The sequence below is a fragment of the Oreochromis aureus genome, linkage group 18 (assembly GCF_013358895.1).
Source record: "Oreochromis aureus strain Israel breed Guangdong linkage group 18, ZZ_aureus, whole genome shotgun sequence".
Taxonomy (NCBI): domain Eukaryota; kingdom Metazoa; phylum Chordata; class Actinopteri; order Cichliformes; family Cichlidae; genus Oreochromis; species Oreochromis aureus.
In genome coordinates, this window is record NC_052959.1 from 9,936,120 (window position 1) to 10,200,041 (window position 263,922).

Genomic DNA, 263,922 nt, shown 5'->3' on the forward strand with positions numbered 1-263,922 from the left:
ACATTTATTTATTCCAATTTGTGCTCATTTGTGTTTTAAGACACTGTACAGTAACAAAGCCTGCATTCATCAGCATAGCGATGTGTCAGGATCTAACAGTTTATATAAACTGCTGTCCTGTGATTCCCCTGAGATGTCAGATTTATCCAGAGAAAGCTCCCAGCTCTCAGCCAGCTGTTAATAGAGTGAGAATAGTAGGAAACTAAAACTCATATGTAATTCATCCATTGCTATTTTTGTTTTTTAAACATCTGTCCTTTCACTTAATTTTACCTCAATCTACCCAACACATGTTCCTCAAAAGAAAATATAGAGAGCATGCAAGGCTCAATAAGAACTGAATCTTTCACAGCAAAACAAATATCATGATAACAATATTATTGAACACAGTCAACACGGTCAACATCCTTTTTGCTTGTTTTGTTTCTGGCTTTAGGATTCAGTCTTTGCTGAACGTCTGTGCTTTGACGTGACTGCTGTTTGAGGTTTCACAATGTTGAACTCTGATTACGGCTGTCCGGGAAGTCAGTTTGAAACCTGGACTGTAAATAACCTCATAGATTTTTGTACAAAACATTATCTGACAAATGCAGGAGGAAATAAATAAATACAAGCAGTTGCAACTGAGCGGTGTTTTCTTGACGTTCACTATGTGTACAAAATGTTTGTCTGCGTACTTTGTGTGCATTTGTAAGGACTCCAATTTAAGCTTTATACATTTATAAAATGTGCACGCAGTGTCTATTTGTGAATTGATTTCAACAACAGCCAGAATTACTCAGCGTAATGTTTACTGTTTCCCAACTTTTCAGCTTTGATGACTAATTATTAACTGGTTCAGAAGAACAAGAACTGCTCTGCTCTGCTATGTGAATTGATTCTTGCAAAATGTGTCTCAGGTCTCTTGGATTTGTCCTGATTTTGTTTCCTGGAGTGCTTCTTGGTGAGGACATTTATTTATTTATTTATTTATTTATTTATTTATTCATTTGAAGTTGTTGGTTATTTATCTAATGTGCATTTTTATGGGGTTTGTTTGTTTTTATTGTATTTCAGCACAGCGCTGTGACGCTCCCAGGCTTCATGGTTATTTTATCCCTGAACAAGAGACTTATTCTGACAGAGCCATTATAACTTATTCCTGTGATAACGGATATAAACCTGTAGTGGAGGGTTGGTGGGCAACCAGTACCTGTGAACGTGGGAAATGGTCGCATGAACCGCAATGCATAGGTAAGTGTTACATATATATGTCTATACTGGGAATGGTGAATATGCTTAAAAGCTGAAATATATATATATGTATATATAATTAAAACATTATGTAATCGGTTGTCTCAAAACATAAGAAATAAGCTAAAAATCAGACTGATCAGCAAATAAAGACAATGTTCAATCCTATGTCAGGATGGTGAAGCTTTAATTTTAACTCTAAAAAAGTTATAAACTAAATAAAAAAAAATATTATGAGGTACAGGACATACAAATCAGAGTTTGGGACTCCTAATTCTCTTTGAATTAACTGTTCATGCAGGGACACATTTTGCTGTTTGTAGAGTTTTAAAGTTAAATACCACAGATCACAGAGGTCCAAGCCTGTCAAGAATCATTCTGCCATGAATAAAAGAAAATTGCATTTCTTCCAAGAAAATACGTGTTTGTTAGGTTTTTTTGTTTTGTTTTGTTTTGTTTTTGTCCATTTGTTCTTTTTGTTGTTGTTTTGATTTGTTTTGTTTTTTGTTTTGTTTTTTTCCCTCCACTGTGATTAAGTTGTATTGTTGTTCATGTTGTATAAATAACAAAACCAATAAAACATAAATTATAATTAAAAAGAAAATACGTGTTGCTTCTCTTCATGGTTAAGATGGGGATTCGTCACTGATCGTGACTTTTATGAACACTTACCCTAACCCTGAACCCTAACAGTTAAAAAATAATCCTGTTCTGTAAAAGTGTTGATGGTGACTCTGGTCTGTTCTTCCTCAGATGAAAGCAGCTGCCTTCCACCAACTATTCCCAATGGAAAGTACCCTGAAAACTCAAACGGCTGGTATGAGGATGGAAGTAGACTAAGGATAACATGTGATGGAGGATTTGAGCACCAAAACCAGATGAACACCACTACCTGTGGAAATGGAAAATGGTCCTCTGCACCAGTCTGTGAGAGTAAGTCTGCTACATGTTTGACTCCAGTTAGCTGTTCAACACTTTTTTCCTGCTTCTATTCATGACTTTTTACTTTTACAGGAAGTATGAGTGCATGCAGTGCACCTCCTAAAATCCCCCATGCAGTCATCATTCATGGATACCAGGAGGTGTTTGCAGCAGGTTCAGAAGTGCAGTATGAGTGTGAAGACGGATACACTGCACACACCGAGAAATCTGTTTGTATACAGGGAAACTGGGCAGCAGTGCCAACATGCAGTAAGCTGACAGTTTACTAAGATCTGCATTTATGTATTTACTTTTTATGAATTGGCAATAATCCACAGCTGATCACGTGCACTTGTATCAGTGCACAAATGAATGAGTGTTTTAGTGAATCATCAGGTGGTCAGAAAAATAATAAATAAAAAATAATAAGTATTCTGCAGTCATTTGAAGTTTACAGTCTACAAATGATGCAGGAGTAAACAGGAAGTGGACTGTCAGTGTCTGTTTACAGTCTTTTCTGCTGTCAAATTTAATAAAAGACAAAAATACAAAAAAACTCAAATATTCAATACATGTTGGAGGGACAGTATATTTTAATTTGGAGGTGTTTTTGAGCAGTACAAGTTCTTGTGTGTAGAATATGTGATGTATTTTCTGTCTCTCTGTCAGAGATAGAAACCAGACCAGGTGGTGAACATACTGAATCCACGGTTACAGAAACAGAAGACGGAGACAGTGCATCTGCTGGCAGTGAGATACAGCCAGGACATGGAGGTAGGTTATGATTTACATTATGTCTCAGTTCTCTAGCATGAATACCTTGTTAACATAAAAATGACTGACAAACTTTATAAAATAATAATAGAGAAAACGTTCAAATGTGCTCATCTCAAAGCAAAATCTCAAAGCAAAATAACTGTTTTGTATCTTTCAGGATCTTCAAATGAGAGAGACACACGTCTTCATTATACAAGAAGTAAATAAGTACATTATTTTCTCCTTGAATTTATTGATGCTGACAAATCAGAATGTTAAGTGGATTACCTCAGCCACAGTTTGATGTTTTCAGAAATATTCCTGCGTTTTCATTTCAGTTCAAAATTGTGGAAACTTCCCTGTTATTGAAAATGCTGTTGCTCAGCAAACTTCACAATACTCTTTGATATACCGATGCCAACGTTTGTACAGATTAGTGGGTCCAGAAACAGTGAAGTGTATCAGCAGTGGCATGTGGTCAGACTTACCTGAGTGCAGAGGTATAAACACATCAATGATGATCATTTTTAAGCATCTCTTAAAGCGTTGGGGAGAAATTTTAATTTGATGGTTGTTTCTTGTGTCCAGCTAACTTCTGTGCTGTCAACACCGATGACAATCCTGAATACATATCTGTGGGAACTGTGTACATAGAAAATGGTGAGGAAAAGAGAGTGGATTGTGTGAAACCGAGCAGATTCTCGTTGGAACATTATTCTAAGGTTCGGTGCATCAATGGAAGAATGGAGGCAACTAAATGTAAGTATTACTGTAAACTCTTTATGTTTGAACGTGTCAGTCAGAAAAGAGTTTTCAGTGCTGTGTTGCCTACATGTTAACACGTTTATATTACTTATAGGAAAGAAAAAATTTTAATAAATAAAACAACTGAACATGAATCATTTTAATAACAACTACTTTTAAAAGATCTGAGCACTTAATGTCTCTCAGTGTCATCAAATCCAACCAACCTTTTACAACTTTAAACTCCTTTAGACACACACAGAAAAAACAACTCTGCTGATTCACTGATTCGTTGTTTCTACCTTCATTAGTTGTCACCAGAAGTACTGCACAGGCACCTGTCACACCTTGTAGTGTTTGCTGCAGCCCTGACAGCTTCCCTTTCTCTGCACTAATGCCTGTGATGATTTAAACCTGAAGTTATTCTTGGCATTTCCACTTGGCAATTTCTAGTGGAATCACAATAGATCTTATAGACCCGATGAATATGTATTTCTTTAAAACATGCAGAACGCTTTAAACAGAGATTACTGTGTGATCACCTTTAATGAGGCTGAGAAATATGTTGTTTACTTTGTGACTCGTGTAAACACAGTTGACGATTTAGTAAACAAACATATCCACTTCTATAGAAACTTCTGACTCATGCAGTGATTTAAACAGTATCCCAGTAAAGTCGATTCAACAAAATATTAAACCATCATCAGGTGGGAAACAAGACACCCAGATGGACATTCGTGTCTTTACCCCTTTTCCTGCTGTGCTCAGAGCTGTAAGAGTGAACACAGTCCCGAAAAACGTTTTCATAAGCTCTGACACTGAAAGATGGACCAGATTCTAAATTCACTGAGATCCAAAAATATTCCAAAAGTAAAAAAATAAAAATATTAAACCTGATAAAAACTGTCAGGAGCTTGTAGACATGTAGAAAACTGAACACATCTCATCTGCAAATGTTAAGTGACTGAAGTTTTCACACTGAGCTTCTGCATCACTGTTTACAGGTCGTAACAAGGTGGAGCATGCAGCGGTGAGTGTTCCTCTTTAAAAGAAATGCTGTTATTGATCTGATCTGTCATTTGAAGGTGTTTCAAATGAAGAATCACAACTTGATTTTTTATTTTATTTTTTTTTAATTGTTTTTACACTTTGTTTATTTTCTCCTTTGGTTTTTACATTTTTAAAAATTGTAGTATTTATTCATAAAGCACCTGTTCTTCTAACCAGGCAAGTCTATTCAACTCTGACTAAACCTGTAGCTGAGGATTTGCTCACCACTTTGGAGCTTTTAAAGGAGACACCTGATATTTGATCGCATCGTCACATCCTGTGTTAGCTTCTCATTTTCATCTTCAAACATTTAAGAGAAAATGGTTTGTGTGCTCTTATTTGACCCACAAACACCACCAAACTGAATAAAGTCTCAGATTTTACCATCAAAACTGCTCCTGCTTTGTGTGTTTTGTTTGTTTAGTATCTGAAGAGCACTGATTTAAACCTAGCTGTCCTGTTCAGGGTGACAAGTTGCTGAAAGTTCTCACATGTGGTTTCTTTTCTGGAGCCTCCAGACAGTCACACACCTACAAACTCACACGTTTCATTTTGTTTTTGTTTGTTTGTTTGTTTGTTTGTTTGTTTGTTTGTTTTTGCAGTTTTGATTTATTGATCATGGCAAAAAGTTTGAGAAAAACTTGATCACGTTTTCCAAATGTGAAGAATATTTAAAATATGGAATTGTCAAACAGTTCCAACCAAAGTTATGGGAAAAGCCTCATGAAAATAATAACTTTGTTTTTATTTCTTTACTTCTTAAAAACTGAATAATTTCCCAATTACCAAAACACTTTCTGAATGTTTTAATAAGGTTCTTACACATTTTATTGTACACACACACACACACACACACACACACACACACATATACATACATATATATATGTAACACCCGTCCCACTTCTGTTGAGAGGGGCCCTGGGTTCCTTTTGTTACTTTCTTATTGATACTCCCTTTTTAATGCTTATGGTATAAAATATGCAATAAAACTACACTGTATAGAAATAAATCACACACAAACAGGTCAATTATAACGTTAACTCCACTTTAGTGAATGATTAATTAATAACACAAAAGAAAATAAGTAAAATCAATAAAGTTTGTTAAAGAATGTAAGGTATCTACTTCAACAGAAACAAAATAATCAAATAATATTGTGGGCCCACACACACACAGACCTCAAGTGCTACAGGCTTTCTGCTAGCAAACCTCTCGTTGCAGGCCTGAGTCGTGGCTCGGTGCGTTGGGACCTAAAACAATATGGTCGCTTCACTTGTTGCCAAGCAGTAAAATAAAAAGCACGTGCAAACAGTACTCACACCTCCAGGCAGTTCAAGGGGATAGCAGGGGAAACTGGGTCAATGCTACCAGCAGGCCGCGGCAGCAGCACTCAGTCGTCCTCTCCACGTGCTCCCACGTGAACATATAACTTCAGCACACCAGCAGAAGGGACTTCTCCGACACGCCAGCAAGACGTCCGTCTCCTCCTACTCACAGTAGGGTACAACAGCTTTTCACTCCAGTCAACTATCCGTCAATCCGAAAATATGTCTGTCGCCCTTCTATAAACTCTGCGTTCACTCGACACTGTTCAGCTCTCGTCTCACTCGCTTCCTGCCCAGTGCACACGGCTCCCCACTTGCGCCCACCCCCTCTACCTGAGACTACTTCAGGGTTCACTGGAGCTGTAGTACATATCAATACCATATCAAAAATAATGACATAAACTAGGGCTGGGCCATATTATACCGTTCACGGTAATACCGGTATAATGTTAGGCAATGATAGGAAAATGAAATATCGCGATAGAATATGGGTCAAAAGCGCATGCGCAATGCCTTTGTTTTCATACGCACATGGCCGATTGTTGAGTGAAACAGATGAACCAGAATTGGTTTGTAAAAATGGTGCCACTTCAGTGATGTGGAACTGGTTTGGTGTTTGTCCGTCAGATACACAACAAAGCACATTTTTTTGTAGAACATTCAAGTGGCCGTCGTTATTGCCGTATTTGTCGGACTAAGGTGCTCGTAAATCTGGGAGGAATCTGGGTCCTAAACTCCCTCTCTTCAGGTCCCAAAGTCAAACAAACACTGCAGCATCACTAAGAGTTAAAAACGGTCTAAATTCTTTCATCTTTAATAAAATGATCAGCATTGCTGCTTTACCAGGTGTAACTATGAAGTTTAAGATCCAGGCACCCATGAAAACAGAATTTATTACATTTAACGGAGTTAGAAGTTAGCAGGAAGCTAGCGGAAGTTAGCTCGCTAGTTTCGCTAGTTACCTAAGCATGATATAGCATGTTCTGACTGAGAGATTTCTGAAAAATTCAAACGTACAGCTCTGCTATCACTTCCAACATAAATGAAGACAGGAAGCTACACAGCAGTGACGTTTGTAAGGTTACTGAAGTTGCTAGCTAGCTGGTATATAATGATGTGCTACGTGATCGCTAGCGACACAGCTATGTTAGCATAACATAAACAGTGAAGCTGGAGGATGAACGCTAACACTTTTCCACTCAATAAAAGTTAACGTGAAGTTTCCTGATGGTTAGAGACAAATGCAATCGCATAGCAGGATGCTGTAAACGGACCAAACTTTAGTCAGGAGAACAACTGAGATAATCCATCTACAATAGAAGGTTAGTCATTAACATACTGCAACAACATGGGAATAGAGAAGCTGTGATAGAATACAGCATTAATGAATCAATGGTACAGAAATGGAGGAAGCAAGAAGAATGAGTTGAATAAAGTTTGATTTATCTGACTGCTTTGTTTAACTTAATGTGCCTTATAATCCCGTGCACCTTATGGTCCGAAAAATATGTATTTGACTTTTTATTTGGCACACTGCAGTTTAATGTTGCAAAGCAACTCTTTTTAACTTAAGTGGATATTATACATGGTTATGCTCAGGATATGTCAGCCCATTTCTACTGGAAATGCCTTTTGGTTAAACTTTCAGCAAGGAATTTGCATTTGCACTGTTAAGTTTTTATATAGCTTTAATGCACATAAAAAAACAGCTGCTTGTTTAAGTGAAAATAAATGGATGGTGTTTTTTTGCGCTAGTAAAGTTGTGGAGTTGTATTTTGTCTCACATCAATTATATCGTCAGTTATATCGTTATCGCAAATTTTCAAATATATATCGTGATAAATATTTTTGGCCATATCGCCCTGCCCTAACATAAACCTCAAAACACAAATACAAAGGTTGTGCATTTAACTGACACACATCACATACCTTACAGGCAATTATATACATTCTTGAACACATTAAACATTTGCAATTAACCATGAACACCAATGAACTATTTAAATAACTGAGCTACTTATATAGCCAGGGCTACACCCTCCCCCTACTGAATGTCTGAATGTCCCCATCAGACCTACTTTCATTAGGCCAGTTAAAACCTCACTAAAGAGTACTGGCTAGTGCATTAACATTTAGGAGTCAGGATCGTAGCAAATCTGAATTACCATACCTCGGTAACTAATAGTCACAGGTCTGTCAGTGGGCCTTCCAGGTTCATCATAACTGAGGCGTACTACAGGTCTCACTCTCCTTTTTGTTTTGAGGTCATAGGGTGAGTCAGCACCTCCAACTGAGACACTAGGTGTGGGACCATCTCTCTCCTCCAGCTCTTCAGCCACCACAGAGTCTTGGTGTTGCTGTGAACTTTCCTCCGTCTGATCTACTGCTACTGGGATTTGTTCCCCCTGTTCCTCCACCTCAGACAATTCATGAACACTGGGATGATCACTTTCCATCTGATCAGGAAGGCTCACAACCTCCTTTTGCTCAGCCCCCTCAAGTCGAGGTTCAACACTGTCACGAAAGGCTAAAGGAGGTTCATAGTAGACACACTGTTCTTCAGACTCTGAGGACGAATCATCTTCACTCAGATGCTCCAAATCTGGTGTCTGACTTTCATTTTCACACCTTACTTGCTGTGCCCTGGTCCTTGGTCTCTTTGGTCGCGCTGTCTTTTCTGATGGAGCAGACATCCTGACCATGTAACCAATGGGCAGCAGGTGATCCCTATGCACGGTCCTCACAATACCAGTTCCTCTCTCTGGTTTTACACGATACACAGGGGGATTGGGTAACTTGGCGATCACTATATAAGGTAGTGAGTTCCATCTGTCTTGTAGTTTGTGCTTTCCTGTGAGGCCGAGATTCCGAACCAGCACCCGATCACCTTCCTCAAGTGTCTGATTCCTGACTCTCGCATCATACAGTCTCTTGTTTCGTTCATTATTCCTGGAAGCTGCATCAGCGGCTAGCTGGTAAGCTTTTTGAAGTTCCTTCCTCATGTTAGCCACATACTGGTGGTGCTTTAAGTCATTTTCTTCATCTGACCCCACACCAAAACACAGGTCAATGGGTAGTCGCGCCTCTCTTCCAAACATGAGGAAGTAGGGCGAGTATCCTGTGGCATCATTTCTAGTGGTGTTGTAAGCATGTACTAGCTGGCTTATATGCTGGCTCCACTTTGGCTTTTTAGCTGGATCAAGGGTGCCCAACATTGCCAGCAAAGTACGGTTGAAACGCTCAGGCTGCGGGTCGCCCTGAGGGTGGTAGGGTGACGTTCGGGACTTACGAATGCCCAACAGGGTCAATAGCTCCTTAATGAGCTTGCTCTCAAAATCTCTACCCTGGTCTGAGTGAATGCGAGCGGGCAATCCATAATGCACAAAGAACTTTTCAAAAAGGACTTTGGCGACAGTCAGTGCTTTCTGATCTTTTGTGGGAAATGCTTGAGCATACCTGGTGTAATGATCAGTGACAACCAGCACATTAGCTATGCCTTTAGAGTCTGGCTCAATAGAAAGAAAGTCTATGCAGACCAGGTCTAGAGGGCCATTACTGGTGATGTGTTGTAAAGGGGCAGCTTTCTGTGGGATGGACTTCCTAGCTACACACCTTCCACAGTTCTCTATGTATGTTGCAACTTCAGATGCCACTCTGGGCCAGTAAAACCGGTCTTTAATGAGCTCTGTAGTTCGTTCTGTGCCCAGGTGACCAGCATCATCATACACTGATTTTAGTACCATTGGCCGATACTTAGCAGGCAAGACGATCTGACTCACTTCTCGACCAGAGGGTCTTGTGGTGATTCTGTAGAGAAGGCCACGCTTAACCTTTAACTTGGATCTTTCTCGCATCAGCAACACAACATCTGGGTTTGCATGCGTAGAAGCTGAAACACTTTGGTTTCTCTCAACCTGAGGTTTCACCACACCTATAACTGGATCAGAGTCTTGGGCTTCTGACAGTTCTTTTAGGCTTAGCTGTTCCAGCGGGCCCACTTCTATCTGGGTGAAGTTTGCATATAAAGCTGGAATGGCGTCTGGCGAAGCACCCAGCTGGTCGACAAATCTGGTGGTGTGTTGGTAGAAACCATCTGTAGTGATCCGACGACACAAAGCTTTTACTCCAGAGGGTGGGATATCCACCCATCCATCTGCTGTGTCTTGCGGACTCCTGGACAGTGAGTCGGCATCCACATTTTCACGGCCGGGCTTATATTGAATGCTGAAATCATAGGTGGAGAGTGCTGCTAGCCACCGATGACCTGTCGCGTTCAACCTGGCAGTGGTCAGGACGTAGGTGAGTGGGTTATTATCAGTTCTCACCGTGAACTTGGCACCATACAAGTAGTCATGGAACTTCTCCACTACTGCCCATTTCAGAGCCAAAAACTCCAGTTGGTGAACTGGGTAGTTCCGTTCTGCATGACTCAACTTGCAGCTGGCAAACGCTACCGGGCGGAGTCCTTCTGGGTACTCTTGGTTCAGGACTGCTCCTAACCCGTCCAAACTTGCATCAACATGTAGAATGTATGGTTTGGCTGGATCAGCAAATGCCAAGACTGGAGCATGTGTGAGCTTGTAAACAATGCTCTGAAAGGAGTCATCACAAGCTGGGGTCCACCGATCACCAAAAGGCTCGGCAACTCGAAAGTAGCTATTTTGCTTTCCTTTAGTGACAACCTTTTTGCTACCCTGTGCAGGAGGATATCCTTTGGTCAGTTCTGTCAAGGGGCGGACTATGGCGGAGTAGTTCTCAATGAACCGCCGGTAGTATCCACAAAATCCGAGAAAAGATCTCAGGGATTTTAGATCAGTGGGTTTCTTCCAGTGGCTCACCGCACTCACTTTCTCAGGATCAGTGGCAACTCCAGAGGCAGAGACAATGTGTCCCAAGAACTTCACCTGGGGTTGGCAAAATTGGCACTTGTCAATGGAGACTTTGAGACCACATTCCTCCAGCCGGTCCAGGACTTTAAGTAGCCGTTCCTCGTGCTCCTCCAGTGTCCTGCCAAACACAATTAGGTCATCCAGATACACAAGGACTTGAATCAGGTTCATGTCTCCAACAGCTTTCTCCATTAACCTTTGGAAGGTTGCAGGCGCGCCAGTGATGCCTTGAGGCATCCTCTCAAACTGGAAAAACCCAAGAGGACAGATAAAAGCTGTTTTCTCTTTATCAGCCTCAGACATCTCCACTTGGTAATATCCACTTCTCAGGTCCAGTACAGAAAACCACTTGCTTCCTGTCAGACAATCCAGTGCATCATCTATGCGTGGCATAGTGTACTGGTCTGGGATGGTTCTGGAGTTCAGTAGACGATAGTCAATACACATCCGCACCTTGCCATTCTTCTTCCTGACTATGACAATCGGGGAAGCATACGGACTGCGTGACTCTTTGATTATGCCGGCTGCCAGCAGTTCTTGTAGATGGCGTCGGACATCTTCAATGTCAGCAGGTGCGATTCTGCGAGATCTCTCCCTGAATGGTCGAGGGTCTCTGAGCCGTATGTGGTGGGTGACACCTTTGGCTAAGCCGACATCCCACTCCTCCAGGGAAAAAACATCCGCTCTCTTTGATAACTTTGTTGCTAACCTGGCTTTCCATTCTTCGGGGATAGGAGAATCTCCAAAGTCAAACAGTTCAGGGTCAATAGACCTTTCTTGGGCGGAGGTCTTTGTTAACTCAGTGACCGTGTCCACCAAATACACCTGGGCTAGCACTGTACCGGTGGGGACAATAGTCTCTCTTTGGGACTCATTTCTTAACAGAAGTGTGAAACTGTTAGTGTCCATCTCAGAAAATGGTAGTACCACAGGTGGAACCAACACTCCAGCTGGGAGGTTTGTGGATTCGCCCACCTCCACCATTAGAATACTTTTGTCTAATGGCTGCTGTTGTTCCACCTTGCAAACTGCATACTGTACTGCACAAGGAGGGATAGTGATAGGCCCGGGGCCTTGCCACTTCACGTGACCCACCACACCTGTTTGTTGGGTGCTTAGCGATGAGGGCTGTTCTGGGGAGAGGGTATTTATCCTCAGTGAGTGAACCTCATCTTTTCCTCCTAACTCTTCACAATTTCTCAGCAGAGAATGCAGTTTCTGGGAGTTAGTACCAATGATGACAGGAACAGGGTCTGGGCTCTTTGGGTCTGGACACACCAAGGCCAAGACAGTGACTGTCTCTACAGCTTCCTTTGAGTTGGGGGGAAAACCCACCTCAACTGCCACATACCCCTTGTATGGGTAGTTGGAATCACTCAGTCCCCATATGGCGAGATCTTTTAAAGGAAGAATGGGCACATTGGGGATGAAACGAGAATACCAGCTCTCAAATATAATGGTGACTCGAGAGCCGCTGTCAAGGAGAGCTCTACATGGTTGTCCTTCTATGGTCACATCGGTCATCATGGACGGGCCAACCAATCCATCTGGGAGTCCACACTGTGAGGATGTGTGTACGGAACTTTTCCTGATGGAACCGACCTGTGTGGGCTCAGAAGCGCCACTTGTAGCTCCTTTTTCCTCTCTGCTCCTACGAAGGGCTCCGAGTAGCCTCTGGATTACTTTGGCAGTGTTTTCAGGAGCCATGCAGCGGGTGGCAATATGGCCATTCTCCCCACACCGGTAACAGAAGTAACTTTCTGAATCTTTTGCAGCATGTGGTCTGTTTACCTTGCTTCGTCTGGCTCTCCCATCTCTCTTTGTCGAGTCCGTTTGGGTTGAACCCTGTGACACTGCCATAACAGTCAGCTGGTGTTGTAACTGTTGAACTTGCTGCTTTAACTGCTGGACTTCATTCTCCGCCCCAGCCTCAGCAAGTTTCTTAGGTTGTTTCAACATTAGCTCGGCATCTGAGCGCTTACTTGTTAACTCTTTAAGCTCAGAGCGTAACTCTTTGATCTCGGCTTTGAGCTCTTGAACCTCTGTCGATTTGGCTTTTGTCTCTTCGCCAACTTTCACTTGTCTCACTGTGGTGTTTGACTCATGCCTCACTCTTGCATGGTCTTCTTCTTCTCGAATCTCACTGAGAAGCTTCAGGAAAGTAGGTGGCTCCTCCTTCCTTTCTCTGAGTCTTAGCTGCAGTAACATTATCTCTGACTCAGTTGCACCCCGTATAAGCTGGTCAATACGTGCACGGTCGACTCGATGGCTAGGGAGACCCCCTCTCTGCACTACTTTGGTCAGAGAGCGTTCCAATCTTCTCAGGAAGTCTGACAGCTTTTCTCCTCGCTGTTGACCCAGGCTCCTGAAGGCGAGGTACAAGTCTTCACCTGACTCCAGGGATCCAAATGAACTTTCTAGAGCCTCTACATAGCTCTCCGGGCTAGCATCAGGGTTATCTCGCCGTACAGCTTGGATGATCTCCAACGCCGGTCCCTTTAGGCTCTCAACTATTCTCCTCCGCTTCTCTCTCTCAGAGCAGTCGCACTCTTCAATCATCAGGCGAGCCTGCTCAACCCAGCTATCAAGGCTCTCTTCACCTGCTGGAGTAGGAGACTGGCCAGAGAATATCCGCAGACGTCGAGATGCAGTATTCTCACTGGTAGGTCGCATAGTTTTCGCCAACAGGTCTCCGACTGCCCGAATGATGGATTCAGGGAGTTTTCCTGTGGGGTTTCAGTAGACAGCAAGGCACTAACATCATCAATTGTTTTACCTTCTTCTACCATTAGTTTCTTAAGCTTGGCTGAGAAGTCATCAGCTGACCTCACAGATTCAGTGAGGAGGGAAATCTTCCAGACAGGACCTCCGTTCAATGGCTGCACATGTGGTGGTATGCGGTCTGGCTGAATATCTTGACGGCATTCACACAGCACAAGGTTATTGCCTGTCTGGGTGTCTGTTAGTCTATCTCTCACTTTTACTCTTCCAAAAACTTTCACTGACTGAGCAGTCTCTTCAATGTCTGATAAGTCAAAGTCAGTAGGAACATCATGCAGTACAAAAGCCCGGTTTGGGTCTATACCTGCTTTACTGCACCAGCTACTAAGCTCAGGTGCAATTTGAGACTCTTTTCGAGTAGTCATCATACAAATCCTAATGCTGGTGTGCTAAGCTGTGTAAATCTATAAACAAAATACTCCTTTAAAGAACAAACTAGAAAAGTTAAGCACGGGAGTATCCCAGCGGTGCCTCCAAAATTGTGTAACACCCGTCCCACTTCTGTTGAGAGGGGCCCTGGGTTCCTTTTGTTACTTTCTTATTGATACTCCCTTTTTAATGCTTATGGTATAAAATATGCAATAAAACTACACTGTATAGAAATAAATCACACACAAACAGGTCAATTATAACATTAACTCCACTTTAGTGAATGATTAATTAATAACACAAAAGAAAATAAGTAAAATCAATAAAGTTTGTTAAAGAATGTAAGGTATCTACTTCAACAGAAACAAAATAATCAAATAATATTGTGGGCCCACACACACAGACCTCAAGTGCTACAGGCTTTCTGCTAGCAAACCTCTCGTTGCAGGCCTGAGTCGTGGCTCGGGTGCGTTGGGACCTAAAACAATATGGTCGCTTCACTTGTTGCCAAGCAGTAAAATAAAAAGCACGTGCAAACAGTACTCACACCTCCAGGCAGTTCAAGGGGATAGCAGGGGAAACTGGGTCAATGCTACCAGCAGGCCGCGGCAGCAGCACTCAGTCGTCCTCTCCACGTGCTCCCACGTGAACATATAACTTCAGCACACCAGCAGAAGGGACTTCTCCGACACGCCAGCAAGACGTCCGTCTCCTCCTACTCACAGTAGGGTACAACAGCTTTTCACTCCAGTCAACTATCCGTCAATCCGAAAATATGTCTGTCGCCCTTCTATAAACTCTGCGTTCACTCGACACTGTTCAGCTCTCGTCTCACTCGCTTCCTGCCCAGTGCACACGGCTCCCCACTTGCGCCCACCCCCTCTACCTGAGACTACTTCAGGGTTCACTGGAGCTGTAGTACATATCAATACCATATCAAAAATAATGACATAAACCTCAAAACACAAATACAAAGGTTGTGCATTTAACTGACACACATCACATACCTTACAGGCAATTATATACATTCTTGAACACATTAAACATTTGCAATTAACCATGAACACCAATGAACTATTTAAATAACTGAGCTACTTATATAGCCAGGGCTACATATATATACATGCATATTGTCAGGGTTATATTGTTGATTGTCATTTATGCTTAGAAATATATAACCATATATGCTTAGAGGTGTATAATCGATTGTGTAGTGATAGGATGTGTGATCCTTAGTAGTCTGCAAAGACTTTGTGTGCATTCCAGAGTGTTCTGGCATACACACACACAGCTTAAGGTCATGAGAGAGGTTATATCTTCTCTTACTGATATATGGTATAGCAAACACATCTATATCTGTTTTAGTCTAAGTGCCTTTTGTTTAGATGAACTGCCGGACTTCCAGACCAGCAGGTTTAGGGAGGTCGTTTATGGGGTCACATTCTGACCCCACGCACACACAGACACACACACACACACACACACACACACACACACACACACACACAGACTTTACTCTTTGTTCACATGTATACCTATGTAAGATGTCATGTGTTAATGAATCTATGCATATTCATGTAACCTCAATAAAAGAGCAGTGTTACGAGGGAGCAGACGAGAGCGACTGGGGTCAGGCGAAGGAACGGCGCTCGTCCAGTCCTCTCCCTCATGCATGAGTAACGCAAAGAACTTCGTTGACTTGTGTCTTGTTTTTGCTGTGTAGCAGAATTGTCTTGAACGTTCCAGTGAATAGGTTTATGCTACGAACCTATCACATATAAATAAAAAAAATTCACCTCTCGCCCTGCAGGCGGTCTATCCTTCAAGCTCGGGTCTTCTACCAGACGCCTGGGAGCTTAAGGGTCCTGCGCAGTACCTAAACTGTTCCTAGGACTGCGCTCTTCTGGACAAAGATCTCGGATGTTGTTCCTGGGGTCTGCTGGAGCCACCACACCTAGTGCTCCGATTACCACTGGGACAACTGTTACCTTCACCCTCCACATCTTCTCAAGCTCTTCTCTGAGCCCTTGGTATTTCTCCAGCTTCTCATGTTCCTTCTTTCTGATGCTGCTGTTTTTCGGTATCGCTACATCTATCACTACGGCCATCATGTGAAATACTATGAATACTTTCCAGATATGTGCGACCAACAAATTTCAAAAAAGCAGCCCAACACCCACAGAAGCAGATAGATCACTCATTAATACATTTTCCTTATTCAGCTTATTCATAAGCTTCATAACGATGCCATGTGTTTACTTCCCCATCGTGCACAACCAGACGAGCCCACACATATCTGACAGTTTGACACTTTACACTATTTCCTTTGCTTCCTTACCTGAGTGAGTCCTGAAGTGCATTTCTAGACTTGACTTGACTTTAAATTCTTTCATGCAGACCTCACACTGATGCACAGCAACTTTCTGCAGTCTTTATTAATGCAGACAACAAAAGAAAACAACACTTGCCAACACAGGCTAATCTGGAAAGAGATGCAGAGAGAAGCAGGTGACAACAACAACACCACTGCACTAGAGAACAAGCCCGTGGTTTGTATAACATACTTCTGCCAGACTTTCTCTCCCAGATGATCACTTCTGTAGTGGACTGTCAGGTGATCATGGCGTCTGAAGCACTCCTCACACTGGTGTAACTTTCTCACCTGTAATAGGAAAATAAATACTGATTTTAAGTTTTTACCATGTGACTCTGTGTGGAGGCAAAGCCACAAAAGTAACAAGTTAAACTAGAGAATAGCACTGCTGTCCCTTCCATGCTCACCAGAGTGCATTTTCTGATGTTTGGTCAGGTGATCGTGGCGTATGAAGGTTTTCCCACAAACATCACACTCATCATGGTGGATGTGAAGTGAAGCCTGTTCAAGGAACAGTTTAGCCAATATAGAGAACTATAACTATAACAAAGGCATGTTAATAATTGAGAGTTTGAAACTTTTGTCATCATCAAGCCTCTGCAAAAGTCACTGGACCCACCTGTAGCAGCTGTCACTATGGAAACTTTGGCCACAGATAACACCGAGGTCAGGTTTCTCTCCAGTGTGAATCATCAAGTGCTCCTTTTAGGTTGCCCTGTGATGAGAACATTTCCAGCCATGTTCCAGTTACTCTGGTATAATGATTTAATAAATGTTCAGTTTGGTGCACCTTAAAGTCTTCTTTCTAAAAAATAGGAAAAAAACAAATTTTGCCAAATCCTTCCGCCTCATATGGATTTAGTAAAAACAAATGTTCTTACTATACACCTGGAAACATTTTTTGTTGCTAGGCAGCCACGCCAAACCTGTTGGGATGCTGTAAACTCAAGTAAAGGAGAATCTAACTGTGCTTTATATCAAACACACATTAACCTGAAAACCTGTGCTTCTACATGTTTGATGTTTCATAATGGTGACCTCTGATTACAGCAATCCAGGAAGTCTCTTTGAAATCTGGGATCTGTAAACAAACTCATAGAATTTATCCAAAACATATTCTGAGAAATTCAGGATCAAATGAATAAACGTGGACTTTTCCTGTCATATAAAAGTGAAATACTGAAGTGTTTTCTTGACGATGACTGCGTTTCAAGGTGAGAAGGACTTAATATTCACAGTAAATGAGACAACAGGAGTAAAAAAATATGAGTCTTTGTGCTTTCATTTGTGTTTATTTTAGTGCTGTCAAAATTAACGCGTCAAAGCAAATTAATCCGCCATCACGGTCAACGCGATTAAAATTTTTAACGCAATTAATGTATCTGCAGTGCAGAATGACTCAAAATTCCTGAAATGTTTCTGTCAATGCTTTTCGGGCAGTTTGTCCAAGCAGAGTTACCTTCACACATGCGCAAATGGGCAGTTGATCTGGTAGTGACGGGCAGCTGAACCAATCAACTCAATGGGACTTTGGCTAACGCGTCTCCCAGCTTGGGACAAACCACTCACGGAGCATCGGGGACTCAGTAAGTCTACCTCGGAAATATTGACTGACACAATTGCCAAGTGGATTGCAACAAACTGCATGAATGATGCAATGAATGATATTTAATCGTGATTAATCTAAATTAATCCACAGTTACCCTGTGATGAATCTGATTAAACATTTTAATTGTTTGACAGCACTAATACATATTATATATTAGTGTATACTTTTTTTAAAGTTGTATTTCACAGGAGAGAACCTGTGCTAAAAGATTGAAGAAAACTATACAAATTCTCTTTGAATTTAAGCGTACGTTCTTTGTGTTTATTTATACTTTACTTCATTATACTGCATACATTTTAGTTTATTTAGTTTATTTATCATTTTAGTTACAAGATTAAATATAAAGTTGAAGAAAATGTAATTGTGGCCAGGCTATTGATCAAGTAATTGCGATTAATTGTGATTAATTACAGAAGATTGTGGGATTAATTAAGTTTTTTTTAATCTATTGACAGGAATAGTTTATTTATACAACATATGTCTAAGAAATATGGACCAGAGCCAGAGTTACTCAGCGCAATGTTTACTGTGTCCTGACTTCTTAGTTCTTTGGGGGAAATGCCCAACAATTATTAACTCGTCCAGCAGAACACGGCTCTTTACTCTGCCTTCAGATCGTGCTTTCATTTCTGCAAAATGTGTCTCAGGACTCTTGGATTTGTCCTCGTTTTGTTTCCTGGATTGCTTCAAGGTAAGAAGATTCAATTCTGTTACACACGGAAACAATTTTAGTTTGTAAATGTGAGACTTACGTGGGATTTAAAAAAAAATTATTGTGTTTCAGCACAGGGTTGTGATCCTCCCAGACTGGTTCATGGTAACTTTCTCCCCAGACAAGAGACTTACTCTGACAGAACCACGATCACTTATTCCTGTGATAACGGATATAAACCTGTAGTGAAGGGTTGGTGGGCAACCAGTACCTGTGAACGTGGGAAATGGTCTCATGAACCACAATGTATAGGTAGGTCAGTACTGGGAATGGTGAATGTGCTTATAAGCTTCAATTTAAATTATGTTTTTAAAAAATGATGTAATTAGTTTAGATTCGCTAATAAATAGACTCATCTGAGAAAAAGAACAATGAAATCTGATTATTTCAGTAAATAAATATAAAAAGCAATAAAATCCAATTGGGGAATCGTGAAGTTTAATTTAATGTTTTTGTGCCAAATGTAAAAAAAAATATTTTATAGTGGTTTTATAGAACTACAAATCAGGAATTTCAGTCTCCCACAAGGAATTTAATAAACTCTCTTCCAGTAACTCCTTGAAATAACTATTCACAACGTTTAATGCGGCATGTTGCTGTTCACAATCAGAAAGTTTTAATTATGAATGTAAAAGTTACTCTGTAAAATCTCAAAGTGTTGATGGTGACTCTGGTCTGTTCTTCCTCAGATGAAAGCAGCTGCCTTCCACCAACTATTCCCAATGGAAAGTACCCTGAAAACTCAAACGGCTGGTATGAGGCTGGAAGCATACTAACGATAACATGCAATGGAGGATTTGAGCACCAAAACCAGATCACCACCACTACCTGTGGAAATGGAAAATGGTCCTCTGCACCAGTCTGTGAGAGTAAGTCTGCTACATGTTTGACTCCAGTTAGCTGTTCAACACTTTTTTCCTGCTTCTATTCATGACTTTTTATTTTTACAGGAAGTATGAGCGCATGCGGTGCACCTCCTAAAATCCCCCATGCAGTCATCATTAATCAGAGGTACCAGGAGGTGTTTGCAGCAGGTTCAGAAGTGCAGTATGTGTGTGAAGACGGATATACTGCACACACCGAGAAATCTGTTTGTATACAGGGAAACTGGACACCAGTGCCAACATGCAGTAAGCTGACAGTTTAATGAGATCTGCATTTATGTATTTACTTTTTATTAATTGGCAATAATCCACAGTAAGTTTAAAAACAACTGATCACATGACACTTGAAGGAATATAGAACATAATCCAGGAAGTAAATGCACCAGTGCATGAATATGATTGGTGGGAATCATCAAGTGTTCAGAAAAATAATAAACATTTGAACTCTGTAGTCTGCAGATGCAGAATGTGTCATGTTTACATCCTGTTCTGCTGCTAGTAATCAAAGTTTTAAAAAGTAAATATATAAATATAAACCTAAAACATTTAAAAAAAAACAATAATTTCATTGAAAATTATCATAATTTTTTGAAAGACTGAAAGAGAAAACGTTGACATATTCTGAGTTTTTTAAATTAATGAAAACTTCTCACAGCCATGACCTGGTTAGGGGCTCTGGTGGCTCTTAGATGGTGTTTTCCTTGTGGCTGCGTACAGCGGAGATGGGGGAGGATCTGTGCTGGCTGGTTACTGGCCTGGTAGCCTGGATGCCCCGGGGTGGGTCCGGGACAGGCGTGAAGGCTTGGGGGTCTGGGGGTGCTCCACCCCCGGGGCTGGGGCTCTGGCTGGGCCTTGGGGGCTTGGGTCGTGGTTGTTGTGTGGGTGGGTGCATGGGGGCTCAGCCCCGGTGCAAGGGGACCTCTGGTGCATCGGCCCAACTGGAGGGCTCTCTAACTGGTGGGGAGGCTGTTACATCTTTGCAGGAGGTCTCCTCTCTACAGAAGCTCACTCTGCAGGTGGGGGAGAGATATTGGAGAGGTGGAGAATGAACTCAACCTTGGTGTCTATTGTCTTGTGTAGTCTGGGAGATGATTGGATGATGGGGTGGGTGCAGTTTTCTCTGCGGTGGTGTCGGGTGGGCTGCCCCGGAGCCTGTGGGGCGGGGCGGTGCTGCTACTGTGGGCCCCATTCCGGATGGGCCTGGGCCCCCTTTCCCTGGTGGGTTCCAGAGTGTGGGGGTGCCTACTGGGGTCAGCGGGGGAGCTGGCCTCAGGGAGGGGCCGCTTGCCCCTCCCTTTCTTCCCTCCCCATCCTCAGCTAGACATCCACATTACTCATACTCTCATAACACATACATATAGGGCCTTGGGGGTGGGCACGTTATACAGCATCCAGAGGATGGTCTGTGTATTTAAACCCACCTCTGGCGCTGGTGCCCTACCCTCAATTTTAAATGCATATAGACACTGAGGGTTTTCGGGAGGAGCCGTGCTGCTCTCTGGCAAGAAGCACCATGCCCTCCTGTGTTTTAAATGCACTTTAGAACAGCACGCAGCAACAGTACATATGAGCGGGCTGAGGGAAGTTTGGGGTCTTCACTCACCCCTGTTCTGTTAACCGTCGGGGCTGGGGGGCTGGGAGGAGGTGCTGGCCGTCAGATTGGGGTCTGGGATGCGGAGCCTCCCTGCTACTGCAGATAAGGAGGCGGTCTGCTTGCCTCCACCCCAGAGAGAAGGGTTACATCTCCTGGGTCTAGGTACGGTTTGCCCCTCTGGGGGCAGGGGTACCTGGACCTGGGATATAGATCTTTGGAGAGTGTGAATGTGTGTACAGTGTCTATTTGTGTCCGTCTCCACGTCAGGTGAGTGCCTAGTATTTGTTTGTGTATATGGGGGTGGGAATGCACGTTTGTGTCTCCGTGCGCCTGTTCGTCTGTGTCTATATGTCAGGTTGGGTCTTAGACTCCACCTCTCTGGGAACATCTCAGGCTCTCCGAGGTATGGAGGCCTATCTCCCCTCATCACACTCTGCCGGTGGCTGATGCCCTCAGACGTTGGTGTGTTGGTGGTTCTCGGTGTCTGGTGCTGGGCGCCAGGGCTGGACTGGGACAAAAAATCGGCCCGGGCATTTTGACTAGAGACCGGTCCACCAGGATAGAGATTGAAAATGTGACGTCATTCAGGGGTAAAACCGCAAAGGATTCTGGGAACTTGTGGCAAGAGGTATTGCGCACGCAGGCTTTCAATTGAACTCAGTTACACAGCGATAAAAAAAAACCCAAAAAATGGCAAGAAGCTGTTGTATTATTAACTGCAATAGCCGGTCGCATGACAGCCACGGGAAGCCGACGGGTAAAGAGATCGTTTTTTTTATCGGATTACGTCGTTGAAGAGAAATTTTTTAAGCCATGTTTCCAAAGTAAGAGCCGGCGGATGGTCTGGATATACCAAATATAACGTCTCAGAACACTCCAGCTCACAGGTTAGTCTGCTCCAAGCATTCCCACAAAGGTCAGTGTTTTGTAGTAGTTAATACGTCATTTTTCTTAACATAATTGGTGATATAGGTTACAAGCAAGTCTGGTACTGAACAGAAATTGTCGCGCTATGCTCCTTTATTTATTGTGCATAAATAGTGAATTGTCCTGACACAATATTGTGTTTCGCTTCTGTTATTACCATGGTACATTGACAAAAACATATACTTTTATTCACAGGATAAAACAGTTGTTTTGTATCACTAATTGTCCAGTGCGATTACAACATACAATATTATTGTCACTGCTACATTTCTGTAATGCGTACCAGAAATTATTTCCACTACTAATTAATTACCGTTGAGCTCAAAGGTTATATTAATAAACGGTTACGAATGTGTATTTATGAAGACGATTTGTGAGACTGGTAAACTTACCTTTGTTTGTACGATGGTCTTTCGTTCTACACGGTGCATTTCAAGGTCCTGTACCCATCCGTCGGTAAACTGTACCTGGGCTTGTTGCAGTGACCTGAAGTTACTAAAAACTTCATGAGTGTATGCACTCACTCCAAGAACCGTATAATTATAAATCTGAGCGTGGTGAAAGTTGGGCAGCACGCTAACGTCTTTTGTCCACTCTGTGTGCTCGTAAGGGTCTGACCCTTTCACTCCTTTGATTTTTTCCTCGTATCTTTTCTTTGCCTTTTCGTCGAGTCTGTCTTTGTACGGACCGGCATTGTTCTCCTTAGTTTTGTACATTCCTTTTTTGTGCGGCAAAGAAAAACCAAGAAGGTACTGGAACCGGAGAATGAACGTTTTGCGGTGCTGCAAATGCTTGCATTTGATGCGGTACTTGGATTGTTTTGCCACGAGTTCCCGGCATGCAGTGTGCGAAAGTCACGTGATCTGTCAATCGCTATAGGAAAAACCATAAAGCCTTTGCATGAAAACAACTGCTTTGATGTACACTGCCTTGTTGGTATATATGTATCAATCTAATAAACTTAAACCTACACCATCCCCCCTATTCTGGATTTTAAACAGTACATAGCGGAAACAAAAAGACTGCTTGGTCGAGTTAACCTTTTGAACTATCTACAACACATGGTAGAAACCTTAAATTAAGACCAAGAACACTACAGGTGAGACATGATCATTAATTAATATTAAAATTAATAAATGACAGATTTAGTGATATTTTCATAAACACCTCCTTTCCTTTTTTTGTTCTCCATTTTCTTTAGTTCGTCTATAAGATTGCTAAACAAGGGGGAGGGTGCATCCGGCCTCCTTGGCTGTAATTGGTCCAGCCCAGAGTCGATCATGACCAATTGGCCAATCCAACACCTTTCATTATATATACCCTTCCTAAAAAAAAAAAAAAAAATCCAGCGGCCCATAAAAACAAAAAATCGCCAGCGGCCCACCGGGCAAATGCCCAGTATGCCTGATGGCCAGTCCAGCTGTGCTGGGCGCTCATGTATGTACCGACTCACTCCTGGTGGCTGATTGGCGGGGCCTGGCACCTGTGTCCCGGCTGGGCCGCTTCCGGGGGGTGGGGTGTCCTCAGGCCTCTGGTATCTGGGCTTGAAGCTCGGTCCTCTCTGGCACAGCTGGCTGCCGGTAGAGCCCACGGGCACGTCACTGCAACCCCCTCTGGCCTCTGCTCCATGGCTGCTGGGTGACCTCTCGTTTGGGGCTCTCCTCAGCTCTTCCCAGGAGGGTGGCATGGTTGCCCCTTTGGTGGTCCTCCTTGGGTCCTCATACTCTGGGGCCTCTTGATGTCTGGGACATGGATCTCCTCGATACCTGCTTCATACCCTGGGGGACGGGGCTATGGCTCCCCACACTCCCTAGCAGATCGTTACATGGAGAAACCTTTTGAATACAAGCATGCTGATCCACACAGGTGTACACACAGGTGCACACAGACACAAACTACACCTTTCTTGGCTCCTACCTCAAAGCACATTGTGCGCTGTCGATCTTGCATACTGCACAATAACATTTAATATTTAGTATCTACTGTTATCTACTGTTTATTGTGATGGTGTTGTATTTATTATGTTGCTCTTTTTTGTTTGTTTTCTCGTCTGTTTTTTTTTTATCTCCATACAGGTGATCCAGGTGTTTTGTTTGTTTTTCTTTTTTTTTCTTCCCCCCTTTCTCACCATCTCTTCTCCCCTCTATTTTTCTTTCTCTCCCTCTCTTTCTTTCATTCTTTCTCCCTGTCCTATCCCCCAGTCATGTCTGTCCCGTCTGTAACAACCAAAAATCAAATAAAATAAATACATAATTATAATAAAGGTCAATCAAATGGACCAATATGGCAAGGCCATGATGGTCCACTTGGTAAAGTAAATCTGTTTGGCATCTTTCTTGGTCTTCAGAAAACAATTCTGATGGCTAAAGATCCAAACGGGACAGGCAAAAAAAAAAAAAAAAGAAAAGAAAAGAAAACTTCTCAAAGCAAAATAACTGTTTTGTATCTTTCAGGATCTTCAAATGAGAGAGACACACGTCTTCGTTATACACAAAGTAAATAAGTACATTATTTTCTCCTTGAATTTATTGATGCTGACAAATCAGAATATTAAATGGATTACCTCAGCCACAGTTTGATGTTTTCAGAAATATTCCTGCATTTTCATTTCAGTTCAAAATTGCGGAAACTTCCCTGTTATTGAAAATGCTGTTACTCAGCAAACTTCACAATACTCTTTGATATACCGATGCCAACGTTTGTACAGCTTAGTGGGTCCAGAAACAGTGAAGTGTATCAGCAGTGGCATGTGGTCAGACTTACCTGAGTGCAGAGGTATAAACACATCAATGATGATCATTTTTAAGCATTTCTTAAAGCGTTGGGGAGAAATTTGAATTTGATGGTTGTTTCTTGTGTCCAGCTAACTTCTGTGCTGTCAACACCGATGACAATCCTGAATACATGTCTGTGGGAACTGTGTACATAGAAAATGGTGAGGAAAAGAGAGTGGATTGTGTGAAACCGAGCAGATTCTCGTTGGAACATTATTCTAAGGTTCGGTGCATCAATGGAAGAATGGAGGCAACTAAATGTAAGTATTACTGTAAACTCTTTATGTTTGAACGTGTCAGTCAGAAAAGAGTTTTCAGTGCTGTGTTGCCTACATGTTAACACGTTTATATTACTTATAAGAAAGAAAAAATTTTAATAAATAAAACAACTGAACATGAATCATTTTAATAACAACTACTTTTAAAAGATCTGAGCACTTAATGTCTCTCAGTGTCATCAAATCCAACCAACCTTTTACAACTTTAAACTCCTTTAGACACACACAGAAAAAACAACTCTGCTGATTCACTGATTCGTTGTTTCTACCTTCATTAGTTGTCACCAGAAGTACTGCACAGGCACCTGTCACACCTTGTAGTGTTTGCTGCAGCCCTGACAGCTTCCCTTTCCCTGCACTAATGCCTGTGATGATTTAAACCTGAAGTTATTCTTGGCATTTCCACTTGGCAATTTCTAGTGGAATCACAATAGATCTTATAGACCCGATGAATATGTATTTCTTTAAAACATGCAGAACGCTTTAAACAGAGTTTACTGTGTGATCACTTTCAATGAGGCTGAGAAATATGTTGTTTACTTTGTGCCTCGTGTAAACACAGGGGACTATTTAGTAAACAAACATATCCACTTCTATAGAAACTTCTGACTCATGCAGTGATTTAAACAGTATCCCAGTAAAGTCGATTCAACAAAATATTAAACCTGATAAAAACTGGCAGCAGCTTGTGGACATGTAGGAAGCTGAACACACCTCATCTGCAAATGTTAAGTAAGTGAAGTTTTCACACTGAGCTTCTGCATCACTGTTTACAGGTTGTAACAAGGTGGAGCATGCAGCGGTGAGTGTTCCTCTTTAAAAGAAATGCTGTTATTGCTCTCATCTGTCATTTGAAGGTGTTTCAAATGAAGAATCACAACTTGATTTTTATACTTAGTTTTCACACTTTATTTTTTTCCTTTGGTTTTACATTTTAAAAATTGTATTATATTTGTAATTTATTCATAAAGCATCTGTTCTTCTAACCAGGCAAGTCTATTCGACTGTGACTAAACCTGTAGCTGAGGATTTGCTCACCACTTTGGAGCTTTTAAAGGAGACACCTGATATTTGATCGCATCGTCACATCCTGTGTTAGCTTTTCATTTTCATCTTCAAACATTTAAGAGAAAATGGTTTGTGTGCTCTTATTTGAGACACAAACACCACCAAACTGAATAAAGTCTCCGATTTTACCATCAAAACTGCTCCTGCTTTGTGTGTTTCATTGTTTAGTATCTGAAGAGCACTGATTTAAACCTAGCTGTCCTGTTCAGGGTGACAAGTTGCTGAAAGTTCTCACATGTGGTTTCTTTTCTGGAGCCTCCAGACAGTCACACACCTACAAACTCACACGTTTCTTTTTGTTTGTTTGTTTGTTTGTTTTTGCAGTTTTGATTTATTGGTCGTGGCAAAAAGTTTGAGAAAAACTTTATCACTTTTTCCAAATGTGAAGAATATTCAAAATATCGAATTGTCAAACAGTTCCAACCAAAGTTATGGGAAAAGCCTCGTGAAAATAATAACTTTGTTTTTATTTCTTTACTGTTTAAAAACTGAATAATTTCCCAATTACCAAAACACTTTCTGAATGCTTTAATAAGGTTCTTACACTCAAAAAAATCTTTTGTTGGATGAACACAATTTAATCATGGCACCTTTTTCCACATGATTTAACCAAGTACAATAACCCATTTTTGACCATGTCAAACCAACACATTTGGCTTTGGTGGTTTAATGTAATCAGATTACGTTGGATCAACGTAGTATACTTGCAAGGACTTGAAGTGATTTATTTAAGTATGTAAAGTGAAATTTGTTTTAATTCATTCTACACAAGTTAAAAACTTTACGAAAACACAATGAAATCTTGTTGTTTGAACAATTACTTTGTTAATCAAGGCAATTACTGCTATTCTTGCTTAATGAACCAATATGGGGGTTGATGATTTCATAGAGACAAACAACCATTTGCACTTACATTCATGGGTAAATTAGAATCACCGATTAACCTAACTCTAATTACACACTGCAAACCAGCCAGATTGTGGATTTGAACGCAGGCCCTTCTTGCTGTGAGGCAACAGCACTAACTGTTGTCAATCCAGGCTTAACAAAACTAGGAAAGCTATGATTACAAGGCCTTATGTAGAATTCTCTGTATGTTTTTGTCCTTGACAGGTTAAACCACAATAAATAGTGAGAACATACACGTGGTGTGGGTTAGTTGTCTGCCTCTTAAAACTTCAGCGATTTTGCTGCAGTTTGACATCTAATGTGATCTTGTGAATTTCCTGAGTCCAGGCAACTCACCACTCTTACTAGATTGCATCATGTCATCTCAACGAGAACAAATTAAGTTGCTGAATTTCAAGCAGATGCTACATGATTTAATTACATTCACCATAGAAACATGAAATTATTTAGTTCAAATTACGAGTTTGAATCTTGTACATGTAACAACCACCCAATTTCATTTTTTTGAGTACACACACACACACACATACATAAATAAAAAAATTCACCTCTCGCCCTGCGGGCGGTCTATCCTTCAAGCTCGGGTCTTCTACCAGAGGCCTGGGAGCTTAAGGGTCCTGCGCAGTATCTAAACTGTTCCTAGGACTGCGCTCTTCTTCACAAAGATCTCGGATGTTGTTCCTGGGGTCTGCTGGAGCCACCACACCTAGTGCTCCGATTACCACTGGGACAACTGTTACCTTCACCTTCCACATCTTCTCAAGCTCTTCTCTGAGCCCTTGGTATTTCTCCAGCTTCTCATGTTCCTTCTTCCTGATGCTGCTGTTTTTCGGTATCGCTACATCTATCACTACGGCCATCATGTGAAATACTATGAATACTTTCCAGATGCAGTGTATGTGCGACCAACAAATTTCAAAAAAGCAGCCCAACACCCACAGAAGCAGATAGATCACTCATTAATACATTTTCCTTATTCAGCTTATTCATAAGCTTCATAACGATGCCATGTGTTTACTTCCCCATCGTGCACAACCAGACGAGCCCACACATATCTGACAGTTTGACACTTTACACTATTTCCTTTGCTTCCTTACCTGAGTGAGTCCTGAAGTGCTTTTCTAGACTTGACTTGACTTTAAATTGTTTCATGCAGACCTCACACTGATGCACAGCAACTTTCTGCAGTCTTTATTAATGCAGACAACAAAAGAAAACAACACTTGCCAAAGTTACAGGCTGATCTGGAAAGAGATGCAGAGAGAAGCAGGTGACAACAACAACACCACTGCACTAGAGAACAAGCCCGTGGTTTGTATAACATACTTCTGCCAGACTTTCTCTCCCAGATGATCACTTCTGTAGTGGACTGTCAGGTGATCATGGCGTCTGAAGCACTCCTCACACTGGTGTGCTTTCTCACCTGTAATAGGAAAATAAATACAGTTTTTAAGTGTTTTACACTGTATCATGTGACTCTGTGTGGAAAAAAAGCCACAAAAGTAACAAGTAAAACTAGAGAATAGCACTGCTGTCCCTTCCACGCTCACCAGAGTGTATTTTCTGATGTCTGATCAGGTGATCGTGGCGTATGAAGGTTTTCCCACAAACATCAGACGCATACTGATTCGTTATTTCTACCTTCATTAGTTGACACCAGAAGTACTGCACAGGCACCTGTCACACCTTGTAGTATACGCTGCAGCCCTGACAGCTTCCCTTTCCCTGCACTAATGCCTGTGATGTGGAAATTATTAAAATGACTAACACATTTTTCCCCATCTGCTTTTAAACCTGAAGTTATCCTTGGCATTTCCACTTGGCAATTTCTAGTGGAATCACAATAGATCTTATAGACCCTATTAATATGTATTTCTTTAATCAGAATCAGAATCAGAAATACTTTATTAATCCCGAAGGAAATTAGGGGTTACAGCAGGCAGCGTGCTGGTTGGCGCATGCGCACTCACAAAGGAACCCTCCGACCAAACATACTTACACAACATCCCATTGGGGAGACAGGTCAGACAGATAGGCTGATAAGAAAAATAACGAAAATACTCAACATGAGGTAAGAGGAGGAGGAAAAAGCTCCACCCAGACTGAGCTCCTGAGGGGAGAACAGTTTGAGAACAGAAAAAAACACCTCAGCACAAAAGCACATGACAAGCAACAGGGGTGGGTAACGAGTGAGAGTAAGCCAGTGTAGACAGCGCATCCGGTCCTGCAGCATGCGCTGGGCCCGTCTGACCTCGGCCTTGGAGATAAGCGTTTGAAGGCCTTTGGAATCCAGGATGAAGGACGTGGGATGGGGACGAAGAGTCTAAACAGAGTCTGTTATCAGGGAGAGTATTTTTTGATGTTCAGCTCCAGCTGCGAGGCCACAGCTGGCACCGATATGGTAGACGCATGAAATGATGGTGGTTTCCTTTAGTGCGAACAACTGCATGTCAATTTTAAAGTCGATCTAAATGTCTGTCACTGGTCTCTCAATCTCAAGTTGGAGAGCCGTGAGCTTCTCCAAGATGTTATCAATTTTGTGCTCAAAGAGCATACTCTAAGTGCTCACGACAGCCTTGAGCTTCTCCAAGATCTTATCCGTGCTGCGTTTGATGAGCACATTCTGAGAAGTCACAACTTGTGCCACGGTTTCAATCACAGCGGGCAGCCTTGTGGGGTTTTGATCAGCCGTTTCCGCCTTCTTCAATTTCCGATAAGCCATGGCCAAGCCAGCTCCGATCAGCAAGAACCCCATTATCATGGTTCCGAAAAGGTAGATGTCTTCAATGTCCTCGATCGACAGTCCCGTGAGGCACACGACCCTCCAGTTCCTCCACCCGTCCATCATGTATCCGGCTGGGAACGTCCCTCCAGGACACTCGGGCTCACCTGAGCCCAGGTTTCTCATTGAGAGGAGAGTGTGAATTGCATTTAGGGACCAGTTGATCAAATCTATAATTCATCTTTAAGGTTTTAACATATGCAGAAAGGCTTTAAAGAGAGTTTAATGTGTGATCACCTTTAATGAGGCTGATATATATGTTGTTTACTTTGTGCCTCGTGTAAACACAGGGGAGTATTTAGTAAAAAAAAAAAAAAAGAAAAAGAAAAAAGAAAAAAGATCTGATCTGTCATTTAACAATGTTTCAAATGAAGAATCACAACTTGATTTTTTTACACTTGTAATTTATTCATAAAACATATTTTCTTCTAACCAGAGGTGCAAAGCACAGCTGTAGCTGTGGATTTGCTCACCACCTTGGAGCTTTTAAAGGAGACACCTGACATGTGATCTCATCATCATTTTCATCTTTGAGAGTGTGAGAGAAAATGGTTTGTGTGCTCATATATGAAACAAAAACAGCTGAACTGAATAAAGTCTCAGATTTTACCATCAAAACTCCTGCTGCTCTTTATTGTTCTTGTTTTTAGTGTTTGTATCTGAAGAGCACCGATTTAAAATCAATCAGTTCTCAAATTGTGACCAAAGTTATAGGAAACAACACATTACAACATTAAAATAATCCTGTTTTTAAAGTGTAAAGAAATTAAAAGAAGTAATCCTTTTTTTCTTTTCATTTCTTTACTGTTTAAAAACACAATTATTTCCCAAATATCAAAACAAGTGTTTTATTAAGATTTTTGCACATTTCATTACACTCATATAGTGAATCTTTTTCAACATTCACCTACGGTAATGTTATAAAAACCACGCTGTTGCCTTCATGTTAACACACACCTAAATGCTTTAGACCTGCAAATAGCCAAAACCTCTGCTTTGATAGATGTACTTGGTTTCTCACAGAACCACATAGTGCTGTGAAGAGTCTTTTTTCACATGACTGTACAGCACTGAAAACACAAAAACATGCATATGTACAAGTTTTTAGTGCGGTTTATGCTCCCGCCCAGATTAAGTCTTTTTCTGGGAAGGCCTTGCATATTTCAACAGGACAACACTAAACTGCAACATCATGCTTTCCATCTACTGCACCATCTTTACAGCATGACTTTGTAGTGCAGGAGTCTGGGTGCTGAATTTGCCTGCAGTTTAACTGACTGGAAATATTTGAGACAAAACAAAAAACAGGACAAAGACCCAACACAGCTAGAATCCTATATCAGACAAATCTCCCAGAGGTTCCAGCTGCTGGTCTCCTCAGGTCCCAGATGTTTACAGACATCTGAGGAACTGAAGGAGGTCAGGGGAGGGGTATATTTGCACCAACCAGGTGATTTCCAAAGAGATGTTAACTGAAAACTTCTCTTTAAAAAGACTTGTCTGTTGGTGAAGCTTCATCTGTAAAAGAAATGCAGTGTATGCCTAATTATTGCTCTCAAATAAAGAGTCAATATATGTTATTTATTGTACAATTGTTTTATTTTATTTGACAAGCTCGTAATTTGTTCATGAAACATCTCATCTTGAAACCAGATGTGCAACTAAAGCTAAACAACAAAGGTTATTCACACCTACAGCTGTTCAAGCTCACAAGTGGCTGAAAGCTCTCCCTTTCCCCTACAGTACTCTAAATCATAAAACTACATCAAGTTAAAAAAAAATCATTGTGCTTGTTTTTGACAAATTGCACACATGTACACTGCAGTCACAGTTTAGAATTCCTCCAACCACCAGCAATCATTATTTTTATTAGAGGTTTATTATGTATTTGGTAAACCAGCGTTAATTCTTACAAGTTAGAACCAGCAAACTGTTTGTACTAAAAATAATTACATGATTTGTCTATCAAAAATCTCATCATTCATTTTTATTCGTCCGTTAAAAATGACAGTGACCGTGCTAATAAAACTCTGATATGAAACGGTAAACACTTCAGTAACAGCAAAAATTCCTGCCTAGACTCGGAATTGCTAAAGTAATGTTTAAAAATGTTTCATTATTACCACAATGTCTTTTTTAAGTTTAAATTAAATTTACAGGTTTTTTTCTTAAACATGTCACACAAATCCATCTAAATCTGGATTTATTTTTTTTGTCCTAAGATTAGATGGTACGTGAGTCTGCGAGTCACTTCCATGTTGAAACGCAAACACACTGCAGAGGTGACTACATCTTTGGTTCTCCCTACATGATTTCTGTGCCAAGTTTGTTGCGCTGTGCCTTTAAGTTCCATTTTTTTGCCAAGGAGCGTCAGTGGGCGTGATCAGAGGTGGGCAAGTTCTGCACTGAGGAAGATGGATCGAGTCCGAGCAGCGTTCCCAGATAGGACTGCTCTCGGTGGTCCAGCATCTGATCCGACCTCACGGGGTGGACGATGTTGCCCGGTTGAGGTGTGAGGGTGTACTTCTCTAAGAAGGCCATATCTGTAGCCTGGTAGCCAGAGTTTTGCTGCTGTCCTTGAGTCTGCAAGCTAATGACTGTGTGAGTCTGTGAGGAGTGAGGTGGAGGCCTGTGAACGGTCAAGTCACCCTGCGCTCCTCCGGCCATCTGGACGGGAACTAAAGTGACGGGAACGCACACATTTGTAGGAGCGGGGCTGGTTTGGTGGCTCGACTTGGGCTCGGCATGGTACGTCTTTGAGCTTTCCTCAAAAGTAACCGAGACTATTTTTTCTTCACCGATCCCGCTGAGGGGCTGCTCGGCAAAGCGCGTGCTGTGCACGTGGTCGACGTGGTACTTGAGCTTGTCTTTTCTTTTAAAAGTGGCGCTGCAGTGGGGACAGTTAAAAGGGCGGACGTCTGAGTGAATCACCATGTGCTTCGTCAAAGTCTTCTTGATCCGAAATGTCTGATGGCACTCGGGACATCTGTGCGGCTTCTCACCTGTTACGCATAACACAGAAAGACAGACATTCACGTCTACGGCACCTTTAATTTTAATAAAACTCATCTTCTGTCCTGATGAACCCTGCATCAGAACACTGACTGTCAGGCTTTCAAGACCCCCAGACTGTTTGTAGAGGTGTCTTTTGTTATCACTTCTCCAAACCCAAAGTCTTTATTTCATGGTTCTTCTAAATGTTGTCTACTCGACACAGCTCATAAAATGAAACTTAAACAATAATTGTACAGCTGTCAGCAACAGTTAGTGGTCTTGTTATAGTTTCTGCATCCAGGAGTCTGCTCAGATCTGTTTGTGTCAAAGTGACTTAAGTTTCATCATGAGACGGTGAGCGTGGAGCCTACAGACACATCCACAGGGCTTAAAATGAGATTCAAAGAAGTATAACAAGAATGACTACTCATCCAGATCTCTGTCTGCATCCAAAACAGAATATAATCTCCAGTTGAAGCTGCTCGTGTTTAAAGGATTCAGAGTTTATAAAAAGAATAAAACAAGCCTAAAAACACTCATTAAAGATTCACTTCTTTTCTGTTCTCATACAGGAAGTATTCTCAAGCAAATGGAGACTTTCCACTAATTCATTTGCTTCCTTACCTGAGTGAGTCCTGAAGTGCATTTCTAGACTTGACTTTCCTTTAAATTCTTTCTTGCAGACCTCACACTGATGCACAGCAGTTTTATACCTGAGAGGAAAGAAATCCATCATTAACACACACACAAAGGGAACATTTACCAAACCTCCAGGCTAATCTGGAAAGGAGATGCAGAGAGAAGCAGGTGACAACAACAACAACACCACTGCACTAGAGAACAAGCCCGTGGTTTGTATAACATACTTCTGCCAGACTTTCTCTCCCAGATGAACACTTCTGTAGTGGACTGTCAGGTGATCATGGCGTCTGAAGCACTTGCCACACTCCTCGCACTGGTGTGCTTTCTCACCTGTAATAGAAATGGGGACAGTTAAGATACTGTTTTTAAGTGTTTTACACTGTACCATGTAACAAGTAAAACTAGAGAATAGCACTGCTGTCCCTTCCATGCTCACCAGAGTGTATTTTCTGATGTTTGGTCAGGTGATCGTGGCGTATGAAGGTTTTCCCACAAACATCACACTCATACCGCTTGTCATCATGGTGGACTCGGAGGTGAAGCCTGTCCAATAAACAGTTTTCTCATTAAAGACAAGTCTACTACGAACTTATGTTCATAGTAGAAAGTTTGAAAATTTTGTGATCATCAACAGCAAACGGCGTCTCCAAATCTCACGGGACCCACCTGTAGGAGCTGCCATGACGGAAACTTTGGCCACAAATACTACAGAGGTGAGGTTTCTCTCCACTGTGGATCCTCAAGTGCTCCTTTAGGGTTGTCCTGTGATGTGAAAACTCAAATATGATCATCTATGACTATTTTTTTAAATAAATAATCATTGCTGTCTAACATAGTGCACTCCCACATAAAAATGGGCCATGTGGGAAATGTAACAGGGCACCGACAGGTGTACCTTTCTCTTACTGATTTCCCACAAACCAAGCAGGTCCACTTTCTTTTGCCTCCATGTGTGCACTCGATGTGCCTCTTCCTGTTGCCGGTGTCATTAAACTGACGACCACAGATCTCACAGGGAAAAGGACCTGAAAACGAGGCAGGATGAAATCAATTACATCAATTGCTACTTCAATACGGTTACAAAAGGACACCCTGGCACATTCGGATAACCATTCACACTCACATGAACAAATACAGTCAATTTAGAATCACTAACTTAACCTAAACTAACCCGTCTGCATGTCTTTGGACTATGAGACGAAGCTGAAGCACCTGGAGAAAAACGTTAAAGGTTTGGATTTAATATAGTCTGAAAACATGAAAAACAAAAACTAGACTTTATCTCCTGAATATTCTCTATTTAAATACTTATCTGAGATTCAAAAATACGTCTAAATATATAAGTGAAAAAAAATATTTCTCACCTAAGTGGAACTTCTCTTGGTGTTTCAGCCTGGCAAACCTGGATTTGAAGTATTCATCACAGAAGGAGCATTTAAAAGGCCGGTCTTGGCTGTGCAGGATCATGTGCTCCTCCAGATGAGGTTTGCGAGTGAAGGTCTTGAAACAGATCTGATACAGAAAGTTCAAAGGTTACAGGTAGGATTAATTCATCATTACAGCCCATATAAAAGTCATTGTGTAAACACTGGTTATTCCACAGATATACTAGTATAAAGAGTTTCTTTAAATATTGACACAGGAAAACAATGCTGCAGATCATCGTAAGCTTAATCCATTACTATAACTTTACACAGGACCGCAAACTATCCAGTTTAGCCTACAGCTGCCATCCTGTAAAAACTCTGAGCAATAATTATTATCATTCAATCTGTTGTAAAAGACGTTTCACAATAAGTTGTGTAACATGTAAATTTCCATTTTAACAAATGTTACTTGCTGAACAGTCGTTGTCTTTGAAAATAATCTGTCACCTCCCTGTCCTCTCTTTCTTACATCTTTCTCTATTTCTCAGAGTAAAATGATCACACACTAACTTTTTTCTCTTCAAACACAACAACTGTTGGAGCAGCAAACAAGAGAGACTGTGTGGCAAACAACACAGACATTTGTGTTTGGTGACACCTGTTGAGCTGTCTGAAAAGCTGCATTTGAAATGACCTGCCACATAAAAGAAATGTATGAATTTTTTCAAAAATCATCTTTGTTGATCTTCGCTCCTCCTCTGTAGGCCTAGCAGAAGGCCTGAAAATAAGTACTGTAACTTTATTGACATTTGCATGCATGAATGCATGACAGAGATGAGAAAGGAAAACATGTTCAAAGAGTTTGCAAGTGGGACCACAGTGGTAGTGCGTTCTGGTCTGATCAGTATCTTACCACATCAGCTGCAGACTGCAGCATGAAAAATTAACTCATTTGATAATGGGAGGGAGAGCCTTCAGTTTTCAGGCCCCTCTTCTGTGGAACCAGCTTCCAATTTGGATTTAGGAGACAGACACTATCTCTACTTTCAAGATTAGGCTTAAAACATTCCTTTTTGCTAAAGCATATAGTTAGGGCTGGACCAGGTAACCCTGAATCCTCCCTTAGTTATGCTGCAAGAGGCGTAGGATGCTGGGGGATTCCCATGATGCACTGAGTATTTCTTCTACAGCCACCTTTCTCACTCACTATGTGTTAACAGACCTCTCTGCTTCGCCAAAGTGCTTGCTCATAGGGGGTCATATGATTATTGTTGGGTTTTTTTCTGTATGTATTATTGTAGGTCTACCATACAATATAAAGCACCTTGAGGCAACTGTTGTTGTGATTGGGTGCTGTATCAAACAAATTGGATTGAATTGAATTGAATTGATATTATTGTTGATTCCACAGACTATCAGATAAAAAGATAAAGTTTTTAAAAAGTATTTAATTTGATAATAATTGATTGTTTGATTGATTGAGTCTTGGAAATATATTATAAAAAATGGATGTGGGCTCATCAGGAGAAATACATTTGCTAACATCACTGTCAATAACATAAATATTTCTTCAAAACTGAAACCAGTCCTCACAGCACATTTCCAGCCTTCACTCTTCCTCTTCCTTTTGGTAAGAAACTCTTGGATGTGGTCTGGATGAAACCTGACAGGAAAGAGAAGATACTTCATTACACAGAGCAACAGCACAGCAGCAGCTCAGCTGATGTTGGTGTTGTGTGATGTTAGTGCTGCACATGACTTAACTATAATATCTTAACTAGAATTTAAGTAGAGCCAGAGTTTTACAAATATCAGCACTACAGTGTTGGTGACACTGCATCAATCATTTTAATTGTATATTAAATCCAATAACACGGAAATTAAACATGTAAAATGATAGACTGCTAGTCACAGACTCTTCACCACGCGGCTGATCTTCCTGGTTTTATTTTTAACTATTGCTGTATATGAATTATCATTCACTGCAGTGCACACCATATACACTGTATGTACATGGATGCAGTGTTATAGCTTCTCTTTTTTGTACAAAGCGAAGCCTAAATACCTCACACACATATATGCTGACATCTTGAGCTGGTGATGATTTGCAACCAGAGTGACTGGGAGTGGTCCAAACATACTATACTTGCACATTTACATCAATTTGCTTACTCTGGCATCAATCATCCCATGAACATTATGTGAATTTATTACAATACCAAAGTAAAATGGCCATCTCTCACCTCCTGACGTGCTTGGCCAGGGTTTTCTTGCTGGCATGGAGTTTGTTGCAGAAGGGACATTTGTGCTCCTTTTTCTGGAAGGGGACGTCGCTGGCGTGCTTCTTCTTGTGTACGGTCAGGTTAGACTTGGTGGAGTAACGCTGCAGACAGATGTCACACTGGAAAGGTTTCTCGCCTGTGTGCACTCGAGTGTGGCTCTCATATTTCCCTGGAAATTGCAGAATACGTGTATAAAATACTATACTGTATTAGGAACACATCTGGGTCATAAGATAAACACACACTACAGACATACCTCTACAAGAAAAAAAACCCTTTACACTTACAACACAAACACAACAATGCTTTTTAGAGGCACTCTCTAAAGACAGTTTAGAGGCCACAAAAACTCCATTTGCAAACGATAGCCATGTAAGTTTGGATTTTTTTCCCTTAATAATAAGCACCTTCATTTAGAAACTCTTGTGTTTACTTGTGTTATCTTTGTCTAATATTTACATTTGTTTAATGATCTGAAACATTTAAGTGTGACAAACATACAAAAAAATAGGAAATCAGTAAGGGATTAAATCAGTTGAATAGTCTTCCACACTAGTTGTGTTATCACAAATCCTGCTTTCGTTGGTTAAACAGAATCTCATATTAAACATTTGCTGAACATTACAAACTTACTGTATTATAAATATTATGAAACAGAAGGAACCATGGCCAGGAGATGAGACTCGTATGAAAATGTAGATAAAAAGAAGACCTGACATAACTTGTTTTACTATCTAACAGGTTAACTTTGTTATTGGTGTATATATTTTTTTACCCATGAAATTATGAGGTGTGAAATGTTGCAATAAAATTTAAAAAGTGCAAACTACAACCCAACTCTATTAACTTTTAGGGTTGCATAGCGCTGATAAATAAACTAAAATTTTTACGAAATCAATTTTGATTGATCTTATATGGAATGACCCTCAATATCTTAGGCTGTGGTAATTTATGATGAGCATTTATAGCTATTTTATGTGTGTGCAGACCAAACACTGAATGACATCACAAAAAATAATTATCTCTTAACCCTGTAAGATAAGAATAATACGAATGATCTAGATCTTATTCCGTGGTTCCCACCTGCACGGTCAAACGTCTTGTCACATTTGGGGCACTTGAGGATCTTCTTGCTGGAGTTCTGGATGATGACTGGAGCCAGACCTTCAGGATACACTGGACTCTGGTTAGAGCTTCCTGCTGCTGCTCCAACACGCATCTCCACCCCTTCAGCAGCCTGCTGCTCTGTCCTCTGTAGATCTGAATTATGCAGATCTGCACTCCTCCCTGCCTCACAAACCTCATCAGCTGTCTTCTCAGCAATAATGTCGGCATTTGCGTCTCCTCTCTCTTCCTCTTCCTCGTCCACATCCATTACATCGTCACCCTGAACTGGTTTAGATGCCTTATTCACATCCAGCTTGGCTGTCACATTCACTTCCCCTTTTCCTTCCAGTCTGTTTTTGTTGTGCTGCCTTGATGATGCAGTGCTTTGTTTTTCCTTGGGAGCACTGCTACAGTACTCACCATCATCTCTTTTATACTTAGTAGGTGTTCTCCTCCTACGAGCTGATCTCCGTGTGGTAGCATTTCCCTGACCTGTCGTCTTTTCTTCCTCATTTGAGACCTCCTGATGTACATCAGTGTGTACACTCTCAGCCAAGTGACCCTGATTAGAGTTATCATGACCGAACAGGTTTCCTTGAACATCAGCTGGACTGTGGATCTCTGTATCAGCTCCTGATGAGTTGTTGGAGGTAGCTTCCACTTTATGAGAAGCTCTTGTCTCACCCTGGCTCTGTATTACACTTACAGGCTGTACTTCACCGTCTTTACATAACAGCTTTAATATATCCATCATGTCCAGGAATCGGGCCGCTTCAGTTAGAGCTGGGAGCGCCGTCTCTGCAACAACACACTCAGCGGTGTACAAAAAGCTGAGCAGGTGCTGGAAAACAGAGTCCTCCACATGCTCCAGAGTCACATGAGTTTTAGCTGAAGGATTCTTGGACAGTTCAGCATGGAAATAGCTGCTCCCATGGGCCAAAACCACCTTGTGGGCACTGTAGGTCTTCCCACCTACAGACACAAACACATCGCAGAACTTCTGCCGGCTCCGGTCCTCATTCAAGAAATTGAGGAGGTTGTTACTGTGCTGTGACATGATCAGGTGTCTCATTTGTGGGGCTGACTCCTGTAAGGTTTCAGAGTTTGCTGGGGTGTTGGATGGAGGTACACCGTCACCACTGGCACTGACCTGCCTGCCACGTCTGGGACGGAGCATAGTGCTAGGCTTTTTCGTCATTAATGTGTCTGCAGGTCTACGAGGAATCCCTCCTGGAGAGAAGAGGAATGACATCGGAGCTGGGACTGAACATGTATAGCTGCTGACTACTGGGTTTTTATTCAGATTTCACAGGAGCATGTTAGTCAAGAGGTTGCACAAATGGTTTGGTATGTAAGTGCAACACAGTGCAGCAAAGCTGACTGTAAAAGGAGACTGTAGTCAACATTTATCATACCTATGCATAACTATACATAAAAAGATGCTAAGGGATTTCTCCTGCTAATGCGAAACACAAAACTGCCATTGGTTATAAACAATGCATTCAACACAATATAGGCCTCAGTGGTCTTAAATGTGAAATTCAGCTAACTTAGTAACTCTGTTGCTAATCTAAATTGTTAACTGCCAGGGCAGGGACATTTACATATTCGCTCCCCACCTCAAGGACCCCTAACATTGTGTTATCGGAGTGACGGGCGGGCCCCCCTCCGAGGAGAGTGTTGACAAACGACCTCTGATGTTACCCTGCAAACTAACATTAAATACCCACTCGTATTTTAACCAAACGTCTTACCTAAGAGTTGCGGGACACGTTTACAAGGCACCGCGTACCCCCAGCTGGAATAAGAAAGGTGAGAAATAAACGAAGGAATAATAATTTCCTGGATATCCGTAACGCCCCACCAGACACCGAAACAAGCCGTTTGCTCATTGGCTGCTTCAGCTTTTGTTCTCTAACGGTCCATTTTTATCCGCGTAAACACAAGCAGCAGTGAAATAAACCTCAACAAATACGACAGCTAATGCCCGTGTTACTTCATTTTCTATGTAATACATTAAAGTCAAACACGAAATAAACAAAGGCTGGGGTGTTTTTTGTCGATTATCATCGTGAGCTCATAACACGACGGCATCATGGGTAATGTAGTCCAACCGCTAATGGCATACTGGCGTTCTCCCCCCCCCTTTCCAACTACATTTATCTGACAGCTAATATTTAAGATTATTTTTTAAAAAAAAAAATGTTGACAACATATAAATGCAGTATTTTGTTTTAAAAAAATGTAAAATTTCCAGCCAATTGCAACAATAATATAATATAAAGTAATATTGGAGGAATGGTGGTGTGATGGTCGGCACTGTTGACCCACAGCAAGAAGGCCCTGGATGTGAATCCACAATTAGGCTGTGGTCCCTCCAGATGGAAGAATTTACAGAGTCACCCACCTCCTGCAGGGCAATTTGGTTGTACTGTATATTTAAATTTGAAGTACATTGTTAGCACTGAATGTCTGAATTCACTAAAGTGAATGCATGGCAATACAGTGTATATTAGTAACATTGTCAGCATGAATGAATGAGTTTCAGGGTTCAAAACCCTCATCATAGGGTGGAGTCCTAGGTTTATCAGCCTGAGCCAGACCAATGGTAAAATAAGCAACACTCACAGAGCATCAAGCCCATTAGTTGTGCCAGAGACCAAAGTGAATGCTCTTAGAGTTAAATGAATTGTGGTTACGTCAGAGGCATTTTAATGACAAAGATGCTTCCCAGATTAGAAACACTGGCCTCAGTTTGCTTCGTTCAAAGACTGGAGCCTTGATCCAGCCCACTGCAGCCAAACTGCACTCAACCTGCAGTGCATATGTGTGTGCACGTGCACACATCCATTTGCGTTTGTGTCCATGTTTCAGGAAATGTGCGTATAAGTGAATGGAAGGAGTGTTTACCTCTACATAAACTTAATTCTCAACTGAATTTCAGTTGTGCCAAAACTCTGGCACCTCTGGCATCGCCATCCCTTACATAAGAGGACATCAGAGTTCTGTCCAGGGAACATGCTTGAAGTTGTTCAGATTAGCCTCTTGGATGCACCCCTCCCTTCCCCAACACGTTTAACGTGTAAGATAAGCTAAGTGCATTAGCTTAATCCCTCCTATCTGGCGTGCAGCAATCCATGCATTTCAGTGAATGCACACAAACAGTGAGGACAGGCAGTGAAGATGGAGGTGCACATGCCAGTATTTTCACCTGTGTTTGATCCAAAATAACAAACCTGCCATATATTGAACAGTTTGTAGGATTGTAAGGGACAATGTTGAGATTCAGCGTGTATTTGTGGATGCTGTGGTTGCTTTTTGCAGGTAAATATAACTTGTGTGTTGTTGTCACAGGTCAATATTATCTGTAGAAGAGTCATTAGTATGTTTTTCTGCTCTCATTCTCACCTCATCATTGGCATATTTGGAAATACTGGCTGAAGTGAAGTGTACTGTAAAACAGATAATTTTGTACCGCTGATTTGTTTTGTATGTTTAAAATTAATTCATTTGTGTAGATGCCTTACGTGCCTCTCTGTTTACACAAATACATGTATAAAAACTTATAATGAACTGTAATCTGCTCTCTAGACACCGTCTCCAGTGAGGTTAACAGTGGATGTGAACAGCAGCCATGCCAAAACGGTGGTGTATGTGAGAGCCACAATGGAGGATTCAGATGCCTTTGCTCCTCTCAGAGCCAAAACGGGCAGCTGTATGGTGGACAGAATTGCACAGTTGCACTTACAGGCTGTAATGAGAACCAGTGTGAGAATGGAGGAGTGTGTTCTCCCTTATTTGTGAACGATCACCACAGTTACACATGCATCTGCCCTGCTGGCTTCACGGGCCCTAAATGCCAGACTCCCACTGTTTTCTCATTTGAGTCCAGAGGCTATATGTACATAGAGACGCTGCTGCTAGACCAAGAAGCTCCTCTTAACGTCACCTTCAGCTTCAGGACCGATCAACCGGTTGGCACCCTCTTACAACGCAGGGTGGACGATCTGCTCTTCAGCATCGAGCTGATGCATGGGCATCTCCGCCTCCTCAGCCTGAGAGGCCAAGGCTCCAGCACGTTGGTTCAAGAGTTTCCAGGGTATTTGTCCGACAGCAAGTGGCACACAGTGGAAGCATCCCTGGGTGGCGTGGTCAGTCTCATCAGGCTGCTATGCACTGAAGGAAGCTGCACCAGAGAGTCCAATGCTGCAGTCCAGCTGCTTGAACAGGCCTCCTCTCTCCCTGAGCCAGGAGCAGTTCGTCACAGCCTCTTCATTGGAGCAACCAGTGGGAACTGGACGCTGGGCAGGGCAGTGGATGAAGCAGACTACCCTCCTGCTTTTCTGGGCTGCTTCAGAGATGTGTTTGTAGACTCACGGCTGTTATTGCCGGTTATAGCGCCAGAAGGTTCACGCATCCAGGCGAACATCACTGTGGGGTGCAGCGACAAAGACAAGTGTGACGACAGCCCGTGTCAGAACCGAGGCCGCTGTGTTAGCCAAGGCTGGAGGGGCTACCTTTGTGAGTGCCACAGGCCATATGAGGGAAACAACTGTGCAGAGGGTAAGACTTACATATACATTAACATCATTGCAAGCTGTGTAAATTTTTAAATTAGATTCTCAAATAAACTGTTTTTTTTCCTTACCTGCAACATTAAATACTGCATAAAGTCATGGCATTAAAAAGCTCTGCATCCAGTGTTTTGTTGACCCAACTCTCCATCCCAGCCTCCTCCCTACATAGTCTTTTTATTTCTTTAGGTACAGAACCTCAAAAAACAAATTTTCTTTCCCACAATGAAACACAGCAATGGAGGTCATCTTTAACAAATGGCTGTTTCAGTCTGAGGTTATAACTTTTAAAAATATGTAGGTTTTGTGAGCAAAAGCCTTTTTTGGCCTTGTGCAACTTTTGGTTTAATAGATGTGGTGCGATTTCCATTGACCCACATCCATTAGCACTAACCTGATCTCTGTTAGGTAAAATTTCTGAATCATGAATAACATTTAATTTAGCTGACGACAAATTATTGGAGATACCCTTTAAATATAGGTGCACTGGTTCAAGTTCAAGTTCAGGCTGAGTCGTCTTGCTGCTCAAGTGTCAATGGTGAGCTGTGAAGAGAAGCACCCTGCAGGATAAAATTAGTCGGCAGACGTTAAAGGAGCTTACAGAGCTGGTAGATATAGCAGACTGTCAAGTCAAACACCCATGCTTTTAGAACATACACCTGCATCGAGGATTTAAAAAACGTGGTATTCAGTAATTGACCGGGAATGCCTTCGGTTTGCCAGATCAGGGAGTCTTATGGACTTGTGCCACACTGACGCGTCTTCTTTGGTTGCCAAACTGAGGAGCTCCTCCTTTAAATGACCTGCGAGCCTTCTTCACTGTAAAAACCTTTTACTGAAACAATAACTCGTTTAGTTCCCATAACACTGACAACTGTATAATAATCATGGCTTTATTTTGCTTAAAAATTAGATTAGAGACTATTTCATGTTAGTTAAGACGATCTATCTTTTTATTACTTACATAAAGACTAGAGATGCTGCGCACTTAAACTGTTTTTACTGGGATTGTATGTGTAAGACTTTACTGCTCCTGTTAAGTAAATAATTTATTAATTGACAGCTTTGTTTTAACTTTAGAGAGAAGCAGCTGTTTGATTTGCTTTTTCCCCTTCAAGCAAAGCTATCTTCATTTTAATGTCATTCACTCTCTGTGAGAAGGTGTAACAACGCACTCATTATTCATTTATTCATTTATTTTGCCAGGTTTTATTTTTGTCAAACTTTTATGAATTTCTCTCTTTCTCGTGCTTATACAGAGTACATCACAGCCAGGTTTGGAAACAAAGACCTTGAGAGCTATGCTGTGTTCTCATTGGATGATGACCCAGGTGATACTGTGATCATATCCATGTTCATCCGCACCAGACAGTCCAGTGGCCTGCTCCTTATCATGACTAACAGCACAAGTCAGTACCTCCGCCTGTGGCTGGAAGCGGGTATGATCAAAGTTCAGGTCAACAACTTTGAGACTCTGGTCGGTCGGGCTGTGATCAATGATGGCCATTTCCACCTGGTGACTCTGAAACTGGAAGGAGTGGTAGCCACCTTGTTCCAGTCAGCCCAAAGCCAGGGTTCCATGCCCATCAGGCTCATCCAGGTCCATCCTGGGGATATGGTTTATGTCGGGGGGCTACCAGACTCAAGGGCCTCGGCTTCTTTTGGCGGGTACTTCAAGGGATGCATCCAGGATCTGAGGATTAACAACAAAAGACTGCAGTTTTATCAGATATCAACTCCGGTAGAATCGTACAACCTGGAACAACTCATCAGCGTTGCAGAAGGATGCAGCAGCGACAACGCATGTGCTGTGAGTTATGGCAGTGCTGCCATGTCGATAACACTGTTGTGCATGACCTGCTATACATTGCCAGTGTTGGGAAGGTTACTTTTAAAATGTATTCCACTACAGAATACTGAATACATGCCCCAAAATGTATTCTGTAACGTATTCCGTTACGTTACTCAATGAGAGTAACGTATTCTGAATACTTTGGAATACTTAATATATTATCATGCTGTTTACAACTACATGAATGTCCTATTGCTGTGATTTATTACTGTTACTGAAGGTCCGCGGCTCCGAACCGTAGTAAAGGGACCTGTGGCTAATACGGTGGGTTCCGTGTCGGGCTGGTAGCCGAAAACTAGCTTTACTTTGTTGTCTGGGTCAACTTTGCTTGCCAGAGACAGAGAGAGGCGTTGAAAGGCTGCTCCAACATAACTTATTTTTTCCGGAGGAAAACACGAACACAGTGTACAGTTGAGTCTTAATAGCTTACTTACAAATGGGCTCGTCAGGCACTCTTCTTGGCTGCTGTGGTTATTATTATATTTACATGCTTCCAGCTCCCGTTTTTGCTCCGTGACAGCTCGGACTTTCCCTTTCTCTCCCTCCCTCGCTCACAGACACATAACGGGTATGGTAGTCCATTCTCGCTGCAGCACGGACTACACTGCCCATCAGGCTACATGCTTTAGAGCTATGCCTGTAGCATTCTGCCTTTAGCTTAGCACAACAACAACAACAAAAAGCGCTCTCTCACCCAGGAAACACGCAGAGAGAGAGCGCGTCACCCTGTAACCATGGCAACCGTAACGCTGCCGCCTGGAACAACAGAACGTAGCTGTCAAACAAACCCAAACAATCCTGACCCGCGACAATATGAAACAGGGAAGTACCGCAGTGTAATCCATTTATTTCAACAAAGTAACTGTATTCTGAATACCACCTTTTTAAACGGTAACTGTAACGGAATACAGTTACTCATATTTTGTATTCTGAATACGTAACGGCGGTACATGTATTCCGTTACTCCCCAACACTGTACATTGCGACCCTGGTGTCTGCACTGACACTGACAGAGTGCTTTTTAATTAATTGATACTGTCTTCTCTGCATTAGGTGAACCCCTGTCTTAACGGGGGAGTGTGTTACTCCATGTGGGATGATTTCATTTGCAACTGCCCCCCCAACACTGCAGGGCGGCGCTGTGAGGAGGTGAAATGGTGCGAGCTGTCTCCCTGCCCAGCTGCTGCAATGTGTCAGCCCCTCTCTCAGGGTTTTGAATGTAAGTATCCTGATAACAGGTTCCAGTCATGCATAATGCCTGTCCTGAAATTACATCATCAGGGAGGAATAAAAACTCTTTAAGAATTCGACATACAAGCATTTGGAAGACTTTACAAGTAATGTGCAAGCCCCTCATATAGCATATAACTGACCTTCATTTTCATCCACTGAAGACATCATCAGCACTGCACATCCCTTCAGGGGACTATATGGTGCACACACAGTTTTAATTACAGCACTGTTGATTACAGCAGGGAACATAGTAGAGGCAGGGATCCTGCATGGGATTCCTCTAAGGCGTGGTAATCCCTGGTCAGATTAACTCTGCTGCCACATGGCTGTGGCAGTTTATGATGACATGTCTTCCTGGAGCAGTCACATGTTAACAGAGGGGAGGAAACAACAGTAGCTTTTTAAACAGTTTTTGAGCTAATGTGCTGTTTAAATAAAAACAAATGGTAAGGACAGTTGGGTTATTTCATACTGGATGTTTTTGGAATTGTGTTTTCATTGAAGTTATTAGGTCAGAATAAAGTGGAATCATCTCCTTCTGTACGCCAGTACAAATCAGTTTCCACTGAGGCAGAGTTGGTATGTTTGTGATTGCTATGCTGCCAGGCTGCTGTCAATCAAGTGTGGTTGAACTTACAGAGTCCTGAAAAAAGAGATTAGCTGAATTAAACTCTAACCTTGTGACTACACTGCAAACTTCCCGCTCACAGTGTGCACTTTGCAAAAGGTAAAAGCAGACCAGACTGTTTTTTATTAAACATGAGCTGTATGCAGTTATTAACGCTTTATAATACAGCGTGCAACTTTGCATGTAATTCCCCTGTAATTTAATGGAATTTCAGTTTTTTTTATTTGATATTACAATGTAATTATACTAACCTACACATTCAGAAAGGTAGGAATACTAGAATAATAATAATAATAATATAAGTAATGTAAGTAATTTTTAAGTAATTAGTAAGTAACTTTACATAGTGCCACAATTCTGGGTATTTTACAGGAAAGGAGATAAATCATACTCTAAGTAATTTCTGCATAATTTCTTGGTAATTTGGCAGTAAAACCAATAGCATGTCCCAATCTTACACTGTAAGTAGACTGTAGTTTTCAGGGCACATTATGGAGTGGATTAGCCTTGACTAACTTCCAGGTACTTTACAGGGTATGAGACACTCCTTTTGAGAGATAAGTTTGAACAGTGATTTTGAAAGAAAGAAAATTAAATTAGACTTTATTCCATCATCAAAAGCTCACAAATTTGGATGACTTTTTTTTTTTTTTTTTTTTTTTTTTTTTGGGGGGCATTTGTAAAGGAGAACAGTTCTTCTCACATTTATATTGGATAACTGAAAAGGAAAAGGGACAATTGAGTAATACAACATCTATCATGTACATATGTAAAAAAAAAAAAAAAAAAAAAAAAAAGAAAAGAAAGAAAGAAAGAAAGAAAGAAAGAAAAGGGAAAAAAAAGGACGCAATGAGGACAGATTAATTTGCTCTATAATATGGCCCACGCCCCAAAAAGTAGAGCTTATTTATGGGTTGTGTCAAACTTTCAGCCACAGGGAGGACTAAGAGCAATGTGGTGTTAGGTTACTCTTCAAGACCTGAAAAGAGTCTTTAATGTTCAGGAGTCTGTATGGGTGTGATGCTGTGAGACTGCAACAAGATCCCTGAGTAGTAAACTGCTCTTCCGTGTCTCTGCTACAGGCTTGTCTAATGTAACGTTTCGGCTTGGAAGCAGCATTCCACAGTATCGGAGCAATGGAAAGATTAAGCGCAGCCTGACCAGTGTCTCCCTCAGTTTCCGCTCAAGACGGCTTGCTGCCACATTACTGCATGCACACAAGGACTCAAACTACCTGACGGTCTCTCTACTGAACTCTCATGTGGTCATGGATCTCCAGGTTGGGGGTGACAAGGACAACGTGTCTATTCAAAGCCAGACTCAGTTCAGTGATGGAAAGTGGCACACTGTGAAGCTCAGCTTGGAAACCCAGGCATCGACCTCTAGTTGGATCATGATCGTGGATGGAGGAAAGGAGGCCATAAGCGTGTCCAAAACAGCTGTGGGTGACCTGGAGTTTCTCAGCAAGGAAGTGGACATCTTCCTGGGTGGTCTAAGCCTGGATGCTGGGGTGGATCTGTCTGGCTGTCTGGGTCCTGTCGAGATTGGGGGGCTTCTTCTCCCTTTCCACCCCGATACAGAGCTGAACCTGCCCAGACCTCAGGAGGAGCAGTTTTTGAGGATAAACAGCAAAGCTCCTCTGCTGTATGGCTGCTGGGGAGCCAGTGTTTGCACACCTAACCCTTGCAGGAACGAGGGTGTCTGCGAGGACCTGTTTGACCTGCATCAGTGCACGTGTTCCTCCGAGTGGACGGGCCACCTGTGTCAAGACTCGACAGACCCTTGCATCTCCGGGCCCTGTCTCTACGGCAACTGTGTCAGCCTGCCTGGAGGCTATAAGTGTGTGTGTGAGCAGGGGTACAGTGGCGAGCAATGTGAGGTAGAAGTCGATATGTGTGAAAAAAGCAATTGCAGCCACGGCGCCACGTGCCTCAAAGGCTTCCAGACGTATTCCTGTCTATGCCCTCAAAATATGACCGGCCAGTACTGCAAGTGAGTTCCTCAAGAGTTGATTTCATTGTCACCAGAGATAGCAATGTCACCAGTTGTGCTGATTTGCAAACTTCTCTATTACAGCGAGAAACTCCCTGAAATCCCATGGTACATCGAGACCAATCCGTAAGTGCTTTTACATCAAATTCAACACACTTCACTTAACCAAGTAAACAACAAATCAGCCATTTCTGAATTAAACAGTGTTTACTTTCTCTCTTCTGATGTTTGCCCAGACTTCCCCAGTTGCCTGTGTCTACATGCACGGGTACGAGGTGGAACTACAGCTGCTTTAATGGAGGAAACTGCGCCGAGGCTGAAGACGCTTGTTACTGCCTGCCTGGCTTCACGGGACAATGGTATGACATGCATAATGATAGTTCATTTGCACACAACTAACCAACCACCCCATGTGATTTTAAAAGTCCATGTCAGTGCAGCTACTGCCCCCAAGTGGCTAAAAACAAAAAAAGCAGTCACTGCAGGTTTAAGTTTCACAGCATTTCTTTCCTATTCTTTTCTATTATTCTTTTCCTTTCAGGTGTGAGAAGGACGTAGATGAATGTGCCTCTGACCCGTGTATGAACGGAGGTTTCTGTGTCAACTACGTGAACAGTTTTGAGTGCGTGTGTGACATGAATTACTCGGGGATACACTGCCAAATAGACGTCAGCGACTTCTACTTGTACCTCTTCCTTGGCCTGTGGCAGAACCTCTTCCAGCTCGTGTCCTACCTCGTGATTCGTCTCGACGATGAGCCAGAAATTGAGTGGGGGTTCCAGATCAACGATTAGACCCTCTTTATGATGAATATAATCAGACCTAGCTCGATGTGGAGGGTCAGTTTTATCTCTTCCTGTGGGAACATACATGTCCACAGACATTACGAGCAAATATATCTACTTACATAGTCTCATTGGTAAGGGGAAACTGCTCTCCTTTGTGGCCTCTTGTGATTTAGGTTGATAAACCAGGTGTAAATACATTAATCTACATAATACTTGCAGTATTTAAGTGATCCGTGTTGCAGATACACAGCTGTTGGTTTCAGTGTGCACTCGTAAACATGAGACTTTTAAATGTTTAAATTTTTTATGAAGACAATGTTTGTTTTTTTAAATCTCAGCTTTACAAAGAGCTGCTAATGAGGAACAGTGGCTGTTAATATACGTTATGTATTCTTCATGTAGTGTACTGACAGGGTCAGCAATAGAGATGTGTCTGTTGTGAACAGATTTATTTGGTTATGTGATATTGAACAATACGTAGTCCATCATGTTTTCTGACTGTATGAATCTGGTTCTCATACTGAAAACCACACTTTAGAGAGCTCTTTGTGTGCCTTAAATCTGTGCGACAGCTTTTCTCTCAGTGGGGTTTTCCAACTGTTCGGGGACTTCCTCACATAGTTATAATCAAGTGGATAAAACTGAAATTACAATATTTATAACTAAGATGTATTTAAAAATATGTATGTAACGTAATATAAAAGAAGTTGTCCTGCATGCAGTGCATACAGTATCTGATCTTGAAAGGGAACCCATTATGCTTTTCCTTCATTTCTCAAACATAGCATCTACAATTGTGGATGTTCATGTTAAACATGGATAGAGACTGAACTGTTGAGGTCAGCAAATGCAAACGTGAGTTAAACACTCACTCTTATGCATTTTTTTTTCTACTTTTGGCGCCGTGTGATGTGATATACCTAATATGGCCATCAGGCACAAAAGCTGTTAACAGGGGACTGAACTGAGGGGCTGCAAAAGGCCCAAGATATGATTAAAAAAGGATCATACTGAAATATGAATCACGCAAACCTACTCTGAGAGTCCAAGGATAAAAACATGTAGATGGAAATGAGCATTAAAGGTCCCTTTTAGGAGAAACAAATATGAAATAAATGTGAAATGTTTGGAAAATGACTGTTTTTATTTAAATCCTTTGTATACATACTGCTCATCTGAAACAGGGACATTCAAGAAAACACTACTTCACTTCAGTCATATGGTGATAACAGCTCAAATCTGATGCTAACAATGGTGCCAATAAGATGCACAGACATTCAAACAGAAACGTAGTAGCACCCAAACATACACAGGACAGACTCCGTAGCACGATCTGATATCGTCGTGTTGGGGTTGTTCCCAGATCATCATACTAAATGTTGTTCCAGGATCAACATTGCAAGTGACCAATCAGAATGCTGTGACGTCATAGTTTTGCGACTTGGGGAAAACCGCTGTAAAACAAAAAACTGTACTTAAGCTGCGAGAAACCGCCTCTGTCCACCGATCAACGGACCCTGACCCTAACCCTTTAATAAACGGTAAGCAGAATTGATATTGTCCTTGCAACATTTGAATTTCATAAATGCATGAATGGCTTGGCGCACAAAAGAATAACGTCACAACATTCTGATTGGTCACTTGCAATGTTGATCCTGGAACAACATTTTCATGATGATCTGGGAACAACATCAACACGACGATATCAGATCATCCGACTCCGTAAGGCTCCAGGTAAGTCCAGTCTTCTTCTCCTCTTAAAGACATGCCTGCTTAAATACTGATCATATGCAGTAGTTACAAAAATGGATCAAAATGTAACCTGACGAGTGAATTATATTTCGCAGCAGGGATCGTATTTTCACATTATATACATAATGTAAGGCCGCTGTGGAGATGCTACCACAATCACACCCTACACGATGTTGTCTGTGAAGGTTCTCAAAATGACCATAACACATCCATCCCACGACTTAATGACTCATCAGTCCTGTTCATGGAGCTTACAGTCGCAGAGCTCTTTGTAGATCCTCTTTCGTATCTTTGGTATGTCTTTTTGTGAGAAGTGGAGGGGCCTTGTCAGAGCAAGGCATCTAGAATACTGTAAAAGAGCGATATCATGTAGTGAGCAAGCAACTGAAACAAACCTGAAACGATCAGGGACGCGAGTAAAGTCGCACATACCTCCAGAACAAAAACTCCGCAGTCGTTCTCGTTGGTCTGCTGCGGGACTTTCTGCGAGGAGCAGCAGGGGGAGACAGCACAACGTGTCAGTGAGTGCGAGCGTTCAAACAGGTAACAGTTTAAACCAGGACAACGTACCTCATCGAACGCCACCGTCCAACCACTTTCAAAAGCAGTTTGCTTCTTTTCTTTTGCTTCTGTCATCAAGTATTTCAGGATGTTCTGTTGAGAGGAAAACGTTTAGAAAGAAAGAAAAAAGTATTTTGTCAAAGTAACTGCATGTATGTAAAGTTTGTAATTACCCTTCCAACTTTCTGGAGCCCGTTCCCTTGAGAGTCGTAAAGGCAGATTTTCTTTTGGACGATGTCGGCAGTCACCAAACACCAGTGGACCTCCAGATGGATAGGCACCAAAAGAAGGCTCTTAGAAAACAAATCCACCTGGACGAGACACACGAGATCACAGCCACCCATCCCACCCACTCTTTAGTTCTTTAGAGAGACTTTTTTCATACTTTTCATTGCATAGAAACAAAAGTTATGTTAGTTCTTTCTGGTTCTGGGAGAAACATGACAATAGAAAGCTGCATGACTAACAACGACAGGGTCTCACATGATTTCCATCTAAGAGCTCACCTGCTTCGTCCATCGCTTAACACCATCGTATCCTTTGGTCATCAGCTGCCGGTGGAAGAAGCTGTTAAGAAAATGGACCTAAAAGTGAAGACAAATAGCCATCATCAGTTTATAACAATTTAAAATACGTAGATTTAAAAGTTCTAGGATCAAACATCGCTTTCAAGTAATAGGATAAATATTGGAACGATATCTACAGTATTGTCTCATATTGGGGTACCGGTACTCCTAGGGGTAGTCCCCAGCACTACATGGGCTACTAGGAAGGAACCTGGGGCCCACTGCACCAGCATAAGGTCTAACAGTAGGTCTGTGGATGTCATCTCCATATCTAACAGCACTCAACGCAGCACTGGCTAACAAGCTGAGCCATGTTTGACGCTCAGAGGCTATTCGCCACTGACCGACTGCCTAACCAATCATCCTGGCTGATGCTGCAGAGAGTATAACGTTTGGATGGTATCTTCAGACTCAAGTCTGCTACACATGTTCAGTGAATCTGCTCCCATGTGTGAAAAGAGAAGGGTGCCAGTGGTCGACTTGCCCGTTCTGGTGATCTGTTGCACCAAATGCCAGTCGAGCTGCACGAAGATCATCTGTGAGCTCCAACTAAAAGACATTAGGTTCTCATGCCACCCTCAAGGAGAGCAGCTGGAAGTCATTTTGTGGGGCTCCTGCTCCTCCTTGTACAGAGGAGCAGAAACTGTTCCTGAAACTGGCTTGATGCCCTCTCCAGCTCTCCTCCTCCTCCTCGCCTGCCCGGCAGGGTGACAGAAAGTACTGTCAGCCTTTTACAGCGGAGGGGCAAAAAGCATTTTAAACAGTCTGGAGTAAATAAACTGACCTCATTAAATAATATAGAAATACATACAGCCTTATAGTCCCTTTAATGAATAACTCTGGTAGGTAAAATCTTTTCTCCCTTAGCGTTCCAATAAAAGAAGAATTCCAGCATTTTTAGAGCTTCATTTAGAGCTTTATTTAATTACCTTGTGATGGGAAGACTCCATGATCAGTTCCCCGTACATGTTCATAACCTTCAACAGAAACAACAAATGCTTACATACACCCGTTACATGGATTTTAAACATTCACACTCCAGTGAATCCAGTAAAGCATGGCGTGTTTGGTGTTATTGATGATGCTAACCTGGTCGTTGAGCCAGTTCTGATCTGCCAGCGTCAACAAATCGTCCAGAGTCAACGTGTGTTTCTTGTAGACCACCTGAAAAGATGGGACGGGCTTCTGGAGGATCGCAGCTCGGTATCTGGTAACCTCAGAGAGGACTGTGTTTTTCCTGAACAGACACAAACAGGCAAAGCTCAGAAATCTCCCACTTATTCTTTTCCACGACAACAGAATTCTGATTTACCTGTCACTTAAACCAGTGTAAAACTTCCCCTTGAGATGACTCAAGACGTCGATCTTACGTAATGGGATTAAGCTTCCATATTTCATGTAGAAGTCATCAAGAAACTCTGGAGAAACACAGAAACACTGTCTTCACAAACGGCCCAGAGAAGAAAGGCACACCAAAAGTTAATGATGCACATACCGTGGATTTCCTTCATCAGTGCGTTCAGGCTGACATCAGTGTGAGGGGATACTGTCTCTTTACTACTGATTGTCTCATCAGTATCTGTGACTGTACTCTGGTCCTGGCCTAGAGTACCAGCAGTCTGTCCTGATGGGCTGCCAACCTCGAGTCTTTGTGCAGGAGTTGTTCCTGGTACCCTGCTCTGTGTGACGTCTTCACATGCGTTACTGTCTGCTTTCAATGAAGATTGGATTCTGTGACAGTGTCTTAAAGGCTCTTTAATTTCACTAATGTGTACCAAAGTTTCTCCTGTTATGGTTTCACCATCAGTACCTGCAGCAGCATCTGTGTTCATATCCTGGTCGTGTCTTTTAAGGGGATCCTCTGAACCTCCAGTATCACATCCAAGAGCTGACACAAGGACTGATGTTTTTGTTGCATTTAGCGCGTGGTACGCTTTCCTTTTATTTTTTTGTGTCTTTAAACTGAGGCCGGGGCCCGAGCCAGAACCAAAGCGTTTTTTAGCTCTAAATATCCCAAAGTGGCACTTCTCTCTCCACTTCCTCCACATCCAAAGCTGTAGTTTACAGTACAAGCGCCTTTTGGCTCGCCTGGACATGTGAGAGACCCCATTGATTAAAGAAATGGATCCCTTCCTCCTCTTCAAGTATTTCGCTTTGCTCCGCTGGCTCTGTGCTCGGTGCATTTGGCAGAGAGTGAAGAACGCCTTCCGGAGAGCCAAGTGTGAGTGAGACGGCTCAAATGTAGCAGCATTTAGCAACAAACCAATACATGGAGCTACATGGTTTCCGGGCCATGATTCAGCTGCTGCTAGATGAGACAATTTCACCTTGAAATGGAAAGGTGAAGTAACATGAGGTCTGAAAAATTCACAATTTGACAGGATCCTCACAGCTTACTTAGGGGTCCCTGTCCTGGCTTTGGTTTCACAGACTGACCATCTGCTGCAATACAGAACAAAAGTTTGATTACACATGAGCCTCACTTTGATGAGAAAGGATTTCATAAATAGATTTGATTCTACAGTGAAGCGATCAGTGGGTAAACGCTGGTAAATGAAACTTCTCAGGTATAATCATGCTTATGGACTAATTACTTACACATGTATTATACTGTATGTACTGTTAAATGGATAATGTTGATATCCTTAAACTAAGGGCCTGGATGCAGGACTTTGTCACACTGCTGCTTTTACCAAGGCAAATGATCTGAATAGGTCTTCCATCACAGTTGTTGCTTTTGCAGTTACATCAGCTCTTTATACTGAGAAGAAGGCCTTTTTCAGAAGTTGTCTGAGGGTGAGTTACAGACCTGCCTGCAGGTGTGCGCGTGTGTAGCACATGTCCCCACATAGAAAGACACACATTTTTATTTTTACAAGCAATATTATTTTGTTACCTCCAGGCTGTCAGAGCGGGTACAGCTCGCTGTTTTGCCCACCTTGAATTGCTTTCTTCCAGACACGTGTTTCCAATCACAGACCCTTGCTAAAAAAAAAAAGCCGGCGATGTTAAAAGACACCCAACAATTGGCTGCAACAAACGAGCAGCTAGCCACACACTCACGTAGCCTCGCAGTTTCCTCCTCGTTTGGTTCAATGAAACCTCGAAGCGGAGAAAGCTCTCAGCGGACACATCCTGTCTGTGTGTGCGTTCACATAAATCAGAGCGTTTTGTATTCAGAACACGACGTTTAGAGCTAAAACTCTTTAGCTTACTTAGCATTCAGGTTAGCCGATGCAAGATTGGATCACGCAGATGGACGCAACGTGAGCGACGTCTTGCTGTGATTGGTTGTTAGACTTCGGCTTCATCCAATCCGTTGACCGTTAACAGTCACATGTAGTCATGTGTCACTCTCATCCTGACCAATCAAAACACGATCTTCTTCTTTAGACGTCAATTTAATTACGTTAAGGTGTATTAGCGCCCCCTGCAGGCCCTCTCTGTGAGTCAGGGATTTTATTTTATAGAAACAAGTGTTACAACAAATCAAATCTTGATAACCCGGTTAAATATACCGTATCTTTAACTTCAACTTATACACCCCTTTACTTTGCAAAATAAGACTACAACAAGTTCTTCTTTCTAGTTTCCATTACTCTCAACACTCTTACCTCTTTTTTTTCATCCATCATCCATTTCTGTTTCCTTTTGTCTTTAAAGTTGATCTTGCAATATCATTAAAACGCTGACCTTAGCGCTAATCAAAGAAATCATGTCTCATTAATAAATACAAAGCTACGGAAACATCAGAATAAAAAACGTCTTGTTTGCCTTCCAACCTTCTGCAGTCATCGACTATTAAACAATTCCAGAATCCACAAAAATAAACATGAAAATGATAAGCCAAACAAAAACATTAGTCTTTTAAAAATGAAATCTCTGCTACAAGATTTCAATTTCAAAAGTAGTTGGGAAAAATCTAAACTATTTTCAGGAGAAGCCAAACAAACTTGGGAGGTTGTTCTTGTGGCTGCTACTAACAAAGTGCCTAAAAATACAAAGCTAAATCTAAAGAAATGGCAGTGGCTCAAGACTTTTGCACAGTACTGTAACATATCTCAAGTTCAAGTTTCAAGTTTTATTGCCATGTACAGAAAAACATTGTAGCCACATTTATCCATAATGAAATTCTTTGGCTTGTGCTCCTCAGCTTTACATGAGCATATAGAGAGTGTGCAGTCATATTGAGAAGAAAATAACAGAAATTAGCAGTGGTAATAATAATAATAATAATAATAATAACAATGAAAAGGAGAAAAGGAGAGAAAAAAAGTATTAAATATTAGAGAATTTAAGACGAGTTGGTATTTACATTTAAGACAAGTCAGTATTTACAAGTTTGTGCAAGAGTATTTACAGGTTGTACAAACGTTGTGCAATGAGCATTTAAGTAGCATTTGTTGAAGTGACAGTGTGCAGAGTCCTGTAATTGTAGTGAGTGTGTAGTGGTGTGTATGGAATCTGTGTGTATGTGTATCTGTGATTTAATGTTGAATGGAAGTGACCGTGTGTTTTTACTAAAGTTATTAAACCTCAAATCTTTGTGAAGTATTCTAGGGTCAATGGAAAAACACTGCGGCGGTCCTCAGTCTGCACTTTATTGCTCATTTGAGAAAACATTTGAAATCCTCTCATCAGTATCTCTGTTTGTGGCCTGCTGCTGACCTCGAGTGACACTGCTGCACTGAGCAGATGGTCCCTGTGACCCCCCCTCCCCAATCTGGCAAACATCCTGTTTTTTTTCTGGTTTTTTTAAGTATCATTGAGCAAGTCCCCGGATCCCTGCTGACAGTGGGGCCCAGCTCTGTAGTTGACCAGCGTGACCTCTGTTGAGGGAGACAGCTGGTTATACAATACGAGTGAACCCGAGGAACTTCTCACATGTAATATTTGATATATATTCACCGCAGACATAGAGACAGGTATCAGTATATGTTGCAGGAGTGTGACGCTAAAACTGATTTCAGCTAAAGGCTGCTCGTCCCACGCTAGACTTTGTGAGTTTCCATTTGCTTTGGCAGTTATCCTTTAAAAAAAAAAAAAAAAAAAAAAAGCAGCACCATGTGACGCAAGAGTCAGGAGGGATGAACATGGTGTTTAACTTGGCTCTGCTTTCATGTTTAAAGTACAGGATATATAAGCAGCGACCTGCACCAGCTCTGCCTCTCATCTTTACCAGTGTCTGCTCGTCTGTGGTACCTTATTTTTGTTGCATTTCACACAGAAATGAATCTCCTGAGCTTCACTGTGGTGCTGGGACTGCTGGTGGGGACATGGGCTCAACCCATCGTGCGAAGGCCTCTGTGCGACTCCCCCGAGGCGGAGGAGGCTGCTCTGGTGGCGCAGGATTACCTCAACGGCCAGCACCATCATGGCTACAAGTATGTACTGAACCAGATCGACGACATCAAGGTCTACACGAAGGTAAGTCAGCAGGCAGAGATGCTGTTTAGTTACATACAGAAATGTGTGAACACAGTAGACAAGAATAATGTTTACTGGGAAGAGAAGAAGGATAAAGTGTAGCAGTCAATACTGCATCACGTTAGAGACAGTTTTGTTTATGGTGCCCCTTTCTTTCTAACTTTTTAGGACATTTTCAGACTAAATCAAAAGCAGCCATGTGCTCTATTTTTGCTAGTAGAAGTTATTATATGTTCACCTGCATCTGGAATAATATATACAGCAGAATTAAGTCAATAACCATCTTATGTACTACATTTTTAAAAAGTAACTTAACAATTGTGCATTGATTTGTATATATTTTTTGCTTTTTCAGCCAGACGGAGATGAATACGACATGGAAGTTGACCTGCTGGAGACAGACTGTCACGTGTTGGACCCGACACCTCTTGCCAACTGCACAGTCAGGCCCAAAGTACAGACGGTGAGACACAGAAGCTCTCATGCTTCGACGCCTGTAATTCAGTCGATATTAGTTCTGATCAACCTACTTTGATTCTTCGTCCTCATCCAGGCGGTAGAAGGAGACTGCGATGTGGTGCTGAAGAATGTCAGCGGTGTTCTGAAGGTCATTGCATTCAAGTGCAAATCAGAGGGTAAAGATCAGAGATGGCGCTCTCACCTAAATGATTACAAAGAACAAACCACAGCAGTGTGCATACATACTGCATGTGTCAATAACCTGCATGTGACTTTCCTGCTCGACTTGTAGTATCCACAGAGGATTTGTGTTTGGGCTGTCCCACCCTCCTTCCCCTCAATCACACCGATGCGCTGGACTTTGTCCAAGCCTCTCTGACATCCTTCAACAACATGACAGTGGACACGACACACGTTCTCCTCGAGGTTGGAAGGTTGTCATCACAGGTGAGACAGTCAGGATACTTTTTACTAGATGTAACACAGCTGCATGCTTTAACCTGCAGCTGTCAGTTCATCAGTGCTGTTTAATACTTTCAGATTGTGTCTGGTGGGCCCATCTTCATAACAGAATATGTGGTTGTTGAGGGAAACTGCACCGAGGATCCCTGCGTGCCTCTCAACGATGCCATGGCTGTGAGTACACAGTAATAAAAGCACTCAGTTTGTTTTCAGGCCTGTTGAGCTGATCTGCGATGGAGAAATGTTCAGTCAGGTCACCAGATGTTGAAAATGAACAAAACAGAGCTGTGCCTCTCTCTCCAGACTCGTGGGATTTGTACAGCCAAAGGTACAATCGCCCAACACAGCGTGGACTGCAAGATGTTCTCCACTCTGGTAAAATACTGCATTTAACTTTTAACACATTCTGATACGTAACAATAAAACACAACACTCAACATGTAACATTTAAATAGAAAATATTAAGAACTGTTTCTTTTCCCTCACTGATGTCATTTTTTTTAGATTCCCATTGTAGATGCCAACAGCACTGCAGCTGCAGACCCCCTCCTACCACCAGTGGTTCATGTGCACACACACGGCCTGTCACACAAGCACGGCCACAGCCACCACAAACTGACAGCTCTCCACAACCCCCATCAAAACATCCTGTTATCTGCAGAGTCAGCAGAATCAGATGAAGTTGTACCTGTCGTCCCTGCTGCTGCTGCTCCAGCTGCAGATCCTGCTCCAGCTGCAGACCCTGCTCTCGCTGCAGATCCTGCTCTCGCTATAGATCCTGCGCTCGCTGCAGATTATGATTCAGCTGGAGAATCTTTACAGAGTAAGGAGCTACCTCCTAACTTCAGGAAGAGAGATGTATCTGCTGCCATCATGGTTAATGCTCCTGCTGCTCAAACAGGACCAGTTTCTCTCGTGCCAGTGTGCCCAGGAAGAGTCAGATTCTTCTAAGTGTCCAAGTCTCACAGACTCTATACTTGCTTTCACTTGTAGCAGAGCACCTTTGATACATTAGCCATATCCAGTAGATGTAACAATACACCAACCAATGAGAAATAATTCATTGTTTTAAACTGTCAAATCGGACAAGCTTCTCTGTCAAATTGTATGTAAAGATGTTGAATAAATCTTAAGTGAATTTACAGGGTTAATGAGGACACACTGATCATTTGTACTGTAGTCGTTGCCGTCATTCTTGCAAAGTCCTCTAGAACGGTTTCAAAAGTCCACAGTGCTGTTTGCCTGTTGTGTTGACTCATGCCAACGACCCTCCTGTGAACCGGCTGACATTTCTGATACAGCCATGAACAACAGCAGCTTTTCCTCTGCACATCCATGCTCAACACAACTCGACATTTCAGAAATGAATGAAAACACCAGGATTCTCATACATCCAAGTATGAAAGAGTTCACACTTCAGAATCATTAGAGGCTATTTAAAGATTTCAATATGAAAATGTTGATAAGATATTTTATCCCATCGACCTGAGTTCTTCAAGTTGCCCACACACACACCCACACACACACAAACATACAGGTCAATGCTGGTGAATATGGGCAAAGTCTATTAGTGTATTTACAAGAATGGATCAATGTTCAGGAAGCTGCGGTTCATGGTAAAGGACAAATTAGGTAGACAGCCTCAAAAACGCTGTGAACCCTCTGAGTCTAAAAAGCGGATATGATGCCCCCACGGGCTAAACTGATAAGAGAAGCAGCCAAATAAAAAAAGTTGTCCTTGGTTACCCACACGGGAAGAGATAAGATGATTTTTATACCCAGCTACTCTTACACCCACTTTCCAGATGTTTTAGACAGTTGTTTTGAACCCATAAACATCCCACACAGAACTCAAATTCTCAGCTTAAAAAAATTCAAAGCACAGCTTTGGTTACTGAGCCCTTAATGAGGCATTCACAAGAGTCCAAACAGCAAGGTTGTGATGTTGGTCAGTATCCTCTGGGCCCTCATTTAGTTTCCTTTAATTTATATGGAAAACCTGGAAGTTGTGAGGCAGCCACCTTGAAAGGTTTGGAAGCTTGATGAGGATCGAGTGAAAAAGTGGGTTTATACTCACCTTTGCTCAGTGTTACTGTTTGCCCTCTATTTCCAGAGTGTACAACCCATCCTGAACAGAAATATGTGTTTTTCCTCTTAAAGGCAGAGAATCAAACAGATATGCACACCTTATTTTTTTTATAGACAGGTTGAATAATGAGCAGAGATGACCACACCTTCAGGATGTCCGACTGTGCTGAAAACACATCTGTTTGAGGCCAGAGTTCATGTCTCCCAGCTACCGCTCACTGTAAACTTCAACCTATTAAACAGTAACTTTCCACTTAATAGGATTTAATAGATTCTTAGAGTCACCCTTTTCCCAATCAAAAATCATTCAGATGCCAAAGTAAGCTTTCATACTGAAAACACATGCGCTGCTCCTCAGTTTCCACAGCTAATGATATAACAGCTCGTTAGACTGAATATATTCACTTTTTCTTTACTATTTATACTAAGCGCTACTGTTAACAGAGAACGACTCATTTTAATCACTGCAACATTTAAATGTTAGTAACAAATTGTGGCTCAGGCCATTGTTTAAGTCTACATGAATTAAACGAGTAAATTAAGTAGCTTTAAATGATGAATAGGGACGGAGTAGACAGACAAGTGACACAAAACTGAAACAAACGTGTGTCCGATCATGAGAAAAACTTCCCTCATGAATCCTGTAACAGAAAATGAACAGAAGGTTTGCTTCTGTCCTGCAGATGTCTTCCTGCGACACCGCTGAGGCTGGCCTTAAGACTTTTATTGTACATGTTGTGACATAAAAAAAAGAGGGACACGAGTCCTTTAATGGGAGTAAGATGTAAGCTAACATGCACAACATAAGAGCCTAACATAACTCAGTCTTTGTGACAGTCATACAGAGTTTGAACAAGGAGTTGCAGCAGAGTCCAGGTAATGTTTATGTTTTAAGTGCTGGTCTTAAACATGAAACAGGACTTTTTTTCTTTTTTTTAAATGGGGAGACGAGGGAAATTAAATTTGACTTTAATTTTGGAGACGGGAGGTCCACTTTGCTTTTATGAGTTCGTCCTCAATCTTGCACGTGACCACTGAAGAATTCTGAAGCATGAGATCATTAAAGGCCATGATTTAAAAAAACAGAAGCGCCGTGTGACGCAAGAGTCAGGAAGGATGAGCATGGTGTTTAACTTGGCTCTGTTTTTATGTTTAAAGTACAGGATATATAAGCAGTGGTCTGCCTCTCATCTTTGCCAGTATCTACTCAACTGTGATACTTTTACATTTCACACAGAAACACAGAAATGAATCTCCTGAGCTTCACTGTGGTGCTGGGACTGCTGGTGGGGACATGGGCTCAACCCATCGTGCGAAGGCCTCTGTGCGACTCCCCCGAGGCGGAGGAGGCTGCACTGGTGGCGCAGGATTACCTCAACGGCCAGCACCATCATGGCTACAAGTATGTACTGAACCAGATCGATGACATCAAGGTCTACACGAAGGTAAGTCAGCAGGTGGAGACCAAAAGCAGCTATGTGCGCTATTTTTTTGCTAATAGGAGCTGTTATATGTTCACCTGCATCTGGAATAATATATACAGCAGAATTTAGTCAATCACCATCTTATGCACAACATTTTTAAAAAGTAACCTAACAATTGTGCATTTATTTGTATATATTTTTGCTTTTTCAGCCAGACGGAGATGAATACGACATGGAAGTTGACCTGCTGGAGACAGACTGTCACGTGTTGGACCCGACACCTCTTGCCAACTGCACAGTCAGGCCCAAAGTACAGACGGTGAGACACAGAAGCTCTCATGCTTCGACGCCTGTAATTCAGTTGATATTAGTTCTGATCAACCTACTTTGATTCTTCGTCCTCATCCAGGCGGTAGAAGGAGACTGCGATGTGGTGCTGAAGAATGTCAGTGGTGTTCTGAAGGTCATTGCATTCAAGTGCAAATCAGAGGGTAAAGATCAGAGATGGTGCTCTCACATAAATGATTACAAAGAACGCACAACAGCAGTGTGCATACATACTGCATGTGTCAATAACCTGCATGTGACTTTCCTGCTCGACTTGTAGTATCCACAGAGGATTTGTGTTTGGGCTGTCCCACCCTCCTTCCCCTCAATCACACCGATGCGCTGGACTTTGTCCAAGCCTCTCTGACATCCTTCAACAACATGACAGTGGACACAACACACGTTCTTCTCGAGGTTGGAAGGTTGTCATCACAGGTGAGACAGTCAGAATACTTTTCAACAGATGTAACACAGCTGCATGCTTTAACCTGCAGCTGTCAGTTCATCAGTGCTGTTTAATACTTTCAGATTGTGTCTGGTGGGCCCATCTTCATAACAGAATATGTGGTTGTTGAGGGAAACTGCACCGAGGATCCCTGCGTGCCCCTGAACGATGCCATGGCTGTGAGTACACAGTAGTAAAAGCACTCAGTTTGTTTTCAGGCCTGTTGAGCTGATCTGAGATGGAGAAATGTTCAGTCAGGTCACCAGATGTTGAAAATGAACAAAACAGAGCTGTGCCTCTCTCTCCAGACTCGTGGGATTTGTACAGCCAAAGGTACAATCGCCCAACACAGCGTGGACTGCAAGATGTTCTCCACTCTGGTAAAATACTGCATTTAACTTCTAATATATTCTGATTCATAAAAATAAAACAACATTCACCATCTAACGTTCACATAGAAAACATTAAGAACTGTTTTTCTCTCACTGATGTCATTTTTTTAGATTCCCATTGTAGATGCCAACAGCACTGCAGCTGCAGACCCCCTCCTACCACCAGCGGTTCATGTGCACACACACGGCCTGTCACACAAGCACGGCCACAACCACCACAAACTGACAGCGCTCCACAACCCCCATCAAAACGTCCTGTTATCTGCAGAGTCAGCTGAAGTTGTACCTGTCGTCCCTGCTGCTGCTTTTCCAGCTGCAGATCCAGCTCTTGCTGCAGATCCAGCTCTTGCTGCAGATTATGATACAGCTGGAGAATCTTTAGTGAGTAAGGAGCTACCTCCTTTCTTCAGGAAGAGAGATGTATCTGCTGCCATCATGGTTGATGCTCCTGCTGCTCAAACAGGACCAGTTTCTCTCGTGCCAGTGTGCCCAGGAAGAGTCAGATTCTTCTAAGTGTTCAAGTCCCACAGACTATGCTTGGTTTCAATTGTAGCAGAGCACCTTTGATACATGAGCCATATCCAGTATAGTAGCAGTATGAATAATTTCTTTGAAACTGTCAAATCAGACAAGCATCTGTGTAAAACTGAATGTAATGCTGATCATTAAATCTTCAGCAAATCTGTTTATTAATCAAAACAATGGACTATGTCAGTATATTTACAGGCCTATTGAGCACACTTATATGTACCATGATGCATTCAGTCATTCCTGCAAAGTCTTTCAGAACAAGTGCAGAAGCTTACACTGCTGACTCATACAATCCTGCTGTGAACCCACTGACACTTCTCATACAGTCATGGAAGCACGCACGCGCACACACACACACACACACACACTTTTTAAAAATGTCATTACACAGGCAATATGACATTACACAGTATATTTTACTGACAAACATTTTGTGCTAAAATGAATGAAAGCAGTGGAACACTTGATTTTTAAGTTCACCATGCAAGCACTCGTCCGCCCGCCCCTGAGCTACTGTTTATGAATGGGCAAATTCCATTAATTGCATTTACAAGAACGGATCAATGCATATCATGCTAAAGCACAAACAAGCTGGACAAACAAGTTCAAAAAAGGCTGTGTACCTTCCAAGTGTAAGAAGCGGATATTATGGCCCCACTGGGTAAACTGATAACAAAAGCAGCCAAACAGAGGTCGTCCTTCACAACTCGCGTCACAGCAGATATGAATTCTATGTCCTTCTGCCACACACACACACACACACACACACACACACACACACACACACACACACACACACACACACACACACACACACACACACACACACACACACACACACACACACACACACACACACACACACACACACACACACACACACACACACACACACACTACAGAAAAAACTTCAAAGCACACGTTTTGGGTAGTTGCACCATTTATTCACATTACTAGAAATTGCTGCTTTCACACTCCCAATTTCAATGCTTCATCTGAAGGAGTTCAAGAGACATTCGTACAAGTCCAAACAACAAGGCTAAGGAGTTCAACACCTGCCTCAGCTACACAGTACCACCGGCTTAGTGATCAGCTTCTCAGCCCCATCCTTGAAACATCTTTTGAGCATTATGGGGTGAAAACCTGTTGTTGGAGCCTAAAGGAGTCGAGAAGTCTTTAAAGGATTCGTGGGATTTTAGCTTTAACTGTGCTGCACCTAAAGGCGGCTTGTAGAGGGGAAATATAAGCGGAGGGCCATCTGTAGTAGGAGAAAGGAATGGCAAACCGGAATTGTTAACGTCGTCATGATCCTCATTTTCATTATCATAATCACCATAATCATCACCATCATCATGGTTAGCATTACCAGGCGAGGGAGTGGGAATACCTTCCTCAAGCCACTTGGAGAGTTGTTCATTTCCCTGCAGGGGCTTTAAATTCAGAGGAGTCTGATGTTTACCATTCTGCTCTTTTGCAAGACTTTGGGTCCTAAAATTTAAATCAACAGTCGGATCTCTGTAAAGCTCGGAGGAATCCATGAAACTGTTGGGCTCTCTGCCTGGTGGTTCACGCTGTAACAGCACATAATTCCCAGAATAGAAATTTAGAGTCTGCTCACGTTTGGAGTTTGAGTCACTTATGAATGGTTTTGAGTTGTTTGGGACCACAGAGTTGTTATAAGTGGATACAGGAGCATGCTGAAGCCTATCGAAAGGAACCATAAAATGATCAAATTCCTCTCCAGGTGATTTATTGTGTTGCTGCTGTGAATTTTGGTTGTTAGACATAAAATTAGGCAACGTTGGACGGTTCAAGTTCCCAGTCAATAGTTGACCGTTTACCTGCACTGGGGACTTAATGTTATTCAGCTGATATCGCCCTGCTGGGTCATAACCTGAAGGCAGAGGTTTATAGGGATCATTGTAGTGATCTGAGGGTTGGCTGTGTAGATACGGCCAGTGGGCATCCAGTGAATTCGATGTGGGGTTCATGAGGTTCAGTGGTTCATGATTTGCAGTCCAACTTGGATCATTTCCTCGCGGTGTAGTAGGGTTGCCATCTGGTGGCTGTAAATATAATTGCTCCACATTTTGAGCTGGAAAGGGGAGCAGTGAGAGGGGCACAGAGGTGTAAGATGAGGCGGACTGTGTTGTTGTTGCTGCTGCTGCTGCTGCTTCAGTCGACTTTTGAGAAAGTCTTGCAGAACCCACGCCAAACTCAAAATATGCAGCTGTAGGTGGAAATGAAAGATCTGGAAACAAGTGAGGCACATCATTACTGCCAACTCTAGCTGGAGTAATATGGAGATGCTGATAAAAAGTAATTTGTGGACAGCAGTTAGACAAGCCGGAGGAGCACACAGGAGAGTACACAGGCTCCATATATTCAGAGCTGAGCTGAGGGTCTTGCGGGGCTGTATCCCTATTGATAGTTAGTGAAATTGCAGATTCAGGATATGTTTGGTCACTGGGTTTAGCAGCAACCTGTTGCTGCATATAGGTAGCAGAGGGTAATGTTACAGGCTGTAGCAGCTGGAGCTGCTGTGGGTAGTAGAACTGGTTAAGTAGGTGATGCATCTGGCCCTGTGGATGTCTGAGAAGAGGTGGTGTGCTTTGGACTGGATTTTCATCGTTTGTTCTAGCTGGTGTCTCAGATGGCTGACAAAGTTTGTGCACTTGTCCCAAAAGTCTTTCAGCTGCTGATGCCAAAGCAGCATTTGGATTTCTGGCCAGCTGATTTTCAGGGCAAAAGTACATTTGTTGGTGTACCTGGCGCTCAGGGGCTTCAGGCTGTGGTGGCTGAGGAACAGTGGAGGGGTTTGTAGCAGGCTGTACGTCGGGCTTTGGTTGGGGGTAGAAGTGATGGAGGTGGGAAAGTTGGTTCTGTGTTTCAGGTTCTGCTTCCTCTGGTTGTTCAGGTAATTTGTGATATGGTGGATGACCTTCAGATGCTGAAGGCTGTGAGTAAAAAGAAAATGAATATGGGGGTTTCTTGTCTTGGCTCTCAGGCTGGCTTGCATAAGGTTCCTGAAGGAGACTAGGCTGTGGGTTAATTGGGCTGGGAAGCAAATGTTTGTCAAAATAACCTGCTGGTGGTTTAGTTATTAGTGACGGTGCAGGTGGCTGAGAATAAAAAGGGGAGAAATGTTGCCATCTTCTTCCTGCATCAGTTTGGACAACTGGAGATGAAGCATGTCTAGGATTCACTGTGGGTGCAGCAGGTGTATTGACTGGACTTGCAGAGTAAAAGAAGGTCGGGTGGAAAGGACGATCCGTATCCTCTGGCCGCTGATTCAGCATATTTGAGTTCTGAGGAAGAACCGCTTGATCGGGATCATGAGGAAAAGCGGGTGTATACACACCTATGCTCGGTGTTTCATTTTGCCATTCAGGGTCCTTTTCTAGGTTTTCTGTGAATTCAGACTGAGCTGGTAACTGTGATGGACAGGAAATTGTTGCCTCTCCATCTCCAGCTACTTCCAGAGTGTACAGTCCATCCTGAACAGAAATATAAGTTATCTTTCTTCCTAAGAAAGGGAGAAAAATCAAAACAAACATGCACAACATACTTTTTTCTCTAGGCAGGGTGCATAATGAGCAGAGATGACCACACCTTCAGGATGTTCGACTGTGCTGAAGCCACATCTGTTTGAGGCCACCGTTAGTGGCTCCCAGTTACCGTTCACTGCAAAATAAATTGCAGGCAGAAACTCACCTTAGGTTTCCTACTTTGAAAGTCATCTTTTGTCCCCTCCAATTAAAGATTAGATGCCAAACTAAGCCATCATTGCACAACTCTACTCCTTAAAGCAGCTGATATTATAGCTTGCTACACTGAATACAGCCATACAAAACGCTGAGCTTTGCATTGATGCTACCAGATAATTATTGCAACATTTATAAAAAAGTTTGGACAAAAAACACTGGAGTTTGGACCATCAGTTAACTTTAAGGAAATCTAAATTACATGACAACACAAAGTGGTTGTCATAGTGATACAGGGTCTGGAAAAGGTACTTGTAGCCCAGTGTAGCCAACATGTCATGTCTTTAGTGCTGGTTTAAAAACATAAACAGAGACATGATGGAGACCAAAACTCACACTTAACTTTAATATTGGAGACGGGCAGGGTCCACTCTGTTTTTACGAGCATGCCCACAGTATTGCAGGTGACCATCGGCGGATTCAGTGACAGCGAGCTCATGAAAGGGCACGACATCCTCACTGGTATGCCCCACCAAAGCAGTGGGAGAACATAATTATCCTCCTGAAAGCAACAAGGAAACTATTATTCGTAAGCGCGTGGTTAAAATGTGCAGTGCCTTCAGATCAAAATGACTCACCTGGAGAGCGACGAAGCAACCATCATAGGGAGCGACTAAGACCAGATCTCGTTGTGTTGAGCTGATGGTGTAACCGCAGCTCGAAGGTAACTTGGACAGGGGCAAAGGAGACAAGTGGCTTCCTGGGGGAGACGTTCAGCAGGAGGAGGGTGTAAAATAGTTAGATGGAACTACTACCCAGACCTTAACATAACTACTTACCCCTGTCCACAAAAAGCAGAGATCCAGGGGTAGAAGCAGCATCATGAACCTGAAGCATCATGGAGTCCAGCGTACATTCAACCTTTGGTTCCATCTTAAGGAGTCGTTCCATTGCTTCCAGGTCGAGACCACCATATTGTCCATCTGGTTGTTTAGCTTCCCCCCAGGCTTTCAAAAATAGGGTTTGAAGTTTTAAAAGGTATGCAGTCGTTTACTAGAGGCCCTAAAACACTACGAACACAAAATCCTTCACAAGCATAAGAGACCAAATGTTGAAGTTTATTACTTTTAAAAGCCATGGTTCAATTTTACGTACCCACATCTGCCTGGTAATCTGTTTCAATGTCCCTGGTGTTGTTTGTGGTCTTGGTACTTTTGGATTTAGGACCTCGCAGCAGCTTTTGAACAAATAAAAGTGCTCCATGATCCTGACGACCTTCTTTACCCCGACTTTGACTGACCGTTGAGTTTCCACCTAGTTCATCCAGGGCCTTAAGCCTCGTCAGTGTTGCACAGTGACAAAGTGAAGCAGAAAACAAAAAGAGCCCAAAATAGAGTGAACCATTAACGCCCCTGCTCTCTCTACACCCCATTGGAACAGAGGGAAAAGCACTGCCCCAGGACTGTACCACAAAAACTGATCAGTCCTCTTACCATGTAGTGCTAAACCTGGGCTTAATTTTGACTAATCAAACACCTAACCACAGCAGCTGGTGCCAATGGTGCAGTTAAGACCGGGAGGTCAGTCTGCAGCTGTGACAAGAGCACAGAAAAAAAACAAGATTTACAACCAGTTAGCCTACTGCCATTTTTCTAACAGAAACTGTGTGCTGGTCAGTTTTCCTTTGGCTGAATGATCCCATACAGATTTTGACTTCCAAATAAAGTTTATCAATAAGTAGAATAACTTTACTTCATTTTTAAAATCAGTGGAGTACTTAAACCTCACAGCGGTACTAGACGAGTTATTCGCTTTAAAAAAAAGGCATGTTTTATACCATCCCACTGTAAGTCATGGTATCAGCCTGGCCACCCTTATTAAAATTATCTGGCTTTGCCACTGTGCACTACAGAATACTAAAAGACTGAAAAGTAGTCTTTAGTGATGGTTTTTAAGTGTCATTATATTTTATGGTAATATCATTCTTCTACAGCTTGTTTAACAGTCAGTTTTCAGACTTTTAGTTGCTTCATTTTATTTAAAACATGTTTGAAGCTTTGTCTGAGCCTGTATTCTCTAACATTTGAAGAAAAACTCCACTGCAATAATAAATCACATACAGATTATGTTACTGTCCATGTCTACTTTATTCTAGTCAGAGTGCTAAATGCACATGGTGTGGACAACGTCTTCTGGGCGCTGTATTGGTTTGGTGGGCATTAGCAAGCAGCAGCTGTTCTAAACTCAATGCTAAGCAGTCAAACACTGTTCAGAACCACAAATTTTACTGAAATCTAGTGCTCGTCCTAAGTTTCCAAATTTGAGTCCCACTCTGAGGTACTGTACCCCCAATATGGTGCACATATAAAATCGATTGTGTTTCTCTAGTGTAGCCATAAGAACATGCAGCTACTTTTGATGATTGAAAACAAACATACCAAACATGACGCTGTGAGACAATTTTTTTTTTCCAAGTGAGAAAATGAGTAAAGACATGACTGAATTTGTCTCAATTTAATGGAGCTGTGTAGGCCAGTTTATCCTTCCTAACATGTTTTTTTTCCTTTGGTGTGATTAAGAACTGATCTGAAAGTAAGACAGATTATTATCACCCGAATCCCATTTAGATCAACTCTTTCTCTTTATTTTATTGTTTTAACCTTAAAAGTTTGTCTTTAACTACTGAAAATACCAAAGCAGACCGAGCAGATCAAAGCGATTTCCCTTTCATGGCAGCCTGCAGTTTATTAAAAACCCAGTTGCAATTCCTTCCGTTTTCTGTCATTAAACACTTCAGTAAGTTTATTTCTGGGATTTGGCAAGACTTGAGTGCATTCTCCTAGTAAAGAGTGGAATGTGATAATTCACACATTAAGTGTAGCAGTAGAGTTCTCCTGTTTGATCACAAGATCTAGGTCAGTGTTTCCCCAATCCAAGTATGTACTGTTGCTAATTCAGTGTATCATTAGCACAATAAATTCAAACTGACCCACTTACAGCTATAATCACTAAAACTCCTGATTTACTCCATTACAAAAAAAAAAAAATAAAGTGATGAGGCAACAGACTGGACATACTGGCTTTCCCTCTGGTTGGAATAATGTTTATTTGATCTGTCTGTAAACAAGACGTCTCATCGATGCATGGCATTTGAAACAGCAGATTTTGTGGCAGAAGGAAACTTCCCACTCAAAGAAAAAGGGACAAAATATTCCAAACTTTTTTTTTTCCTGTCGTTTAATTCTGTACATATTCCACAAAGTCTGGAGATTACCGATGCCAAAATATCCCTTAGGAAAAGTGCCATTAAAAGATACTTCTTGCTGGGGCAGCAGTTTAAAAATCCAACTTGTAGTAGCAACAGATCATCAGATATTGATTTTTTTTTTTTTTTTTTATGGCACAGAATACACAGTTATTCTCAGAAAAAAAAATTTCACAAGACAACTTACAAATGTTCTTATTCCAACCAACACCATTTTCAATATGTTTAGTGTACACAGCATCTTTTTTTTTTTCTTTTAAATATACTTCTACGTACCGTACTATGACAATTTGTGAATACACCTTTGATGACTAAAGCACAAGGCAAATAATCCCAAGGCGCTGGAGCCCAGCAGCCTCAGTTTACAGTCAAAATGCATTCATACTGTAGTACAATGACATTTCAGTTTCATCGGTTAATGAACAAGAAGTTAGCGACAAATCAATTAGTGATGAGAAGTTTAAGTAGTGTTGAAGTCTAAAGAAGCAGTTACATGTTTTACAGTCATCTCAAGTAGTCGTCTTAATGATTTACAGTCAACAGGTGATGCCAACAATCATCCATCAGAACAAGCTGAAGGAATTCTGATAACCCTTTTATATTGACAATTGGTCCAAAGGGAGGGGGACTTGTGGGGAGAGGGGTGTGTATGCATGTAGTGATTTTACAGCAAAATTTACAGATAGCAGGAGATGACAGACAGACGTCTCAGCTGTCACAGAGGTGGAATGTCTGCCGAGACTCCCGAAATATAGTGAAGTGAGACGACGACCTCAGTAATGGGTGACCTTACACAACAGCCCAACACCACATCGTTAACTTTTAAGACCACATTCAGGTACAACAGCAAAGAAAAGCATGTGATGGAGGGTTGAAGAAGTTGTGCGGCGAATCGGTACACACATATAGGACTTTTGAGGAAGTTTGTCATTTCTTTAATGGAGGCAGATGAGAAGATGGTTTTGGCTGGAATACTGCGCTAGGACAGAGGAGGGAGCAGGGCTGGGATCAGAGTGTTAGAGAGTATGCATGCAACTTTAAATGCCAACATGCTGATTTAAAAAAAAAAAAAAAAAGAAATAAAAAAAAATAACCCAGCATCTTTTAGTAATGCTCAAAAGAAGGGGGGGAAAAAAAAAAAAAAAAAAGCATAATTATGCACCTTCACCACCATCACACGTGTACTTCCTGTTCAAATACTAGCCACTTGATGCAGTGAATGTTATACAAGGCGAGTCCAAATTTGTTGAACACTTTTATTACACTTTGCGATCATATTTGATGCACACTTGTGGTTAACATTTCAATGAACATGCCATTACTGTAGTGTCAGAAACATCAGAAGTACAATGTTAAAGTGGGGATCATTAAAAAAATAAATAAAATAAAGAGTGTGGTGTTGGGAGGGTTAAGCAAACAAAAGGTTGTGTATAAAAGTAGACTGGATAGGAAGTAACACTGTATGCCACCTAATCCTGGAAGTAGTGTCAACACAATACGGTGAGTGGTAGTGAGCTGCTAAGGTGACGAACGGGTGGAGAGGTTGCTTAATATCCAGACTTCCTCAGGTACTCAGCCATTGCATGTGCTTTCTTGTTAAGATTTCCACCATGGACCGCCTCCTTTCCCATGACTATAACCAATACTGGAGCACACAAGGAAAAAAAGAGAAATGAACAGAATTGAAGAGTCTCCCTCCCCCTACAGGATGGATGGGGGAGGGGGGAACAAAGGTGACACAGCATCTTACCACTCTTCATTGCTATTAAAAGTTTCCAAGACATTTGACTGCTTTCAGGAGAAATCTTAACAGCAATATTTCTTTTCTCTTCTTTTTGTCCCTCAAATTTTAGCTAAGTGAGCTTGAAATCATTAAAACCCTGAATCCCTCAAGTATTTTGCCATTGAGTAAGCCTTCTTATTCAATCCGCCTCCATGGACCCCTTCTTTGCCCATTACAAGAACCAAAACTGGAAAAGAGAAGAGATAGAAAAGAGACAGTTAAGAAAAAGAGGTAAGAGAAAAGCAGCAAGAGTGTTTTCCCACACACAGGTTCTACTTGGGCGGGCCGCTCAGGTATATTAACAGCTATCTAAATGTACCTGATAAATGTTTTTGTTCAATTTTATTTTCTTCGTTGAGTCCGACATCATCTCTGATCAAGTTAATACTAGAAAGATTTCTGCATTCTTATTTTGAAAGGTCAGTCGCTGATAACCAGCAAGCACTGACCATTTCCCTTCGCACGTTTTCTCTACTGCAGCTTTCACCTGCTGCTCAGTGGATGTGCTTTTGAAGATCCACTGTGAGCTGGAGGTTCACACCTGCCAGAACCTGCAGCAGGTGGAGAACTGGTTTATGTGGCGCTACACCGAGCTCACTGAGGCTGCAGGGAATAATAAGGGCTACCAGCTACAGTCTAAAAACTATGGAGTCATAGTTCAACTGCAGTATGAGAGACTCTAAAGATACAGCTGATGACATGACTTTAAAAAAAAAAAAAAAAAAAAAACCCTTGGGTCAAAGTGCAGACCCAAGGCTTATAATTTATTATTTAAGACAGCTCCTCCCACTTTTACACACACACTTATCTCCCGCCACAAGTGGAACACAAGTCTGTGGGAAACACTGATAGAAATGTGACATCTAAGGATATTCAACTGTGAAGCTCACAGCGCCAAGTTTTATTATTAGCATCATTCATGTTGCCACTTGACACAATACAGCCTCTACACATGTCCTGTGTCACTGAACCATTGATTCAAATCTGCCAAATTCATTAACCCATAGTTCTAGTTCTGTTAAAGACAAACCAGTTAACGGATGCGTGAGCAGTTTCCTGCACAGCCCTCGTCTTCAGTGCACTTTTGAATATTGGTGTGTGTTTTGCACTGACAAACTGCAGGAAGACCAGTGCACTTGATTAGACCCATTTTCTCAGCTTCTGCTGACCTCTGCTTTTACCAACAAACCAGATGTAACTCATCAGTAATCGCCCGGGAGATTTAGGACAGAATCGCTCCTTTTTTGAGGGTCCTGGCTCTTTCTGCTAAAGAAAGAGCCTACCAGAAAAGAAAGACACTAATCAAAGTGCACTGTACCTTCCATACAGTTAAGACTGTAGTCCCTCCATGCATGTGCTATTGAATCAAATGTGTGCATTATTTCTTTGACTCCTCGAGTGAGGAACAACATGCAGAGCAGTAGAATAACAGGTGGAAAAAGCTCGTGCTTAGGGAAAGGAGAAAAAACAAAAACAAAAAAAACAAAACCTTTTATAGCTGAGGACTAAAAAGTAAATGAAAACAGAATCTGGTTTATATTGCAATCAGTGTTTCTCACCTTAGCAGCAGGTTATAGTCATTTTTAATGAAATCGTTTTCAAGTGAGAACTGATTTAAAAAAATATTTAAATTGTTTTGATGTGTGCAATTAGATCACACACACACACACACACACACACACACACACACACACACAAAAAAAAAATCAAAGGCATCAGATGACAACAACTTTGGTGAGAAACACTGAACAATACCAGAAACCAAGGACCACAAAGGCAAATAGAAAGAAGCGGGGCTATTGTGGCTTATATAGCTGTACTAATGTTGTAATAAATGCAAACACTAGAGTAACTGTAACTTGAGTCAAAGATTCTAAAACCATGATGTGTTTGAGGCCTACAAAAGATTTTAATTATCAAAATAACACAATTTTCTGCCAACCCACAACTTGTTTCTTCACTAATGTTAAACTTTTTCAGTAGTCCTGACCTTTATAGAACAAATGACTAATTAAGAATATAAACTATTAATGAAATATTGGGAAAAATATAACTTTGTGCATCCTGTAGATCTTATTCTGGCTCAGGTGTGGATTACAACCATAACTATGAGATAAGGAAGTGATGTCATACCACAAGAAAATGAGCCTGACAAATCTAATTTAAGACATTGCTCATACCTATGTGTTTATGGGAAACAGTAGTGTCTTAGCCTAAGTATGCTTTCTGATAGCTGCAGAAAACTAACCCATAATACGCCTTTACCTTTGCCGGCTCTTCCCACAGAGATATTGTATGTAGGTTCTCCTCCTTGGCTCTTTGTCCTGATGTCCATTGTCCAGTCGCCCTCATCCTGGAGGCTGTCTCTGAGGACTGAACACTTCTTTGAGCCCAGAGTGAGACCGCTGGTATAAAAGGTCTCCCTGTCTTTACCGATAAGGACGTCTATTTCCTGAGACTGAGGAGAGAGAGGCAAACAACAAAGAAAGAAAGAGACACACAAACAGGATTGAGGCGATATTAGTCACAATTAGTCCCCAAGATGTACAAATGTGGTTCCAGTAACATGGCAAGCATAATCCCATTCCAAATAACGCAGTATTATTAGGTAGATCAACTTTAATACATGACTTATATGCACACATGAATTCTGCACAATAATAATTGAGGGATTTTTTAATGAATTGCACATGTCTTGACTTTTGGGAATTCATTTCCATCCTTGTAAACACTGCTTTATAATGTTTTTTTAAATGAGAATTCGGTGATTTTATTTGTAAAGACATCTTCCAATTCTGTTCTGGGTGTCAGACAAAATGATAGAGGCCTAACTTATCTAATATTTTAGAAAGGTACAGAGAAAAACAAAAGGTAGATTATTCATAGTAGCATCCTGGCACCGGTCACGAGTGATAAAACAGCAGCATTAGGAATTACAGACTAGCATCAAGGGAAAGGACCGCGTTAAAACCCGTTCTCTGGAGCCTAACACGCCCTGTCCCCAAACCAGGCGATAATATGATCGGGATCCTCTGCCTGCAGGGACTAGCGGAAGTAAAGCGGCGTCTATGCACCGGTCTACTGCTCAAGCAATCCCAATGAATGAATTGAAAACGCTCATTCCCTATTAAAAGACGAGCATTTATAATTGCACTCGCTTCTTGCTCGCACTGATAACACTGCGGGTTTACCGCAGGCTGAACCAAACACCACACATTAGCTTTTAAAAGCACAGGGAGCTGGTAAAGCAGCAGCTTAAAGTTAGCTAATCAAAGCAAGCGTGCACACAAAAGCATGCACGCTCCCTTCAATCAGACACCGTCTACTCACTGGTCTGAAATTAGCTAAGTGTTGTTTTACCCGGGTTCCCTCACCCCTTTATTTTGATTATTACAAGAGAGCACGCCATAACTATCTATTTGTGTGTGAAAGCCGTTATACGAGAAGCCTTCTCTGAGCCACATGAGGTCTAATCCCAACGTTTCCTTAGCTAGAAAAAGCCGACACAGGCCACTGATGAGCTAGCTAGCTAGCCCATAAGCTAGCTCGGCACCGTTAGCTCGTTAGTCGCTTAGATCCTGCGAGGTAACGGTTTCTGCGCTCCTCAGGCTGGTGAGCGTCTGCGTGACAGATAACATTACTGCCAAACGAAACCACACTCTCACACCCCCAAACGAGCTCATTTTGACATCTTACCGTGATATTGTTGAATGTACCACCGGCATGTGCTGCCCAAACATATTTGGCGTCCATATAACCAACAATGGCGCTATCCTGACAGCTGCCATCGGCCATCAGGTTTTCCACGTAGCTTTGCCAAGACATTTTCAAGAAACTGATGATATAAATATATTTAATTTAAAAAACTAAACCTATTTTTTTAGTGTTGTCGCCAAATAAGAGGCAAGACAGAATGAAAAAAAGCCCGCAGACTAATTTAGAGTCTCCAATCGAACCCACACTTCGACGTTGAGCAACGCGAAGGCTGGGGCAGCAAAGAAAGCCAGGGCAGTGAGGCAGCGGCTGGGTGTAGTCCGTATCAGATCACTCCGCACAATGAGCTCCCTGGCGCTTTTATGGCAGCAGGCGGCGGAATAAAGAGGGACTTATCAGCTCAGCCAACAGTCAAGTCTGAGGGAATGCCGGGATGGAGATTTACTCATTCTTTCATTAACTTCAAGTGTTTTCATGTTGTAGGGATGACATGACAAAGAGCGTCAGACCAGACACCATGTGGGCTTTTACCCGCAGTGCACACACAAAAACAACACGCACTGAGATGCACGTGTCTGATGGATTTCGCAATTATTTTCTCATCTAACGATCCTTCATAATATTGTTACTTAAAATCTGCATTCACCGGCCACTTTGTTAGGTACACCTGTTCATCTGCAAGTTATTGCAAGTATCTAATCAGCCAAACACATAGCAGCAACTCAATGCATTGTAAATATGGTCCAGACGACATGCTGAAGTTCAAACCGAGCATCAGAATGATGAAGAAAGGTGATTTAAGTGACTTGGCATGGTTGCTTGTCTCTGTATTTCAGAAAATAAAAAGGTTGGGGTTAGGGAGCCCTGTGGGTGAAAATGCCTTGATGATGTCAAAGGTCGGAGGATAATGGCTAGATTGATTTGAGGTGATAGGAAGGGAATAATAACCCAAAAAAGCCATTCATTATGTTCATTATTCATAATTCATTATATTCTGAACACACAACACTTTGACCTTGAAGCAGATGGGCTACAGCAGCAGCCAAAGGGTACCACTTCTGTCAGCTAAGTACAGGAAACTGAGGCTCCAGTTCACACAGGTTCCCCAAAACTGGACAACAAGATACTGGAAAATGTTTCCTGGTCTGATTAGTCTCAATTTCTGCTCCAACAGCCTGATGTAGGGTTAAAAAAAAAACGAAACAAAACAAGAAAGCATGGCTCCATCCTGCATCATATCAATCATTCAGACTAGTAGTGGTGGTGTAATGTGAGGGGGATGTTTTCTAGGCACACTTTGGGTCCCTTAGTACCAACTGTGCATCGTTTAAACACCACAGCCTACCTCGGGATTGTTGTTGAATGTGTTTTTTGACTACAGTGCATTCATCTTCTGATGGTTGCTTCCAAGAAAGATCATCTCAAACTGCTTTCTTGAACATACTAAGTTCACTGTACTCAAATACCCTCCACATCACCAGATCTTAGTCAAATCAAGCACCTTTGGGATGTGCTCATGAACGTGCAGCCAACAAATCTGCAGTAACTGTGTGATGTTATCATGTCAATATGGGCCAAAATCTCTCAGGAATGTTTTAAACACCCCATTGAATCCAAGGGATGAAGAATTAAGGCAGATCTGGAGGCAAAAAGGAAGTCCAACCTGATACTAGCAAGTGATGACTACTAAGAGATATAAACCAGTCTCCCCTAAGAAATCTGATTATCTGAGATAAGCAACCCGTATATTTATTATCTGTGTTCTGCTTGAGGTCCTGGAGACAAACTCAGAAGCCCAAGACTGCTTATCTTATCAGCTTGGAACTTTTCATGACATGATTTTAGATTCTTTTATGTAATTAATATTAAAAAAAATGTGCTCAGACTCTAGCTAACACAAATATATGGAAAATTAGAATTATGTTTGGGAATTACAGTGGAACGCCATTTGCTCATACATATATACATTACCACATCTATTTGATCAGATATGCTGTCTCAGTTGGACAAATCATTGCACTCGCTTTAAAAAGGTTCAGGATTATGAGATTAGTACTGTTTTTACTTACACTGTTAGAAGCATAGCTTTGTTTGTCTCAGACTAAAAAAGGCAACTTCTGCATTTAAAATATGCTTTTTCTTTAAAAACAAAAGTCATCATTCCTGACTACTTAAACATTAGATGATGCTCATACTGCCTTTGACTTAGTCTCGATGCTAATAACCATTTTAAATCTGATCTTTCCTGTCTAATGTTCTCTATACAGTGACCCAGCTATTTCATGATTAGCTAAATAACACATTTACGTGATGATGGCACTTGATGCAAATACAGGGGATCACAAAATGTATCCTCTGTCATCCCACCAGCAGCATGAATGTCAAACTAAAAAGTATTTAACCTTACATCCTTTTCACTGCGTCTAAATAAGTATGTTTTTAAACAAGATCAACAGAACAAATAAATGTGATTATTCTAGAGTGCATTGTAAAAGTGATCGTTCCACTTGGTATATAACTTACAGTGCAAGCTAAACCTATATGGAACGCCAGGACTGCCATAATGAATTAATTAAATACACCATTAAATAATTAATTAAATGTGGCAATAATTAATTAAAATGTGAAATAGATAAATAATTAATTAAATGTGTCATTCATTAATTAAATATGTCAATAATTAATTAATTACACGTGTTGTAAATATGAATTATTTCCGATTTTAATTAATTATTGCCACATTTAATTAATTATTTAATGGTGTATTTAATTAATTCATTATGGCAGTCCTGGCCTTCCATAAACCTAATGCACGTGTTGCTCTATTAATCTTATGCTTTTCTATTTAGGACCCAGTTAAGCAGTTTTAATCACAGACAGGTACACTGTTTGAAACTGCAGTTTTTATTACACCACTGCTATTATTATAGCGGACGTAAAACAACCATTACTTGATGTAAGCTAAATGAAACGGTGAAGGGTTCAAGGTTCGCCCAAAATCACCAAAAAAGGAAAGGTAAGGACCTCTTTGAATTCAAAAGTCATTCTTGGCCACCGGGGGCAGTGTTCTCTATGATTTGGGAAGCCTCGTGGTCAGTGAGAAAAAACATGTTTTGCTGGTTTCAGAGCACTTCTTTTTCTTTTCGGTGCTGATACTGATATTGAGAGATATCCTGTAAAGTTCCTGTAAAATTGAAACAGGAAGCATTCTGGTTAATTCTTAATTAGATAGTTTCAATATTTTTTTTTATTTGCTCATATATGTTACAAGTATGCATATTTTGTCGTATTACTCCATAACACAATTAAACAGAATACTGGGTGGATTTATTTTTTTTTTTATTGCAGCTGATCATCAAATAAGGCATATTATACCTCATGCTGACTGATATAATAGCCCAGTAACAGCTAATTAAGGCAAGATGTAACCAAAAAAATCCCAAAACTTTACAGTGATAAGAAAAAAGTATTTTGCTCTGAGGGGCAGGCGGTAGCAAACAAGAAAGAGTGTTTGGGAATGTTTTTTCAAGACATCCATCTATTGTGATTTATATAAATCTGACTAATCGCATAATCAGCTAGACTGATAATGAGGAAAATATGAGCTGAATTACGTTTCACAGCTTTACACAGTCCAAAGTAATAGATCCGTTGTCTGAATAGTGACAAATAGAATGTAAAAAGTTAAATAGTCATTAGACCCGACAACAATTTCGGGGTAGTGCTACTCTAATGAGTAGTCTAAAAACAACTGTCTAAAAACATTTCTTTCTTTCTGTGCGTGCAGTTGTGAACGTATTTGTTTTTGTCGAAGGCCCGTGAAGGCACCATTAGGATGAATTCTCAAAAGCCTGGTACGTAAACGTCTTTTGCGCTCACTACCTACCCACGATGCAGCGCGGTCGCACACAACATAGCCATCTTGTCAAGAGTGACTGAGTGAGGGAGGCAACTGTAGACGCTGTTTAGAATATCATTTGTTTTTTTATTAACGCGTCATATTTAAGAGCCCCTTTCTCCCTCGACCGTAGTCAGCGGCGAAGCGAGTGTCGACAACGAATGACTTTGAGCTGGTGAAGCGAGAGGCTACGCAGCGCCGCTTTCGGGAGGATGTCTCACATACTTGTTCCGACGTAGGGGGAGTGTGCAGCAGCCAGTTGGCTTGAATTGTTAGCTAGCTCAGTGAGTGGAGGGCTACGGGCCCTCCTCAGCTTAAAGTAGCCCCTGCAGCTGGGCAGCCCACTCTGCGACAACGGCCGTTCGACAACTTGACAACCGGGACATTAGCGGGCCGAAAGCCGCGGATCGGTCACCGCACGGACTGCTGGTAACCGTGTCTGAAGCCCTGCTGCTGGACAAGACGACACGAAGTGTGGCATTGCGTTATGAGCTCTTGAAACGCAACAGGAGTCCGAGAGAGGAAGAGGATGGCGCAGATACATCTTGATTACAGTTAGGTAGGCTAAAAAAAATAGCTCCAGGTCTGCTGCTTATTATGCTCTAAGCTTTTAAAAGCTGCAGCCAGCGACCCCTTTTTGACTGAGGATAAACATAGCCATACGGGACTTGGATTCAGGCTGTCAATATGTCGAAAATGCCGGCCAAGAAAAAGAGCTGCTTTCAGATCACAAGTGTGACTCAGGCCCAGGTGGCGGCTGTAGGTGCCGCCGACGACACGGAGAGTCTGGACGATCCAGACGAGTCACGGACTGAGGACGTGTCGTCGGAAATCTACGACATGCCACGGGCTGATTATGAGCCTGCGTGTGACATAAGTTCATCCGAAGAAGCTCTGAATAATGTTGTGGAGCCAGAGGCGGTCGGAGTGATGCCACCATCAAGCGTACCTCATGCCAGTCAGCTGTCAGCGCTGTCAAGCAATCCCTCTGGGGAGTTCAGAAAAGTGGGAGTGTCTGGCTCGAGTCAAGGTGGTCAGCAAGCACCGGGGATTGGCGCTGGGGCTGGTTTACCCCTTATCACTCAGGCTGGGCCAGTGCAGCAGCAGCCTGCTTCTGCAGCCACCGCTGGGCCAGCGAGTGCGTCAGTGAACACATCCCAACCTGCTGCAGTGCCCAGTTCAGCTCCACCTCCTGCCACCTCCACGGTGAGTTGCTCCTCGCGGTTCAGGGTCATTAAACTTGATCATGGTACTGGAGAACCGTTTCGGCGAGGCCGGTGGACGTGCACAGAGTTTTATGAAAAGGACTCTGAGAGCTCTGTTGTTGGTCGGACTGTGGATAGCATGAGACATACCAACACAACACTGGACCCTGCTGCAGACAGAGACAGTGGGCTCGGGCTTACAGGAGGATCTGCCGCAACCTTAGCAACGCACTCGAGTCATGGCTTGGGCTCCATGGCGGACTCTTCTCTCTCTTCTAGTCGTGTACACTCGGTGGAGGCGCAGCCACCGCAGCAGCAAATCCACCATCAAAACTACAGCGCCCGCCAACAAGGTGTGAGTGGGTCGGTCACGCACAGTTCTTTCTCCAGGCCTACGGCTGTTCCGGCTCCAGCAGTGGCAGGTCTGCAGCCTCTTGTTCCCCAGAACCTGCTGCCTGTCGAGCAAAATGGCCCACCTCAATCCGGTGTCCTCATACAGAAGTCCCCCATCATGCCTCCCTCTGCCCAACCAAGTCCTTACCCTCCTCAGCAGCAGCAGCAACAACAGCTTCCTGTGGGCCAGCACCTGGCCGGCCAATCACCTGGACTGATGCAGAACCAGGCAGAGTACTATCAGCAGCACCACTCTGTACCCCTGCCACCTGGGCTTGCCTCAGGCCAGCCCCACCCAGTGTCCAGCCAGGGACAAGGACCCACTTCGGTGATGCCTACAGCCTCTGGTGGGGCATCTGTGCCAAGTCAGGTTGGAGATGTTACTGGAGCAGCAGGAGGAGGAGTACTTCTACCTGCTGGACAGCCAGCTCCAACTGTCTTGCAGCAGCAGACTGTAGGGATGGGAGCTGCTGGAGGCCCCGTATTGGTTGGTGGATCCACTCTGAAGCAGCAGACTGTGAATCTTTATGCCACCGCTGGACAGCCTCAACCCCACGGCCACCCTCCATCCTCTGGTGTACAAAACGTGCCTGCCATTGCAGTGAGTTCCAGTGTGCCCTCCACTGTGCCCACTGCTGTGCCCAGTGCCTCCAGTGCAGCAAAGCCAAATGTGACCACCCCGAGTTTGCCTCCAGGTCAGATAGCCCACAGCAACATTGCAGGGGCTTTGGGGCCACAGGGCCTCCCAGTTACTGCATTTGGTCAGGTGGAAGTTGGTGGTGGGAGGAAGTCAGACGGAATCATCAACATACAGTCTCCAATTGTCTCTGTGAAGGAACCAGCGAAGCCCTTCATGCCTGAGAGCCTGCAGCTCACCACTCCGACTGTCAACAGCATATTTGCAATCCACATACCTGTCGACGGGGAGGAGGACAGGTAATATATTTCCAAGTCTTTATATTAATAATCCCTATCTCTGTTAAGCTTCACATCATCACTGCTGAGCCTCTGCAAAACTACCCATAATGCACACAGCTCAAAAAATCACAATGACCATGCAAGGTCTAAACATGCTTAATTTAGTCCACAGCAGGGGAGAAGTTTGTCACACGTTTAGCCATTTGTAGAAAGATGAGAAGCCGTAACAAACAGCAGCACTGTGTGCTTATTAATACGGACAGGGTTTTCCCCGTAGTTTCAGGGAGGTATTGAGGAAGGGGAGTGTGACGAGGAAGAGAGTAGTGGCGCACAGGAAGGAAATATAATGTTTGTTGTTTTAATATTGGGGCCTAAAGCAGTCAGTGGAGTGTAGCACACTTCCCCAGCACAAGCAACAACTTGTCAAACTTGTTAAATACACATGGCTCCTGTATCACAGTGACTCTGTGACTCCTTGTGTGTAAGGGTGTGTGTGTGTGTGTGTGTGTACGTGTGTCTGTGTCTGTGTACGTGTGGGTCTCCAGCTTTTACTCCAGCTATCACCCTCTAGGACAGTGTGTGAGGTGATGGCCTTGGCTGCAAACCTCAAAGATGTTTTGCTGGTTGCTACTATGTGTAAGGTTAGCTCAGTGTTCGGTTAGCCTCAGGCTAACTGTGGCTGCACTGCACATGTGCAGCATATTTTATTAAGTGAGGTCCTGTTTTAGAAAATACGTTCTGATACAAACATAATGAAATGTATTTTTTGGGGGGGCATTGCTACAATTAGCCCTGCCAGGTACTGCTCACTAAAAATGTTTAGAGAAGTTTTGGGCATTTACACTGTTAAATATGTGATGTACTGTGTTCTACTCATATGGTGTCACATAAGGAGTCTCTTTGTAAGCAAATGACATCTACAAAAGATATCGCAATTGCGCATGATTTAATTTGTGAACTAAAAAATTGGAGTACGTGAAGTTTGCATCCCTCCCAGAAATGATCTTTTTCTCAGTAGTAGATGGCACACATGAGCGGAAATGATTCAAAGCCTGAAATCTCTCAGTGGTTTCCATTTACAGTTTTAGAGATGTACCAGAATGTAGACCAGACAGGATACACAGCCTGCAGAGCACTGGCACTACTTTCTTTCTTCCTCTCAAGCTGTATGTTGAAGTGTCAGTTTGTAATGTGCACTTCAAGGAAGTTTAAAGTGCTGTGATGACTTCTGTCAATTCTGTGACTGGCATTTATTTTGTGTATTTTTAAAAAAATCCTTTATTTGTTTACATTTTGGCACTGGCACTCATAACTCATAAAATGATTTATGGATGTTATTTCTAAATGGACATTGGAGATTATCTTACTAGATACTGATGAGTCTATGTCACACAATAACCTAAATACATTTGCACAGATATCACTCATGACATCAAGAATAACTTTTTTCTTAATGCAGATTATTGCAATTGGACTCAAAAAGGCTTCCACACACTTTAGCTGCCACTATGAGACATACATGACAGCTTTTGACTCATATGAGCACGTCCAATCAACAAGCCAAATCATACAACTTAAGATTTGTTTTATCAATCTCACGCAGTATCTCTGCAGTATGTGTCCATCCTGAAAGTCTTTCGCACCCTGAGACGGAGATGAGCTTCGCAGGTTTATATTCAGCTCTTCACTTGATCTGTTTAGTTGTAATGACCACAGGCCAGTTATTTTGAGTACACTTTTTTAATATCAGGTGACATTTCAAAGATTAATAATGTTTGTGATAATGTCACTCTCTTCAGGCACTGGATTTTTGGAGCACCTATAGTTTGCTTGTGAGAAGACGGAGCTCCCAGGGTGATAAGAGCGGGGGTCTCTTACGACAGCCAAGCATTATCAGACACTGAGCAGTAGTCTTTCCACTGTGCCCCTGTTTTGCCGATAAGAGACCTCACGAAGGGGCGTATCAACCAAGTGTGCGTTGTCATGCAATGACCCCTTTCTTTTGCAATGCAAGTTTAGGCTAAATTACTCTGTTCTGTTTAGAGCCTTTGGACAGGAGCAAACATACATTTCGTCCCGTAGTAAGCGTTCACACTCCGTCTGTAAGTCATTCAAAAAACCGGCTAGTGTACTGCTCTCTGTCGGTGTGGTCAGCATGCTGTCTGCCCCTCTGATTGACTGACAGAAGAGGCATGACAGTTGCTCACGTACAGATGAAGTGTTGAATGACATTCCTTTACTGCAGCAACTGAGTTAAGCACAGAAGAGGAGGAAGAAGAAGCTGCCTACTGAAACCTGCTGCGCCTCTCTTTAGTAGGCATTTTAGCTATGCCTGACACACCTCCCTCCCCTAGCTTAAAAAAAAAAGTTTCCATTCTTAATTTCTACATTTCTGCTGCACTGCTTGTTTCTCTCTGTACTCATGTGTCACACAACGAGAAAATGCATGCTCATTAAACTTTCTCTTGTTTTCTGTAGACACAAATTAGGCTTTTTATTGCCAAATAAACAGACTGCAGCATAAGTTTGAAAAAAGTGAGACCTTTCCCGACTCTCTTGGTTGACTCACCCTGTGGAGTGCCTGCTGTATGAGGTTTTTTGGACAGATTTTTGCACAAAACTCACTCCCTAGTGCCTAGCCTCAGTGCTTTCTCTTCCTCTCCCAGCATTAACAGTGAGCAGCGCTAGCTAATGGTAGCTCAGAAATGATAAGTCCACCATGGAATAAGTCATTAATTTCAACCAGAGGCAGGCTGTAACTGTCCCTTTACAGTGCCAGCTCACAACAACCGCTGCCGCAGTGCGCTTTATTTTGTAAGATCCTACAATATTACAAAAACCCAACAATCAGACGACCCCCTGTTAACACTTGGCGACAGTGGGAAGGAAAATTTCCCTTTTAACAGGAAGAAACCTCCACCGAAACCAGGCTCAGGCAGGGGAAGCCATCCAGCCCGACCAGTTGAGGGCTAGGGGAAAGAGGAGAGCAGAGTAAACCAAGACGAGGACAATCACAAGGTGGTTTTCAGTATAGTAATGTATAGTCTAAGGAGCTTGGAAAGAAAAGCGTCTGGACTTCTTGGAGTTGCTTGAAGACGTTTCACCTCTCATCCGAGAAGCTTCTTCAGTTCTAAGGGTCAATGGTGGAGAGTCCCAGATTTAAACCCAGTGGGAGTTTCCCCCCAAAGAGGGACAAAGGACCCCCTGATGATCCTCTACCTAATCACATGAGCCAAGGTGTGAAAGTGGGTGTGGGTCCCAATCAGCCAGGGTTTCGGGTGAGCTCGTTGTGAAACCTGGCCAGGTCACTGGGTTTAAATCTGGGACTCTCCACCATTGACCCTTAGAACTGAAGAAGCTTCTCGGATGAGAGGTGAAACATCTTCAAGCAACTCAAAGAAGTCCAGACGCTTTTCTTTCCAAGCTCCTTAGACTACGATGACCGGGATGACTGAGAACCTTCACAGATATAGTAATGTATACTTCTTTGTGACTAATGTCTCACTGGCGATTGACAGCAACTATTCACCAACTGGTCATGGACATTTGTTTAGGTACAGGTGGTTACCAGGGGGCACTGATTGACCTCTAGGTCAGCATGACTGAAGCTTAGCTGTCAGTTTCACTGTGACTATAATCAGGGACTACACATTTTTCCTGACCAATAGTTGCCACTGATCGTTGCTAGGTTTGATTGGGGCCTAAGCTATCTTGATATATTTGTTTGTACTAGATACGTGTAACATGTATACAAAAGTTCAGGGTCTTTTGTATGTATGATTTTTATGCATGCAGTTCATTTAATGGTTTTATTAGTAAAGGCAGTTTTCTTTCTTTTGCTGAGTGTTAATATCAAGTCTGAATAACACCTCCCAATAAAACATGCATTACATAGTATTTATTGCATCTTTTAAAGGGTTATAGACTTTTTAGAGCATAAACTGGAAAGACTCTTACATTTGTCCATAGCTTCCTTCCCCCATTTAGTTTTGCTCACAAGTAATTAAAATAAAACAATGGCTATATATACTAGAGACTGAAGATGCTGTTCTCAGTTTTAGAATATGGTTTTCTCAGCTTAATGTTTCCCAGATGGCTTCAACAACCGAAGGCATAAAACAACATTTCTGGATTGCCATAATGTCTTTGCCGTACTCACAGAGGGGGGGATGGCTGCTATTTTGCAAACTCATCATAAATGTATTGCAACTGAAGTCTGTATGTAATTGAGCCTCATGCTGGGGAGGTATGGTTTATTGTCCTCACATAACGGGAGCTTATGTAAGATCAGACTCTTTAGGAGGTAGGAGAGAGGAGGGGAGTCCAGGTCTGCGATATAGTTACTGCCACAGTGAATTGAGAGACTGTGCTCGTGTGGGTGGATAAGAGGTGTGTCTTTAAGGGGATGGCTGGACTCCATGAGCGCTTGCGTATGTGTGCACAAGTATCCATGCTGGGGGGTGGAGGACGTGGATAAGAACTGCTTATTCATTTTTAGTCATAGTGGAAGTGGTAGCTCTGTGTGTGAGAGTGAGTGTGACACAGACGGCATGTACCACAGGGTCTTTCCCTCCCTTCGCTGACCTCTCCTCTAACTGCTGTATCCTGTTTTCAGTCACAGTCGCTCACACTGCTCTCCACCTTCTATTCATTTAATATTCCTTAGCTGACTCCCTGCTTCCGCACTGGGGCTCCCTGGTCATATCATATGACATTTGGTGGGTACATTTTATCCACAGTGCCTCACTGAGGTACAAGTCAACACTTAAAAACAAGAAAGAAAAAAAAAATCAGACATCTTTAGCTTTGATTGGAATGAAAGTTTTTAATCTGCCTTTTGGCTTTAATACTGTTAGAGCTGTACAGCAGCAAGCAGTAGATCTACAACTGTCTGTACTTGCATTTAACAGCAATGTAATACTGGCCTCAACTTTAGGTATGTGTTTCTGTGTGCACTAGTCAAGTTGTTCTCCCTCTATGACCCCAGCCTAATCTCAGCCTTTGAGTTATTTTTAAAAAAGAAGGGTGTATTGTTCTAGTTTGACCGGCACTACTAGTCAGTATGTCTGTAGGCTTTGCTGCAGTCATCCACCCCTCCACCCCAGGTGTAGAGGCTCAGAATCCATGTTGTCAGGTTTTGTTTTGTGTTTTTTTTTCTTTTTCTTTGAGACCAGTGGCGTTATCTGAAACAATGCAACTGTCTTCTTATGTTAGTCTCATCAGTGTAGAAAGAAGGCTAGCATGTGACTCAGGCATGCAAAATGTCACTTATGTGTGCAGCCATTAGAAAAGCACGCATGCACTGATTAAAAAGAACTGATAAGACTGGAGGGGTTGTATGTTTTGGAATCAGTTTTTAATTTTCATCCCAATTGAGGCTCTTCACTGTTATGACAAGCAGAACAGCTTCACCAAGCTGGTCCAGTGTTTAACTGGGGATGTGCTGTACTGTGTTATAGATAAGCTTAGCAGTGTTCTTTTTATCTTGCTTCTGGAAAGCAAAACATTAACAAGTCACAGAATAAATAAAAAAAAGTCTTTAAGCAGTTTTGTTCTTTGGTCAATTAAATACCAGCTTCTTTAGCCCAAGTCTTTTAATCTACACACATATCTATTTACTGCTGCTGTCAGTTATTTTCCACTACATAACTATATAGTTTTCCTGTGCCTGCATGGGCTTCCTCTGGGTGCTCTGGTTTCCTTCCACAGTCCAGAGACATACTTGTTGGGTTAATTGGTGATTCTAAAGTGATTGTAAGCTTGTCTCTCTCTGCGATTGGCAACCTGTCCAGGGTGTACCCCGCCTCTCAAACCCAAGCTGAATGAGTGTTTCAGAAACTGGATACATGAACTGTACAAACCACTTTAAGATCTACGCATGTGGGATATGTTTAGATGCTCGGAAGGCTCCATGCAATACTAGGAACTAGACTCTGGAACTAAAAGTTGTTTTATTATTTACTGTTCCATTTCCTCGCATCTCTAAAAGTAGCTTGATAAAAGCAGATTTAAAAGTGTTCAATTACTTTTGGGGAGTGCCCTAAAAGGAGCAACATTTTGGGGAACTATAGGCCAAGATCAAAAAAATGCAACTACCTAGTTTTACTATGCTAAACATGAGGTTAAAAATTTGTTTGAACGCTAAAATCCAGGTTTCCAGTCTTCTCTGGTGGCTCTGCTGTAATCGTGCAGTTGCTCTGGGTCCTTCTTGCTCTCCATCTCCCTCGACTACAACCTAAAACCTGCTGAAAGAAACTCCCATGAGGCCACTGAAATCTAAATAGTTTTGACCTACTTGTGCTGTGTGGCAGATATATGGATTTTGCTGAAAGCCTGATTCCTCATGTGCACCAACAATGAGAGCTTTCAACAGCCCCTTATAGCCTCTCCCTCTTCTTTGTGCACAACTTGCCACCAGATTACTCTACCTGTCCACTTACTACCAACACTACCAGTTTGGTAGTGATCCTCCGCCCCCTTTTTATAAACTCATACACTCTAAATCCATCCAATCAGCCATGTTGTGATGGAGAGTAGAAAGGGGATGATTCGCACTGCAAACAGAAGAACAAACTTCTCCCCACCTTTGTAAAAATCTGTAGCTCATTTGGCCCCGGTCTGAAGTTTCGTTGCTTCTGCTGTGAGGGGGACAGGGACCTTGAGTGAACCATGCCGCCTCTGCAACACCTTGACTGGAGAGGAAAATATCTACTTTGACACCTTTCGTAGTCTACGTGTTTCCCTCTCACACTTTTGCTCTTTGATATTTTCTCCTCCTGCACTTCAGCTTGCTCTCGCTCTCCAACTCAAGCTTCCTACCCCGCTCCCCCTTTGCTTCATCACTTAAGGCTGTTGTGGGTTTTTCACATGCTCAGTTACTTAGCAAGGTTATTAAGAGGTTCAACACCGTGACCTAAACCTGCAAACCACTGGTTTGCAGAAACAAGGGGGGAGCATAAAAAAATCCACGTGTCATGCCCCAGCTTAATGTGTGACATCAACCAGCAAAAATGCATCCAGGAGTTATTTTCAGATTATTTTCTGCTGCCTGGTCATACATTAGCTTTAGGGTCGTCTCGAGCAAAGCCTGAGCATGTGCAACCTTCTTTTTTTTCCCATCAGGTAAGCTTATTGGATCTCAGAGAGTGGTTTAAAAAAAGGGGGGGGGGGGATTTTCATTGTGTGTCCACATCTGTTGGGTTATGTGTTCCCTCCTTCTGCCCCCCCCCCCCCCCTCACACTCTAGATTTTGGGGTTTGTGGAGGAGGCCGCATGTTCTCAACTGCTGAACACGGTGACTGTCTGGTTTACAAAGAGCAGCTTTCATAAAGGGATATTGACATGTTGCATTTTAGGCTTACAAAGACAGCCTTTGAGAGTCGAGTGTTTGCTACTTGAAAACAGAGAATGATGACTCTTCTGGTTCTTACCTCATTCACGAAGAGGCAACCCAACTCCAAGTCATCTGACCTTGTTGATTTCAGTCGATACAGGACTTGTACAGAGCTTTAGCCCTGAAAAACTGAGGTTTTTCTGTGGAGGCGTGCCTGGCACACGTGTGGGTGTGTGTGTGTCTCTCTGTGTGTGTGTACAGAGATTTGCAGGCCACAAAGTAATATTAAGCAGAGCCAGAGCTAGTGAGAGTGTTAAGTCATGAGGTAATGTGACAAAGGCAGTTTGTGCCAGAAATTTCTAGGAAAAGAGTTTTGGCTGCTATAATATCCACACACATGCTGTAAATCTACACTTTACTGTGCGTGTGTGTGCACGTGCATGTCAGTGCGCATTTGTGTTTGTGTGAATGTGGGAAAGAAGCAGTCTTAAAATGCACAGACTGAGAGTAAATGAAGTATATCTGTGTGTCTGTGTGTTGGGATTGGGGAGGATTTCCTTTGCCTTCCCCTCATGCATGTGTTGTTAGAACACGGTGTACTTGTAGCTAGTCACCAGGAATATGGGGGGGTAAAGTGAAATTGAGTAATGTGATTGTATTTGACTCAAATTAACCAGGAAATGATTAGGAAAAAGAGCAATACCAATATTTGATCATGTAAAAAAAAAAAAAAAAAAAAAAAAAAAAAATCAATATTCTGTCACATGGGCCGATTATTTATTTATTTATTTATTTATTTATTTAAAGACACATGAACCGTTCACAGGTTGTCTGACACTTTGCCTACCTCTGTTCAGTTATTGCTGTTTTTGTGGCATTTCAAACATGTCCCGCCATGAGGAAGTTTGTAGAGTGCCCCCTGGTGGGTTTTCTGTGCAGTATCAATACGCCTGACATGCTTGAAGGGTGTTTCTCGCATCTCTTTTTTGCTTTTTAAATGTTCATTTATTGGCCATTGTAAATGCAGATACCGGTAACATCAGCCCGCCAGTAAAGCAGTTGTGCTTGTGTGTTTGTGTCTATAAAAAATTTTTTTTAAAGGTTCTTAAACATTTTTAAAGGTCTTCCTTGGAAGATGCTCACCATTCCCGTCACAACTACTCTCATATGGCTGCATTGCTACAGATAAATTGGCCAAACGTTTGGTGTCTGTCAATATCCTCCATTTGGAAAGATAATGGCCTGTTAGCAACTGCAAGGACATTTATCAGTGTCAGCTGCAGATTGTGTCACGTTAATTTTGCACTGGATAAATGTTCAAAGATAATGTGAGAAAAGCAAGCAACTAACTGATATTTATTTAAATTAACATTTTAGCATTTTGCACTTCCTTAATTTCTGATCTGCAGTGTAGTAAGTAGTCATGTGTTTCTTCTGTTTTTGTTTGTCAGTGTTGGTTGGCAGAAAACATTTGAGTGCATTCTGGCAATAGAAACTGCATTGTCAGGTTTTTATTGGCTCAGAATCGTCTCCAGGACATGATTATGTAAGCAAGAATAGTCTGCTTAATGTGGTCTGTTATCTTGTTACTCAAAAATCGGTTTTATTTTGTTAATTTAGGGTTTTTTTGAGAAATAGAGATGTCTGTTCTGCTTGCAGCCCTGCGACAGACTGGCGACCTGTCCTGGGTGTACCCCGCCTCTCGCCCTATGACAGCTGGGATTGGCTCCAGCGCCCCCCGCGACCCTGAAAAGGATAAGCGGAAGCGGATGGATGGATGGATGTTCTGCTTGTGTAAATGAAGCCCCGATTTAAAAAAGGCTATTTAAAAATGCAAATTTTCCTAATTATTCCAAAAATTTGTTATATATCATCAAGGAAAAGCATATATATTTTTGAACCAGAAGTAGTTGCACGAGTCATTTGAGTTTAAAATATATGAAATATTCTTATCATCCCTCGTCTGCACATGCACAGGTCTGCAGTGACGTTCAAATATCCAAGCCAGAGGGTGAAACCAGAGGGTACGACTGAGTGATCAGCATATTGAGGGTTAAAGCTCGAGGGAGGTCCTTAATGTTTTTGAAGCTGTCCCCACCTTTGAACATAACTTCCTGTGCTTCATTGCAGACCTCAGACCTTTGCTTTACTCTCTTTGAATCTTCTGTATTTCACATTAAGACTAAGAGCTTTAACTCTAGTCATGTTTACTGTTAAAGAGTTTTGAAGATGTGTGAGAAAGCATTTGTAGGAGTCAAACTTGAGTCTGTTTTCACTGTCGCAGCTCTTCACTCTGTCTCTTCTCTCTTCCCTGAATGCGGTTGACACAGGAATCCCTCCAAGGCTTTCTACCAGGCCTTCCAGTCTGGCAGCAGATTAAGAGACTCAAAGGCGCACATTGATAGGTACAGTACTGGATTGGTCCGGGCAGGCCTGCAAGAGTGTAACATTGTGTGTGTGCAGTGTTCAGTAGCAGCGAGCTTTGCTTTTTCCACGTGCATGGATTGAGTTTGGAAACAAAGCCTGGCAGCAAGCGCAGGATTAGCCAGTAGATTTCTCAACCGGCATCTCTTCGCTCTCTGTTATTTATTTTTCCCCACTGCTTCTCACTAGCAAATCAACGCAGTCTCTTTTTAACATGTCATATATTGTGTGTGTGTCACTTAAAAATTTGGTTTTGTTTACTGCCTGGGTGTTATTTTCGTAGGTTTGGCCACCACTAATGATGGAACAGAGTCCAAGAGGGCAGGCAAGCGATCAGTTAATCGGATTATAAACAAGAACTATTTGATTTAAAAAAAAAAAAAAAAAAATTGTTTAACTATCTGACCAGTGTTTTCAGTGCTACACTGATGAATTGTTTGATTATAAATGTATTGACCAATAACGTTCATGGGGAACGTTGAAATTTTCCAGTCGGCCACTATTAGTCCAACAGCTGACTGTTTCGTAGTGTAAACTCCAGGATAGTCTGGTGGTGTAAACACTTGTTGATCACAGGAATGGAGATGTCCACACTGTAGCCTTCTTCTGTAATGCTAAAGAGCAATATTGTGCTCTCAAACATCAAATAACTCTAACAGCGCTTGACACTTCTAAATGTGATTCAGTTTAAATTGTTGTGACGTGACAACAAAGAACATGAAACCACTCGATCAGAGCAGTTCTGCAGACTAATAGGACTTTTAAGCTGGGGATTTGTTGATGGTTTAAATATGCATACAGTTCCGTGTAAAGCAGTAAACTGGTCTGGTGGCTCACATATAACTCCCTGTTCAGCGAAGGTAATTTTTTATTTCTTGGAAAGTGCCTCAAAATATTAAAACAATCCAGGAAAAATACTTTAAACTTGTTGTTTCGGCTTTAAAGTGGCTAAAACAGGGCTGAAGAGTGTGTGCATGCTCTCTGCAACACTGGATTTAAATATGAACCTGAGTAAAGGCAGGTTTCTAGTGCGCTCTTTCTGCACTCTTTCCTGCCAAATGGTTTTTATTCACGGTTGCATTTTAAATTCATCATGAAATGATTCATTTCCTAAATGACAGCGAGGTAAGTAGATGGCGTAGCGAGACAATGAGAGGGGCGAACATTTTTCTGATGCCATTTACAAAAATGAAAAGAGAAGCACATGAAACCATATCTCAGTGACAGGAAATGAAACTGTTTTAGAGAAATATAAAGCTGACACACAACCAGCCGCTGAGGAACTACTCGTTCACTCTCACACGCACGCACACACACTTTCATGCACGCGCATATACACTAATGTCAGCCCTTTTGGCGCCTTAGCTGCTTTGATTTAAATTTGAAAAGCGAGATCAACGTTGTGGTGGTGTTATCCGGATTCTAATGCTGTGTGGCGTGCACGTGATTTCTACCGTTGGCTGAAGGCAGCAGCAGTGTAAGATGGCACAAATGTTTAGCCCCATGCATTCTTTTTTTTTTTTTTTTTTTTTTTTTTTTGGTCTTTTGGAGCGCCGTTGTTGTGGATACATTGTCCCATCAAGGACTGCTTTTGTTTCCTTGGATGCAAAGATAACCAAAGTTTTGTTTGGTATATTTGGGCGATGGCCTTTGCAGTTTGACACATGATCCGTCTCTTTTATACGGGTTGGTTTAAGATGATGTGTGAGGCGACCAGATGAAGTCAGACAGAGTGAAAAATGAATATCCTGAAGGTCTTTTTTTTCATCAGTGTGTTGGAAATGATGTTCCGGATGACACCCATCCGTTGGAATAAGACCACGTGGTCTGCAATATCTGCTATATCATAGCATCATTCTTGCATTTCTTTTTGTATAGAAGTGAAACCAGTCGTTTCATGTTTGTTTACAGAGAGCTGTGCCTCATCTATACTTCACTAACATATGTAACCCTACCATAACTCTGCTTTGTATTTTAAAGGGCCATTTACATATGAAGCACTCAGGCCAAAGACAGTCAGCAACATGAATTAGGAGGGTTCAGAGTAAACTTCTTAACTTCTTGGCAAGTGATTGACGTGACTACCAATGACCGCGATTGACATATGAGGGGGTGGTAGAGGGTTCCCCAGCCAACCAGAGCCTTTTATGTCCGCTATTGACCAGTCGTAATGGCGATGGTGAAAATGCTTCCTGTGTTGATGCCAGTTTAACCTGAAAAACCGCCCCAAAGTAGATCTACATCAGATGTATAGGAAATTCACCCATTTGATCTTCTCCACGGGTCACCTGGCACATGTTCCCAACAGAAGAATCCATGTAGGGTTGCCTCCCTCTGTCTCCTGCCAGGTTTTTCATTTTGTTTACTTTTTTCTTTAATATATTTTTATATTTCCAGAAGAATCTGTTTCGGAAGAGCTTAAAGGCACGGCAAGTATTGATTCCTGTCAGACCTGTGGGTGTATTGTACAGATATTAGGGTAAACACACTGATTGATACATTTTACATTATCAGCCTTGTTGAGTTGAGATATCAGCAAATAGAATGACATTTACATATAAAGAGAGGAATGAATAACAACAAAAACCTGATATTTAAAAAAGGAAAACATCTCGTCAGCTGTCAATTTTTTTTTTTTTAAATATCAGAACTGGTTCAGAATATTTATACTTCCTGGTATCATTATCCATTCATGACCCAATATGTATTTATTTATTTATTTTTGCATGCTGCCCATATCAATTCACACATTTAAAAATGTTGTTAACCACCAACCCAAATAAAGCCCATCAGCTTTCTTGGGTAATAAATATATACTGCTGCTTCATAATTACACCAAAGCCATGCTTGAGTTTTGAGGGTTGCTGTTTGGTTATAATTATAGCACTTCCTCATTTTGTTCTCTGTGGCGGACTGCCTTCCTACAGACACAGCTGTCTAATGTAACTGTGGAAGCTCACAGGTCTGTGATTAAAAATGAAAGTAGTATATATGCACTTCTGTGTGTGTGAGAAGGATATACTCTGTATATCCTTGTTGGTAAATATTTGTGTGGTTGCAGTACCAAGCTGCTTAGAAAGAAAACACAGATTTCCCTTTAAATTGCAGTACGAGTGACACGGGATTGGCTTGTGCACCTGTTGTCCTTGGGCACACGATCAGCCTCGCCTTCACCTCCTAAGCTCTAAGCTTAATTTTTTTTCTTGCTAGTGTTGCTGGAGGAAACTTACTAGTCTTAAATATGGCAGTAATTCTTCCAGAGAGAAGGAATGACAACTATTTGATGTGCAGATGACTTATGCATGCCCGCCGCTCCACTTGCCCTGGTGCTAGTGTAAACCTCTCTAGCTCTAATGGACTTTTTATTGGCATTCCTATTTTACAGCTAGCACTGTAAGGGAAACGGCAAACTTCTGCCTGGAGCTTATAAACTTCAGTCTTGTTGGTGTAGAAGGTGAAGTTCACAGGAGCAATCGGTTGTATAATCAGCGGCAGAATAGGTTCAGACCCTCGTTAGCAAGCCGTTACATCTGAGCCCAGCCTTTAGGCCTCCGGGATTTCACCCCACATACATCAGCGGTCATACAGTGCTCGCTTTGTAACGCTGTCGAAACGGAGGAGGCGGCTCCGCCGAGCATTTAACGTGATTTGGTTCAAAGTCAGGCGCTCAATCTAGTTCTTGGCTTTCACAGGAGCACTAGAGACAAGATCATGTGTGTCAGGGCAGAGCTCGAACCAGTGCTCCAAAACACTCCTGATGGTGCGGTTCCCAAAAACCAAAAATCCCCTCCCCGCCCTCCCTCAGTGCCAGTTGTTCTTGGAAGTTTTACTTGGAATACCAGATGGTCTCCTAATATGGTTTTGACTTGTTTTTTTTGTTTTGTTTTGTTTTTTTTACACGCCTGCTTCAGTCTATATTTCCAGTCATAGTCAAGAGGAGCTGCCCAAACCGTCATGACTTAATAGAATCATATTTACCCGCTTGTTCTGACAGACTCTTAATAAAGGTTGATTGTATTATTGATGTTTTCCAGTCTCCATAGTTACAGTTTGCTGGCTTGTCACATGTTTTCCCTGACAGTGCACATGGGGTTTTTTAGTTTTCCCAGCCTGTTTCATTCTCTGATTTGATTACAATAGTCTCAACCCAGCTCTCTGAAACCAGCTGGAGGAAACCCCAGGAGAAAATGCTTCATACCCCCCTGCTTTAATTCCAATGAGGTCATTTAAAGGCACTTCAGAGGAGTATCACATTTAACCTTGGATGACAGTAGAGCTGAAACCAGGCTGGAAGTTAATCTGCAGCAGTTTTGATAGAATTTGCACAATATGGCTCCCTCCATTAAAAATTGTTCTGCCATGTGAGTTGTCACATGAGGGTTGGACCCAGGTTTTCCCCCCTAACTGTAGATTTATCCAGAAAATATGGAAATTTACTGTATCCTCTATAATCCACAAAGCATCTGGCCTTAGCTGTGAACATCTGTCATCGTTTTCCTGTCTCATCCCCGTCACATTTACAGTTTTTAACATCTTGATGAAACCTTATGATAAGGCCTCAGTTTTATCAACTTGCCTTGCTTTTCTTTTAAGAGATTATATCGGCTTTTCTTATTTTATTGTCTTTGGCTGGTCCAATTCAAATCCTGCCGTTTGTCTTTCTCAAAAGTAGAACTTCATGCGTGGGTATAAGCAAACTTTGGGCTCGAACAGATTCAAACAAGCCTGTATTTATACATGTGCTGCTGCAGAGTGTGATCCTGTTATTAGCAGAGCATGTTTTTGTTTGCTGTACTATCTGAAAACCACTGGTGAAGCAACAAGGGTGTAACCCAGCGAGTCCATTAAGGCTCAGTATTTTATAGACTGAGAGATTCCTCTAGGCACAGGCCTATTGAAAACTCCTGTTAGGGAGGAAAGCTATAGGAGGTCCTGAGCGCGACACCCAGTCTAAATTAAAGACATGTTTGGTACTGGGTGAAGCTGATGTTCTTTTCCTTTTTTAAAGTGTTTTGGTTGTATAAGCACTCGTGGTGGGGGTCACATAATGTCTGAGGGAACGACATAAAGAGACGTTAATGGGCGAGTGCTGACTGCCTCTCTAGCCATGATGGCACCATGTGCATCTTGTTCATAACAACTGCATTTTTTTTTTTTTTTTTCCGTCATTGTGTGACATGCTGGCTTGGAAGTCGTGTTTGACATTATCATATCTGGCAGTGACCAGAGGTAGGAGTGGAGGACAGAGGTGTGAGTGACGGTGTTTCCCAGCAGCAGAAGTATGGGGAACATTCCTTCCCCAGTACAGCCTGCTGATAAAGATCGTCCGAGTCTTTCTGCCGGCCTCTCACACCCACACTAGTTACATGTAGAGGAACAGAACAACAGTAGGAGTCTACATGTATTTGAAGGCACCTTGGTACCGCATGGTTGCAATGATTTTCCATATCTTTTTGTTGCAGGTGTAAATCTGCATCTTATTACAGCTGAACTGATCCTTTTGTTTTTTATGAGATCAGGAATATTATTAAGACACTAAGTGATAATTAAAAATTAAAGTACTGCTATAATAAGATTTTTCACCAAAGTAAGTACAGAGTTAGTTGTGCAGCTTATTATGTCCCCCTGGTGGAGAAAGTATGTAATACCATCTTACTGATTTCTTAAAGTGCTAATTTCCAGTTAAATATTTCAGTGATATTTCGAATGTTCTCATTAAACCAGTATATATGTTTACTCCCATGAGCTAGATGGAAGATATTAAAAAAAGTTAATGGAACAAATGGGGGAGGTGATCCCAGAGGAAAACTGGGTTATTGTGCAGCTGTTGCACATATTCTGCAGACACAGCATATGCCTGCTTATAGCGGCCTCTGTAACATTTGGATGTAGCAGTGGGGGATAATTGGTTTGATCAGCAAGTATAGCTTGCAGTGGATCAAAGTTATATTTTGAAGCACGTTCCTCCTCGGCCCTTTGACTTGCACCCCGTAGCCCTGCCGAGTACAGTCGCTGCGCTTATCAGTCGCTATGAAGCCATCAGAGCCAGAAATAATTTCAGACATGTGTCCCCACCTCCTTCAGCTCCTCGCACTTCTCCTCCCATCGGCTCGTGTTTCGTTATTCTAAATGCGGTCACAGTTGCCCAACTAAACCGCCTCCGGTAGGCACCGATGACCTTCTGTGCGACGCTACCGGTGGAGCTCCAGCAGCGCCATGCCGTGCACGTTTTCCTACAAACCACCGGGCTGCGCTGGGGACCCGACCCGGCTCGCGAGCTGCGATCCGATGCCCTCCTACCGCACACGCCGCACGTAAGAGCGCCGCTCCTCCTCCCCGTGTGTATTGTGATGGAGTTACAAGAGTCAGACCAAAGAGCGCTTAATCATAGCCATACATTGATATGACGTCAGTGAATGTGAGTGCATGAATGTTTGTTTCCAGCGGTGGGGTTAGCTGACAGCTGCCTTTGGAGATTGATCCGCACGGTCCAGTCATCATGGCTGTTAAACGAACAGATGCATCATTCGAACAAACTTGAGCCTGTTGCGTTGCCGGGGCCCGGTCTCGTCTCATTTCTCCTGTTGGTGGCCAGGTAGATGTGAGAGTGGTGACTGGTGCTTTTGTGTGATCTGACCTAGATACCTGAGGCGCCTTGTTTGACTGATCGAGTACCAATTTGTCATCTGGTTTCGCTTTTTATTTGGGGTTCTGATTTATTTCAAGTTGCAACTTGGATTAGGATTTTTATCCATTTCAATAGAATTCATTATTTACCATGTTTCCGATCTGTTTGGGAACACAAATGAAAGCAGGAATAAGTCAAATCATGATGCGATTGTTTGCGTAACTGTACTTTTTCTTTTTTTTGCAGTGCCTCTGGAACCAATGTTGTTGCCATTGATAATAAAATTGAACAGGCTATGGTGAGTATTCATTTTACCACTAATCATATATGCTTCTTTTTTTAATTAAAAACATAGGAATGAGTTAAATGTAGAGTGTATACATTTAATAAGACAGTGGTTAGTTCCCACTTCATGTTTCCCTCTGCTCTCCTTCAGGACCTGGTGAAAAGCCATCTGATGTATGCAGTGCGCGAAGAGGTGGAGGTCTTAAAGGAGCAGATCAAGGAGCTGTACGAGAGGAACTCTGTGTTGGAGAGGGAGAACGCCGTGCTGAAATCTCTGGCCAACAGCGAGCAGCTGTCTCAGCTGTCCACCCAGTCGACCAGCAGCTCGGGCGCCGCGGCTTCCCAGCCAGGACTCAGCCAGCCTCAGCAGCAAGCCCAGCCGCAGTCGCACCCCCAGCTTCAGCACCACCCCCAACCCCAGCAGTTCCAGACTCAGCCGCAGCTCGATCCCAGCCAACAACTGCAACCCAACGTCACCTCTGCTTGAAAGCGCATCAAAAACCAACAAAAGAAAAACAGAACAGCATCTTCTCTACAACTTATTACAATTAGTGTATGTGAAATAAAAAAAGAACTTCTTAGCCACCAGCTTGACCACAAAGAGTACAGTGCTTCTGTGCGAGTGTGAGTGTGTGTGTGTCAGAGCGAGGAAGCAAGACTGTGAATTGGTGTTAGAATGTGTGCGTGTATGCATCTGTACTGTGGGCCTTTCCAGTGTTAATGCAATCATCAAGAGCGCAACAGACAGACTGAGACAAAGTGTTCAGAGTAGAGTCGGGGAAGGTTGAGGGTTTTTTGTTTTGTTTAGAGTTTTTTTTTAATGTTCATTTTTTCCCATTTTGGCTGTATTCCCAGATTGGTTAACAGCTGGGCTTGTAGAGAGGATGTCTTTTCTTGGACCGGGCCCGAGCCAAACCAACCTGTGACCTGACCCGAAACCAGTAGTTGTTGTTGTTGTGGAAAGCGAGGAGTTTGCCGGACAGACGGGGAGTGATTGTCAAAAAGAGAGCGATTATTTTTTTAAATGAGATAATTGAAGGGGAGGGGTATTTTTAGCCTTGCTGTTTCATGTTGTAAAGTAAAAACTGGGAGAGTGGTTTGTTTTTTTTTTTTTTGGTTGTCTTTTTTTTCCTCCTCCTCCTCCTTCCTCGGAGCGCCACGCCGCTGCCGTTACTAAGTCTAACTCTTGCGTCACTCTTTTGAGTTCTACTGTTAAGTATTTTTATTTATTACAGGGCTGCTATTTTTCATAAATGAACAATTTAAACAACAAAACCTATTTAACAGGAGCCCAACGACTTGTTTCCTCTCTTGCTTTTTTTTCCTTTTTTCCCCAGTGTTTGAACAGATTGGCCACACGTCCCAGACAACAGCTTTATATATTTGTTAAATGCCGGCAAACAGAGAAATTCTGACATATGTTTAACACTAACCCAGATTTTTAAGGCTGCAACTGCCAATTCGTAGCTCGAGTCCAGATCCAGTTTGAGTGTATATTTTTGTATAGCCTGATGGACTTTTACCCACCGATATCGAATCTTTAGGCCTCCGGTGAAAATTTGATAGGCAAAGGTGAATGAGTATTGCCACGTCCCCTCACTCACTCACATTTCAGTTCTCCATTGGTTTTCCTGAAGTGGGGTAGGTAGGTGGGTGGGTGGGGCACGGGCACGTTGGCAGGGGGGCAGTAGTGAAATCGCGTACTTTGTAACCAAAGATGCAAAGCTGTGTAAATTTATTTTGAAATGCACACACACCTTTTTTTTCTTTTTTTTGGTTCTCATTTGTTACTTCCTCCTTCACAGAATATTTTTGTTGCTGTTCAGCATGTTCTGCATGATCTGTAATCTTCAAACCACTTTCTTACCTCATTTTTATTCAGCACTCTTATTGTAAGATAGTCTGTGAACAGTGTAAATGGGGACGTGGGAGAGGGTGGGATGGGAGGGGGGAGGGTAATGATGCGCAACAGCGAGCGGAGTAAAATAACCTAGTGTTACCGACACTAGTCACAGAAAAATGAAGTGAGCCATGTTTTGTTCGTTTAAATGGTGTTTGAATTTCATATGCCAATAGTTTTGTTACATTGCAAAATTTTAATGTATTTAAATAAAAGCAATATTCAGATTCCAAACGTGTCTCACCTTTTTGTTCATACAAAGACGGAAATACTAATCTTTTAAATGTGTCCCCAAGTGCAGTCGCAAAAACCATCAAGCGCTACGATGAAACTGGCTCACACAAGGACCTACCACAGCTTCCTGCAGTGACATGCCATCTCATCCGGTTTGCATTTAGTTGGACCATCATTTATTTTTCAACAGGACAATGGGAGGAGAGTGAGTGCTGCGCCGTGTGCTACCCACCAATCAGAAGCTGTCATAGTCTTTAAAGAGAAACCCATTTATTTAAAGAAACATTACAAAACAACTCTCAAAAATGTCAAAAAAGGTGAAGAGAACATACGTGCCATTCTAGCAAATGCATAGAGGTCCATTCTGAAAAGAAATACTCTGAAGCCAACTTTGATTAGTGTCAACAGTCCCAAGACCAAATGGGTGGGGGTGGGGCCCTCAATCATTTCCAGTACAGAACGTCCACAATACAAACAGCTGAGGACAATGATATGAACAATGATTGGGGGCTTATTTTAAAACAAACTCTTTCATAAACGCTTGCACACTCAAGTCCTCACAGTTGTGCACATCATACTTGTTTGTCCTGTGGTTTATTGCCTTCCCTCCAATTAGCAGAGTGAGGCATTGGGGTCTGCACTGTCCCCTCCATCAGAGAGGCGGGGTTCGCCGTGTGAGTCTGAGCAGGACAGAGGAGTGCCCGAGTATCACCCGTGTCTTCCTTCTGGTCAGCTAACCAACGGTGACGAATCTGCTGCCTTTACTGCTCTGAGCTGTGGCAGCGCGTCGGTCTTTTAGGATGCGGAATCGCTCGTTCAGAGTCATTGACGTTTGCTGTCAGGAGAAAGGTCCGATGTTACAACACTCTACAGCTGGAATGAAAACTGTCCTACATCTGTGGATTAAATGACATTCAAGCACACTCTCACCGGTTTCCCAACACTGTTGATGTCAAACTGCAGAGGCACTCCTTTTGGTATCTTCTTCTCCACCGTCTCCATCTTCACGGGGGCAACACTGGCAGCAGGGGGATGGAGGGTCCAAGCTGTTGGGGGCCTAAGTACAAGACACAAAGACAGTCAGACAAAAGGAAGAACTACTTTCTGTCGACAGAAAGACATCTTCAGCAAGGGGAAAGACACAAACAAATAGGGTAAACTAGATACTACAGGAGAGTGGGTGACATTTAATGACTTTTAATAATGGCATTGACACATGTAGGAAGTGAAAAGAGGTGGAGCGGAGGAGAAATGCTCAGTGCATCATGGAAAGTCACCCAGAGGCACCTGATCCAGCCCTAAAGGCTTTACCATAAAGGCAAGCCTAACCCAAATCCAAATTGGGATCTGGTTCCAGAGCAGAGGTGATAGCTGAAGGCTCTGCCTCCTATTCTCTATTCAAGCCTGAAGGGAAGGATTTTAAACTCAGCCATGGATTAAACCGGGAGCCATTAGAGCGAAGCTATTCCCCATTAGTACTCTTGCTGCAGCGTTTTGGATCATCTGAAGTTCTTCCACAGCAAGCGAAAACCCTCATTTCATTCACAGCGAGGTCTAAAATCAGTGTGTACTGCAGAGATCCTGCCGAGCACTTACTCAGGCTGTGTCCTGGCTGTGGGGTTGTCTATTGAAACAGTCAGGATTCCACTGCTGGCTGTTGATGTGCGCCACCTGTTGGACAAATGGAAAAGGTGCCTCATGTTACACAAACAGACACAGACCCCAAAAACGTACAACAATGGTGCCCTTTCCCTTCCAAATGATTCACATCCTCAGTGCGAGTTCCTCTTCCTCACATATGAACATACAACGCAGGTCGTTAGAAGTATACTCACTGGCGTGTTCTGACTGGAGGTGTGTGGGGATTTGGCTTCTGCACTTGGGCTTGTACCTGTTAAAACACATGAAGCACAAGCACAATGAGAAGAGTCCACATGGCCACGAAGACCAGCTTCACTGCTGGTCTGATTTAGACAACAAACACACTACGTAACCTCTCAGGTACCTTGAGTCCCCTGCGAAAAAGAAACGTGGCCTGTCGTGCTTCCCTCTGAGTCTGCTGGACAGGCGGCAGTGGTCTGCATGAACAGAGCACAAATAAAATTTAAAAATCTAGCTGTGTAAACTATGTAGGTGAATCAAAGCTGAATCACGTTGGTCTCTCCTCCTCTAGAGCTGAAATCAAACTTAACATAATGAGTGATAAAAAGCAAACATTCTCACCTTCGCCGCAGTTGAAAAGGCCTCCTGACTGATGGGGCGTTTGGGCCTCTCTGTTGATCTGGCTGCCTGTACAGCCGCCTCTGTACCTCTGGCTTCCTGTACTGGGCTTCAGTGCGCTGAAAGAAGGGCCTTGTTTTCTGTCTTGTTTTCTGGAAAGAGACGTGAACGGCATGAACTTTATAGTACAGCAGACTTACTCAAAGGAGGAATTATTTACAGCAAGACACTAGTTGTTAGTTAGCGATTCTGTGTACCATCAGGTGAAAAAAGTTCGCTAAAATATGGGACTGCTTTTTCACTTCAGAAGACGATACTGTCCTGAAAATAGGTTTTTATTAAGGGAAAAAGCTATCCAAACCTTCCTGCCCTTGTGTGAAAAAGTAATGGACTTGTAGGGATCAAAATATCATGTGGAAGGTTTTAGTCTAAAAAACTAACACATTGTTTCATTAAGAACATCATACTAACAGTCAAACATGGTGGTGGTAGTGTGACGGTCTCGACTGCTTTGCTACTTTAATGCATGGATAACTTAATGTAACTGATGGAACCATGAATTCTGCTTTCAATTAGGTCAGGGGTGGGCAACTCCAGGCCTCAAATGCTGGTATCCTGCAGGTTTTAGATCTCACCCTGGGTCAACATACCCGAATCAAATGATTAGTTCATTACCAGGCCTCTGGACAACTTCAAGACATGTTGAGGAGGTAATTTAGCCATTTAAATCAGCTGTGTTACAGTAGTACTTAGCAGAACTTTAAAGCTACTTAGGATGACTTGCAAGCATGTGTGCATATTGTAAAGCGATGCTAACGCAGGAACTTCCCTGACTTTTGTATACCTTAAAACAGGCAAAATGATTTCTACCAATCGCTGCAGCGATTATGTGAAATAACTAAAATGAACTAAAACATTCCCGAACTTTCAAAGTGCTACCTCCTGAGCACGATATCCCCCTTGAGAAACACTGGAACAGCATTTAAACAGGTCAAACAACCACAGGGGACGCAGCTAACGAAGAAAGTTTGCAGTTCCTGGACAACACGCCAGAGATGCTGATGTCTGTTGCCAGGCGACAAGATGAGGAAAAATAGCTACCTCTGGTTGTGATGAAAGTGAGGCACATCACTTCTCTAAAGTAGGCCTACTGGTACATTCAGCAAGCTAGACTGACTTTAGGAAAACATAATAAATGGAACCAAATTTTAAGAGATTTATATATTTTTGTCCAGTTTAGAAGTACTTTGAATATGATTTACAACTAATTCTAGCAGAACCTAAGTTGATGAAGTATTCCAACATTGCTTTATGAAGGTGTAGCGTCATTTTCCAACATGGCTCCATTAAAGCTGTCTGTGTTTAAGGTCTGGTTTCTCAGTGTTTTGCCCCCTAATAAGGCTTCAAAAGCTGGAGTGATTCCCACACTTTAATAAAACCACAACATGGTCTGTGCTTGCCAGTTAAGATGGCAGGGCAGTATTATGGACTATAGTTCATGTCTCCTTCAGTGCAGTCCTCCAGTACCTGGTTGAATGCTGATCTGTTGAGTGTGCCGGCTCGCTTCAGCAGAGCCGCTGGTCTCCTGGCTGCCAGTCCTGTGATGACCCCCTGACCCCGTCTCCGAGCCACTATCGGTGGGACCTTTCTGTTTCTCAATTTGGGACCTCCTCCTCGGGGAATGCCACCTCCTGGTAAGTATTGGAATAGCGACATTAGATAAACACACTTGTTTCAACTGGGGTGAAAAAGAGAAGCATACCTATGAAGCTAATAATAACTGAGAAAACGTAAGCGAACATACCTCTCTGGGCTGGTCCTGCAGTCCTCTGTGAAACTCCCTTTCCTTGGATTAAGCGGCCTTTCTTCTTCACTGGTCGGCGGTTCACATTGGCCTGCCTCCTTAATTGTTGCTCTTTTTTGTTCAGCCGAATAATGTCATCTGTTAAAATCATCACACGAGCAGTGATCAACAACAGCGAGCCCTCTGACAAGTGCTGCCTATCTAGCCTAGCTAGCTACTGGCGACCTCCCAGTAGTTAGGTGCTAATATTATTAGCTTGTAGTCTATTTTAGTAACGTTGCTCATAGCTGTGTGAGGGCCTTACCCAAGGACATGTCGACTTTATCCGGAATAGGTGTCCTTTTCCCTCGGTCAGCTTTGAAATCCCCCATGTTCATACTTCAAACCACAGTGAACAACCCAAGTGGACACAGAAATGTAGTTAGCAGCCGAGCTAGCTATCCGCTCCTTTCCTGTATACGCTAGAACAGACACGAACCGCCTCTGCCGCGCATGCCCCGTGAAGAGGTCACAGACATGCACTGTGGGAAGTGTATTTCAATTCAATGAAAACACAGCGTTACAAAACCCGAACCAGCGCGCTCATGTAAGTGGTTGTGTAAGGGAAAACGCCACGGGTTTCAGACGCCTGGCTGCTGCTGTCACGACGGCTACTCAGTCTGTTGTTTATTCGTTTAATTTCACGTTTTGTTGTCCACTCGAGCGGAGCCTGCATCATTTGAAGCTTCCCACCCTGTATGCTGCACTGTGTTTGGAGGAGGTATGTGTCAGTAGTAGGAATCACTATAAACACGTTTAATTGAGCTTCCCCGTTGACTCAGTTCTTGTTGTTTGCATTGTCGCTTTGTTCATATGAAGTTTTCCAGTCTGTAACTGTTTTGCTCACGCCTGCAAAAACTCTGAATTTTGAGTTTCGCTGTTTCTATACGATTTCCTGCAGCACATCGCCTTTCTCTGCACCAGGGCGCTTCTTAAAGCTTCTCCCTCACCACCACCAGAGGCCCAGCAGCCCCGCACTCTTCTTCCTGACCTGTTTCTTCAGCTGCCAGCTCACCATGTCAGGCATGAAACGCAAGGCATCTTCTGCAGCTGCTGGCGAGGAGCACCGTGCCAAGCAGCAGAAGCTGGCTCCCGTCAAGGAGGAGAAGAAGGAGAAAGTTGGGGGCTGGCTGCAGAGTCTTGTGCAGCAGCAGAGATCAGAGAAGAAAGACATGAAGTTCAACAAAAAGCGCCTGCGTTTTCTATCTGATAATGAAAAGATAAAGCAGGGCTCAGAGGGTGTCCTCTACTGGATGTTAAGAGATCAGAGAGTACAAGGTAACCCATCAAAGCAGAGCCAGCAGTGCAGCAATGGCGCAGCCTCTGTTTGGTTTGCATTTTCTCACTGTCTCTTCTCATGACGTATGTGCACATTCCCTTTGTGTGTTTAGATAACTGGGCACTGATCCATGCCCAGCGGCTTGCCGTGAAGGAGAACCTCCCTCTGCATGTCTGTTTCTGTTTGGTAGTGCCCAAATCAGAGCTGTCTACTCTGAGACATTACAGCTTCATGCTGAAGGGGCTGGAAGAAGTTGCAAAGGTACAAACTTCAAAATGAACATATAGTAAATATAATACTATTCCTTTAAAGTATATACTGCACAGAGGGTGAGCTCTCTGAGTGCTTTTTGTTTTACATGTTTAATTTAAAATGCATTGCATTATAAACAGAGCTTAATAAAAGGGACGTTGTGATTGAAACTATGAGAAATATTTCATACATTAGTTGTGCAGTACCACACCCGACCAGAGGAATCACTCTTGTTTGAGTCTAGCTGTAGTTGCAGGTATTACGCGGTGGGACATCATCAGTGAACCTGAACTAACAGCCCAGCCTCACTCTTGCTCTTCTGTCCATATAACAGGAATGTGAACAGTTAAACATCCAGTTCCACTTGCTGCACGGCGCTCCAGGGAAAGTTCTCCCCGGCTTTGTGTCCGACCGCAGCTTTGGGGCCGTGGTGACTGACTTCTCTCCTATCAGAGAGCCGCTGCAGTGGTTGGAGGACGTCAAAAAGAAACTTCCCAAAGACATTCCCTTCATACAGGTATGAAAAAACCCCTCACTTTCTGAGATCCAATTTGCAGGAGGTGTGTGCTGATAGGATGCTTTGTATTCTGGTTATTGCCTGTCCCCAGGCTGTTTTCTCTCTTTATTTGTTCCCCTGATTCCAAAGTAATAGGTATGAAAACTGATGCCGCAGACCTCATTCTCATTTCATGCGTATTGACTTTGTTTTTCCTATCATTATTTCTTGAACACTCTATTCTCCTTTTATAGGTTGATGCCCACAATATTGTTCCCTGCTGGGTAGCTTCACCTAAACTCGAGTACTCCGCTCGGACGATCAGAGGAAAAATTACCAATCTGTTATCAGAGTTCCTCACTGATTTTCCCCTGGTAGACGCACACCCCCACACTGCTACGAGAACCGCCAAAGTAAGTGCTCGAGAAACAGTGAAGTGAATAAATGTTGAATGTACTGAGAATAAAAGAGGCGTATTTATAATTTATAGTGAGTTCAAAGACTCTTGGATCAGTTGAGAAACAATTACAATTTATCTTCTGGAGGTCATGAAATTATTCATTGCTTTTGGGTTGTTGTTCTAAAATCAATTGCGAGGCAAGTAAGCTGTCAGGGAGGCTCATCGACGGGGAGCCTGGAAGTCGAGCTGCTGCCAGAAAGCACATACTTTTACCCTTCAACTCTATCCTCACTTCCACACATTATTTATTGATGACTCAGTATAAACTGGATTTTTTTTTTTTTTTTAACTGTCCAAAAGTTAAAACTCTCTTTTCCCCTTGTACTGGTTATTAAAGCTGCAGGGGTATGTGCTTTTGCTCCAGGGTTGAGATTGATATGCTACACACGGTTTGACCCCCCCCACACTTGATATTTTGAGCTGGATTAAAAAAAAAAACTTTCTCCTTTGCTTTTGAAGTTGTCAGATCTCTGTAGCACCACAGTGTATATTTTAACTCATCACTCTCAGCTGTGACCTCTACTGAGCCTTTCTCCTTTCTTGCTTCTTTACCTCACAGGGAGTAGACTGGGACAAAACCCTCGCCTCCCTGGATGTTGACAGAACTGTAAAAGAGCCAGAATGGGCCAAGCCAGGCACCAAAGCAGGGATGGACATGCTGGAGTCCTTCATTGATGTACGACTTAAACTGTTTGGTAGCCAACGCAACGACCCGAACGCTCCCGCCCTGAGCCAGCTTTCCCCCTGGCTCCGCTTTGGTCAGTATTCTGTGAAAAGCTTTCTTAAGGACATGACTCTCTAATATTATTCATATGCTCTAGATAGTTTATTAGTCCTGCCAATTCTGCTTTTGTCCTGCACTTGTCCAGTTTCCTCAAAATGTCTTAAGGACACACTGCACAAGATATGACTAGTTTGAAACTAAAAGCTCTTTAGGAATCATGTTGCTGGTGCAAAAATACTATGTTTTTTTATGCCTGTCAAACAATGTCAGCATTGGCATTTTTTTGTAGATTTAACAAAATAAATGGGAACAAATGTGTTTTCTGACAGGCTGCTAGTAGCAAAGTGCCTAAAGATACAATTTAAAGTTGGTTCCTTACTAAGTTGTCTGTTATGTGCAGACAAAACACTGGTTCATCCCTTGAGTTAGGAGGCTTTTTTATGCTTGGGTGAGTCACAGTCAGTGTTAAGTGGCATAACAAAGCAGGACTAGGGGTGGGTTTTGATTATCGATTTATCAGTTAAAATCGATTCTAGCCTGCATAACGTGATATCAATTCATTAAAATCCTGAATCAATTTTTAAATATAAATTTATTTTGCCCGAAACGCCAGAATCTCAGGTTAAACCTCACAAAATTTCAACAACCACCAAACAGCTAAAACAGTAAATGAGAGCAGGTACACGGATTCTGCACTAAGATGTAAACACAAAGCGCGGACCCGCCGACGGATCAGAATCAGTGAGATGTCGCCTTTCTCACCCGACGGCACGGACACGGTCGGGGCTGAAAGCCGACAGCGCTCTGATTCTGATGTGTCGGCGGGTCCGCGCTTTGTGTTTCCGTCTGTTTTGCGCTAGATTCTGAAGCTGCAGGTTTTATCGCTCTCCAAACAATATTGACTGAACCAGCAGCAAAAGAAGATCTGAACTACACTCCACATTTCGCTTCACATAAACATCGTCATGAATTCCCTCTTAGTTTTCCTGTTTTGCTTCCACCACATTAAAATCACACTTCCTGCAGAGCTCGTTGTCTTTCTCAGTGCACTTCAAGAACAGTTTCCCGTCTAAAAATCTCTGTTTTCTGCATTATTTGCTTGCTTATTACGCACAAGTCTACCGTTGTTTACAGCGCTGTCGGCCGCTGTATTTTTCCTTTTACTTACTTCCGACAAGAAAGCCTCATTTCTGCCGTTCAATAGGCTACTGAACAAATTAAAACTTTTTAAAATTATGCAAAATTGCACAACGCTTGGCTGTGTCTCTAATAAAACCTCTGTAACTTTGCTCTGCATCACTTCAGCAGCATCAGCTAATGTTCATGTGTTGATTAATGCTTTTCTTTCGATTTTGATCTACTGCAGAATCTTTTTAAGGTCATCTGCTATAAAATCCCAGGCCAGGAAAATCTCCTTCATGTTTTTCTGTGTTTTATCCTCAGTTACTTTGACACAAAGGCATCTGCTGTGATGCTCACACCTTTGATAAAGTCTCGCAACTGTCAGCTTTCTTTTTATAGACAAAAAAAATATGGAAATGTACTGATGCGTGATCAGAATTATAATATTTCTGACTGTCTGAGGCAAAATTTCCCCGATTCGAAACAAATCGAATAGAATCGAATCGATTTGGGACCTTGTGAATCGGAATCCAATCGATTCTAGAAATCAGTGACGATACCCGGCCCTACTCAGGACTAAAAATGAGTAAACTTTGAAAGAACTTCAGGAAACTTAGAGAACTTTTGCACAGGACCACCTTAAAAATAACAAGAAAATCTGGCTACTTGGAATCAAAATATGAATACATGAGAGGTGGCTTAAGACTTTTGTACAGTAATTAATAGCATCTTGGTGTTCTGTTCATTGTGTTCATCGCGCTGTAATCCTCTTCAAGAAAACCTTGACTGCCTTCTTTGTAGATCTCCTTGAGACTTTTGATAATGTGGGTGAGTTCAGAGTGTTGCTTTTATAGATGGTTTAAATTCCCCTAAATTATGTCCCTAAATGATAAAAGTGTCCTACACACTTCCCATGTGACCTCCCCCTTGAGTTCATTGCTTAAGACAGCAGTTATACTCGCAACTTTTATTGGTCCGGTTATCTCGGACATCCAGAAGGCATCAGCACGCCTGTGTTTTGAATATTAATGCCTTTCCTTTACGGCTTCGCAGACACTGAACATCTTTACAAGTTCAAAGAGAGCAACCGTGGCACCACATCACAGAACAGTTTAGCTCTGAAAGATTTCCGCACATTCTCTGAACCAGGAAAGACATTTTAATTGCCTCTCCTCTCCATATCTGCCTTTTTGTCTTCCTGGTCCTTTTAGGCCAGATTTCGGCCCAGCGTGTGGCTTGGCAGGTCCAGCACAACGGGAAGAATGCAAGTCAGTCCATACCGGCCTTCATCGAAGAGCTGGTGGTGCGTCGAGAGCTGACTGACAACTTCTGTTTCTACAACAAGAAATACGACAGCGTGGAGGGTCAGTGGAGATCTCATTAAAATCGCATCCTGTCGACTGCTGTGACGTTAGTCGGATGAATTGCAAACTAATTTAGTGGATTGAATGGAAGTTATTCAGCTTCATAAGTTGTTTTGTTTATATATATTTGTGTCTGCATCTCATAGGTGCGTATGAATGGGCTCAGAAGACCTTAAAAGATCATGCCAAAGACGAGAGGCCGTATCTCTACACGCGTGAGCAGCTGGAGAAAGCAAAGACTCATGACAAGCTGTGGAACGCAGCTCAGGTACAACATTCAGTCTAAAATGAAATGTTTGAACACATTCGGTCCATGTTGTGCTTTTTCTTATCCTGCATCACTCCCATTAGTACCAGATGGTTACAGAGGGGAAGATGCATGGTTTCTTGAGGATGTACTGGGCCAAAAAGATCCTGGAGTGGACTTCTTCCCCAGAGGAGGCGCTCTCCATCGCTCTGTACCTAAACGATCGCTACGAGCTGGATGGTCAAGACCCTAACGGCTTTGTCGGTAAGAACAGATTTATTTTGACTTATTTGATCAAATACGCATTTGTTTTCTCCCACACTCTCACACACACTGCTGCGTTTTGGTCTCGTAGGTTGTATGTGGTCTATTTGCGGCATCCACGATCAGGGCTGGGCGGAGAGAGCCGTATTCGGGAAGATCCGCTACATGAACTACAAAGGCTGCCTTCGGAAGTTTAACGTGGCTCAGTTTGAGAGAAAGTACTGTCCTAAAAGCCTCTGAAGCACGATGTGTTTGGAAGGATGTGTTAAAAGTGCTCCACAGCGTGCATCTCCTACAACTTGGCCTCAGGGACATTAATTTTTTTGTTACAACCTTTCTTTTTTTTCTTCTGTTCTTCACAGCTTGTTTTGTTCAAAACATTCGCTCTATTCTTGCTGGCATCAACACTTTTACTAAATATCAGACGTGTTCATGCATAATAAAACTGTAGGCTGTTTGTGGCATTTTAAAGTGAGCTTATAGAGAAAGCACTTTGGGCTTTGCAAATATAAAAGCACCATAAAAACAATCACATTACTACTGTCGTTCGGTTTTTAATACAAGTTTGAAGTCATTTCCTGTCCACTTGTATCATTTCCAACTCTCTCACTGTCATTTCTTTAAACTTGAAATAAAGCGTGTTTCTTTAACAGACTGAACTACTCTTTACTCAAAAGCATACTCCCACCCACAGTGACTGAGACATAATTTAATTTGAATTCAACTCTTTCACCATTTAGCCAAGGTTTTAAGTATTGCTGCCTACAGCTATGTTTGATGAGAGGCTTTCCCCATAATCTAATCAAACTGGCGCATATGTGTTTTGTTTTTTTTTTTTGTAAACACATCTAGCATAAACTGTCAGCAAACAGATGGAAAAATAATACTCTAGACTAGAGAACCTCACATGATCCAAAGTGAATCTGAATGAAAAGTGTGTACAGTATTAATATTCTCATGTTTGCAGCCACTGGGTTTCATCACGGCCCTAAATGTGCTTTTATTGAGCTCAGATGTAATTAAACAGAACCAAAACCCATTCTATCCAGCCTAATTAACTGCACTCCTCAGTAGTGGATAAAAACACCCGTATAGGTAATGACGTGCTTAACACCAAGTCACAAATTGGCATATGAAAGCTCGTCCTTGCGATGGCCTCTTTTGTTGTGTTCGGTTCATTTCAGGGGAGAGAGATACTTCACCTTTTTTTCCTCATTTAATTAAAATGAGCTCAGAGAAGTAGACTTTTTTTTTCTACTCATTTAATTGTTTCTTTCTCTAAGCGCTTAGAAGTTACAGTCATAAATTATATACTCTCACTGCTAAACCTTATAAGGCATGCCTATTCTGCTGCTTGCTTGTAGTGCAAACATCTAATCAGCCAATCACATGGCAGTAACTCAACACATTTAGGTATGTAGACATGGTTAAGATGACCTGCTGAACATCAGATTGGAAAAGAATGGTGATTTAAAAGAGGTACAGTTGTTGGCGTCAGCAGTTTTAACCGGGGATGTGGTGAAACAGGAGGTTTCCATCATGGATATACAGCTGACAAATCTGCAGCAAATGTGTGATGCTGTCATGTGGACATGAAGCAAAATCTCGAGGAATGTTTCCCGTATCTTGTTGAATCCATGGCGCAAACAATTATGGAAGTTCCGAAGGTAAAAGGGTGTCCAATCAGATACTAGCAAAGTGTACCTAATGAAGTGGCTGGTGATAGTGTGCTTATTAAGAGTAAATGAGTTCTTGGTAAGATGGTTATATTACAGCGAGTAGGGCTGTGAGTCACATTAACAGCTGTAGAGACAGGAGTTATTTTCCTAGAGTAAATGGCTTGATTGATCTAAACAATTTCATTGGTATCTAATTATCTCCTGACTGACTGACCTTGTCTAAACTTCTGGCAGGATCATCACTGCTGATATTTGATATATAAATATGCTGCTGACTATCACAGAATCATAAATCAAAAATTTTAACCACACACATTTTTTGTGCTAGTGCTGCTCTAGTGACCTTCAGTAGCGTTTTCACATGATCGCCTCAAAAAAAGGCGAACGGGTATGCTGAAAAGCCCTTTTAGCCTCATAACAAGATTAACAGACAGCCCACATGGACACCTCAGCATGGATTCTTGGGATAGCAATGCTATCCCAAGAGATCCTAGCATGATTACAAGTATTAATACACAGTGATGGGTGAATACTGTTGGTCAGTTGGACAGATGCAGTGTTTGCAAATGGCTCAGTCAGTCACGGTTGTTCGACTGACAGAAGCCTGCTGGAAAGTCTTTGCAAGTGGATTAAGTACCTTAAACCTGACAGCTATCTTGCTTCATTCTACTGCTTAGTAAATCAAAATCCTCCTTGAGCTGACCCAGGCGCTGGCGTACTAAGGTGTCGCTTCATTGTGCTCTGGCCTCTCCTCAACACATCAGGTCAATGACACTTGGAGTAACGTCTTTTTCTCAACTGTTATTAATGTAAGAGAGACCTTTGAGTTTGAGACAGCCCATCTGTGTCAGTCCCCATTCTCACAATATACTTAACCTCATCTCATTATGAAGCACTTCACATCATCCTCTTGGCAGGAAATCATATCTCCAATTCCATATCCTTCTTGTCTCTGATACTGCTCTGCGCCTTGACATTATCTCCTGTCCTAGTACATTTCCAATTATCACTTTGCTATTAAAAGAGCACTGAGTAGCACTGTAGCTTTTAAGTTTCCATCTCTCCTCATCTTCTACTTTAATAGAAGTGGCCTTTAAGTTTACCGTTGTTGCACAGCCAATTAGATTTCTAAACTCAAACTCGTAACTCACTACCGTTTGTTATTTTGGGAGTCAGCTCTTGTCATGTCAGGATGATGGATATAAATTACCTTTTCAAAGTTCCATGTCTGTTGAGTTTGATCGTTTGATTAGTGTCCCTCACCAGTCTTCCTTCCCAGAACTCCCACTGAGCATCGCATGAACTTTCTATTGTTTCCAATTCTTGGGCTTCGTGACTTTCATCATGAGGACGATTCCATATTTCTGTGAGTGAAAATGAAACATTAAATTTCTAATTTCTAATTTCTCTGATCTGTCCTTTAATGTCTTAATTTAAAAAAATCTTTCAAAGGTAAATGATGTTGCCTGCCTCGAAGTGTCACATTAAAGTCCCACAGGAGTCAATCATAACCCCGGTCTTGAGTGTCTGTCATTATTCGGGCGACGCTGTGATGCACCCTTTTTTTAATGGGCCAATTTGCATAGGCAGTGCGTAAACAGTGCATTTTGTTATGTTGATGGAAGCTGTGGGTAGAGGGCCCTTCATCTGTGCTGGTGTGGCACACTGATAACGCTGTTTCATTCCAAAGTGATTTGTCAGTATTGAACAGATGGCTCATCTTTGTCTGCTTTCACATCCTGCTTCATCTAATCATTCATTAATTCTTTGTTCCATATTATTGACCCGGTGACATCATCTTTCCTCCTAGCTTCTACCCCTCATAATCATCTTCTCCATGTATACAAATGAGTTTTTTCCTCCGCACTGTGCGTCACCTAAAGTTGAGATGAGACATCCTGGCGGAAGGTTCTCGTGGCTCTCAACACGCCTTGTTACTTGAATTGTTTGCCCCGACACTTTTACTGCGATGTATACACAGAAGACCTTTGCCTTCCGGGGCTGGCTGCACTGCAGGAATCCAAAGAAGACAAGACTCGGTGTGATCTTTTCTTTCTGAGTGGGCCTGCTGACACATCTTACAAGCAGCACTGATATTCAAAATCAGGTCTGTTTTAATGGTTCACACTAAGAAAAAATAAAAAGATATTATAAACATGTCATATGTACACATTGTGCATCAAAAAGTAATTAAAGCAATACATAAACAATAGCACCGCTTATACCAGCAAAGCAGAAAATGAATGGGATATTTTAAACTGAGCAATAACCATATGTCAAATGCTGCAGTGGAAACTTAAGCAATATGTAGAGTTACTAGTAATGTACATTGTATACAAGTCCATAATATACGTATCAATATGTGTGGAACCTCTGTGGCAACTGCTATATAATATCAATGACTCTTTAGTATTTTCAGAATGTAATTTAAATACTTCTGAGGCATGTGTGTCATGATTATAAATATCAAACCGTTTCATGTACACTTCGTTGGCTTTCATTCACAGACAAATGTATTCAGTGTTACTGCTGCTAGGAATGTGTTAATAGGCTGTAGAGCAGCAAATAGGCAAGCCTGGAAATATTATTCATTGCATTACACAGTATGTATGTAATAAATACATTCACCTCCATTTCCAATAGAAAACGTTTACTTTTGATGCAGTTGATGTGATGCGTTGCCCATGCGTAAAAATGCTGCTGCATCATCCATGTGGCAGTGCAGTAACCTCAGTGTGCGGCCTTGTTGGTCTTCACTCTGAATGTAATTTGAGTTATTGTTGTTTTTACACTCTGGGACTTGATAAAAATGATTACACAGTAAATGCATGCAGGATGGAAATACGCTTGTTTTCTCTTAAGATGAGGAGCCTCAGGAACCATTTTTTAGCTCATTCGGCTGAAGGACCGTCTGTTTCTGTCCACCCACAGTTCACAAGACCTGCTGCTCCAACTACAGTATTTGTCAGATTTTAGTGTAATATTTGTAGTTTTGTGGGCAATTACCTGTGAATTGTGTTTATTGTGAGTCGGATCAGCTGCTAAGACACAGATTCTGGTTGTGTTTGAGATCTATATGAATGCAGGAACATCGTTTTCCATAATGTTAGAGGTGCTTGGTGCAGAACTCTCTTTTTCCCCATTTGTTTATTCAGTTTTTCCTTTACTTCCTTTGTCTCCTAAAGGCTCAAAAGGCTCCAGAAGTCGTTTTGCTACTTTGGGGTGTTTTTTCACGTAGAGTGCTGCGTTGGGTCATCTGGAAGCTCCTTGAGTGTCCTCGCCAGCTGTTAGAGTGGCAGGTAATGTGGCTAAACATTTCTCTGAACCTGGTGGACATGAGGTTGTAGAGGATGGGGTTGACGGCGGAGCTCAGGTAGAAGAGGACTCCAGAGATGACGTGGACATGCTCGAAGATCCTGCGGTGCTGCTCGTATGATATGTTGATGTAGCTCCACATCAAGCGATCGATGTGAAAGGGAGCCCAACACAGGCCAAAGACAACCACCAGCACACCTAGAGCAGATGAAACAATGAATATGATTCATTGGGCGCATAAATTTTGTTTTGGGACACCAGTAAAGTCTCTAATGGCAGATGACTAGTTAAGCAAAATATTGTAAATAATCTTAAAATAGTCAAACAGAAACATTTCAGAAACTTTGACTATGGGGTCTTGATTTTTGTAGGGTTAGGGTTGTTGCCAATTTAATGTAGATTAAAAATATAGTAAAATGAGACCTACATAGCATTTTGGTTACTTGCACATTTCGTTTGCTCAGCCTCTGCTTGTGGGAGCTGGAGATACTTTCAGAACCGAAGCCACAGTTAGTATCCACCGTGGTCATCACCCTCTCCCTGCGCAGCCTCAAGCCAATGAGCAGGTAGAGAACGCTAATGATCAGCATGGGGAGCAGGAAGAAGACCAGCGTGGAGATCAGGATGATTAAGTTGTACATCCAGATGGGTTTGACCAGATCTGAGGATATATAAGACAGGATAGCAAGAGAAACAGAATAAATCTGAGCAGTGAAAATGAAAATGTCTAACACAGACTTTAACCTGCCAGCTTTCTTTGAGGTTTCTCATGTGACATCATGCACACAGTACTGGTTGCTAGGGAAAAATATTTGTTTCCCGACTAGTTGGAAGTGTTTCCTGGAGGTTGCTTGCTCTGGCTGGGTGAAATCCAGACAAAGACGGTGCTGCATCAAAAACCTCAGAGAGATTGCTTCGATTTTTAGCAGATTGTAACTGTTGCCTGTAGTTTTTCATGTTTCTTTGCAAATGCTTGCTAACTGCTACTCAAGCTGTAGTAAAACCTGAAAAAGTGAGACGCAAACCAGAAATGGAGTAGGTTCACCTTTAGATTAAAGGTTGTGCCTCAGCACTGCAGTCAACGTGCTTTGAAAAGCATAATTTTTCTTTGAAGGCAAATGGTCTTCATTTTCAGTTTGTGCCATCCTTTTTGCAGATTAACTACACCTCAGAGAGTAGCTGGCCAGTGCATCACTTCCATGGAAACTATGGGTGATCACAGCAATATGAAAGCGACTGAAACAATCGTAAGGAGGGTTTTGTCAACTGTTCGAAGAAGATGTATTTTCCCCTAGTGATCTGATGGGTTTTAGCAGTCATTTTCCCAGCAACATCCAGCAACTAATGGGGGAGTACTCAATTTTCCTTCACAACCGGTGGTTGGCACAGTCACAACCTGGTCTCTAAGCCTGTGTGACTGGGGCCTTTATAATTTGATTCTCCATTGTCACTATGGCTATCACATCCAAAATGCCCAACAAGTTAATGTCATATGATTAGCAGTCTGTAAAACTCTATTAGCATAACGTAATGTCTGCTTGTGGACATGTCTGAATAGGGTGTCCTTCCTTCTTTTTGCTCTAGGCCAAACCGAGTATTTCAAGTAGAAAGAAGACGTCTAAAGCAAACTCTCTCTTATTTGTCTGTTGTATATTCAAACTTTGCAACTTCATACAATGCTTCAGCTTGATTCCCAGAATATTATCTAGAGCTCATTATTGAAAATGTTTATAGATCACATTTCCAGGTATACCATTACTTTTAACTGTTAATTCACTAGCTGGGACCACATCCTCATTTAGGTTTGACAGTGTTTCTAGAAGATAATAGCAGATGGCTTAAGCATTAATTGAAGGTGTGTTTTGGGAAGGGCCTTAGAGGGGACTGACGGCGGCTCCTGGGTCAGGCAGATCCCCATGTTTTAATGAGAAGTGAATTAATTGAAAAAGGGAGGGAGGATGGGACATGAAAACAAGAATGAACAGCTTGTAGTGCTCAGGAGGTCAGATGTATGGAGGTGTGGTCCTGCTCCTTAAATTCAGAGAAATTATTTCCAGTATGCAGTCAGGTTTCTGGGTTTTGTTTTGTTTTTTTGTTGTTGTTGTTGTTTTTTACCCAAACTAGAGCCATGAAAATGTCTGGTAATGGTCTGTTAGAAAAACCACTACTTTGTTCCAGCCTGAAATATTACAAGAGCTATAACGTGGATTGCCAATGATTTTTCCTCTTGCAATATTAAAGCTACTTTCAGCTTCTCTCTTAGTCATAAAGGGTCATAACAGCAGGTTGCTATCAATATTTGATTTAGCAGTTATATGCCAGATACCCTTCCTGACGCAACCCCCTAGGGATTTGTGGTCTCATAATCTGGCAAGCCAGGTTAATACTGCTGCTACCAAAGTGTAGTATCATGTACTGTATTCAGTGTATTGGGACGAACTTTAGACAGTAGTGATCCCAGACAAGATTTACTGATATTGTTCAGGACTTGAGTAAAGTGTTTCAACAGTGATTAAATGAAATAATTACTGTTACAGATGACATGTAGTTATCTATGTGCAGCTCAGGAAGCTTAGCTTTTTATCTAGCACCATTACCAAGCCCAACACTTTGGTTTATGAATGAAAACCATTGGTTTTTGACATCTTACTGTACTGAGTGGTAAAGAGTAACCCTTATACCTGCTTTACATCAGCAGGTGAACACGCTTACATTACCATCTGTTTATCCGCAGAGAGCTTCTAGCATATCTGCAGACTGTATTAAGTAAAACTAAAATATAAATTCTGTACATACGGCAGATAGCAGATCGGGGAAACTGTCGACCAAAGTGTGGCGGCAGCACTTCGATCCCATGCAGACTGGTGTTTGGCAAAGCGCACAGCATCGACAGCCCCCACAACATGAGGATGACCCTCTTAACGTGAGCGCGTGTGGTCAAATGCTTGACTTTGAGGGGGTGCACCACCGCCACGTAGCGCTCCACGCTGAGCGCAGTGACATTGAGGATGGAAGCAAAGCAGACAGTCTCAAATAGGAAGGTTTTGAAATAGCATCCCCCTTCTCCGAGCAGGAAGGGGTAGTTCTGCCACATCTCGTAGATCTCTAACGGCATCCCCAGAAGCAGCACCAGCAGGTCGGACGCAGCCAGGCTCAGCAAGTAGTAATTGGTTGGCGTTTGCATCACTCTGTAGCGTAAAATGACCGCACAGGTCAGGGAATTGCCCAGGACACCCACGATGAAGATGGTGAGGTAAGTGACACAGACAGGGAGAAACATGGGGGATTTTGATTCCCCCAGAATTTTGGACAGGTACTTGTCCTCAGTCAAGCAAAGCATTTCTTCCAGATCTTCTTGAGTGGCATTCGCCAACACCCAGGAGATATTCATTCCACATACCACAGCAGAATCGGGGCATCCTAAGTCACCGAGTTCTCTGTCACCAGTTAAAATGGCTGCAAGTGAGTTGAAGGTGCAGTTAGGTAACGGCATCGTGGTGACTGGACAGCAGGTTCCTCAACTAATATAAACCTGATGGAAAAAGAAAAAGGAGACAGTGTGAATTTTAAAGGACTCCTTAAACACTAAAGAACAACTCATGCGTCAGAAAAGGGTGAAGGCTCTTTAAGCTGCACCCTTATTCACAACGTGGTTCGACACAGCAGATGGATCTGCATATTTGATTTGACATATTGTTACACCAGATGCCCTTCCTGACACAACCCTCCTAGAGATTTGTAACTCCTTCTGTTCTCCAAGGATCTTTTATATGTTAGGTGAGTGCATTATCCGCTACACTATGGAGCCAGTCAGGAATCTGTAAAAGTAGAAAGTAGGAAGTTTGATATTTAACATCTGATGGGATCAACTAGTGTTGTGATTTTTTAAAAATCTGAATTAAAAAATGTAAACAGTTCATAATTAACGGTTGCTGAAGTTAAATAATATATTCATCTATGAGGCAGGGATGATGATACTGAAGATGCTACTCCTTTTGGATCTTGAGAACTATAAGATCCTGCTGTTTGAAGCTTGGCAATTCGCTTTATATATAAGACGTAGCCCCCATGATACCATGTATCAGTCAGTGCGCTGCAGTTTTGGCCAAGAACTACATGTCATCAGCTAATATTAGCTGCATTCGTAGTGTGGCACATTAGTAACAAATGTAAATAGAATAATAGCAGAAATTCCCTCGCTGAAGTTGGAGTGCAGACTTTCTTTGACTATCTCTTCGACAGTAGACTTAACTGCACTGTGAACACTATTATCTGTCAGTGACTTCAATTAACTGAGGTGACACCAAGCAGACAGCTAGATGATAGCTGCCTGTCGCTCACTCACGCATAATCACATGTAATTTTAGACCTCAGTATAATTAAGACATCTAATTTAAAAACAATCCCCCCAAAGTAGTCTCATGGCATTACAGGTTGGCTTCAGCCCAGGCAGCTGTTGCTGGAGAATAAACGTATGCCTACGTTTATTCTTGCCCTTTGCTACTGCAATGTCCAACCTTGACATGATAAAATTTTAAGCCTCTGATTTTAAAAAGAAGAAAGAAGCTTAGGTTCAAGTACAAAAGAAAGAAGTAAGCTCAGTGACTTTTTAATATTAATATAACTTTGATTGGATGTTTGCATCCTATGTGTTTTGTATCTCTACATAAAGAAAAGACTGTTGTTGGCTTTCATCTATAGCAACTAGCAACGGCCCAATCAGTTCACTGAATCCCTGATATGATAAGAATGTTCAGCTTTCTAATTGTCTTTAATATGTTTAATATCCTCTCTGGTCCTCTCGACAAAAATTGATTTTACGATTAACAGCGCTGTCACAATATTGCCCTGTTAGAAATTTATGTTCAGCAGAATACAGACGCCAGGGAGGCTGTTTAGATGTGTTTAGGCTGTGTTTGGATTCCCCCAGGGGGATTTGTATATCATTGTAACAGGCAGCGGAGTTGTTAAGATAACTTCAAATGAGGTACAAACAAAAAGGACAAACACTCACCTGCAGTTTGTGGTCTTTATACTCTTCTTATCTACGGGATTCGCAAGAGCTGAAGAAATGAGGGAAGATGGGTGATTGTCATGTTTCTCTGCATCCTGGACTTTTTTCTGACACTTTATCTTGACCGCCTTGGTGCCTTAGTGCGTCACAACTGGCTCGGCTTCCCGTATTTGATGGCTGGTGTTCAGCCCACCTCTTGCTCTCTCTCTCTCTCTCTGTCTCCTTCTCGCTCGCTCGCTCTCTCTCCATCTCTCTTTATCCCTGGAGTATCTTCTCGCGTCCTCCATCACTACATGCTTTATCTTTCTCCTCCAATTCAACTTGTTTTCATCTTTTCTTCTCATCTCGACACCGTGATACACACTTTCATGAACCTAGCCTGCACAGACACTACCTGCCTTGTGATCCTGCATTATATTGCTTTCACAGATATTGCACCGGTGAGAAAATTAAAGGTGAGATTGCTTTGACCCTAAAGCCTGCGAGCTGAGTACAGGTATGTGTGGTATATGTGTGTGTGTGGATGTGCTCCCATTTCCACTCATTTCAAATCAAAGATAAAACAAACACTCTTTTTCATTAGTAGAATCGGCAGCAACTGGCGAGGTGCACATCTGGAAACAAGAAAAAAAGGCTGTAAAAATGTGAAATAAGAGTTTTTCCATCAGAAAAGACAAAAAAGCTTTTGTTTTGATTTGTGCAACAGATTTTTCTCAAATACTTTTTGCAATTTGAAAAAAAACCCCCAAAACAAATGTTAAAGAACCTACGGTCTGCAGAAGGCAAATGTGAATGTCTCGGATGTACCTCTGTGATCGATAATTGTGACGTGTGTGTTGGCACGACCGCTTTGCTGTTGATGTTCATGTCCCTCACAGGATGAATCATAACTACTTTGCTAATCTCTAATCTTTTTCCCATCAGTGTATTAAGATTTAAACTGGTCCAGAATGTTAGTTTTTGCTATATTTTAGCTATAAGATGCTCCTTTTAGCTGTTCCCTTACACTTGTTTCATGTTCCCACAGTTGTGTCCATTTGCATAGGTATTTGTCTATGCAAATGTGTTCCCATGCAGTCGTCCAAAAACCCACATAGCTTGACTGTGCATTGGTCAAATGATGATTGGTTGATGAGTGGGCCGTAACAAGGAATGGAGCAACAGTGGAGTTCACCAGGAACACGAGAAACAGGAGAAAATCACAGACAGGCGCTGCACTGGACACATTTTATTGTCTCAGCTTTTTGTAATTTATCATTTCACTCTGGGTGGTGGACCACCTAAAACACAAGCAAGAATGGCCCACCTTCCAGTTGTACCACATACCTTTGGCACTGCCTCCATCTGGCAACAGGCGGTCTCTGCAGGAAGATGAGCAGTCTGCAGCACCCCACGGTCTACCAACACACTGCCAATGTTCAGCCCATTAGGACTCCGAAATGCTTCTCTTGTGCTTCTAAAACAGACATGTTGCAACTGTTTGCTGTCACCAGGGGTCAGTGTCACAAACAACCCATCTGTGGGTTACTCTTGTTTGTGGTGGTGTCGATCCAACATATTAACCACATGCCAGGGTGAATCAAAGACATACCTGCTTAATATTAGCACTTTAGTGCTATGCAGCTGTTAGCATTTAGCTTGAAATAGGCCTACTAGTGTCAATAGCAATATTGGGTGTAACTATTTATCATGCAGTGACACACAATGATTTTTATAGAAAGTGAAGAAGCCAACCTATCCCACTCTTTAGCAAGACACATAGGACCAGATTAAAACTTGCTACCCTCTAATCAGTCTCCTGTCCAGTCCTGAGAAACATTACTGCTTTCAAATCAAAGCTACTAATAAAAAAAATGGCAACAGCTGACTGAAGAAATTAACCCAATCTTTTCATGCTTGCATAACAATCAGCCAAGTAAGCAGGAGATAGGAAAGAAATGACAGAAACGCCTACAACTACAACAACGTCTTGCTCTTTGCAAGCATCTGCACAGACAGCATGCTAATGCTAAGCAGGCGAAGAGCCCAGAGTGACGATAAAGCTGATTGAATGCAGACCCCAGCCAAACAGCCAGAACCTGAATTTCAACAGGTAACAAATGGATGAGCAGTCAGACTGCATCCTCTGTTTCTACCTGTTCATATTTCTAAAGTAGAATCACTGTGACAGCAACGTTATAGTCTCTTTGTGCTGGTTTTCATCTTTGCTTTGTGTTGTCGGCTTTGTGTTCATACCTAAATACTAAGACAAAGATCATACATGTCCTCATTAGGCTAGGGTGAATGGTAATTATGAGACAGTGTGTTTCACGTCAGTTTACAGAGAAATGCAAAAGTAATGTAACGAGTAGTATAACACCTTACTTTCTCCTGGATTGTTGTACAGAAAGGCAAGAATGCAATGGTAAAGTGCAAACACTGCTCGACTCGACTATCACCATTTGCACCAATGCAGCTTTGAATGTTTCTAAGGCAACACAACAGCCCAACCAAGAGTGATGCACACGCTGAGTGCACGATGATCTTAACCAAGAAGTAAAAGCTTGATTGTCAGCAGGTAAGAAAATCGTGGATGACAAGTGAGGTTTTACTGTTATGAGATTTTTCCTTGAAGTTTCTTCTGTTATCTCTGCTGTTAGCTTTGCCTTAAAATGTATACACAAAAACAAAGCTCTGATATATATGACCTCCTAATTAAGACAGGAATGAAACGACAATGAGGAACCTTAAGCAAATTGCCAGTGAGACGTTTTCTCCTTAGAGATTCAGACGAAAAACACTGTTGTTATATAGCAACACAGCGGTCTTGTAAGCAACCAGTTACATAATCAATTACAGAAGAAAAACCTTTAAAGGCGAACCACTCCGCTTCTTTCGTCATGTACAGTTAATCGCAAGATAAACAGTAGTAGTACAAAGAACTTGTTGGATGATATTGCATTGTATTGCAGCAGCCTCAACCACCCACTTTTGTGGTACCCCCCTCTCACTGGCTCTGTTCCAGGAAATGAGAGCTGTGAATTTTTTCTTGCCGTGCTGCTTTCAGCGTGAACGTGTCCTCTCTGAACTAAGCAATTAGCAAGTCGTAACGAGGGATAAAATCACCAACCCCGCATCTCTTTCTGCTAGACCAGTGATAAGTACAGTGGTCTGTAATGTACTATTAACATGAAGTACGGCACGTTTTTAACATCAGACCTCGAGCTTAGTCCAAGCACTGCTTAATCAGCACAGTCTCGTTACACCTTATTTCATCACTCGTTGCTAGTCTAGTATGAAAAACAGGGTAGATGTATTTTAACGTGGGTCCTTGATTTTAAGTGGCTTGTGTTTTTTTTAGTGTTTTGTCTTCCTGCATTAGGCTGAGGATATGTGAGTCATCAAGTGTATCGGGAAGTGAAGTGCTCCAGTTCTAAAGGCTGAGATGAGTGCTTTTATTACTGCAAACCAAAAGCCTCATTAGCCAGAAATCCAGGATTTAAGACTATTTTTGCATTTGTGCAGAGAAGAGAAACTATTCCGTATGTGAGGATTGTCTAGCTAATGCAGCAGCTCACTGAGAAACATCCTACACAATACATTTACAGACTAGCGAGGACGGAGACAGAGATTTCTGAGTGATAAATCATCAGCGACGCTTCTGTCAGAGAGCAGAAAATTTTGCCAGTTGCACACGATCGTATGACTGTGGCTTGCCCCCCCTCCACTCCTCCTCGTAACCCTGCCTCCCTCTGCGATGGTGACTAATTCAATCATTGCTTTTAATCCTGATGCTGGAGTCCAACACTTTCACAGCAGGGAACTGATATGTCCCTGTTGGTGCCTCCTTTTAGCCAAGTGTTAATTTGGATTCTGTGACAGGGGGCCAGCAACAAAATGTTTTAAATGAGAGTGGACTAAACTGTGACCACAAGAGTGAAAGTCATAATGAAAGCTGATGTGGTAAAGGATGGTTCCACCGAAACTGAAAATCCTATTTTTCTGTTATATAGTCCCTGTCGGTGCATACAGATTTGGTCTTTCAGCTTGTCCCTGTTTTTCTGGACAGTCCAGGGAGAAGTGATTTTTCTTTGTTTTTGATATTCAAAGATCAGTATTACTAGCCTCCGTTGCTCTGTGAATACCTAAATAGTGCTTTTATTTTGATCTCAAGACTACATGTGGGTACTTCCTCGTGAGGACTATAGACAGTTTAAAAGGCAGATGTAACTTTTGGGTCTGAAAAGTAAAGCTAAGAAGTGCCTTAAATTTACATTTTTTTTAAAGGCCCAGGGATGCAAACACTTTCATTCCAATAGGAATTACTTATGGGACAATGGCCTTCAGCCAACCCCTTTCTAATGAGTTTACTGCCTCAGACATCATTTATTCTATATGACTCCACTTTGTCCATTTTGAAAATGTTGATCAGTCTAAGTGTCATTTTAGAGCAAGTAACCAGATTAAAAGTCAGACAGGACTGAAAATGCTTCATGTAAACATGCCAAACAGGACATTCGGACCCGATCACGCTCCTTTGGATCAAAAGTTCCTTCTGATAGGGACAGGTTGGTTATATCGATCGATAATCAGATTGGTTTGCATGGATACACTTCTGAAATTATCTTTACTGCACGTCTACAGGGAGTGCAGAATTATTAGGCAAATGAGTATTTTGTCCACATCATCCTCTTCATGCATGTTGTCTTACTCCAAGCTGTATAGGCTCGAAAGCCTGCTACCAATTAAGCATATTAGGTGATGTGCATCTCTGTAATGAGAAGGGGTGTGGTCTAATGACATCAACACCCTATATCAGGTGTGCATAATTATTAGGCAACTTCCTTTCCTTTGGCAAAATGGGTCAAAAGAAGGACTTGACAGGCTCAGAAAAGTCAAAAATAGTGAGATATCTTGCAGAGGGATGCAGCAGTCTTAAAATTGCAAAGCTTCTGAAGCGTGATCATCGAACAATCAAGCGTTTCATTCAAAATAGTCAACAGGGTCGCAAGAAGCGTGTGGAAAACCAAGGCGCAAAATAACTGCCCATGAACTGAGAAAAGTCAAGCGTGCAGCTGCCAAGATGCCACTTGCCACCAGTTTGGCCATATTTCAGAGCTGCAACATCACTGGAGTGCCCAAAAGCACAAGGTGTGCAATACTCAGAGACATGGCCGAGGTAAGAAAGGCTGAAAGACGACCACCACTGAACAAGACACACAAGCTGAAACGTCAAGACTGGGCCAAGAAATATCTCAAGACAGATTTTTCTAAGGTTTTATGGACTGATGAAACGAGAGTGAGTCTTGATGGGCCAGATGGATGGGCCCGTGGCTGGAGTGGTAAGGGCAGAGAGCTCCAGTCCGACTCAGACGCCAGCAAGGTGGAGGTGGAGTACTGGTTTGGGCTGGTATCATCAAAGATGAGCTTGTGGGGCCTTTTTCGGGTTGAGGATGGAGTCAAGCTCAACTCCCAGTCCTACTGCCAGTTTCTGGAAGACACCTTCTTCAAGCAGTGGTACAGGAAGAAGTCTGCATCCTTCAAGAAAAACATGATTTTCATGCAGGACAATGCTCCATCACACGCGCGCCCAAGTACTCCACAGTGTGGCTGGCAAGAAAGGGTATAAAAGAAGAAAAACTAATGACATGGCCTCCTTGTTCACCTGATCTGAACCCCATTGAGAACCTGTGGTCCATCATCAAATGTGAGATTTACAAGGAGGGAAAACAGTACACCTCTCTGAACAGTGTCTGGGAGGCTGTGGTTGTTGCTGCACGCAATGTTGATGGTGAACAGATCAAAACACTGACAGAATCCATGGATGGCAGGCTTTTGAGTGTCCTTGCAAAGAAAGGTGGCTATATTGGTCGCTGATTTGTTTTTGTTTTGTTTTTGAATGTCAGAAATGTATATTTGTGAATGTGGAGATGTTATATTGGTTTCACTGGTAAAATAAATAATTGAAATGGGTATATATTTGTTTTTGTTAAGTTGCCTAATAATTATGCACAGTAATAGTCACCTGCACACACAGATATCCCCTAAAATAGCTAAAACTAAAAACAAACTAAAAACTACTTCCAAAAACATTCAGCTTTGATATTAATGAGTTTTTTGGGTTCATTGAGAACATGGTTGTTGTTCAATAATAAAATTATTCCTCAAAAATACAACTTGCCTAATAATTCTGCACTCCCTGTATACGTTGAAGTGCTGTTTTTTTTGAAGCCATTTGAAAATGTATAACTGTAAGGTAACGTTTTCAGATATTTACATGGGCAAAAGTACAAAAGATGCACTGAAAAAACATTAAAAATACATTAAAAGTCTAAATATAAAAATTAAAAGTACTCATCATTTTTTAACTCACACTTTAAAATAATACCAGCATTTTGTTTTTGTTGCTGATGATAATAGAGCCCATCTGTTGCAGATCACGCTGCAGCTAATGATAATTTTCATTACAGACTAATCTATTCTCAATTAACTGATTGCTTGGATTGTAAAAATTCAGAAAATGGTCTTAGATAACAAAGTGAAACCATTGCAGTGATACTTTGTCTAACAAGCAACCCAAATCCCCAAATTGCAAATCCAAAAACTGGAATTAAGGATAAAAGTCATAAATACAAAAAAGAGAGAGACAATTTTGAATTAATATGTAATCAATCAATGAAGCACCTCAGCTTTATTTCTCTATGACCTGCAATCTTAAGCTCTATAAACTCTGAATACATCTTGTGAACAAACTAGTACAGTCATATAAATAAAGGATTAAAAAGTTGCCAACAAGACTTGCCTTTGAAATTAAGTGGAGTAGAGGTGTAAACACAAAACTGTAAACACTCCAATCTTTTGCTAGGGTGCAGAAGTGAAACAGTTTGCTTACCTTTCATATCCCATATATGCATAAACAGAAACTTACTTATCCAAGCATTTTGTCAGGTATGAATGTTCAGAAGAACTCAAAATTAGACAGGGAGCAGGTCGAGTTCAAATGTTTCAGCACTGAGAAAAGCGTGCGGCGCTCAATTAGCTCGTGTTGCGGCACCACCACCCACAGACAGCTGCAGAAAGGTGCAAAAGGTGAATTGTTGTCTTTCTTACAAGAGAAAAACACAAGCATAGAAGAGACACAGAAGTAAAAATTATAAGGACTATTTAAGCAGAGTGTAGGCAGTGACAGACGCAGCTGCGGTAAACACAAAATTAAAAACATTTATAGCTTTCTGGGTTTTTTAAAATCATTATTATTATATTATGAAGATTCAAAGTTTAAAAAGACAGGCAGGGAAGAGTAGAACAAAATGAGATAAACTTCCTTACATCTCTCACATAAATTCACCAGCTGTCTAACTACTCTCACTTTATGTTTACTATCGGTCTGAAGCAGAGTGCTAATGTAGCGTAGCTAAACAGCCCAACGCCGTCTGCTGAGAGTGGACCTCTTATGTTGCCAAGGTGCTGACGGTAAAAATACCCAGAGGAACCTTACAAGCCAATGGGTGCCATCATGGTGGCTACGTCATCGTTTACACTGCCAAAGGTGAGAAGTGGGAAGATGGTTAAAAAAACAAGACGATGAATCAAATTGACCGTCTCGCTAACATCGCTAAGAGGCTTCAGGCGTTAGCTGTGTGCTCTTTAGTGTTAATGCTGAGCTACTTTTGACTGCTGCCTTATTTCCCAAGAGGTGGCCACAGCAGAGGGACCTGCATATTTGTTTTGTCACATGTTTTTACACCACATGCCATTCCTAACACAACTCTTCCATTTATCCAGTCTTGGGACTAGCATGGAAGTACGTTAGCTTGTGACCCTGTCAGACTGGGTTTTTGTCCCCTTTTGGACCTTTTGCGGGCAAAGTCAATGTGCTAGCTGTGTTATGGATGCATCTTATCATTGTCAATGTTAAATGCTCAGCAGTATATTTAAGGAATAATCTTTGGTACATCAGCTAAGATCAGATTGGCTAAGTTCAAATCAACTCAGCTTTGCTAATGAGTTGACTCCAGTGCTACAATATTTTCCAACAGGCAGGGGCCTCTGAAAAGTAAACGAATAAATAAATAATATTTAATTACACAAGTTCCCAGAAAGTGACGGTTGTAGGAAAATGCTTGGAAAAATACATGTTTTTTGTATTTAAAGCTGTTATAATTCTATTGTTAGAGGATTTCCAATGTGCTTGCAGACACAGGAAGGCACTGATGAGGCTGTTAACAACATTAGCCATCTGAGTCTTAAGCTGGTGGAAGACACAAACTCTATATGAGCCTGCTTTCTGTTGATTTTGGTTCAGCCTTACCTGCTGCTTTTGATTAAACACAATCATTTTCAGTCTTTTTTATTTTTAAACTCTACCTCTTCTGATAGCAGATCTTATATACACTGTCCTAGCGCATCACAGTTTCAGCTCTAGTGGTTTATAGAAATTAGCATGTGAAGATACCTGAATAAATATTTTTAAATTCTCTGATGACACTACTATCCCTCATGTGATAGCACGGCCAGTTCTACATCCCCCTTCTATTATAAACTGTTGTAACGATAACCACCTCATTGTGAATGTGAAAAAAAGAGCAGCAAGTGTGTTAGTGCCCATAGTGATGCCATGTTTGCCTTGGAAGCCCATGCTGGCAGTATGTGCCTCGGGCTAAAGTAGAGGTCTAACTTTTCTTGAGGATCCTCACAGTGTATAAGATTGAACAGAAATGGTTGCATGTGTCAGAGTGGGAGAGCCTAATCTGGTATGTGAAACATGCCTGGTATCATAACCTCTCAGCGCAGTTAAAATCTAGTCTTGCCCATCACGTCCAGACCACCGTCAAGGTCATAGAGAAGCCGGAATACCAATCCTTTAGATCTACATTATATACCAGCAGTCTGGGCTCAGGGGAGCAGAGAACATCCTGGCTGATCCATCCCATATTCCCTATTATGAGTGTGAACTTTTACCCTCTGCAAGAAAATGTAGACTAAACTAAAATCATGCTTCAGGGTTTTTAAAAATGTATTTGTACCTTCTTATATCAACTTGTTAAACATTATAACCCTGTTGTATGGATCGTGTATTAGTGCAGCTAAAAGTCTTTTTTGTTTTAATTTGGATGATTATAGCTCATTAAAATCAGGAATGCATTACAATGCATCATTAGGAGATTTAATTTTGAGTTTAAGTAAATTACACTTCAAGCGATACAAATCTATCTCTTCATCTAGTTCAGTACCTGCAATCACAGTCATAAGACTGATGACTTGACAGTTTGTCCAGATGATGATCATCAAAACTCTTGACAAGGATGGGAAGTGTCGAAGCACATTAATGGAAATTTGACTGTAAGCGAAAAACGGTGTAGGAAAGGTGCACAAGCAACAGGGACGACTGCAGTTTTGAGAAGACTGTCAACAAAAGTTGAAACAAGAACTCGGGAGAGCTTCACAAAGAGTGGACTGAGGCTGGTGGCAAAAAAGTCCAGTCAACACAGCAACAGACCAGATTTTAGAGCACTTGATACTTCCATCTGCTCACAGGCTTCACGGAGATGCAGATTTCCTTTTCCAGCAGGACTTTAGAGGTCCCACAGTGCCAAGATGGCAACCATATGGTTTACTGACCCATGTTATTACTGTGCTTAATTGGTCAGCCAACTCACCTGATGTGAACTCCACAGAGAATCTATGGAGCAAGAGCAAAATGAGAAACATCCAAACCAAAAATACAGCCAAGCTGAAGGCTTCTGAATGCATGGATTATACTGGATCATGCTGCCCAATGTTAAGTTGCAATCTTCAACTCAATTTTTTATTGATATGATGTAGCTGAGTACACACTCATTGTAAAATGTAATATTGTATCACGAGGCATTGCCACAGCACCATCAGATCCCATTGCATTGTATCACATCATCATTGTATGAAATAATATTGTATCGTGTCCTTGTATCAGTCCCCGCTGCTCACTGAACCTTTGTGCAGTACGTGTGTGAAAGGATGGCTGTGGCTCATGCCACGTATTCATTTTAATGAAGCAGCCATATAAAATAAATCAATGTTTATACCTTAGCTGAACTCACAGAAGGCTGTATCTTCAGTCTCTCTGCACCCTTCTTATATTTGGTAAAGCTGAGCAGAAGGGATTACCTCGTGGGGGTTTATTCTGGAGAGGCAGAGAACTGGATATATGACACTTTTCTCATTTTCTCTCTCTACCTTCTGCATCTCAGGTCCAGCCTTAAGTTCTAATCTACATCACAGGCAGTGTTGCTTCAAAAAAACAAGAACAACAGAAAACCCTCACAGCCTGTAGTAGGTTTTCCTGCTCTCATTACATTCTGCCATGTAGTTTCCCCAGCTGTCACGCTGACAGGAACCTGCACCGTGTACCTGAAGAACAGCAAACGTGCTGGAACAATCCCGATTTGTGATTCTGCCGCCGTTTGCGTACCTCTGCTGTACAACAGCAGCGTGAAGTGTCGTACATAACGGTGTACACGGTGCAGTTGCTACTGCGAGGAACGTCAAGGCAAACCCTCATATGTGAGGTGACAGGGTCGTGGAGGAGCCCACGGTGGCTGATGGCAGCGCGCAGTGTGACATTTCCTCCGTGTCACCGCAGTTTTGTTCGCAGCACCGAATTTAAATGGATATCAAGAGGATTTTTTGTCAAGAGCATTTATTTCAACCTTATGCAGCTTTTCCAAGGCTGTGCCAGTGGAGAGAGGAAAGAAAAACAAAGCGAAACAGTGTAGAGCCTCGCAACTGACATGGTGGTTTAACCTGAATTGGAGTCATAACAACTGTGAACTCTGTACAAAAAATAAACTAAGTGAGCTCTTCTTGTGCACGTTCATTTTAATGCAGTTATGACAGAGCTGCAGTTGCACTGAAATTGCTACCTTGGAAACGCACATCAAGTCAAAGGGTTCATTTTCTTGTTAAAAAATGTCCTTTTCCATATTTAGCTATATAGCACAGTAAATGCAGCTCCTTTTAAACAAATTCGACAGTTAAGAGCACTCTGGGTGTTCTCTAATTGCATCTTTGCCGTGCATCTGCAACTGTGTGCGTGTTTAAGTACGTGTGTGTGGACTGTTCAATGAGCCGATGCATTAAAGAAAACAGCGGCAATGCTCTCTGTCTCTTAAATCCCAGCTGTGAGTTTGCACAGTCCCAGCAGCACACCTTCATCGCAGCGTCCACCGATGGAGACACGGTTGGAGAGGCGGCTGGAGCGTGCCCTGTTTCACACAGAGAGAAGTGGCTCCTCAGAGGCGCAGCTGCTGAGCAGACCACGGAGAATAATGTGCACACAAAAAACAGGTTTGTGACTATTCTCAGGGCTTTGGGCTGTTTTGCACTGATTTAAATGGTTGTTCATACACAACTGATTGTGAATGCCAGTGTACTGATAGCAAAGGGCTTAATCATGTCTTTTTTTTCTTGTAAGACCCGATAAGACACACGGGGGTCTGGTTCCTACTTTTTAGTTTTAGGATTTTATGCTTTTCTTTGTTGCTATGTGAATTCACGATCACCATTAAACAATTCATTTAAATGTTGAAGGTAAAGATGAGAAGGAAATTCAGAATTTTTGTCTACATTTTTGAAAAAGAGTTTTTTAACAGAAGAAGGGATTTTCAAACTTTCAAAATGACCAGGGTCAGTATTATTAGCCCCCTGAAAAACCATCCTTTTTATTGAGCCATAGCACAAACCAATGCTGTGCTTTTGCTTTGTCATGCTTGCAAAGTCAATTTAAAACTGCGGTTTATCTTCTAATTTACACACAGGATAAAACCTTTGGTGAGGATTTGAGCTTCACTTGAGAAAACATCACGACAAATGCAAAAGAAATCAGTTTAAAGTTGAGAAAAAGAATTGTCGATGTTCATAAAGCAGGAAATGGATATTCAAAGTTATCACTGCGTTTCCAAGTGTCAAGAACTGGAGTGAGAAGTACCATCAAGAAATTCAGAGCCAAACAGTACAGAACAAGCCTGGCAGAGGTAGGAAGTGAAAGATTGAAACGCCTCTGTAAAGAAAACTGGTGAGAGATGTGTCTGAAGACCCCAGAACAACTGCCAAGACACAAGTGCATGACTTAGCCAAGACGAACCAAGAAAAGACAATTACTAGGACCCACTTCTGGAGAAGAGGCACCTTCAAGCCAGACTGAAGTATGCTTCAGTCTGGCTCAAAGTTGCACAACCTGGAGAATGAGTATGCATACTCATGTGCTTTGAACAGATGAGATAAGACCGGAGCTTTTTGGCTACAGAGATGCTGCTTATGTTTGAGTAAAGAACGGAGAGGCGTACAACCCACAGTGAAACACGGAGGTGGGAGTTTTATGCCGTGGGGATTCTTCAGTGTGTCTGGATTTGGGATTTTCGTCAAGGTGGAAGGAATAAAGAAGAAGGGAAGATGTGTGAAAGAAAACCTCAAGCCATACTAAATGATAAACTTGGTCTGGGTCTTTGCTTTGTCTTCCAAAACGACAATGACACGAAACATACGTCCCTCCTGGTGAAGAACCACCTCCACAACACCAAAGTGAGCAATACTGACAGGCTTGCACAAAGCTCAAGCTAAAGTCCAACATATTTGGAGAAGACTCAAAGAAGAGATATTCCAAGAAGAATGAAGTCAGGAGACGTGTGTGAAAACTTGTTGAAAACTGTGATAAAGTACTGCAGCCTGAATATAAGCATCAGGAGGCCGAACAATTGTGTTCTCATCTGTATTGTTGTGTTAAGCTAAAAAAAAAAGCCCATTAAAAGCAAGTTAATATCTGAGAGCTGAGGGATGCATAAAGGTTTGTAAATGCATCATCAGAAGAAGCTGAAAAATGGTTTATTGGTTTGAGTAATTATGATGTGCAGCAGTTTATGATTTCAGAGATCACTAAAGTCCCTGTTAGTCAGAGGTTGGACGTACAGTGCGTGGGGGGCTCAGGGCAGCGGTAGAGGATTTTTCTAACCAATAACAACAACGTGCAACAGCGAGTCATAAGCAACAACCACAATTCATTGCGCCTCACCTACAGTGAGTTATTACAGCTGATTCAATAAAGCTGGAGGATTCACGGGAGAGAGAATTAGTCAGAATTAGTGTGGTGTAACATCATACATTTCCCCCTAATGCACGTTGATAGCATCTTTAATTAGAGTCCCTTGCCTCCTGAACTTGTTTCAAACGCATCCAGTATTAAATGCAGGCTTTCTATTAAAATGTAAAACGCTCGAGTGAAACGGCACCACGAGCACATTATTATGGCTCTATTTTTCAAACTTTGGAAAGCTTCTCCAGAGCTACAGACGATATCGCACGGCTGTTTTTAACAGGCCAACACTCCCTGCGAGGGGTAAAGTGAACATCTTGCATGAACTCAGATTGGGAATTCTGCACAATCACTCAACGCTACATGTTTCATAGCAAACATTACCAGGTTGACCCAAAAGCATTATTTATAGACTGGTACATAAGACTAGGAGGGAAGTTCCAGGGAAGGGAGGAAAGCTTTCCTCTTCATGAGAATCTCTGGGTACTGGTTTTACTGGTTTTCTTTTTCACTTCTCTCGAAGAACAGCTCACATCTGCTTACATGACGAGAAGCACTTTGTAGTTGTGTAAGTGTTTCATAAATAAGGCCGCCGCCGATCGTGAGGCAGAAAACAACAGCGTTGTCCGGCGCTCTGAAAAACAGCAACAACGCGAATGCTGCACGTCAGCCCAACAACAACAATAACAGGCATATTATAAATAATGCGTCCGCTTTCAAGCTGATGGGGCTGCTCGTCTGACAGTTAAATAAATTCGCTGCTGGCTCATTAAGCTGAGAGAAACCAGCGAAGAACGCGTCGGAGGAAGAAAACACAGCGTGACAGTGAACAGGCCGATTCCAGGCTGACCTCACGTAACCCCGGCATCGCTCAGGATAAATGCTGGAGATAAATGACTCGGTGGGGCAAGACTGGTGGTGCGGTTCAGATATCTGTCTGCGTCAACAGCTCAGAACGGTGTAATCCATAATTATGTTTATCCCCTCTTCTGCAGAGGTTGTTAGACTTTCTGTCATTGCTGCTGACTTAATGGGAAGGACAGCTGCAGCACTATTGCCTCCCCAAACTTGGGTGTAGGCTTTTTTTAGGCTCAACTGCAGTTTATATACAGTTTATAGTACATAGCAATGGTGCCAGCGATATCACTGGCAGCATTGTCAAACACTCTAAGGACTGTAAAGGAATTCTTCAAAGGTCTGTCCAGGATCACTTATGAGAGAGAGAGACGACCGGGCCGTTTATCTTGCTGGTGTGGGCCTGCCCGCTCCCATCTGTGCTAGAGCAGCATCATAAAAGCTCGGGATAAACACCAGCATGATAAACTATGTGCTGACATCATTACAAATAATCACAGTGTGGGGAACGGCCAAACGCATTTCCCGTTGCCAACAGGAGAAAATTGGATAAGACAGAACTCTGGCTAATATAGTAAAATGCTACAGCTCGGGTAACTACAGGGTTAATCTACACTTTGCTTCATTATATTGTCAAAATCCTGTTTTTAGAATAAGCTCGTCATTCTTCCGCAAACTTCTCAGATCAGGGTTCAGCAGTCTTCAAATCCAGCCATCATATAACTTTACGGCTTGTTTTTGAAGCTTTATTTATTAAAGTAAAGTGAAACTCTTGAGATTAAGAAATATGTTTGCAAGAGTGTCACCACAGGTGGGAGAAGATCCTTGCAAGCAGGAGGAGAACATGCAGATTCCATTTAGGACTTCTTATAAATATGGCTGTGCTTCCAGACAGAGAGAAACAAACAGCAATGAAAAACAGTCAAACTAATTCAAATATGTGGGATTGGGGTGAGGGGCTTTCACATAGTCAAATCATGGCGAGAGTGAAGGTTTCTAAAGCTTCATTTAACGCTGGAGCTTTTTGAGTATGTATCAGAACCACAGTGAAATGTGTTTCCTGGGGTGGGGTTTGCTACTCCATCTTTCAGAGACAGCCTCCACCCTCTGGTTTGAGTCTTTATAGAGAGATTAATACTGGAGCAGGATAATGAGTAAAGTAAATATTAGCAAGAACTACTCGAGGACCAAAGAGGACCCAGGAGTGGAGACTGCCTGAGATTTTCCTCCAGAGTCACGCGACCTCAGCCTGACTGAACATTTCTGGGGGCACTTTAAGGAAGAGGGAGACGAGCAGACTCTTTGAAACATTGTCCAATGAGATAATGTGGGTAATGAGGGTTGAATAAACTTGCAGAGTCCCTGCAGCTCGAGTGGAGCTGTCATTAAAGCAAATAAGGAGGCAAACAAATACTAATATCTCCATAAATTCATGCACATTTTCCAGACACTCAAATTAAGCTGATATTTAGTGTTTGATTTGTGTCATTTTTAGGGATAATTACATTAGTCTAAATGTGCCAGATTTAGCCAAATGGATCATTTTCAACTGGTGTCACCTGGTCTGGTGTTTAATTAGATCTTACAACATCAGAAAGAAAGAAAAAGCAGGGGAAAGGCAAGCGTATAGCCACTGGATATCAAAGTTTTGTGATTACATGCAAAGGAATACTGAGAGTCACTGAATCTGTATATCTTCATGAAGTATTTTCCAGAACTGACACGCTATTATTGTGAAGGATCTTGAACCAAAGGATGCTTTCTTCCTCATTAAACAAATACAAGTGTCGCCTCTTTTTCTGCATGTTGATCTATCGCCAACATTTCTCTGAAACTCGTCCTTTGCAATTAAAAGATTTTGCAGTAAATGTGGAACAAATGCAAAATCGAAGCATCTGCACAGGTGGCCTCCAATTCCATTATTGCATTGTATAAATAATTTCGTGGAGATGTTTAGAAAAAATGCTGTTAGTCAGTAAGTACTCTGGCAGCACTGCTTTCTTTGCTGGACAGCAGAAATGTAGAGAAAGGACGGGAAACATGGTGAATAGTGACATCTATAATCCCCGGCCAAGACATAATACAACAATCCTGCAGGTCCCGGTCAGCACCTCGACCCCACTGCACTGTTTCCCCTGAGGTTAAGTTCAACTTTTATTTTTTTATCGTGACTCTATACATCCTCTGCTTTCACGTCATTCTAGTGGAAAATTCTGCTTATTTTATGCGATTCGTATCTTCATCTTGTAAAATGCCAGCCCAGTGCCGTGTTTGTGCACTTGTAGAAAGCTCACGCCTCTTTCTGTTGGTATAAATGTCTCCATTTCCAAAGCAGAACAGAAAACCCAATAAATTCAGGATCCTTCATAATAGCTGCAGGCCTGTGCTGCTGATCGTTTATGTTCGTTGCATGTGTAAAATCATATCTCTGTGATTGTTGATGAAAAAACAAACTAAACTGGAACCTTGGAAAGTCACAGTGTGACAATACTCAAAAAAATCAAGTGGGGCTTAGTATCCAAAGTTGTTATTTCATGGCAATTTTTCCACTGTGAAAAGGCTTAGCTCTGAAAGACCTGCTCATAATAAAAGGGGTTTTTTTCTGTAATTGCACTTCAACTCTCGGGCACTAGGAGGCACTCACGTTCTGTGTGAATGGTCCCACCCTGAAAGCATAAGGCAGATACCTACTGAAGCATACAGCAGGTTGCATCATGATGTAATATTTTTCATGTATTCAAACCTCAGTCTGTGTAACAGTGAGGCTTTCCTCCCGCCCCCTCGCTCCGTGACACCACCAGGCACGGGTGAGAAGGAGTGGAGGGGTTGAAGGGAGGAGACGGTCACAAGTGCTCATCGTCATCACCACTACCTTTAAGTAAGGCTGTTTTTTGTGGGGGGAGTTTTTTCACTGTTACTGCCTGACAGTTGGAGCAGCATGCAGCCCCCCGAGGGTCTCAGCTATATGGCTCAAACACGAGCTAAACTTGACTCCGGGCGCTCGGTTTGACTCACACACTCACACACTCACAGGGCACGCAGCATCACCCTGACCTCATTATAAAAAGGTTTCTCAGAGCCTTCGACCCAAAATTGACTTTTCTGCTTTTTTTTTTGCTTTTTTTTGCTCCGAGCTGAGGCTCATGAGGTCATGCTATGTGGGTCTACAGGGGATAGCAGTGTCTGATGGACAGCTTCAACCGTTAGAAGAGGAAGTTGGAGTATTATGTGGGAACAAACTATGTAGAAGTTTAAGGGAAAAGGCAGAAAAAGACTATTCAGTCAACAAAAAGTTTAGTTTTACGGTCTGAAATGATGAAAGACATGAACAACATCTGGTATTAGATCAGGAAATGAATAAAAACAGTGCTGTAAAGACGTATCCTCTACAATTTAATGCTACTTGAGCATCAATTATAGTCTTCTATGCTTCCTGTTTAGTCAATCTCAGAGGGAGATGTTTCAATTTAATTTTCAAAAACAGGAAAAAATAGATTTTTTTTAAGTGGTAGGCTTTTAGCAGCAACATGTTAGCAAACAGCTGCTTTTCACACTCCTGCAGTTACAGTAAATCCCTGCAGTCATCCCTGCAATGTAAAGCTATATTCAGTCACCTTTTGTCTCTGTTTTGGTCCTGCAACCGACTCCTGGTGTCAGCTGGCTTTTTCCTGAGCTAGTTGCCAACTGTGTCTGTCTTGGAGCTGGAAAGTCATCATGCAGTAGTTTGCATCAGGAGACTGAAACATGCAGGAAAACATGCCAGAAAACCAAAACCAGTCACTAAAAGAACCTAAAATGCTCAGTTAGCTGCAGACTCTGTGAGACGTCTCCATGTTCTAACGTAAAAAAGAGAAAATTCCTCAAACATAAATGTGACCGACACAGTTTTTGCAAATGTAGAAAGACAGAATACTGCACCTACAAGGTTAACCAGCAATGCTTCATTAATGTGTTACATCTAATCAGTACTTTTATTTTATTTACTTTTTGTTCTTATATATATGAAATATTCTGCACTTCAGTGTGTGTGTGTGTAACCAAATGCTTGTTAAGTCGCTTTCGGTTGGTGTTTCTTCAGGTAACACGGAGGCGACTGAGCTGACTGCCCTGTGATTTAAATACTGAGCACAGTCCTGGAAAAAGTCTCAAGTAAACAAAACACATCCTGCTGTTGAACGGTTCTCGCTGTGTTACTGTGAGATTGTTCATCAGGAGACGGTTTTCAGCGTGAGTTTACACACAGTCACAGAAGATGAGGAGGCAGTTACACTTTCAGGTTCACTGCTCCCTGCTGTTTGTAGACCTGTGCCGATAATAAAAGTGTGCAGGTGCTTAGGTAAGATCAAAGTGAAGGTCAGGTTGGAGGATGGGCATGGCTTGATCCATTAGTACTGAGTAAGGGTGCCAGGAAAAACCAAGCTAAGGAGGCTATTTACTTCTTATTAAGAGCTTTTTAGCCTTTATTGAGGCAGAACAAGAGGAAACCACAGTAAATGGGCTTGGGTGCCCATTGGGTGCTGGGTTTAGTTACTCACTCAACCCAGCACCCCATTAAGGGGCCCACTGCTGCATTCTTTTTAATTTGGATAGTCTCCTTTTTAACTTCCAATATGAGGTATCATTTATCTTTTACTATGTGGCCCACAATCACATAACACTGGAGACTGAGAAATCTCCGGCACTGCAGGTGCTGTGGTCCCATCACAAGATGCTTCTCCAGTTCATTTGAAATCTTGTTTGTGTGCAATATTTAGCTTTCTGATGTGTTCTTGATCTCGCCCAACTCCTAAGGGAAATATCAGACTCATTACCTGCTAAATACTCCGCTGCTCACCAGCTAGCATCTATGTCTGGATGTGCGGCCAGCAGGTAATGAGCAGCTTCCCTAAATACAGCTAAACGGTGCAGTAAAAATGGATGATTTAGAAACGCACAGTAATAATGATTGAGTTGAGCCTTCTCCGTACGTTAATTGGTATGAGCAACACCTTTCATATTGTCTGTCAAGGATTTTGAATATCAGTCGTTGTGATATTTTATTTATTTTACCGGACAAATTCATCAGTGCTCTCACAGTGACCAAAACAAACCCATGGGACTGATGATACTGGAAATTTCTGGAGCATTTTGGGAGTCGACCTGTTCGTCAGGTGTCCAGAGTTTATAGCAAAGAGCACTGGAGGTTTTGCACTGGTTTCCTGCAGCAGCAAGCTGCTCAGCTCGTAGGTGATTTTCATGCTTGAGCAGAACCTGAAGAGGAGGATGCTGCCGCCTGACTGAAATCAGTTTGCAGTCCGCGCCGGGTGATGAAATGCTCTGTTAAAGTGTGGCCCTTTAGCTGGAATGACTGCCAAGCCAAGCTGGAACACAGCAGCGCATCAGGCAGGTTTTCTTTTTTTTTTCTTCCTCCAAATGAGAAGTGTAAGAAGCAAAACTGTCTGACACCAATTACTCCACCTATGGGGGCGGAGGAGCTTGCAGGAGAGTGTGGCAGACAGCGCTTACCTGGACACTTGTCAGGGAAAATCATATATGACAAAGAGGCCAAACGCCCCGAGGTTTCCTAGATCCAGAACACCGGTGTTAATAATAGATGGAGAAAAAGCCTCAGAATGTCACATTTCTTAACTTCTGTCGACTCAGGGTTGTAGTATGACCGGAAAGTTAATTCCGCGATGAAAGGGCTCTCCTTAACGCATTTGCATTTAGTGAGTAAACACAAAAATGGAGATTTAAAGGCCACGAACTCACGCGGGGAACCGCCACTCTAAACAGATGTGGCTGCAAATAGTGAAACCTGCTTCTCCAGCTGAAGCTATGGGGAGGGCAGAGGGGGCAAAATACAAAAAAAAAACACCATTAGGAGCCAGCTCATGGTTAAAACTACAAATACGTTCACAAGACAGAGCAGTGATGGGAACAGCAGGCACGGCTGTCTTTCAGTCTCCTTCCTCTGTTATCTAATTTGTCTCAGTCCTGTTTGATCGTGTCCCTGCTCCATCTCAGCTGATGAAAAACAATTGTCTGTATTCATTTTCTGCCTCCGCTATTCCCCCCGTCCTCTCCTCTGCCTTCCTGTGGGAGCCCGGTTGGCTGCGCTCTAGGCTGCTGAGGGATGTGAACACAGAAAATTAGCAAGCACGCCAAAGCCAGTAATTGTTAAATTGCAGCAAATGGACCCCATGTGAACCAGACGAATAAACTCAGAAATCAACATAGCCTACCAAGACCCAGTTTATCTAAATTCCAATAGTATGCTCAGTAATGGAAAAACACTGTGGAAATGCCATTTCAAATAGACCCCAATGTAATCCCCCAGCCCACTGGGGTCCATTTAATCAATGCTACAGACATGAGCATAGAGGAGGAACAGTCTGCAAATGGAAGTGGAGTTCTGAGTCAGCTCACAGGAGATTAAAAAGTAGAGGTGGATGAATAATGGAGGAGGAGAATGGTGGGAAAATTGCCGAATGTGGCGAATCATCAATAACGCCTCCTGTGAATAATTCTGAAGGAAAAAGACTTCTGCTGAAAAACTGTCTGTGCCCACTAAAATGAAATTGTTCTTAATTAGTTTTTGCTGTGTATTGCCTCACTCGCCGCGTGAGCGCTCATTATTTCACAATTTCGGCGGCTTAGATTACCTGCGATCCTGAAATCTCCCGCTGAAGTTGTAGTCATTTTAAGCATCCTATAAAATAACTGACAGATTTCCACTCATTATCTCGGGAAGTTCGGGAGACGGAGGGAGTGCGGCGGGCGTTTGGCAGAGCCCCGTGCCCTAACCCGGAGCAGTGACAGCTCCGAGAGTTGATTCAGGAGCTGTTTTGGTGAGACAAACACGTCAAGCTCCCCAAACAGAACACCGATTCATAATCAATCAGCGGTGCACACAACCACACGCTGACAGCAGTTTGTGAAAAGCCCAGCAGTGCTCGTGCCCTTAAGCGCCAGCTAACAGCCAGATCCCTGTCTGAACATAATCATGTATCATTACTTCTCCAATCAATGAAGCAAAATGCCCCTCCTGCTCTGTTTCATGTCTTGTTTCAGCGGTGCTCTTGAGGCCTCTGAGCTCTTTATTTTGGTCTTGTTAGCAAACAAGCTCAGACAGACAATGACAGATATTCAAATATATGCAGAATTATGTGCGATCTCTTCGGGCGACGTCTTTTCCTGATTGTTTTCCCCCTCATTATCTGTCAGTGTCGTCTCCCAACGTTTGTTGACAGATTATTTTCTGTTTTTTCTCACATCAGCAGCCTTGAAGAAAATAGATTATCTACAGGTTTTTCGGTCCTGGGAAGAAAAAAAAGTGACATTTGTGTGTTTACTCAGCGTCTTTGCAACAGTTCTGCTAATGTTTCCGCTGGGACGGCAGACGCCCAGTTGAGAAATGAAATAGAAATTGTGTTTAAAGACATAACATTAGACTCTCTTGTCAAGAATGGGATGAGGAAAAATGGCGACCACTCTCAGGCCTGTAAAGTAAATATGATGCTATAGCCATTAGCCTGTTAGCTTAGCTAAGTTTAAAAAAAAAAAACTAACAAAAAACAATGTCTAGTATTACTTACCATGCAAAACTACAACCTTTAGTTAGCTTAGGACAAATGCTAATATATATATATATTTTTTTATTATTATTTTTAGTCTATTTATTGCTGGGTGCTGTGACTTTCTATTAAGCTAAGATGAAGCTAATGCTAACAGCTGTAAAACCATGCTTGTCTTTTAGGTTTTACTCTCAGAAAGCTACAGTTATATATAGTTACAGTATGTAACAGTCTTGAGCTACCGGGCTTTTCTTCATATATAAGGGCCACACTTTCTTGTAAATGTGAAGTCTTGTCCTTTTACCTTATTTGTACCTTATTTGGTAAGCCACTTAAAACTGACCTATGACTCATTCAAGCATAAAAAGGCATCTACCTCAAGGGATGGATCAGTGTTTTGCCTACACATAACAGCAAACTGCAAAAAATGCCAAAGATAACACAGTTTGACAGGAATAAAACGTTTATTTTTACACCAACAGGGTGATTTCCAGGCAGGTATTAGTCTAACACTTGGCATATCTCAGCATGATGTGCAGTGTTCTTAAAATTTTGAGGAAACAGTACAGGCCAAAGACAAAAGAAGAAGTTTAAGCCCTACAAAAGTATCTATGGTGAATGGTCTCTGAAAGTCCTTAAGAAACAGGGAAAATTCCAGCAAAGATGTGTTACAGAACCTGAGAGATGGATCTGCTCCCCCACTTGATCCATCTACTGTTTGGAAATTGTCTCGGTGGAAAGGTGGCTGCCAACAAGCCGTTCTTAAGGAAGGGAAGCAGAGGGAAAAGGCTGATGTATGCCAAATTACACAAGAACAGGAGTGAAAATCAGTGGAAACAGGTTTGATGGAGTGATTAATCCAAATTTAAAGTATATGGTTCAAATCATTTTCAGTATGTACGGAGGAAGCCAGAAGAGAGGTACAACAGTGAGTGTCTATAGCACGGTGGAACCGCACTCATGGTTGGGGCTCCATTTCAGCCAGTGGTGTTGGAGATCTTGTCAAAATTGTTGAAATTATAAACAGAGAAAAGTCCGATTTTGTTCCACCATACAATACCATCTGACAAAGGCTAATCCCAAACACACTGCCGATGCAGTGCGAGCATATTATTGTTAGCTATATTTGTATGACAATATTAGCACAACAGGGACAAACTGGCTAAAATGTCCACTCGTGATAACTGGGCCCGCTCTTATGACACAGGCCAGATTTAATGATTTGCTACAAGCTTAACTACACTTTAATGCTCAGCTGAGGTTTATTCTTTCCTAGTTGTAAAACAGTCTCAGCACATGGTCACTTTACTGGGCCTTCTGAAGATTACACACAATCTTCATCATTAGTTTCCATCAAGTGATTAGAAAAAGAATCTAGAGGGAAAAAATGATGTTTGATTACAGTTCTTTACATCTCTACAAACTCTTCAGATCAAGAGTATGAGACTAGATTAAAGCATCCTTCAGCTACAGCCTAATGATGGCGATACCGTGGGCGTAGGTTGTGGTTTGAGCATTTGGATCCAGGGGGCAAATTTAAGCACCGGACACATCATTTCCTGCATTTTGGTGATTTTTTTTTTTTTAATGCACCAGCTCACATCTTCATTTATTTAAAGCTGACTGGCAAGAAGAAGGATGGGCGGCATTATCTGAAGATTCATTAGCATGCTGGCATCAAAACTTCTAAATTTCGAGAAAGTGGTTTACACATAACTCAGCTTTCAGAGCTCCTTCTTTTATTCTGTGCGGCTTCTCTGCCTGTGTGTGTGTGTGTGTGTGTGTGTGTGTGTGTTACCAGTGAAGTTCCAGCAGTTGTCTTGAAGTCAGACTTTAAATTCAGATTCATTTTGGGATCAAAAAGAAGCCATCCCTGCAGAAGCAGAAGAAGAAGAAAACAATTGCTCCTTGCTGGGTAATGTTCTTCTTCTCCCTCGCATTCGCGCGTGTTTGCATTCCTTGAGCATCTGTTCTGTTATGGATCGAAAAGAATGTATTGGAAGGATCCCCGAGGTTAACTTACATAAACCATTTGCTCCCCACTGTTTGATGCTATTAATTATGCATCGTAAGTATGAATATAAATCTGAGTCGTTTTTATCATTTGCATTTTTTTATTCTCATGATAGAAGAAAAAAAACACACAAAAAAGCTGGAAGATAAGTGTGCAAGACATCTCAAGAATTTGCCGCATTCATGTAAATTTTATTTGGAAGCCAAAGTAAAAAAAAACAAACAGCTACATGTGTCTGACATAAATCCCTGAGTGCGCATGAAGCTCTGTGTGCACATGCCTGTTTTGTTATACACACACACACACACACACACAGAGTGAGCCGAGCTGGACAGACTCCATAATTCACGAGTAGTTCACAGGAGACAGTCTGGCTTTGTGGAGATGTTCTGTCATCCCTTCTTGTCAACTTAACACTGCTGTCCCACAGAGCTCGTTTCCATCCCCTCCTCCTCCTCCTCCTCCATCCTCGGCTCTTCATGTCTTCACTCCATGCTCTGTAAAATATATATTTTCTCCCCTGAGTCTGAGAGCTGATTTCTCATCTGCGGGGGGATAGGAATCCTCTCCAGAGCGGCAATTCTTTACTCCACCTGTCGCGGCAACAAGTGAAGCACGCACAATCCAAATCCAGCCAGCGACTCTAAAGACTTTGCCTGCCAGTTCATCATGTCAGAGCGGGGAGGGAGGGCGAGAGGTTGCTCTGAAACAACACCTGAAGGTATCACGCGGATGAACTTGGCATGACTCCACGAGCCTTCTTTTTTTGCAAGTCAAAGACATACAACTAGAACCGCTGCAGATTAAAAGCAAAATGGGTTTGGCACACTCTGCAATCGCCATCAGTCTTATGCGGGCTTGTCAGGATATTTCAAAATAAGAGGAAGACTGAGCGCCGTGATTATATTGGATTTTTCCTGCCCGTTAATGGGTTGAAATTCCTCCCCGCGCTGTGTACTTTAAGATACCGTGGAGAATTCAAGGACTGTAGCAAAGCTGAATTCAAAAGCAGATTTGTAAATGTTCGTCCAAAACTCTCTCAGTCTCTTGGGAGCCTCTTAGAAAACACACACACACATACACACCACAAACAAACAACAAGCAATCTGCAGCCGATGAAGGATGTCAAGAACAAGAAGAGAAATTAAAAAGAGAAGCAGCAGCAGTTAAATTCTGCACTGCCACATTTCATTATTTATATCCTCCTCTCATCATGACTCCAGTGATGCTGCCGGCAGCGACAGTGTCCTTTGTCGTCGTCATTGTTGTTTTCTTAGTTTGAATGTAACTGGTTAAAAAAGGCTGTCCGTCACTGGTTTCTGTAGTGGAAGCTGACCCGAGCCTGCTGGGAACTGAACTGTAGTTAATTAGTACACAAAGCCTGAGGGACAAAGAAAGTTTAAGGGAGCTGAGGGCGGATTGGAAGTGGTGGGTGAAGATTTGGGATGGGGGAGTCTTAAGTGTGTGGCACAGAGGGACTTATTGGGGAGGGGGGATGCTTTGTGTGTGTGGGTGTGTTCCTGTGTGGGGTACAGCAGGGGTGGGTGGGTGGAGGCGGAGGGATGAAGCAGAGGGAGCTGAGGCGCACAGACGGATGAATTGGCATCGTGAAGGGGAGCCTTGTCCCTAAGCTGAGAGCTTCTGCGAGCCAGCACACAGACACACACACACTCTCCCTGCTGGAGCCCGTCAAGAAACAAAAGGCCGGGTGGGTCTGGTGGGAAAGGACCTAAAAGGAGAGACTGCAAGACAGAGACTGCAAAAGGTCAAAGTATGGCATGAACTAATGAGGGCAGGCAGTTTGTCAAGACACCACTTTGCTCTGGAGATGACACTTTGATGAGCGGTAAACTGTATCGTCTTTCTGAAAGCCTCACAGGGAAACAATTATACGTCCCAGCAGTATTTCCCAAGAGGCCTCAGTAACTCTGCTGCACAGCCCCACTTTTATTGTGGGATTGATCAATTGATGCATTAAGTAAAGATGAACTGGGCTGATGAGACCAAGTAAAACTGTCTCTTGCAGCTCAAATCACTTCTGGTTATTATTGCAGTGTATCAGCCTCAAAGACCGCTCAATAACCCACGAGAGGCGCTCTCTATCCATTGTTATCAAAGCTCATATTGACGTCCTCCAACCAGTACGACCACAGTCCACTTAATGCCACAATTGATCGCCACTTAACGGCAATGAGCGCGGAGTCCGGCCCGGTATTACCTGCTGCCAGCGCGGACAAACACTTTGGGCCAGTGGCTGCTGGCAAAGCAGCTTCCTCCTCCTCCTCCATCTCCTCCCACCTCCTGCCTCCTTCCAACCCGCCAGCTGCGTTAAACCACACGAAAACGTCCAGGTGAAAAACGGAAGTGTGGATGTTTTGACTTCAAAATAAAAGGCCCCATAGGTAAAACGCCAGTAAAGCAGGAGCTAACGCTGATCTAGCCTGTGCAGTGGTTAATTTAGCTGATGTCACTTATTAATGTTCATACCAGGAGTAAAAATAATCTTTAACAACAACAAAAAAAAAAAAGCTGCTCCCTTATTTACAAAAAGGATGGCAACAGAAAATGGATCAGCATATTTAATTTAACATACATTTTATATTAGATACAACCCCTCCCACTTACCCAGGCTTTACTGGGAGTACTGTGTCCACTGAGGTAGGGTTCGTTCCTCCTTTTAGTCTTGAACTGGTGACCGGTGATATATAAGGGAACTGTAATAAGTACTAGACCATGGAGGAATAAAAGTGGCTTTATTAAATAAATAAATAAAGTTTTGTGAACACAGGTTGTGGACTTCAAAATAGTAACTAACTACATGATATAAAATAAACTACAAATTCATGAATTTTTATTGGTAATAACACACCACATCACCACTTTTACTGCTTCTTTGATAATAAAAATAATAATAATAACAATAACAACAACAACAATAATAATAATAATTTATTTTGTGTTATTTATTTGTTGTTTATTGTAGAGTGTACTATTTTTATTCTTTATCCTGCTGCAGTAACACAGCAATTTCCCTTTCCCTTTCGATCTTTTGATCGATCTATCGCTGTTTCTATCTATCCAGTTGTCTTTAATAACATGCTTTTGTTTTGAAAGTGCCTACAGGAAGCTGGGGGTTCACGGCGTCTGCCTTGACGCCGCCTCGAGCTCCCAGCCCCCCTCTGTGTGTGTGTGTGTGTGTGTGTGTGTGTGTGTGTGTGTGTGTGTGTGTGTCTGTGCCCCAGTGTTGCCATTCCGACGCACATCCCTCACAGAGGAGCAACAGCCGCACGGAGTTGGTCAGAGCGGACTTCACAGATTCCTCTGTGGGCGGAGAGCGCTTCACACTCCGGGCTTCCACCCTCTTCTCCCGCGGGGGGCAGCAGCACAGAGATGCGCCCCGGACCGAGGCTCCGTGTCGGTAAAGTCAGAGAAAGATAAAGAGAATGAGACTGAGAAAAGGGCGCAGCGTATCGCTCCTGTAAGCACCGCATCCACAACTACACTCCGGGGAGGATCTGGGGAGCTGGGTGAATGCAAACATACAGACGCGCTCGGCTACCGCTTGTTCTTTTTGAGGATTTGGGTTGAATGGGGCGGCGAGAGCCCTCATCACAACTGAAGACATGAGAATGTGGAGGGGAACAAAAAGCTCGGCTGCGGTGCTCCGTGGTTGAGTCTCCATCCATCCATCCACCCGAGGACTCCAGGTCTACACATTCATGTTGCAAAAGCCTGGTTTATGACAATGGATTACTTGCTGTGGGTGTGCAGCCTCGTTGTCCCTGTGGTCCTGGCTGTAGAAGGTAGGTCGTTTGATATTTTTCATCACTACTTTTTTGCTCCCCGCGGATGAACAATGGGCTGTTTGTAGGCGCTATAAACTGACAGCGAACCATGTCATTGTCAGGCAGAGGGATACACAATTACACACACTGTGCCTCCTTTTCATGACAGTGTGAATCACGCTGAGGTTAGTTTGAACACCACATCAGTGATGCACGCTGTCTACACCGGAGAGATTACATGCAACACGGCATTCGTGTGTTCCGTAATTACGGCTGTAAATATAAGGCGGGCTGCTGGGCTGAGCGTCAGCCTGCAATTCATGCACACATGCATCAGAACGCCCCAGTCCGTGTGTGTGTGTGTGTGTGTGTGTGTGTGTGTGTGTGTGTGTGTGTGTGTGTGTGTGTGTGTGTGTGATGACTCCCCTGTGTTTCCATTGCGGCTGAAGGACTGCCCTGTTGCTATTGTCCTTGTTGTCACACCCACGAGCCCGGTGAGGATGCCCACCTGCCCCACCTTTCTTCCCCCCCACAACTCCACAGAGGTTAGAGACGGACTCCACGGAGGAGAAAAAGAAAGGGCTCCTCGTGTGATGCGTGCGAGAGGTGTAGACATGGTGGCTGGGTCCTGCTAAGCGGGGGTGCTTTAACAAGTCCCGGGGTGGATCAATCTCTGGCCCCCGGACCACGCCGCTGGGACGCACATGTGAAACGTTTTAAGATGACAAGTGTGAGTTAAAGGTCAGCGGCTTAACAAGTGCGCTGCGAGCCCACCCCGGAGCCTCTCCAGCTCTCTCCCCACATCCCCCGGGGGGAGAAGCCCACCATCGCCCACCTCCCTTGCTCCCTCGCCCGTGGGCTCCTCTCTCTGAGCTGTAGCTACATTTCTCTGCTCTGCCTCGCCTCGCCTCCCTCTCTCCCCTCCCCGTCCAATCTGCCTCTCCTGGACCGTGGCCAGCCCCTGATCCCTCATCAATTCTGGTGTCAGCAAGTAAATCAATGCAGCGGCAGCAGCACTCCCCGAGTCCCAGTGGGCTCTGAGGCCGAGGTGATCAGCCCCGCTTTCCCCCCTCAGCCCGACCACTAAGTGTTACTCAAAGCACGGGGGTTAACTAATGTTTGTCCTCTGAGGGTAAACATGAAGGGCAGATCATCACTCGGGTTTAAATGAGAAGTCGTGGTGGTGATGATGTGGGCGGCATTACATGTGCCTTGAACAGTGGGGTCTCTTGTTGTTGTTGGATCCACCTTGGCAACTTGAAAGTGTGCGCTTTAATTGCCAAAGTGATCAGGATGACTTATCTCCGGTTCGCGCCAGCAGATTGCAGTAAAAGCCTCGGCCAGCTGTGACGTTTTTACGTTCTAATGCTCTCATTTACAGTCGGCGTTTACTGTACTCTTTTTAAAAAAGCTCGTAAACGAGATGGATGAGCGCTCAGAAAGCGTTTTACAAACGCAGCCCTGCAAGGCTGCGGTGCAAAACGCTGGAAGCGAGGACGGGGGGGGGGGGCTGATTTTCATATTAAAAGAGAGCCTCATTCACATTTGTTTTTCCTTCCCTGCTTCCTACACACCCGAATGTCAACAGGAATCGTTATTTGTTGACCTGTAAAAGCAGCTGCGTGTGTTTGAATTAGGTCAGCGGCACAAAAAAAGGTGCTCATCATCAGGCGTCAAACTGAGCGTCGCACTCAGCTGTGAGCCTGTAGAGAGAGAGAGTGAGAGAGAGGGAGAGACGTGCACTGTGAGTGAAGTTATTATTATTAACACCTGCAGCATTTACAGATCTTCACGACTGACGAGGACGATGATGATGATGATGTTTTGGGCTGTTAATATTTCATGTGTTTGCTTGTCGGCAGAGGGTGTCTTGTGTAGTACAAGGGAGGGAGGGAGGGGGGGTCTCTTTCATGATGCGGCCGCTCATACAAAGTGAATAAAACATCAGCGTGTGTGAGCTCCCAGAGCGCAGAGCTGTGTGGCATTTTGGCGATTATAAAAAATAAAAAAAAGGGAGAAAGAAAGAGCCTCAAATGCCACGGGGGTGGTGATGCTCTAAAGTTCCCACTGCAGAGCATTGTTTTTCTTACCCCTGGGGGCAGAACGACTCCACTGCTGCTGTAGTTTTATGGGAGAGGTGGTGGTAACGGTGGAGGGGGGAAGAGATTTCTGGATTTGAGTTATAGCAGTTAGGGGATCTCAGAGGCATTGTAAATTTAACAGGAGAAGGGGTGGGGGTGAGGAGGGGGAAGAGGTGTGGAACAAATGGGATCTTTTTCAGCCAGTCTCTGGGAGTCAGTGGCTTGATGATGATGAGGAGGAGGAGGAGGACGTTGACACACTCTGGTGAGGAACGAAAACCGTGTTCACGCTGCAGTTTTAGTGTTTTCGAGCAGCACGTGAGCCCAGACTGCACAGGAGTCCACGTCTTTAAGATCTCGGTAGACATGTTGTCTTCCTCCTGCTCCACATGGAGGTCAAAGGTCCACCCACTCCCCTCTTAACCCCCCCTCTGTGTCTCACATCAGCTGGGTGCAGTCCTTGCCTTCACAGAGGGGGCTTTTACAGATATGAGCTGGTCACCCTGCTGCCCCTGCTTGTTGCGCCGTGTGAGGTGAAGCCTGTTTTAAAGAGGCATGAGCTCGAGCCTGTGGTTAGCTGAGGCTGAGCGGATCTGTCTCCTGTTGCCTCTGGGCACAGGGGATAGGGGGAAGGGGAGGTGTGGGGGTGGATCAGACACTCCGGAGACGGGCCTGGATCCACGGATCAGCAGCGAGCCGTCCAGTGCTCACTTGGCTGTGCGCCACCGAGGGCCCGAGTGTAGCCAAGCAAAGACAACAGGCGCTGATTTCACTGATTAGTCCCTCCTCTCTCTGGCTCGAGTCGTGCTAATCAGTAAAACAACCTTGTACATGAACGTGCATTCGGGCTCGACAAGTGAAGTTATTAACCGCTGTCGCTCATGCCCTTTCGCACGTAAAGCTCAGAAAACTGAGAATGCATTTGCCCTCTGCGCAAATGTTACCTATTAATTATCATGCCCAGGTAAATGGGATTTCTATTGTCAACACACACACACAAAATGGAAGCAGCCACTTATTCCTCCTTAAATTAAATGATTTTTTCTTTATTGCAGCACCACTCATATGCTTATTCCAACTTAGCAGCCTACTTTTCATTTCTGAATGTACTCTACATTAAAGAAATTCTGCTTAAGCACAAATCCCACACTTAAATGTGGCCTATTATGCTAATTTCCCGCACCGTGTTCTTTATCCTTGGACTCGGTTGGAGTACCTCCTAGCTCTAAAACAATCCTCATTTTCCTCTTTCTGGGTCTTGGTGCAGCTCAGTTTCTCTGAACGTAAGGCTTAAGCTCCTTTCCCTTTAAGCCAGCATGCCTCTGATTGGCTGCCTCTGGTATACAGAAGGTTTAATAACAAGGGGGTGGGGCTTCAGTGCTAACCATATTAGGGATATTCCTTCTTGCTGACATCACAGAGAGCCAAGAACCAAAAAAAGCTATCTGAAAGTGATTGGTTCATATAGCTCAGAGGGATTTCCTGCACATATGCTCACCTCACTGAACTTTGGCCGTGCTTAATGTGAGCATCTACCACTGTAACAGAATATAAAATTAAAAAGGAGGTGTAAAGGAAAACACTTTTAGTTATTCTTCAGCTAATGCACGACGCACGACTCCTCTTGCTCTCCATTATTTCAAAATTATCAAGTCATTATGAGTTTATGTGATTAGTGAATGCCTAATTAACCATCGTTTAGCGACGGCTAATGCACAGTTACGTCTTACATGTACACGGCTGGATTAGCTGGATCCCAGTCAGAAAGGGAAAGCTGCTCCCATAAGTGTCTAATGTCCTGCTACGTGTCCCGAGGATCACAGATGGCGACTGATCAATCAGGGAGCATAAACTCATTACATAAACTCTTAGTGGCTGGATCAGATCACACGGGTGACCTACAGGAAATCGTGATGCATGGTTGCATTGAATCATCATGAATCATGCTTTAGATCAAACTGAGACGCAGCACACCCACCCCGGTTTCAAGCTTTATGTTAAGCTTGCGTGCTTCATCTTCACTGACTTTTTGCAGTCTCAAGCATTTTATTAGTGAAGCCTTACAGGATTTAACTCTCAGTTTATCGCTGCACATCAAGCGGCTGTTATCATTTACACACACATCCAGCGTAACCTAACATAGAAACACCACATCGAGACGTCTGTTTGCTTCTTTTTAACCTCGATGTGAACGTAACTACATGAAAGACAGATCAGTGCAGGGGCGGATCTACAGGGGGGCAAGGGGGGGCAAGTGTCCCCCTGCTGTGGAGCCTTCTATTAGTCCTGTACGGTAATTTAAGTTATTTTTCTCTGTTTGTTTTCTGTATTTATTTATTTCTGTATTTATTTTGGAGAACCTTTTTGCGTCTCATTTATTGTCTCTTTGTTTTCTTAGAAGAGATACCTTAGAAGGTAAAATTTTCTATATCCACCAATCACTGTTTGTCTTTCATTCTGCAGTTAGAATGAAAACTAGTGTAATCTTGCATCTCCTCTGGCACACTATTGACCACCAAAAGTAATCCATCCCGCTGCATGTATAGATCTATGTCCATTATCTCCCATGCTCTGAAAAAAAAAGAAGAAGAAAGGCCGCTGTGGTTTTGTCTGAAGAACGCACATCGCTCATATCAGCGGCTCATATCAGCAGCCACAGATGGACGACCGATTTAGTCACCCAAATGCAACTTATTTTTGTTAGTGACACTCAAAAGCCAAGGACACACTGTGGTGTAACCACTGTCTTCAGCGGGCTCCACCGGAACAAAGCCACCAAGTGCTACTGTTGCTCCACACAGGACACGCTATTTGTTTTAGCCTCTCACACCCTTCTCCGGCGCTGTTATCAACAACTTGTGAGCAAATGGTGCACAGCGGGAGTCGTGTCATTGAGTCTCCGCGAAGAAAAGTGTAATTGTTTCAGTAATTAGCAGCAGAGGAACAATGGGAGCATGCACGGCCACACAGCTGTAAAAGTGAGTGAGGTATCAGATGAACTCAGCAGATCACCCCCACTCAGGTAAACATGTGATTGACAGCCAGACGACAGAGCTCATTGATCCTGCTGTTTATTCTCAACTTCTCCTCCCCCCCCCAAAAGATTGTCGGCTCGGCTCTCACCTCTTCGCATAGTTGTAAACAGCCAGGTGACGTAAGCATCTGCTCACCTGAGAGAGGTCACAGTTTTTTGTGTTTTTGCCTCAGAGAACAATATATTCCTGCTCATGTGACCCCTCTTCAGTTCCCCTGGGATATTTCCCCTCTGAAGAAAACCCTGAAGAGGCTTTGTTCTTTTAGTCCACAAGTGAATATTTGAAAGAAGTGCATTTGTGGGTGCCAAATGCAGAGAAAGCCTTAATTAGGCAGCAGCACAGATATGCCACGATTGTCAGAGCTTTCAAAAGATTGAACACATGTGGGTGGAGGTTATGGAGCGAGGGGGGTGTGTGTGTCTTTTTTACCTGCATCCGTTTCTGGAGAACAGGGAACTGTGTGTGTGTGTGTGGTCTTTAAAGTGTTGCAACACTTTTTGTTTTTTTATCCTTCCTCACACCATTGAATTCCCAGTTTGTGAACCTTACTCCTACTCTTAATTTGCAGAAACCCTTATGGACAGTCGGTGGGCTACCACAGAGCTGGCTTGGACCACATTCCCAGAGAGTGGGGTGAGTTTGCGCATGTGTTTAGCTTAGTTGTTTTTTTGTTTTTTTCTCCTCGCTCTTTAACAGCATTTGTTCCATTTGCTTGTTAATAGAGCCCAGTCTGCCTTGAACAGCACACCTCCTGCTGCTTTATGGCTTTGTTTTTGCAGTGTATGTTTGCTTTCTCGGATTCTATAAAGCAAATGAGAAGCACACTGTGAGACATTGTGTGGAGGATATCAAAGATTTTCAGTTTTCAGACCACGTGAAAAGCTCAGCAAAGGAATATCTTTTTTTGTGCTTTTTGTGCATATTGCACTTTAAACATACTAATGAGCAAGCGCACACAAACAGGAGTCAAATCCCCGCCACGTTTAAGGACTATTAGCTAGACTTTACCTTGAATCTCTCTCTAGGATAGAGTAGCCTGATAACTGAAAGCATGTGTCTGTGTCTTTTATAATGTGGGCCCAAGAGCGTATTACAGACAGAAATTAAGGTTTTCAGCTGATACCCCCTATAGGAATTGTGAGAAAATAAAACAACATGAATTTGACCCCAGGGCTAACAGCCTGACAGACCTCCCCCACACTCGGCCAGTGTAATTTGTCTTCGCTACATGAGCGCAAAGTCAGTCAATGGAAATGGTGGGTTTCCATGGAAACGATCTCCGGCAGCCCCGGCTCCCTTCTTCTTCTTCTTCCACCCCCCCACACCCCACCAAACAAGGGCCGGCTCTGAAATGTCCCAGCATCCATGAAGTCATATGTCACGACTGGCGAGGCAGCCCCTCTCCTCACGCCTGACAAGCCCATACGTTCAAGGAGGCCCGGCAATTATCATATTTGTCAGGTAGTGCATCAGCGGGGTTGCCGGTGATTTACGACGCCTAATGCTGACTCTTGGGCTCATCGTTTGGGGATAAATTGCACGCGGGGAGCTCAGAGACGTGAGATGAGTTATGCATTATTTTCCTCCGGTTGAAATAATCAATTTCTGGAACGCTCATTTGTTATGGAAACGAAGCATTCAGTCCGACGTGGAATTAGAGGGTGGGGCGGCGGCGGCGGTGGGGGGGGAATCAAAACAATTGACTTCTCACAAGGTTATTTCCTAATGGACTAAATTTATTGACCCACCGATACATTTATCATAGCTGCTAATGTTAGTTACCATATAGAGACGCAACTGTTAACAACACATAAAGCCATAGATGGTGCCCGTGTCACACCGGGCCCCTAAATCACTGTTTCTACAGCAAGACATCAGACTCGCAGGGACGCAAACCGAAGCAGATGCAAATATGTGCTCCTGTGTTGTTTGTGCAGGCATAAGAGAACATATATAAGAGTCCGTGTAACCTGAAATGCTCCAGAGTGCTGCCATAGTGCAATCACACTGAAAGCATTGCATTTAGATGGCCATTTTAATAAATAACTCACTGTTTGCATTATACATATATGGAGGAGAGGTGGTGGTGGGGGGGTTTGTTACAGAAACCAAGTCTTCCTTCGGGGCTGTTTCGATTGCAGCGCACCAGACATCGATGCGAGCGCTGCCTTCTATAGGTGTGTCTGCACCTTGTTTAATAGCTACTGAAGTTGGGCTTTGACGGAGCCCCATATGCTGCTGATGATCTGAGCTGCGACACGCGATCGGTATCAGAACTCGTCAAACAGCCATAATGTGTGAAATTTGTTTTAATGGGAAAATGTTTTCTATTGAAAGTCCATAATAATTAGAATTTTCTGAATGATTCATGCAATTAGAAGCTTTTTAGCTGCAAATTATTCTGCACAGGCCACATGTACGCGCACACGCACGTTGTGGGAATGTGTGTTGGATATTCCTGCAATCATGTTTATGCCAGACATCACTTAGCTGTTTCCAACATTCTCTATGGGTGAACAGTTTGCATTAGGATGCACTGCATTTAACACTATTTAATATTAATTATCAGCGTATTAAAAATTGAGCTTGTGCCGCAGCTCGGTTGGTGCTGAGCGAGAAATGGAACTGTTTTTGCGTTGAGAGAAAGCATTAGATAATCACGGGGATTTTTCTCTCCTCATTTAATTCTTAAAACCGTTCCGCTCTTTTCTGCACAGTATTTACAGTCATTACCTCCCATCATCGCAGTGTCTCCGTGTTGTCTCCACAGTGGGAGGAGGTCAGCGGATACGATGACTCCATGAGCCCAATCAGAACCTACCAGGTGTGCAATGTCAAACAGCCCAGCCAGAACAACTGGCTGAGGACGGACTATATACCCCGCAAGGGCGTGCTTCGCGTCTACGTGGAGCTCAAGTTCTCCGTCCGCGATTGTGCAAGCATCCCCAACATCCCAGGCTCCTGCAAAGAGACCTTTAATCTGTTTTACTATGAGTCGGATGGAGACATGGCCACGGACACCAGCCCTCTGTGGAGGGAGAACCCCTACGTGAAGGTGGATACTATTGCCCCAGATGAGAGTTTCTCTCTGCTGGAAGCGGGAAGGATCAACACCAAAGTGCGCAGCTTTGGCCCCCTCTCCAAGGCAGGCTTCTACCTGGCCTTCCAGGACCTGGGAGCCTGCATGTCTCTAATCTCAGTCAGGGTTTTCTTCAAGAAGTGCTCCACCACCATTGCCAACTTTGCCGTCTTCCCCGAGACCGCTACGGGGGCAGAAGCCACGTCCTTGGTGATTGCCCCGGGGGCCTGCGTGAACAACGCCATGGAGCTGTCCGTCCCGCTGAAGCTGTACTGCAACGGGGACGGCGAGTGGATGGTTCCCGTGGGCTCGTGCACCTGCAACGCCGGCTTTGAACCTTCCGCAGACAGCACTCAGTGCCAGGGTACGTGTATTTAACAGACATTTCGACTTTTATTTAACCAAAGCTCCTTTATATGCTCGGCGCAAGTCACCTCAGTCTGTGCCCTCTTCCCTGCATTTATTGTGTGGCTCCTGAAAGAGGGGGTGGGTGAAGGAGGGTGGAGGAGAGTATGAATTAATGAGCTGTTGTAGAGAGGAGCCGCATACAAATATTGTGCGGGCAGGACAGGAGGGAGAGAAAGATAGCGGGAAGGCACAGAAACAGAAAGGCAAGGAAAATGCGCATAATAGAGGCGGAGAGACGGAGTCCGCAGAAGAGAGATATTAACAGAGAAAAGGGAGATAGCACGATGTACAGTAAAAAGGGTTGAATGTGCCCAAAAAAAAGAAAACGGGACAGAAAATGAAAAGGGAGGGAGGCTGCAGGGAAGTCAAAGACAGACAAGCAAGGCTTCCTCTCACCTGGGCGTGAGAAATGGTGTCTAACATTCGCTGAGAGCTCATTCGTTGCCATTTGGCTGCTCAAGGTTAAAAGCTTGCCGCCAGCGCCTGATAAAAAGCTCTCCAGGGCTTCAGCCAGCGGTTGTGATGAGGAAGTGTAATTTCCTCCGCGGCCTCCTGTTAGTTAATCTACAGGCGGCCACACTCATTAACACCATTCAGACCAACGTGAGCCAACACTGCCACGCTAACATTAATCACTCAGACATTTCATTTCTTACCTCAGTCTTGCCTCTCGCTCACAGCCAAACACAGGATGAGATGGAGAGGAGGAGGAGGAGGAGGAGGAGGGGAAGAAGAGAAAAGAAGAGGGGGATGAGGCACAATAAGAGCGGGGAGAGGGAAACATTAAGTGTATCAAAAACTGGAAAATCATGGTGCCCTCCAAAGAGGTTAATGGATTGGAGAAAAGAGCGCCGGGTGATTCAGCACCCTCTCGAAAAGGAGTGGGGGAAAACAAACAAATACAAGAAGATGACAATGCAGCCCTTAACACAAGAAAGAATAAATCAGATCACAGACTGTAGAGCCTTAAGGTCTCTTCGGATTGTGAAAGTTTAAAAAAAACACACATTTTCGTCTCGTCTTTGGCTTTTTATTGCACAGCGCCGTTGCGGTGTCATTAGCTGCGCTGATTTTTCCTAAAAGTGTCATTGTTGGGGAATTAGGGTGGAACTTGTTCAAAACGAGAGACCACTTAACCCAACTAGTTAATCACAGACTCTCCCTCCTGTCGGAGCCCTCATGCTGACACGACAGATGTTTGCCAGAGACCGCCACTTTTACAGCACCGGTTAGGAATGTGGCAAACAGTAAAACAAGGGGGGCTCCGGCGGCTGATATATCCGGACCTTTTGCTGCTAATCCCCTTTATCTGAATCCTTCTTTAGTCTCGGCTTATGCTGGTTTTATCCTTAAGACTTGATATCACGCAACCTTCAGCGTGACGCTCTGGAATTCAAACGAATCGCTTTGGACACATCGTCTGAGATAACCGTACTTTTTGTATACTTTCCTAATAACTCCGCTCGGCTTATTCGCGTCTGCTCTGATCATTCGGATTGATTTATTGGCTTATTACGGAGCCGTTCCGCACGCGCGTGGAGGCCTTGTTTGTATTCAGCGGCGCGGATTCGGAGGACCGAGGACTGAGCAGACACTGATTGATGGGTTTAGGGTGTATCCCTTTTCTCAGAAGCATTCTCCATCCCTGTTTGTCTGACAACAGCAATCTCCTGTCAGCAGTCGGTCTTCATCTTTATCCTCCCTTTTTCCTCCTCTTCAACATGAAACTTTGCTGTCATGCCGACTCTCTTTTTAGGGCGATTAATGTCACCTAGCCGAGAGAGTGAAAATGAAAGAGCAGATGCAAATGTATAGATAAGCCCTCGTGCTTAAGTGTTCGTCATTTCTCACGTACGTATCAGCGCTTCCTCCATAAATATTGAGCTTTGCTGCTGCTTCACAGGTACTTTGTTCTGTGACAGATGTGACAGCCGCTGGTCTTGTAGATAAGTGACAGCCCAGCATGTTTTTTTTAATTTTTTGTTCCTTTTTTTATTTTTTGTTCCTTTTTTTATTTATTTATATATACATATATATATATATATATATATATACATATGTATACATATATATATATATATATATATATATACATACATATATATATATATATATATTTGCTTTTGTTCTTATTGTCCTTTTCATTTTTCTCGCCCACTCATCCAGCGTGCATCCCCGGGACCTTCAAATCCAAATTCGGAGAGGGATCTTGCGCTCCCTGCCCAGCCAACAGTCGCACCAGTGCACGAGGAGCCAGTATCTGTCCGTGCCAGAATGGCTTCTACCGCGCTGACAGCGACCCCCCTGACTCTGCCTGCACCAGTAAGTCACTCTCCGCTGCACAGACTGGAAAAATAGTCTGAATTTGGAATATGCGCGCGCTGCATATCTTTGGTGTTTGTTTTGACTTGTTTGTAGGGGCTTCATTTTAATCTGTTCATACCAAAAAGAAAAGAGAAGTAGTGATTGTGCCCAATACACTAGTGCTCCCTGTGGGGTGTAAATTTTTCACTCTGATGAAAGTGTCACTTCATTGGAGCAATGTATGTAAATAGGCTTAAAACCAGCTTGGGGGCAGATGCTAGGATTCTGCCGTTTTCGCTGCTGTGTGCTTCTGCACACTTTGTCACTTTTTAGATTGATGCTGCTTGAAATGATTAAATTTTGGGTTCTGTTTTAGCAGAACGGCACACGAAACTGCACAGCTTGTCTGCACACTTCAGTGTCGATTTGTCATGATTGTAATACTGGACTATGTTAACATGTTTTTTTCTCAAATCACGTGATTGTGTTTGGTTTTAGTTGGTGGTTAATACCGCAGCAGAAAGAGAAATGGTGAAGCCAGTTAAAGGTTTTGCCTTAAAAGTGCAAATTTCAAAATTATTTTTTACTTTGAAGTTGAAGGTTTCTGTTTCCAGTTTCCTGCAGCCAAACCTGATCAAGTTGCAGGTTGTTTGCAGACAACTCGGGGTCTCCCATACAAACCACGTCTGGCTTCAGCACTGGTTTCACTTAGCAGCAGCCGGCAAGCTTCAGCAAACACTTGGCAACCTGTCGGGTTGCATTTTTCCTTAACCGAACTGCCTCTATCACCCAGTGCTAGGGCTTCTACTGCCTTCAAGGCAAATCCCAGTGCTGGGTTTCAAACATAATTGCATCAAGAGACCTGGTTACAGCGCAACACCCTGCTTTGTGACAAGATTTTTAAAAATCTGAGAAGCATATTCTTTGTTTTTTAAATCTTCCACTGGCATGGAAAGGGGATTTTTAATGTTGCTGAACTGCAGTGTGTTCAGATTTCTCGTGACGCAGGAGTTGTCCACTGTGCTGTGCGCGATACAACCACCAGTCAGGAAAAGAAAAACTTATATTTACTGACCGATAGTGAAGTGGTTCCTGGATGCTGCTGGCAGTCAATGAGTAAAATCGCAAGTTGCAAACATTGACGCTGCACCAAAAACCTCCTTATGCTTGCTTAAGTCAGTCGACAGCAGCTCGCTGCGGCCATCCGTAGTTTACATGAAAGGCATTGAAAAGTTCAGTACTAACCAGAAACAGAAGAACGTTCATTATCATCATCAAAGTAAAAGTTGTGCTCAGCGTTGCAGCCGAGGCCTTTTAAAAGGTGCAGCTTTTACTTTGAAGGTAAACAGCTTCTGTTTCACGTTGCATTTGTCACTGTTTTAAATGCTGCTTTGGGAATAGGAGACAAGTTGGCGTCCTCCATGCAAACTACAGGTGACTGCAGCAGTCTGCTAGTCACCAAAGCATTTGCCTAGAGGTTTTCGCCAGCTGCTTGAGGAAGACATTTTTCCTAGTGATCAGTGGTTCAGGGGGTCATTGAACGGTCTCTAATCCCGTGTGACTGAGACTTTATCAGTTTCACAGTGCCTTCCAGCAACCATTCGCCAAGATGGTTGCTGGTTTAATAGGAATGTTAGACTGGGGTTTTTCATATGTCTTAAATGGCAGACGATTTAAGATCACATGGTTAGCAGTCATGTGACCACAAAGTCTTCATAGTTGGAGTGGGAACACAAGGGCGGAGCCATTGGGGGAAACACAAATGGAAGCAGAGCTGGAAGCTGGGTTACTTTTGGGGCTCTCCTTTTTGCACCAGGCAAGCAATGTGTATTCAAGTTAGTGGGGACGATCTTTATTCAGTTCTCCCTCAATAAAATTGAAATAATACCAGGACCAACTCACTTTCTGAGTGGAAAGTAGCAGCAGGTGGGCCTAGCTTGGTAGCAATGTAGTAGAATAGTAAAGCAACATTATGTCATGTGCTGAAATTATGAAAAAAGAATGTGTCAACAATGTACAGGTCGATAAAAAGCTCCACTTGGTAACGCATCAGTAAAATCGTCAGGGCTCTCAAATGTCACACATTTTCTCTTTCTAGGCCGTGAAGCCGAATACACAATGCTCAAAATTCAGTTTGACTTTAAAATGGCAAACACGCGTCTGTCAGCATTTCAAATTTAACAGTAGTTTGGTGGTAACTAATCCGGTCTGGTGCTGACCGCGGTGTCGGTGCTTGTTCTGCATGGAAGGGCCTCGGCGAGGAGCCGCAGCCCCGGTCGTGCTAATGGAGAGCGACATGTGCTGCCTTGACCGTGTAAAGTCAGGCCCCAGAGGCCTTTCGCTACGTTAAGTGACACACACGGCCCGCAGCTGTCTCCCCCAGATCCTCGTCACAGGAACACTGTGGACTCTGACACTGACCAGTGTGTGCAGGCAGGCGGGCAGGGACACAAACACCGCCTTCGACTAAACATGCAAACACACACAAACACACAGGCCTGACAGTTCTGTCCCTGCGGTCTGTCAGGGCTTGTGCCAGGCAGCCTGCGCTTTGTGTTGGAAGCTGTGTGAGTTGCACAAGAGAGGCTCAGCCAGTCAATGGCCGGCAGCTTGGACTCAGCGTGTGTTTTAGATGGGTGTCCAATTAAAAGAGCCTCCACTCTGAACTGTGCCTGCCTAATTAGAAAGGACAGGGTGAGTGAAACCCAGCTCAGGGCGAGCCGGCTGAGGAGCTGAAGTCCGTGGACAGGCGGTTTCAGAGCTGATAGCTTGAGAGAGACCCCCCCTCTTCGCTCTCTTTCTGCTGTGAGACAGGTTAGACTTTCTGCCTGCTGGAAGCTTAGAGGCAGAGCGCTTCTCTTCTCTCCCTGTAACAGGATGAAAAGCACGTCTGTTGAACCAATCTGTGTTGCCTCCCTCCACGTTTATCATACTTTATCCAGGTTTCAAAGGCTCTTGAATCAAAAACGTAGCACTGCTTATTGAATTGCGGTGGCCTTGGGTCATACTGGCACGAGAACATGAATTTCTATCAAGAGTAGATTAGCTAAGTTCCATAAGCACCGAGAGTGGTTATGCATAGGAATGTACTACAGGGCTGCTGGTTTTCTGCTTGTGTTGATTTAATTATGAATCGCACCCTTTTCTCCATCCTGTTCTCTTTACATGTTGTCTGTTTCAGTACACTTAACAGCACAACTTCTTCCTGAGATATTAAAGGATTTTTACACCACTGGGGAGGATAATGCCAGCATTGCATAGGGAGCATGACTAAAGCCTCACTGTGTGTTTTTATTCTCTGCCTGCCCACCTGTTTTAACACCTACGTGCACGTCTGTGTTTGTGCAGCGATCCCCTCGGCACCTCGCAACGTCATATCCAGCGTGAATGAGACCTCTCTGTCCTTGGAGTGGGAGGAGCCCGAGGACACGGGTGGGCGGAGTGACCTCGTCTATAATGTCGTGTGCAAGAAATGCCTCCGAGACCGGAGCCCGTGCACGCGCTGCGACGACAACGTGGACATTGCTCCACGCCGGCTGGGGCTGAGGCAGAGGAAGGTGGTGGTGAGGAACCTGCAGGCTCACACCCGCTACAGCTTCGAGGTGCAAGCTGTCAACGGGGTTTCCGGGAAAAACGCCACCCCACCCAGATACTCCATAGTCAACATCACCACCAACCAAGCCGGTTAGTAGAACATCTGTCAGTGACACTGGATGTTTCCACAAGTTCATTCATAGAGTAGCTTCAATCAATACCACTTAGCATCACGATGAAACAGGCTGGTTAGTGAATCCCACGTTCAGTCAATGTCTATGAGTGTCTTAATGAGCTTTTAGCATACAGAGCGGTGCTAACACCAAGAGTAAACATTGCTGAACAAGCTCATTGAAAGCGACAGATGGACAGACTGAGCAGGAGCTCAGAGGGTGTTACAGGAAAAGGCAGATAAAATGTAAAATGTACACTATATCTCCAGCGTCAGCATTCAGCCCACTGTCAACCAGGCGTCTTACGTTACATCACTGCCAATGTCACCTTTCAGCATCTCCACTTAATATTTGCAGTGTCATCATCAACCAAACTGCTGAGCGCTTTTCACACACTGTAATTACTTTCCCAGTTAACCTGCACTTAATCCACCTTACTGCAGTTTATGGGCCCAGGACAATGGCTGTCAGTTGAGTCTTCTTCAGGCCTCACAAATCAATAAACTGCAGAGCGGTGAAGGTGAATCGCGTCCCTCTGTTCTTTAACCGTTCAGGTTGAAGAATTTTGAATAATAATTATCTTACTTGGATGGTTTGTGACTTCAGAAGAGGAAAAATCTTGGCAACTTACTGTGAGGACCCGCCAACTTGGATATGAGCACACTTTCCAGTACCAGTGTAATAATATACTGTTCTCTCTGATGTCCACCCACAGCACCTTCAGCAGTGCCAACTGTCCATCTAATGCGCTCCACCTCAGACACGCTCAGCCTGTCGTGGCTGCCCCCGGAGAAACCCAATGGAGTCATCCTGGACTATGAGATTAAATACCACGAGAGGGTAAGCTCTGCCTTTATAGCTGCTGCCTTATGTAGGTCATAGTGGGTGTCTTATTTACTCTGACCAAGATTATATTTTGGACACTGGTGTAATACTGCGATGGAGGTGGATGTTTATATTATAAGCGTTTATGCAAACTCAGCAACTGGTTGTGGAGATGCTGCATCTCTTGCATTGATCAAATTCCCTAGGGCCTTTTTATAAACTCGGATGGCTAAACATCCGAGTATACAGCCACCCCTATATTAAAAGAATAAAGCTCTGCAATGGCTCTGCTAAGTCCAGCTTTTGGTACCAGGCCCATTATTTTTAAAGCTTTACAGGCAAAAACACCACGGAGCGTTTCTAAGCCTGACAGGGAGAATTTCATGAATATTTCACAGCAGCATCATCTCTCTGTCGTTTAAACCTCCATCTCTGCAATTGTCATGCAAATGTTAGAATTACTCCATTCATGTACACAAAGTAATTTGCATGTATTTGATTAGCTTTGCTGGATGACTTCACATTCAATTGTGGGAAAAGTTGAGGCAGGTCCAATATTTTTCTGGACGGCTCTGAATGTAGAAATGATTGAGCTTCAGAACTTTTATATGCATAGGAATAAATCTTTAGTTGAAAAAAGGATCCAGTAGGTGCTAGGAGTGTTAGCCATAGTTAGCATATTACTTAGTCAGCTGCTGTGCATCAGTAAACTAAATCGGTGATTTAAAAGTGTCATTTCTAAAGTGCAGCTTTTATTTTTTTCTGTGCTAATGCTGAACACTGCCTTCACCCTTCAGTTAGAGTAAATACTAAACTGTATTGTAACAGAAGCTCAGTTAGAGCTGTGAACTTCATCCGTGGCGTTTGCTAACAATAGCTAGTTTGCTAATAGTAGCACCATTAGCCACAGTAGCCATTTCCCACAGCTTTTTTTGGCTAAACTGGAAAATTTCAAACAATGAATTAAAGATGTGTGCTGCCTGTTATTTTTTGTTCAGCAAGATCATCTTTATAAATGAACACAACTTTTATTATTTTTGAAGCAAAAATTGAATTAGCTAATGTTATAAACATACTACCCCTAATCTCCTGTGTTAAAACATCTTGAGTCTCACTTGTTGGTAGATGTTTACTCTCAGACATGTGATGGGCGCAGCACCGTGATGTTACTTGTTTGTCCTGTGCTCCATATTTTGAAGCTTCAGCAAGTGTGTTAGCTGCTGTCATGCTGGCTTTTTGTCCAAAATTATCCACCATATTCAACGTGACCAGTATTCAGTGTTGGGAAAGTTACTTTTAAAATGTATTCCACTACAGATTACAGAATACATGCCCCAAAATGTATTTTGTAACGTATTTCGTTACGTTTCTCAATGAGACTAACGTATTCTGAATACTTTGGAGTACTTAATATATTATCAAGCTTTTTACAACTACATGAATGTATTATTCCTGTGTGATTTATTACTATTACTGAAGGTTACTCGTGATACCAATACCAAAATGTTTAAATCTTATAAAATGAGTAACAGTAAGGTGGACATTAGGTAAGGCAGCACTTTTTGCAGCGATCTTGTATAGAAAACTATTCTGTGCGTATATAAAAAAGGTCAGCGGCTCCGAACCGTAGTAAAGGGACCTCTGGTAATACGTCGGGGTCCGTGTCGGGCTCGTAGCCGAAAACTAGCTTCACTTTGTTGTCCGGATATACTTTCTAGCAAGAGAGAGGCGTTGAAAGGCTGCTCCAACGGAAATCATTGTTTTGCAGAAAAACACGAACACAGTGTACAGTCGAGTCTTAATAGCTTACTTACAACTGGGCTACACTGCCCATGAGGCTACATTCTTTAGGGCTATGCCTGTAACACTCTGCCTATTGCCTTTATATTAAATAATTTTTTGAACAATAATTTTTAAAAATATTTTTTCACATCATTATGCGGGCTGCAAGTAGAGGTGACATGGGCCGCGAGATTGAGACACAGGCATTAGAGCCTCTTAATGCGTGTTTTGTTTGGGTTTTCACCGGCGTGGAATTACCAAAAATAGAGAGGGCATAGGCTAATATATGAAACAAGAAAAGACCACAGTGTAATCCATTAATTTCAACAAAGTAACTGTATCCTGAATACCACCTTTTTAAATGGTAACTGTAGCGGAATACAGTTACTCATATTTTGTATTTTAAATACTTTATCCTGGTACATGTATTCCGTTGTTGGGGTAGTAGTGTATTACTCATGACTCATTACATTTCTTAAAAGTAATGCTTTGTGCTATCTAATTACTTGTTGGAGAAAGTAATTTGTTACACTACTTAAATCTACCACATTAATCCATGTAATAACCTAAAATGCATTATCACATAATTACCACATAAAAACCTGAGGCTACACCTCCACACAGCAACACAAATCCCCATCCTAATAAAGAGACATTAATTTTCTTTTAGTTTTTATGCATGAACAAAAACTAACAACACAAAGCAAAGTTGAACTCTAACCCTAAGAGACTTTTAAGGGATCTCCACAATTGTTCTACTTTAGAACTCTCTATAAGGAGAAATGAAGGCTACAGTGCTGGAAACCTGACTGCTCATCACCGCCTTTGTTACCTGTTGAAGTTCAGGGACTGGCTGCTGGACTGGGATCAGCACTCACTCAGCTTTAACATCATTATGGGTTCTTGGCTAGCTTTGTGTTAGCTTACTCTCTGTGCACACGCTTCCAAGGAGTCGATGTCGTGTTAGCGTTTGTTGCTGTCTGGGTTACAGTTTGCATTTCACCATCACGATGTTGTCACTTCATGCAATAAATAATAAAAGTAATGTCCTTCATTCCTCAAAAGCTGTAAATCGATAGTTTCCTCTTCTCTGAACAATAACTGACGTAGGTTTCTTACTGAAACATAAGACCGGAAATCTCCGCCGTTCAAGTCTTTCTGAGCAGCTTTCACCTGGCATGTAGTTACATTTCGTGGGAGACAAGTTACATGGAAGGTGCAGTGTAAGTGTTAAGAGGGACTTCCAGTCTTTTAAGATAGGATGAAGATTTCCCACAGAAGTCTAAATCAAGCTTAAATTACTTTCCAATGCGTCACACCCAAACCCTGGATGTGATACAAAAACCAAAAAAACATATGGAAAAATCTGCCAGCAGCCTTCCTGGACAGACAGGAGAATTGTGGGGGGATGACCAGTGCCCCCCTGAAACCCCCTTGGTGGCGCCCCTGTCCTGGAGGTTGAAATTGATTGAAAAGGAGATTCTTCACAAAAAATCTTCTAGCAATTGCTTTAATCATTAACAGCAGCAGTAAAACGAGAAAAAGCACGATGCAAATCACAAAATTTATTTCACTTTTTAGGTAAAAGTTGTGCTTCATCAGTGCAGCCTGCAATTTGCTGCTTATGTGTTGTGTTGCTCTTTTCACAGTCTCTCTACAGCTCAGAGAGAAGTTTGTACACGTCTGTCGCTTTAATTTTTAACTACGACTGCAGCAACATAGTAGTGACCAAAGAAATCACAAGGAGGCTTTTTCCACCTAGTCATACACAAGTGTTTGTCATTGACCAGCCTGTAGGCCTGCGTGACTGGGCCTTGTTCACTTGACCCTGCATTGTCCAAATGACAGTCCGGTTAAAGTTACGTTGTTAGAGGTCATGTGTCTCCAAAACCTCAATATTTAGATGATATAGTTCTAACAGTGCTAACAGTGCAAACACTAACAAGCTTGGTCAGCAGCTGCATCTATAAACTGTATTAGTGCAACTCCAGTATTCAGGTGGATACAGTTATAACGAAGAGGGAAACTATCCACAGAGGCCCAAACTGTTTTTTTTTTTATGCCAGGCTGTAAACATGTGTTTTTAATGCTGTAAAGTTGGACATTTTAACATGGGTGTCTATGGGGATTGATTCACTTTTACAGCAAGCCTCAAATGGCCATTAAAGAAGCTGTAGTTTTTGGCTCCTCTGTGTTGGCTTGGGTTGGTTACATTTTCAGAATACACAAGAGGGGTATTAACTTGGATTTTTCTATGTTGTAGTACAAAAACTGTAGTACAAAACTACAAGACTATCACTAAAGCTTGCATTAACTGCAGACCTTATTTCAGTCGTCTCACCGACAAAGCCCAATAAAAAAAATAAAATCTGCTGACTTCCAGATAAAGGAGCCAGGGGAGAAAAATGCTAAGTCATTTTAAAATTTTAAGACGTACTCCTGCTACACTGCATATCAGCACAGCTTTGATTCTTTATGAGTTCATCTTCAGCTGCATTTGTTTTAAAGAACTCTTATCGTCTGAATTTAAAACATAACAGCAATTTTTGTTAAACACCAAGTACTGTGGTCACAAGTGACACTTCCAGGATAATGTTATATACTAAAAAGAACTACAGACTCTTTTACTGCCTACGTCATCACTGTTTACAAACTGTAAAAGGGTCTATAACACTAAAGCTAGAAGAAAATTGCCAATCTTCAGCTAGCAATGGCTCATTTATTAGCAGTAAAAAACCAGCTGGTCAGACCAGGGATGTCAAACTCATTTTACAAGCCATGAAATGTATGAGTCAAAAGTCCACAATTCGTATGTCCTCCTTCACATTCTCCAGCGGACCGGATCGGAGGCTTCGCCGGGCCAATTCTGGCCCCCGTGCCATATGTTTGCCACGCCTGTAATAGACTAAAGAAAGCAGCAAGAGCAAAACTTGTTAGTCTGTTAAAATAAAAAGAAGGACTGGCACATCCATGAATAATGAATTCATCCTTTAATCCTTAAGAAGAAGATTATGATATGCCATTTTTAAAAGTATGATATTAGTTTGTGAAGCTAAGCGAGGATAGAAAGATGGACACGCATAACCCTGCTGCTCTAATATTTAATATTTATATTTTTCCTTCAGGGCCAGGCAATGTCACACACCGTAACTTCCCAGCACAGCTCAGCCAAGGTGGAGGGGCTGCGGGCTGCCACGCCCTACGTGGTGCAGGTCAGAGCACGCACCGTTGCTGGGTATGGACGCTACAGCAACCCCATGGACTTCAGCACCAGCCTCCACAGTACGGACTCGTTCTCTCCCACTTTACCGCCTGTTCCTGATGATCTGCTGCAACGGTTCTCTTAATGAGGGTTCAGACTTGATAGTTTATATGGCTGCCTTAATTGGTAGCCATTATGCATACAGCGCGAGCCACCTTTTAATCTCTCTGCTGTTATGCATTCATTTGTGTGTCTCCGTGGCCCAGGTGACCCTCAGAAGTCCGTGCAGGACCAGCTGCCTCTCATCATCGGCTCGGCGTCCGCAGGTCTGGTGGTCATTGTTGCCTTGGTGGTTATCGCTGTTGTCTGCCTTAAGTAAGTGTTTGATTTTCATTACCGACAAGCTGAACTACATGTTTTCACTTTGTCTGTTAGACTTTGAACAAAGACGCTCATTAAATTTTAACATGCTCTCAGAGGGTGTAAACTGTTAGCTGCTACCTTAGCTCCACAAATCAGCTCCGAAAGAGGGGAAGAAAAAAGAAAAAGCAGATGTGCTGCCAGGAGTTTCCTCCTCAGCCTGTGATTATCTGATAGCGGAGTTAGACGTTAGCTTGATTCACTGTACCTGGAAAGCTGGCCAGGGCTGATTATGTCAATGTGACTTTTCTCATGTGCTTCTTGTTTACAGGAAGCAGCGCAGCGGGTCAGAGCTGGAGTACACTGAGAAACTGCAGCAATACAGTAAGTTTATGTGCTGAGCTTGGAAACCATCTCCTCTGTGCTACTTTTGCTCATGCCAGCACAGTTAGCCCACTGATTCAATCAATTATCCAATCACCTGTTTGAGGCAGGAAAACATTTCCCTGTTGTCTCAGAGGAGGTCCGAGCACACGGATCATCTGAGTTGAAGTAGATACGTGCGCAGCGGGGAATTAATTCCACACTGGACGAGGAGGGGCTGCCCACACACTGAAATGTAAAATATTTGTTAATGCAACATTTTTCCGAGGTCTTTGCTTGATGAAATTTCAGTCTGCGGAAAGTCATTTGTTTGGTTCCCCCTGAGACACACATGGCATGAATTGCAAGCTCCCCAATGTGATTCAAGCTCTCTCCACTTTTCTGTCTGCCTGTGGACTGGATGCTGTCAATTAAAGGCCAAAAATAAAGCAAAATGAATTGTTAGTTAACTATATTTTTGTTTTGATAGGTTTGATAGATTCTAATGCAAAACATCAGCCTCACTACACAGATCTTAATCGAAGAGCTCTCAGTAGGAGAACAGGACTAAGAATCTACTGCTGTGCTGCGAGTCTCTGTCTGAGCACAATAGTGTCACTTGCAGCTATTATAAACTAAACTCAGTGATTCAATTTTACCAAATCACAACAGCAGTCGCCCTCAAGGTGCTTTATATTAGAAAGTAAAGACCCCCCAAATCATATGATGCCTTATGAGCCGGCACTTGGCAACTGTGGGAAGGAAAAACTCCCTTTTTAAAGGAAGAAAACGTCCAGCATACATCTGCCGTGACCAGTTGGGGATGAGTGAAGGAAAACAGGATAAAAAAACACGCTGTGGAAGAGAGCCAGAGATGAGTAATAGCTAATTATTAAATGCCGATGCGGTGGTGGTGGCTCTGCCTCCCAATCTTCTTTTAAATGCCGTAGGAACCACAAGCAAACCTTCAGTCTGAGAGAGAAGTGCTCTCAGGATGGCACTATAAGGTCTCGAAGATAAGATGTGGTGTGATTATTAAAACCTTGTATGTGTCGACAAGGAAATTACACAATTAGGCCTTAAATTTTGACCTGATCCTGGGATTAACTCACAGTTTTGCAGATGCCTACAATGTCCAACATCAGTGTAAGTGTTCATGTAGGAGTTAAGTGCATTTTTCTGTGTTTTATATCTTATGTTCTGTTTTTGTACGTTAGAAATCTTTTCACTGTAGCCATATTTTGATTCACTTATTAAATGTCTGTAAAAAATGTCCACTCGTGCATCAGATGAAAAGTCGGACCGATCTTTAGGATTAAGATTTATCCTTTTCATTACATAAATGTCTCTGCTGAATCTCATAGCAGTTCACCACAAAGTTGTTGAGATAAATCAGTGTGGATTAATCGTCTGGCTTTGCTATCCATGGATCAAATACAGCATAGCTAGGAACATGTCTTATTTATACTGCAGCATTGATTTCACTCATATTATTCAGCCGTTGCCGTATTCAAAGCTTTGCTTTTAATAGATGAACTCATATGAAAGACATTAAAGATGCTGATTTTTTTCCATTTTTCTCTATTTTTTAGTTTCTCCGGGGGTCAAAGTGTACATCGACCCTTTCACCTACGAGGACCCCAATGACGCAGTCCATGAGTTTGCCAAAGAAATAGACATCTCCTGTGTAAAAATAGAAGAAGTCATCGGCGCAGGTGAAGAACCCTGCTGTTTTTCGTCCAAGTGGACAGAATAATTTACCTTTATTAAACATTTATTTGAGCAAGAGTATGCCATCAAGGCCGGGCTCTGCTCTGTTAGAGAGTCCTCTGTGGGAGAGCAAGGTTAGGATTCAGAGTGCACATGAGAGCTGTGGGTGGGAAGGACTTCTCTGTAGCTCTCCCCCCCTCCTTCCTTTATTTCTTTCTTTCTTGTCTTTCCAGCAGCATGTTGTGTCCTAACTTCACCTCAGATGACAGTCTGCTCCCGCTCGTTCAACCTTCCTGTCTTCTCTGTCTTTCCTTCCCTTGTAAACATTCGTACTCAGGCACCAAATGCAAAACCCTCAAGTACCTCGCCCACCCTCTGTCTCCCTGCACCCCTCCCAGGTTGCACACTCGATCTATACCAGTCACTCCCTCTCTCCCCAACATCTTCGACCCCTGACCCCCCTAGCGACCCCCGTCTTTTCCTCTTCTCTTTTCTAATTCTCTCCCGCAGTCGAAGTCGACCCTCAACTCACCCCCGAGTCCGACCAGTAACGCTCCCTCTCCCCGCACTCTCCCTGACGCTCTCTTTCCCGCCACCCCTCCTCCCCCTTCATTCCTCTGCTCACTCAACCCCTGCCCACCTCCATCACCCCCCCACCCCCTCCTCTCGCCACCTCGTTCTCCTCGCTCTAGGTGAATTTGGCGAGGTGTGCCGCGGGCGTCTCAAGCAGGCCGGGCGCAGGGAGATGGTGGTGGCGATCAAGACGCTGAAAGCCGGCTACACCGAGCGCCAGAGGCGGGACTTCCTCGCCGAGGCCTCCATCATGGGTCAGTTCGACCACCCCAACGTGATCCGTCTGGAGGGCGTCCTGACGCGAAGCTGCCCCGTCCTCATCATCACCGAATTCATGGAGAACGGCGCGCTCGATTCCTTCCTCAGGGTAAGCTTGGCAGGAGGCGTGCGCCGCCCAACACCTCTGACAGAAAAAAGATTGCTTTCTGTTTGCATCAAAGCTGAGAGGAACACACACACACACACACACACACACACAGACAGTCATTCACGATACCTCTGGGTTATCAGAATGTTTTACTCTCTGTAAAACACCCCGAGGCTCTTTACTTGCTGAGTGATAGAGATTAAATGCGCAATATAACGCCTGGAGACAAGCATAGTGTCTCTGCTTGACGTGACTGAGTGATGCTGACAGGCTTTTCCCGTGCACAAACTCCTGGTGGAAAACTGTCACACACGCAGACCTTTGGATAGGTTTGCTTCAGTGTATTAGAGAGTCTTTGTACCACCGCAGAATACATTAGTGATCAGAGTTTTCGGTTCAGACCACCTACACAAAACGCTGAACAAAGGCAGGATGAGAAATGAGGTGTCACAAGGTACATTTCCAGCTGCGTGGGGACTATTACATGTCATTTACATCCAATAAAATGTGTTTTCTTGCGTGGCTGTACTGTGAAGAAGACTACTTTACTGCAGCTTTTTGACTAAATGATGATTCTTAATGCTTGTGATGAATAAATGCTCTGATGCTGGTATTAATAGCAGTTTTCGGGGGATGTTGTTAATGATATTGAGGAGCGGCGACACTGACCAGCTTGTCGAGCTGGTTTCGGTGGGTTTGATGCCTGGTGTGATTTTTTTCGTGAATGTTGTTCCTCTCTTAAAGAGAATTCATCACACAATGCCTCAGAATGACAAAATGAAAAAAAAGTTTAAAAAAAGCCGCTCTGTGCCTTGAGCAGCTTTGTTGAAGCCGCTCGAGGCCACTCTGGGCTGTGTGCTCAGGGTTGTTGTCGTGTTGGAACATGAGCCTTTGCCCCAGTCTGAGATCCAGAGCACTTTGGAGCAGGTTATCATTAAGGATGCACATCACTGCATTCATCTTACACTTGATCCTGCTAGTTTGCCACTTCCTGCTTCTGAAAAACATCCCTCCAGCATGACGCTGCCGCCACCATGCTTCACTGTAGGGATGGTACTGGCCAGGTGATGCTTAGTTTCCTCCAGACATGATGCTTGGCATTCAGGCCAGGGATTCGATGTTTGATTCATCAGACCAGAGTATTTTGATTCCCATGGTCTTAAAGCCCTTCGGGTAACCTTCAGTCTCACCACTCTACCAAACAGGCCTGATTGGTGGAGTGCTGCAGGAATGGTCTTTCTACCCCAATCGCTCGGACTGGTCAAGTGGCCAGATCTAGGAAGAATTTCAAACTTCTCAATACTTATCAATGCAGTACTTTTAATACTTATGTACATGTTAATATTTTGAGTTTCAGGCGAGCTAAAATAATAAAAAATGTCACTTTTTTCAGTTTTAGCTCTTATGACAGCTGTCAGTTTGGCGTTAGAAGAAACTGAGGCGTAATACTCAGCTTGATCACATCACTCAACAGGATGTTAATTGTCAAGCACAATTTGATCTCTTTTTTTTTTAAATCTTTCTCAATTAAAACCCTTTTGGATTTTAGAGTGCTAATATATTTGTTTTAAAAAGAAGCAGTTTGACGTGGTCCTCTCTGACTCTGTGAAAGATCTATCGGAGTTTACAAGGATTCATTAATTACCTGAAAACCAGCTGATTTATCAGCAATAAGAATAATAGCTGCAGCTCCACACGAGAGCCCTCACTTCCTTTTCTCGATCAGCGGGGAATTAATCAGTTTTGATAATTATTTGTCGAGAAGGAATAAATGATAAATATTTATCAGTCGTAGTTTCTGAAATTTAATCACTCAAAATCTGTTTGCCTTTTTTTTGTTCCTTTCTTACGTTTAGCCGCTGTGTTATATATTATAACTAATTAATAATATTTAGAAATGTTGTCTGAATAATTAGCTTTACAGAAACCGCTGACATGAGGGGCAACTTTACCGTCATATTGGTAGTGAACGGTTGGCTCTAGTTGATTTCCACGCTTTTCCCCAACCAGAGACCGACTTATTCATCTGAACTTAATATGTTTGGTGACATTTTAACGGTTCTTTAAGTGTGGATTACTGAGCTCAGCTAACCTCGGCAGTGCCAAAAATTAGCGAGCAGTGGCTAGCTGGTTTATATTTCGATATCGGGAGGGGGGCATCAGGTGGTGCTGACGGCTGACCACACTCGGATATGATTGTGACACCACACGAATGCTATCAGACTAGAGTGCCGTTAAGTTTGCATTACCCAACACCATAGATCAGACTGATAACACTGATAGGACCAGTGGTGCAATGTAATCGAGTATATTTACCCAAGTAAATATATGATGCTGTGTTATTATATATAAAGCATTCAGCAGGGTATCGGTGATTAAAATCCTGTCCAGCTGCAACATTAAACTGATGTGCACATTAATGAGTCAATAATTTAGGCAAATCTGTAAAATATTTTACATTTACTTTGTGCAGCACCGCTTTTTATGTACATGAACCTGAAAATAGTGGCAAATATCTTCTAAACCTGTTCTTTACATTCTGTTTTTCATAATCAAAGGCTCTGATTTCTTTTCTTTCTCTCAGTTGCTCAGTTAAAATAACATTTGTTGGTTCTAATCTTAGTTATCAAGTAATCATCTAGGTCTTTACTGCGGACGATTTCAGATGATTTTCTGTATAAAATTTGGGGGTTTTAGGATGTATGTTTTTATTGTATTTCGTCATTTTTAGTCGTTTGTCCACAAACTGTCAAAATCAGTCCGCCAATCATCAAGTCAACTCGCCGTCTCCTTTCTAAGCATCTTGGACACTTTCACAATTTTCAAGTTAATTTTCAATTTATAAATAATTAACTGATAACGCCAACACTCATTATTTGCAGCTCCACATCTGATAGTGTAGCTGGAGCTTTTTTTTTTTCCCTCCTTCTCACCCACTCCTCTCAGCCAGCTGTCCTACAGATAACAGAAAAAGTGCCTGCTCTGTGCTCTCCTCACCCCCGCTCTCCCGCCAGTGTCACACTGCCTGTGACTCAGAGGAACTCAGAGTCCTGCTCTAACAAGGAAACTATTGAGTTAATGCACACACACACACGTGCACGCACACATGCACAAACTGTCCAAGCGTGTCACCCAGAGTAGAGCTTCAGACTCCCCCCGGACATGTGGACATATGCACATGTAGAAAGCTTTATAGAAACACAGAAATAACACGCATGCACTCATGGCCACCGTGGCTTTGAAGGCCTGCTATGAATCACGGCTGTTTACACATCCATCCATCCCGGCTTGTTTGCCTGTCAGACTTCATTGGAGTGTGCAGACTACAAGGCAGGATGTTTATGGGTTTGCGATGGCACGTCCTGTGTTCTTTGCTTTCTCATCGCGGAGCCAAAGAAGGAATTGATTATGTCGGAAAAAAAATTTCTTATTTTCCCCACCCCTCTGCCTCCCTTCGCTCGGATTAGATATTCAGGTCATGAGAGAAAACCTCCCACCGTAGCTTCGTTCAATTTTGCAGAAATTTCAGATCATTTTTTAACTGTTTAATTGATTAGTTTTAGTTCAGCTCCCACACATCAGGGTACACGCGCCTTCGCGAGTCGGGAGCGCTGATTTATTGCGATCTCGAGTATGTGACACGCGTCACAAATGCGGAGAATTGTAAATTAAACCCTGAAAGCCCTCGTCTAAGATTACTTTCATGCTTCTCAGATGTTGCACGAGAGGGCAAATTTCTGCTTCTCGAGGACTTTGCCATTTTTACAAATGATCTTTGAGCGACATGACATAGTGATTTTGTTGACAGGCTGATTTTATTCTCATGTCAACAGGAAGAAGAAAAAACAAAGCCATGTTCAGCCTTTAACTGCTACTAGTTTGTCAGTCAGTGAATGAGGGGAAAAATACCTGCAGTGGTCTGGTTTTGATTGCAGTGTTTTGGCTCCCATTATTATATTGTTTTGTTGAGTCAATGGCGAGCCATACCAGCTTTAGTATGACAGTAAAGACTCTAATTAATCAGCTAATTGGACAGGATGCATGAAAAGGTCAGCTGTCAGTGACTGTCAGCAGGAGCCATGAAGCACTATGACAGATGTCATGTTTACGTGGCCTCGGTGACTGATCTCCTGCCTCTGGTTCTCTTCTTATCTCCCGTACTCGCCCCTATCATATGTTTCAACACATCTTTTCTCTTTCTCATTTTCCACTCCCTGTTCATTAACCGCCTCCTCTGCTGCACCCTCCCCGCTTCTCCCGCTCTATCTCTGACTGTGTGTATGTGTGGGGGTTTTTTTTTTCTTGCTTGCAGCTGAACGACGGGCGCTTCACAATGACACAGCTGGTCGGGATGCTGCGCGGCATCGCTGCAGGCATGAAGTACCTGTCAGACATGAACTATGTTCACCGAGACCTCGCCGCCCGAAATATCCTGGTCAACAGCAACTTGGTCTGCAAGGTCTCCGACTTTGGCCTGTCGCGCTTTCTGGACGACACCTCCGCTGACCCCACTTACACAAGCTCTCTGGTTGGTGAAACACGCGTGAATGTGTGTGCCGCTGTGCGTTTGTGTACACTGTGCTTGTTTAATTGGGCGTCTTAATTCGATCCCCCTCACTTGTTTCACATGTACACATAAATGCATGTGCGACTGTTCACATGTGCCAATATTTACGTTGGCGCGCGAGACCATCTGTGAAATTTGCATTTGCTTTTTTTTGCATTTGTGTGCTGCTGCTTATAGGATTGGAGTATCTCTCAGAGTGCTGATACCATCCCCCTCTGTCTGTGTGTGCAGGGTGGTAAGATTCCCATTCGGTGGACAGCACCAGAGGCCATTGCCTTCAGGAAGTTCACCTCTGCCAGTGACGTATGGAGCTACGGCATCGTCATGTGGGAGGTGGTCTCCTATGGAGAGCGGCCATACTGGGACATGAGCAACCAGGATGTAAGTCAGCACAAGAGTCTCACGAGTAAACGTATATCTATAGCCTGAAAGCTCATGGAAGGAGTTTCATGTCTAAGTTTAGGGCCGGCTGAGAGTTTCTCCGGGCTGCTGTGGCTTTGATTTCCAGCGTGACATGTTGGACTCGGGCCTGTTCTGCTGTCTTTATCTCCTCACTGCAGATGCTGGTTGCAGCTGCGTGCCTATGTTCTAGTTTTTACCACCTTATTTACGGCCCTGGCCTGCCCACCCCCCTACAAATCCATACCGCAAAGCCTCCCTCCTCACACTCACAAAGGCATACTCAGGATCGGCTTTTTCTCTCCTTCTTCTTTACGTGCGTTGGTACCTGTAGGCTATCTGCACTGCACAGACATTGTAACTGCAGCAGTGAGCTCGCAAGAAAGAAAAAATAAATCTCTTGGTTCCTCCTCCCTGAACAAAGTACTGAAGCAATGTGTACACCTCCACTTCACTCTCTGAGGAATATCTGCTCTGTACTGAGCTTCAAAAAAGCGACTTATAACGCTGATACCAATAAAGCGAAGGAGAAAAAAAAGGATCAGAAATGAAAAATGGCAGTAATGTATGTATAACTTTCACAACAGAACCCACATGCAGTAATGAAAGCATCAAAGTAGAAGCCCACTATTGTTCCCAATAGCCTTTGTGCCACAGTCATCGCTCAATAAGCAACAGAGTCAACAAATACGAGATATAAACAGAAGTACTCGCAGACTAGAAGCACGACATAAAAATCAAAGGACAAGCGGCGGGAGACGAGAAGCGCTGCAGAAATGTTTTATTGTTCCCAAATGGCATTTTTTTATTGTTGTAGGGAGTTAAAACCCATACGCAGCTTACGGAGGCAAATGCAGTTGCTAGGCGAACTCGCATCCGCGAGCCGACGTGTTCTTCCTCCAGTTTATTGTTTCTCCCATCAATCACGCCAGTTCTGAAGTGACAAATTTGAGAATATTGTTTTTATAGTTTTGTAAAGACGCTGAAAGAAAGATTGGAATGTGTGACAGCACGAGCTGAGGAACTGTCTAATGCAGAAGATAATACAGGAACTGCCGATTATTCTCACACCACAACAACAAAGGCCAAACAGAATGAGCATAATACGAATGATTCAGAGCCAAATGGTAACACTCTGTAGAGGCGCCACATGAAATTTGCCTAAATCCTTATGCACAGTCTTCTGGGTTGATATTTATTTAGCATAGCAAATTTCAAATGTAATCTTCATTTGAATGTGTTTGTAGCGGAAATGATTATGGACTTCTCTGCTCAGAGTGAGACAGGTTTACAATTATCAGAAAGCTTGCCATAAAATGTGTCCAAATATATCGGTGTTCTTTGTCTTCAAAGGCTGAAATTTAATGATTTCAGAGACACCTCAACTTTATCCCCTAATGCAATCATTTTTGAAAACTCTAAGATGGGTTTCCATGAAATTTCTTACAAATATACAAAGGATGAAGAGTAACAGCTGAAGTTTCAGATTTCTTTAGCAAATAATCAAAAACTTGCAAAACAAATGACATTCTCCTCTTAAAATGCTAACAGCCTAAACATTTTAAACATTATTATGGTGTATTCTTTCAGTTATCTCTTGTAGTACACTTCTGCATAGTACAAAGTACTTTTTGCATAGTACGTGAACAGGGTAGCGTTGTTTCAAATCCGAAGACGGCTAGTAGTAATGCGCTCGTTGAAAATGGCGATTGCAGCTAATGACCATTATCAACATTAGCTGCTTCATTTTGCAGAACTTTACAACTCGTCAAGCCTCCGAGCCCTTTTTACATCAAAGACTTCATCAAGATACTTCAGCATCCACAAACATTAAATCATGCCACAAGTATAATATTAATATCTGACAAAAACAAACCAACGCTAGCTAGCTAGCTAGCTAACTAGCTAGCTTTAGCGATGTTGGTGTACCCTCCCACTGGCTAAAAACTGGTTGATGGTCACATTTGTCCTACTGTGGAGACAGCTTGGCAAGCACTGAGGGTGAAAAATGTTTACACCTTAGTTTTTTACACCATCTTACACTTGTAATAAAACCCTTGTCAGTGCTGATATCAACTACACTATATTATTGCTTTTAGCTTCATTCAGTATTTAGTGGAGACTCAAAAAAAATTACATTGCAGATACAAATCTTAGTGACCATTAAGTTATGTGCAAGGTTAAAATTATTCAAGTCCGTGGTGCGTTCACACAGGAAACACACAATTCCAGTATAAACTTTTCTCAACTTAGAGCTGAGTGATTGAAGCGACTACCAATGAGAGTGCAGCATACTGGATATTGTAAATAAATAAGAGGATTACCATTCATCAGTCAGCTTCAAAGTGATGCACAACAAGTGAAACACTCCCTGCGTGGACAAGCTTGTTGTCAAGAGTGACGTCCTTTGCCTTCAGGTGATGACAGCAGTAGAGCAGGACTACCGGCTGCCCCCACCCATGGACTGTCCCATGGTGCTGCACCAGCTGATGTTGGAGTGCTGGATGAAGGAGAGAAACCTGAGGCCCAAATTCTCCCGAATCGTCAGCACTTTGGACAAGCTGCTTCGCAACGCCGCAAGCCTCAAGGTGGTGACCAGCACCTACTCAGGGTGAGTCTACAGTTAGGTCCGTGATTTGTTGCAGTGGAATATAGTAAGGCAAACAGTCGATTCATCTTTGTTTGATTTTTTTTTTTCAGAACTGTGCAGGTTGTTTTAGATTTTTCCCTTACAAAGTGTAATCTGGCCTTCTTGTTTCTTGAGTGTAACCAGTGGTTTGCACTTTGTAAATCCTCTATAGTGATTGAAATAGCTACTTCAAGTTTTTCTTTCCTTTTTTGATTTGTTTAGATGTTTTGAAGATGTTTCTGTTAACCATATAAATAACTCTGCGATCATCCACTTTAGTTCACTTTTGGTCTTGCTGAGCTGACCAGTCTCTTCTTTTCTTTTTAAGAAAGTACCAGATTGTTTTTCAGTGAACTGATGGCTTCCCTTTCTTCCCTCTTCTCCACACACTTAATGAACTTTGTTTATTATGTTTTCTTCATTTACCATGAAATAACAAGGAGGGAATCGGTCTCACCCGCCTATTAAAACTGATTGCCAGTCAAACGTCCAATTAAAAATGTGGGGCTGTGTATAAAAATGGCTGCAATTCCTGAACCGTTCATTCAAATATTTAGTAAAAACCCTTGAATTAAATCTGAAAGTTTGCTCTTCAAATCTAACTGTACATGCAGGATAAATTTAAAGTAGATGTCCGTGTGACGTGTCAGAGTCGGGCTCATTTCAGTATGGTGTTTCTGTCAGTTAGAGGAAGACAAGTAAGTTCGGTTAAATTTTCTCTTCCATCCAGAGATTCATAGATCTGTTATAATCACAGACTTTGATTACCTTGCTGGAAAGCTGTGGGTTTCAGACACTTTCCCACCACCCAGCAAGCACTTTGAGACGGAGTTTTCTCTTTTTCTAGCTAAAGATCAATGTTGAAGTTGAAGTTAATGTTAAAGTAGATGAAGAGAAGTTGCAAAGTAGATGGAGAGTGTTGCTTTTAGAAAAGTGTTGCGTCTCAGTCCTTTATGGAAAGAGCAAAGCGCTTCACTGTCACCACCTTGGCAAGTTTGCCGCGAGATTTAGCAACTCTTCAGAGAAACTCGCTGAATTTACTTTTCTTGATAGCTGCTGCAGAAAAAATAAATAAAATATCAGTGGGTTTCCATGCACAGGAAGTTCTAAACGAGTGTTTGGGTCTGCAAATTTGTAATTCAGCTCGTGTCCGTTTTGAGGATTCCCGGGTCACAGCAGCAGCAGCCAGAGTTTACAGTAAATGCAGAAGCATGGACTCTAATTAGAAATAATACCAGCTGTGTTGTGGCAGACTTGGCACCTGATGTATAACCGAGGCATAAAATGCTTTTGAGGTTTTTCGACAATAAGAGCAGAAATAGTGCAAACACAAGGAAGCAGTGATGCAATTCCTTCTCTTTCACCTTGTGCGAAATTGTCCTCTGTATTGCATATGACGGCTGTGAAGTGCAGGATGAAGACTGGTGCAGGGACGAGCAGCGCCGCGCCTCTGGGTTGTGGGAATGAGATGTCACAGTAAAGAAAATTATGGCTGGCCTAAGGAAAGGCACAACAGGGTTCATGCTTGTTGGCTTCGGTTTTGTTTTATGCTTTTGGAGGACTTGGGAGGATGCCTCTTTGAGCTGAAGGCCTTTGCGAGCAGACAGCGGACTGCTCCTTTTCCCTGACATTTCCCGTGGACGTGTAAAAATTCGCTTATTCGTAGGCGCCCGTCCTCGATTTTGAGCTTGTTTTCACCGTTGAATTTTAATGATTAGTACTTCTTTTAAGGCATACCAGATCCCTACATCTTAACCGATGCGTCACGAGACGAGCACACGTCCTCGAGACCCTGCCTCTGACGTCGGCGATGGCACCCTGTTTCAGTGTCACATGAGGCAGAAATTGTACGCAGAGGATCCGGGTCTGATGCCAGCTCCTTGGCTCACAGTTTCACTCTAACACTGAGCCCCAAGGGCGATTCTTATGCCAGGATTTGGACTCGGCGAAGCTAATTGTGTGTGGAAATGTAATGGCTGACCTCAGTTTAATTCCCCCTATACTTGGCTGGATGCTGGAATGTAGGTGATAGGACAGACAGCAGCCAGAGCTGCTGATGTGGAAAAGCAGGAGGTGATGAAGTGTGAGTAATAAGGGAGATTGAGGAGAAGCTAAAAGAGAGGAATGTGTTTAATTAGGTTGCTAATGAGCTTTTTAATGCATCAGGGGAGGGTGCACCCAATGCTGTGATGAGCAAATAGGAAGGCAATGGGTGTGTGTGTGTGTATGCATGTTGTGCTGTTGTTGTGTGCCGATGACATGCCAATGATTAATTTATGGCCTCATCTGTATGCAGCAGCTAGAGATAGATGGAGAAGGAGCAGGAGGAAGAGGAGGGGAGAGAACGGATCATGTTGTCAGAGCATGATTTAGAGAGCGTCTCCCGTGTTTGCGCGTGCGCGCGCTAGGCGTCGGAACGCTCGCTGCTGCTCACCTGCCATTGGCTGCCCAGTGATGTCGGGGCAGATAACGGAGGGAGAGAGAGGATATGAGATGCGGCGCTATCTGTGGAGTATCTTGTGCCACGAGGGCCTTAAAAACAAGGACACTGGCCGAGGAACAAAGGACACTCGGAGGCTCGCGGGGCTTTTTCCAAGATAGCCGAGAAATGTGTTGAACTTTTATTAAAACTGGAAATGCGATGAATAGATTCAGGCTTGGCATTTGAGTTGGATGTTGTTTATAGCAGATGAATCTCCGGATCAGCAATTTTGAGCTCATTCTCCTGGCGCTGTATTTTTTCATTGTCCATAACCAGGAGATTTAAGTGTATAGACTCTGCAGAATTTAGCTACGCTTGACACCAAGATGGATTAGGCCTTTATCCACCTTCAGCGAGAGCACTTAGTGGCGCGATAATGAGTTGCACCTTTTGTTTAAAGTGGCCGTGAACTTGGCGCTGACCTGTGTGGCTTTGTGTTGGCAGGGACCTGCTGCGGCTGGGAGGAACGCTGCCGGGACACAACAGGAAGAGTCCGGACAACAGTCAGGAAATCATTCGGCAACAGATGAGCCAAACTCTCCCGATCAGGGTGTGAGCCGGAAGGACTAGCTAAAAACTACCTAAAAACTCTTGAGACGAAGAGCTGATGTAAAATAAATTTAAAAAAAAAGAAAGAAAGAAGAAGTATGAAACGGATGGAAGCTCCGGCGACACAGCGTAAGAGGACCATTCTGGAGATTTCTTTCCCACTGGAGACTCAGTGTCTGTTTAAAGAGAACTCTCCATTCCAGTGTGTGTGTTCATTACTTGACACTTGTGGATTTGTGACTATTGACCTAAAGCCAGACTTCTTATTGCTCCCTCTCAGGTTGTGTTTGCATGTCTGCATGTGTTTTCTGCTGGTTGGGGAATCAGTCTTTTCCTTCTCTTCACCCTCCGACTGAGGACAGGGCGGGCAATTTCACGCAGATGATGCAACAGTGCCAAGATAAAGCAATCGTTTGCTTAAAACTAACTCAAAGACAGCTGTGGACCATCTCTCCAATCAGTGATTCCTTTTCTTTTTAAAAGAAAACAACCCAACCAAATATGTTCTTTCATTTTGCAAATTTTATTATTCTTATTTTTTTCTGGAAACAAGAAAAAAAAAAAAACGACACACTTTTCATCCGCTTCCTCTTAAAAACCGTCTTCCGTGTGTAACGGGAGACGTTACAAAACCTGTACAAAGCATCCGAGTCTTCACACCGTCTCTCTCTCAGTCCGAGGGGAGACGTAGCTGACACTGTGCGGGACACGTCATGTGCATGCCAAAGTGGGAACGTCTTCACGAGAAAAGGATGAATAACGGGCCTCCTTAACTGTTGCTTTGTCGGCATCTTGCTGGATGGGCTTTAACGTCCACGTTTTTTCTTAATCTTGTTTGACTCACGGACGCATTGTTTTGAATGCTAACTTATTATCTGGCGAAGAGGTGATTCCTACCTGGACTTACCTTTTTTTTTTTTTTTTTTTTAAATCACTTGTTTTCTGACATAAACAAAGCAGACAGACATGAATGGGTGAATTAGGAATCAATAGTTCTGCTCACACAGAGTACATTACCTTTAAACCCACTGAGCAGACATGTTCAACGGTCTTTTAATTTTTTTGGGTTGTTGTTGGGTTTTGGTTTTTTTTCCTCAAATTAAAAGCGCCTGTGGTAATGCTGTGTTGTACATTAAAATCTGGTCCGGTGTTGCAGGTCAGTGTGAATCTAAAAGGTCGTTATCCAGATGATAGCTTGGTGACCTTAATAGCGACCAGACCTACAAACACGGATGTAAAATCGACCGCTCGCTGGTTCATCTCTCCTCACGTGTTTTCTCCAGCACGCCGACTCTCAGCGCAGTTTCCTATTAAAACGACTGCCTGTATATAACATTATATTTGTATTAGACCAACCTGCTCGGCATTTACAACTATCTGACCTGACTTTGGCCTCTCTATGACCCTCGTTTATATGCTTGTTTGTTTAATGTTGAGGAGCAGACAAATAGAGGAAAATTACAGTTAAATGGTCATTAAATATCTGAAACTATATGTCACGCTGAAAGAAAATGTGTCTGTTAGGGCAGACTCTTTTTTTTTTTTTTTTTTTTCCTGTGCAAGTAAAGGTGTATTAGATTGTAAAGAAGAAAAAAAATTTGCCAGAAAAACTAGAACAAAAATAAGCATTTCTCTTTCAGTATTTTTACGATAATCATATGCAAATAAATTATTAAATGGATCTCTGGTATTCTCTTTGATTTCTCCGTGGGTTCACTAGGCCGAAGTTCCCGGCCTCCTCTCATCCAGCCGTGGGATGAAACTAGGCGAGAAGCGAGCGTGTTTTACCTCCTCGGCCGGAATATCACAGCGGCTTTGGATGGACTCATTAAGATTTAAGATTAATCAAAGCCCCGTCCGCACAGCTCGCCAATTAGCGAGACCACAGGACTATTCTGGGGATTTTGCAGTCTCTGTTGCTGCTGGAGAGGCTTCAAGGAGGCAAAGTTAATCTGGCTTCACACCAAATGTCAGCGTTATTTGGCTTTAATCTGTCTGCCAGGACACAAACCGGGTCCCTGCGTACTGCCGCGGTTGAGTGAAGCTGTCACCTACTGTTTTTATTGACTGAGAGGAAGCTCGACTGTCGGGGGGTTCATACTTAACCATCTCTGACTCACAGCTCAGGCTGCTGCTGTATGATCAGCCACCAAAGGGAAGACTGCTGCCGTGTTCTCCACATGTTCTCTAATCATCTCTGCAGCTCCCACAGGATGTGCACACAGCAGTCAACACACAGCCCCGTGGCATTTATCAAGTGTGTCAGATTCTCAGGTAGATAAGGTAGATAGATGCCTTGTGGTGGGGGTTTTTATGGATACATCAAAAAAGGAAAACAAAGAAATAGAAATGCCCGACCTTGGGGAGCAGTGTTCTGCACACGGGCCTGCAGAGGAGGAAGTCTGTCGGGGGGGAAGCTGCATTTGAGGGGGCCTAGCTTTTAATCACGCTGTCTTGGTTTTCACCGCTACATCTGAGATCTGACACTGTGTCAAAAGTGAGAATTTGCATCCTGTTTATCATCAAAACCTTTGAAGCGTTTCCAGTTTTTGCAGGCCGCTTCAGCCTGCTGCTCACTATAAACCAGCCTTCACGTCCCTTCCAATCACAGCAGAGCTGCTGCGGGGCCCTGATAGACGACGCAGGACGGCAGCAAACCTAAAGGAAAATATCTGGATTTGTTGTACCATCAGCTGAAACGCTTCCTCACAGAGATTTTAATGAGTGTGCTCCGTGGAGGGGAGGGGGGGAGCCGAGGAAGCGGTGGCAGGATGACAGGCAGGTTTTTATTTCGCAGGCTGCTCGCTGCTCATCACTAACCCCGACCGTCTGCGGTTCAACATCAAATCGCTGCGGCGACGCAGCGATCCCAACGATTACTGAAAGATTAACACCAGCCCGGCCGTTATACTGGATGTATATAATCACACAGGAACACCAGCCAAGACAGGACCCACAGAAGACATGAAAAAAAAACCACACACAAACACACAGGCTCACTACAAACACACCCGCGTCGCTCACGCTCAGATCTGCTGGATTGGCAGCGATTTGTCAGATTTAGCTGCATCTACTGCTGTAGCCCTTCTGAATGCAGCAGTCAGTTCTCTTCCAAGCTCAAAGCACTCATTTGCCATCCTGTCCAAAGCAAGTTTAATGCCTCCAATTACAGGGGGTCTGCAAGCAGGCAGATTTGGAGCGAGGCGGCTTGGCAGGAGAGTTTGCTACGCATCAGGGCCTTTTAACAGAGCAGTGATTTGCTGTTGCTTGCTGCTGCTGCTGCTACTGCTGCTGGTGGTGAAGCCGCCTGCGCCGGCTCATCAATGGAAAACTACCCTCTTTATGGTGAAGCGCATGCAGCACTAAGCCAAAACTGTGAGGAGAGACACACACACACACAAAGGACAAAAAAAGAAGACCAAATCTCGGGCTTTTTAACGAGTTGTTGCTGGCTGTTTCTTCACACTCTGCGTGGAGGAATTTCTGCATCTCTGCACCGCAAGCACAAACGGAAATCAAAGTCTTTTCAGCAGCCATTTGGATGTAAAACGGCTCTATTTTAATTGATACTGTACAGCAGAGTGTCAAGGGTGTGAAGGGAGCGAAATGAAGGAATGGGTGCAAGAGGATAAGATAGTTGCCGTAAGACTGACACGAAGCACGGGATGTGCTGCATTAATTATATATGACAGTCAAGAAAAAAAAAACTTTTCATCTCCCCAAAGTTATATGTATATATATATATATATATATATATATATATATATATATATATATATATATATATATATATATATATATATATATATATATATATATATATATATAAAATACTAAAACTGGCTTTGATTTGATTTTTTTCAAATTATATAGTTAAACGGATTAGCTATATCCTGTTTGTATGTACATATATATATCGCACAGTGGTAGATTTGACTAATCCATGTCCATATTATTAATGTGCAACCATCTGCAATAAAAAATTCAAGGGGGTCTATTATGAAGAGCTTTACATGATTTACAGAGCAAAATCTCATATCTCTTATCTCACACTGAGCCTTGGTGACTTTCACACTTGCCTCTGATTGACTGCTCCTAGTAAACAAAACAGAACTGGAGGTGGGCGGGGCTTCTGATATGACCATATAAGGGATATGTGCTCTTACTGACATCATACAGATCCAAAAGTAGAAAAAAATGTCTGGGATGGCGCAATTAGAGCTTTCATTCACAGGGATTACTTGTACACATGCTAAGATCATTATGTCAAGATTTGGACATTTTTAATATGAGCATCCACTATTCTAAGATTATAGCAGCCATGTGTAAAGGAAAGTTTTCACAGCAGCAGTTTTCTAAGCAGTCCTGTGAAAACCTAAGAACAAGCAAATAAAAGAATTTTTTTTTGTATTACTTTCTTAGTGTCAGACATCTTTGGAATTTGCATTTATTCATGCACTGTTCTCTCCCACCACAGCATTTCAGACAGGTTAAAGTCTGGAGTTTGACTGGGCTGTCGCAGATTTGCTGCTGTGCTTGGGACTATTGTCCTGATGCATGACCCACTTGCAGTCAAGCTTTATCTGTCGAGCAGATGGCCTCACATACTTTGGTATTGAAGTTTCTCACGTTACGTCATGCGCTCGTTGCTCAAGAGTCGTCACCCATACTAGACGTGATACAAGGACCGGTTGCTAGGGGAAAATATGTATTTCCCGACTTCCTGGCGGTGGTGTCTTGAGGTTTCTGACTGTCGGTGGGTGAAATTGGTTGCAACAAAGGTGCTGCACTAAAAACCTCCTGGTTGACTTGGTTGCTAGCAGTTTGCCATGGCTGCCTGTAATATCCCTGTAATTTGTCATGATTGTCTGCAAATGCTTGCTAAGTACAAGCCGAGCAGTAGCAAAGCTTGAAAAAACCCCAACACAGACCAGAAATTGAGGTGGTTTGCCTTTAAAGTGTTTTAAAAATGTGTTGAAGGCAAATGGTCTCCACAGTTTCACTGCACCTCGAAGAGCAGCCGGATGTTTGTAGATAAGACTGCCACTACCAGTCAAACTATGACCACAGCAATATGCTAGCAACTAAACCTAAGACAGATTTTACCACCCAGCTGGAGAATACATATTTTTTTCCCAGCAACATGTGTTTGCCAGATAGTCACGGACTGGTCACAAGGCCTGTGTGACAGGAGTTAGTCTCATGTGGTTAGCAGCCATGTGTCTGCAAAACAACAGCACAGAGGAGTGCATGCAATTGCTGCAAGGTGCCCATGTCCTGTGGCTGCTAGACAAACTCCATCACTCCTCCCCCACTGTGCATGACAGTTGGTATGAGACCATTGTGCTGATATGATGTGTTTGGCTTTCTCTAAATACGGTGCTATACGTTCAGGACAAAGACCTCCACTTTGGTCTTCTCTGTCTGAAAGACATTCTTTCAGAAGTCTTGTGGGGGGGGGGGGGTTCAGATGTGACTTTGCAAACCTAAGCTCTGCTGCCATGTTCTTTTAGAAACAAGAGGCTTTTTCCTGGCAGCCTTTTCAAACAAGCTGTACAAATTCAGCGTTTTTCTAATTGTACTGTCATGAACTTTAACATTTAACATGCTAACTGAGGCCTGTAAAGTCTGAGATGTAGCTCTGAGTTTTTTTCCATTTCCGCCGAGTTTTGCTGGGAATTTGCTGGGATGTCTGCTCCGGCAAAGATCGTGGCCTTATGCTAACAAACCTGAATGCTCCAGACCACACAACTTTTGCTTTTATTGAGGTGTTCACAGTAGCACCTGGCTGCTACTTACCATCTTAATTCCTATGAAAGCAGTCGGGGTGTAGTTAGTTTTTCACTTCATAGAGTCGTGTGAAGAACTTTCTTTTTCACTTGACTGTGTATGACAGAAAATAAGAAAAATCCTTATAGGCCTGTTTGATAGCTGCAGTTATATTTTATGATTAAAATGAAGAAATGCCTCAGCAACACATTCCGTATTTCAACAGTATTACTAGGCATGAAATTTTTTCGTACTGATAGACACTAATTCATCATTAAGAACCTTTAGAAAACGAACAGAATTTCCCAATCTGCCCACAATTTAACACTGAAATCTGAAACTCATTATAAAGCTATAAAGTTATGTGACATTCGTCTTCTTTTAATCCAAATTAATGGATTACGTTTAACATTTCTTGTAACCAGATTATTGTAATCTTGTTAAAGATAATCCCTCACCCTGGTCTTCAAGTAGCCCATTATATCTGAACATTTCTGCAAAGCAGCTGGCGCTAAATGCAACTGTAATCTGAGCTGCAGCCTCGCACCTAATGAAAAATATATGGGGAGCTGCAGAATATCTCATTACAGAAATATTCAATTTTCCCCTCAAATGATTTGTTCACATTTAATTAAAAAAGAGCTACACAGAAACTCTCACACGTACACACATATGCACATCTGGGATAGTAAATAATGCTTTCCAATTTCGCCTTTACCTCCCAGCACTTTCCCTATAAAAGCCCTCAGTGTTGCAGGGACGGGTGATTAGCATGACAGTGCATTTTGTGCACAGAAAGGCTTCCCCACCTGAGCCAGTCTCTGGCTCTATCTCTGCAGTGTGAGCCATTAAATGGCCTCTGAAGCCCCAGCCATTGATTAACGGGTGTCAGTACCCTGTTGGGTTTGAAGGACGGGATGCATGTGCATTAGAAAAGCGCCTGCGAGCTGCTAACCCCCCCTCCCATTCTCTCGCCACCTCCACAATCACCACCCCTGTTCCACTACTGTTGCTGCCAGGGCTGCTGATCTCTGGGCCACAGCCGCCACAGTTTGAAGTGAATCAGAGCTGGCGAACGAGGTCAGGAGGAGGAAGGGAGCGAGGGAAGACTTAGGAGGGGAGGAAATGTAAAGGATGAGGAGGGATTGGGGATAAATCGCTGCAGTTTAAAGCTGCGCTGTATTAAACATTTTCAGACTCGCGCTTATTCACTCTCCAGCAGAAAGTTGATTGTGTCTGTTACGTGTGATGCTTTATTCACCCTAGCTTGGCAGGAAAACTAGATACTTCAATTGCCACACAATATTCTGCATGCACAGTAAAAAATGAGTGCATGCTGTTTTAAGTGCAGATACATGTTGAAGTCAAGTATCTTTTCCATCTGGCAAGATAAAGAAATAAGGTTCCTATTATGTTACTTATTTCTTCGTAAGCCCGGAAGGTTACCATTATGTGTGCACGTGCAGAGGAGGGATAGTGGACATACTGGGCAAAGGATGTTGAAGCTGCCGGGCATACTAGAAATTGGAGAGCAAAAGACAGAACCATGCTTTCTCATTTTTTAAAGGCTTTCAAAATAAATGTTAAATTACAGGTGACATATGGTTTCTAAAACCTAAAAATAACACAACTTTAACTGCGTTTAACCGTAAAACTAAAGGTTCCTGTTACATTTACATGAATAAAAATATAATCAGTAGATGTTTTATGACTTTTTGATATACTTTATATAAAACATGGACATTGCCACTGTAATATAACCCACTTGGTTTTAGAGTCCACAAACTAGCAGGCTAAGGTGATTCATCCACTGACAATGCAACACAATAACTGTTGTGTTCGCTTAACAACACTCCCTGGCCAGTATTATTGCAGCTCTCTTGGATTGGTTTCTTCCTGTTTAAAGGGAGTTTTTCCTTCCCACTGTTGCCAAGTGCTTTCTGATAAGGAGTAGTATCTGGGGTTTTCTCTGTATAATTGTAGGGTCTTTACCTTACAATATAAAGCCTGTCTGACTGTTGTGAATTGGCGCTATATGAAATGAATTGAAGTGAACAGCAAAGTCGTGTGGCTCCCCAAGTCCCAGCTTGAGAGAGCATTCTAGCTAAAAGAAAATCTGACCTGGAACTCAAGATTTCCGACTTCCCACTTCAAAAGGAACGCAGCATGTTGACAATTTTAACCCTCCGTTTTTTGTACTGGGTTGTAAACATGTTTTTTAATGCTGCTAACTTGTAAATTGGACTCACTTTTAGAAGAACTCGAGGAAGTGCAGCAAAATTCTGGGACTTAATTTTTTAGCTCCAGGCGTTGCTGCTTGGTTTTTATGCAGCGCTAGGCTAACTGAATACCAGCTCCCTCACAGGCCTACATGCGATGTCAAGCTTCTCCATCTAAGCACAAAAACAAATAACTGTATATCCTAAATTGTTAGCTGCTATCTGTGATGGATAAGGATCTAACATTTAACAGCTCAGTTGTGTGTTTGACTGAGAGGCCGTGGCTGCGCTGTCACGTTGCCATGAGATGAAACATCACAGGGAACACTGTAACAAATCTCCATTGTCCAGCATAAAGAAAACAAAAACACAAACAAAACCAAGCCTGATGCAGCATGTGAAAGACCACATCTGACTGCCAGGGCGTGTGTGTTTCAAAGCCCTGAAGCAGTGAGCTCTGTGTGAAAAGAGAGGCCAGCAGAGATCATTAGCATGCATGTGAATGGATGGAAAGAAAGAGCAGATTATGCATTTGTATGTTTGCCGATGAGATAGAGGGGTTTAGGTCCCTCAACCCAGTTTGAATCACAAATCCCCCACCAGGGGAGGAGAGGGGCTATGGATAGAGAAGAGCAGGAAGAGACCGACTTTAGGCTTTTGAGTAAACGTAGAGGGGGTGTGCAGTGCTGTGGTCTCAGAGCAGATGTCCCAAATTGGCAAAGAAAAGAAAATAAGACCAAAAGGGATCGGTGGTTCCCGAGCTTAACTCCTATCTCAGTGAATCTGCAAAGTGTCTGCGCGGAGCATCAGGGCGGATCGCATCACCAGGCTGCCAGTCAAAGTTTTGAGAGCTTGTTTTCAGAGCCCCTTTTGTTGTGGCCTGTGGGGCGTGTTAGCAACAAGGCCGAGAGTGAGAAGGCCGAGAGGCCGACTGGCTCCGGGGACTCTTCCCCCTACATGTGGACGGCTTTACAGTTCGCTGCAAAGATGAGGAGAGACAAGGAGCAAAAACACTTCCTCGCAATCCGCACAGAGAGCGGCGACGAGCCAGTACGTCACACTGTCTCGTCCCGTTACCGGGGTCAGCGGTGCCGATGCTGACAGTGATGGGTGTCACTGCGGGTTTGTAATTAAATGGCAAGAGGCTGTTTGAAATTCAGTGCCATTTCTTTCTTCTTCTTTTTTTTTTTTGCCTATATCACAAAGAGACACAAACACACACACACATGCACACAGAGAGGCTGATTCTTATCGCCTGAAACTACCTGTATATTCGAAATAAATGGCCTGCCAAGCAGTTGATGGGTTGGCTAGAAATCCCAAATGCTTATACTGCCTTGGCTGCTTTCAAGTAATCATCCCCATGGTAACACCTGACACCAGCTATTCATCATGCAGCCCATATAAACTCCAGCATATTCACAACAACAAGTCAGAGTCAACTTTTTATACCAGCCGCTGACAAGTAGCCACACAAAACATGTCAGCGCATGATGACGCGTTCAAAATCTAACGATCTGCCGCGCACGCGTGTCGCCTTGCATCATGCTCTTCCCTCAGCATTAATTGTCAGTCGTTAGAGCTAACGTGACAGGGGGAAAGTGAATTTGTTAAGATGGAGCTGGCTCTCATGTGCCGCCACGGTTCACATCAGTCAGCGGGGGATACCGAGGAAGCAGGCCTTCATTTAGCATTTATACAAACAGAAATGGAAATTCTTTGGCTTTAAATTAAACAAGATGAGGATGCGCGCACGGCACAAATAGTCAGACTGTATGAAGATGTTATTTTTTCCCTCCCTCACTCTTGCTGTGCTTCTACCATCTGTCAGAGATATTGATGTTTCTCACAAAGGGCTAAGGGGTGCGAGATGAAGGAAAGGAGCGAGCGTGAGGAAATATTTGTGGGATGTAGTCATACACATCTTCTCGTCACTCCTGGGGACAGATGTAGAGACCTGGAGGGTTTATGTCGACGCTGGACCGCGCTCAGTTTTAGTCAGTGGTGAATTGATCTGATACCAAGTAAATATGCGTCCAGTTTTGCAGATACTTTCAACTAAAAGGCAGCTTATGTAGGGGAGAGCAGTGTGTCATGATTTATGAGATGACTTTGCAATTTCCACAATAATTACTTAATACGACAAAACACACCTTTCAGCTTTTCATGTATTTTGAAACATGGGGCTTATTAGAGACCTGGAGGGCAAAAACGTGCCTGTCTGTAAAGAATTTTGGGTCAACTTCTGTGATTTGAAAGTGCTGTAGGCTATAAATTAAAATAGACGTGACAGTCAACACAAAAGGGTTCAGACATTTTTCATTATGCATGCTTGAAGTATATTGTTTCATTTCCAAAAAATAATTTATTTAAGGGTTCAGTGGGCTGTATGCTGAAATTTGGAGGATAGAAACAAAGTATCGATCCTATCGCCCTAGTAACAATCCGATATTAGTACCAGTGTTGGTATCGATCAGCCCTCTAGCATAAGAGTAGAGGAGTTGGTGCAGACGTGTCTCTTTTCTGATGAACAGGAACAGCGTACTGAACCCGATACTAATACTAACGATGCATCGATACTATCGATACTTGGATCGATCCGCCCACCCCTCGTCATAGGTGTCGCGTGTTAAATTCTACTCCTCGTTAGCATTGCAAGTGGTGCGGTTTTAAGAAATATGCAATGCCCGCCTTTGGTCAGCCACTTTGGTTCGGACTGAAATATATAAACACTAAACATGTGGACGGGGGATCAAGCCGTTTCAGTCAACAAAGCCTCAGCTCACCCACACTGCAGCATCCACAAACACAGATTTTTCTCCATCCATGGCGGCACATAGGTGCTCCTTGTGGTTCAGATCTCGTTTCTGGCCTAAATCCCACAGCTAAGGCTCGAATTTCTCTCGGAGGGGAAAATATTCTTTCAGCGTGTGGCTGCTATCCTTAAACACTTCAGAGTTTATGCTTCCATCTATAAATACAAGTTCACCTAAACCGCTGTAAGAAAAACAGCACCAGACTTTGTTGTTCCCACCTTCATCCGCCACTGTACCCTCAGTGCAGGCTGGTTGGAGTTCTCGCTTCACAGAAACTTTCTGCCTACAGATCAGTCTAGGTGGGATTTGGTCTCATCTCAAAATAACTCATCTTCACATGCTGCTATTGTGCACAAGTTTTGTGTTTTTGTGCTTATGAAATAGGCTTTCTTTGCTAATAGCTTTAACTGTCCATCTATGTTTTAGGGGGGGCGAGAAACAAATGATCTTATAGTGGGAAAATGGATGAGTTTCAGCTCTGTTTGATGCAGATATTCATGTTCCTCTAAGGGTGTTTTCACACCAGTCCCATTTAATCTGTTTAAATCAAACTCTGGTTTGTTTTCCCCCTTGGTGCAGTTCATTTGTGGAGATGCTTGGACCAGAGGAAATGGACTATAGGTGTGAAAATGCCCTAAAGGTGAGCTATGATTAATTGCCGGTTCAATCCCCGGCCTCTTTCACATACTGAAATGGAGGAGAATGACACTGAACTCAAAGTTGCTGCTTCTTTGCCGTGCCATTTCTGCCTCCATTGTCATGAGAACATACACTGTATATAAAAGATGGGCATAATGACCACTCTTAGCTGTCTGAAAGCAGACGTCACTGGCTTGAGACTCAGACTTGGGAAGAATGTGCTCCGCGCAGAAAACCTATTTAATCTATTTAATATGAGGCAACAGTGTTTGAACAAATACATGATGAAGTTATCTCTCAGCTCTCTGTTGTAGAGTTAACTAGCACATTAACACATCATCTAAATCAAGGATGGGTCATTAATTTTCCAAACGGGGCACAATTAGTGCCTGGCTGTGCTATCTTCTGTTACCGGTAGCAGTTTATAAAGAGATTAAATTAATATTGAGGAGAATTGAGTTCAGCTTATTGGTGCAGTTCTGGTTCAAACTAGTTCTAGTTTCTCATGTGGCGTCCTTGGTAAAATTAATTTCCCACCCTGCTCTGAGTCCAAAATGTAAACACAATCATTTTGCACATGTTAGCATGGATGCTAATAATAGCATTAAATAGTAAACTGACTGATTCTTATAGCGCTTTTCTACTCGACTACTATAGTACAACTTCCCTCATTCACCCAGATATATAAGCACTTTTTATCCATCTTCACACAACTTTATACTCCAATGGATGCACCAGAGAGCAACTTGTGGTTAGTATCTTGCCCAAGGATATTTGGCATGCAGACAGGAGCAACCAGGGATCGAACTACCAACCTTCCCGCTTTGCCTCCTGAGCTGCAGCCACACATATTCGCAGTTCATCATCAGATGGCGAGTGCAAAGATCTGCGTGGACAGTTGCTTGGCTTCCAGTTTTTTGCGGCTGTGCAGACTCCTCCGCGAGGTCACATCTTCAGGTGGGAACCAGGAGTGGGCGAACACACCACTTTCTCACTTTGCTCACTTCAGCTTTTTTTGTTGTTGTTGTTTGTTTGTGTGGGCCAAATACAAGAAACAAAGCGGCTCTTCTTTCTCGTGCGTGGATGTCGCCAATTGACCCGAGAAGCAGACAATGACAGCGGTGAGCAAGGTTGGAGGTTTAATTTACAAAAGCAGAAACTTTAGAAATCAAGGTAGAGGGAACAGAGCAGGAATTAAATCTAGGATGATGGTCGGGGAGGGTCTGTGGAGATGGGAGATAGGTGTGGATTGAGTGGATCTCTTACTTGCAGTCCAGGGAAAGGTACTCGAGAGAGGGGTGGTCAGAGGGCAGGCTGTTATCCGGTGGTACCTTGGAATGAGCAGGCAGGTTATAATCCAGAGAGAGGTGCTTACCAGAGTGAGGTGGCTGGCTGGGTGGATGAGTGGAGTTGGATCCATCTGCAGCATAGAAACTAGAAAAAAAACCCACAGGCCACCACAGCCTGCCTGGACCCTGACAAAATCCTTTGCAGGCCTTTGTGACTGCGTCCATGTAATTGTTCCTTTATGTGCAGACTCTTAGTATTATGTAGCTAATAGATATTCATTGTTCAGTCAGCGAATATATAGACAAGCTTTAAATGTTATCATACTCTGGCTGATGATAAAGTACCTGCAAAAATGACTTTCCAGTCAATCTCAACTAAACTTTAGTGTTAGTGCTCAGCAATTAGCAAGCGAGCCTTTAACTCAAAGAGCCCCACAGCCTCGTCAAGCTGCTAGCGTGGCTTCAAACTCTTAAGCCCTTTTTCCATCTGGATATATTTTTTTCCTTTTCATAGCCTGCAAAGTATTTTAAAGAAATTATTTGGCACAAAAGAGAGCTTCCTTTTCACGGGGTTCGTCAGGCTGAAATTGTGGAGTTCATTGTTTTGGGTTTTTTCCTTTTTTTTTTTTACTCTAGCTTCAAAGAGCGGAGCAGAAGAAAGCCGGGCTTCTGACTGCTAGAGGTTCCCTATCTGTGGACTGCAGATAATGAGGTGGTTGGTATCTGTTAGCTTGAAGAGAGCAGCCCAGCCGGACCGGAGCATCTGTCCGCGGAGAATTGGCTTCTCGTCCGGTCACAACAGTAGCGTGAGGTTTTGTTAGGTATATCCTGAATTCCTCCAGGTTTAATGTCTCCATCAAAAGGAGATCAAAAGGATGGGATTAGAGCTGCATAACAGAGGTAAGTGCGGAGAGGAGTCTTCACTAAACTCCGGCGCGCTTTTGATACCACTCATCCCTGCCAAAACCGTAGCCATGGCAACAGTGGAGAGGGAAAGTGTGCAGCATTGATAAGAGTGCGACAGGGGATGAAGGGGTTGACAGATCATTTTGGAGGAGTCTGACCCTTCCGCGGAAGGACCGTCGTCTTGTCTGGGAAATTAATACCATACGCAGATGGTGTGTAGAGATTGACAGTCTTGGACCCAGTTCTCTCTGTGAGAGCAATTTAACACATATCATACTACAAAGTGTTAACTTCAGACACTAGTGAGGGTATTTTCACACTGTAAATGCCTGTGACTGTGGGTCTCTTCTTCAAGTCCTTTAGGATTTATCTGCTGTGCCGAGCTTACTCTGCCTCTCATTGTTAGGAAAATATGCACATAACTCCGCTGCCATGCCTTTAGCTGGGCTTTAGCACGCTGCCACGGTAACGAACGTCACGCGGAAACGGATGTTCGGCTTCTAGTTTAAACGGGATCAGGTAAAGAGACAAATTAAATATCAACGCTTTTTCCTTTCACCTATTTTTTTTTCCTTTTAAACTTACACTCTTTGCTAAGTTTGAGTTTGTGTCAACAAGGCTGGTACATATATATGTGTGTATGTACCAGCTCTGGAAAACCGCGGGGAATTCTTCATTTCCTCTCTTCTTCTCTGAACACATGAAGACAGATAAAAAAGAAAAAACAAGAAGAAGAGAAAGAGCAATGTACAGTATAAGGGCCTCCAGCCTGCCTCAGGGGCAGCAAGCCGGATACAGCCTATGATTTGACAAACAACGTTTTTGCACCACTGATTCAGACGGAGTGTACTTAATTAGCAAAAATGGACACTAATTGAGCCCCAGCTGTATGTGTGTGGGGGGGGGGAGGAAAAAAAAAGATGTGAATCTCTAAGCACACACCAACCCAAGAGCTCCAAGTCTCTCTGATCCTCTTCTCCCCCCCTGAGCTCCGTCTGTTCACTCACTGAGCGTAGCGGCTTGTTAGCACACTGGGAGATTTGTAAGGATAATGAAAAGTCGAGAGAAAAGCATGAAGAAGAGGGACTTCAGGATTTGTTCTTTGCTAAACAACACCTTGTCCTGCAAGTCTTGACGAAGCACTAAAAAAAAAAAGAAAGAAAGAAAGCCTTCATTTTTTACTACCACTCTAGTGGATGATTTAATCCCAAATGTTTAGCCCTTTATATTGCAATAAAGCGCGGTATTGCATTGAGCATTTCATAACACGCGCAGAGATTGTTTTGCTGCATCATTTGCACAATTTTTTTTCCTCCGTGAAGGAGTGTCCGACTGTAAATGCGATTCCCGAATCTCAGCCAGACTGACTCGGGCGCTGCGGATAAATGAACGAGCACAACAAACTCAAAAGCCGACTTCACTAAAACATGTAAATGAGCTTTTCACTATGCTAATGAAAATGTAAATTTCCCCCCCTTAAAAAAATAAACTATACAGCCAGGAGGCAAAGTGGAAAGAGTAAAATACAATAAATTTGTCCTTTTTTTTTTTTTGGAATCCACAGGGGGAGGATTCATGTTTTTACACAAATCCCTGGAAATTATTTAAATCAGCTCCTGCTTCGCTGTAGCATGTGCATGTTTGTTTTCACTTGACAGTGGGCTATACGTTTTAGGCTGGCAGAGGTCGTCATGTTCACACAGACTAATCATGATGATCTTTGCATTTGTGCCACAGCTGCTTGGTATTTTTCAGTCTTCTGTTTGTTGTGATCATGCACTACATAGCCTTATGTGTCCCTTTAGAGGCACAAACCAACAAGCAAATATATTATTACAGCATACACTTTGGACCAGGAACAAAATACCAACAATACGACCTGTTCAAGACGTTTTGAGCCACCATTCATTTCTCTATATTTTCCTGCCAAGGAGCCAGACTTTCTTGTCTTGAGCAGTAGTTCTCCAGGATGCCTGAAGGTCTTTCAATGTTATTATTTGGACATTGGCTGCTTTTTCACTCATTTTCAGTGCACTCCTTCTACCTGCCCATTTTAAAAGGAATGTTTTAATTCTTTTTAACCCATTTAACGCTGACCTATCACTCATCCAAGCATAAAAAGGCACCTAACTAAAAGTTTGAACCAGTTTTATGTACACACTTGGCAAAGAACCAGTTTTAAATGGTATCTTTAGGTGCTTTCGTAGCAGCCTGTTGTAAAAAGACATCATTTGTTCCCTTTTGTTTTGTTGAATCTATGAGAAATGCCAAAGACAACACAGTTTGACGGGTATAAAATGGCATTTTCGCACCAACAAGGTGATTCCTAAAGAGATGGAAACTCATATACCTCTGCATGGTGTGCGGTGTGTCCTAATAAAAACATCTACAGCTCATGAAAAGTCTCTGAAAGTCATAGTGGCTGTCAAGAAGATGTTCTTTAAGAAGGAAAGCAAAGAGAAAACGCTGAGGTGTGCCAAATTACAGAAATAGTGGACTGCATTGTCAATATGTATGATGGAGGTCAAGAAAGAGGTACAACAGCGAGTGTCTAAAGCAGGGGAGGGGAACTCCAGGCCTCAAGGGCCGTTGTCCTGCAGGTTTTAGATATCATCGTGGGTCAGCACACCTGAATGAAATGATTAGTTCATTACCAGGCCTCTGGAGAACTTCAAGACCTGTTGAGGACAAAATTTACCCATTTAAATGATTTGTGTTAGATCAAGGACACATCTAAAACCTGCAGGACACCGGCCCTTCAGGCCTGGAGTTCCCCCATCCTTGGTCTACAGCCATGTGTAAAACACTGAGGAGCTTCTGGTTTGGGCCTGGATTTCAGCCAGTGCTGTTGGAGAAACTGATGGAATTGTGAACACAGAAAAGTACCATCAGATTTTGATCCACCATGTAACACCTGGTCATTCAAACACACTGCCAATGCAGTAAAGGCATACCTGGAGAGAAAACCATAGTCATAGATTCAAAAGGTTGATTCTGTTCATCTGGATGAGTGAGCATGCATCAAGATATAGTCATAGATTGGCTTCCCCAGAGCCCGAATCTCAACATTACTGAAGCAGTGTGAGATCATCTTGAGAGAGAACAGAACAAAAAGCAGCCAACATCCAAAGAAGAGCTTTGAATGTCCTTGAAGAAGCCTGGAGGACTATTCCTGAAGACTACTTTAAGAAATGACAAGAAAGCTGCCTGAGAGAGTTCAGGCTGTGTTGAAGTATAAAGGTAATGATACCAAATATTGACTCTCAAGCTTGCTGGAATGGCACAAACTCTGTTTTTCTTTATCTAATGTATGTTTGCACAGATATATTGCACCTCTTTCACATTCTTTTAGCAAAACATAGAGGAATGAGGAGTGGCTCGAGACTTTTGCACAGACGGCATACTCTTAAAAGAGCCATCTCTTTAAAAATCATCGTGCAGCTGTGTGCATGTATAGGTCAACTAACTAATCTAATCAGTCCTCTGGAATGGCATAATAAGTTCAAAAGCATAATGCAAGACATGCTCACAGTTAATGATGTATTTTTTTGTTATAAAAGGAAAGTCCAATTAGTAATATCCCAGAAACCTGTTAAATCTGTCTCAGTGAACCCAATTAAACTAATTCACATCTTTAAAATGAAATATTTATGGTATTGATTTTTACACTGGCAGATATTCAGCCCGGTAGCAGCGCCTGCTGTTTATTCTTTCAGTTTACTGAATGAAATATATCAGCGATGGCCAGTCTGGAGGACATCTTGATGCTAACTGTTGATAGCTTACAAGTTTCTCTCAACAATGCTGCAAAAGCAGACGCTGTCTGTTTTTCCCCCCCATAAGAGTCTATAAAACCATGTTTTCTTGTGAGTTTTCTTGTCTTCTTGTCATCAAAGTATTGGCAGGAATACAGACTCTGTAATCAGATTTTTGGAGGCCAGGAGAAGAGGAGACTTTCCTGCTGGTTTTGGTATAAACAATCAGAAGGAGAAACAGTAACTGAGACAACACAAGCCAGACAGCCTGTGGATGCAGACATGTGTTGGAGGAGGTAAAGATGCTTTTCATATGTGAAGACTTTGAGAAATTGTCAACATTTCGAGCTCTGTAGTCACACGGTGAGTAAATTTCTTTTTAAAATGCGTCGTTATATTCATCTTGATAAATGGTAAATGCTGAGCAGGAAATAGGCAAGATTTCTGTTTTAACTTCAACTTTATGCAGTAAATGTCAATCGATGGTGTAGTGGCTATAAATTAATAACACCATCTATAAGCCTCCTTTTAACTATTCACTTGTCTTTCTAACGGGCACTGAAGTCTCCTGAGAAAATGAAGGCTTTATTGCGCAACCCGAACAGGAAGAGGAAAGCGCTTCTGTTTTGCCCAGCAGCCATTTATCTTTCCCCAGGTAGCTGAAACGGTGGACGGCATAACAACTGGGGTACCTGTGGAAACACTGCCTGGAAAAAAAAAAAACAAATCCATTGTCGGCGTGCCAAAAAAGGTGAGAGAAACTGAAGGTAAAACAAGAGTGAACTTCAGACAGGCTTTCGCTCTATACAGAGAGCTCAAGGACCTGTGAGGGCTCAGAAGCAGCTTTCAGTCAGCAATATTTCTCTCAGTAACAACACAAAGCTTTGTAGTCTTTGCAACAGGGTCAGTGGGGGGAACGATGTCAATTTACTAATCACAGAACAAGCTGGAGCCACTGATCACAATGTTATCTCGAGACTTGGAGGTCACTGCAAGTAACAGTACGCTGTAATCTGCCACTTGTATCTACATCATCTGGTTGGACATTAAGCTTTTCATATTAGATTCAGTGGGCTGATGCTTTTATCCAGACCAAGAGACAAGAGCTGAAAAATAAACCCAATGCTTGAGGCTGGTTCCTAAAAAAAGAGTCACTCCCAATAGACTCCCATGTTAAAATGTCCAACTTTTAACCATTAAAAGCATCTTTACAGCGTTGATCTCCATGGATAGTTTCCCCTTCATAACAACTATGAGTGTGGTGATTTTCTTTCTTCTTTTTTTTACTCCTCCACCTGGATTATTGATTTAGTGGGCGTGGCTGCATTGACCGACAGAACACAGGCAGCGGGAATTGACTAGTGTGCTCCACCACATCCATTAAAATAGATCTCCTCACTGTGTGACTAATGTTGTAGCTCGTTGGGTTGTGCTTCAGTTTTGGGGAGTAAAATTCTAATATCTTATCAGTCTTAGCACTAATTAGCCGATGTGTGTGTCTGTGTATTGCACCCATGCAGTTCATGGACGTATATCGCTAACCATGCAGGAGAGCGTTGGCTGATGAGTCATGACTTAAAACTTCTAGCTCTAAAAAGCATCACGTTGGTGGTCAAAATGTGAAGTTCAAAACCAATAGGTAACATCATAGTGGCTGCATCTGTCTTTCTAAATCATCAATTTTAGAGTAAAACATACTGTAGTGTTTAAGATGACTCAGGATTGCACTTATTCGTCTACAAATGTATGAGGTTAAATATGTGCCAAAATTATGTTCCCATGGACACTGGACAGTTACACTGCAGCATTAAAAGCTACATTTTAGCTATTAGCAGTGGCTCATGGTCAAAGTAGCCATTCATTTTACCTAAATCCCCTCTCTTCCTTATGATATCACTCCATCTATTATCTTACCCCCATCTCTTCCTTGCAGCTAACTGTAACAACAGCAGCCTCCTGTGACTGCGAGGGCCTGTTTCTAGTTGTTTCTGGTAGTGCTGTTGACAGCGCAGCAGCTGCAGCCCCAACAGCTATCATGTAGGTTCATTTGAAACATTTTGCTGCATCTATTTTTAGTTTCTTTTTCTCTCTTTGCTTTTCAGCTCCACCTTTTTTGCTTTTGTTTGTTTATATTTATCAACCACTTCTTCCACTCTGTTCCATTAAAGGGGGAGGGGCCAGCTCGTTAAGAGATTTGATTGGCCAATCCAGTGTCAGTAATGATAATGAACAAATGCACTACTATCAGTGCATATAAGGCCAGCACATAGTGGCCCTTCAATTGATCAATGGTCCTAAAAGTGCATCGGCCCACCAGGCAAATGCCAGATCACCAGTCCAGCCCTGTCCCAACGTATCGCCTGACTTTGTTCCTACAAATGTTTGCACTGGTCTCGATATTCGGCACTAATTCTTGAGTAGTTGATGTAATCGACTGTACCGTAGCAGTTGTACTAATTTGTGAATGATACCTGGCATCATGTTCGTTCTATTGATCATTTCATACTATCTATAAGATGTTATAACTAACATTCTTATTTCTGCCTCATGCCTACATGTGATGACCTGATCCATTGTCAGGTGTTGATTTTTGCGATGATGGTTTTTGTAGTTATGAAGAAGATTTTTAAACTTGTATAAATGTCACTCACAATTACTCACATTGATGTTTCTGCTAATATCATCACCCGACTAATCACATCACATCCACACATGATGTTTATTGGGTTTATTAGGCAGTATCCTCTAATTGGATGATTGAAGGTTTTCCGGTGGATGTGTGGGAATACACAGATATTCCCGTTATGCCTGATGAAGGTCAATAGGAACAAAACATTTTAATTTAATAAAGGTATTAGCAGTCTGTAGGAGTTACGCTGAAATGCAGGTATTTTTTCTGTATGAGACACATGAGCACAACCTGCAGAGCAGCAAAGAAACACAACAGGAAGTGGAAGAAGACGACTGAAGTACTGACACAAAAGTGTAAAGAATAGACAGTCTGGTAGTCAAATGACGTACAGCTAAACATTAAAAATAAAAAGGTTTGACAAAATAAAGTAAATCAGAATCTCATTTGTGTTCATTTACTCCCTGTGATCGTTTGTCTGGGTGTAAAATAACGTGAACTACATTTCCCACGTATAATCCAGCCTTGAACGCCGGGTTCGTCACTTTGAGCGCTAGAACTGTTTGACAGCTTAGATGATTGGAGACTTGCTGAATGACTGACTTCTATATCCTCAGACTGAACACGAAGATAGAAACGCATGAGGAACACATGTTAAAGAATTAGCAGCATTTCTGACTGTTATCAGAGATACATGATGAACACCTGCCACAGAGGGATGTTTTCTACAACCTGGAAACTTCTTCTCACTAATTGCCTGTAACAGATGGATAAATAATTAGTTAGTGTTTTAAATAAAACCAGGCTTTAGATGCTTAATTATAGCAACACTCCTCATAGGCAGATGTGCTGCTTATTAGAGGACAGAACTTTGATTAAATGCTCTAAATAACATTTTAATGTTCTCCTTTTAATGACTTTTCATAATGTGACGCTCTATATTTTCTAGAAGAGAATGAGGATCAGTCTAGCATTTCCTTCCTTGCACAAAAAGGTGAAAACACTATTAATTAACTTCTTTTTCAGCCTTTTTGAGATTTGCTGGCTAAGTTGTTTTTTTGGGGGGGTTTTTTTTAAGTCTGCATCTCATTGCCGCAGTTGCCAGTCTGAGTGCTCAAAGTAGTGGACCTTCTGTCTGCATGAAACTGAAGCTTTCGCTCGAGTGATTTCCATTTAAGGACGCTGATGAAAACTGCGAGAAGCAGAGTTTAATCTAATTCGGGGACTTTATTTTTCAGACATCCTGTGCAGGTTACCAGCGGCCACCACGGGATCAAAACAAGATCTGGAAGTTTAGTGAAGTGAAGAGTACGCTTGATTTAATTAGAAGGGAGATTTTTTTTTTTTCTTCTGTTGCTGGCTTGTTTTTCCTCTGCTGCGCCTTCCCATTATTCTCCAACATACAGTAATGAAAGTCTGTGCTGATTGCAACCACATCGGTGGATCCTTTTGCTCGTTTTAACACATTAACATAGTTTGCAACAACTAGATGAGCTCTTGATGAAAGCGATTTGATTAGAAAATGCTGGATGGTTATGAAACGGAGGCCGAAACACCTCAGTTAATTCAGCTTTGAAGTGTTTTATTTGACAGTCGCTGATTGCACTCATCTTAAAAAAAAGGACCCTTTAACACAGACACAGACAAATTTTCTCTTATTATTCACATTACTCGCAAGTTACCTAAAAAAAACCCACACATAGCAAATGTTGGTTTTAACAACATGAGCACCAAGCCAGATTTCCAGGAATTGTTTCTGATATAATTTGTGCCATTTCACGAGGAAAATAACATTTGGGTATTATCGCAGCAGAGTGGTCCATTAAAAAGAGACCTGATAACTGTTCTGTCCTGAGCTTTTGTTTCTTATAGCACCCACTTGACCACACCACCAGTTTTCACGCCAAAGGAGGGTAATTGCAAATGTTCGAGGGAGGAATATCACCAAAAGCGGGAAAGGTAACCCTCGATGGGGGTGACAACACCATAAATGTCACTTATGGTCAAATTTCACCAAGGGCAGAGTTTCTGGAAACTGTTAAATGTCCTGCCCAAGGTACTTGGGCAGATGTCCACTTGGGACTGCCAGTCATAGGCAAAACAGCAGTCCAGAAAGTTGAAATAGACGGTCCACATTAGACACTTTTAATCCTACACAAAATTCTCCAAAATTTAGAGACAGAGAGGAGTTCTAGATAAATATAATTTAGCAAACCCCACAGGGATCGGGGGTTCGAATCTATAATATTTGGAAATAACACCCAATAAAAATGTTGACCATGTTCATTCTAATGTGCAGAGATTGGCTAACCTGACCAGGGAATGCAATAAACAGGACTGTCAGAACAGTTGGCGTTAAAGTCACTTTTGACAGTCCACAAATCCTTAATCACGGCAGCACCTCAATACATTTAGGCATGTAGACATGGTCAAGATGACCTGCTGAAGTTCAAATTTCACAAATCTCAATCTTGAAATCAAATCTTTAGAGGAAGAAAAGGGATTTAACTGATTTTGAACACACAACTATCTCCAGGGTTTAGAGAGAATAGTCCAGAAAAGGATCAGATACCCGTGAATGTAATGTTAATGTCAGAGCAGAATGGAAAGACTTTTTTGAGCTAACAGGACGGCAGCAGTAACTCAAATAACTAGTCGCTGCAACTAAGCTATGCAGAAGAGCATCTCTCTATGTCCACCACAACAAACCTTGAAGCAGATGGGCTACAGCAGCAGAAGACCACACCAGATGCTACTCTTGTTAGCTAAGAACAGGAATCTGAGGCTATAATTCACAACTGGTCATTAAAGATTGGAAAAATGTTGCCTGGTTTGATGCGACTTGATTTCTTACACTTTCAGATTTGGATGGCAGGTTCAAACTTTGGTCTAAACAACATGAAAGCATGGGATCAACAGCTCAAGCTGCTGGTGGTGTAATAGTGTGAAGGATATCTTCTTGACATACCTGAGCATTGTTGCTGTCCACAGTTTGTGACCACAGTGTACCCACTTATGGGCACACTTATGGGTACACTGAGTACTTCCAGCAGGATAGTGCACCATGTCAAACAGCTTTAATCATCTCAAACTGCTTTCTTGAACATGACAATGGGTTCACTGTAGTCAGATGGTCTTCACAGTCACCAGATATCAGTCCAATAGAGCAGCTTTGGGATGTGACGAAACAGGAGATTCACTTCATGTTTCTCCAGCCGACAAATCTGCAGCAACTGTGTGATGCTATCAATGTGGACCGAAATCTGTGCGGAGTGAAGTGACCTGTGAGTGGAAATGATCAGCATGACCCACAAGGGATGCAGCTAATGTAAATTACAATTGCTTTTTCCACGCTTCCATTTTTCACACACTAAAATGTGCTTGTTATAAAGCCTTGTGTGAAGCGCTTTAGAAAACCGCTCTTAACTACATCTGCTGCTGCATAATTAATCCTGGTTAAAGTGCAGTTGGATCCTCTGAGTGCCGTGGCTGTCTTCCTCGAAGTTCTTAAACATTCAGATTTTTTACTGACCTCAAGTCAAGGAAAGGTGATCAGAAAAGACACGGAACATTTTTCTTTTTACAAGTTGAGTCAAAATACTGAGCGTGACCCATGACCTCCCTGTGAAGGAGGGGGAAATACCCTTGGGAGAGTATGAACACCAATAAAATTATCCTCAGCATAAATCAGCTGAGAGGGCACAAAACTATCAGTGTGTTGCTTCCAATTAAAATAAATTTTGCGGGGAGATTTCACTGCAGTCACTTAAACTAATAATCTAGTGATCAAAGTGGAAGATTTAAATGAAATAATTGATTTTGCAGTGATAAATAATCATCTCGAGGGCCTAGATGCTTGAAAGGATCTTAAGTTTAACAAATAGTTATATTACTAGAACATATCCCCTGATGAATGTTGTATTGTGCCCAAACACCGTTGTGTTGAAATTATTCAAGGACGAGGCAGCTGATACTCATTACTTTAGTCCAACATGTCCTTTAGTTTATGACCTGCAAATGTAATAGCGTTCACCCTCAGCGGTTTGTGCTTAGCATTAATTAACAAATGCTAACACGGTAGCACACTAAACTAAGCTGGTGAATCTGGAAAACATAATACCTGCAGCATGTTAGCGTTCTTCTTACTGTTTTTAGCATTTAGCTCAAAGCACCGTCTAATTACAACCTAACGGTGCCCCTAGCGCGCCTGCAGACACGTAGCTGCCACTGTGCTACAATACAAGCTAAGGGACGGTCAGAAATTTGCTAAAGCGGCTGAGTGCTGAACTCTACAGGGTTTTACTTGAAGAGGCCGCTTTTAATGAGTAACTTTTCACCTGTGGATTAACTTATATTAGTGCAGTGGCTCTGTGGAACAACTAATTGCAGGTTTGCAGCTCCCACGAGAAGCAGAGGCGACAGGAATGAGGGACTGAAGTCGTTCACCTCAGCCTCTCGTCACCACAGCAGTCGACCTCCTTTGAGACTGAAGAGAGAAAAGAGTTACATTGGTTTTTTTTAAAGATTTATTTAAAAAACCACGACTTATCTGGGTACCTTTGGGGTTAACCCTGGGTTTTCAGTGTTCACCTGTTACCAGGGTACATCGCCATGGTAACTTAAGCTCCAGGTTTAACCTTCTTGGCAGCAGGTTGTGTTCCAGATTAGAGATCAATCAGCTGTCCAGAAAATAAAATCACCAGTCCTGGAAGATTCCTGTGTCTGTGCATGGATAGCAACAGGATCTAGAGTTTTCTATTTCCAATTTATCAAGAAGAAATATCAATTCTTTGACACAAATAATTTCACTGCAGTTTTTTTTCTAAGCTTTAATATATTGTACTGTGCAAAAATCTTGAGCTGTTCCTCTATTCTTTATATAATATTTCCGAAGACCCAGACTTTCTTCTAATTTTGCAAAAATATTTCTTTCAGAGTTTTTCTTTGCGAATTGGCTGCTTTTTTACTCATTTTTATGGTGGTGTTAGATGTTGGATTTGTTATTGATCTAATTACAAACACAGAAACATACAGTCTGAATCTGATCTAATATGCAGAACCATGTGGAAAGCATATGATCCACAGTGGCTTCATTTTTCAGCATGAAAATGACCCCAAACACACTGCCAGTGCGTATCAATCATGCCTTGTCCTCCACAGAACCGGAGCTCAACCTTACTGAAGCAGTGTGGGATCATGTTGACAGAGAACAGAACAAAAGGCAGAAACATCCAAAGAAGAGCTTCGAATGTCCTTCAAGAAGCCTGGAGAACTATTCCTGAAGACGACTTAAAGAAATGACAAGAAAGCTCTGTCAAATGCACATTTCAAATGTTGTGATGAAAGAGCATTGATCCTCAGATACTTACATGCACAGTCAGCGTTTTTGCTGGCTTTCCTTCCTGGTTTCAAAAAAACTTTATTAGTGTAGTAGGTCTGGTCCAGTGTTACTGACCAAAGCACAAACACATGCATATAGCTCTTTGAACACTAGCACTGCACAGTGCTTTCCCTGTCACTTTGTCAGTATGTATCATGTGTTTAAGCTCTTCATATTTTCCTCATATTATCTCCTTTAGTAAAATCAGCCGCTCTGCTGCCAGCACACTTATCCATGTTTGCGATTGGTCACATGCTGCCAGTGCCAACCCTTTTCATGTGAACGTGCTGCAGCTAGACTAATAAACCCTGGATTAGCTTGTTGAGTTGATAACCACCTTCGTGCGACGGCTTCATCTGATGGCGGATGTCAGGGACAGTGAAGCCAGATCATGTAAAGATACTTTGGGTATACTCAAAACCCAACTTTTAGCCTAAATTTGAGAACAGCCCACCCAAATGACTTAAAACTTGACACTGCACTTAGTGTGGCCTCCAGCAATATACCTGCCAAGGCTGAAGTAAATCAGATCTCACACACACACACATTCAGAGATTCCTTCCTTTAGATTTAATGCCCTAGTGAGTATTTACAGCCGCATATGTGGGACCAACTTAAAATAAACAAAGGGTTCGTGGCGGTTATAATGAAGGAAAACGCGTCCCAGTGCAACAGCGTGGCTCACTGGTGTGTTTTAATAGTTTTTGAACAACAATTAAGTTATGACACAGAGGAATAAGTAATATCAGGCTACTGCTACGCATACAGTACTTGCAAGGAGGCACAATTCTCCGTTGGTTTTCCTATTTTGGAGGGGATTTAATGACAATTAGAACATATTTTTAATCATCTCAGAGCTTCCTGAGGTTTCTGCACATGCATCCTTTTACTGATCGGGTTTGTGGGCAAAGGCCAACATATCTGCACTCTTTTCTGAGACTGAATTTATGCCTCACCATTCCTTTTCTATGAATCATAAGCAGAGCTAAAAAAAAAAAAAGAAGAAGAAAAAAACGTTCTCAGGGCCCACAAACATGAAAACAGCAAGGTCAGTGTGTTTACTCTGCCGTTGGTAATATAAAGCTCATCTCAGCGCGAGTGTCTCCAATTACAACAGACCACTGGGCTCGCTGCTCTTCCTTAATAGCTTCTTCCATATCTGACACTCTTCATTTCACGTAATGAGGGTCTTCAAGATGTGAATAAAGGTATGCATATGATTTGGTGCGACGGCTGAAAATGAGACGTGCCTCGGGGTTCACTTCAAACAAGACAAAATTTGCAGCTCGAGAGAAACTCGGTGGCTTTAAAGCCGACATCTGTTCTTCGTCCCTCGTTTGGGGGCCAGAAAGGAAGCAGCCTGGGCTTCTGTGCCAAGGAGCCTCTTGTCTAAATCTCTGCCAACTTATTTGTCGCTGTGGCCTCATTGCCCGAAGAACCAGCCAGCCACTCCAGCCTAATGGTACGGTCATCTGTCGGTTCATCTCACAGCTCGCAGCTAAAACCTGGTGGCACAGAACATCAGAGAGCAGAAAGGAGGAGGGAGGGAGGGAGGGATAGAGAAAGGGAGGGGAAAGTGAAACCAAATCCCCGAGACTGGAGTCGGTCCTCGCTGTTAACACCGTGAAGTCACCTAAAGTTTATTGCTTGTCCATTTGCCAGCAATCCAAAGAGAGGCTTAACTCTCCCAGGAAGCCACAGAAAGCTCTTTAACTGCCTGACCTTCCTGTGTTTTTATGGAGCCGGGGAGCAATTTAACATGTTTTAGTTAGTCTGCTTCACCTCAGCGGAGATGCTAGAAAGTGATACGACGCTCGGAAATCAGCATTAGCCGAGCCTGATAGGCCCGAAGCCCATATCTGCCTCGAACATCTCAACTGCATTCACGTTTCCAGCAGGAATTCATCATTAGACTGGCCTTGAAGTGCATTATACCGCTACCTTGAAGTCTAATGGCCTGTAATAGAGACATGTAAGTATACAATGAAGTTAAGGCTGCGAGACAGAAGCTGAACGGATCAAAAAAAGAAGAAGAAGAATAGACGGGGTGAAATTCTGCTGCCTCTGGGATAAAGAAACTGTCACACAGGCACGGCTTCCAGTTTATCTTTTAATTAACGTCTCATACACCGAGACAAACACACCATCAATAATGCAGCGGCAACATGCTACAATATTAATGCCAGACGAAATGAGGTAATTAGACGGGGAGAACTATTTCCAGCGCATGTGCGCGCCCAGCTAGCTAGCGTCGCCGAGCGGGAATTACTCGGCGGGATACAAAAGGGATGCCGCTACAATGGAGTCATGAGAAGACAGGAGCAGCTGATCCCATGTGTGCCAGGGCCAAACGGGAGGGGACAGAGGGCCAACGTTTTGTTTGTCAGGATGAACAAATGGTGACAAACGATAGCAAATTGGAGTGAAGGCCCCCTGCTGAGCTATGGTCTGCCCGCTGAGGTCTCAATAGAGCAGAGGTGCTATGGCTCGGGAGGATAAAGACACACACATATATAAAGTTATCGAAATGTAATAAAGTTCGAAGGCGTGCCGCGCATACAGAAGCAGGCCCAGCCACGACAATAAGATGCCAGAGACAGGAGCCATTGGAAGCTTGGAGACGACACACAGAAACAAAGGGCTCCCCTGACTATCTAATCCAATGTTTCACATGAAAGGCTTGAGCCTCTGCCGAGGACTAAAACAGCATTTGGCCTAATCCTATAAATCTATATGATCGAGACAGATGGAAAGTAAGTTCTCTCTGTCTGTGCCACTGGGAAAGAAAGAGAAAAAAGCCTCATACCTCTCACCCCGTAGCCCTGATTTCCAGCCTCATCTGCGGCGAGCTGCATAGCATAGCAGGCGTGTAACCACAACACGGTCTAAAATAGATTTCGGGGGCCAGCTCAAGCCACGTACAAAAAAAAAAGTGTATTTCATTTAATTGGCTGGATAAGACAAAGATTTTTTAATTTCCCCTGAGATACGGGTTGCCAACTTGTGTTTTTACACTGAAAGAAGAAGAACTGTACTCAGAGCAGTGCCAAGAATTTACAATGTTCTCTCTCTTTCTTTTTTTTTCCACGGGCGATGCTGCGTTTTTTCTCTCTCCTCGGAGAGCTCTGCAGATATTGGATTAATTATGCAGATGTTTAAATATCAACCTCGATCAAAGACTCCTACTAGTCTGCGAACCTTAGTTTGTCTGTGCTCCGTCTCCTAAGACCTGTCGTGGCATATGCTCCGGCACGGAGGACACACTTCCAGCTTTTCCTCTCCGTTTCGTGCTTCCCCTTCCCTGCCTCCCTCCTCCACACAGACAGGCCATTGTGTGCGGGCACAGATGAGATTTGCATGCATGTTAGACTGGATTACACATGCAGGCTCTGGGAACCCGGACCCCTGTGGTCTCCCTTCACTGTTTGGGCCCAAAAAACCGGCGAGTTCTCCTTTCAATCAGCAACTTCAAACAAATCTCACAGCTTAATTGGCTCAGGAAGATACAGAATCAAAGGTTACATTCCTTAAAATTTGAGAGAGTGGGAGAAGAAGAAAAAAGTTTTGGAGTCTCTCTGCAGCTGCCCGTTTAAATTTGTCTCAAAATCAACTGCCGTGAAGCGGGGCCCTCATCAAGTTTTACATCCATCAGCACCCTGGTTCCTAACTTGGGGAGATAAGGGTTAATCCTCTAAGTGATACGTATAATCACAAGTTTAATCCCCGATCTTAAGATGCTGTGTGCGAGAGGGTGGGAGATGCCAGATAAGAGAAGGCAAATCTCCTTAAAAATAGCTGAGAATGCAGCATCAATCTGCCAGGAGATGCAACAAACATTTGATGATTTGATTTTAATTTCATATTGCCTCTTTCGTCAATACTTTCCTTGATCATGCACGTGTGTGTGTCTGTGTGCATGCGCGCACGCTTCCCGGTCAAGCCTCTCCAGCCTCGTCAGTGTATTTATAGAGCATTTGTTGACACTGACACAGTATTAAAGTGGCTGCAAAACAGACAATGAAAACATCTCGTCTCCAAGCATTTGTGTGTCATTACATTTATTCATACGAACATTAAAGTAAATTGTCAGCGCTGTCTTCTTTAAGCAGCTAAGCCCCGCGGAGCTCCTCTCCTCAGCGGGATTATAAATGAGATAGGATTTAATATTGATCCTCCGCTGACCTCCTATGAAGTTCTCATCATTTCATAATATTCTCCACAAATGCTGCTGATGCGATCAATGAACTCCCACAGGTCCGCGCGCGCGTAAACCTTGACCTTAGCGCTCGAGCATGACCGGGGTGTGCGCGGCCACAGGAGAGGATAAAGGAGAGGGACGACGCACGAGGACGGCTTGTTTACTTGATATGGCAAGTCTGCCTGCGAGCCCCTGTCCCCCACCCCCCCAGTTCTCATCATCTCTTCATGCTTGCATCTCTAGTTTGGACACTATTACATTTTTAGGCTCCACAGCACGCCGCTGAGTAACGCCACCTTCAAAGGGCTAGACCGTGAAGTATTGGATAATTTTTTACCTCGCACTGGAACGAAACTGGTTGATGAGCAAATTTACTGTCAGCTCTGAGGCTCTCTGATGCTGCTCCTCAGAAGAAAAGAGGAAGGAAGGAGAGAAAAAAGGAAAAAGAATCTGTCTCCTCACAAAACTCGGGGCTCATAAGCAAGCCACATAAATAAATGAGCTTGATAATTATCGGAATACATTTCCATTCCTCTTACAATGGTCCCCAATCAATGAGCCTGCCTTTAAAAGTCAGAGCTCGCGTATGTCCCAAAGGCATTCATTTCACTGACGCTCACATATGAGTTTGGGGGTGGATGCTTGGTGTGGGTGGAGGCAATTGATTCAATGTATCTGAGGCGATGCCAGCCGCACGTAATACACAAAAAACAGCGACGGAGGAAGGGTGTGGGCGGCGGGGTGTGTGTGTGTGTGTGTGTGTGTCAGAGTAGGGAGGGCTACCTGAGTGACTGTAGCCTCTAATAAATCAAATCATTTGCCTTCCCGCCAGCTAGTCCTGTTTTGGAGTCTAAAGCTGCTTATGAGAAAAGAGACATGAGGAATTGTGATTTGTATTCATCGATACTGAGCCACAAGCACACGCTGTCCCCTCTCCTCTCCTCTCCCACTCCCCTGTCAGCTCATTAGTCGCCCATCTCGATATTGCTATAAGGTGTAGATTCAAGCTCTCATCTAATTATGCCTGCACACACACTCACAATACAGAGAATTAGATAAAGAAAACTTTTGCATAATTGGTCCAGAAATGTCCCTCCTTTAGTCCTGTGTGTGGGTGTGTGTGTGTGTGTGTAGGGAACAGAGACACACACACACATTATTGGACAGGAGCCACACCCTGGCAATGACATCCAGAAGTTAGATTTTTAAGTCGGTAACAATAATGTGTGTGAAACTGTAAATCTTCGGCCAAGCTGGCAGGAGACCAACCGCCGACATCTATTTAAAAGATTTTTTTGATGGATAGTCTCCTCCGAGGAAACAGAATTACATCCTGGATATATACATTCCTGTAAAATTAAACCTCTTAATAAATGATTTGCGAGGACAAATCTTTCCGCAGAAAAATATGGATGGCAACCAGAAAAGGAAAAAGAAAGAAAGAAAGAGAGTGAGTCGTGGAATGAATATATCTGGCCTGATTTCTCCCCCCTCCCCCCACCTCCGTAGCTAATAACTCATTTATCATCTGCGACCTATTAATGACCATCTTCAGTAGAGCCGTAATACCATCAGGAAGAGGAGAGCCACTCTTTGCCTTCCTGTTGCTGCTAACATAATTGTTACAGATCATCTCCATTCGAATGCGGGTGCAGGTGTTTGGTTTTTTCTTTGCTTTGGGACCGAGTACCTTTATCTTTGTCAGATGACAGTGTCAGTTTGGCTTCAAAGCCGGTCAATGCTAAAAACAGCCGTTTGTACATTTTTCCCTTGATAAAAGTGGAGTGGATGCATTTGATCAAATCTCTGTTGCATTTAAATTTCTATGGGGAGGAGAAAAAAAAGTCATCTTATGTTGACTAATGTCTTAATTAAAAAAGCACCCCAAACCAAATAAATTAAAATACAAAAACACCACAAAATTTACATTCTTGCATATGGAAATGTGTGCATTAGAAAGGTGATAGGAGATACAGTTCATGTAATGCATATACTTACATATTCTGTCTTCATTCTGTGGTTTCACATTACTATACTGCCCGAAGCTGGCACTTTAGATCCATGAAATCCACAGACTGTATATTAAATATAGACATCCTTAAACCCCAGACTCTAGCTTGATCATCCACGCTATCAGAAGTAACCAAGTATGCTAAGCTAACACCAAACTCCCATAAGGATAGTTACCAAGCTTCTTCCATAGACTCCATGTGTGCATCATAATCAGATACCTGCTGAAGTAATGTGAAAATAAGACATTACCACACAGCTGTGAATATTATTCCTAAGAGGATATCTTTAACTAGTACAAAAAGAACCAACATCACAAACAAGTAAATAAGTAAGCTATAGAAAAACTAAAAATGTGGTAAGTTTAAAAAAAAAAAATAGAAACCAAAACTAAACCTGTTTATTTCTGCTGTGAAGTTTGTTTTGGAGCATAGACGATAGAAAAAGATGGATTTTGCTTCTGCGCTGAAGATATGAAGCCAATTCTGAAGTGACTTAAATCTGCTTTCTATCTCAAGGCCACCAGATGGCGATAGCTGTGGTTAGTCTATTAAGATAAGATAAGATAAGATAAGATAAGATAAGATAAGATAACCTTTATTAGTCCCACACGTGGGAAATTTGTTTTGTCACAGCAGGAAGTGGACAGTGCAAAAGTTATGAAGCAAAAATTAGAATAAAATAAAATAAGAATAAATACAGTACACAACTGTACAGAATAGAATAAAATAAAATACTATATACAGTAGAATAAAATAGAATAAAATATACAATAAGATAAAAATAGAATACAAATGCTATATACAACTGAGTAAAAAATACAACGATGCCAGAAAAGATTATTGCACATTAGTGTTATTGCACATGTGTGGATGTGTGTGTTTGATCAGTTGAAGTCTTTGTTGTGGAGTCTTACAGCAGTGGGGAGGAAAGACCTGCGAAATCTCTCCATCCCACACCGTGGGTGCCGCAGTCTCCCACTGAAGGAGCTGCTCAGTGCTGTCACAGTCTCATGCATGGGGTGGGAGATGTTGTCCAACAGGGATGACAGCTTAGCCGCCATTCTCCTGTCACTCACCACCTCCACTGGGTCCAGAGGGCATCCTAGAACAGAGCTGGCCCTTCGGATCAGCCTGTTCAGTCTCTTCCTGTCCCTGGCAGAGATGTTGCCGCCCCAGCAGACCACACCATAAAAGATGGCTGAGGCCACCACAGAGTCATAGAAGGTCTTCAGGAGTGGGCCCTCTACTCCAAACGACCTGAGTCTCCGGAGCAGGTACAGTCTGCTCTGCCCTTTCCTGTAGAGGGCGTCTGAATTATGAGTCCAGTCCAGTTTGCTGTTCAGATGAACACCAAGGTACCTGTAGCTGTCCACAGCCTCGATGTCCATACCTTGGATGTTCAGTGGTTGCAGTGGAGGATGTTTGTGCCTGCGGAAGTGCCTTTTAGCCTATTAGCCCCTTTCCACCAGTACATATTCAGTACCCTAAGCTTTTAGGGTTTTTGATTAGGTGGTAGTACCTGCACCACTAAAGCTTTTTAGTACCAGTTCGGCCGGGTCTCGGGTATGACACCAACAGACAGCATGCCACCGACTGGCAAGTCACTGCCGTCACTCAGTGAGTGAAATGGCAACGAGACAATGGCTAAAAATCAGCACCCTGGTCTTAGAGCCTGACGAAAAGCCATACTTAGATATACCATCGCCTCGACATCCTCCGTTGTAGTGTTGTGTTTGTGTCACATAGATATGACCTCACAGGGTTTTCGGAGGCGTTGTTATAATGACCCGATGCACATTAGGTGGCACTCAATTGTACTGGAAAAAGAGAGAAACCCAGTAGAGTTGAGTCAAAGCACGCCGAGTTGCACAACTGGAAAACAGCTACATGTGAAAAGGCTTTCTGCTCTGACCTCTGTAAACACTTTCCTGCTGAGTTATGGTCTCACTAACTCAATATGAATTATATTGAATTATAAAATTAAATCTATATTTTTTAATTCTGGTCACACAATGTTTCAAACTGGAACCTTATCAGTGATATGAAACCGTCGTTATCCAATGAGTGTGTGGTTACACAGTCAGACCCGCTGCTCCCCATCAGCCTTCAAAAACCAAAGGGTGATGTCATTATGCTACACATTATCAAGTCACTTTAACCTGTGGGTTATTGATGGGGTCAGTTAAGTAGCAGAGGGGATTGTTAATCGGTTTTAGCTACTTTGGTATTAATGAAATTAACAACTGTTGCACTAGAGGGGCAACAATGAGACAATCCACAAAACAGCAATGCTTTTACAGCTGGAGGCCACTGACATTTTATCTGACTGGATTTACGTTATTTTAGCATTTGGCTAAGATCAGTGTTAATACTGGTAGCACGAGGCGATACCTGGACCCTACAGAGGATGCACAGGTAGTCCACCTCCTCCAGGGTGGCACATCAATATGTGACATTGGCAGAAGGTTCGCTGAGTCTCCCAGCACAGTCTCAAGATCATGGAAGCGATTCAAGGGGACAGGCAGTTACTCTAGGAGAGCTGGACAGGGCCGTAGAGGGTCCGTAATCCAACAGCAGGACCAGTATTTGCTCCTTTGTCCAAGGATGGACAGGATGAGCACTGCCAGAAGTAGAGCCCTATAGAATGTCCTCCATCAGGCCAATGGTGTGAATATGTCTGACCAAACAATATGAAAAACGGGCTTCATGACGATGGCATGACACGACATCCTCTGGTGGACCCTGTGCTCCCTGCAGAATTGGCAGGTCCATCACTGGTGCCCTGTGCTTTTCACAGATGAGAGCAGGTTCACTCTGAGCACATGTGACAGACCTGAAAGGATCTGGAGAATCTCTGGAGAACATTATGCTGACGGTAACATAGCTCAGCATGACTGGTTTGGTGGGTTGGTGATGGTCTGGGGATGCTTATCCATGGAGTGCTGCACTGCCCTCTATAGACTAGGCAACAGCACCCTGACTGCCATTAGGTATCTGGATGAAATCCTTGTGCTCGTTGTCAGAACCTACGCCGGTGCAGTGGGTCCTGGGTTCCTCTTCGTGTATGACAATTCCCGGCCTCATGTGGGGAGAGTATGCAGGCAGTTCCTGGAAGATGAAGGAACTGATACCACTAACTGGACCCCGCACTCGCCTGACCTAAATCCACCAAAACACCTCCGGGACGTTATGTTTTGGTCCGACACCACTAAGTTGCTCCTCAGACTGTCCAGGAGCTCATTGATGCCCTGGTCCAGATCTGGGAGGAGATCCCCGAGGACACCATCTGTTGTCTCATTAAGAGCATCCCCGACGCTATCAGCCATGCATACAAGCATGCGGGGACCATACAAACTACCAAGTACCATTTTAAGTTGCTGCAAATTAATTTTCTGTCAAATGGACAAGCCTGCTGCATTATTTTTTCACTTTGATTTTCAGGGATCTTTGAATTCAGCCCTCTGTAGCGTTACAATTTTCATTTCCATCAAACGAAGTGGCATCCTGTCACTCCTAACACATTACCCAGTCCGTATCAGTATAGATATCCAGCATATTTTTTCCCTCATTGAGATCTGGTGTGTATTCAAACCGTTCCTTTTTTTAGCTTTTTATTCATGAGAAAAAAGTCATGACAGTAAAACCACAAAGGCCTGGCACGATTGGTTAAGACTGAGTGTAACACATTAAACTGTAGTTACTTCACTGTTCACAGCTCAGTTCACCACAGAGCAGCGGTAACATAAAAACCCAGAGTAATGGCTACATCCAGCAAGATATTTTTACACGATAGCTAAAATAACCGCACACAGCAGACTGATTGTTCCTCGACGTGGCATGAAAACAGTTTGTACACAGAAAGCAGACTGAGTCATTTATAGTTATGTGGTACTACAACATGCAGATGCATCCACTAAAGCTCCACGGCACCTTCATCTGTTCCACAACCAGAATAGCCAGGGTTTCCGCTCTCCAATTACACAACATTACTTCATCTTTTGGCCTCTTTCTATCCCCCTCACAAAAAAAAATAAAAAATCCCATCTCCATAGCAACAAACTCTCATCCATAGTTCACAAAAATAATTGTTTGCTCCCGCATCAAACAGTTGTTCCGTGGAAGCTGTAAAATTTTCAGAACTTGTGCATCTGTGCCCACCTTTGGTATATTTAACATAAAAGCCCAAGGCCTCTGACTTTTCTATTTATGTCCTTTGTGTGCTTCTGCCTCTATACGCTGCCGCAGAGGCTGAGGTGGAAGATAGTTGACTGCGCCGGTCCAGACGGTCTTAAAAGCAGGACTGTTCATTATTCACATGTCCTTGGGTTGAGTGGATGCATGTCTGTATTGCTTGTTATTGGTCAGCTCGGCTCTGATGCTATCACATAAAGGCACAGATGCTGGAGAAAAGCACTTAAATAAAAAAGACGTCAGTGTTTCTCCTGCTTGTTGCCCCAGAAAGACAAAAGAACTTGTCGCCTGGTGATGCGATGATGACACCATGGAAACGTTTACCTGTTACAAAGGTGGTAAAGACCAGACTAAGCTAGCTTAGTCTGGTCTTTACCTGTTACAAAGGTGGTAAAGACCAGACTAAGCTAGCTTAGTCTACTGAAATCAGCAAGATATTTAAGAGATTTAAATGTCTTTTGTTTATATTTATGTTGCAGTATAGGAATTTCTTTCAAACCACAGGATAGCAGGAATCATGCTGGAAAAATCAAGCTACTTCAAGGAGAGTAAATTCAGGATTGACCTGATTCTACGCTCCCTCTTATCTCCCTTAAAATGTCAAGTACCTGAATGCGCTGATCAGGCCATGAAAGTACTTATATATATTATGTCCTTGAGTCCCAGAGATTAGAATTTCCATTTCAGGCGGAAAGCCTCTAGAAAAACCAAACATCACATGCTGAGTGAAGAAAACTGGAAAGGTTACTGAGCCTTATCTGCAATTATGCAAAAACAGAGAGATTGGCCAAACCCGTGTTCATTGCTACAAAGGGAATCTACAATGCCTTGATGTTGCATTCTCGTCTCGTAGTGCAGATACGTAGCACGCAGCACATCCTAGAGGAGGCTATAAGCAAGAACAGCTGACTGTACACTACTCACACCTAGTCATGTTTTGAATTATGAACACAGGCAATTAAACTTTAAATCCCCCCCTTAGTAAGAAGATAGAGACGACTAATTAAGTAAGTCCTTTTTAAATTTGGTTTTAATTCAGAGCTCCTCGAATGCCAAGCCGGCGTAGAGGATCAGATCAAAACAAGCTGGTTTACTTTCATTCAAAGCTTTGCATTTTTGTTTGTGTTACATTCAAGTGCCTAGTTTATTCCAGCATTAGAAGGGGAAAAAAACAACAAATCTGAAAATCTTCACTCTGTCTGACCTTCTCCTATCAGCAGCACTGACATGGAGCTTCTCAGATGTTGACAACTCCACTTCTGGACTCATTGTGTGATCTGTTCTCCATCTCTCTCTTTTTTTTTTCCACAGGAAGAAAGACAAGAATCAAAACTTTGCTACAAAGGTCACTCGGAAAAACCTGCTTCTTTCTCTCATTTATTTATTTTTTTCCAACAAACACCGGGGGAATAAAAATAGTTTGGTTTAAAAATAATGGCTTTCATCTTCATTTATGCCTCTGAATATTCAATATGAGAGCAATGGTGCCCCCTTGTGTAAAATATAATTAACAGTCTGATGGTATATGCAATATGCACCTAAGGTCAATTATAATTGAATCTGATAGCACAGCTTAGAAACGTACAGTGTTATTTAACCGTGAAAGAGTGTGATCACCTTTACAGCAGCTTCTGAGGTCCAGCATGTGTTTTGAACATTTTTTATTCCACATTCATACATTTCCCTCTGCAGTAAACCTGTATTGATTCTCTCAGAGGTGAAGGGCGCTCCCTCTGTCCATCTTTAGCCTCTCCCGCTCTTCAGAAGGACTGCAGCTCTATCCTCCGCTGTCAGAACTCTGTGCACTCTGCACCGCCCGCGGCTCAGTCAGGCGGTCGTAGGACAGTGCTGTCATAACCTGCGAAAATGTACGGTGTGATATGGCTTTGGAGAATAGAGAGAACCAAGTCATAAGTAGAGGCTATCAAAGACATGCTGAGTTAAAGATTTTACTGGCTAGAACAGCCTGTGGCTACTGTTTTTCGCACTGGATAGGTGAAAAAATGTTTTTTTAAGCAGCAGCTTCGGCTAGTTTCAAACAGGGAAGGTAGATAAAGGACAGAAAACTGAGCTCTTTCTCTCTGCTGACATTAAAATTAAAATAACCATTAAAGATTTTATAAGCGTTAAATGAGAAGTCTGAAGCCACACTCGTGTTTATGCTAAATGTGAAGCTACAGCTAACCACATAGCTTAACTTAGTTTAGCATGCAGAATAAACATAAATTCAAAAGAACAATTGGGAATTTTATCACCAAATTCCTTTAAAAAAAAAAAAAAAACAGTAGAATGTAACATGTTATATTCCAGTGAGCTTTCCCGCCTGCTAGTTTGTAGCGTCTGTTTTCAGTCTTAATGCTATGTGAAGCTAAGGTAAGCTATCCTTTAGCAGAAGGCGATTTTCTTACAGCCACACACAGTCAGTCTGCCTAATGACAAAGACTATATTAGAGAGACACACTACCCAAACAATCATGAAATGAACTATGGGATAATCCTAAGCACAGATGGCTGTATTAAATATAAGTTTAAAGGGGAGAAAGGCGTTTTAAACCATATTTTGGGCTTTTAACAGATTATGCAGTTTATATAATCTAGGGAAAACTAAAAGGAACATTTTTGGTTCAGTCACACTATAGCAAAAATTGAGCAGCAACCTTCTTGGAACTAGGAAAAATTTGTGATTGCAGGGTTTGTGCACTGATGTTGTTTGTTGTGTTTTGTCTTTCTCCCCTCACCCTCAATCGGTCGTGGCAGACTGAGCCTGTTTCTGCCGGAGGTTTCTTCCTGTTAAAAGGAAGTTTTTCCTTCCCACTGTGACCAAAGCACTTGCTCATCTGATTGTTGGGGCTGTTTTTGTATTCTATGTATTATTTTAGAAACTTTACCTTTACCTAGGGCTTAAAATCTGGGACTCTCCACCAGTTGCTCTTAGAACTGAAGAAGCTTCTCGGATAAGAGGTGAAACGTCTTCAAGAAACCTAAAGCAGTCAAGACGCTTTCCTTTTCAAGCTCCTTAAACTATGATGACCTGGATGACTGAGAACCTTCACAGACATAGGTCTTAACCTTACAATAAAAAGTGCATGGAGGCAACTGTTGTTGTGATTTGGTGCTATATAAAAAAAATTGAGCTAAACAGAAAAGTTTGTGGCACGCACTTTTAATACTAAGGCAGCTGCACAGGTGGATGATCATGGTCCCAATTAGAATAACTGCAATCACTCTCAGATACCTTGTAGAGGTTGCCAGTTCAATGCAATGAATCAATTATTCTGCACCAAAGAATGCAACCTGTCTGCAATAGGTCTCCTTGCAACAGGGGACTTGACTCAAGTGGTTGCAAAACAAAAATTAATTCTATATTTAAGCAAGATTGCTGAACGCCCATTTTGCAGTTAAATCGCTGTCTTGCAGCAGCTACATCACTACTTCTGGAGGAATTTCTGTTCTGGATCTATGAGGTAAACATGACGCTACAAGCTATAGCTTAACTTAGCCCTGTATAAAGAATAAAAATTTGAACACAAAACTTTCCAGTTTCTCTTTTGTATCGGTTAAATAACTGTATATGGCATGTTTTATCCCGTTGGTTTATCAGTGATAGTAGATATGTGTTAGTACCACATAATAGATTATGTGCTAAGCCAAGCTAAGCTAAACACCTGACACAGCCACATAGCCAGTCTGTGTAACACTACACTATTACTGAGTTCCTTGTTCTACTTACTGTGATCATAAGGAGTAGTGCCAGCATCATGCCCAACATTATGTACAAATTATTAGTCAATCCTCCAGCCCACAAGGGACCCAAGATTGTGGCCAGGCCCCCAACTGAGCGTCTGACACCTTGGCTGAATCCTTTTGGTGAGGGATGACAAAATATTAGGTTATTTATTTCATCTATAAACATAACAATATGGCTTTAAAGTTCGCTACGTGGAAATTTTTTTTCTATGCATCACATGCGCCGAGCAACAATCTGTTGTTTTAATGTGTTGAGCCAGGCACACGGTGCCAAGGTAATATGAGCCAACCTTGTGTTTTCTCAGCAGTGACTTTGGAGAAGAGAGACACCTGAGACACGGCCACAAAGGGAAGCCCCAGCAGCTGCAGAAACACTCCGATGATGAAGGCCGACAGCTCCCATCCATAACCACCTGGCAGGGGTGGGAAGATGATATCACAGGATCGCTAAATTAAAGTAGTTTATCACAGAGTAAATGGAATACATAATTCAGCAATTACCTTTAGTGCAATCCAACATAAACCCTCGCATACCTATATTTGATAGACCTAGTGGCCAATAAATATGACAGTTTTGAAGCTTCTTATTTCTCATGTGGCGTGATGATCATTCAGAGAGTGCGGCAGATCATGCTTCGGTTGCCCAGCTCGTCCGTCCGCCGGTTTTTAAGTTTCTCCCACAAATGGGCTGGCACCACCAAAGACGGCTCTATCCGAAAAACGAAACCACTGCCAAGCTGGCAGCCATTCGATTTTTGTTCTCTGCTGCTTTGCATCATGCACATGCCTGTATGAATTTGTGCCCACTCGAATTGTTGGAAGTTCTTGCATGAGCTCAAAGTCTATAATTTTACGATCAAATTACAGTTTCACCAATCAAACATGCCTCTCAGTGGCCCCAAAGGATAAAATAGTTTTTCTTTAGGTGTCTTTCTTTCAGGTTTTATGCCTTTGTTTGGTTGCTTTAACCACAACAGTTAACAAATGGCAAACAAATGACAGCCACGCTTTAACAAATAGCATTTTTGCTAAATTTGATTACTCTAATCCTTTTATATGTACTCAGGCACTACCCAGCTCCAGCACCTGTCACTTGTAATCAGAGCGATAAACGTGACGAGCTGCAACAGACGCAGGCCAACATTAACATACAGGATCCGGTTTGCCTCTATGGTATCCTGCTGAATGATATCATTTACAGAGCACACTCAGTTCAGCCAGTGTGTAACCCAATATGGCTCTGCTGTGCTCTACACACCAACACTGGTGGCACAGAAAGGATTTGGCTCAGAAAAAGAGGCATTTTTGTGTCTGTGTGTGCCTTCATTTGTTTGTGTGTGTGTGTCTGTGGGTGTGGTTTTTCACAGGCAGGTTAGCACCTCGGGGGTTGCAGAGGAAGATGAGGCACCAGATACAGGCGGTGCAGCAGATGACCAGGCCCACTGCCAGCACGGCGCGGTCCGCCACCTTCCTGCTCAGCCAGCGTACAAAGAAGAAGCCCAGGATGACCTCCACCCCGCACAGGCTGTACATGAGGCTGTTGCCCAGCTCGCCAAAGTTGAAGTAGCGCTGCGTAAGAGGGGTCACCATGGTCTGTGAATTTTTAGAAAGACACCAGTCATTTAGGCAAAGCGGTCCATTCAGAGGTAAAAAAAAAAAAAATCAGGCAACCACTGCCAGAGTGCTTCAGCATTTAACTGATTATCTTCCCAAAAGTTTAGGTCTTAGAAGACTCCGTGTTATTCACTCTGGATAATAAACAGTGTGACATAGTGTGAAATGTTTGGAATCGCTGCCTGATGGATCTCGATGGTCGTTGCTCTCACCTCCAGCGCCGTCTGATTGAAGAGAGTGATGAACTGAGCCGTGAGGACAACAACTACCTCTTCTCTCAGGAACTCTGCGCAGAGAAGGACAGAGAGAGAGAGACACCACAAGAAATAAAATAGGAAAGTCAGGGAGAAAAATCTCCAAAAATGTTCAACTGCTAGCTTCAAATCGAAAGTTTCAACTGGCAAGTTAAGTCGAGATCAAGAAGTTTTAAGAGAAAAGAAAAGTTGGACGATCTCAAAGCGGTTGTAAGATTGAAGGAGGCAGGCGTGACAAATCCTGGCCGCCTGGTCATATTGATCATGTTGTCCAAGACGCTCTATATCTATTTCTTTTGATGGAGAGAAGTATGGATTCTGATATTTATCTTATATCCAAAGCATGATTACACAGAAAAAAAAGGGGGGGGAAGCTTTCAATAAATTCCAAATTTTGATACCAGCTCTTCCTGGAACAAATTCCTCCTTATGGGCTTGGAGAGGAGGAAAACGAGCTGGGCTTGCTGCTAAATTTGGATGCCAGATGGCTGGAGAATCGGCTTGATATTACACTGTGTGATCCACTACAGTTCAGTTCTCTGTGTTCAGCGTTTGCATTGCTATTGACATGGTTTGATTGTTTTATGTCACTGGATGTGTATGTGTGCAGGTAAATACCTGATGTGGCTTTAAAATGATTTATTGTATCTCAGAAAGTTGTGAGACAGACTTTTATTTTTCCCCAGATTTCCCAGCTTTTAGTCCAAAGTCTGAGTCTACAGACTGATTATTAGACTCAAAAATGCTTAATAATGGACAAAAAAAAGTTACAAAGTGGTTGCTAGGGTTGCCAGGTCTTTGGTATTAAAGCAAAGGGCAACCACTGGAGCTGAAAATTGGCTTTCTCTAAAAGAAAGTTAATCCTAATGTTAAAATATCCAGACAGTAGAAAGCATTGTTAAAGACTTGAACAAAAAATAGTTTGTTGATTTTTTCACTTATTACAACATCTCTGAGCAGATTTTTTTTAGGACTCTGGATACTGGAAGCTGGGGGCACGGCCAGTTTGACCGACAAGTGTCCAGACACAAGCAGCTGTAAGCAGTTTGGGTCTTCTAGGTGTCACCTCTGCTACTTCAAGTCACTGAGAGGGATCTTACCTCCATGCTTGTGCTGTTGGTGACAATTTTAATTGGCTAATATGATGTGTTTCTGCGTGGTACAGACTCTCCCAGAAGTTTGTGCTTCTGGTTTGGTGAGTGGAAGTCTAATATTTGATTATTATCTTTGTTAACACTAATTAGCTGATTTGTGTGTCTGTTCATTGCACCCATGAAGTTTATGGACGCAGACTGGTAACCAAACCTGCTAGCGTGAGCTGAAACCCTGATTCTTCATCAACTCTGTCTTAAAAAAAACAACAAAAAACCAAACAATCATGGTGACAGCAAAAACATCAAAGCGTCAATTCAAACGGCAAACGAGTTGGAAACTAGTTTTTATCCCATCCCATGCTTTTCCTGTGGACCCTGAAGACATGCTCTTGCTCAGCCGATACATTTTACATTTGATGCTGCACAGAAAATAAGTAATAAAATGATCTATGAGGAAAATACTTTGACCTAAAGATGGTTTTCTGGTGATGCCACAAGTAGACAAAGCAAAACAGCAAGTTCCACTGTTTTATTCATTGTATAGCTTAGCTTAGGAAAGAGACTAGCTAGCATGGCATTAAAATTAGCTTACCGATACTTCTAAACATTTCATCACGGGGTGCAATCTGAAAAGATCAACCCAAAATTCAACCCTAAAACTAATCCTACTTTCTTGATCTAATTGGAAAAACTAAGAAGCTATATAGCCTAGAACTGTTTTAAACCACATATTGACTTCATTGACATCATTGTCATCGTTGTTAGGTTGTTAGTTATCCAAGAAGACATTTACTAGCAGAGGATCTAACACAGAGTAAAACCTGTATTTCTTTTATTTCTATATTTTTAAACATGTTAAACAAATGAAGACATTCATTCCTGCATCTCGACTTTTTGCTCAGCATGAAAGTGGAATCTAACTCTTGATCACAAAATATATCTTAAGCATCTTTCAGCTAATACATCTTTGAATGTTTCAGTCTTTTCAAGGGAGAATAACTAGAGTATGAAACAGAGCAGGCTACAAAACCGCAGTGCCGTGTACACATGTGGAAAATCTGATCCAGTTCAGATACAACACAAGTACATGGAATAAAAAAGGCAGTTGTGTAGTTTCCCTTGTTCCAAAAGCAAAAATTCACACAGATTTTACTGGTGCTGTTATGTACTTTTTTCTTTCCACGACACCTTCCAGAAAAATCAAGATTTGATGAAAGAAAGTGAAAGATCTGCCCCGATTTTCAAAGCTTCTCCACTGATACACAAAAAGTCAGAAAAGATCAATAATTGAAGAGAGCGAATACCAGACACGCTGTAAGGGCTAACAGACACTCCTACTGCATGTGCCAGAGAAGACATCCTCCGCTCCTGCTGCGTTTCTGGTGTTGTAGCTTCTCTTCGTACAAAAAGGAATCAATAAGAGGAATGTTGGCCACATTACCAATTCTGTCTCTATTTCATCCACAAGTCAACCACAGCAAGTCAGTCAATAAAAAAGGAAGTCTTCCATCCTTCCCTCTGCCACATCTTCAAAGAGTGAGAGAATCAATACAGCACACAAACGCACGCACTCGCAGTTGTGTCTTTAGAGGACACAACACCAACTCGCATTTCCTGGAGAGTTACTTCAGTCTTAAACACAACTCTGACTTGCCTGACCCCAACACTCACCTCGACCGTAAGCTTTAAACACGTCTGCAGCTTAAACTTAACGACGTCCCCAAAAGAAATATAAATCCCCAGAATGTGAGTGCGTAAATCTACAATCAAAGCTTGAGGTCCTCACAACATGGTTAAGACAAATGAGTAAGTACTCAACCCACTCACTCCCAAGACACACACACATGCACACACACAGTCAAAGAAAGTACAGAAAGGATATTGAGTAGCGGCAAACAATCGCAATCGCCATGTAAACGTACTATGACACTAATCCAATAGTGCACCTGACATCATGTATATACATGCTCTGACATAAACCAGACACATACACACAAGTCCAATCAATACACTGGGAATCTGATCTGACATGCTGCAGAAAATTCCTCAGAGAGACCTGGAGAATGGAAAGTGTGTGCGAGACTGAGTGAGCAAATGCAAGCAAAATCAATAGAGCAGATATGAAACATGTGCATTGGCAGTGACACCTCTTCCTACCTGAATGCTGCAAAATGGGGCAGAGGAAAGCTGACTGTAATTGCTCAAGACAGGCAGTCAAACCTGCCGGCTCACCTCTGCTGGCGCTGAAGTTTCGGAAGGGGTCCGAAGCTCTGTGGACGGGTTGCATGTCAGACGAGGTGGAGGTCTCCAGTTGGTCGGAGTTGAGGGCTCTGTAGGTGTGCACCGGCTCCTCGTCAGACCCCATGAGCGGCACCTCTTCCTCTACCTCCTCCTGTTTCATCTCCATCATCGTGGCTCCCCCCTCACAGCTAATGGGTGGTACATCCCAGTACATAGCCAGGACGACAAACTGGAGCAGCACCCACAAAAGGCACATGAAGATCTGACAGCATGGAGGAAAAAGACACACGTCTTCAAAAGTCTTACAGTTTAAACACAAAAAAAGATATTTTCACAGGACCAGAATCCTTGGAAGCTTTCAGGAGAGATAAAGTGGTTCAGCTATGGAAGCGCTGCCTGGCAGAGTGAAATCTAGAGAGGGATGCTGGGTCATATTATGCGAAAAAAAAATGGAAACAGGCATATAAGAGCTTTGTTAAGTCTCATTTAAGCTTCATCCGCGCTACAGGTGTTTTATTCAGACACACTTAGATAGAAACAGATCGATACAGGTTGTTACGGGACCGAGTACCGCTGCAGGTGTTTTGTATTCCTCTTACTCAGAGGAGAACAAAGGAGGAAAAATATATATGTGAGCACAGAATGTAGAGCGACTATTTCTGAAGGTTATTTCTGTATTCATGAGCCTTTCACAGAACCTTAGATTACTGATTATCTGGATGCTGTTACCCCAGGAGACGTATACTTGTTCACAACAAAGGGGCCCAGTTTGAAATCACACAGCCGCAGGAACAGGTTGAACGCCGGCCCTGGAGAGACAGGAGGAAGTGCTTTAAAGATGAGATAAATGGAAGATGTGTGGAAACAGTAGCCTGCTCCTTAGTGATTTTATTGAATGTCTTTTTCTGCTCACAGTTGAAATGAAACATCAAAAAAGAAAAAAGAAAAAACGGATCACAAAATCCTTCCCGCTGTCTGATATTTCCTCACAAGGCAGAGGGGGTGGTGAGAGGTGAAATAACACCTATTTCTCTGTGGATAAGTGGAAAGGGGAGAAACTGACCGACAAGAAGACCGGCTTGTCGACCGGCCATGATGGCGGCAAATATTCCAGCTCGCTCCTCTGGTATAGTGCTCCGAGTCAAAAAGCCAAAGATGGAGGACCCGGCTCCTGCTCCAACACCTGAGGGCAAACATATCAAACTACGATATATTACATGCGTCGAGTGTTAACTGTTTTACGTAATGCATGCGTGCATGTGTGTGTGCGCAAGTGTCACCTGCTACAATCCGACTGCATAACAAAAGCCACTTTGAGTATCCAATGAAATACATAAAATTACCTGAGAAGAAATAAAAAATAAACAATTGTTGTGAAATGCATCTTCATCTGAGGCAATATCTTTGTTTAAATGTTTAAATACTGGCTTCACCCTGTAACAATTCCATTAACTTCTATACTATTCGGTACTTTAGTAGTAGTTGGCTAATGTTAGCATGCTAACATGCCAACCAATGACTGTATAAGAAAAGATTTTCTTTTACTAAAAAGGTTTCTACAGTCATTGAGTCCAACACATTCGGTGACGATAGAAAAACACTATATCTAGTAAAGTAAACATTAACAATAATAGACGATCATGTGCTACTGCTAATGTTTTAGTTAGTTGATTTTAGCTGATATTAGCTAGGTTTTAGCTAGTATTTACTAATATTTAGCTAGTATTTAGAATATACTGTTAGTCTAATAGCTTTCAGGTGATTTTGTTGTTTGGTTGACAACACAAATTTCTTTACAATGACTCACATAATGCTTTGCTGAAAGAACAAAATCATAGTTCTTTTAGAAATTCCCATAATCCATTGTGTGTGTCCTGTAGATAAAAAATTGAATCACAGAGGCAGCTAGAGAGTTCTAATTTTGAAGCCTATAGCTGGCTATTTTGGTAAGTGCCCTTTTAGCTCCAGTCACACAAGCCTAGAGATTAGTGAGTGGCTATCTGGTAACCGTGGCCACTAAGGAAACGTGTGCATCCCCTAACCAATTAGCCAGTGGCTGCAGGTTAAAGGTCCACTGTTAATAGCCCAGATAGACAGGCCTAGAAACTAGTCAGTCACTCCCTAGCAACCACTCTCCAACCACGACTGCTTGGAGAGTGGTTGCTAGAGGTTGTTGGCATGCACTAGCATGAAATTGGTCACAAAGCGGTATGGAGGTATACCGTGCACTACCAGGAACCTCCTTGCAGTTGCTTTGGTCTCTAGCAAGTTGCTGCTGTCACCAGTAGTTTGCATGGAAGACACGAGAACCTTCTCTGTTTCAAGCCTTATTTTAGTTTTACAACAGCAAGCTATGGGGCAGCTGCAGCAATCTGCTATCAACAAAAGCAATCACAAGGACGTTGTTGGTACAGTACCCTCATTGTGACGGATTTCACCTAGTAACCTCCAGCAACCACTGACCAACCTAACCCAGCGGGTGGTTGCCATGGGGTTGCCAGCCAGTATAGGCCTACATAACTGAAGCCTTTTTTTTTCTTTTTATGAAACCACACGTGATGAACAAAGTGTGACTGACAATCACATGGCAGTAAATGGCCAAACACAATTTAGCAAGCACTTCCTGCTTCACTGTGACTTTTACTCTAAATGAGACTCAGAACAGAATCAATATTTTGGGAAGGGAACGGCAGGGTGATTTCCTCTGTGACTTTTCTACAATCAGACTTCTTTTTGCAACTGCAGAAGCCACCCTCTGCTGGTCATTAGAAAGAAAGCAGGTTTAAATCAATTCTGCGCCTCTTTCACTATTCACTTGACTTTCTTCCTCCCGAAGGCTACGTTCAAAGAGAAATTTAGATTGCATTCAGATGAAAGGAATGACCTGATATCAGATTTTTTGTAAGCTCTGTCGTCTATAAGGAATTCTCTGTGTTGCATGAGGTGAAAATAAATGCGTAGAAGATGACCCAAAGAGTTTCTTCATACAGCAGCTCGACGCAGAGTCTAAATTAGTCATGTGATTTTTCTCGTGGCTTGACTACTCACCAACAATCTCAAAAACATTTGAGAAAAGGACAATGGACTTTGTAGTTTTGCTTCGATCTGACCAGATGCCAAATAGCGGGCCCGTGACCAGTGCACTCAAACTGAAGGCAGACAGACCGAGACCCAGGAAGTAAGGTGGGGCCTCCAAAATCTGCAGATACCTCCATATTGTAGGCAGAATGACAGCTGAGGCCACCACAAGAAACAACAGAGAAGGGTTGAGACGTGTGCAGTAAAAATGCCAAAAAAAAAACCCCAAAAACCTTAAATTACATCCAGTTTGATATGAACTTACCGTACTCTACGCCACTCAGCATAAATATCAGTCCAATGGTGAGAAAAGTAAGATTCCTCTTTTGGTGATTATCCATTGTCCTCACTGACTTGCTTCTTTTTATATGCCAACCTCTATCTGCGCATGCTGCTCTGAAACGTTCTTCAGAGCCATAATCAGATAACAAGAGACACCATGCGTCCTATTACAGCTGCTGGCCCAGATAATCAGAGGAATCTGTTGCACCGCTTTACAAGGTCACAGCAAAACTTCTTAGAGATGGACAACAAAGACGACGGGAGGCTTTTCTTACAGAAAAAGCTCAGGACGAGTGAAGCCTGGACCACGTCACAGCAAACATGGAAACAATACAAACAAATATGAAATGATTGCAGTAGTCCAATTCCATTAGGCATTTATGTTAAAGATGAAATTCTGTTTGACTCCTGTTCTCGGTGTAGCACCACGCTGCGAGATCGAGGCAAGTTCTCAGGTTGCCCGGTGAGGTAAAGTACCCTGAGGTTTATACATATTTAAACTTGTTTGCTTCAGTTTCATCAAAAGCGCCTCACAACCTTGTGAAAAAAATGCGCAAGGCCTATCTGCCCCTTTTGGTTACACAGTACTATGCAAAAGTCTTAAGCCACTCCTCATTTCTTTATACTTTTCTTCCAAGGAGGGAGACTAAAGAACATCCAAAGAAGAGCCAGAGCAACAGTTCTCCAGGCCTTCTGAAGGAGTTTCAGAGTTTTTCTTTTTCACTCATTTTCATAGGAATCTTTTCTTCTTTTTTTTTTGTTGCTTTGCTTTGTTTTTTTCCTGTTAAGCCACTTAACACTGACCCATGAATCATTCAAGCATAATAAAAGCTCCTACACATAACAGAGAAAAAGACTAATTGTATCTGTAAGGCACTTTATTACTTGAAGCCTGTTGCAAAAACACATCTTCTGTTCAATTTCTTTAGTTAAATCTATGAAAAATGCCAATGATAACATAAAATAGTATTTTTTGGCGCAATAATGTGATTCCCAAAGAGCTATTAGCAGAAAACTTGGCAAATCCCGGCATGGTGTGCAGTTTGTCCTTAAGAATTTCAGGAAACTGCTGAAGAAATCCAGCAAAGACTTGACACAGGACCTGACAGACGCATCTGGTGCTTAAGTTGATCCATCTACTGTTCACTGAAGCCTAATGAGAAATGATCTCAGTGAAAGGAAGAAGCCAAAGGAAGAAGGAAGAGAAACAGGGACAAAAGGCTGAGGTCATCGTGTAATGCCAGATTACACAATAACTAGACTAAAAATGAGGAGCAACAGAGGGAGTGGTGAATTTAAAATTTGAAATACTTGGTTCAAATATGTACAGAGGTCAGGAAAGAAGTACAACGTAGAGTGTGTACAGACATATGTAAAACATGGTGGAAGCTCTGTCATGGTTTTGGGCTCCATGTCGGTCAGTGGTGTTGGAGATCTTGTCCAAATTGATGAACACAGAAAAGTACCATCAAATTTGGATCCATCGTGTAGTACAATCTGGAAAGCTTCTGATAATGTTTTAGCATGACAATGATCCCACTGCCAATGCAGTAAACGTATCCCTGAATAGAAAAACACACAGTGAAACACTACCAGTCATGAATTGGCCTCCCCAGAGCTCGGACCTCAACAACTGTGGCATCATGTTGACAAAGAACAGAAAAAAAGGCAGCCAACATCCAAAGAAGAGCTTTAAATGTTCTTCAAGAAGCCTGGAGAACTATTCCTGAAGACTAGTTCTCCAGTCTTCTCCAGACTTTATTCTTCTATATAGCCTGAACTCTCTTAGACAGAGAGTTCAGGCTATATAGAAGAATAAAGTCACACCAAATATTGCCGTTCATGTTTGTTAGAATTGTACAAACTCTGTTTTTGTGTTTCCATGCATGTTTGCATATGTTTCAATAAATCCCTGCACCTGTTTCCTATTTCCATAGCACAATATAAAGAAATAAGGGGTGGTTTGAGACTTTTGCACAGTATTTTAAATAGGAATTGTGATTTTTACAAGCATGGGGCTAAATTTAGCTGTTCAAAAACACAATAAATCACACAGTGATAAAACAAAAAGTAATGAAATACATCAGATAAACAAGGACTATATCTTATGGAGCTTTAACAGCAGAGCGGGCAACGGAGGAAACTATTCAGCTTAACGCTGCACTCTGTTCAATACTGAATAAATTAGGTATGACACTGCTGTCTGTTGTGTCGAGCTGTAGCTCCCTTTTTTCAAGCTGCTGTGGTGTTCCTAGCCTTGGGCTCGCTGTATTAAACAGAACTGTCACCAAGTTAATACCGCCATATGTTTTTCAGCAACCCATGAATAATACAAAACATTTGATTGTTTGAATAGCAGATATAAACTCGCTCAGCATCATGTGCTCATGCCACATAACGTCCAGACAGTCTGAGAGGTTTCGAGCTCACCAGGCCACCGCGGTGATGAAAAGTCGCAGGACTCATGTGTTTGGGTAGGAATCTACTGTATATGTATGCGTGCATATATGTTTTGTTGGCCATAGTGTTGAGGTTTCTTTAATTTTTTATAATGAAAAATGATTTCATAGAGCATGTGTACTCACCAGTGTAGCGTCATTGCGTGTGTTTCATTCTGTGGAAACGGTAATCAAGAAGGGATTCATCCGGCTCGGCTTTTCCGTGACAAACGGCTGCAGCTGAGTGTCACAGGCCCGCTGAGAGGCCATTAGCATCCTACCTGCCTTACCTGTGGTGGTTTCTATAGAAACACATATGAGGGTGGAAGGTGTTTTTGCACTCACCTTTGAGCCTTGGTAAACAACAGGAAGTTCCCCGGTGACTAAACTGATATCGAGTCCACTCAGCCAGTCACAGCAGTGCCCCGGAGCCTGTTGGAGATATGAAATGATCAGCTGCTGGCAGAAGGACATTTGACTTTCAGATAGAGAGGAGCTTGTTAGGTGGATATACTGTACAGGAGGTGGCTCAGATAGGAGTGGGCATGTGGTTGAACACAGATTCTCCCCGGAGGTCATCCAGCATCCCCATTAACATTAACCTGCACGGTGCTCGCAGGCGGCAGACACGGTAAGAGCCGGCAATCGACTGGGCCAGGCAGCAACACTTTTGGGAGTTCATTATGAAGGAAAAGCACGGCTGAATTTAAACAGAGCTTCACATTATACACACTATAGGTGCCCAGTGGGTATGTATAAAAACCAGTTTGTGGTGACATCAGTCAGTTCATACTGCAGTCCACTGACTGTACATATGATTACTACTATAAGCCTGGAAAATGTAAATCTTCTGTTTGTAAAGTTTAAAAAAAAACCCTAATAATGTCATCAGGTCTGTACTTAAAAGGTTCAATGAGTAGATTTTTGTTTTTATTATGCATCTGCAGAAAAAATGTAATGTAGTCTATATTTTGTAGCCTGTCCTGCCTGCAACAGGATACAAAACCAGTAAGTTTCATGACATTGCTGGTCTGTTAATGGTGGTGGTAAAAAAAAAAAAAATTGTATTAATATACAAACAACTGCAGGGAAGCAGCAGTCTGTAACAGATATGCGCTGTTGTAAACAAAGGACTAGTCAAAATTTTAGAAAAACTGATTCAACATGTATGCATGTGTGAGATTACAGCACATGCACAGCACAGAGTATTTCTAAATGTATGGCTTGAAGGTGAATGATATATCAGAAATAACTTGTATACACTCACCAGCCACTTCATAAGGTACACGTTGCTAGTACCAGATCAGCCCCACTTTTGCCTTCTTTCGTCTTAATTCCACATGGCACAGATTCAACAAGGTGCAGGAAGCATTCCTCAGAGATTTTAGTTCATCACACAGTTTGTCAGCTGCACATCCAGAGAATCTCCCATTCCACAGCATCCCAAAGGTACACTGTAATGCTCAAGAAACCAGTTTGAGCTGATTTGAGTTTTCTGACACGGTGCATTATCCTGCTAGAAGGAGCCACCAGAAGACGGGAACACTCTGGGCATAAAGGGATGGATGTGGTCAGTAACAAAACTGTGTGTTAACAAAATATCCCATGAACCTGAACTGTTGATACAAGCCAGGCTAGATCCACGCTTTTGTGTTATTTATACCAAATTCTGATCCAACCATCTAAATGTTGCTGCAAAAATCTCATCAGACCAGGCAACATTTTCCCAGTCTTCTGTTTTCCAATTTTGATGAGCCTGTGTGAAATGTAGCCTCAGTTTCCTGCTCTTAGATGACAGGAGCAGCACCCAGTGTTGTCTTCTGCTGTTGCTGTAACACATCTGCTTCAAGATTCAACCTGTCCTGATCTTCTGCATACATTTGCTGTAACAAGTGGTTATTTGAGTTACTGTTGTTTTTTATCTCAAAGCAGTCTGGCTATTCTTCTCTGACTTCTGACATCAGCAATGCATTTTGGGAACTGCCGCTCTGTGGATTTTGTCTGGCTAAATGGCTAAATGTATTGCTTGCTTCTGTGTGATAGGCATGAACAAACAGTGAACAGGTGCAGCTAACTAACCAGTATGGAGATTAAGGGCAATACTAAGGCCCAACACTGGGCTAATTAAAATGATTCCTCCAGCTTGACCTCTGGGGTAATCACTGATTTATTGTTTATGGGAACAGCAGTGTTTTTCTCTTGCAATGTTCATGTCTAGCTAAATAAGCTAGTTCCTAAACTAATGACCTTCCCATGAGCCTCTGCTGCACTTCCTGTTCATTGCTAATTAGCAAGCGGCATGCTACCATGCTAAGTGGCGTTTAGCTCAAACCACCCGTGTTTTCAAACACAGCCTTACAAAGGCTGCTAGCATGGCTCATTTTTTTAAGTATTGGTTACATTTTGTTGTTATTTCATTTCATTTTTATCACTTACATTACTTTAAATACATTTTGTATGCAAGTCATTTATTGTTTTAAAGAGTATAAAACTAACCAAACATGAAATCATTTTAAGTTTGAATCACTTCTGAATTAAATCCCTGTATGTGTGTGTGTGTGTGTCTGTGTGTGAGACACGGGGAATTCTTCCACACTATGGTGGCTCAGGACCGCGATCGGAGCCGAGGAGCTGACGGGCACGGAGGGCAGGGGGTTCGGACCCAGGTGCCAGGTGCAAGCGTCGGGGAGGACCGCGCCATCCTGCTGGGCTGCACCATGATGGCCTTCTCTGTGCTCATGTTCTTTGTAGTCGGCATCACAGTGATCAAACCCTTTGTTAACAGGTACACTCGGGAGTGTTGTCACGTTTCCAGGCTCAGTTACAAGTGCATCCCCTCACTGAAGGCTTGTTCTCCCCGTGTCTGTGTCGGTGATTCCAGGTGCTGCAGTTTTCTCAGACAGTCCAAAGACGTGTGTTAGGTGTGAATGCGAGTGTGAATGCTTGCCTGTCTCTCTGCGTGTTAGTCCTGAGATAGAGTGGTGACCTGTCTCTTGCCCTGTGACAGCTGGTGTATATTTTTCCTTCTGCTGAGGTTTCTTAGTCATTTTGAAAGATTTCTCAGCAACAAACTGATAAAAGGCACTTAAAAACACATGGCATTTGATTGTTGTTGCACCCTATTCTCCTGCAATAGAAGTTTTATTGGCATTCACCATCAGTTGTGTCACATAATCTCCTGTCAGAATAACAAAGCCGGTATAACAGGAATCACTGATGATGCTTATGCTCTGTATTCCTGCATGGAATTTTTATTCCAGTAGACAATGACCGACAGACCAATGACAGACGATGCTGAGCAAGTCTAAAGTGTCCATGTTCAGAATCTTAATTTAGCTCTTAACGTGCTAAATATTGGCTAATTGCACTAAACCACACAGACGAAGTAAGAAATTATAAAAACTTGGGCAGGAACCCTGCTCCTGTGGAAAAGTTGATGGGTCAGTCTATCCCACACTAATTTTGCTACTACAAATTGCAGTGGCAATCCTTTATGCAGCTGTTGTAATTAGTGCCATTGAGGTGTGCATGTGAATTCTGTAAGTTTGAAGGTTGAAGGCTTCTCTGAACTTTCCCTGCTGGTTGTCTTCCAGTGGCTGGGATGATGGTAATGCCAGCTGCGTGCTGCAGAAGAGTGAGATACTGGAGGAGTGGGTGGACTGCAGAGGTGTGAGCACAGTGCCGTGCCTCAAGGCGACGGTGACGGTTTACTTCAATGGCTCCACCGAGGAGGCCGTGCTCCACTTAAATGAGGATTCTGTTCTCCTCGCGACCGAGGTGTGGATTTAAAACACAAAATTCCAGGTTTTAGGATTAGTTAAATGAACTGCCCGGGAGGAGGACATCAGCTCTGGAGCATTAAATGTGAACATTAGGTCTTTATATCTATATAGCACAGCATGTAAGATTACTTTGTTTAGTAATTCTTAATTTTAATTCTCAGGTGTTTTATTATCCATCTAAGCATGGACCTGGGAACGCATGCGAGAAAGCGATGAAGGCTGAACTAGCTGACAGGATGGAAAAGCAGCAGCACTTTTAATGCCTGTGCCCTTGTGAATAAGCCAGTAGATATTATTAAGAGATGCTCTCACACCGCACTTCTGCTCCATTCAGAGAGATGCTATGAAGTATTTCTCGGCACCGGTGCAGAAAATGGAGGCTTGAAAATTTTCTTTGCTTTTTTTAACAGACACCAAAAAAAAGACCCTTGCAGCTTGTCGCACTGATTGCAATCAGTCCTGCCAACTGTAAGGGGCAGGTCACTTGATAAAAAATTACACTTGAATCTTCTCTTTTTCTCTCTCAGTGTTTCTACATGCCCAAATGCCAAATGGACAGAAAAGCACTTCAGGATCAAGTCCAGAAAGTGAACAGCAGCCTGGACAGTCTGCTCGGGAACAACACCGCATGTTTAACTGATCAGACGAGGTACCCCAACCACGCCATCTTACACAGGAAGTACACTTTGCAGATGGTCCTATTTGCACTGCTGTGGCCCTGTATACTGCTGGGCGGTGGAGCTCTGCTGGTGGGCCTTGTGAAACTGACTCAGTGTCTAGCCCATCTGTCCACAGAGGTGATCAGCGAAGCTGCAGGGGGCCGGCTGACTTCAAGATACACTCAGGGCAAACTGTACAGGCTGCTCCGTAGGTCCAGCGCACAGTCTCCCTCATGACATGTCCAGAGCTTAAGCTGTAATATGCCAAAAAATGCCATTTTTGTAAGCCTTTTAACTGGTACATAATGTTATCTAGTGTTGATTTGTAAAAGGTTAGTCAAAGTAAAATGTTGGTCTGAAGTGTGAGAATTGAAAATCTATACAGTTTTCGCCTCCTTCTTATTAAAAAGTGCCTTCCTCTGTTATTAAATAGACACTGATGTCCAAATGATGGCAGAAAGAAGCAAAGTCTGCCTGAACAGCCACACAATTCATGATGTTTCACACTCAGTCAGCACCAATTAGTACCTCTCATGTTTAATTAGGCATATATTCAATATTTGTTAAGTGTCGAGCAGGTAGCGCTCCAACTTGCTCGGGCCGGGGATCACTTACAGGAGAGAAGCATTCCAATGCTCTCCTGGTAATCCAAACACTGATTTACCCAGCCTGGGCTCTGGGTCGCTGACTGATGCTTTTTAATGTTTTCCAGATAGCAAGCTGGCTAATAAGTCAGTTTATGAGGGATGATTATTAGCACCCTGAGAGAAGTGAGGAAATTCATGACAGATTGATGTGATGTGTCACAGTTGGATGAGAGTTTCTATTGGTCCAATGATAATATGCGAGGGAGTACTGGACACAATATATTTAGAATAATAACAGACTCTGCTTGAATGTCTTTGCATGATTCATGGTTAAAAATAATTTTCATCTTGGAGTTTTGTGTAAAACTCTCAATCCACTTCCCATGTCCTTATATTTCACTTCAAAGGATCCAGACTCTCTTGTTATTTTTAAAGTGCTTTTGAGCGATAGATCTACAGGTTTTTTGAAGGTTTTTCACAGTATCCTTTTTGGACACTTATTGTTCTTCATTCATTTTCAGTGCAATCCTTGAATAACTGAACATGTCCAGAGGATTCTTTTCTTTGTTTGGTATTTGTTTTTAAGCCACTTAACACTGACCTATGAATCATTCAAGCATAAAAAAGCAACTAACCCAACGGATGAACCAGTGTTGTGTCTACATGCAACAGACAACTTGACAAAGACAATTTTAAATTGTATCTTTTGGCACTTTGTTAACTTGTACCCATTTGCTTAGATGAAAAATTCTATGAAAGATGTATAAAATACCAGAGACAAACATCAAGTAGTATTTTTACACCAACAAGGTGATTCCCAAAGCGCCAGTAGCAGAAAACATGACCTAACTCAGCATGGTGTGCAGTGTGCCCTTAAAAAACCATCTATAGCAGATGAACCGTATCTGAAAGTCATGTCTGTAAGAGATAATATCCAGAAAAGATCTGACACAGGACCTGAGAGATACATGTGGCACTACTGTTCACTGAAGCCTAATAAGAAATGACCTAAGTGGAAGGGTGGGTGTTAAGATGCCTCTGTTAATGAAAGGACTGGACTTAAAATCAGTTGCAATGGAAATTTTTTGTTAAAATCATTGTCAGTATGTATGGAGGAGTTGAGGAGAGAGTGGGTGTCTGCAGCCTTCTGTAAAACACGGTGGAGGCTGTGTCATGGTTTGGGGCAGCATTTCAGCCACTGGTGTTGGTGATATCAACAAAATTTGTAGAACAGATCAGCATGATTGATCCCAAACACACTGCCAATGCATAGAAAAATGCATAATGTAACACTACTGCTCCCTAGATCCCAGACCTCAGCATTACTGAAGCAGTGTGGGATCATCTTAACAGAGGACAAAAATCAGTCAACATCCAAAGATACGCTTTGAATGTCCTTCAAGAAGCCTGGAGAACTATTCCTGAAGACTACTTAAAAAAAATGACTGTTATGAACGTTAGATAATGTAAATGGGACTCATTTCACAAGTGTGCCATATTGCACAGACCCTTTTAATAAGTTTATTTTTTGTATTTTTCTATGAAAACCTTTATAATACTTCTCTTCAAAGCTTTGGCTCACTGTGTAAATATTATTTTGGGGTTTTATTTTGTAAGCATGGCAATGGAAAAGTGGCTTGTAAATTACCTAAATGTTTAAACAAGTAAAATAAACTGCCAGACCTATTCACGAGGAGAAATGCTTTTATTCAACAGCACAATAAATGAATGCATACAGACACGGTGATATGAGGATGACTAAAAACAAGTATTTGAGGTGTTTTTTTATGACATATACAGGTGGAAAGATAACTAGCATGGGTCTGGATCATTTTAAAACATGCAGGGTAGTTTCTTTGTACGCGTTGTGCTTAGAGACTTCCACTCTGGGCAAAAATTCCCTCCACTTGATGTGAAAATGGTACTCCGACTGCAGCACCAAGTCCTTGTCCTTCAGTCACATCCTTTCGATGACAAGAGGCTGTTTGCTGGATTTTGCGTGAGGATGGTGAATGTTACATGTGACTCCTCCTCCTTTTTTTACATTTTTTTTTTTTTGCCTTTTTCCTGGTTAGCCGTTACTCATGAGATTGCTTACATTTAAAAAATACAAAAATATATTACCTCTGTAGTTATTCAAGGAAAGCATTTGCACATGTTGTATCAGTATCTGTTAACTTCACTGTGACTTTGTTGTACCTCAAACAAGTAACAAGGTCATTTCTATACATGAAATTCAAGTAGACAACATCAGGTTGAAAGAAAAAAAAAAAAAGGTAGATAGTCATGCATAATGCAGTGTGAGAAACAAAACCAGTACAAAGGGAAAGAGCGTGGTTTAGATAGGTCTTCTATAAAGTATATGTGAGGGTTAGTTCTGTCAGTTCGGGTCCGGCCCACCGCTCTGTATCCCGTACAGAAGCGCGTGCATGTCAGTCGACACAGTTTCCTGAGCAGTTTTAAGTCCTCGCTCAAACTTCGCTTACTTTAACAGACTTAAAGTTTCCAGGAAACCGCCCTGTTAGGCATCACTTTAGTAAAGCTACAACACTTATGGACGTCTTGCGTACGAGAGTCTGTGCGGCGATAACGCCGGCCACGCTTCCACGCACAGGGCAACAATCACAGATATGGAAGAAGACACTTGGAAGGTTTCAAAAATATAACTTCGGAAACTTTTCTTTCTTTGCTCTCTGTGATTGAGCAAGGAGAGCAAAAAAGTTGTTTTTTTTGTTTGTTTTTTTAAACACATGGCTTAGACCGAAGCTCCAAAGTTTCTCAAGGACAAGTACAAGGCAGGGTCCAGAGGTGGTTCGCACAGCTCTTTCTGCTGGGAAGTAGACGATACTGTTACATGGCAACTTAGTGAGTTTTTTGTTTCCTTCTTCCATGCACTTTCTATACAAAGTCCACCGACGGTTCTCTGTGCGAGCACGCCAGGGGGAAGATGCGCTTCCCTCTGTGCCCGACATCAGTATACAGTACATGTTATAGGATCATGACTTGCATAGAGTAACTGCACAGCACACGAAATGAACACCACACATCCTTTGTTTCCCGCCCGTGTTAGCTAAACAACAATAAAACCACCAAACAGGGAAAAACTAGGGATGCGCTGATACATTGGTCGGTTATCGAGCCCGACGTTTATCGACGTTTATGTGTCGTCCAACATGAATTTGGTGCTGGCTAAATGTTCCGAGACTCTGTGATGAGGATGACCTTAAAAAATGTTTTTTCTAACTAACGTATTGAACAAAAACTTTGTTTTCCTGGAACAAACTGGGGCGATACAAAAACAAACTAAAAGAGGGGGGAAAAAGCTTTCGGCCAAATTCATATTTTGGTGCATCCCAAAAGAAAAACAAAGAAAAAGAAAGACAAACCCTAACCAGCTGGTCATCAGAAAGTTTTTCTCGGGTCCATGTGCACTGAATAGATGACACATTTGTGCCTCTACATGTGACACAAACTAATACTGACAGACAAGAAAAAACAAATACTGCAGACATCAGTGCTAACAGTACACACAAGACTTGGAATAGTAGTGATTATTTGGGGGTTTTTGTTTGTTTTTAACAATAAGACTGCTGACTAGTGGAGTTATGTATGTAGTACTTTGGCTCAGTAGAGAATAGATTCAAAAAGGAATATGTGCACCAAATGCATACAAGTATATGGATATACTGCTGTACAAAAAGTCACTTATATGACAGGACATGATTTGTACACTGGTAGGTTACAAATAGGTCATCATTGCAATTTCTTCAAATAGTGTTAAATGCTTAGTTGAGGTTTTTCCCAAAAAACTTTGAGGTTTGTTCAGTGTTTACATAATCTTATTGGAAAATTCTGAGAGTACCTGGCAGGTGAGCTGCCCGGCTGCAACAACAGCCCCATCTTCACCCCGCCCCGCCTTCATCAGTTCAAAAATAGGTAGTTGAAATAATTCGATTTCAATCTCTCTTTATAAAAAGCTAGCTGTGCTCATCGTGTATCACTTCATGAAGTTCCTCTCTTAATGTTGATGGTTGTAGAAGCTTTGAAAATAAAAAGATAGAGAAAATGTAACCTGTCTATACTTGGTTCACATAAAGGCCAATGCTGTCCAGGTCCACGCTAGCTGAGCTCCTATGAAGACAACAGGTGAAATTTAACTCCACCTTCTTAAGTTCATAATGCAGGGAGAGAAATTTCAGACACCTGTAAGGAACGGAGCATTTAGGCATTTCTTCTGAGCGTGCTCGTTTTGAGTCGCGCTGGCAGGCAAAGTTTCAGAGTCAAGCACTGGCAGAAATATTCACCAGGCCTTAGTGTGTTAGGGGAAACAACTTGCTTATTTTTTACTGTTCTTGTGGTTCTTCGTGTCCTGCTGCTGCCACCATTCTTTCCTCAGTTCATGGCATGCTGGCGAATCGTGTGGAAGATCCAGTCCATCTTGGTAGTCCAGCCGCCGTGGTGAGCGTCGTTCATCTGCTTCATGAAGTAGTCGAGGGCCTCCTGCTCCGACTTGTCCAGGGCCAGGGTCTTCCTGATGTAAGCGATGTCGTCGAACGACTGCAGCTCAGGCATTCCCGAGCCCAGCATCATGGAGAAGAGGTTGATGAAGAGGTTGGCGTGCTGCCGGATTGCCAGGTACGCTTTGTAGCACATCTCCTGGAATCTGACGAGGGAAGCAAAACGAGCAGGGTCAAGTTCTGCAATAAAACCTTGGTTGGTAACTGAAATGAGGCTGCTGCTATTTTAAATCCAGCGCTGTGTGCAGTAAAAGACAACAGAAAAATCATCAACATTCTTACGTTTGAAGTCCAAGACCTCAATTGGAACCTATACACACTGTGATTGGCTGTGTCCGAAAATTCAATCCCATTGGCTAGACATTTTTGCAGGAGATGCAAAAGATACTGGGAGAGTCTTCGAACATGGACCCTTTATCTCTTTCGGGACATCCAAGTCAGAACAATATTGCGGACATCAGCTTGATTAGACTACATGACATGAAATATATTTCCACGTCTTGGATAAATGACAAACCTGATCCAAAATTCCTATGGAAAATTTGACCTGCTTGCGTCATTCCTCCAGGAAACAGTTTATGAGAATCTGAGCTCCAGATCTTTGTTTCACAAACTCTTCAGTCACTTCGGTGCTCTCAGATCTCATCAATGACAGAAAACCTTTGGTGTGTGTTTACAATAAGATCACTAGTGGCCACATCTGTCACGACTTGATTGTCTGATCTTTTGTTTTGTCTTCGCTACAAGCCTGTGCTGCCTACCATTTGATTTATATTCATTTACTTCTTCCGTTTCTCTCCTAACACCCTCAGATTTTTATTTTTACACAGACTAGTTGCTGTGCGGAGTCATTTGTTGTAACAAAAAAATTTAAGAAGAAGAAAATTTAAGAATTTAAGAGATGACTCAAAAAAGCACCTCATCCATCCTTTCAGCGTCACTGTGGGTGAAGCATTACCTTTCAAACTCCCTCGTTTTGGTGCACTCTTGCGTTCCTTTGCTAATAACAATCAAAAAGTCCTGCGTGAGCACAAAGGGGACGCGCTCCCTCTTGTACCCAAACTTCTTCTTTTTGTGGTCAAGGAAGTGACCAAAGTCTATGTGGAACAGCTGTGAACACAGAAAATATGACACATTAAATTATAAATTATAAATAAAGGATAAAATCTAAAGTATAGAGATGAAGTTTAACACAGAAAGAGAAGCAGCTTTAATCATTACCTGCCCGTCATCTTTAACCATGATGTTGCTATTGTGCCTATCCCCTATGCCCAGGATAAATGTAGCTACACAGTAGCCTGCGCACGACCGTGTGAACAGATCGATGGCCTGGTCGTACCTGACACGTCAAAACAAAAGCAAAATCATTTGAGGCAGTTCGGGAAATCTATGCAGATGTCGGCACAAAGGAAGTAGAAAAGGAAAGAAAAAAGGCTTGACATTAATAATTAACATTAATTAACATCTCTACTGAGCTCACTCACATCTCTCCCTTGTTCTTATCCTTGAGCCACTGATGTAAAGTGTGGCTGTTGAACTGCAGCGCCCCCTTTAGGCCTCCTTTACACTGGATCTGCATGATGGTGTGAGAGTTCCTCACCACCTCGATCAAACCCACGCAGTCGCCGATAGACAAACAGCCATAGGGCAGCATCCTGGAAGAGGAAGCGTAGAAAACATGAGATGCAAGGCGAAAAAAAATATATATCAAGACAGCACTGATGGACTTTATATTAAATGACGTGAGGTGGCTGGCAGGGTCTGCCAGCTCATCTGCATTCAAGTATGGCTCGCAGAACATGAAAGGTCCGGTGCCTGTTAATGGGTACCTGCATCCCTGCTGTCATGACGAAGTGAGGAGCCTACCTGAGATCAAGGCCTTGGTTCTGCCAGATGTTCTCCATTATCCTAATGATCTGTAGCGTCAGCATGTCCTGCCTCAGATCTGCAGAGGCAAAGAGAGACAAGGAGGTGGATAACGGTGAGGTGAATATGAGCTGCTGAGCTGCTTTGATCAACTCCATGATGCATTATGGAGCAGAGCTTTCAAAGTCACGTTGGTCACAGACGCTGCAGCGAAAAAGCACAAGCTGCTGCCGTGAAGCGGGGGTCAAATACGAGCACTGCTCCTCTGACTTCTGCGTTAAGAGCGCAGTTATAGTTGTATTTATGTAGCATGAAACGACGCAGCGCAGGCTGAACTGTGCGCATGCTCGGCAGGTCTGTGTGTGTGTGCTGAGAGTGTGAGCGCTGAGGAGAGGACAGACAGGCGGAGGTGGAGGCAGAACTCACCATCTCCATTTTTGAAGATGATTTCATTGTTCTGAAAGAGCAGCTCCGACATCATATCTGGGTTTTCCCAGTTAAGCCACAGAGGTCTCTTTGCTGACGACATCATCCTGCATTCCTCCAGGCTAAAGTAAAGACATGGATATGTTTTAGCAGGAAAAATACACATACATGTATATAAAAAGAAAGGAGGAAAGCCCTCTGTAATTATGGTTGTGCTCATCACAGCAATGGAGCTCTACAGTTCATAATGGTCCTAATGTGCTTGGTATGAACAAACTGTTCAGCTTTTATTACATCTGGTAATACTTAAAGCCTCAGAGAGGAGAGGGCGAAAGCATCACCTGCAGGGGGAATAAAAATTAAATGCCAACCATTTGAGAGGACTGCGTTAGATAAGAGTGCTGAAGTACCGGAGGTTTCCCAGCTGATGTGCCGGATTCAGCGGAGAGGTGAAGCTTTGCAGTGCATCCATGTAGTCAGGTCTTTTCATCTGCTCCACCAGAAACTTCATTTGAACCTTAGAGGGGATTAAACAAATGTGACAGTTAGTTTCCTCAGGTGCTGAGCAACTGGAGAAACGGGCTGGCCTAAGTGCATATGGAGCAACCAAAGTCAACTTTCTGCTGCTACTCTTCAGCAAAATCTCTCACAATGAGGTAATGCTCCTTCACTGGGGGCTTTCAGGCAATGACATACACCCTCTGGTGGCCATGCTGAACCATCTAAGAAGCACCAGGTAGATTTAGATTTAGATTGGATGGGCACTGGGCATTTCATACTGGTTTACTACATGACCAACACATCTGCTGAGCCATCTAAGCTAACCACTGTGACTGGCATACTAACTAGCAGCAAAACATTCTTATAGCCTGTAGCTATATATTAAGTACACTAACTACTAAGGACTACCAACCTTAGGTTCCATATCTACCTGGAACTAGTACTATAAGGATAAGAGACTGATTATTCTCATTTCAATGAAATATTTTCATTTGACTCTTCTGGGTTAGCTCTGCATGAGTCACAGTTTAAAATATTCCTTGTTTATTTCATGCTGAGCCTTTGTGGAGTCCCTCAGGTCATCCTCAGTCTTAAACGAGGAGGTTGTTGATTAAGTTCAGCATCCCTTCTTCTGATTGGCTTCTCCTCACAAACAGAAAATTGGAACAGCAGGTGGGTGGGGCTTCTGTTATCTGTGTTTCTGAGATGATTGAGGTTTTTCACTCTTACTGATGTCATAAAGACCCAAAAGCAAAAAAAAAAATAATGCACTGAGTGAATACGAAAAGCTTTTTAAAAAAAATGAAATATCTTATGCCAGTGTGGCTGAAACATATTTTACTGCGAGCAATTAAGAGGGAAAAAAAGAGAGAAAAAGCAAAGCTCCAAATTCTATCACTGCACTCTAATGTGGTGTCCCTGCGGCCAGGCCGGTCCAGATGTTGTCAAGATTAAACCAAACGATTCAGTGGATCACATTCAAAACAGCTGCCAGCTGTCAGATTACCTTCTGAGCCTCATCTTTTTTCTCCTGTTTGAGGAGGTCAGTGAGATTGATGAGCTTCTCCATGGCCTCCACCTGTCTGCTCAAGTGCTTCAGATACATGCCACAGGCCCGGCAGTAGGACTCCAGGAGCAGACCAAACCGCTGGCTCACTGTCTTGTTGTGCATCTCTGACCTTCACGCATAAAAACAAGGAAAGAAAAAAAATTTAAGAGGTTCTGTCCCAAAGAAAAAACGCTCTGCCTCCCTGGAAATCCTAAAACATAAACCAATGTGAGGTATCTTCAAAGTATGTTTTTTAAATTCATCCGTACCCGAGGCCAAACACTAAAACAAGACTTTAACCTTTCGCTTACAAACATTTCCAACTTCCTGAAAGAAAATCCTTTTAAATAAACTCACTTTAAATGCCAGAAGAAGAAATGTCCTATCCTCTGATTGGTTAACGCCTTTTTCAGCAGGAACCGTGCGAGTGGGTTATCAAGGTACTGCTCGTACTTCAGAACCTAAGACACGGGCACAGAGAAAAATATAGAAAATACCTTCAGTCCATCAAGCAAAACATGTGACTCATCAGCAAAACATGCCAGAATGAAAATGGCTCACGCGGCTTATTTTGATCTAAACACACCTGAACCAGCTGAATGAGATATTGGGAGAGTTTGTCATCAGTTAGGTATTTCTCAAGGCACTTCACAGCAAACTCTCTGACCATAGGATCGGGGAAGTTGCAATCCAACAACTCCATGGCTTGTTCTGGTTTGATAGCAGGCCAGTCCTTTAGAAGGCAATACATCTGAAATGAGAAAAGGGCAGCTAAATACAGAAAACAGATTTTAAACAACCCTGTAATACACAGCTGTTTTCACAGACTTTGTCTTTGAAGACTTAAGTATAAGGACTATGAGAAGTTGCCCCTTCATACATGTTGCAGACAACAGATTCTCTGTGTCAGATTTGTATTCTCACCACTGGAAAGTTCTATAGATTTAGGTGTGTAGTGTTCCCTAGGTAGCTGCTGAAGGAGGCAGGACACATTACACTCACTCACTCCCCGTGAAATCTCCAGCCTGCCTGCTCTATTCTCACACTGGCTCAATCTGACATCACACAGACTTTGTACTAGGGAGCTGGCAGGGTGAAGACTGCTCGAGTTCAATCCATCTGAGTATGACATTTGGGTTCTCGCATCGAGCCCTGCTGGGTAATGTCTAGCAAAGTCACCGTTGTGGCTCATGTGCAAAAACAGATCGAGAACATGAGTAAGCATGTTCTATCACTGGTAAAAAGTAATATCAAGGTGTGTCAGCTGTAGAAACCCTGCACTCACCTGTGCAACCTCATCTCTGGAGTTCCACTTCACAGCCAGGAGGATCTTGGGAAGGATCTCTGGCATATTGATGCAGTCATGTCTAAAATAAAATTGGTAACAAAACAAATAAGTCATAATTTTTTGCATGATCATCCCCAATGCATTAAAGATTTCTGGGTACAAATCTAGCAGCTCTGATAACCAGGTCTTTATGTTCATAAATATAGCACTTTTCCACTAGTACCTACTTGGCTTGGCTCGATTTAGTCTTTAGGGTTTTACCCTGGTGGTGTATTTTAGTGCCTACTCTTCTGGGGATCCATGAGAACTGAGTCAATGTGAAAATGTGACATCAACAGGCTGCATGCCACTGATTAGCTGGACAGTGGCGCTGTGAGAGCCGGCAATGGCTACACAAAAAACAAAAGCGTGCTCCCCGAGTCTGAGAAAAAGCCATGCACTGAGCAGCAGGTGTACCATCTCCTCTACATCTTTCATTGTTGTGTTCCATTTGTGTTACATACCGCTGATGCCGGCCACATCGACCCCGCTCACATTAGGCACTATTCAATTGTAATGGAAAAAGACTGAAGCAGAGTAAAGACGAGTCGACCCGAGTGGGTACTAGTGGAAAAGAAGCTATAGATCCTGCGCACACCCTCAAACGCCCTTTATAAAAGCATACCACCACACATCATTACCTGTGTCTCCACAGGAAGTCCTTCTCCTGCTCAGTGATTTCAGAAAGTGGGTCTCTGTTACACACTTGCCGTAGCTGCTCATTGTCGCTGTCAGTCAGGGGGTTGTCCCGTGCCAGTCTGTTACTCTATGACACCAAAATAACACAGTTTAGCAAAACAAACCAAGGAGGTCAGAGTCGGGTCTAGAGCCACTTGTCATATAACAGCGGGATGATTATTCTCATTTCCAGCTCCACATTTTCAGTCACATTTGCTATAGTGACTCTGCATGATTCACAGTTCAAAATAGTCTAAGTTTATCTTGTACTGAGCCTTGGTGCAGCCCATTGGTTCATCCTCTGTCTAAAACGAGCCGTTTCAGCTCCTCTCCCTTTAAGGAAAACCTCTCTTCTGATTGGCTGTACCTGACTGAGTCCCTGAGATGACATTATTAGGGATATCCACTCTCAATCACATCACAGAGCCAAGAGGTGAGAAAATGACCTCATTATTAGAAACGCCCATGTTTAACAGAAAGATGAACCTTATAGGCCCCCATACTTTCTGTGTGGGGTGCACATGAACTATGATGTGGCAGCTCTTCAACGAAAATCACATCGGATAATGTGTTGATGTATCTGACCAGCAAAGCAAAACAGAAACCAACAAACACATCTTTACTCTTACCAAACCAGTGTGGCAGTAATTAAAGCCAAGCTCTCTGGATATGTTCCAGTTTGCGTGATCCTCAATGGTAGACATATCAGGAAACTTGACAGGGGAGCTGTAATGGTCAAACTCCAGCTCCAGACATGGGGTTTCCTGTATGTTTAGAAAACGGTAAAGAGGGGAAAAGGTCATTCAAGGTGTTTATTGTAATCAAATTAAGGCGCCCGTGTCAATGAGTAATTAATTAATTGGGATAAGGAGCTTGGTTGCTTAAATCGAGCAGCTTAAGCAGCAGCTGCTGCATTACTGAAACTGTACAAGGTGTCGCCAGCTTTGCTATAACTGGGTCACGGGGCTTAAAAGTTATTATTATGCATAATGCGTGTATGTGAAAAGCTTCAAATGCTGGCAAAAACTCAAGTGTTTATAAACTGCATCCTGATCCATTCGGGTTTATGCAAATTAAAGATATAATGCTACTATTATCAACATTTTTGTATATACAGAGCAGAGAAACATTGGAAGTACAAACAGCGAAGAAAGTTTTGCCACTTGCCTTGTTAGGGTTGGAGCCCGTGACACCGATAGGGTTAAGCAGGTCTTCCAGGCCATGTGGGACAGGCCACAGGTTGAGAGCCATCTTCCCTGCTACTAGTGTGTGGGTGTAGTCAAACAGGTTAATGTTACCCCAGGCGAGGGGACAGTGCTCCTACAGGAAACAAGTAAAAAGGATCCATGTGAAAATCATCAGCAAGGCAACAGCTGGTGGATACGGAGCAGACAGGTGCAGTGGAATAAAAACAAACAGGGAAGTTGGTGATAATAAAGTAAGAACAGGTAAGACGATAATAAAATGTCCAAAGTACATGTGCGTCATTGGTTTGGCTGATCATAACTGTTAATAGAAACATGGTTTTTAACTAAAAAAAAAAACACAGGAAGAGAAAAAAAAAGAGCTGCAGTAGGCAGACTGCACAGCTCCAACTCCTGCCCTGCTCCTGTATGGAAATCCATTTAAACCACGCGCACCATGAAACTTAATCGCATCTGCTGCCGGTCTGCTGGGAAAAGGGCCAATTACTGATTGACTTCTTAATTAAAACCATGCTAGTTTGTTTGGCTGTAGGGCAGATACACCACTTGCGCTTTTGATACATTTCTGACAGAATAATTTCTCCAGGAGTGCTTGCTGTAATATTAAAACACACTTGTTGGCCAAAATCAACAAGGTGTTAAATCTTGGCCTCTTTCACCCCGGAAGGGGAAAAAAAACAAAACAACCACTCTGTGGCTAATGAGATGGTGCAAGAAAAGTACAATAGCTAAGATTAATGTGCTTCATTTCTGTTGCACCAAATTCAATGGAGGTGCAGAGAATAATTTTGAGAACAGTTTCGATAACATCTGTGGCACTGATTGGTTTATATTAGGCTGTTATTCACTCTCCATATTAAAGGTTTGATTCGAGAGAAGCAAAGACCATTTTTGCGGATATTTTTCAAACCTTGTAAGTCACACGATGAGACACGGATAGAATAAACCAGTTGAGTTCGATGCATGTGGTTGCGTGATTGACAATGCCTGCTGAATCACAGGCTATGACACACCAACGCAACATCTACGCTATTTCTTTCTCTGCTGCACCCTCCTTGGCACAGACATAATAATAGTTAAAGAGCATGTCATATTAAAAGATCAGCTACATTTTTTTCTTGGTTGGCATCCCAAACACTTTGTTTGGCACATTTTACTTCCATCTATTCCGTTTGTGTTTTTTAACAAGTGCCCGTGTCGAGTAGATCGGGGCATGAGTTGTAGTTGCATTCCAGTCGGCTGACTGATGAACACAGGTCCTAGAAGCAGTTGATGAAAGATCTTTAATTTCTAACAATGCCTCACTGTCAATGACCATCTTTGGCTACAGGACCATTATAAGGGCCAACTTCACTCACTGTGCCGTGACAAAAGTTTCGCAACCTATGACTGATTAAATTTAGGGATTTTTTTTTTTTAAATATGCAAATTTTACAACAATACCTTGAAGATTTTAATATAAAATTTTGACATTTCAGTGCTAACCTCTTTAGCTCCCTTCCTTCCTTTGACAGAGCAAATGGAGAGGCAGAGTCGGGCAGCTCGAGGGACTTCTGGAATGTACATGTCGTAAGTCAGCCACTCGTTCCACCTGCAATAAACAAGAACATAACCACAGATACGAATCAGTCACATTGTTGCCACAAAGCTCAGTAAAATCTTAGAGTACGAAACACTTTGATGCACAACCTGGGGTTTGAGCACGGCACACGTAGAGTGTTGACATTGTCGCACAGCTGCTCTCCACCATGGTATATCCCGGTCCTGACGTAGATCTAGATCAGCAACAAAGCAAAAGATTTATAAAGTAATCTAAGCGATAAAGATTTCTTTCAGCACATTTCTGACTGAGAAAGACGGCGAGACGCTGTGCAACATCTTTTAATAATCTCCAAGCTACTAAGATGGAATATTACAGTCAGAATGAATTTTACTCAAATGAGAAACAACGCAGATGAGCTTTAAAGAAAAACAAGATGACAACAATGTACTGCAGTTGTACCTTGTCAATGTCTCTGATGTTGACATTGACATAAGTGGCGCACAGTATCTTAATCCTTAGCGTTCCGTTGATAGTCCACAGATTCTTGGTGGCCGTTTCCCCATTCATGTAGGGTGTTGCTGTGGATATTCGCCTTGCGTATGACGGCATGGTGAAGAACTCCATGGGCAGTTGGGAATACAGGCTGTCTTTGGACATTAGCATCAGGTTAGGCATTCTTCCCAGCATGATACAGCTGCGCACGTACTGTTGAGGACAGATAGAAGTGACATTTTGAAGTAGATGCGATTGTGACATTTTGACGCTGCTCGTGTCATTTTGACATTTTGAAGCCATTCGTACACATCTGGGCCTATCAAAATGTAAATTCCAAGAATTTATAATTGCAGCTCGGCAATAACTGACGCACTCAGCACTTGTACTTGTGTGATGTGTGTGGGACTTTTCTCGAACGTGCACACTTGACTGGCCGAACATTTCCTCAGAAATTTAATTTCATGCCCTAAGTGTCGAACACATTTGTGTTGGATGATAATTTGATGTGAGGTGGATCTGTCTCTCCCCCTCTAAGTACAATAGAATCAGCTGCAGCTAAGCTAAGATTTAATTAGATTACCTTGTACTGACTCAGAGGGTATTTCTCCAGTAAGTACTCATCACAGCCGCAGACTTTGAGGATGTACTTTCCCTGATACTCCTGCACACACATCTTTAACTGCTCCTGGGAGAGCAGCATGCTGCGCGTCTTCTTCCGAATGGCTTCTGCAATCACTTGCTCTGGTACATAATCATGATTGATCTTCAGGGTGTACTTCTGTTTGTCATTGGTGGGCGAAACAATGACCCAAATGACCACAATGATTTGACCTGAGGGAAATAAAGTAACAGATCAAGCAGGGGGCAAAAGCATGGGCAAAACAGTTCCAGCACAGTGCTGCTCACCTCGGAGTAAAATGCCTCACCTTTGTCTAGCTTGCTATAGATGTGCCTGGGAAGCTCTGCTGAGGATTCAACATTGGGAGGGTAGACGTACAATGCTCTGCTGTGGGGTCCGTTGCTGTCTCTGAGGTCCACGGCTTCTTTGCAAACATTTAAAATGTTCCTTCTGAAGTCCTGCACCTCAGGGTCTTTCACCAAATCAAACTCACATATGGGCATACCAATAGCAAAACCTGAAAGGGAAAAAAGCAATTGCGTTTTGTTATTATGTATTAAAAATGAGAGCCATCGACAACACAATACAGTGTATATAACACACAGTATAACCAAATAAATACGGGCTGTTTTTAACTGCACAGTAAGTCAGGAACTGTACCTATCTCTCTGTTGAGAATTTTCTCTTCTCTGTTGCCTACTGGCTCAATAACCTTGAGGAAGGCCTGGAAAAGCCTAAGATCACACAACCTCCTGGTCTCATCATAAAACTCCTCCCGCTCTGCTTCCTGGGTGACACTGACAAAGATGTAGGAGCTCTCCTCCTGCAGCAGATGGTAGAGAGGGTACTTCCTGGCCTCTTTGAAAAGCTCATGCTTGACTGTAGTAAGTGTGGCCTCCCGGAGGCACTCCAACGTGAGAATCATGCCATTTGGCAGAAGGCAGTCCACTAGGATGCTGGGGGGCATCAAGTGCATCCCCCATAGTTCTCCCGATGATGGTCTGGGAGCCATGGCTGCGCCAGCAGATCCTCTCTATTCTGAGCCCGGTAATTACCAGATGAGCAATTTCGACCAACTAAGAAACAGAAAGAAGCAGAATTATATAAGAAGCTCTGCAAAACGCCTGTGGTAAATATTTGACTTCAGTGATGGCAGCTGCTTCTCAGTGACAGGATATACAAAAATATAACTATATCCAAGGGAGTTGGACACATCAAACTTTAACTGATTATGAAGAATTTTAGAAGAATTGCGAACAAAAATAATTGTAGAATACCTGTAGTGTCACTCTTTAGTATTTGTGTGCTACTTATATAACAGATGTTTCTTTGGTTCGGTTAGCACATGAGCGGCAGCACAACATATGCCAGCAACTTGACGTTACAAACTAATCCAATGATAACAAAAATTGTCAACTCATCAGATGCGCAAAATCGACCACATGTGTCAGCTGGTGTTGAATTAGCTCAAGTTAAAGTGGACAGAAATGAACTGATGCAGGGCTGTGGACTCAAAAGGTCTCCGAGAATCATGTAAACAAACTTGTTAGCTAGCAAAATTTCCCCACATATTGGTTTATCACGGCTAACACAGCTAAGCCTTTACATACACATTGACTGGTTGGATGTGTACTGCTGTCTGGTGGTTTAACTTTAGATAATGTTTCTTTAACGAGCTAGCTAGCCACGCTAGCCAAGTTCACCAAGAAGATCAATATCATATACAGTATGAAGACCTCTCCTCATGCACACGCTATTTTCACGCTGGCCCTAATGTAATTAAAGGGTACGAGTGAACAGTGTGTTGTGTGAGTAACTGGATAGCTTTATCGATCAGCAGTAAAACCAAACACTCTGCGAAAAACAAAACAACAACAAAAATAACATGTTAGGTCTACCTGTGTCAGCTAACGGCAACCGGTTAGCCGTAAAGCTAGTCGGACTGCTCAATCATTAGCCGCGGCTAGCTGAGTAAATTCCATCCGCTCGAGAACTCCCAAGCAGCCGCGCTACTTTAGTCCATCCGAAGATTGACACCGGGCGGTCGGGACAGTGCCGCTTTTCAGAAGGAAACACGTCCCTAGCTTCCACCAAGGTTGTCAATATTCTGTAGTGGAGTAAGTCTATGACACTTCTTGTTGTTCTTCATCGTGCCGTCCCGAAAATATACTGCACTGCTTGGTAACACGCTAGCTCCACACAGCTAGCCTGTTCGAGGGCTGCTAGCAGGCTCATCGTCTCGGACCGCCTTCCCACACTGACCGAGCTGGTGGAGGAGTTTGTCATGAGATAAGACTGGGGAATTCACGGGAAACCGCCTGCTCGCTGTTTTCTTCGATGGGAGATGAAATGTCTCCAAAGAAAAGCTATTAGATTGCACATGCAGAGGCCAAACCCTTTATAGAAACGCGAAGTGAACAAGCCTACAAAGTACGATTGCAGCACTATTTTATTTAATTTTATATGTACACTTCCACCCAGGGCATTATATTTCCACACATTCCTCGAGTATCTGTAAAACAAGCATCCTATATTCAATGAGCAAAGGAATAGATTAAATACCCAACATTACTGAGTGATTAGAGTGTGAGCAGCTTAAAACTTTGAAAAATTGATAATTGAAGAAGTCATATTCAAGCATATGGATATCCAGTCAGGCAGCTGCCTGTGTTTGTGATGCAGGTTTTAAAAATCAGGTTCTCTTTCATTATAAAAAGCTGTGAACATTTAGCAGAGGTGCATCTGTATTTGTTTTCTACCATAAGAAAATGCTGAGGGATTGATCATTTGTTACAGTTACAAGCCAAACACTGCCAGCGAACTACCACAATGTAAGATGTAATGCTGATTTCAAATAGAAAATTGTTATAGAGATGTGATCAAGAAAAATTGTGATCCTGGAATACGAAATCAATTTATTTAGTCTGGTAGGCTGAGTCAGTGCACATGTACACTGTGTCATGATGTCTCTGATTTTTCACTCGTTTTCAGTCCAGTCCTTGTACATGAACATTTTCAAAACAATGTTCTATTTGTTTGTTAGGCCACATAACATCTATGAATCATTCACCACAGAACAGACAACTTGGCAGCGCTGCCATGTTGGTACTAGCAGTCTGTCATAAAAACACATAATTTGCTCCCATGTCTTTAGTTGTCAAACACAGTTTGACAGGCATAAAACAGTACAGCCAACAAAAAAACTATTAGCTGAGAACTTCACATATCATGGCATGCTGTGGAGTGTAGCCTTAAAAAATCTGAAGAAACTGGACAACTGATGAACAAAAGAATAAGCAGCACATGTTTATCAAAATGCTTTCCTAGCATTGTCACATTGTGCGACATCATCAGCCACAGACACTTCTGCTCAGACAGCAATGTTTTTCTCCATCGGTTTAAATATGGTTTCTTTATCGTCGGGTATGTAACACTTGTAAACAAGTACTCTCAGACATTTTTACGATGCTTTAACATCTTCCAAACTGCGTTCAGATCTTTCTTCATAACAGCCCATTACACAGCTGACAGTTCATTCACATTTATAAACTTGCTCTGAGGTGAAAATCAGCTGCTCTGAATGTCTCAGCTGAAGAGAACAGTTTGCGAGATGCCACAAAACATTCATTTGGTTCCCAGCAATTCTTTTATGTCGTGCGTCGCTCACAAAACCACCAATTTCTTGGTTTATTTTTATTTTTTCACCTCTTGAGCTTCCCTATCTCTTCACACAGTCTGGAGAGGTACTGTGTTAGCTTCACCATCATGATGATTAGGGCCCCTCCTGTGAGCATGCAGGACGGCCAGAGCAGCGAGTGGAAGATGGCGCTGTGGTCGTACAGGCGAATCAAGAGAGTCATCTCCTGCTGCTCGCTGGGGTCGTAGTAACACGGGACCTGCTGGTTCGCCTTCAGTCGCTCGGAAATGTTCAAAATCATGGCGTGCATGGCTGTGCTGTCCTTCTGGCACCTGGGCACATAGAAACACTGCAAGGACAGGAGTGAGGGACACGGAGGTCATCCAGAGGGCAATCAGCCAGTCATACTTTTTTGTTTTTTGGCACTCAGAGCTACTTTTGTTTTATTTCACAACACGCTATCTGACATTTCTGAATTGGGCATCTATCGCCGGGCCAACATCTGACAGCCATTGTCAACATTTGAAACAGTTCAGTAATTCCCAGTATTTTCTCTCTGGCACCGTACTCACTTCAGAGCTGGCATCATGGGTCTCTTCATTGTGAGATAAACGGCTGACATGGCCTGTGTTATTGACGCTCACATAGACCTGCAGGCAAGGGTATCTGGATATCCTCCAGCAGTCTGACCCACAGCTGTAGGAACAGTTCATGTCTGCTGTGACCGTGGAGTTGAGAACAATACACACACCCTCCTCTGTCCACACGCTGTGTTGACATTTAAATGAAGATCCAATTTATTACAACAACAAAAAAGAAGAAGAGGAAAGAAAGACAACATTCGGGATCTTATGCTATGAAACGAGCTCAGTTTGGAAAGTGTAATCTGCTCCTGGAGATCTGCTTTCATAAAGTATTCATTTTTGCATTTTTCCCGCTTGAACGAGCAAAGAAACAGTTTGCCAACAAGCACATCTGATGAATAAAACATGTTTCTGAAAGAAATATCAGAGCCGCCTCCTCAAAACACTAACAGGCCTGTACCTGTCTGCATAGGACCGCAATATGGTGATACCCAGGACAAAGTACATCATGACTGAAGAGAGGATCATCCCAAGTCCCAGAAGAATGGCCCGATCTTCTCCGGGCTTCAGAGCGGTCACCGTCTTCTTCTTGTCCAATATATCTACCTCTCGAAATTTCTGGTAAATTGTCCTGATGATGGAAAATGAGAAGGAGTTAAGTTGTTTTGGTTTTTTTAGGTATAGTTGAAATACTTTTGGCAATCAAAGTCCTCTTGACATTTCATACTTTTTCAAGCCTGAAGTGATGAGAATCTGTTACCTCCTTTCATTTCCTCTTCCTGATCCTGCTGTATTTCTGGCCCCTGCCACAAAGAACATCTTTCCTGGCGACGACAATGATGGTGATGCACGTCCGCCTGTGTCTGATGAAGCAGAATGGAAAGGCTGCTGGAAAGACCTGTGAAAGATTACAGCCGGTTTTATTTTTAAGATCATAAACAGAGCACAAATCCCGAGTCGGTAGTTCCAAGGGAGATTTGTAAGACGTGAGAATCGCAAATCACGCATTACCTCTGGTGCATATTAGCTGTCAAAACGCACTACGTTCCGGATAAAGTATAGACTACTTCAAATAGCCCTCGAACAACAGTTCCTCATTATGTTGCACTGGGGTCATAAGAACCCTTGATATGGCACGCCCCGCCAGGTAAACAACTCATTTTGAACACAAAGAATTCTACAAGATGACGGACTGCCACTGATGAAAGGCGTTAATGCTGACGTGGCACACGTGAAAAGAAAAAAAGATAACCTACCGGCTGTTTTCTGAACACTGTCAACACAAAGTCATTGGCTCCTGTTGAGGCACAAGAGCAACACCTTGCATGGGCCTTCTCCACAGGTCCCACCACTGCAAGAAAACATACAGCATTCAATGCCACTGTACGTACAGCTTCTATAATACCATTAGCTTTCATGTAATTGAATAAGCACCTGAGACATTAGGAGTAATTGGTCATCTTTAAGTTCTTAAAACACTATTAAGACCGCATGTGCACACTGTAACTTGGGGTGAATTTCCCATATTGTCGCTGCTTTTATTTGAAAATCAAAAATCAGTTCCTCCACAGGCTGGAATTTATTTAGAAAAAGCTTCTATTTACCCCCAACAGCCCTCCAAAGAAAACATTAGCTTCATTCAAGGCTTAAAATGGAAGCAGAATAAACAGGGCCTCTTTCTTTTCTTTCTTTTTTTTTTCTTTTTTGTTTGTGAGGGGATAACAACCCTGCCAGAATGCTGGGACCAGAATAGTTAGAAAACAAGCCAGCAAGTTCCTCTTAGATGAGTAATTTCCTTGTTGTATCACATTCCCAGCTGCTTAGGGGAAATGTAGCTGAGAGACAGCTCCAGTGTGACACAAGACATCTGAAGGAAACCATTAATGTTATCAACAAAATGCGCTTCTCTCCAAACACTCCACACGAATTTGCATGCATCCCCACAACAAAGGGAGTCACTCACACAAATTTTACGCTGTGTCTTATTACTTTTATCCAGCCGCCCTCCCACCCTCCTCCGTAAAAGCGCGCACCGGCCGTTGCCCCTCGAGGGCCTCGAGCTGGGCGCGTAACTGTATTGATTTCAGCTAAACGTGGACACCCGCACACACACTTTCAGAGAGAGACCCCCTAACTCCATGTATCTACTTAACTGTCAAGCAAAACATTTTAAAGGCTTTGAAAGCTGTAAACGTGTTGGCAGCCGAGCCTTGTGCTCAGTGCAGGTTTGATTTACTTTGGCAGCACAACAGCCTATAAGGAATGGGCCTCGACTGTTCTCGCTGATAAGTGAGGCTAACCAAAAATGCAGCTGATGAGGTTTATTTAAAAGTGATGTTAACTCAAATACATTTCTAGAGATGTGTGGAAGTGTACTATTTATATGAAATAACTCAAACTGCAGTGAAATAGTGTTAGAGGTTCAAAGAGCCTGTTGTCAGTTTCGAAAAACACGAATTTCTTCATGTCTCTGCTTATTTTTTTAAAGTCTACTTAGTCTGCATACCGTCCAACCCCACAAAGCTCTGCAGGGTGACAGTTTTTGCATGCTTGAAGAGATTTTCCAGCACCGAGTGCTGGTGTGGAAATGCTTACAGCAGCAGGAATGTATTGTTCACACTTTCCTGTTATCATTTTAATGAACATCCTGAGCCAGAGACCGATACGATCAGCCAGCGTCCCCTCATGTTTTCACGGGTGTGTCCTTAGTTCATGTTTCATCCAGCTGCCTCGCTTCAATCTTGTGAGCGTGAGCGAGACTGAATGATAGTGAGATGGCACGTGGGAGCTCACGTAATTGTAGAGCCACAAAAAAGAAACACAAGTGACAAAAAAAAAGAAAAAATGAGAAAAAAGAGATTTAGAAAGATTGCAAAGGTGCACAAAACGGAGGCAGTGAAGACGTGTGGAATGGCACAAAATGACAATAAAGGTACGTTCACGTTGTCCTTCCAGTGATTATTGCTTTCCCATCATGTGTCCCAGTGCTGGTCCTGCCCCCAGCAGCCCACGTAGGAACAGTATAACAAAGCCCTTTACCGAGGGCCACAGAGTAATCCTGTATAATATGCAGGGGAAAGTGAGCTGCATGTTAACTAAATCAGCTATTTATTATTGCAGCAGTTGTGCAGGTTGCAGCGCTGAGTAAAAAACGTATGATTCATTAGGCCACTCAAGGAGGAAAATCACAGTGTGCTCCATTCAACAGGTCAATGCACTACATCTAAATCTGATCGCTTAGAAATAAATGGCACATGCACCAGATCTGTAAAAGATTCAAACTCTTTTGTATCCTCCGTTTTGTGCTAAATGTCAGCCTTCCGCTGTGTGCCGGTTCTTTTTTAAGCACACATGGCCTGTGTTTCTCCCCCGGTGTCCGTAATAATCTCTTTCTTTTCACAGTCGAAGTGAAGTAAGCCCCAGCTTTTGAATTAGCTTATGCTGAATTGAAACCGCAGCGATAACATGTGAATTCTGTAAAGTCCTACCTTTTGTCACGCGTGGTGGGGGGCTTGTTGTGATAATCCAGTCTTTGGTGTACAACTGTCAGCAGAAGCTCTTCCAAATGCTGCCCAGGCTCCTGGGGACAGCAGCTGGCTACCTCTTATTTAAACTCTTACCCCCAAGTGAACAGGATGCCTGTCATACCTGGGTCAGTAATTTGAGTTCCCTTTACAATGCCTTAAAATGAGTTGGGCAGCACGATGATCAGACCTCTGACTGGGCCTGTTACTATGTTTGCGCGCAGCAGTTACTTCAAATGCTTCTGGCCTTATGTTGTACATATGTACAGGATCCATCCATTTACATTCCTTTATCCAGTTCAGGGGCAGGCTACACCCTGGAGAGGTCACCACTCTGTTACATGGCTAACACACAGAGACAGACAACCACTCACACTCACATTCACACCTATTAGAATCACAGTTAACCTAGCCCCACTGATTGCATGTCTTTGGACTGTGGGAGGAAGCTGGAGCACCTAGATAAAACCCACACAGATACGGGTTATGCAAAAACCACACAGATGGTGGATTTGAACCCTTGCTGTGAGACAACAGTGCTAAACACTGCACCATAGTGCTGCCCCATTTACGGGACCTTTAGGCAAATTCAAAGTCAAATGCTGTGACAAGACAAAAAAAAGAAGTTGCGTCTAGATGTGGCCACAAGGTGTCTCTGCAACCTCAAAAAGTGGAAAAAGATAAACGTGGTGGGTGGCTCTCCATCCACTGATTGAACATGTAACTCAATTCATTATGAGGGGTGACGCCTCCACTTTGGTCGAAACATAGGTGTTAAAGTGTGATTTATTATTTTTTGTAGGGAAATATTTATTATTACATTTGTGAAAAGATCATGCTGATCAGATAAACCACATCACTGGGATATCCCTGGTTTTTATTGGTTCTTATTTTATTGGAATCTTATTGGTTTTCAAACTTCTGGTTCTCTTCATAAAAAGCAAAAATGACAACTAAATCCACTTAAAAAATAAAGAAAGAGTAAAAATAGCAAGAAAGAAAGAGTGAGAGCAAACATTCTTGATTTTAATCTGCAAAATTTCTAAATCTTGAGTGATGTAATCACGTGTGATGTATTTTATAAGGCTTTTACTATTTCAAATAACCATGAGTACAGCTTTTGTACACAAATCTACAGATGCTTTTTTTAAACCTTGAAAATCAAACGCAATTTGCAGATTAAATCTGGAGAGTTTTTTGGGAGGGGTTTTAAGCTGTTTTTACCACTTCCCTTTAAACAGTAATTTCCTCAACAGCCTGACCAGATGGTGGATTTTACTTCACTGACCCCAGCTGATGAGCCATCTTGACTGCAATCTCTCCTCATCCCGCTTGGTTTTGAGCGATTAAGCGAAAGTCTGCCCTTTTCAGTTATAGCACAAGATCTGATACTGTCACTGCTCACTGCTTTACTTTCTCTGCATCGTCCAGCTGAATATTAGTGTACACTATACAGTGTAACACAAAACAATCTCCCAGAAGAACCACAGAGCTCTTTCCCGCCTCTCAGCTCACATGCTTGCTGCTGTAATTATACCCTGGCCCTAGATTTGGTCCTTAAAAATAATAGTCCCTTCTGTGTGTACAGTAAGACAGCAGGAAAAATTTGTGCATAAATATAGCAGGATGAGGGGGAAAAAATGCTCAAGGGCAGATGGAAAGGCGTTCGTATTTATTTGAGGTTATATCTAAACATAGCTACAAAGTGCAGGCTGTCTTCAAGCACCACATTTGGAGGTGAAATAACATGCTAACAGGGGGGTGGATGGGTGGGTATAGGGGGGGTGAAAGGCGATTCTGCGTCTTTGTTTCTCTGGATCTAAAAATAGCTCATGCTGAGCAGGCAGTGAAGCTGAGCTGCAGTCCCTTCTCTTGCTCCCTTTTTCCCCCTCTTCTCTCACTTTCTCACACACAAAAATGCATCACCCTAATGGTGCACGGGAGGTGGCTTGGAGAGCCAGCGCGGAGCAGCATTTTGGGCCAAGCTGTGTACTCCTGTCTTTAAATTGCTGTCAACACAGAGCATCTTTGGACTCAGGGCCCGGTATTAATATTTATGTGCTGACTGGCGTGTCACCTGTGCATCCATCCGCTGAAAGAAATGACAACATGAGACTCCAGTCTAAAGGTTGGGATCCTCCAATGTACACATTAACATCAGCTGCTCAAAGTTCTGCATATGAACTCTTCAGAAAGCGGTCAGAAGCAGGCGTTGCTTGTTCTGACAGGTTTGCAAACACCAAAAAATTGTCCTTATCTAAAATATACCCACTAATCTTCTGTTCATGATCTTTCTTACACAAACAAACACAGACACAAAAGAAAAAGGCATACTGCAGTTGCTAAGGCACTTGATAAAGCCTGGTCTTGTTATTGTCCTGCAGATTAGTTTCCCGCCCACACACACACACTCTTTCTAGTCTCACAATTATAGAGGGAAGCTGTGCTCACTCTGTTTTAAGGGGTAACAGCCGCAACACAAGCAGACTTTGTAAACCACGGGTTTCTGCACACATGCATTCAGACATACCGTATATATATCTATATATTCACATACAGTATAGAGTATTTGCACATGGGTCAGGTGAAAATGGGTGAGCAGGATTTACACTCGCAGAAAAAGGTGAGTCGATTCACAATATTTGCCTCTGGAGTGAATCATGTATTGCGTAAAGGCTGGCACTGGAGATGAGGAATTTGCTTCACATTTCTTCACTTGGCAGCCAAAACACCCGCACACAGTGGGAGTGATGGAGCACGTATTTCTGTTTCTCATGGCTCGAGGAGAGAGCAGCGAGAGGCAGAACGTGGGAAATCACTCGGAAATTAACTAATGGAGACAAACTGCACTGATGCCA

At 42.6% G+C, this 263,922-nt stretch overlaps 18 protein-coding genes and 1 long non-coding RNA gene across 38 annotated transcripts; 10 read left to right on the forward strand and 9 right to left on the reverse strand.

Moving 5' to 3' along the window:
* Positions 1-817: 817 nt before the first annotated feature.
* Positions 818-5,099, forward strand: LOC116332003 (complement factor H-like). The gene is made up of 10 exons (XM_039602315.1): positions 818-943; positions 1,057-1,233; positions 1,987-2,166; positions 2,248-2,424; positions 2,824-2,928; positions 3,089-3,130; positions 3,249-3,410; positions 3,499-3,669; positions 4,659-4,684; positions 4,882-5,099. The coding sequence occupies exons 1-10, from the start codon at positions 889-891 to the stop codon at positions 4,903-4,905; spliced, it is 1,119 nt and encodes a 372-aa protein (XP_039458249.1). The 5' UTR covers positions 818-888; the 3' UTR covers positions 4,906-5,099.
* Positions 5,100-18,602: 13,503 nt separating this feature from the next.
* Positions 18,603-26,431, forward strand: LOC120434362 (complement factor H-like). Of its 2 annotated transcripts, XM_039602316.1 has the most exons (9): positions 18,606-18,745; positions 18,839-19,018; positions 19,456-19,635; positions 19,717-19,896; positions 24,625-24,666; positions 24,785-24,946; positions 25,035-25,205; positions 26,000-26,025; positions 26,214-26,431. In XM_039602316.1, the coding sequence occupies exons 1-9, from the start codon at positions 18,691-18,693 to the stop codon at positions 26,235-26,237; spliced, it is 1,020 nt and encodes a 339-aa protein (XP_039458250.1). In that variant the 5' UTR covers positions 18,606-18,690; the 3' UTR covers positions 26,238-26,431. The 2 variants fall into 2 exon arrangements, with proteins under 2 accessions (XP_039458251.1, XP_039458250.1); XM_039602317.1 differs by lacking the exons at positions 24,625-24,666; positions 24,785-24,946 and having other exon boundaries at positions 18,603-18,745.
* A 4,406-nt stretch (positions 26,432-30,837) lies between these two features.
* Positions 30,838-40,325, reverse strand: zbtb41 (zinc finger and BTB domain containing 41). The gene is made up of 11 exons (XM_031740039.2): positions 40,129-40,325; positions 38,351-39,604; positions 37,229-37,436; positions 36,579-36,648; positions 34,983-35,130; positions 34,514-34,643; positions 34,285-34,380; positions 34,055-34,161; positions 33,843-33,948; positions 33,601-33,689; positions 30,838-32,984 (listed from the first exon to the last, which is right to left on the reverse strand). Exons 2-11 carry the CDS (start codon positions 39,570-39,572, stop codon positions 32,353-32,355), a joined length of 2,808 nt encoding a protein of 935 aa, XP_031595899.2. The 5' UTR covers positions 39,573-39,604; positions 40,129-40,325; the 3' UTR covers positions 30,838-32,352.
* A 3,632-nt stretch (positions 40,326-43,957) lies between these two features.
* On the forward strand, positions 43,958-50,565 carry LOC116320410 (protein crumbs homolog 1-like). The gene is made up of 6 exons (XM_031740016.2): positions 43,958-44,758; positions 45,854-46,019; positions 47,744-48,653; positions 48,738-48,779; positions 48,890-49,012; positions 49,195-50,565. The coding sequence occupies exons 1-6, from the start codon at positions 44,177-44,179 to the stop codon at positions 49,445-49,447; spliced, it is 2,076 nt and encodes a 691-aa protein (XP_031595876.2). The 5' UTR covers positions 43,958-44,176; the 3' UTR covers positions 49,448-50,565.
* Positions 50,566-51,039: 474 nt separating this feature from the next.
* LOC116320403 (sentrin-specific protease 5-like) lies at positions 51,040-55,654 on the reverse strand. Of its 2 annotated transcripts, none has more exons than XM_031740006.2 (11): positions 55,384-55,654; positions 55,259-55,305; positions 53,816-54,762; positions 53,633-53,738; positions 53,410-53,557; positions 53,250-53,297; positions 52,261-52,338; positions 51,928-52,065; positions 51,764-51,847; positions 51,626-51,676; positions 51,040-51,542 (listed from the first exon to the last, which is right to left on the reverse strand). In XM_031740006.2, exons 3-11 carry the CDS (start codon positions 54,501-54,503, stop codon positions 51,426-51,428), a joined length of 1,458 nt encoding a protein of 485 aa, XP_031595866.1. In that variant the 5' UTR covers positions 54,504-54,762; positions 55,259-55,305; positions 55,384-55,654; the 3' UTR covers positions 51,040-51,425. The 2 variants fall into 2 exon arrangements, with proteins under 2 accessions (XP_031595866.1, XP_031595865.1); XM_031740005.2 differs by having other exon boundaries at positions 55,217-55,305.
* Positions 55,655-57,476: 1,822 nt separating this feature from the next.
* Positions 57,477-59,819, forward strand: LOC116320420 (alpha-2-HS-glycoprotein-like). The gene is made up of 7 exons (XM_031740029.2): positions 57,477-57,747; positions 58,103-58,210; positions 58,301-58,382; positions 58,499-58,653; positions 58,747-58,842; positions 58,972-59,043; positions 59,173-59,819. The coding sequence occupies exons 1-7, from the start codon at positions 57,550-57,552 to the stop codon at positions 59,617-59,619; spliced, it is 1,158 nt and encodes a 385-aa protein (XP_031595889.2). The 5' UTR covers positions 57,477-57,549; the 3' UTR covers positions 59,620-59,819.
* Positions 59,820-62,003: 2,184 nt separating this feature from the next.
* LOC116320435 (alpha-2-HS-glycoprotein-like) lies at positions 62,004-63,981 on the forward strand. The gene is made up of 7 exons (XM_031740046.2): positions 62,004-62,201; positions 62,392-62,499; positions 62,590-62,671; positions 62,788-62,942; positions 63,036-63,131; positions 63,261-63,332; positions 63,456-63,981. Exons 1-7 carry the CDS (start codon positions 62,004-62,006, stop codon positions 63,855-63,857), a joined length of 1,113 nt encoding a protein of 370 aa, XP_031595906.1. The 3' UTR covers positions 63,858-63,981.
* An 824-nt stretch (positions 63,982-64,805) lies between these two features.
* LOC116320423 (proline-rich extensin-like protein EPR1) lies at positions 64,806-69,398 on the reverse strand. Of its 5 annotated transcripts, none has more exons than XM_039601778.1 (6): positions 68,735-69,122; positions 68,419-68,586; positions 68,218-68,339; positions 67,976-68,141; positions 67,488-67,559; positions 64,806-67,401 (listed from the first exon to the last, which is right to left on the reverse strand). In XM_039601778.1, the coding sequence occupies exons 1-6, from the start codon at positions 69,009-69,011 to the stop codon at positions 64,973-64,975; spliced, it is 3,234 nt and encodes a 1,077-aa protein (XP_039457712.1). In that variant the 5' UTR covers positions 69,012-69,122; the 3' UTR covers positions 64,806-64,972. The 5 variants fall into 5 exon arrangements, with proteins under 5 accessions (XP_039457712.1, XP_031595893.2, XP_039457713.1 ...); XM_031740033.2 differs by having other exon boundaries at positions 64,806-67,372; positions 67,444-67,559; XM_039601779.1 differs by having other exon boundaries at positions 64,806-67,372; positions 67,444-67,559; positions 68,468-68,586; positions 68,735-68,876.
* A 1,257-nt stretch (positions 69,399-70,655) lies between these two features.
* LOC116320421 (profilin-2-like) lies at positions 70,656-76,685 on the reverse strand. Of its 2 annotated transcripts, none has more exons than XM_031740030.2 (3): positions 76,324-76,671; positions 74,893-75,085; positions 70,656-72,489 (listed from the first exon to the last, which is right to left on the reverse strand). In XM_031740030.2, exons 1-3 carry the CDS (start codon positions 76,450-76,452, stop codon positions 72,392-72,394), a joined length of 420 nt encoding a protein of 139 aa, XP_031595890.1. In that variant the 5' UTR covers positions 76,453-76,671; the 3' UTR covers positions 70,656-72,391. The 2 variants fall into 2 exon arrangements, with proteins under 2 accessions (XP_031595890.1, XP_031595891.1); XM_031740031.2 differs by lacking the exon at positions 70,656-72,489 and adding an exon at positions 72,506-72,814 and having other exon boundaries at positions 76,324-76,685.
* Positions 76,686-80,217: 3,532 nt separating this feature from the next.
* On the forward strand, positions 80,218-100,555 carry LOC116320405 (TSC22 domain family protein 2-like). 4 transcript variants are annotated; one of them, XM_031740009.2, is made up of 4 exons: positions 80,220-82,773; positions 92,419-92,493; positions 99,387-99,438; positions 99,577-100,555. In XM_031740009.2, the coding sequence occupies exons 1-4, from the start codon at positions 80,927-80,929 to the stop codon at positions 99,910-99,912; spliced, it is 2,310 nt and encodes a 769-aa protein (XP_031595869.1). In that variant the 5' UTR covers positions 80,220-80,926; the 3' UTR covers positions 99,913-100,555. The 4 variants fall into 4 exon arrangements, with proteins under 4 accessions (XP_031595871.1, XP_031595872.1, XP_031595869.1 ...); XM_031740011.2 differs by lacking the exons at positions 92,419-92,493; positions 99,387-99,438; positions 99,577-100,555 and adding exons at positions 84,359-84,423; positions 84,555-85,725 and having other exon boundaries at positions 80,218-82,773; XM_031740010.2 differs by lacking the exon at positions 92,419-92,493 and having other exon boundaries at positions 80,221-82,773.
* A 1,252-nt stretch (positions 100,556-101,807) lies between these two features.
* Positions 101,808-106,115, reverse strand: LOC116320430 (UAP56-interacting factor). Its single transcript, XM_031740040.2, has 9 exons — positions 105,888-106,115; positions 105,584-105,721; positions 105,307-105,470; positions 103,783-103,931; positions 103,565-103,637; positions 103,395-103,450; positions 103,156-103,230; positions 102,490-102,616; positions 101,808-102,394 (listed from the first exon to the last, which is right to left on the reverse strand). Exons 1-9 carry the CDS (start codon positions 105,958-105,960, stop codon positions 102,293-102,295), a joined length of 957 nt encoding a protein of 318 aa, XP_031595900.1. The 5' UTR covers positions 105,961-106,115; the 3' UTR covers positions 101,808-102,292.
* A 19-nt stretch (positions 106,116-106,134) lies between these two features.
* On the forward strand, positions 106,135-112,485 carry LOC116320401 (CPD photolyase). The gene is made up of 10 exons (XM_031740002.2): positions 106,135-106,343; positions 106,524-106,900; positions 107,014-107,162; positions 107,488-107,670; positions 107,904-108,062; positions 108,669-108,867; positions 111,167-111,319; positions 111,466-111,587; positions 111,671-111,830; positions 111,922-112,485. Exons 1-10 carry the CDS (start codon positions 106,321-106,323, stop codon positions 112,068-112,070), a joined length of 1,674 nt encoding a protein of 557 aa, XP_031595862.1. The 5' UTR covers positions 106,135-106,320; the 3' UTR covers positions 112,071-112,485.
* Positions 112,486-115,578: 3,093 nt separating this feature from the next.
* Positions 115,579-122,284, reverse strand: LOC116320441 (neuromedin-U receptor 1-like). The gene is made up of 4 exons (XM_031740051.2): positions 121,839-122,284; positions 119,621-120,356; positions 117,252-117,485; positions 115,579-117,022 (listed from the first exon to the last, which is right to left on the reverse strand). Exons 2-4 carry the CDS (start codon positions 120,315-120,317, stop codon positions 116,697-116,699), a joined length of 1,257 nt encoding a protein of 418 aa, XP_031595911.1. The 5' UTR covers positions 120,318-120,356; positions 121,839-122,284; the 3' UTR covers positions 115,579-116,696.
* Positions 122,285-128,539: 6,255 nt separating this feature from the next.
* On the forward strand, positions 128,540-135,165 carry LOC120434492. The gene is made up of 3 exons (XR_005609121.1): positions 128,540-129,366; positions 132,975-133,142; positions 133,613-135,165. It is a non-coding gene; the product is annotated as an uncharacterized LOC120434492 (long non-coding RNA).
* A 13,367-nt stretch (positions 135,166-148,532) lies between these two features.
* On the forward strand, positions 148,533-185,196 carry ephb3a (eph receptor B3a). Of its 3 annotated transcripts, none has more exons than XM_039602792.1 (15): positions 148,533-149,111; positions 154,778-154,842; positions 156,980-157,652; positions 159,863-160,018; positions 163,349-163,684; positions 164,423-164,547; positions 169,440-169,596; positions 169,783-169,891; positions 170,208-170,260; positions 171,832-171,954; positions 172,183-172,889; positions 177,202-177,417; positions 177,688-177,837; positions 180,273-180,466; positions 183,411-185,196. In XM_039602792.1, the coding sequence occupies exons 1-15, from the start codon at positions 149,048-149,050 to the stop codon at positions 183,520-183,522; spliced, it is 3,240 nt and encodes a 1,079-aa protein (XP_039458726.1). In that variant the 5' UTR covers positions 148,533-149,047; the 3' UTR covers positions 183,523-185,196. The 3 variants fall into 3 exon arrangements, with proteins under 3 accessions (XP_039458726.1, XP_039458727.1, XP_031595877.1); XM_039602793.1 differs by having other exon boundaries at positions 172,186-172,889; positions 183,411-183,547; XM_031740017.2 differs by having other exon boundaries at positions 172,642-172,889; positions 183,411-183,547.
* Positions 185,197-220,320: 35,124 nt separating this feature from the next.
* Positions 220,321-235,470, reverse strand: mfsd8l2 (major facilitator superfamily domain containing 8-like 2). Of its 3 annotated transcripts, XM_039602173.1 has the most exons (13): positions 235,334-235,470; positions 234,412-234,498; positions 231,612-231,928; positions 231,317-231,502; positions 229,549-229,611; positions 229,332-229,451; positions 228,998-229,077; positions 228,260-228,530; positions 224,892-224,965; positions 224,445-224,658; positions 223,356-223,478; positions 223,049-223,179; positions 220,321-221,176 (listed from the first exon to the last, which is right to left on the reverse strand). In XM_039602173.1, exons 3-13 carry the CDS (start codon positions 231,685-231,687, stop codon positions 221,096-221,098), a joined length of 1,419 nt encoding a protein of 472 aa, XP_039458107.1. In that variant the 5' UTR covers positions 231,688-231,928; positions 234,412-234,498; positions 235,334-235,470; the 3' UTR covers positions 220,321-221,095. The 3 variants fall into 3 exon arrangements, with proteins under 3 accessions (XP_039458107.1, XP_039458108.1, XP_031595907.2); XM_039602174.1 differs by lacking the exons at positions 231,317-231,502; positions 231,612-231,928; XM_031740047.2 differs by lacking the exons at positions 231,317-231,502; positions 231,612-231,928; positions 234,412-234,498; positions 235,334-235,470 and adding an exon at positions 230,076-230,476.
* A 99-nt stretch (positions 235,471-235,569) lies between these two features.
* Positions 235,570-240,782, forward strand: LOC116320437 (calcium-activated potassium channel subunit beta-3). 4 transcript variants are annotated; one of them, XM_039602177.1, is made up of 4 exons: positions 235,570-235,636; positions 236,676-236,947; positions 237,660-237,843; positions 238,376-240,782. In XM_039602177.1, exons 1-4 carry the CDS (start codon positions 235,628-235,630, stop codon positions 238,742-238,744), a joined length of 834 nt encoding a protein of 277 aa, XP_039458111.1. In that variant the 5' UTR covers positions 235,570-235,627; the 3' UTR covers positions 238,745-240,782. The 4 variants fall into 4 exon arrangements, with proteins under 4 accessions (XP_039458111.1, XP_039458110.1, XP_039458109.1 ...); XM_039602176.1 differs by lacking the exon at positions 235,570-235,636 and adding an exon at positions 236,242-236,455 and having other exon boundaries at positions 236,642-236,947; XM_039602175.1 differs by lacking the exon at positions 235,570-235,636 and having other exon boundaries at positions 236,243-236,947.
* LOC116320408 (phosphatidylinositol 4,5-bisphosphate 3-kinase catalytic subunit alpha isoform) lies at positions 240,781-255,590 on the reverse strand. Of its 2 annotated transcripts, XM_031740014.2 has the most exons (21): positions 255,218-255,590; positions 253,980-254,395; positions 253,627-253,836; positions 253,281-253,531; positions 252,665-252,910; positions 252,352-252,437; positions 252,148-252,253; positions 250,625-250,777; positions 250,087-250,221; positions 249,421-249,545; positions 248,738-248,819; positions 248,039-248,203; positions 247,810-247,913; positions 247,411-247,582; positions 246,314-246,420; positions 245,904-246,025; positions 245,478-245,556; positions 245,096-245,266; positions 244,833-244,950; positions 244,570-244,721; positions 243,487-243,757 (listed from the first exon to the last, which is right to left on the reverse strand). In XM_031740014.2, the coding sequence occupies exons 2-21, from the start codon at positions 254,329-254,331 to the stop codon at positions 243,487-243,489; spliced, it is 3,207 nt and encodes a 1,068-aa protein (XP_031595874.1). In that variant the 5' UTR covers positions 254,332-254,395; positions 255,218-255,590. The 2 variants fall into 2 exon arrangements, with proteins under 2 accessions (XP_039458106.1, XP_031595874.1); XM_039602172.1 differs by lacking the exon at positions 255,218-255,590 and having other exon boundaries at positions 240,781-243,757; positions 253,980-254,331.
* A 174-nt stretch (positions 255,591-255,764) lies between these two features.
* On the reverse strand, positions 255,765-261,152 carry kcnmb2 (potassium large conductance calcium-activated channel, subfamily M, beta member 2). 2 transcript variants are annotated; one of them, XM_039602684.1, is made up of 6 exons: positions 261,029-261,152; positions 258,797-258,891; positions 258,301-258,438; positions 258,001-258,171; positions 257,529-257,724; positions 255,765-257,305 (listed from the first exon to the last, which is right to left on the reverse strand). In XM_039602684.1, exons 3-6 carry the CDS (start codon positions 258,357-258,359, stop codon positions 257,021-257,023), a joined length of 711 nt encoding a protein of 236 aa, XP_039458618.1. In that variant the 5' UTR covers positions 258,360-258,438; positions 258,797-258,891; positions 261,029-261,152; the 3' UTR covers positions 255,765-257,020. The 2 variants fall into 2 exon arrangements, with proteins under 2 accessions (XP_039458618.1, XP_031595909.1); XM_031740049.2 differs by lacking the exons at positions 258,797-258,891; positions 261,029-261,152 and adding an exon at positions 258,552-258,618.
* Between the last annotated feature and the right edge of the window lie 2,770 nt (positions 261,153-263,922).

Coding starts and splice junctions, on each gene's coding strand:
- ephb3a (XM_039602792.1), top strand. CDS start 149,048: ATGACAATGGATTACTTGCTGTGGGTGTGCAGCCTCGTTGTCCCTGTG. Junction 154,843..156,979: donor CCACATTCCCAGAGAGTGGG/GTGAGTTTGCGC, acceptor TTGTCTCCACAG/TGGGAGGAGGTCAGCGGATA. Junction 177,838..180,272: donor GGGACATGAGCAACCAGGAT/GTAAGTCAGCAC, acceptor CTTTGCCTTCAG/GTGATGACAGCAGTAGAGCA.
- LOC116320421 (XM_031740030.2), bottom strand. CDS start 76,452: ATGTCTTGGCAAAGCTACGTGGAAAACCTGATGGCCGATGGCAGCTGT. Junction 75,086..76,323: donor GTACATTCAACAATATCACG/GTAAGATGTCAA, acceptor CTCTCTCCTCAG/TCTCAGGAAATAGACGTCCT. Junction 72,490..74,892: donor TGTGGGAAGAGCCGGCAAAG/GTAAAGGCGTAT, acceptor TGTGTGCTCCAG/TATTGGTTATAGTCATGGGA.
- LOC116320441 (XM_031740051.2), bottom strand. CDS start 120,317: ATGCCGTTACCTAACTGCACCTTCAACTCACTTGCAGCCATTTTAACT. Junction 117,486..119,620: donor TCCCCGATCTGCTATCTGCC/GTATGTACAGAA, acceptor ATATATCCTCAG/ATCTGGTCAAACCCATCTGG. Junction 117,023..117,251: donor GCAAGTAACCAAAATGCTAT/GTAGGTCTCATT, acceptor CATCTGCTCTAG/GTGTGCTGGTGGTTGTCTTT.
- LOC116320423 (XM_031740033.2), bottom strand. CDS start 69,011: ATGGGGTGTAGAGAGAGCAGGGGCGTTAATGGTTCACTCTATTTTGGG. Junction 68,142..68,217: donor GTTGCTTCGTCGCTCTCCAG/GTGAGTCATTTT, acceptor TGTTGCTTTCAG/GAGGATAATTATGTTCTCCC. Junction 67,560..67,975: donor CTCCAATATTAAAGTTAAGT/GTGAGTTTTGGT, acceptor TTTATTTTGCAG/TGAACGGTAACTGGGAGCCA.
- LOC116332003 (XM_039602315.1), top strand. CDS start 889: ATGTGTCTCAGGTCTCTTGGATTTGTCCTGATTTTGTTTCCTGGAGTG. Junction 2,425..2,823: donor GGCAGCAGTGCCAACATGCA/GTAAGCTGACAG, acceptor TCTCTCTGTCAG/AGATAGAAACCAGACCAGGT. Junction 3,131..3,248: donor ACGTCTTCATTATACAAGAA/GTAAATAAGTAC, acceptor TTTTCATTTCAG/TTCAAAATTGTGGAAACTTC.
- mfsd8l2 (XM_039602173.1), bottom strand. CDS start 231,687: ATGGATAATCACCAAAAGAGGAATCTTACTTTTCTCACCATTGGACTG. Junction 228,531..228,997: donor ACAAGTATACGTCTCCTGGG/GTAACAGCATCC, acceptor CCATGCTGTCAG/ATCTTCATGTGCCTTTTGTG. Junction 221,177..223,048: donor CACTACTCCTTATGATCACA/GTAAGTAGAACA, acceptor ACATTTTCGCAG/GTTATGACAGCACTGTCCTA.
- LOC120434362 (XM_039602316.1), top strand. CDS start 18,691: ATGTGTCTCAGGACTCTTGGATTTGTCCTCGTTTTGTTTCCTGGATTG. Junction 19,019..19,455: donor TCATGAACCACAATGTATAG/GTAGGTCAGTAC, acceptor GTTCTTCCTCAG/ATGAAAGCAGCTGCCTTCCA. Junction 19,897..24,624: donor GACACCAGTGCCAACATGCA/GTAAGCTGACAG, acceptor TGTATCTTTCAG/GATCTTCAAATGAGAGAGAC.
- zbtb41 (XM_031740039.2), bottom strand. CDS start 39,572: ATGACGAAAAAGCCTAGCACTATGCTCCGTCCCAGACGTGGCAGGCAG. Junction 37,437..38,350: donor CAAGACGTTTGACCGTGCAG/GTGGGAACCACG, acceptor TGCAATTTCCAG/GGAAATATGAGAGCCACACT. Junction 36,649..37,228: donor CTGGCCAAGCACGTCAGGAG/GTGAGAGATGGC, acceptor CTTTCCTGTCAG/GTTTCATCCAGACCACATCC.
- LOC116320435 (XM_031740046.2), top strand. CDS start 62,004: ATGAATCTCCTGAGCTTCACTGTGGTGCTGGGACTGCTGGTGGGGACA. Junction 62,943..63,035: donor TTGGAAGGTTGTCATCACAG/GTGAGACAGTCA, acceptor TAATACTTTCAG/ATTGTGTCTGGTGGGCCCAT. Junction 63,333..63,455: donor GCAAGATGTTCTCCACTCTG/GTAAAATACTGC, acceptor TCATTTTTTTAG/ATTCCCATTGTAGATGCCAA.
- LOC116320430 (XM_031740040.2), bottom strand. CDS start 105,960: ATGAACATGGGGGATTTCAAAGCTGACCGAGGGAAAAGGACACCTATT. Junction 103,638..103,782: donor CCTTTTCAACTGCGGCGAAG/GTGAGAATGTTT, acceptor CTGTTCATGCAG/ACCACTGCCGCCTGTCCAGC. Junction 103,231..103,394: donor CCTCCAGTCAGAACACGCCA/GTGAGTATACTT, acceptor TTTGTCCAACAG/GTGGCGCACATCAACAGCCA.
- LOC116320410 (XM_031740016.2), top strand. CDS start 44,177: ATGAATTTCTCTCTTTCTCGTGCTTATACAGAGTACATCACAGCCAGG. Junction 48,780..48,889: donor TGGTACATCGAGACCAATCC/GTAAGTGCTTTT, acceptor ATGTTTGCCCAG/ACTTCCCCAGTTGCCTGTGT. Junction 49,013..49,194: donor CCTGGCTTCACGGGACAATG/GTATGACATGCA, acceptor TTTTCCTTTCAG/GTGTGAGAAGGACGTAGATG.
- LOC116320420 (XM_031740029.2), top strand. CDS start 57,550: ATGAATCTCCTGAGCTTCACTGTGGTGCTGGGACTGCTGGTGGGGACA. Junction 57,748..58,102: donor ACATCAAGGTCTACACGAAG/GTAAGTCAGCAG, acceptor TTGCTTTTTCAG/CCAGACGGAGATGAATACGA. Junction 58,843..58,971: donor CTCTCAACGATGCCATGGCT/GTGAGTACACAG, acceptor CTCTCTCTCCAG/ACTCGTGGGATTTGTACAGC.
- LOC116320408 (XM_039602172.1), bottom strand. CDS start 254,331: ATGGCTCCCAGACCATCATCGGGAGAACTATGGGGGATGCACTTGATG. Junction 253,532..253,626: donor CTATAGCAAGCTAGACAAAG/GTGAGGCATTTT, acceptor TATTTCCCTCAG/GTCAAATCATTGTGGTCATT. Junction 247,914..248,038: donor ATCTCATTCAGCTGGTTCAG/GTGTGTTTAGAT, acceptor CCCGTGTCTTAG/GTTCTGAAGTACGAGCAGTA.
- LOC116320401 (XM_031740002.2), top strand. CDS start 106,321: ATGCTGCACTGTGTTTGGAGGAG. Junction 107,163..107,487: donor GGCTGGAAGAAGTTGCAAAG/GTACAAACTTCA, acceptor TCCATATAACAG/GAATGTGAACAGTTAAACAT. Junction 108,063..108,668: donor CTGCTACGAGAACCGCCAAA/GTAAGTGCTCGA, acceptor TTTACCTCACAG/GGAGTAGACTGGGACAAAAC.
- LOC116320403 (XM_031740006.2), bottom strand. CDS start 54,503: ATGCACCGAGCACAGAGCCAGCGGAGCAAAGCGAAATACTTGAAGAGG. Junction 53,558..53,632: donor TACACTGGTTTAAGTGACAG/GTAAATCAGAAT, acceptor GTGTCTGTTCAG/GAAAAACACAGTCCTCTCTG. Junction 52,339..53,249: donor TGGAGTCTTCCCATCACAAG/GTAATTAAATAA, acceptor CTTCACTTTTAG/GTCCATTTTCTTAACAGCTT.
- kcnmb2 (XM_031740049.2), bottom strand. Junction 258,172..258,300: donor GGAAGAGGAAATGAAAGGAG/GTAACAGATTCT, acceptor TTCCATCATCAG/GACAATTTACCAGAAATTTC. Junction 257,306..257,528: donor CCCATGATGCCAGCTCTGAA/GTGAGTACGGTG, acceptor CTGTCCTTGCAG/TGTTTCTATGTGCCCAGGTG.
- LOC116320405 (XM_031740009.2), top strand. CDS start 80,927: ATGTCGAAAATGCCGGCCAAGAAAAAGAGCTGCTTTCAGATCACAAGT. Junction 82,774..92,418: donor GTCGACGGGGAGGAGGACAG/GTAATATATTTC, acceptor CGGTTGACACAG/GAATCCCTCCAAGGCTTTCT. Junction 92,494..99,386: donor TCAAAGGCGCACATTGATAG/GTACAGTACTGG, acceptor TTTTTTTTGCAG/TGCCTCTGGAACCAATGTTG.
- LOC116320437 (XM_039602175.1), top strand. CDS start 236,613: ATGTGTGTGTGTGTGTGTCTGTGTGTGAGACACGGGGAATTCTTCCAC. Junction 236,948..237,659: donor GTCTGTGTCGGTGATTCCAG/GTGCTGCAGTTT, acceptor GTTGTCTTCCAG/TGGCTGGGATGATGGTAATG. Junction 237,844..238,375: donor CTGTTCTCCTCGCGACCGAG/GTGTGGATTTAA, acceptor TTTCTCTCTCAG/TGTTTCTACATGCCCAAATG.